The sequence below is a fragment of the Coloeus monedula genome, assembly GCF_965178545.1.
Source record: "Coloeus monedula genome assembly, chromosome: 8".
Classification (NCBI taxonomy): Eukaryota; Metazoa; Chordata; class Aves; order Passeriformes; family Corvidae; genus Coloeus; species Coloeus monedula.
Window position 1 is genome coordinate 24969957 of NC_138788.1, and position 279883 is coordinate 25249839.

The 279883-nt window shown below is 49.8% G+C and overlaps 8 protein-coding genes across 16 annotated transcripts in view; 6 read left to right on the top strand and 2 right to left on the bottom strand.

The window, feature by feature from the left end:
- Positions 1–10518: 10518 nt before the first annotated feature.
- PPRC1 (PPARG related coactivator 1) lies at positions 10519–23911 on the bottom strand. Its single transcript, XM_082285933.1, has 14 exons — positions 23756–23911; positions 19841–19984; positions 19543–19698; positions 19033–19149; positions 15913–18655; positions 15442–15495; positions 15016–15076; positions 14590–14675; positions 13625–14423; positions 12001–12174; positions 11770–11833; positions 11446–11567; positions 11161–11312; positions 10519–10854 (listed from the first exon to the last, which is right to left on the bottom strand). Exons 1-14 carry the CDS (start codon positions 23894–23896, stop codon positions 10751–10753), a joined length of 4917 nt encoding a protein of 1638 aa, XP_082142059.1. The 5' UTR covers positions 23897–23911; the 3' UTR covers positions 10519–10750.
- A 3505-nt stretch (positions 23912–27416) lies between these two features.
- Positions 27417–53391, top strand: LDB1 (LIM domain binding 1). Of its 2 annotated transcripts, none has more exons than XM_082286321.1 (11): positions 27417–27638; positions 47194–47296; positions 47885–47929; positions 48138–48213; positions 48431–48533; positions 48737–48909; positions 49148–49270; positions 49444–49527; positions 49831–49954; positions 50397–50545; positions 50908–53391. In XM_082286321.1, the coding sequence occupies exons 1-11, from the start codon at positions 27614–27616 to the stop codon at positions 51136–51138; spliced, it is 1236 nt and encodes a 411-aa protein (XP_082142447.1). In that variant the 5' UTR covers positions 27417–27613; the 3' UTR covers positions 51139–53391. The 2 variants fall into 2 exon arrangements, with proteins under 2 accessions (XP_082142447.1, XP_082142448.1); XM_082286322.1 differs by having other exon boundaries at positions 50397–50539.
- Positions 53392–56378: 2987 nt separating this feature from the next.
- Positions 56379–66184, top strand: LOC309575639 (prominin-1-A-like; the record flags this gene model as incomplete). Its single annotated transcript, XM_082286290.1, has 24 exons — positions 56379–56508; positions 57688–57743; positions 57967–58172; positions 58590–58710; positions 58857–58920; positions 59343–59432; positions 59694–59884; positions 59970–60044; positions 60345–60408; positions 60637–60796; positions 61056–61208; positions 61685–61808; positions 61966–62057; positions 62283–62367; positions 62476–62619; positions 62860–62931; positions 63123–63212; positions 63327–63380; positions 63696–63776; positions 64084–64152; positions 64249–64338; positions 64604–64716; positions 65645–65662; positions 66052–66184. The coding sequence occupies 24 exons, from the start codon at positions 56379–56381 to the stop codon at positions 66101–66103; spliced, it is 2394 nt and encodes a 797-aa protein (XP_082142416.1). The 3' UTR covers positions 66104–66184.
- Positions 66185–66214: 30 nt separating this feature from the next.
- On the bottom strand, positions 66215–72522 carry HPS6 (HPS6 biogenesis of lysosomal organelles complex 2 subunit 3). The gene is made up of 2 exons (XM_082286289.1): positions 72398–72522; positions 66215–72111 (listed from the first exon to the last, which is right to left on the bottom strand). The coding sequence occupies exon 2, from the start codon at positions 72108–72110 to the stop codon at positions 69657–69659; it is 2454 nt and encodes an 817-aa protein (XP_082142415.1). The 5' UTR covers position 72111; positions 72398–72522; the 3' UTR covers positions 66215–69656.
- On the top strand, positions 72411–196878 carry ARMH3 (armadillo like helical domain containing 3). Of its 3 annotated transcripts, none has more exons than XM_082286293.1 (26): positions 72411–72782; positions 79671–79782; positions 80248–80304; positions 80429–80575; positions 82393–82500; positions 83347–83439; positions 84307–84381; positions 85051–85137; positions 88423–88479; positions 89512–89555; positions 91087–91147; positions 92084–92130; positions 92794–92869; positions 95471–95564; positions 100365–100466; positions 104942–105000; positions 106326–106391; positions 107475–107544; positions 109011–109071; positions 111694–111782; positions 124474–124556; positions 125091–125217; positions 127892–127967; positions 162941–163019; positions 188484–188600; positions 194527–196878. In XM_082286293.1, exons 2-26 carry the CDS (start codon positions 79681–79683, stop codon positions 194617–194619), a joined length of 2070 nt encoding a protein of 689 aa, XP_082142419.1. In that variant the 5' UTR covers positions 72411–72782; positions 79671–79680; the 3' UTR covers positions 194620–196878. The 3 variants fall into 3 exon arrangements, with proteins under 3 accessions (XP_082142419.1, XP_082142418.1, XP_082142417.1); XM_082286292.1 differs by having other exon boundaries at positions 72542–72611; XM_082286291.1 differs by lacking the exon at positions 72411–72782 and adding an exon at positions 73186–73271.
- Positions 196879–205051: 8173 nt separating this feature from the next.
- KCNIP2 (potassium voltage-gated channel interacting protein 2) lies at positions 205052–247047 on the top strand (the record flags this gene model as incomplete). 6 transcript variants are annotated; one of them, XM_082286486.1, is made up of 9 exons in its annotated part: positions 205052–205124; positions 243268–243367; positions 244430–244601; positions 244997–245066; positions 245164–245234; positions 245766–245873; positions 246265–246369; positions 246607–246669; positions 247000–247047. In XM_082286486.1, 9 exons carry the CDS (start codon positions 205052–205054, stop codon positions 247045–247047), a joined length of 810 nt encoding a protein of 269 aa, XP_082142612.1. The 6 variants fall into 6 exon arrangements, with proteins under 6 accessions (XP_082142612.1, XP_082142614.1, XP_082142616.1 ...); XM_082286488.1 differs by having other exon boundaries at positions 244481–244601; XM_082286487.1 differs by lacking the exon at positions 205052–205124 and adding an exon at positions 232475–232577 and having other exon boundaries at positions 244481–244601.
- Positions 247048–251851: 4804 nt separating this feature from the next.
- On the top strand, positions 251852–274469 carry OGA (O-GlcNAcase). The gene is made up of 16 exons (XM_082286437.1): positions 251852–252374; positions 255975–256026; positions 256352–256449; positions 257667–257797; positions 258468–258639; positions 259515–259613; positions 259767–260051; positions 260584–260742; positions 262001–262611; positions 263004–263178; positions 266707–266792; positions 267647–267751; positions 269362–269447; positions 270380–270572; positions 271381–271540; positions 272227–274469. The coding sequence occupies exons 1-16, from the start codon at positions 252188–252190 to the stop codon at positions 272361–272363; spliced, it is 2736 nt and encodes a 911-aa protein (XP_082142563.1). The 5' UTR covers positions 251852–252187; the 3' UTR covers positions 272364–274469.
- A 1468-nt stretch (positions 274470–275937) lies between these two features.
- The window catches only part of NPM3 (nucleophosmin/nucleoplasmin 3), a 4152-nt gene continuing 206 nt past the window's right edge, over positions 275938–279883 (top strand). The window contains exons 1-6 of the mRNA XM_082285919.1: positions 275938–275989; positions 277648–277733; positions 278435–278554; positions 278790–278883; positions 279298–279421; positions 279538–279883. The exon at positions 279538–279883 is cut by the window's right edge and continues 206 nt beyond it. Coding sequence (XP_082142045.1) covers positions 275947–275989; positions 277648–277733; positions 278435–278554; positions 278790–278883; positions 279298–279389 — 435 coding nt within the window. The 5' untranslated portion in view covers positions 275938–275946 and the 3' untranslated portion in view covers positions 279390–279421; positions 279538–279883. The remainder of the gene's footprint in view (positions 275990–277647; positions 277734–278434; positions 278555–278789; positions 278884–279297; positions 279422–279537) is intronic.

Sequence of the window (279883 nt, forward strand, 5' to 3'; positions counted from 1 at the left end):
TTATCCCCATTAAAGGAACAGGAAAGCTGGACGGTTGAATAAATGGACTAAAAAAGATCACCTTTGTAATAAAAGGAAGGGTGATGCAGCAAGGTGAACACTAGGTCAGCTTCTAACTGTTTCTAGGGGACAAGGAAACATTCACCTGAAACCAGGGTAGAGCTGTGACAGCCAAGTTGTCTGCAATGTTTGACTTAAGAGTGCAGCATGACTTGAGACAGTTTTCATGCTCTGCATGCATTGCTCCAGTGCCACTGTCCCTGGCACACACGAAGCGTGAGACATCCATGTGAAGCAGCACCGTTGGTCATATATGTGCATGATGGATGAGCCATTTTGCTGCCAAAGGAACAGATAACTGCTGGGTGCTGCTTTTCCCTCACTTAAGGGAACAGGATCAGCTATTTTTTGTCTGTGCCACTACTGACTGTCAGGAATTTCATAGGAACTTTATCAACTTTGGTTTGATTCTATGAAATTTTTAAGAATGGTGGCAAATTGCAGTATAGTTCCAAAGCTCTTAGCAGAGTGATTAGCAGACTATGGCATTTTTGTGTGTGTCAGCTCATTAAGGAGCTTGGCCAAAACTATAAATGCTGTAGAAACAGGAAACAACAAAACATTAATTCAACTAAGCATGCAGGTAACTCAGAGGGAGGCTTGGTGCATCCTAAGAGACAAGCAAGTAGAACAAGCAGTTGCACCTTACAAGCTTTCCACACCAGCAACCTGAGAGGTGCAGTGTCCCCAAAATGAAGGGTGCAAAAAGTTTGAAAATTTTAAGTTGCTCGTCATAAAACCTCTATACATATACACTGCAAGAATGAAGGCAGCACTCAAAATGGCTTCAGATGTTCATGTCCTGCACTCACAGCCGCACTCAAAACTCTGCTCAATGTTAAACGTGTTTGTGGTCACCGTGAAGGCATGAGGGAGGTGCTGGAGGCTCAATGACAAGTGACTAATCAAGAACTTTAAAGCCTTTCAGATATGAAACTACTGACTTACTTGATGCAATGTGCTATGTTGTGCTTAAGCTGGCTCTCATAATCAAGAAGTGAAAAGTGGAAAATGCACTGCAGTTTCTGAATGGAGATTGAGGAAATATGATCACCATACCCATCACCCTGGGAAGAACAGTATGGGTATAAAAAAGCTGAATGTCTTCATACACAGTAGGTTGATCTTTACAAGCAATGACCATAAAGTGCTTCTTGCATTACAGAATAGGTGGGGGACTGCATGCAGATAGAAAATATCTCTGCCCTTCTCCTAGGTGATAAAAGTTTTCTTTCAAGTAACAAATGTATATTCAACAAACTGAAGAAACAGCTGGTGAAAGAAAACATTTTCATGGAGCAAAGCCCAGAGCTAGACATCAAACATGTGAATTTTATTTTAAAAAAGCAACAACAACAAAAGAAACAAAACAAAGAAAACCACCCAAGCCAATGTAAGGTCTTGTCTCATTTCAGGAGGAAAATGATTGCCAGAGTAGCAACTCAAGATGTGAAGCCGCAGAAAATTATTCAGGCTAGTAGCAGAGTATTTGTCCAGATTCCAGAAAGAAAGAGGAAAAGGTGGGGGAAAGGAGGGGGAAAAAAGCACACCTGGGATATTGTTTAAACTACTAGAGAGCAATTATGCATTGACATGTGCCTAAGTGATACTGAGCATACACTATTGACCACCTGATTAGGATAGTGGAATGAAAAGCAACTGGAGGACTTCAAGAGGTTGTCAGGGGAGAAAATTTAAAGATAATGGGAGACATTAATTACGCCCATACGGACTGGGTAGACACCATGTCAAAGAATGATGCAAAGACTGCATTTTTAGCCCTCATAAATGGATATTTCTTAGAATGACCACTCAGAGGAGCCAAGTAGAGAATGAACTCTTGATTTAGTCACAAGCAGTACATAGGAGGGAGTTTGAAATGTAATAATGAAGAGTCACCTTGTCTTTAGGAACACAATGTGCTCAAATCCAATATTATGGCAGGAGAGGAAAAAGCAACAGAAAAGTACACTGCAGTGCAATGTAATTTAAAAGGGAAATGGGGATATTCTCCTTCCAAAGGGAATAAGTGTAGAAGTCAGCAGAGTAATTAAAGAGGATTTTAAAGAAGCTGATGAAAGGACAAATGCTTGCAATGACATTGAGACCCTTCATTTAAAGCTTTAAATATGGCATCACTCGAAGTATCCTAACGACAACCTAAAATAATAAATATCCCAAGTCTGGCACAGTTAATCAGTAGAAAAAAGATGGCATTTAGAAGGGAAAAAAGAGAAAAGAAACTTCAAAAAGAATAAGCATGGCCAAAGAAGAAATACAGAAAATCCCAAATTCTGCCAAGTTAAATAAAAAAATAATGAAACCCCACAACCCAACACATTTAAGGCAGCCAAATTAATTTTCAAAGAACAGCTTTCTAAAAACATGAAGATTACTAATAAAGACATGTTTTACACAGTAGGGGGAAGCCTACAGGGACTCAGGGGCCCAACAGCGAGCTTTAAGGGAAGAACAGTGCAGAAAAATGACCTTGACTAGAGGCTACTATCACCAAACTCAGTTGTGCACATCCAAACATTTTTTAGCTGTGGTTTAAAAGCAATGGGTATATGTAAAATTTTTACTGAAGTTTGGGTCCAGCCTTGTAACTGCCTCACTCCAACATGTGTCTTCAAGCATGTTGAGGGAAATATTGCTGAAATAATAAGGTGGTGGCTGAGGGTCCCAGACCAGGTTTCAGTCCCTGTTAACTTACACACATTTCATTAATAGATAGCTCTGAAGTGAATAGTCAAATGGGAAGCACTGAGGTCTGAGGAATTAGCCACTAGTCAAAGCACCAGGAGAGAGAGAAAACAAAGACAAAACTGAGCCCAGCTTGTGGATCTGGGAGGGGTTACTGGTTCACCAACCTTGCTATCACATGGAGATGTTTAGAGATGTTGATAGAGATGAGGATTAAGAGAACAGCTGTCCATTGCAGTAAATGGTGTTGGCTGTTGTCCCCTCTTTCCCTGGTTGCTACTGGCACTCCAGAGATCCTGTCCTGCTCTGACCTATTCCTTTTATCTGGGCCATTAATAGCATTGCCTTCTCTGAAGTCTGCCTCCACCAGCATCCGGAGAAGTCTGATTTATTCATTTTCCTCCAGTGCCAGCTACAATTCATGAGCAGATACATCCTGCAGGTCTCTTCACTCATGTGAGACTGTAAGTAGAACTCATTCTTGTCCACTGGTGAAAATGGATCACAGTGAGGTCTAACTGTCCCTTAGCCAGCCTTCAAAGCCAAATTTAGCCTGAAGTAGTTCCTCATTCCTTATACCAGGTGTTCCCCCAAACATTATGATCATCTCTTATTCACTTAATGTGCATTTTTATAACAATTTAAGTGCTTTGCTTACATGCTAAGTGCAATCTCAGGTCTTGGAAGTTCTGATACACAGACATTGCCCAGTTTCCACATCTTCATTACACCACACCATCAATGTTCTTTGTGCACTTCACAAGTCCTTTGATGGTCGTGCTCCAGGCTATTTGAATGATTCTATCAAGCATGTATGCTCTGGATTGCATGGCTAGAGCTGGTAAAGTCCTGTTTCCTGAGCTTATGCAGCATTGCTCTAGTTAATAAGTGGGATTCAGGAATCATTTTACCCCCAGGTACTTGAAGGAGAGAGCTTTACTTAGGGACAAGCTCCAACTGTCTCTTGGTAACTGAGAAAGTGTATTTTCTGCTACTTCTCTACATATTTCCTGCCTCTAAAAATATGCTATTTGAAGATGCAGTTTCTAATACTCACCAGTTCACCTGGGAACAGAGCTTGTATGCTATATTGATACCATACACGATTTCACAACCTTGTAACTCACCCATCGACTAAGCTTTCCAGTAACACTCAATTTACCTTGTTTAGCATTTTCACATGGACTGGTGGGTTTCCCTTGGATTAAGCTGAGAGGTGTTAAATCCATTTGTCCTACCAGCATTATCTCCTAAGGTTCTGTCGTCACCTAACCAGAATCTTTTGAGGTTAAACTGGAAGCACCATGTCCTTTATCTCCCTCATCCTTTCCCAGTACAAGTTTTTTCTCCTCAGATTTTGTGACAGCCTGTGCTACTGATTTTGTAGGCTTCTCCCCAAGTTTTGCCATTTGCTGTGGCCACATCAGGCAAGCCAGACTGTGGGCATACTAGAAAGGTGCTGAGCCAGAGGATAGTGCATCCCAGCATGTGTTGGAACACTTGGCACAGGCAGAGTGTGCCACCTGGAACAAAGCCGCAGAGATAAGCAGGAGTGGAGGCTGGCTGGCAGCACCTGGTCGGTAGGAGGAGAGCAGGAAGTCGTGAAGCACTGCTAGCAAATCAGGTCATTGTAAGGACATAAAAGGGAATGACATGGATAAGATACGTCCTGAGGAGGTGTGTGAAAGGGTGGTAGAAAGGACCCTGCACAGTTATTCTCAGGGGCTGGCTACACACACACCAGATGTAGCCTTGAGAATAAACTGTGCTGTCTTCAAGGCTACAAGACGAATAAAGAGTAGGAATTGTGCAATTATAGGAGTCTTTAATTTCACAGTGAATGCCAGGCAGTAAACAGTGCCAGAATAGCAGTGCTCAGATATCCTCTGACAAGACAGAAAGCAGATTTCTGTATCGATTCAGTGTAACGTAAAACACAACATCATTTCAGACCTGGCTTCAGTGAATGGTGAGCCTGCTCCATCAGTCAGGGAACAGACCTGCCGGGAGGAGCAGACACCAAATGCAGAGCTGCAAGGAGAGAGGTGAGGGGAGAGGAGAAATGAACCAGCTGCAATCAAACCTCAAAAGTGAGTTTAACTCTGTTTCAGTAAAGGTGATGAGGGGAACACGGAGAGTGAGGAGATACCTAAGGAAACAGGAACAGCACAATAGAAATAATCCTTTAGATGAGGCTGCCAGTTTCTTAGACTAAGGCACTCAGTTCAGAGTTAAGGATGATGCACTACAAACCAGGAGAAACTGCTGCTAAAGGTGAAGATCAATCCCAAGGTTGGAGAGGAGATACAAGAGAAATTGTCCAGGCTGCATTAGACACAAGCATGACCAGGCTGCAGGACAGATATTAACCACATATTCTGAGAATAAATTCAGGCTAGTAAATCCATTGGTAATTTCAGAAGAGCCAAGTGCAAGCTCCCAAAATGCAGAGGCAGCAGAGGGTTGGGAGGTACTGCAATTGCTGAGAGTAGTAGTTCCTCATAGGGGAAGAAGGGGACCTTGACCTTGTCAAGGGATGAGGGAAGTAAGGTGAAATTTAATGGCAGAAAGGGCAGATTAAACACTTGGGGACTAGCAGCAAGGACATTTGCTATAAACTGATGAAATGAAGGCTACAAAGGAATAAAAAGACCTTACTGCACTGAAGGATGAATATGAAGCAGCAGCGTGATGCTTCTGTGAAAAAGGAATGGCACTATGCTAGGATGCATCAGACAAGTTATTTTTAGCAGAGACAGAAACATTATTGCCATTGCGCAAGGCATTGTGAGACTTCCTCCAGAATATACTTGCAGTTCTACATCCAGGAAGGATAAATTTCCACTGCACAGAGAAAAACTATTTGGATGCTGAGACAAACAAGCACAAGGTGACTAAGAATCTACTATAAGAGTTTGGTTTGTTCTGGCCAGACAGGTGCTGAAAAGGGACAGATGTATTTCTGAAGAACCACTGAAAGAAAATTGTAAATAAAAAATGCTAAGAAAATATGTAAAATGTACAATAATGGCAAATAATATTTAACAAATTTAGATGGTGAATTAGAGAGTTTATACCCCTGTCAGGATTGATGTTCTGGACCAGCCTTCCAAGAAAGGTAATGAGGCAGAAAAACCTGGATCAATTTAACACACAGTTTGATAGAATTCCCTCCATTAATTCGTAAGTGAAGGAGCCCTGGAAATGGGCAGCTCAGCCTGGAATACAGATCCTGGAGTCAGCAGTGCTAAGGTTCTTTGGAGGAGGTGTTGCTTTACCCCAGGCTTCCAGGTTTCTGCTGGTCATTGTGATGATGAAGAATAACCAATTTCCCTCTTAATTTGCTTCTAAAGGTACCGAGTTTTTCCTTCCTTTGGGAAACTAAAGGCAAGCTCTAGGTCTCATGCATTGGTGCTCCTAGCATTACAGTCCCAGAGGTCTGCTCACACATTAGGCTTAACGCTCTTGCCAGATTAGGGTCAGGAGGGAATTTTCCTGGATTGACAGAAAAATTGTGGTTGCAGTTTTTGTGTGATTTTGATTGAGGCCTTTTTGTTTTGTTTTTCTTCGCTTTGGGTTTTTACTTCCCCAAGTTCACATCTATTTTCTAGATCCTATGTAATTTTTTTTCATGAATTCTCTGCCATCGCCAAGCTGCAGACCAATGGTTCCTTAATCTCCCTGCCTGCTTCCTGTAGCATGTTACAGCTGCAGGTTTTTTCTAAGAGGAGTCTGAAAGCACTTGCAGCACCTGGTTTGTGGGGTGAGTGGAGCAGGTGTCCAGACTAGAGGCACCAACAGGATATTCACTGCATGCTTACTCCCAGCTGCAGACACTGGACTACAGGGTGATGCTGGAGGACTGCCCCGGTGCGAACACAAACACAGTAACTGCAGCAGCAGCTCTAAGAGGGAACAGGGGCATTAACCCCGGCTCTCAGCTGTACAAACACAGATTTAAAGGACACACAACCACTGGCTGGCCTCCAGGGCTTACTTGCAGGCAGGCAGGGATTTGGGATGAGGGGTGTGTAAGAGAGCAGAGTAGGTGTGGTGAGAGTGAGGGAGCCCCAAACCTGCAGATGCTGCATGCCAAAGTGGCATGAGCACCTCTCCCAGCTCTCTGGGGCTCCTCTGAGCCTGCCTGCAGCAATACCAGCACCAGACTGCCGTGGTCACTCTCAGCAGGCACCCTGGAGCTGGGTACCTCTGTGAGGCTCCTGGTGGAGAGAGCCCAAATTGGGGAGGCACAGATATGCCACAGCAGCAACCTCTGCTTTGGGTCAGGAGCTCTGAGCCCTTGGGTGTGTTGAGTAAGTCTGAATCTCAAGGACTGGTGGTCCCAGAGACTGGAATGGGTGTCAACAGCAAGGACCATAACCAGGTTCCTGCCTGGCACCTCTGCCCACTGGGGTCCCTGTCAGCTTTCAGGATGAGTATGCTGAACATCTTAAGTGTGAATATCCTAAGCGTGGGAAAGCACACCCACCTCACAGCAATGTGGGTGCTCCGCACCTGGCAGCACCCAGCTCGTAGTCCCAGAATAACCTTTCCTGAGGATAAGGGACTCTGCTGTTGCTGAGGAAATGTTGAGCTCTGCAAAGCAATGAGCACAAGGGCTGTGCAGCCTTCAGCCCCAGGCAGAGGTGTGCAAGGAGTGCTGCTGTCAGACTCCTCCTGCCCCACTGCCTTCTGCATATGGGGTCCAAACCAGTTTATGCACAGAGCACAAGCCCCTCATCTTGCAGGTTTTACCCACTATGAAAGACCAATCTGGATGCCCTTCTAGCTGCTTTCTAGCTTGGAGATCATGTTCAGAACATACTAATGCAAGAGAGAATGAAAAGGGAAAGGGAGAAGGAAGGTATGAAATCAGCATCAATCCATTAGATATTTGTTCCAGAAGAAGACTGTAGATAGCAGGGCCTGGTGCAGGAAGGGACAACTGTTGGAGATTGGAGTCTGTAGCAGGAACAGAAGGGGAAAGGCTGAGAGTGCCTTGAAGAGAAACAGAGTGAAAACCCCAGCTCTGCTTAGTCACCTCTTGGAAAACACCCTCTGTGTGTTTCCCAGCCATGGGCTGCTGGACCTAGGGGCAGAGCCACTCACACAGGCAGCACAGGATGCTGCTGCTTGAGGGAGGAAGGTCGGCTGTCCTATGGTGAAGCGAATTTGTTTCCAAGAGAACTGGGGTTCCTACAAAGCCTCAGTTTTGCTCCTCACCTCTGGCTTGCCTGACAGGGTGAGGCATGTGCTCCAAATGCTGCTCCTTGCCACTGTCCCCAGTTCTCTCCAGACAGCTCCCGCCAGCAGCCATGCTTCCAGAGAGCCAGCTCTGCACTGCTTTCCACACTCCTGCCTCCTCTTTGCAACAGTGCCTTTGCCTTTGGGTGGCAGGAAAACGCCTTTCTGCAACTCTCACACCCTTGACAACAAACCTTAAATCAATAACCAAGAACACAGGGACAGGTTATTGCTAACGGAAACCATTAAACTATAACACAGGGGGATAAAGCCAACCTCTAACACTCAGAAGATTTATAGGGCACAACAGCAGGGTGTTAATTCTTTTGGCAACACAAACGCTTTCACACCCCCTGCCTTTCCTCACCCGCAGGAGCAGTGGGAGGAGAGGGGACCATGTGCAGCCCAGCTGTAGGAACACAAGGACACAGCCTTGTTCACACAACAATCAGCAGCACACATATTTGAGGTGACGCCATGCTCACTGGGCTGGCCAAATGCACACACCTAAGGTGCATGGAATAGCATATGCCGTGAGGTTCCTGGGGTTGCTGACAGCAGACATCCCCCATGCCCAGCTCCACCTTGCCTGTAACACTCCCCACTCCTGCCTGCCTCTTCAGCTGCACCACAGTTTCAAGGAAAGGCTGTAAAGAAACTTTCAGATCACCTAAAGTGTTTGTAGAAACCACCCCAGCTCTAAGGCACGCAAACCCTTCCTCAGGCCTGAATCACCCAACAGCTTGAGAGTATTTTCGCAGCTGGTTTAACAGACATTCTCCTTGTAACACTTACTTGGATCCACATGACCTCAGTACTGCTGTGGCAGCTCTGAGACCAGGGAGATGCTGGTCAGCACCACCATCAGTCCAGCAGTTCTGGGCAGGAGAGGGGCTGCAGGTGTGCTGCAGCCACAGGGCTTTGCATGAACTCACAGAAAGGGACACACATCCTCCCCACAAGACCCCACTGGGCTCTGGCTGTCACCCCCTCCTTCGATGTCCCTGGAAGAACTGCATTACTGATTAATAGCCCCCTGCCTGCCTCCCCCTATCCTGCTCACACCCTTGCCTGCAGCTGCCTCCTTGGACTCTCCCTTGTGCAAATTCCAAGGCCAGGCAGGAGACAACAGGGTGGAAGCTCGCTCAGGGCCCACCTGCAGGCAGCCTCACTGCAGGCAGGAGCAGGAGCACCTCTCTCCATCTAGGGGAGCAGTGAGGGAAGAGATGGGCTCCAGCCACAGTGCCAGACCATAAGATTGCTGCGAAGCACCCAGGCACAGCCACAAAGGGCTCAGAGCCTTGAACATGATCCAAATGGCAACATCAGCATCAGCCTGGCTGAACCCCCCCCAGGTTTATTGCCCCTCTTCCCCTCCCTGCTCTCACACTATTGGAGTAGGTGCTGCCTTCATCAAGGAAGGGATCTGAAGGGACTTCGACCACCCCCCTCCCACCCCAAACACCATGAGGAACCGTGGGAGTGGCATGGGGGTCCATCCCCTGCCCATCGCTTCTCTCCACACCCTCCCAGCTCTGCACTGCCCAGTTAGGCAGCTGCAAGCTTCCCTAACTCAGGGTGTGTCAAGAGGGGGCTCAAATGGGCACCACTGCACCCTGTCCCAGTCCTGAAGCCAGGGTACTTGGTGCCAGCTTGGGGTTTCCAGTTAGCACTGCCACCTGCAAGAGACCAGCTCCACCTGCAAGGGACTCCCAAGCTTGTCCCAGCCGAGAAGCAGTCCAAGGCAGGGCTTTTCTCTGACTGCCAGCACAAGAGCAGGGTGCAGGAAAGATGCTTGGCAGCAGGCCCAAGCATACTCCCTTGGAGGCTGCCTGTGATCGCTCTTCTCCTCCATGAGCTGCAATGCACTGAGGGGGCCTAGAAAGGCATCATCCATCCCTCCCTGCCACTGTCCATCGTTTCCTGCCAAGCACCATCACACTGCACACAGCTGTAACCTCTCTACAGTCACACAAACACCTCTCCCTCAGGGGAAATCCAGAGATGAGATGTCACTCCTCTCCTTCTGGCAAGCCAGAGCAAAGCCAAGGAGCAGGCTCGAAAGAGACAGACAGACAGGGCAGTTGGCTCGGAGCAAGTGGAGCCCTGCCCGAGTTCTGGCCAAGGGCTACAGTCTGTTCCCAGCCCACTGACGGGAGCAGCGGTGGAGGATCTTGCACTGCCCCCCCGTGGCCATCGCGGGAGGTGCAGGTGACCCCCAAAACGGCTGGGAGCCTCGGGGTGCCAAGCCCTGCAGCCAGAAGAGCCCAAGAGACGGTCAGAGAGGTCCTCAGAGAGGCATTCACCCCGTGCCAGGCCATTGTGGGCTGCCACAGTGACAGTGATACACTTGGTGACCTCAATCCTGCCCCACTCTTGTGCCCAGTCCACAATCTGTGCAATATTTCATAGGGCCATATCACCGCAGAGTCCCTGGAGTCCTGAGAGGGGGACAGCCTGAACCCACACCTGGGAATAGCCCACACAAAGGAGGAGACAAGGCAGTGCTGCTGTTTGGGCATCCGCATTTATTATATGTCTGGGGCAAGCCCAGGGCTGCCACTTGCCTGGACCGCTCCAGATGAAGGCCAACAACCCGTCCTCCTTAAATATTGGTCATAAAACAAATTTCTTTTTTTCCTTTTTCTTTTTATTAAAAACCTCATCTCTCTCTCCATACTTTTTTTGCCTTTTGTATTTAAGTATAAAAGTGGGGGCGGGTGCTCCGCCTTGCCTGTCGCTACCTCCGCAGGCTGCGCTGTGCCTGCCGCAGCAGAGTGTCGAAGTCCAGGGAGTCAAACTTGCTCTTGACAGGAGCTGGGTCGAAATCCTCCCGGTTTGAATCTGGAAGAGATGGGGAGAGGCTGTGTTGAGCCCATGGAAACACCGGCACAGTTCTGGTCATTCCCACAGCAAACTTCTTATCTTGTTTCACATGCCAGCCTCTAGACCCAGAGTTGGGCTGGCCTCCAACACAGTGGTGGGGAGACAGGGAGCCCTCATTCAACCTCCCTTCAGGGCAGGACCGTTCCTGGATGTGGCTCTGCTGTCAACCCTGACTGACCCCAAGGATGGGGACTCCTACTCCTCTGGAAAGGAGAGAAGGACCCAGGGTGCCAATCCCCCAACTTTGGTGATTGTGCAACTCACCCAAGTCAGCATAGTTTCTCCTGCAGAACTGCCTGCGGCCACCAAAGCACAGGTCGAAGGGCTGCTCATCTGGGCGCCGCAGCTTGTGTCCACTCTCAATGGCAGCAAAGGCTTCCTCAGCATAGCGGTAGGTGACAAAGCCATAGTTATCCCTGATACCGGAGGAGATCAGCAGCAACAGTTACGTTTGACCCCCCTTGGTCTGCACCATCCCCTTGAGTAATGGGAAAAGGGCAAAGGAGTCATCCCTGGGAATGGACTGACCCATCTCCCCACTGCGCTTACCCCTCGGAGCGGAAATGCAGGGTACACTCCTCAATGTCCCCAAACACAGAGAAGCGGTGCCGCAGCTCCGACCGTGTCATTCTGCTGGGGATCTTGCCGATGAACACAACTCGCCGCTCCTCCTGCAGGCAGGGATGCCCTAGCCATGAGCAGGACCTCTCGGACATAGCACCCCCCTGCATGGCCACCCACCACACTGTGCCCCAGCCAGGGCCTCCCAGCAATGCTCCTGGCAAGGCTATGTCCCCATGGCTTTCTCAAGTGACAAAGGGGCTGTGGACCCCCAAATTTCCAGCCCTAGATTGCCAGCCCTCCATCACTCACTATTGCACGTTCCTTCTGGAGGATCCTCTGCCTTTGGTAGTGGTCCTGTGCATCATAACTGTATCTGTCAGGGCAGAAACCAGACACATGAGCTACGGAATCATGGGGGTGTCAGAAGATTGATTCCAAACACAAGGAATATCTTGAAGGAATGGGTCCATCCCTCCTCCACAGGAGGCTGGGAGATGGGTTGAGGAGAGCTCACACCCCCTGCAGGGTGGCCACACTCACCTTCTCCACCTGTTACTCCTCCTGTGGGGTGAGGGGGAGCGGGACTGGCTGCGAGACGTGGACCTGGACGAGTAGGAGGATGTTGATGATGAGGATGAGGACCTGTCCCGGGACCTGCCACATGACCCACAGCTGGAGCGAGAGGAGGAGCTGTGGGAACATCTTGAGCGGTACCTGGGGGAAGGAGAGATACAGCTGAGCCCTCCCTTTGTCCAGCATCATGAGGCTCCAAAGGAGAAAAAGACCTCCATCATCCCCATGGTATCCAGCATCCCACTCAGACAGGACTCATCCCCAGGATGGGAAAGCCTCTGCCCAAGATTGCCAGGGCAGTAACAACACTACAGAAATGTTGCTCCACTTGGCTCCCAATGCCACAGAGAAAAGAGAGCAGGCTCACAGGAGGCACAGCTTCTAAAGAGCAAGAAATAGTCATGGGGGAACTGTGAAGCACAGGGCTGTGCCTGGGAGGGCCCGGGAAGGGCCAGGACTTCTGTGCTGAGCCCCACACGACGCACAGGACAACAATGGAGCCATCACATCCATGTTGTGCTCAACAGCTGTGTGAATGGAGACTGCAAGAGCTTCTCCAGCAGGGCCAGGGAAAGCTTAAGGACAGCAGGACCGGAACACCTCCGGGATTAAGCTGTGCTGCCTCCAGCCAGGAGCCCAGTCCCTCTCCAGACATGCTGGCCATAGGTGGTCCCTGCCATGGGCAAACCCCAGCCTGGCAGGGCATGCTGCCTGGCTCTGCTACGTATTCTCCTGGAGGACTGAAAGTCAGGATGGCACAGTACATGGGGACATTTTCCAGCACAAGACCAGCTGATTTGCCAGACACGTTGCTTGACAATCCCAAAGCTGCACATCCATGGAACATGGCATTTATATACCTGCTCTTTCCAGCTCCAGCCTCTGCATTTACTGGCCATCTATGGAGGAGTCCTGGTTGGACAGACCCCTCATACCCAGGGACATCACCAGAACTGGCTGAACACCAGGAGAATGACAGAAAGAGAAACCCTTCACCAGCTCCAGTGCCTCCCAGCCCAGCTGGGACAGGTTGCACATCACTCAGATGCACAAGGACTCTGAAAGAAATGCATCCCACAGAGACCAAGGTGTCCCACTTTCCTACACAGCCACCTCCATAAGGAGAACAGGGAGCCCCCGAGGCTGCCAAGGCAGACAGGTTTTTCCCTGCTTGCCTCCACCAGCTCCCTCAAGAATTCCACTGTGGCTCCTCTCATTTGCGCACCAAGGGCTGCAGCAGCCCCACAGCACAAATATGAACACCTGCCATAATACCCGACAAAAAGCATCCAAAAGCAAAGATGCAGCCAAGGACTTGTAGCACGGACTGGGTGTTCCAGAAGGAGTATGGAAGCCTGGCTCAGTCGTGGCTTTGCAGGCACACCAGCCCAGATGTGGGCTTCAGCCAGACATGGCTGGGCAGGGTGTTGCTGCAGCTCCCCCAGCCTCTGAGAGTCAAGCATCTCTTCAGAAGGGCCACAAGGACAAAAAGAACAAATCCAGCCATCTAGTAGAACCATAAAGATGTGTCTGTGCACCTGACTACCCACTGGACAACTGCCCCAAGAGCAAGCAACAATCCACTGCTTACCTTCGCCACCGCTTGGGGGGTGGAGAGAGCGACCGTGACCGGGATCGGGAGGACGAGGATGAAGACGAAGACGAGGACTCGCTAGCTCCATCCGAACTGGAGCTGAAAGAACGGCTGGCGCGGCTCCGGCCAACCCTCCAGCTGTCAGTGGAGGGACTGGGTGAGTCCTGGGGTCTCCGGTAGCAGCGCAGGGACCTCTTGGCAGCAGCATGGCTGGGCTGGGCACTGGGAGTCCGCACCTCCTGATCCCGGCAGGGGGATGCAGCTGGAGACAGGAGCACTGAGGTGGGGGGACTGCTACACCCAGTGGTGGCCTTGTTGGGGATGGTAGTCCGATAATCCAGGGGAGCTAGGCAGGCCATCCCCAGGGGCTCCTGGCTGTGCCCCATGGTGGCGTTAGGGGCTGGTGGGATGGGCTCAGGTTGGTTCAGTGTCCGTTTGGTTAAGGAGGAGATGGGTTTGATAGTGATGTCTCGGTGGTATTTGACATTCCAGCGGGAGCCACCCTTGGCAGGGGGCTGCGTGCCAGGGATACTGCTGCTCTCAGGCTGTGGTGTACCCAGGATGCAGTAGTCATGGTCTCCCGAGCAGACGTGGCTGGGGGCTGTGCCAGCAGGGCCTGGTACCATGCTCTTCACCTGGATCTTGTTTGAGGGCAGAGGCTTGGCTTTCATCAGCTTGGTTGTCTTCTGGGTCCCTTCCTGGGGCATGGACCCAGGTGACTTGGTCTTGGCCAGCAGTGAAACAGCAGGCAAAGGCTTCCAGAGCTGGTGGGGAGGTGTCGCTGGGGGTGTGAGGCCTGAGAGAACACCAGAATGCTTACAAGAGCAGCCCTTTGCTGCAACCCACCCAGCTGGGGCTCCCTCATGTTCTGGCCCCCCTCACTCCCCAGGGTGCCCCCTAGACACACAACAGCCCTGCCAGGACCTGGCAGACTCCCCTGCCTCGCCCTAAGTATTCATTACCTGCCACATTGGCCAGCTCAGAGGCCTGCAGGCCATCCAGGGGCTTCCTGTCCTGCTGGGTTGGTGCATCTTGCTGGGTCTCGGGCCTGAGAATGGGAAAGGAGCCTTGTCAAACACAGCAGGCAAAGCCCAGCCCCACTCCCCACACCTGGGGCACCCACTCAATCTGCCCCACTGGCCAGTTCACGAGGACAGAAGATCCAAGAGAGCTGCAAGGATAAAACTTGCACAGCCCGATCATGCCCATCCCAGTTTTTCCCCCATCAATGCCAGCTCTGTCACAGTCCAGTGACAAACTCAGCCCCTCCTGGGCCAACGGACACAGCCGCAGCACATTTCAAACCCTGCCAGGACTGAAAGCTGCCCTGTGCCCTTGCTCTGCTGGGCTCCACGCTGGGCACCAGCTGCCAAGGTCTTGGTACTCACCCAGAGCTCCCCATCAGCTGCCTTTCCTCAGGGGGCTGTACAGGAGTTTCCTCCTTCTTGGCTGAGAAGAGAACAGGTAGGTGAGAGTGGCAACAAGTGGGGGCCACAGAGCACCCCAGGAACAGCTCGGAAGCGGTTTCACAGCACCTGAAACCCCGCTCCCTGAAGATAGGAGCTGCACATCCCTTTTCCTTCACAGATACTTCCACCACCCCCTTGGTTGCCCTGAAGACCCCCAGGCGTTTCCACAGGCCAAGGAGATGAAGGCAGAGACAGGACAAAACACCTGGGCAGGGTAACACGAGCCCACAGACAGCAGCATCTCAGCCCTCCCACTACCACCCTGCCACAGGGAGCATGGACAGCCCAGGAAGGCCAGCATGGCATGGAGGGAGCCCTGCAGAGGATGGCAGGCCAGATCCGCACCTTCAGACTTCTCAAACTGCTCCAGCAGGCTGGACAGGTCAGTGGCTTCAATCCCTGGGCCAGGGAGAAAGCACAGCAAGTCAGATCAGCTAGAATTCTCCCAGCACCACAGTGATGCACCCCCGCCCCATTCTCCCCCTGCATCAGCCTCCCTGGATGGTGGGGCAAGCACTGGGGAGGAGAAGCAGTGACAGAGCTTGCAGCAGCTCTGTGTCTCCCGCAGCAGGGACAGGAGCACCCAGCTCTGCAGTCCCAGAAGGGAGTAGTTTCAGGACAGCTAGCCCAGACCATCCATTGGAGGCAACATCCTAGCAGAGTACTGGGAAGAGACTGCAAGCCTGTGGGCATAGCTTTGCCACCCTCGTCCCCAGAAGTGCCAGGAAACTGGTCCTGCTACCCAGGTTGCCAGCAGCACCGCAGCCTTGCTGGCGGGTGACACTCAACCCGGCGTCCTGCAGCCCTCCCACTCACCGATCTCGCTGATGAAGGCTTGCACGATGTCCTTGCTGCTGTCGCTGCGCTGGGCTGGGCTGAGGAGCGGCTGGTGCCTCCATGGCTGCACAGTGGGTGCCTTGGTGGGAAGGCTGCTCTCTCGACCTGCTTTCGGTGGTGGTGCCACAGCCTGGGAGGTGGATTTTTGGCCAGGCGACTCCTGCCCAGCAGCTGCCTTGGGCTCCAGCAGGGCTTTCTCCACTGCCTCCTTGCCTGGCCCTGCAGCCTTCTCCATGACGTGGGTGTCAGGGGACTCCACAACAGGGGCAGGAGACACCTCTGCTGGACAGCAGATGGCAGCTGAGGGGGCCTTTGGGACCTGGTTGGGAGTTGCAGCCTGGGGCTCCTCCAGAGGCTGGGTGGGGACAGCCTGGGGGACTGGCACTGCAGGAGGGACTCTGCTGGGCTGGGCAGTGGCAGCTGAGGGGGCTGGCAGGGGCTGGGTTGGGGCTGGAGTCAGAGGGGCCTTGGGGAGAGAGCTCTCTCCTGCCAGCCGTGCCTGCCTCCTGGGGTCTGACACCCTGCCAGTCGCTGGCCTGGCCGGGCCACCTGCAGCCCCCGTCTCGCTGGCCGGGGTAGTGGGCAACTGGACAGGGAAGGCTGGTGGCTCTGGGCAGCTGAGCAGAGGGGTGGCAGGAGGCTGCCCATGCAGAAGGGCTGTGCCAGGGTGGCTGCCAGCTGGGAAGGCAGTCGTGACCTGCACTGCTGCTCCGGAGTCCCTGTACGCAAGGGAAGGCACCGGAGGTGGCACGGGGATTCCTGGCCAGTAGGATGGTGGTGCCCATCCAACTGGGGCATAGGGGCCACCTGGGCCAAACAGAGGCGGGGGTGGCACAGGTGGAGGGGGCCAGGCCATGGCTGGAGGTGGGAGGCCAGGCACCACGTGAAAAGTACTGGAGGAGCTGGCACTGGGTGGTGGGGGCAAACCATGGCAGCCCATGGGCTGCGGGGTAAAGCAGGGCCAGGAAGGCACTGGTGGGTAAAGGGCATAAGCACCAGCAGAGGCTGGCGGCATCCCGGTGGGGGCCACCCCAGCAGCTGGGGGCACGTTGGGTGCTACAAAAGGCATTGGCGTTGATGGGGGTGGTGGAGCCATAGTGGGTGCTGGGGCTGAAGTCAGAGCAGTGGGAGCTTTGCCAGCAGAAGGAGGGACAGCAGCAGGGCTGGTGGGTTTGTCTGGTCCCTTCTGAGCACCATCTGCCTCAGTGGCAGAGCGCATGGGTGACACCAGGCAGGGGATCTCTGCCAGCTCTGTCGGAGGCTCAGGGACACTGGGCCACTTGCTGGCCACTTCCTTCTTGCCTTCCTGGCTGCCACCCATGTTGGGTTGACGGTGCAGCATGCGGATGCGGTACTCCCGTAGGCTCAGGGCCTTGGGTTTGGCTTCCTTAGGCAGGCCCTCACTCGGCTCTGCTGCTGGCAGGCTCTGGGCAGGCTCCAGCCCCACACCTTGCTCTGGGGGCTGAGAGGCAGCCTCCGAGACCCCACTGCTCTGTTCAGCAGATGGCTGTGCATCTTCCTGGCTCTCAGTCTGGTCTGTCAGGCTGGGACATGCAGCTGCTGGCTGCCCCTCCATGCTTGGTGCGGTCTTCTCCAGGGGCACCAGAGTCTTGTTCTTCTCCAGGGCCACATTCCCCATTTCTGGTGCTGGCTCCTTCTGCAGCTCCTGCTTCACCCTCTTGGGCAGGAAGGCCCCTGCTGTGCTCCGAGGCCTGCCCCGGGGTCGCGGTGCCCGCTCAGCATGCAGCTCCATCTGCCCCTCCTTCCGGGCTCGTTCCAGCTGCTGTGCCAGGAAGTCTGAGACCTGAACAGAGGGACACGCTGCCCGCTGCCGGCTGATGGCTGGCTGGACAAGGGGCTGTCCAGAGCCAGTGGAACGGAGCCGGTGGGCTACACAATCCCTGCCAGGCCTGGCCTGCTTGCTTTGGTCCTCCTCTGCTTTCTTTTTCCGACTCTTCCTTGCTCTCTCACGGCCCCGTCCCTTCTCAGAGCATTCACGTTTTCCACCTGCTGGGGCCTCTGTGCTGTGCCAGGAGCTGCTGTTGGGATGCGAGGCTCCACGTGCTGCTGTCTCCGGTGGGGAGGTGCCCTCTGGGGTACTGCATGAAGGCTCCTTCCCAGGCAGTTTCTCCTCCTCCTCCTCTTCCACCCCATTTTCCTGGGTTGGAGCTCCTGGCAGGTCCCCTTGATCTTCTGGGATTGACTCCCTAGTACTCTCTTCTGCTGCCAGGAGCTGGGGCTCCAGGTCATGGGAGCTGGGAGTGAAGGGCTGCAGGACCACAGGGATCTCCACACTCTCTCCCTCGCCAGGCACAATTTCCAGCAAGACAGGACTGCTCAGAAGTTCCTTGGCTACAGGCTCAGTGTCAGGGTCCAGGCACACAGTGAAGGTGGGCAGGCAGTAGGGGTGCATGGACTTCACGAGCTCACTCAGGGACACATCACCTGTGTTGATGATGCAGGGGTCTTCATGCTCTTCCAGCACTGCCCCAGCCTTGCTCACACAGAAATCCACAGCCTCCATGCTGCTGTCTAGCTCCAGGCTCAAGGTTGCCTCCTCCTCTTCTTCCTCCCCATCACTGCGCTGAGGCAGGGGCTGCTCTCGGGCTCGGTGCCGGCCCACCTTCCGCTCCACCCTCGGGGTGCTGCAGACTTGCTTCTTTGGCAGCATTGGGTCCTCCAGGCCATGAGCAGCACGGTCCCAGGCCAGTTCTGTGTCAGTCTGGGAAGGGGGACCACAGCAAACATCAGTTCTTGGGCTTTTACCAGCGCCCCCCCCCAGGACAGCCAACTGTGGGTCTACTGCAACTCTACAGCAAAGCCCCATGGCAGACAAAAAGCTGGGACACATTTGACCTGCCCAGTAAGACACAACAGAGCTGGAAACCCGACACTCCTATGGGAGCATCCCCAGTCCCTGGCACCCACCACCTCAGGAAGACCCTGCTCCCACTGCTATTGGTGCCTTGCAAAAGCATCTCTTCTTGGAAAGGATGCCTGTGCCAGGAGGGAAGGCTGGGGCTGGGGGCTGCAGCAGGGACAGTTATCCCAGCACCACCCCAACACTGCTGCCTCAGCTTCCCCTGCTCAGCTGCTCACCTTCCCAACCACAGAGACACTGCTGCTGCTGCTGAGAGGCCTGAGAGTCTTAGGCTGTTCCAGGGTAGGGCTCTCGCACTCCAGCAAAGGGCGGGATAAGGTGAGAAACTTCTGAAACTGGAAAGATGGACAGAAAATGAGACAGTGGCAGGTCCATGCTGCTGGAGGGGACAGGCCATGCCCAGCCCCACAGTGCCCACGCGCTTCACCCCACAGAGCCCAAGAGGAAACAGCTCTGTTTCACCCACAACACACACAGCTCCCATTGGGGACATGCTTCTCCCCAAAGCCTCTGGCACATCTTTGGCTCTACATAAAGACCCAAGGCGAAGGCATGGCCCCCCCAGAGCCCTTCTCTCACATTGGAACCATCATGAGAGTACATCTCAGAGTACTGGGGACCAGGGTCCTACTATTTCAGGGCACCATCGTGCTAGGATCTAGCAGAGCCCTGCCTGAACATCTTTCCATGGGCTCTGGGGGTCAGGCTGGATCTGCCCCCCAACTCACCGAGGGATTCTCCCGCTCACGAGGCGAGGTCAGCAGCTCGGCATCCATGATGGTGTCAAAGGGGGACAGGGTCTCATCATCCGTGCTGTCCAGGATCTCTGTGATGGCAGTCAGCAGGGACAGCTCGTTCTGTGCATCCAGGCAGGCCCTGCTCTGCTGCAAGGGTAGGGACAGTCTCAGAGGGCAATGGGATACAACCACAAGACCTGGACATGGAGGACGCTGCCACCACTCCCACCCATGCCACCACCAGGGCCAGCCCGGCCGCCACATCCTGCATCTGTGTGTGAGCTCCCACCTCGCTCAGAGAAAGATCCTCAATGATGGAGATCACAGAGGAGTCGAGATAGTTCTGCATTGTCCCCAGGATCTCTTCAGCTTCTAAGATGGTTTCTGCATCCAACGATGTTAAATTCAGGTCATCCTCCTCGATGGAAAAGCACTGTCGAGGAGCATGGGGAGCCAGGTTAACACTTTGCACAGCCCCACTACCAGCACTGATCTCCTTGCAGTACACACTTGCTCCCAACAACCTGCACTACAAATAGTGGCTGGGCACCCCCAAGCACCCCAAACATGCAGGGGAAGCAGGTGGGACACAGCTGCAGATCAGAAGGTGGCACAGGGGACCTTCCCCCTTGCTTTCAGGGGAGTCCACTGCACAAAGACTTGTGCTGCTTTCATCCTGAGACCCTTCTGATTACCCAGGATGCCTCCACACCAAAAATTTCTGCCTGATTCACTCTGCATGACTGGGAAAGATGAATGGATAAAACCCCCAGGCTCTGCCCAACACCACACACTGGTCATGTAGGACAGGGAGGGGACAGGCAGGCTCCCACCACCTCATGGACTGTCACGTGCTCCTCCAATTCCAGCTGTTGGCGCTTCAGATAAGCCCAAAACCATTACGAAATTCATAACAAAAGTGCAGGAGTCAGCAACGGGGGTGCAGCCAGCTGCCACTGCCGGAGTTCTACCCCAATACCTCTGCTGCAGGCTACAAGGGGACATGGTCTGTGCTTGCAATCCAGGACCAAACCAGCTTTGTTACTCTTCCTCCTTCAAATTCCCAACCCCACATCCTTTCCAGTCCCCCAGCCACCTCCAGGGATGCTTGGGTAATTCTGAATAACTTCAAGAAAGTATTTGCACCGCACTCCAGGGTGCCACACAATTGTGCTGCAGTATGTCCAGATGCTGGGCAAAGCAGCTGAGCAGAGCTGCAGGACATACAGAGCAGAGCAGCAGCACAGGATGTGTTACCGGCACGAGACAGGATGTGAATTCCTGTTTGTAGATGGGCTTAGGCAGAGAGATAATGGAGACTGGGAAGATAAAGCCACCAAGGACAGAGCCCTGGGAGAGTACACCTCCCTCCCAAAGCTAGCTGGGAGCAGGCTGTGACCCATCTTCCTGCCCTTGGAGCAGCACCAGCACCATGAGAATACAGCTGAACCTTGGGGGATGCACATCTGATGCAGCTCATGTGTTTCACGTAGGTACCACAGCTTGCATGAGCCTATGCCCATGCAGAACAAAATGTACCTTGTCCCTATAGAGAACCTGCTAATAATTTGAAATCCTCTTCTAGCAAGCAGTAAACTGCACCAGAGAGACAGCAGGAATTTCATTAAATAGGTGTTTCTAAAATACGACAGCACCAAAGCCACATGCCCAAACCCCTGGTCCCTGGGGCTCTTCACAGACTTGCTCCGCTAAGACAGAGCAGGCACCTCTGGCCACAGCACAGCCAGGAGCCCTGTGCAACCTTAGAACACAGGCACCCCAAGACCAGGCTGGGAATCAAAGCTGGAACACCCACAGCAATGCCCTGAAGCTACTCATCCCAAATTGCCCTGGTCTGTGACATGGGAGCCCTAAAGACCAGGAGTCTGCAGTGCTTTGGGGCTCAGCAGGCAGCTTGGCAGCCCAGACCAGCCTCTCCCAGGGCCCTCTGCCTGGAAGTGGAGCCCACCAGTGACACCAGGACACCACTCCACCCCACCATGCAGATCAGGCTATGGAGCAGTTTTAGAGCAGTTTTACCACTCAGCATCTCCAGTCCCCTCCCTCGCCAGTGCTGGCTGTCGGTCAGAGCACGGCGCAGAGCCTGCTGGCAGCCCTCTAGGCGCAGCCTGGCTGTGATTCCCGGCCAATCCTCATGCAGATACTGGGAGAACATCCAGGCTCACACACCCAGCCCCGGCGTGCAACCCTGAGTCAGCGATGACCGGCAGGCAGAAGCACCCGGGCCACCGGAGCAGCCAGCAGGATGGAGCATCAGCAGCCCAAGGACGTGGGGATCATCTGACCCCTGCCTGGTGATGGCAAAGGGATACGGGGGACACCCCGGGGCTGCACAGCCCTGCCCATCTAGCCACAGGGCTGGCTCTCCCCAAGGAAAGCATGTAATAAGAGGTTTCCAGCTGTGATCAGCGCTGGACATTTGGAGGGAGGGAAGTAAAACCCTTCCACTCAAATGGCCTCTTCCTGCGGCTCCTGCCCGCAGCCCGGGAGGGAGGGAGGGCAATCTTGCATGCCTTCCTCGACTCCCTTGACTCAGCGCCTTGCAACAAGGAGTCCCACAGCTGTGAGTCACCGGCCTGGGCTGTGACTCCCTTTGATCCACCTGGGGACAGGCACCTCCTGCAGCCCTCATCGCTTGAGCATCGCTTGGCTTGTGCGTCGGGGCGGGGGTACAAACCAGCCCAGCCTGCTCCCGTGTCCCTGCCCGCTCTCCTCCCTGCCAGAGACCCCTGTCACTCCTCACCCGGAGGAGAGGGGGAAACCCCCGTGCCTTTCACAGCTCCCTGTGTTTGCTTCACAGCAGCGCAGCGGGGAAGAGGGTCACGGGAACGTTCAAGGACAGGCTTCAGCTCTGGCCACGCTGTACCCAAGCAACCAGCACTGCCGGGGAGAAGGGAGGATGCCCACAGCCCCAGAGTGGGCTTTGGCACGCGAGGTGCTGGGATTGCAGCTAACTGCTTGCAATGGACACAGTCTAAGCGTGGCCACTAGCTCTTGCGGCACCCACCCGGCGCAGGGTACACCACTGCGCTCGCTGCTCTGGTCCCCGGAAGGGACAACGGAGGCCCCCGCAGGCCGCTGGTGACACGTGTGCCCGGCGTGCTGCGGCTACGCCCCGAGCACAGGGCGGCCATGGTCTCCGGCTGACTGCCAAGGCCGCTCTTACAGCGCCGGAGCTGCCGGCAAGAGCGCGGGGTGATCCCGGGAAGCCGGGGAGCTCTGCCCGGTCAGCGCGGCACAGCCAGATGATGCTCCGTGGATTCCTCTGCTGCTTTCGGAAAACATCAGCCGGGAACACACCTCTCTTCCCCCATATGCAGCCTACTCTGCTCGCGTCGGGGAGGGGCGAGACGGGGTCGGCATCCTCCAGCCCGGGCTCGGGATGGCGGGGGGGGGTGTTCTCCCCTGCAGCCCCTCGGCCACACAGGAGGACCCTGTCGGAGGCAGAAGCCTAAGGCTTCCCACAAAAAATCCCGACAAACGCACAGCGCAGGTGCCCCCGAGTCCCCTCCTGGGGTGCTGCATCCCCACGCTCCCCGTCCAGACAGCAGCGCACTCGCACCCAGCCCAGCCCCGGCAGGGCCCACTGAGGCCGGTGACAGCGGCAGCGCCGCTCCCCACACCTGCCGCCGGCGCGGGAGCTTCTTGCTACGGGATAAGCTCCGGGTACAGCTCGGGGAACCTCCCCTGGCCCGGCGCGGGCCACATTCTGCACCCAAAGCTCCTGCCACCGAAACCGGCGGGTGTCGGTGTCCCAAACCGCGCCAGCCCAAGCTCCCCACGGCCGCAGGTGGCAGAGGGCGGCGCCGGGATGGAGGGACCGTGGGGAAATGACTCGGGCGGCATCCCTCTGCCCCTCACTACCCAAGGCCAGGGTGTCTCCCGCAGGGGAGACCAAGCCACCCGTCCCGCCGAGTCCCGTGGCCGTGGCGGCCCCCCCGCCCCAGAATCTCCGCGCCCACACCCCACTCAGGCGGGAGAGATCCGGGCACCCCATTCCCCCCACCCACAAGAAAGGGCGCCCCACTCCGGGTGCAGCGGGGTCGTCGCCGGCCCGTGCTGCGCCCCCCGCCCGCCGCCGGCGCGGCGGGCCCGCTCCCGGCACACGTGGTGCTGCCGCCGCGGGAGCCGCCCCGGCCTCCACGTGTCACGGCGCGGACCGCCGCGCCCCACCGCCCCTTACCTGCAGGGGGCTGCCGGCGCGGAAAGGCGCCTCGCGCAGGGCTCCGCCGCTCGCCAGGCCCCGCGGAGCGGCCGCGGCGGCAGCGCCACCGGCCCCAGCCCCGTTGGCGGCGGGCACCGCTCCGCCCCGCCGCGCCGCCATCTTGGCGCCTCCGCTCCCAGCGCGGCCACTGCCAGGCACGCCACGTGACCGCTGCCCGTCCCACACTACAGCTCCCGGCGGCCCCCGCACCGCCCCGCCCGCGCGCGGCACGCCGGGACCGCACCCTTTCGCCGCCGGCCGCGCGCCAAGAGGCGGGCACCGGCCTGAGGGGGCGCCCCGCCCCGGGAGCGCGGGCAGCCATCTTGAGGGCGGGCACACCCTCGGGCTTCGCCGCCATCGTTATAGCGGGCGGGGACGAGGAGGGTCGGTCCCGCCCCGCGGTGAGCGGGGCGGCGCAGGCGGGACTGGCGGGAAGCGCCCCCTGGGGGCGGGGCAGACGCGCGTTTTCCCGCGGCGCCGCGGGCCCGCCCCGCTGATCCACACGTGTGCGCGGCCGACCCGCGTGTTCCCGCGATTCCCGGAAAGCAGAGGCAGAGCTGCTGTGGGCGCAGCGGCTCGCGGTCCCCCGGCCGTGAGCCTTCCCGGTGCCTGTGCAGTACTGTAATGGTGCTCCATTCAGCTCAACCTCGGGTGGGGCTAGTGGAGGTGACACGCACACGTGGTGGGCACAGGCGGGATGAAAAAAACTATCGGGTGTGAAAGAAGGGATGGGCACTGTGAGCTGCCGTGCAGCCTCCTGGCTCAGCGATGGGGCAGGATACCCAAGTCACTGCTTGTGCCTAGGCTTGTGCTGCTCTCCAAAGCTGGCACACAGAAAATCACCTGGAGAATATGAGGGAGCCAAAATCGGCTCAGTGGACACAGCTGCTGTCCAGGCTGGCTCCTCAGGAAGGCAAGGGATGCTAGTGTATGCAGGCGCTTGGCCTGGCTCTGTTTGGTACCCTCTGTTCAGGAAGTCCAGGGTCCCTTCGAGTGCCGTCACTTCCTGTGGCTCTTCTTCTGGCTTCCAGATGGGACAGCAGGATCATCTCATGGGGTTCAGAGATGTGCTTACAGCAGCACAGGTGCAGTGTGGACATGTGGTTGGAGCTCTGCAGATTTGCCTGGGGGGAGCTAATTGTCTTGGCCTCTACATCAGTCCCTGGGGCACAGACCTGCCCAGGCCAGATTCCCTTGGGAATCCACAGGATAGAGCTGCTTTTCTCAGCCTTGTGTGCCTGGTCATTGAGCTGAGCTATGTTTGACACATGCAGCCTCATCCTGCTGTTCTCCTTCCTTCTATCCCTGGCACAAGGGATCAAATGTGATCGCTCGTCCCATATCACCTCCTGCCACCTCCTGTGGCTCCTCCCTAGCCACAAACTGGCTCTCTGTCCGGGGAGCTGCTCCCCTCCACCTCCTCGTCCAATGAACCCATAGCACCTCTCACCAAAATGCCGTCCAAGCAGCATGCAGGCTGCTGTGTCCTTCTCCAGGGCCATGGATCCATGGCTGAGTGCTGCAGAGCACATGTGTTGCCATGGGGGGATGTGAGCACACCGCTGGGTGTGGGGGATTTTGCTGGATTTAACAGGCTCCTCAGGCCAGTACCTGCCTCTGGCATTGCAGAGGAAGCAGGGGAGGCTGGGCAAGTGCTCCAGGCTCTCTGCAGCGCAGGTGTGGTTGCCCCTTGGACACTTTGCTTCCCCTGAGCTCAACACATCTAAAGCAAGGAACAAGTCACTTTTGAAATGCCCATGTCTCTCTCCACTGGCCTGAGGAGAAGCTGTCCATAACCTGGCACCCAGAGACCTGCTGACAAGGATGTGGAACAATGTTCCCCTTGGAGCCTTGCAGCTTTCCTCCTCCTGCTCCACACCCTCCTCTCCTGTCATGTCCTCTCCCTGAGGCATATCCAGGGCATGCAGTGACCTGCCTAATCCCTCTGTGCCTGTGTGGGGCAGGACCCTGTGGCACAACAAAGCTGATCTCTTACAAAGCAAGCCTAGCCTGGTGTGCATCCTGCAAAGTGGGACCATATTCCTTGCACATAGGGTCCCTGGGGTGTGACCATAGGGAATCCCACCTGCAAGTACCTCCCCTCCCCCAGTACAATCCTCAGCAGGGATGCTCTCTTGGCACAGGGCAACACCAGGCATTTCTGCTGGTTCACAAGGAAAAACAACATCCAGAAAGGAAAATGCGCATTCTACATCCCTGGCTCCCCTCCCTTCCCTCTCTGTGTTGTGACCACTCCCTGGCCAGGCACAGCCTGATGCTGCTCAGGGCCATCCGGTTTCAGCCTGTGCAGCACCCAGGGTGGGCAGCTTGCTCAGGGCTAATAGGCACAGCCTGCAAAGGAGAGCTCAAAAATTCGTGTGATGCTTAAAGGACACTCCACTCAGTGAAGAGTAATGTGAGTTCCACCCAGGCAGGAGCAAATGGGCTGGAGTTGGCCCTTCAGAGAGAAGAAAGAGCTTTGGCTCCCCAGGGCAGTTTGCTCAGCCCAGGACTGAGCTGCTCCCCACCGTGGAGCTGGGGCTGCATTTTGGCAGGGCAGTAGAGGGACAGTGCTTGCCTTTGCAGACTGGGCTCTGGCCCCACAACCGGTGTGCAGGATCCTGCAGAGCTGCATGGGGCTGGGGCAGGATCCCTGGTGAGGTCCTCTTGGGCAGGTGCCCCCAGGGAGACGCTGTCCCTATGGGACTCTGCTCCTTCTGCCCTGGCATCTCTCCGACCTCAGGCCTCACCCGGGATGCTGTCACATCCCTGCTGGCACAGCGTGCAGCACAGATCCGAGCAGCTTCCAGCCTCCTGTCTGGCAGCCTCTGCCATCCCCGCACAAGGCACAGCAAATGTTGGCTACGATGTCCCTGATTGTGCAAAGCGCTGCTGCGAACCCCCTTCCTTCCTGCCCCCCGGTCCTCTCTGGCCCTTTCCCTTCCACCCACAACCTCCACAGCGCCGTGTCCTCCCCGTGCCCCGGGGCTGGGAGACTGGCAAGGTCCCAAAAAGCACAAGCCTTGAGCAGGCTCTTCCATGCGGAACAGCCGTGGCGTCCTCTACTCGTCCCCACGGCCTTCCCAGGTGGAAACCCCAACGAGCCGCCCTGAGACACTCGGGGCTCAGCCACGGGCCGGGTCCCTGAGCACTCGTCCCTCCAGTCGGGTTTGTCTCAGGCCCTGGGAAGAGTAGCCCCGTCGGGGGGGGCGGGATGGAAGTCTCAGCACTGCGCCGCCCCCGGGAGCCCACGCAGTCCTGAGGACCCTCACCCACCCACGGGGGTCTGGGGAAAGCGCTACTCCTCCTCCGACGGCTGCGAACCCCAGGGGGCAGCGCCGAGAGCCTCCTCGGAGCGGAGGGGGTACCCCTTCCCCTTCGCTTCATTTTCTCCCTCACGGATCCTCCTCCCCCCCACCAGAATCCCCCCACCCCTCACGGTGACTGCGGGGGGGGGGCCGCGTGCGCGCGTGCGGCGGCGGCGACGAGCCGGGGGGAGGGGGGGGCGCGCACGCACGCAACACGCACGCGCTCGCGGCGGGGGGGAAACGGGACGCCCCGCGCACGCGCAGAGGCACCCCCACCCGCCCGCCGCCGGCGCAGCCGCCCCCGCTCCCGCTCCACCGCCGCGGCCCCCGCCCCGACCGCCCCCGCCGCTGCTGCTCCTGCTGCCGTTGCCGCCGCTGCTCCGCCGGTTCGCGGCGCGCCCGCCTGCCCGCCTCTGGCCGCGGCGCTACCCGCCGCCCGCCGCGCCGGAGCCCGCGGCGCGCCGCCCATGCGAGACCCCCGCGGCCCGGGCAGCGCGCAGCGACCCCCGGCCGGGCCAGGCATGTGAAGATGTCAGTGGGCTGTGCATGCCCTGGTGAGTGGCGCGGCGGCGGGGCGCGGGGCGGGGGCTGCCCCTGGGGCTGGGGTCCCCGCGGCATCGGGGCTGGGTGGGGAGCTGGGGGCCACTTACGGGGTGGGAGGCCCAGTGGTGTCAGGGTCTGACTGTGGGGCTGCGGTCCCATGGTGTTGGTGTTGGGGTCTGGCTGTGGGGCTGGGATCCCCACTGCATTGGTGCTGCTGTCCTGCTTTGGGGCTGGGATCTCCGGCTACGGGAGATCCATGGGGTCTCCATGGCATTGGTTTTGGAGTCTCCATGGCATTGGTGCTTGGTGTCTCCGTGGCATTAATGCTAGGGTCTCTATGGTGCTGGTGCTGGAGTCCAGCTGTGGGGCTGGGATCTCCATGGTATTGGTCCCTGGGTCTGCATGACATAGGTGCTGGGGTCTCCGTGGTATTGGTGCTGGGGTCTCCGTGGTATTGGTACTGGGGTCTCCGTGGTATTGGTGCTGGTGTTTGGTTATGGGGCTGGGTTCCTGGGGCAAGGCTGCTGGGAACCGACTACAACAGAGGGCTTTCAGTGTAGGTGCTGAGGTTTGGCCATGGTGCTGGTGCTGGGGACAAGCTATGGGAGTCAGCAAGGTGTGGGGACTGGAGTCCTAGTCACTATGGTGTGGCTGTTGGGTCCAGCCATGGGGATGGGGTCCCTATGGTATGGAGCTGTTGGAATCCAGATGAATGGCTGGAGTCCCTAGAGCATGGATGGGTCTGACTGTGGGATTGGAACCCCATGGTGTGGGTGCTGGGGTCTGGTTGTGAGGCAAGGACTCCATGGAATGGGTGCTGGACTTCTTATGGCATGGATGCTGAGATATGTTGTGCTAAGAGATCGGGGACCCAAGACCACATGGATGCTGGTACCAGCCTGGAACTGGGACCCCACAGGCAGGGTGCTGCAGGGGCATTGGGCAGGCATGCAGGTGGCACTGTGAAGAGTGACCCTGAAGCACCCCTGGGGCCAGGGCAGTAGGTCTGTGGGGTGCCATAGCTCTGCACGTGGGTGTGAGGCACAGTGTCCCTGGAGAGGCTTGGCAATGCTGTTGGTGGACATGGGTGCTGCATGGCCCCCCCACCATGGCCATTGTGGGGTGTCTGCTGGAAAGCTTCTTCCTGATTCTGGAGCCTGTGGGCTAGCAAGACCGCTGGACTACATCGGAGGTGTGATGAGTTGGTGAGGTCTCAGCACCTGGGAGGGTGCTGCCACAGGGATACTCATCTGGATTCCTGGGCTTGGGGGCAAGTTTGGGGCAAGTTTGGGGCAGCTGGCCTGGCTGTGTTGCCTGCTGCTGGGTGCAGAACGTTGCTGTGCCAGGAACAAGGCAGGGCAGGGGTCTCAGAGGGCTGCTGGAACCTTGTCCAGCACCAGGTCCCCGTGGCGCTGGGCAGCAGATGGGGGAGCCAAGTTTGGGGGGCCCTGGGGAGGGGGTTTTGCCATTCCCCTGGGCATCTGGCACGTGAGGTCCTTGTGGGGGGACAAGCGGAGATGCTCCTCAACCCAGCTCCTTTGGCAGCATCCCTGTGGTCCCAAGAGAGCCTCCTGCCAGGCCAGAACCCCCGTGCTGGGGGGCTGCTGGAGGCAGTGGGGCGCTGTGACAGCACACGGTCCCTGTGCCTCCCCCGGAGCCGCCTCTGCCGAGGGGTTTGCAGCTGGATAACCGGGGTGGGGAAGGGGTGCCCCTGCACGGCGGCCCCCCGCCCCTGCGCTGCCTGCGCCTCGCCGCCGTGTTTCTATGAAGGCAAGCGGCCCCTTCCCCCATCCTCCTCCTCCTCCTCCTCCATCTCCCACTGGAAGCTGCCAGAGCGCTGCTTCCTCAAGCAGAAAGTCACGTGAACCTCCCTGCGAGCCAGGCCGAGCAACCACAGCACCCGCCCCGCAGGCACCCCGCACCGGGGGCACGACACCCCTCCCGACACCCCCAGCCTTGGCGGGGGTCCCGCCTCGGCGGGGCGAAGGCCGAGTGACGGCCAATGGTGGGGCCCCGCCGTATTCCCCAGGAGCTGGCCCCATGCCACTGGGAATGTCATCGGCATGTTGGTGGGTGCAAAGAGGGGGGTCCTCCCTCGGTGCGGTGACGGGGAGCCGTGGGGTCACCCCTCACCTGGGAGTATCCCTGTGGATGGCTTCATGTATTGCGTCCTCTCTCCCCACGCTGCCCCTGCCCGCTGCCCCAGGGCAGGGAGGACACGCGGGTGCCGTGCAATGTGCGTGTCCCCCCCCGCCTCTTCCCCCGCTCCCCCGCCGGGGCTGGGTGGCACATCCAGAGCCTGCGCCCCCCTCCCCCTTCCCCTCCCCGGACTGTTTATCGGAATATAGAAAAAACAAGCTCTGCCGCTGGCCTCCCGCCAGCCAGAAACATTTAATGAGCCGCTCTGCCCAGGCTGCTCTTCAGGGCTGCATTAACTTGGAGGAGTTTCCTGCTTGGGAGCTGCTGCCGGGGGGGTTTTGGCTGCCCCCCTTCCAAGTTGTGCCCTCCCAGAGGGATGATGTACTCCTTGCCGTCCCTGGGGTTGCATCCTGCCCCACTGCAGCTCCTCTCGCACCCCTCCAGAGATGTTTCCTTGCTCCTTTCTTCCCCTCTGCAAGAGCTTTGGAGCAGAGAGGCTGCTCAGCTGGGAACCTGGCGCATTCTCATGCCCGAGGATGGTGGGGAGCTGCTGGGGCCAGTGGAGGGCTGAGGGGGGCTTTGCCCCCCACCTCAGATGTGGAGAGGTGAGCAGCAGGAGCATAATGGGCTCAGAGTGGAGGTGGCAGAGGCTGGGGCAGCAGCTGCCCGATGCTGGTGCCAGTGGTGCTGTGCCCAGGGCTGCTCCAAGCTGGGCCGGCAGACAGGTCTTGGCATCCAGACACCAGCGGGGCCCTGACCCCTGGGGGCACCTTTCACTCTCCCAGCATGCTCTGCACTTTCTTTCTTAATTATTTTTATTATTATCATTATTTTTCCCCCTGTGGTGATGGTGTCAGTGCAGAGGGGGAGGAGGGGAGCAAAGCGGAGTGGAGCTGTTCTTCCTCCCTGCAGGGCTGGCTCCAGCTTCATGGCAGGGAAGGAACTTTCCCAAGGTCAGCACCTTCACTGGGACACCTTGCAGAGAACCAGCCTGTGCACCCCTCTGGCAGGAGGGAGAGCTTCCCAAGCCACATGCTTCAGGTCCCGGGATGGACGTGCCCAGCCAGGGCACGGCCCATTGCCGTATCCCTCCCTTCTGCCGAGCTGGCGCCGTGCATCCCCCACCGTCACGAGGCCGAGCTGTGCCACATGCCTTCTGCGACAGATGCGCTGGGAGAAGGATGGCGGCGAGCAGGCTGAGTGCCGTGGCGGGGGGGCCAGGCAGCCCCGACCTGTGTGGGCTCTGGCTGCCAAACAGCCCTGGGGGTGCCCAGCACCTTGAGGTGCCCCTGGGCCTGTTGGGGAGGGGGGGAGCAGTAGGGGTCCCCAGGCCTCATCATGCACATCCATATGCTCTAATTCAGGCTTTGTTCATGTTACCAGTGATGTTTGGAGGAAACATTTTACTTGCCCTGTTCCCCTCAGCAGCAAAGTGCCCAGCCAGTAGAGACCATGTGTGCTGTGTTGCCTGCCCACTTCTGGCACACTCTGGCAAGGTCAGGATGGGTTTGTGGCTGTCTGGTGCTCAGCGAGGGTATTCCTCAGGGGTCCTGTTGTTGGTGTGAGGCACCATCACAGCGCTCCTTGGGGCCGGTGCAAGCTCACCCAGGATTTGCCTTGAGAATCCTGGATGGGTTAGTGCTGCACCAGTGCCAGCGGGTTCAGCGCTGTGTATTTGCGCTGGGCCCCAAGTTTATTCCAGGAATGTTGTTACCTGCTCAACACAAGCTGCTCCCTGGGGAGTGAAGGGATGCCCCTGCAGGATGGGACCTCTGGGGCAGGGAGGTGCCCTTGCCACCCGGGAGGGCTTGTGGCCAGGAATGCATTGGCCAGGTGGCTGTATGCCCCCAGGCAGGGCAGGAGCCGAAGCAGCTTGAGTGTCCCCTGCCCATCCCTTTTGTGTCAGATCACTCAATTTCATGCCACCCTCTCCTCCCCCACTCTGCTCTGGGACTCTGCCGCCATATCCATGTTGCTAGAACACACGAGACATGGGTCTGCATGGTGTGCCAGGAGCATGCTGGGACACTTGGGAGCATGGTGCCCATCTGCAACAGCTGTCGGTGTGTCCTGGGGCATGAGCTGCGCTGCTGGTGAGAGCCCCCAGCTCTGCAAGGTGACACTGAGCCCTGGGGCTGCCGTTGTGCACTGGGCCTGGGGAGCTGTGGGTGTGGGGACAGCTCCCGGGTGGTGGGGTGCTGGCAGGATGGGGCTGGGTGACCGTTATCAGCTGCCCGCAGGCTGCGGCTGTGGTTTCCTGCCGGTGCCGGTGGGAGGGTGCTGGGGAGCAGGCAGGGCTGCCAGGGGACTGCTGGGCCCCAACTGGAGTGGGGATAGTGGCAGCAGTGTGCCCCTCTCGCAGGATCTCTGCTGAGCAGGGTTGGGGTGGCTGCAGTAGGGGTGATGCTGGCAGGGTTTTGGGAAGTTCACTGGGCATGCTCCTGGGGGTGCGGGAGAGTGGGCTGTGCATCAGTGTTGGGTGTCCCGTTTGAGTAGGGCTGCTGGTGGGGCTCAGGGGCCCCCAAAGCTCTCAGACCGGCCTCCCACTGCAGCTCACCCCCTTTTCTCCCAGGCAGGTCGTGGATCAGGATGAACGTTAAACCCAGGGCGTAATCTCCCCTGTGGCAGGTGCTGGCCCCTGTCCAGCCCTGACCCGCCCTGCCCAGGGGCGACCGATAACACCCTGCCTGCACCCCTCTGCTGCCACTTCCTTGGGGGGGCCCTGTGGGATGTAGCTCCTGCCCCCCTTTTGCGAGGTCTCTCTCTGCCCCAGCTTTGTGGAACCCACAGTCAGGTAGCAGAGGTTACCCTGCACCAAGGTGACGGTTCCTATGCTCCAGGATGGCCCCGTGGTGAGAGGGTGGCAGACGGGGGGTGGGAGAGTCCATGTTTTCTGCAGGAGCAGCAGCCTCAGCCCCTCTACGACATACCAAGGGGCAGGTGTTGTGTATTGAGCCAGGTTTCTGCAGCACAGCCCAGGTGGCTGGATACAGTGCTTGCAGCCCAAGCCAGGCTGGGATGTTGGTGGTGTTGGGATCCTGGACCGTTCTGCCGCAGCCACTTGCGCCAACCTCTGCTCTGCTACATGCGTCCTCCTTCAATGAGGGTCTTGTGCACCCTGGGGGTCTCCCTTCCAGGGCAGAGGTTGCTCCTGCCTGCTGTGAGAAACTGCAGGGTGGTGGGTGCCAGCTTTTGCCCACTCCAGCTCCTGCCTCCCCACTGGGAGCCCATGGCAGCTCATGGCATCGCAGGCACGCAGCTCTGCTGGGCATGAGGCAGGTCCAGGCACCCCGACCGGCCTGCTCCAACTGGCCTGGGGTTAGCCCGGGGCAGCTGCAGGCAGGGGCAGGCAGGAGCACGGCAGCAGGAGCTCTCTCCCTGCCAAGGATGGCAGCGCAGAGCCGCTGGAGGAGCCTGATGTGGTGCAGCAGTGCATGGAGTTGGGAATGGGGGTGCTGCCTGGGCATGGGGAGTGCCAGGCTGCCAAAAGTCCTTGCGGAGGGGCATTTCCCTGCTGAGGCTGGGGAGATGTCGTTTTGCTCCTCCCATCTTGGTGCCCCTGCCAAATCCTTTGGGCAGCCACGGCATGTCGAGTCGCCCTGCCTGCTGCCAGCGCGTGCGCAGCAGGAGGCTTGGACAGTGGCAGGGCTGCCCCCCAGAACCCCAGGCTGCTCCCGAGTGGAGTAGATGGGGCTCCATGTCAATCCCTACAGGAACTGTACCTGGAACTGTGGGAGCTGCTGTCACCATCCCACCGTGGCTGTGTCCCTGCTTGGCCTAGCTGGTGGGGAGGAGGCAGCCGCTAACAGGAAGGACACGCATGTTAGCAACGAAAACACGGCAGTGAGAGGAAGCAGAAGCAATGCATTATTGATGGAGCTATTTGATGCTGCTATATTCGGAGAGCTGCTCCGGAGTGTTCGGCAGCACCGGGGGGGGGGTGGCAGGGGGTGGGCTCAGCTGCTGGAGAGTTACCTGCTTCAAGTCAACCACATATAGCCATGGCCCTGTAACATGTCCCTTGCCTTCTCCCAGGGGAGCTTCCAGCGTGGGAGGGCACAGTGACATGTGGGTACCAGGAGGGATGGCAGCCACAGTGGGTGGCAGCTCCTGACTATGTAAATCTCTTATGGATGCCAAGGGTCCTCTGTAGCTTGGGAGACAGAGTGGAGGGAATGGAGGGGGAACAGTGGGCCAGGGAGCAGGGTGCTCTCCTACTGGGGCTGAGTTCCTGGAGTTGCAGGGCTGGGTGTGGGTGTTGAGGATTCTGCTTTGGCTTCCCTTTGAAGCAGCAATGCCTGTCCCTTGGAGGGTAGATGGTTTTCTTGGAGGACAGAGGGCAGGCGCAGGATGCTGGGGCTGTGCAGCCATGCTGCGTGTCACCCCCTCCCTGCCGTGGGTTCTCAGGCCAGGAAAGGGGCTGTAAAACGAACCATTCTTGTAACATGAGAGAATCCACCTGGAGGCTCTGGAGGAGCCTTAAAACCCTGCAGCTCTGGCAGGCTGGCCCCAGGCTTCTGCAGAGGAATTGGGGCTCACTGCTGTGGGTGGCCATGCTGGGGCTAAGCTCTTGCAGGACGTGCATTGCGATATCTCAGAACAGCATAGGAACACTGTGGGGCATTTCTCTGGTGCTGGTGCCACAGGGAAACCCCTTTCTAGCAGGACATGCCAAAGCTTGCTTGCAAACTGCACCTTCCTCTAGGAGCCCGTGGGCAGCCTAGCGGTGATGAGATTGACCCCCCCTGCCAGAACAAGGTGTGATGTGAGGTGGACACCCCATATGAATCTCATGCACTCTAGGGTTCTGCCCCCCACTGTAACCTTTCTCCATCTCCTCTTGTTTTGGTGGAGATGGGCACCAATGCATGCACTTGGCTGCTGCTTGTCTGCTGCTCACATACTCAGATTGAGTTATCTGTCCCATGCAGGATGCTCAAGATGTGACCCTGTAACTTCCCACCCTGCCCTGACAGCTTTTCCCCAGCCCCTGGGCTTTATTTCTGCCTCTGAGTGTCTGGAAGTAGTTCTGGTTTTGAAGGGTTAATCCCAGGAGCCCCCAAGGATCTGCTGTCTGCCTGGCATGACTCACCATGTAGTTTCCAGCCTCCCCCAAGCCTCCTCTAGAGAGATGGAGCTGTGGCTTCTCCAGCCAAAAAAAGGGGCCCCTCCTGCCCCAGAACTCCCTTTTGATCTGGTCATGCATAGCTTTAGGAGGGAGAGAAGCCCCTCCTTGAGAAACAGGGAAACAAAGCATAGTTCTGTTTGAAAGGTGGTAGGATTCAGGGGGTTGACTGTTGTGTTCTGCAAAGGGGGGGCTCCAGGATGCACGCTGTGCTGCACTGCTGCAGGCTGGATCTGCATGCGTGCGATGGTGCCCAGGTCTGGCTGCTATTTGGACAAGTCCATGAGGTTTGGAAGTGCCAGGCCAGTCTGTCTCCTGGTGCAGGCTGTGCTGTTTGCAGAGCTAGCAGATTTTTATTATTATTTTTTATGTAAGCGCGTGTCCGTGTCCCTGCTCTACGCCTGCGCTTGCCGGGGCCCCGGCCGGCTGTCAGCGTGAGCATGCCCTGCCTCCTGCCCTGCTCGCCAGGGATCCCTCACGCACACTCTGTGGGCACACCAAGCCATGGCCACAGGGATCAGAGAGAACTGGGCATCCCCTGGCTACCATGATCCCCACTGGGCTCTTCCCATCCGTTCGTCTGGGATGTATCCCTGTGCTCACTCCTGCTCCCGAGCTGCTGCCAGTTCCCTGGGCTGAGACCTGCACCGGGTGTTGGATCAGGGCTGGACTTTGGGGAGACCAGGCAGGCATGGGGCCATTGCTAGGGCGAGAGCGGACGCTGCGATCTGGGGGATGCAATGCCCTACCACAAAAACAGGGTAGCCCTCTGCTCCCCTCACAGTGAGGGCGCGAGCACATCGTGAGGAAGGGGCCCCCCCACACCGTCGCTGCCACACACACTTCCCAGCTGCATCCCAGCCCTTCTGCTCTCCATCCAGCATCTATTTAATTATTAACTCGGCTATAACCATAAACAGCTGGGGCTGCTGCAGCCACGTGGACCAGTCCAGCGCTGTCGTCAGAGCTGAGCAAGGACACGTGAGCAGTCCCGGAGGGCTGCTGAGCCCCGGGATAAATTGCTCCAGGCATGCTTGCTGTGGATGCACTGGGCCAGGCCATGGGGCTTAGGGATCAATGGGGGCTGCTCTCTGATCCCCCTGGCCGTGGCACTGGTGCCACGAGTCTCTAGTACAGGGACAGAATGCCCTTTTTTTCACTGTTTTGCAGTAGCAGCATGGTGTTGGGTGGTTGTGCCTCGTGCATCTTTGAGCCTCGGAGAGGTAATGGGGTGCAGGTAGACTGTGTTTAATGGCCTGTCTTGGTGAGGAGGGCTGTGCCATCCCGTAGCTGTCACCAGCATTGCAGCCAGCACTTTTTTTGGCCTAATGACAGTGGGGGTCAGCATGCTGCAGCCCCATCTCACCCACTGCCACAAGATTTGGGCTGGCAGGAGGACAGGCAGTAAAGGGGCAGCATTCTGGGGCACTCACAGCATCCCTGTGCCCAGTTATCAAGGCACTGACAGCATGGGTACCTCCTGTTGCATGTGCTTTTCACAGAGTAGGGTGTCACAGAGGTTTTTAGGTTTACAGTGAGTTTTTCTTTCTGTCAGTCTGGAGTTTACGAAGACTTTTGCTATATTTAGCCAAGTGCCTATGGAAGGTGATACTGCAGGGTAGCCTTCAAGAGGAAGGGGAAATCACGATGGTGTGATGTGGACCAGGATGGGGTTGGAGCCTCACTCAGCTGATGAGTGTGGGGGACAGGAGTGAGGGGATGCTGCCTATCCCTCTTCAGTGCTGGTCCTAGACAGCAACATGGCTGGGGAGCAGGGTGCTGCCCCCAGTCCTCAGGTGCAGGGCTTTGGGGGTGCACAAGCACAGAGGGGAGGACACCCCCAAAACCTCATGGATGAGGTTTTGCACCCGCCATGTCTGCTCTGTTGGCCGCGTGGGGAGTGTGCTTGGCAGGACCCAACTGGTTGTACCTGCATTACCCCAAGGCCTGGGGAGGGGATGAGGTGCAGGCCTGGCCCTGCAAGCAGGGGGATGTGGGAGGGTGTGCGTGCCCCAGGCATGGGTGCACACCCAGCCAGGGCTGTGCCGGGAGGCATTTGGGAAGGTGTGCAAGTGCTGGGTGAACACCAGCCCATGTGTGTAGGACGAGATGTACCAGCACGTGTGTGCGTGTGCGTGTGTGCTGAGCCTCTGAGCCTGCTCTTACTGCCCGGAGCTAGGGGCTGTTGGGGCTTGGGGGGGTGTACCCAGGCTGGGCTCTGAAGTCCTGGCTCATGTCCCTGCTGCCCATGGGCTTGCCGGCAGGGCTGGCAGCAGAGGTCTGTCCCAATCTGACTTGCCAGGGCAGGAGCAGGAGCTGCAAGGGACAGATGTGAGACAGAAGGGGAATGGGAAAAATGGGATTTTTTTAATAACGGAAATTTTCATAATGGAAATTTTTGTAAAATCTCCTAACTGGAAGAGGTTGCAGTTTTATCAAGGAAAGGAAAGACCCTGGGCTCTCCTTTCCTGGGATGGCAGTTGCTGACTGGCACATTTTATTTTTCATCCCCCCTCCCAAACAAGCCGGTTATATTTTTTTCTCGTGTGAAACTGGGGGAAAGGGAAACAAGTTTCAGAAAGGAAAAAAAAAAAAAAAAATCCTGAAAAAACTTCAGACACCCCGAAACCCAGCTAGGGAAAAGGTCTATTTTTATTGAAACTTTCGCAGTAGGGAACGAATCCTCGCCCCGACTGGTGCCGAGCTCCTCAGCGGGACGCGGCTCCCGCATCCCCATCCCGGGGAGTGCCTGTACCGGCGCCGGGCGGGGGGGGGAACAGCTCTCCGGGGACCCCCTTTCGGGCGTCACCCCTGGCCCGTGGGGCCCCGGGCGGCGCGGGGCGGGGGAGCCGGTGCGGGGGGAGCGGGCCCCGCTGCCGCCGCCGCCGCAGCCATTGTGGTCCCGGCCGCGGCGCAGACAAAGGAAGCGCCCCCGCCCCGCCCCGCGCCCCGCCCGCCCCGCCCCGCGGCGGCCCCGCGCCGCCCGCCCGCCGCCGCCGCGCCGCCGCCGGACCCCCGCCCGCCGCCGCGCCGTGAGTCACCCCGCCCCCCCGCGCCCCCTTCCCCCCCGCGGAAGTTTCCCGGTCCCCCCCGCCCCGGTGGCGGCCCCGCTCGAACGGCGGAGGTGAGGGCCGGGGTCCCGCCTGCGCCGCCCCCGCGTCTGCGAAGTTGTGCGCGGCCGCACCGCGCCGCCGCTCCCCACCGGGGCCCCGTACGGCCCGGGGTCGCCGCGGCAGCCCCCTGCCCGCCCTCTGCTCCCCCCGTCCGGCTCTCCCTGTCCCCAGCTCCCCTCTCCTTCCTCGGCTCCCCTCTCCATCTTTACCCAGTTCTCCTGTCCCTCATCCCTCCCCAGCTGCTCTGTGCATCCTTGGCCCCTCAGCTCGTTCCCTCTCCACCAGCTCCCCTGTCTGTCCTCCCCCTCCCTGCCTGTGGTTCCCCCCTCTCCCCTGGCTCCCCTTTCTATCCACCAGGTATTGGCTTTTGGAGCGGCACCCTCAGCCTGGTGGGGTGCTGCCAGCAGCCCCCATGCCCTGCTGTGCCCTGCTCCATCCCAGCCCGCAGCTCCCTTTGTTCTTCTCCGGGTTCCTTCCCCTGCCGAAGCCCCTTGACAGCTGCCCCACACCCTCCCGGTCCCCCTGCGTGTGCTGTCACGGGGTCTGCAGGGTCAGTGCCTGGCTCTAGGGGCTGCTCACCCACTGCGCCTCACTGTTTGCTGCAACTTCATCCTTGCTCACAGCTCAAAGGGTCCCACCAGCCTCCCACGGGTGCCTCAAAGGGAATAAAAGGTCCAAGGGATGCAAACGCATGAGGGCCATGCACCTTCTCTCAGAAGCTGCCTTGCCAGGTGTCCAGGCTCAGGGGGCCATGGGCACAGGGGGCTCATCCTCTCTGGCAGACAAAGCACCAGCTTGACCTGGGCCAGCCAGAACTGGGGACAAGGCTGAGGGTGAGCGCAGCATCCTCGGGAGTGGGGAAGACTAAGCAGCTCCAGTTTAGGAGTCAGCATGCATGCCATGGCTGTGGAGAGGTGTCTTAGCTGGGAGGGTGTTTTCTTGGAGCCCCTTTTGTGGATCATGCTGTAGTAGGCTGCCCTGATCTCAGGTGGCTGGCCTCCGGCAGTCCCTGCCAGCCCGCCCACTCGGGATGGGTGATAAGCACCCCAGGGCAGCGCTACTGGGGCTCCCTTGGCTTGGGCAGCCCCCAGTCCCATCTCTGCAGCCCTGGCTGGCAGAACCCAGGCACCGTGGCAGGAGCCTGCTGAGCAACTGCCAGCCGTGGCCAAAGCCAGTGCCGCAGCAGGAGCCAAAACCAGAGGTGTCAGCCACTCCCAGGGTGAGGTGTGAGCAAAGGGTTCCAAGGCTGTGGGGTCTAACAGACACTCACTTTCTGGGGGCACACAGTCTGCACTTAACGCCACACTGCAAACCCTCACCTGCTTTCTTCTCATCAGGAGGGTCTGAGCCTGCTTGAGTCTGGGCCAGGCAGGTGTGAGAACAAACACCCCTTCCCAGGGTCTTCCCAGTTGTTCTCCACATGCTTTCAATACGGTAGCATCTTGTCTGAGCAGTTTTGCAGTGACTCTAGTGCTGATCAGGTATCAGCTCTTACTGCTTCTGTTGCAAGTACAGGTAAATATCAGTGTCCTTGTTCCTTCTTTAAAGCCTTAGGTTTTGGAGTGTTCTCATTGTGGGGGAATTGTGGTTTTCACTGAAGTATAACTGAATGTGGCCTTTCCACTCCTGATGCTGTAGAAATTCCAGGTTTGTGATCTGGGCACCCTTTAAAGGCTGAGAAGTGCTGAGCAGAATGACACATAAGTTGTGTTGCTTCAAAGAGGAAAACTTGTGATCCAAGGGGGACAGGCTGGTGCTGGAAGGTTTGGTGACAGAAGGGATTTGCTGTCATTTGGTGGGGTCTTTTCCCCTCACCAGGAGCAGGTCACGATCCATGTAAAATAGGAAAAGGGCAGTGAAAAGCCACAGAAGTTCACTTCAAGCCAAGGTGCCCCAGGCTGGGGACCTGGAGCCTCTTTGAGCTTCTTTTCAGAGAGCAGTGATAGCTGGCAGCCGCGACCCTGAGCTTGCCCAGTCCCTCAGGATGTGGGAGCAGAGGGTGATGTGGACTGTCCAGCCCCAGGGCTCCTTCCCTCTGCCATGGCTGGCAGGGTGGTAGCAGTGCTTGTCCCAGAGTGGACTCTCTCAGCGTTCCATCTTTCATGTACTTGCAGCTCTACACTGGTGTGAGCTTGACATCTGCATTAATACGGACCTGAAATCCTGTGTGGTGGCAGAGCAGGATAGCTCGTCTGGCCCTCTCCCTTGGAAACCTCCTGTCCTCTGAGTGATCTGGGGACAGAGTGCTCCTGCTGTTGTTTGCTCTGTATGTGTGTGTGTCTGTGGGTTGTGACGCTTGCTGTAACAAGGTTTGCTGTCCCATGGGTTGCTGTTGTTTTGGGTGGAGTTGTAACCAGGGGTGCTGGGGTAAGAGGGTTTCCCTGTGGCTGAGTTCCTCATGCCTTCAGGAGCACCAGGCAGGTGTGCTTGACCATACCCTGTCCTTTCGCTTCCTGGGGTTTTGGTCCCATCCTGCACTGGTTGTCCAAAGGCCTGACACCAGTGGCAGGACGTGCTGCCAGCAAAGCAGTGCGACTCCAGCAAACACTGCATTTGCTCTGTCCCCAGTGCTGCCGTTAGCCTGCCTGTCCCTTGTTCAGCCTCTGTCACCTCTTAACTGAGTACGGAGGAGAGAGGAGTTCTGCCTGAGGGCAGAGGCTTGCCCTGGCAGCTCGAAGAAGCAATGGAGATGCTTTGTAGATTGCACTGAGGAGGTTCCCGCCACGCTCCCACTGTCCCTCCTCTCCGTGGGCATCTGTGAGTGGTCCAGACCTTGGGGCAGGCGCTGCACCCCAGCGTCATGGTTTGCCCCCGGGCTCATGCTGCCCCAGCGAGGCCAGCTGGATCCCCGCGGCGGGAATTATCCAGCTTTTTCCCCGTTCCGGAGCGGGCGTCTGGCCGGCTGCCAGGGCTGCGGGGCTCCACCTAGGAGGCAACATGGAGCAAGGCGGCCGGCGGCGGCGGGGCCGCGGTCTCCGGAGACTACGCGTCCCAGCGTGCAGCTCTCGGCGCCGTTGGCAGCGGCAGGGAGCGAGGGGAGCGTTGCATCCCGGGATCGCAAGCCTCCATGCGCCACGTGGGGGCTGACAGCCTCCTGCGCTCCGAGGCAGCGGCACCGCCGTCCTGCCGGCCTGGGGGATCACTGTGGATCCCCCTCTGTGAGTGGAGGGACAGACCTCAGCCTCTTGCCGCTACTTTCCTGCGCTGTGGCTCTCGGCTCCAGCTCTCCCGGGCAGATCTTGTCCCTGTGGAGGGCTGCCCTGAGCAACAACCCCACAATACCATGCAGAGCTGTGTAGTTTTTCTCCACCATGTGCGTGGCAGGCATGCAGCCGTGAGCAGGGATGTTGGCTTCGTGTTCCGCAGGGCATCGGCATGGTTAGCTATGACTGAATTTTTCTGTGTTGCCGCAGAGCCTAGCAAACCTTTGATGATGAAAATCCTAGTTTGTCAGGAGGCTTTTATTCTAGGTATGCTGACAGGGGGGTTTTTTCCAGCCCCGTGGTTCCCACACCACATTGTTCATTTGTTTGCCGGTGCTGCACCGATGCATGCTGCAGGAGGGATGTGACCCTGGTCACTGCAGGGTGGCAGGGCCCCAGGGTGAACGGGTCTGGGAGAGAGGAAAAGTGTCTGAAAATGTGAAAGGTGCATTCCTGAGGCTGAAACCGGCAGCATTTGATTATGGATTGTCTTTGAGACAGTGAACTGAAAGGAGTAATTAGGGACAGTGTGATATTTCCCTGAGAGTTGCAGGAAATGACTGCCTCGTGGTAAGTTGATAGTAGTGGAGCTGAAACTGGGTTATCTGTGGGATTGCATCTGGGGCTTGCAGCCTTGGACGTGATTCAATTTTCTGGCTGTTTTGCAATTGGCAGGGTGTGCTTTTCTCCCTTTTTCCCTCCTGGAGAATTCCCTGTCTACGTGTCTGAATCATCTGAGGAACAAAATGGGAAAGGGGGGACTCCTGCCATCCCTAGGTGCTGCAGGGCAGTGCCGTCCCCTGGGGCCCCCAGCTGAATGTCCACCTCTGCAGGATGCCTTCCTGGGAGACCCTGGACTCTGGCAGAGTTGGGGCTGTGGGACTATGTTGAGCCTTGACCTGCAAATCCACGTGCTGGCCAGGCTTGCCTCACCAGGTGCTTTTCAGATAGTACTGCTTTGCAGCCTACATCAAGATTGTCACTTTGTAATAATTAGCTGCAGGTACTTGTCCCTTCTCTGTCTGTCCCCCTAAATTTGTGACCCGATCTGCAGAGAAGAGCACCCTTGGGTTCAGATGCTTTGTGTGCTGCCGTGGGGGACTTTTGCACTAATATTGCAGGATGTGACCTGGAGCTGGGACACCATGCACAGCCACGTGGTGTGGTGTGGGCAGGGAGGCAACTTGTGGTCCAGATAAGCTCTGTGGGTGGCTTGGATGTGCAGCTTGGGAAAAGTGAGAGGGTAATCCCTGCGCGCAGCAGGGCAGGCCACGATGCGGGTTTTGCCTCCAGACAGGTCAGGGCCAGGTGATGTCCTGGCTGGGGTCAGCCTCTGGATGCCACTGAGTCCATGGCACATGGTCTCCTCCAAAAGTGGTATCTCCTCTTCCCTGGAGAGCCCAGCCTCCTGGGAGCTTCAGCTTCATCAGTTCTGCATTTTTAAAGCAAACGGGGTTTGTGCAAGTTGATATTGTCACTGATAACTTCTCAGGCCATGTCTTAGTGTGTTCCACCTGGGTTCCTGTGGGTTTAGTAGCAGCATTGGGGTTTGCAACTGGCCTTGCTCCATCCCCTCTATTCCAAAGAAAAGGAGAAAGAAGAGGTGAAGGCAGGCTTGTGGGGGCGGACCATGGACTGCTCCTTGTGCCTCTGCCTGTCCCAGTCACTCTGAATACTTCTCCGTGTTTGCCTCCCAGCCCTGCCAACTTCCTGTACACCAGGCACCATCACCAGGCAAAACCACGTGAATTATTTGAGACGCTGCCCTGCACCCAGCCCCAGATAGCACCCTCCTGCCAGCTATGCCAGCGGGACTGGCCTGGGAAGATGTATTTCTTGCCGCTATCAGGGCTCCCACACCCCATCGAGGCAGCCCTGTGAAACAATGCCGCTATTTACACTTTAAAGCCTCGTTAGGCAGCCAGGAAGCAGGCACGGAGCATGCCGGGAAGCACCGGCTGCCTTTAGCGAAGGCTGGCCTCTCTTCTTCCCAGACTGCTGGGAGGAGCAGGATGCTCCCCGGCTGAGCTGTAACCGTGTGGCCCCTTTCAAGCCCCACTTCTTCATTTGTTTTTATCGTTTATGTTTTTAGCCTCTGCCTTGCTGCTGAGCTTTGCCGCTTGCAGAGAGAGCGCACTGGCTACCCAGACAGGGATGGCTCCTCTCTCACAGGTGGGCACCAATTCCTGATAGCAGCCACAGGTATAGGAGGAGCAAGATGTCGCTGCTGCTTTGCCTTTGTCCTCAGCAGTTCTTTGCTCTTTGATGGTGAACTGAAGCGATGGGAGTTCAGGCAGGGGGTTTTCTCCCTGCTTTCCATGTCCCTTGCCCAGGAGGCAGCTCCACGGCTGGTGCTGGTCTCTGCTCACGGTACCCTGCTATCTCCTGGCTGTGTTGGCTCTGCAAGGTGTCCACCGTGCTTTTGGTGCCTTGGGAAATCTGATGTTCCCCAGTTCTGTGAGCTTGGATAGGATGTGAATCGTTCCTGCTCCAGAAAACCCACTGGGCAGTGCACCAGAAGAGCTTTCCCCATAGGCCTGATAGCTCGCAAGCAGGGACAGCAGAGGAGAATGCATGTGGAGGGTTGGGCAGTGCTGGGCTGTACATAAATCATGGGCAGAGCACCTGCCTTCCCTTCCCTGGGCACCCGCCCATCTGGAGCTGTTTACCTGCCCACACTTTTGTGGCAGGTCTGCGGACCTGGCCTCGGCAGAGGATGCTGAGCCACGGCATCCCTTCATGGGGTTCCCTTCTCCCCCACCTCCATGCTGAGGAGGAGCCACGGAGCTGCCCACCTGGCCATGAGTACTGCGCTGTTTGCCCAGACCTGCCTGGGCTGGTAGCTCACCAGCTGCAGTGTCAGCCTGATTTTTTCCCTTGCTGGCCATTTTTGTGTTGCTGGGCCAGCACCCGTGAGTGGCCACAGGAAGCATCTTCCGTTGGCTCAGGTTCCACAGGGGCATTGCATGCTCAGCCGCCAAGCAGCATCCCTGTTCGCACCGAGCCTGCCCAGATCCTCTGTGCTCAAAGCAGGAGGCAGAGCAGGAGCATGCGGAAACACCAGCTAGGGCCAAGCACTGGGCTTGACTTGGGAAGGACCACATCCTGCAGGTGTGTGTCACTGCACCTGGCTGGATAGGGCTTTCAGGCAGCTGGGGCAGTGTGGAGGAAAGAGGTGGTGATGGAGGGATCTCCCAGACCAGGCGGCATGACACTTTTGTGAGTAAAAGCTGGCGTTCCTGCTGCTGTGAAGTAACTGTGTTATTTCATGTAACTTGTGTAGTGTGTCTACAGTGAATGTAGAATTTGGACAGCTTGTATCAAGTCCTAAGGCTGTTGTTAGTGTTATTTCAAACCACTGATTCCAGTGACATATTTTACACTGCATTAAAAATAACACTTGGTCAGGATGCCAGTCTTGCTGAGGTCACGTAACAGGCTCTTCTCCACTCCTCTAGATCCTGACATAGGTCACTCAGCAGAGCTCCAAGTCCATATTAACCTGCTGGGAAAGGCCCAGCGTAGAAATGGAGGCTTGGGTAGGAGTGATGGCCTGGCTCATCTGCTGTCCCATCTCCAGCAGCAGGGAGCTGGGGAGGAGCATGAGAAGCACAATGGATGGAGAGTGATGTGTCTCCCTGGTCTCACCCACCCCAGGAGACCTTCCTGCACCCTGAGAAGCAAGATGGGAACTGAGGACCGCAAGAAGCCTTGGGCATTTAACCTTCCCATGTCTCATCCGTGAATAAAAACAAAGAATTGAAGGATGAGACCTGCTGGGTCCGATTTTTTCTCCCCCTAAGGACATGATGGCCAGAAACAAGCAGTGCTCCAGCCACTGCTGTCTCTGCTTAATGAATTGGTTTGTTTTCAACAGAAGCTTGGGAGTTTTGGGAAGTTTCCTATGCATTGAACATGCTTCAATGTCATGTTGTATAACAATAGAATGGAGGAAATAGAAAGGCTGTGTTTCTAGTACAGTTTGGGCTGAATTATCACTTCTGTTAGGCACAAGTTGATGTGGATAGAGCAGAAAGCATAAATTCCTCTGCAGCAGCATCTGACCAGCACTGAACTCCCTATTAAAAATGTTTTTATCTGTAAAAACAATCTGTAGGAGCAAGGGGCTGACATTGTTAGCAGCCATATGAAAAATTGTGCCATGTCCCACTTATCCTCACTGCAGACGGGCAGGAGTGGGAACAGCAAGCCACAGCTGAGTGGCTGGGCTGGCTCTAGCCCCACAGGACTGGTAGATCCTGGTGGATGCTGGAGAGAGGCTGGGTTCAGCTGCTGTGGGGAAACATGGTAAAAAGGCCCCAAGAAAATCAAGGAGTAAAACACATATTTCCCCTGTTGAAAATTGGATTTAATGCTGGGGAGGTGACCCTCTCTTATTTTTGACCAGCCCTTGCTCAGCAGTGTGTACAATCCCTGTGACTGCTGGCTTGGGGTCCCGGATGGCTTGGCAGGGGTTAAAGTCATGCCCTGGTCATTCACCTCTGTTGGCTAACAAGCTCCTTATTGCAAGAAGCTGGACATCTTGGGTCCCTGTGCTGGTGGCACCGCTTTCCTTCACCCTGGTGCCTTTTGCTCCCCTCCTGTATCCATCGTGGTCGAGCTGCTGCTCCGATCCTGTCCCTGCACCCTTCCACGCAGCCTGGCCGTGGAGCGGAACCCAGCCGGTGTGTCTGGCGTCTCCGGGATGCTTCCCTCCGCTGCTGGGTTTGCTTTCTGCAGTAGCGGGTGGCAATCCTGGCAGTTTGTGGGCGTTGGGAAGTGCCCGTCCCAGGGCTGCGTGCGGGCGGGCAGCCGACGGGGATCCCGCCTTGGCCCCGGCTGCAGCGGCAGCCCGGCACGGCCGGCTCCGGGCCCCCGCCTGCGGCGGGACGGGGGGAGACGTGTCTGTGCGGCAGGGCCGGCTGAGCCGGTGGAGCCGGAGCTGCCTGGCAGCTCGCCCACCGCTGCGCCCCGTCCAGGTCAGCCCGTCTGCCCGCCTGCCTGCCGGGAGGGAGCCGCGTGCCTCGGCAGCATCCTGGCGCAGCGTGCCGGGTCCTGCCAGCCGCGGGGTGTGCCGGGGCTGCCGCGGGGCTCGGGAGGGGAGCTGGCAGTCGCCGCTCCCGGGAACCTGCCCTTGTGGTGGGAATGGGCTGGTGAGTGTGGCAGCCCCTGGCTGCCCCTAAGGAGCCTGGATGGGGCTGGCTATGCCTGGCATCCCTAATGCCTGCTGTTGGCAGGTCTGGGGGTCCCCAGGTTGCTTTCAGGATGTGGGTTGGTTTCACCCATCGTGTGCTCCGTTGCAGACCCCATCACACCCCATGTCCTCTATGGGCTCCTTGGTGCTGTGGTGGGCAGTGAGGCTTTGGGGTGGTTTGATCACAGCTGGGGGCTGGCATGTGGCATCTCTCTGTCCGCCTGGATCTGGGTGGCCACTGGCCTGCCTGAGCAGCAGATGGTGGCTGCCTGGGGACCCGCCGTCCATCCCTCCGGGCGATTATTCACCCGTCACCATGACGATAGAAAGGTCAGCAAAAAGATCCTGTGTGATTCCCGGGTCAGTGGGATTAGGAGCAGTGCAGGAGGGAGGGCTAGAGCCCAGCCAGCCCCTCCTCAGGCTCACCAGCTGGACTGTCCCCCTTGGGCACATCCCCAGAGCCCAGCCAGCTGAGAACTGACAAACTTTGGGCATCAGTGAGAAACCCTTGGGATGGGGTTGGGCTTCACTGGCTGCTGATCCTGAGAGCTCAGCTCTGACCCTGTGAGTTCCATCCTGCACAGGGGAGGCCTGGAGCTGTGTGTGGGATGAAGGGAGTAGGCTGACATCAGGGGGGAAGCAGAGGAGGGATGGGGCTGTGCTGATGGAGGCTTGACTGGTCTTGCACCCTTCCACCTCCTACTCCTCCTCCTCCGTCTCGCAGCAGCAGCAGCAGGGCATCTCTCCTTGCAGAGTGCCCCCAACTGACCCATGTCCCCTCTCTCTCTCCAGGCTGTTCCTCTAAGTCATTCAAGCTGTACTCGCCAAAGGAGCCCCCGAACGGCAACGCCTTCCCCCCCTTCCACCCAGGCACCATGCTGGATCGAGATGTGGGGTGAGCTGGGGCCCAGGGAGGGATCTGCAATGTTGAGGATGCTCTGCAGTTTGCACCCCAGGGTCTCTGTGTTACACTTCTCAGCAGCAGAGACTGCAGTGCATGGAGTTCAGTTAGCACAAGAGCAAAGAGGGAATTGGAGCAGGCACAGGTGATAGTGGGTTGAGAAAGAGTGATGTTTGGAATGAAGGAAGCCCCCAGGTCCTGAGCTCTGTCAGGCCAAGCCCTCTGCTAGGCCAACCCCCTGGGATCACAGGGAGCACTCCCAGGGCCGAAACAGCCCCTTCTTCAATGTCTGTGCTGCCTGGCACCAGTCACTGCTGCAGAGGAGCTGGGTATGTCCTCAAGGAGCAGTTGGCTAGGTCCCAGGAGTGAAGCAGCCAGTGATGTGGGATCAGAGCCCAGTTTTGGGCTACAGGTCGCCCCATGGGGCTGTCAGATATTGGCAGCCAGGATACAGTCTGCACTGTGGGGAGGGTCTCACCTCCAGTGAGCCCGACTGCCTGCTGTAGCCAGGGAAGGAGGAGCTATGGTGAGCAGGGAGATCCCTGCTAGCACTGACCTGCCTGCATCTCTTTCCACTGCTAGACCTACTCCTATGTACCCACCGACGTACCTGGAGCCTGGAATTGGGTAAGCATGGGGGGGGCTGGTGTGGACCCTGCCTGGGGGGAGCTTGTGCCTGTGGTGGGGGTGCCTCAGCTGGCTGGCTGGGGCTTGTGGCAGGGTTGCTCAGACTGCCAGTCCTGGAGGGGCTGTATGTGTTCCCCCTGTGGGCTCAGGACCCCTCCACACCTGTGGCTGCCTTCCCCTCTGATGGCTTTCTGTGCTCTCTGGGCAGGAGACACACGCCGTACGGGAACCAGACTGACTACAGGATATTTGAGCTCAACAAGCGGCTGCAGAACTGGACAGAGGTAGGGAGCTGGGAGAGCGAGGGCAGTATTTTGGCAGTGAGGGCTCCCACCGCCTTCTCCCACATGTGGCTGTGGGACAGGGCTTATCCACCCCCATCTCCAAGTGCTCAGCTTGGAGCGCAGCCCTCCATGGGTTGAGCATGTGGCTGCTGTGCCTAGCAGCCTGCGTTTGTCTGTCTCTCCTCCCCGTAACTTAGCATCTCTCTGCCATCCCCAGGAATGTGACAATCTGTGGTGGGATGCTTTCACCACAGAGTTCTTTGAGGATGACGCCATGTTAACAATCACTTTCTGCTTGGAGGATGGACCAAAGAGATACAGTGAGTACCACCTTGAGCTCTCGTTCCTAAGGGCATTGCCCTGCAGCAGGAGACAGTTGTGTGCTCAGGAGGATGTGGGTAGGGTGTCAGAGCGCAGCTGCTTTCAGCCAGAAGGTATGGGGGCACCCTCTTCATGTACATCCCAAGGAACATCTGGATGAGCCAGGTTTACTGACCTTATTTTCCTGCTTCTCCTGTTGCAGCGATTGGCCGGACTCTGATTCCCCGTTACTTCCGCAGCATCTTTGAAGGGGGGGCCACAGAGCTCTACTACGTGCTCAAGCACCCCAAGGAGTCCTTCCACAACAACTTTGTCTCGCTGGACTGTGACCAGTGCACCATGGTGACCCAGCATGGCAAGCCCATGTTCACCCAGGTACTACGTGCACCTGCAGCTTCTGCTGCCCCTCCTGCCTTGGTTTTTTTTGCCCTCTTGGTGGCTACAGTCCCACAGGGCTGTGCATTTGGGGCTCTTGGGTATGGCTTCTGCTGAGTCTCCCAGGAGGCAGAGGCAAGCCACTATGGGAGTATTCCAGTGTGCAGCAGTGGGTTCCCAGGGGATCTGGGCTGGGGGAAGCTGGGGCAGCCTGTGCCTGACCCTTTGCCCTGCCCAGGTGTGTGTGGAGGGGCGGCTCTACCTGGAGTTCATGTTCGATGACATGATGAGGATAAAGACGTGGCATTTCAGCATCCGCCAGCATCGAGAACTCATTCCCCGCAGCATCCTTGCCATGCATGTGAGTACAGCTCCAGGAGCTTGCCTGGGTGCGAATGACACAGGGCTGCTGAGCTCCTCAGGCTGCTGTGCAGCTTGGCAGAACCTCAGCCCAGTCCCACATCACAGGCTGGGGCATGGGAGGGCTGTTCCCAGCCTGGATGCAGCTGAGCTGTCTGTCCCTGTCACTCCTAGGCACAGGATCCCCAGATGCTGGACCAGTTATCCAAGAACATCACACGCTGTGGGCTCTCAAACTCCACACTCAACTACCTCCGAGTAAGTGTGCGAGAAGAGGGGGGGTGCAGCTCTGCCATGTCTTGTGCTCTCAGCTGCCTGATGCCTGGCTGCCCTGGGGTGTGGGTAGGCTGCAAGGCTGGCTTTGCAAAAGCAACCTTACAGAGGGGCTGTTAGGGAGCAGTGGGGGCAGTGGGTCTACCAAATCCCACACGCTCACAGTGTGGCTTGGGTCAGTGCAGCACAGATGCCTGCCTGTAGGGGGTTAGGGTTAGGGTTATTGGGTCTCTCTTTTGCTGGGGCTCAGAGCATTGCAATCTAACCCAGAGTCTTTGCTCCCTGCAGCTCTGTGTAATCCTAGAACCAATGCAGGAGCTTATGTCACGGCACAAGACCTACAGCCTCAGTCCCCGGGACTGCCTCAAGACTTGCCTCTTCCAGAAGTGGCAGCGGATGGTTGCTCCGCCTGGTGAGTCTCACAGTGGCTGCTGTGCTGCCTGGGGGTCTCTGGGACTGCCTGGTCAGGCCCTGCCCTCAGTGCAGGCTTGTCCCAGCCCCAGAGCCGTTCTTGGCCTCGTTTTGTGAGGCTGGGGGTGGTGAACCAGGCATTTAGCTTCCTTCTATGCTGGTCTGCCTTCCCAGAGGGCCAGAGCAGGACTGCAGGCAGCCAGTACTCCCTGCCCGGAGGCTGCCAGCTGCTTGTGGAAAGCAAAGCAGGGATGGAAATTGTCATGCTGCCTCTCCTGTCCCCTGATCTGGGAGGACAGCAGAGCTGTGGAAGTGAGGAGGGTGGTGATGCTGCCTGGAGGGGGAATGTGGTCCTTGAAGAAATGGGGTTTGCATAACAGGGGCTGGGGGGCACCAGCTTCCTCTTGTTGGGGCTGATCATGTATGTCTCTTTCGTCCACCAGCGGAGCCAGCACGGCAGCAGCCCAGCAAGCGCCGGAAAAGGAAGATGTCGGGGGGCAGCACCATGAGCTCTGGTGGGGGAAACACCAACAACAGCAACAGCAAGAAGAAGAGCCCAGCCAGCACCTTTGCCCTGTCCAGTCAGGTACCTGTAAGCATCCCGTTTCCATTCTCTCTTCCTCCTCTGGGGTGGAGGGGAGGGTTCTCTGCTCCTGCCCCTGGGAGCTGCTAGGGGGAGACCCCCAGGGACTGCCTATCTGAGCCCCCGCAGCTCTTCCCATGTGATGGGGAAAAGAAGGAGGGGGTGTCCCAGCTGCCTTCTGTAAACCTCTTTGCTCTCCTGCAAGGGAGTGAGGATGTGTTTGCCCCACTCAGTGCCCAAGCTTGGGTTCTGCAGTGGAGATGAGGAAGTGGCCCTACAGCTGGGGAAAGGGGCTGAGCTGATGAGAGGGGGGTCTAGCGGCCCAGGCTCCCCCCACCTCGATTATGTTTCGGGACCGTCTCCCCTTTCAGGATGTGATGGTGGTAGGCGAGCCCACACTGATGGGGGGGGAGTTTGGGGACGAGGACGAGAGGCTCATCACCCGGCTGGAGAACACGCAGTTTGACGCCGCCAACGGCATCGACGACGAGGACAGCTTCAACAACTCGCCGGCGCTGGGGGCCAACAGCCCCTGGAACAGCAAACCGCCCTCCAGCCAGGAGAGCAAGTCAGAGAACCCCACGTCGCAGGCGTCGCAGTAACAGCCCCCCCGCCGCCCCGTGGACTCAGTCCCAACCAATCTACCTGTACATTTGCAACAGAGAGTGACTGGGAAGCGGCGAGGTACCGGGGGCGGATCAGCGCCACACGGATGATGGGGTGCATGGCCCGGGGTGCACACCAGGCAGGCAGCCCCCAGCCATCACCCCCGCCGCCTCCCCGCACCCCCACGCCTGCCTCCCCGATGGACCCCAGGGCAGGGGTGGGTTTCCAGGGCCGTAGCTTCATTATTCCCCCTTCTCTCTTCTTTCCTGCTTCTTGCCCAGAGAGCTTCTCATCCCCGCCCCAACACGCCCAACCCCTCCCTGCCGAGTGGGGGGAATTAGAGGGGAGGTGTTGGCAGTGGCTGGTGTGACCAGATGCCGTGTGTTGAGGTCTGGCACAGCCCAGAGACCCTCCTGCCTGGGTCCTGTGTCTGGTGTTTGCTGAGCAGCCACCTGCATTGGGGTTGTACATCTCTAGTCCAAGCTGGGGCTGGTTGGGGGGGGGCAGTGATGAAAAGCCTTCCCTGTGCCTCGGGCTCTGCCACGAAGCTGCCTGCAACCAAGGTCAGATCCTGCAGCGCTGGGATGGTGTTGAGGATATGGCCCCGTCTCATTTTCCCACTCTCCTGCACCCTCCCCTTCCCCTCGCTCCCCAGAGCGAGAGCGCAGCACGGCCATGGGGGCACTCTGTATATAGGAAGTGCGTGGTGGGGGGCGGGGGGCACGGAGGACCTGCAGCTCTGCCGGAGCAGCCGGTGCCCTTGTTCCCTGCCTGCAGCCCCTGTGTTTCCCTCCACCCTGCGTGAGTCTGCCTGGGGCCCCTTTGCAACCCCTGGCTCCTGGTACCTCCTACTTTTGTCTTTTTTTAAGAAAAAAAAAATAATATTATTAAATTGTAAGTTTAAAAAAAAGAAAAAAAAATGGGAAAAGACTCCCTCAGCCCCCTTGCCCATTCCCCCCTCTTGTCCTGAGCCCTCTCACCCTGTCCTGACTTTTGTACAGGCTTCTTCTCTTGGAAGTCTCGTTTTATATCCAGTTCGGAGAGCTTCAAACCAAGGAGAGACTTTGCAGACTTCCTTTCTAATCCCTCCAGAGGTCGGGAGGGGCCAGCCCCCCGCCTCCCTTCTCAATGTAAATCTTGTGTGCTGTTGTCCCTGCTCCCCCCCTCGGGTTCGTGTACCTCGTGCTTGTACATTTCCGCGCTGTAGACAGTGTGTACGATACTGTTCTTTCAATGTGTTATCACTAGAGCAGGTGCCTCCATTGATGTTAGGGGAAACGATGAGAAAAATAATAATTTTTGGGGGGTTTTTTTGGTTTTAAAAAAAAAAAAAAAAAGAGAAAAAAATAATCCCTTCCAAGGAGAAGATGGGAGGTGCCGGGGGAGGGTGTTTGTGCTAACTAACCAGTTCACCCCAGCAGCCTTGGAGTGGGGTTTTGGGGAAAGACGGGAGTCCGGGCTGCCTGTGGGAACCCCCTGGCATGCCCCGTGGTGGGGTTGCAGCAAGTGCTGCTGTGGGGGGGACTGCCCTAGTGGGGGTGTACGTGTGTGTAAGAGTGCGTGTGCGAGAGGTTTGTGTGTCTGTCTGTGTGTGTAAGGGAGCCTGGAGCAGGCGGAGTAGCCCTGAAGTTCGGGGGAGTGAGGGGTGCACTCCATTCTCCCTGTCAGACGCCCCCAGTTCCCTGCCAGGGATCCCACAGTCCGTGTCCCGCTGCCCCGTGGGGCTTGGGGCTGGCACGTGTCACTGAGGGAGCCACTGCCTGTGCGCGGGGGCTCTGGCTGATGCAGGGGTCCTGCTAGCACCCCATGTCTTGCCCACTCGTGGCTGAGACTGCAGGAGGCTGCTGAGATGGGGTGAGGGACACCCTGTGTTTCCTCTCCTGCTGTCCCTGTGGTTGGGCAGGGAGACAGAGCCTTGAGTCTGCCCTGGTCTGATCTCAAGCTGAAGATCCCTGGAGAGATGCCTGTGTTGGCTGCTGGGCCCCTCCGTGTGCAGGCCGGAGGTGGAGGGCTCGGCCCCTCAGACCCCCAGGCATGGGGGTCCCCACGGCCCCTTTGCAGGTGGGGGTGGGATCCCAGGGTGGGAGCCTGGTGTTGCAGGGAGGGGGGCTCTGCATTGCAATTAAGGTACGATTCTCCACACCGTGCCGCAGGGCTGCTGTGGAGGGTGCAGAGCCCTCACTGCCACGGGCACACTGTAATGCCTTTTCGTTTCTTCTTTTTTTTTTTTTTTTTTTTTTTCTTCCTTCCTCCCCTCCATAGTTTGTGCCATTTATGAGTCATGTATGGTACCAATAAAATGACTTTTCGGTTTGAAGCTGTCCTGATCACTTATGTCTGAGCATGGGACCAGGCTGATGCAGGCAAGGCAGAGGGGGCTCTCCTCATGTCCCTGGTGCCCTGGCAGGGGGTACGGGCACAGGGCTCACTGTGCTCTCAGGATGATGCCGGCTCGCTTCTGTCTGCTGGTTCCCAGGCACGCCACAGCTGGCTCCCTGCCATGCCATGGAAAGCAGAAATCTCAGCAAGGGTAAGGTACAGGGCTGCTGGGAAACTGCCCAGTCCCCAAGCCAGAGCAAACAAGCAGCTCGAGGCCTACCCGGACACCAAGGTGATGGGCACCTTCCCTGGGGAGCAGTGGGGGCAGTGCCATCCTGCCGTGGGAACAGGGCAGGAGCAGCTGAGCAGCATGGAGGTGTCCTGGGGAGGGCAAAGGAGGGACAGGGGACCAACAGAGGGCCAGCCTCCATGGGGTCTCCTTCCAGAAGCTGGGGTGCCCTGTGCCAGCATTGTTAGGGATATGGGGGAAGCCAGGCTCGTAAAGCAGGGCTGATGGCAGCAGAGGGTGAGGGCAGGATGGAGCTGTATCTTCAGAGTCAGGGCAGGGGTTGGGTTGACATCTGCAGTGAGGGATGTCACCAGGCTGTCCTTTCCCCTGACAGGGCCGAGGTCGGGGGGGCTGCAGGATACAGGTGCTGTGGTGGGAGCTTGTGGCTGATGGGTGAGGGCAGGGTGGCTGCAGTGAGCCCGTGGTGTGGCACCCAGAGCTGGGGCATCAACACCCTTGCTCCTGACATGCCCCGAGCTCTGGCAGGCTCTGGTGGGATGCCGTGGGCTGGAGGGGAGCAATGCCTTGCAAGAGCAGATCCTGCCATCTGTGAAGGATCCTGCATGTGCCTGGCTGGATCCTGCCTGTGGACCTGAGAGCTGCTGGATGGCCCCAAGGCAACACCTCGGGGTTGAGGTCTGACCTGGAAAGCCCAAGGGTACCTGTGAAGTCCCCAAACCTCCTTCCCCACATCAGCTCCAGTGCTATGAGAAACTCACTTAGTTGTTGGTTTTTTTCCCCCCCTCCTTTTTTGGTGGGATGAATCTGTGTCCTCTGCTGCCCTGCGGCAGTGCCAGTGCTGTGCCAGAAGGTCCCACAGGACACTCTAGCAGCCGGCATGGGCCAGACCAGGAAGAAACCTAGAAGTAGAGCTGCCCTTCTCCCCGCACCACCTTCACCTAAGGTCGCGGAGTGCAGTGATGCCTGCTTGTGCCGAGGAAAGTTAAGCAGTACCTGGGAGATGGTGATGAGCAAGCCAGGGCTGCTGGAGGGGCCAGGGAGCCCACTATGCAAAGGTCATCCAGGTACAGCTCACCCGGAGTCCCTGCTGGTACCTGTCCAAAAGCCCATTGTGTCCCATGCAGGGACACAGGGCAGGGGCCAAGGACCATGCTGGGGGCTCCAGCTACCCCGGGGCGGGAGGTGGGGGCTGCAGGGCACAGCTGACGGCTGGCATAGGTGGGCAGCGGGGGCGGGTACCGGCTGTGGCAGGGTGGGGTAAGCGCTGGTGCTCTTAGGCAAGGAGGGAGCATCCCCTGGGCACGGGCAGAGGGCCTATGGGCGGCGGGACAGGGCAGGGGCCGGGGTCTCTGGGGCAGATGCAGGATGTCAGGGTGGGTTGGGGCCAGGAGCAGGAGTGCCCCCCGCGTGGAGGGGGAGTGCCAAGGTGCAGCGGGGAGAGGTGGGGCGGAGGGCTCCCCTTCGGCAGACGAGGGGGCCGGCGCGGTCGCACGCCCCGGACAGACCCCGGCTGGCCGGGGCGGAAGGGGCGGCCCTGTCCGGCCCTTCCCGCACCTCCCGGGGCCGCCCGCGCCGCGGGCTCGGTGCGGAGCCGTGCTGAGCTGTACCGAGCTGGGGAGCTCCGCCCGCCGCCGCTCGCCGGGACGCGACCCCCGGGGCACCTGCCCCGCGTCCACCGGGTGCGTCCGCGGCACAACCGGGAGCAACCCCTAGCCCCTCCCCGCTCCTGCCCCCGGTTGCGGCTCCCGGAGCTCCGGCGGCAGGGCGGGGGATGGAAACACACGGCGTGGGAAAGCTCTGCGGGGAGCGGGGATGGAGCCGAGCGGGCGCCCAACCTTTGAGGAAAATTGCTGTCTGGGGGCCCCTGAGGCAGCTCCCCGCTTGGGGGGACCGGGACGCGTGTGAAAGATGCCGGGTTTGCCGCAGTGCCCCATTTCGGAAGGTTTTTAGATGCAAAACCTGCTTCTGTGTCTAGAGCTGCTTTGTGTTGAAACTGTGAACGGCTCAACGCACCCCATCCCGACGGGATGCAGATGGTGTGGGGCGGAGCGGGCGGGACGGCTGCCCCCGGGATCACCCCAGGCAACCCAGCTCCTGGGTCGGGACAAGAGGAAACCAGCATGGGCACGGGAGCTTAGCGGAGGGCGAGGAGAGGAGCTCTTCCCGGTGCCTGGGTCGGGACAGATCGGTGGTGACCCTGACCCCGGTATGGAGAGGCGGCCCGAGGTGGCCGGGTGCCAAGCGCTATAAGAGGGCAGGGTGGGGCGATCCCGGCATCACCGCCTGCCCGGCAAACAGCTAGTCAGCAATCATCGCTGAAACTCAAACAAACCACAGACCTGGGCGCTGGCACGGTGCGGCCGGACCCTGCGGCAGCTGTGGGTGCAGAGAGGTGTCAGAGGACAGGGTGAGTGCTCTGAATCCGCTTCATCCCCCACAGCCCCCCATGTCTCTCGTGGGCACCTCCTGCCTGGCTTCCCACCCCACTGCTCGCAGGACTCCCCATCCCTTCCTCGGTGCTGTCCCGCAGCTCTTTCCTTCCGGGCAGGAGCCGGCAGGTGCCTGATTTTTTCTCTCTGGTCGGAGGCAGGGCAGTCTGGGTGTTACCGTGCCCCGACGACACCGGCAGCTCCTCTCTGTGCCCAGGAGTCCTCTGGAGCTGCTGCGATGGAGCTGGGGAACATCTCGAAGCCCACGTACGGCCCTGGCCCCGAGGCGCCGGGGAGCAGCACGCCGGGGCTGGTGACAATGGCACGCAGCTTCCTGCGGCTGGTGCAGCCCAACCCTCTGCCCGTAGGTGGGTGCATGGCGGCGGGGGGCTGGCAGTGGTGTGGGGGAGCTGCTTGGGGCTGCTGGGTCCCCGTTGAGCATGAGCCCTCCTGCAGTGGTGACTGTCCATCCAGCATCCATACACTGGGTACTGGGTAAGGAGTGATATGGCTGGGGCAATCAGGAGTGGGATCCCAAGGATTGTGAGCTGGGTCCTGCTCATGTACCGTAACAGCTGTGGGGGTATCTTGGCTGGGTCCCAGGACAGGTGTTAGTGGTAGTGCCACCTTGCAGACTCCTGCCCCATCCTCCCTCCAGGTATTTTAATCCTAGGCCCCCAAAAATGTGCAGAGCAAACCCCACTCCTCCTGAAAGGTTTTTGCCTGTCTTGCAGCCCTCTGTGCTTGCTGGCCACCAAGAGCAGTGTGTGCAGTGTGTGGCAGCACGGTGTGCACTCCCTGTGCACTGCCCTGTTTGCCAGCACTTGCCCTTGCTCCTGTCACTGTCACAGCTCTGTCCCAAAGCAGCTGCAGGTTTGCACAGGTGATACCAGGACCCTGCAGCTGCTCGGTATTCGTGGGGCGAGTGCTGCCCACCTGGAGGGAAATGCCACTCTGGCTGCTGGCACTTGTACTTCCTCCTTCGCTGGGCTCAGCCCTTGCTCGCCATCAATGTTCTGGCAAAGGTGTGGCTGGCACACACCTCGACGGCTTTGTGAATTTCTGTCACGTAGACTACAGGGTACAATCAATGACCCCATGTGTCATCATGGCTTGTGATGAGGGCTTAGGGCACAAGAGGGAGAGCCCTGGGAATGAAAGAGGCAACATGGCAGTGGATCTTTGCCCCAGCACTCATTCCACACTGGCAGTGCTCTTGGGCATCTGTGTGAGGCTGGGCTGCAGGAGGGCAGTGCCAGGGCAGTGTCCCTTATGCCCACTGGGGTGAGGAACCCCCTTGTTCTGTGGACCCCCTGAGAGCCTGGGGGCTGGCAGCACTTTTCCCAGGTGCAAAAATGCTGCAGGATGTGATGGCTGGGGAGGGCAGCTGGAAGGGAGAAAAATGCCAGACTCAGAGCTGGTCTGAGCTGCAGGTGATGCCTGGGGCTGGGAGCCCCTCTCTGGGGTGAGCAGGGTCTGGGGCCCTCCTGGAGAGCCTGCCAGGGCCCAGCACCTGCTCATGGCCATCTGTACTTCTTGTCCCCCAGGGCTGTTTAATTTTGGGCAGTCCCAGAGCAAGTTCAGCCAGGAGGAAATCCACGAGGTGAGCAGGCAGCTGGGGCAGGGAGCCGGCAGTCCCAGACCACCGTGGACTGGGGGATGCTGGTGGGTGCTGCTCTGAGGCTGAGCCCTGGATGCTGGGCAGCAGTAAGGGGAGATGTTCTGCTCCCTGGGGGACCCATTTTGTCTGTTTGGGTCTGGACAGGGCGCTCAGAGCTTGTACAGGGGCACCAGTGTTATGCTGCCTCTCATTCTTCCTATCCCAGCTGCTGCTCTACGAACTGGGTTTTCTGGTCTGCGCGGCCATTGGAGTCCTCTTCATCATCCTCGTGCCGCTGGTGGGATGCTGCTTCTGCTGCTGCCGCTGCTGCGGGAACTGCGGCGGCCGCATGTACCAGAAGCAGGGCCGGCGGATGGGCTGCCGGCGCCGGGCGCTCTGGGCTTCTGTCCTGCTGGTCTCCGCTTTCCTCCTGTGAGTGCGCTGGCCGGGAGGCTCCGGATGGAACCCAGGGGTGGCTGGAAATGCCGGCGCTTGGCGGCCGTGCCAGGAAACTGCCATTGTTCTCGAGTAGATCGCGGCACGGCGGGACAAAGGAGAGGAAGCGGCGGCGGTGGGAAGCTGGCCCCGGGGGGCTGCGCATTGGCACGGTGCAGACCTTTCCGACAGCTTCCCCACGGGCTAGTGGGCTCCCCCGTGCCTCAGTTTCCCGAGTCCCTCCACTTTGGTCCCTCAGTGCAGGGCACTGGCTGGGATGCACTGGAAGCAGGGTTCACTGGTGTGCTCCAGACCCTGCAGGCTGGGGTCTGTGTGGGTGGATTTGGAGGGTACTGGGGGGGAGCACTGGGACTGAGCTCCCCACATGCTGACCCTGCCACCCTTCCCTTGTAGGGCTGGTGGTGTCTGTGCCTTCATCAGCAACGCCCGCCTCTCCCAAGCTGTGAAGAGCACCTTCCCCAATGTGAACAACACTGTGGACAATGTCCACATCTACCTGGCCTCCATCCCCCAGGCACGTATGGTCCCCCTGCCACGTCTGGGGGGCAAGGGGCCAGGCGGGAGGAGCAGCCCAAATAGCCCCCTGGGGAAGGGCAACAGCGGGGCTGGCAGCAGAGAAAGGTCCCCACCCTCATTGACACCACATCTCTGTCCCTACAGCAAGTCAATTTTATCATCAAGAGGAGCGACATCCCGCTGGACTATGCCAACCGCAGCCTCCATGGTGAGTATGTGCCACGGGAGGGGCTGGAGCATCCCCATGGCCATGTGGCGAGCTGCTCCAGGGTTGGGGGTCCTTGGGCAGTGGGGGTGCTGTGTGCGTTTGCCTTTCTGTCCTGTGGGTGTTTGCTGACCCTGCAGGCCACTGGGCTGGTTCTTATGGGGACGTCTAAAGGGACTGGGTCCGGAGGCTCCTCCAAGCTCCAGCTCTGCTCCATTTGCTGCTTTTCCCCATTCAGGGGGAATCCTCCTCTCTGGGAAGGGTGATGCAGGTGGTGGGAGACTGGGGATATCCCCACTGCCCCCCACCCGGGGGAGTGGGTGAGGGACGGGTGCTGGTGGTGTCAGTGTTTTCACCAGCTTTCCTGCAAGCCCTACGGCCTTGCAGAGGTCCTGTCATTGACACCACCTCTCCCATCTCTGCAGACATTGGGCCCAACCTGGGCAGCATGATCACCTCGCGCATCAGGAGCAGCACAGACGGGGCTCTGGGATCCCTCCAGAGCCTCTTGCAAGGTACTGGCCCCATCCCTGGGAGGCTGGCAGGGGACTCAGGGGGATGCTGGAACTGAGAGCTAGGGTAGGTGCATGTTTGGGTAAGGCTCCCAGGGAGGTAGATCCCTCTGGCCTGCCAGCCACAGCTTGGGGCAAATGCTGTGACTTTGGGGGTGCCCCTATGTTGCATTTTTTCCACGGGTTCCCAAGGTTCAGCTGGGTGAGAACGAGTCCCTGCCACACTGGCAGGATGAGGCCCTGAGCTCCCTGCTATCTCTCCAGGGATGAAGACGCTGAAGGACACCTTTGGCAGCATTGCCATCAGTCGCTCAGACCTCGAGAAGCTGCAGAGCAACTACAGCCAGCAGCTGGCCAACCTGCGGGACAGGCTCAACCAGACCCTGCAGAGCTGTGGCCAACCCTGCAGCGAAGTGTCCCTGGACGGGCTCGCCTTCACTGCCAACTTCAGCACAGTGAGAGGGGCAGGGTGCAGGTGAGGGGCCCCAGCAGCCCCTGCCCCAGCCCCCACAGCTCCCTCACCCCAGGCTCTTCCCACAGATCCCTGGTGTGGAGCAGCAGCTGGAGGCACTGCGTGAGGTCTCTAACTCCAGCATAGAGACTGATTTAGAGGAGGTAAGGGGTGTCACCTTCACCTAGGCACAAAGCTGGGTGCTTCTGCAACTGCTGGGGCTGTGCTGACAGTGAGTGGGTCGGGAGGAGCTCTATCAGGAATTCAGTGTGTGACATGGAGGGAAGGGCCGGCTAGAGGTCTGCGTGCTGTCCCAACCATCCCTGCACACTGGTAGGGTGGACTGGGTGCTGTGGCAAGCCTGGCTGTCCTGTACTACTAGGATCTGGGGCAAGGGGATGTGCTGCTCAGCTCTGGATTGCAGGCAGGGAAGTGAGTTATATGCTGTGCTCCCCTGGATGCAGGTTAACGGAACGCTGAACACCATCTCTGACAAGGTGCAAGAGCAGTCCCAGGAAGTGGTCGCAAGTAAGCAGGGCTTTGTGTGCTGATTTCTCCCTCTCCTAGGGCTCCCTCCTCTGTTTTCAAGCCATTCTTTCCCGGAGGTCTTTCCTGCAGCCCTGTCTGTCCCCAGGTGCCATGATGCCGACATCATCCTTGGCCATGACTGCCCCTTTCCTATCCTTTCTGAGTCCCCGCTGCCCTGCAGGACCTGGGCAGCAGCTCGCAGTGCCAGTGTATTCCCTTTCCTTGCAGAGAGCCAGGACCAGCTGGGCCTCATCAGGCAGGAGATCAGAAGATTGCAGGAAGAGCTGCCACTCCTGGATGTGGAGGAGAAAGTTGGGGCCTTTCTGAACAATGCCACATCGATGCTGGAGGAGTACAGGGAGCCAATCATCGCCTGGGATGGGCTCAGGTGGGTGAGGGGCTGTGTCCCCAGCTCCGTTGTCTGGAGAGTTTTAAGGCTCCTGCTCCTCCAGTTGCTGGAGGTGGGGGCTTGCTGGGTGGTGGGCTTGTGGGTGCAGGGTAGTCAGAGCTGTGCCTTGCAGACACACATGCCCCTTCCTTGTCGTGGGGCCTGGGACCTTTTTTCCTCCCCATGGAGGCAGCTGGTGGGCTGGCTGCTGGGGTCCCAGGTCCTGCTGCCTGACTCCTGCCCTTTTGTCTTCCCCCAGGCTGATCGTGTGTGCCCTCCTGTGCTGCACGGTGCTGCTGGTGGTCCTCTGCAACGTTTTTGGGCTGCTGCTGGGGCCCCTGGGGCTGAAGGAAGGCGTGCTGCCCACACAGCGCAGCAGCCTCTCCAATGCTGGCGGGAACTTCTTCATGGCGTGAGGCTCAAGTGGCTGCCAAAGACATGGGTGGGATGGGTGGGATGGGCTGGCCTGGGAATGCTCAAGCTCCTAAATCATCACATTATTGCAGCCTAATGGCCTGCCCCATGGTGACTCCCCATGTAGGTGGTAAATTGAAGGTAAAACAAGGTGCTGGTGAGAGGCATTCGAGGGGGGCCCGTTTGCCCGTGACAGCAAGGGCTGGCAGTGTGTGCATGGTCCTGCAGCTCTGTAGGGGAGTGCTGGCTTGTAAAGCTGTGGGAAGCTATTCTGGAATTCAAGCTCCAGGGTAGAGCCTGGTCATGCTCTGGGGGCTGAAGGCAGAACAGAGACATGTTTGTGGGACGGGTGCTGTTCCTGCAATTGTAGGGGGTGAGGGGTGTGCAGCCCCTGGGCTCTGTGAGCTGGGGGCAATGCCAGCATCAGTGCTGGGCCACAGGGCTGTGGTGCTGATGGCATTTCTGTCCTGGCAGAGGGGTTGGCTTCAGTTTCATCTTCTCCTGGCTGCTCATGCTGCTGGTGACGATCATCTTTGTGCTGGGGGGGAACATTTACATGTTCTTTTGTGAGTCCTGGCGCAACCAGCAGTTCTTCCAGGTAAGCTTGCTGTGGGGAGACAACCCTGCCTGGAGCCACTGGTGCCTAAATGAGGGCTGCTGGTGGAGCAGAGGAAGCACTGGCCATTTGGGATGCTCTTCCAAGCTGTCCTGCCATGCACTATGTCTAGTTTCTCCATCTCTTTCCTTGCTCTTAGCTCCTGGACACCCCTGGCCTGATCCCTGACTTCAGTCTCTCAGAGCTGCTGGGCCTGGAGGGTAACACGGCAAACTTCTCAGAGATATACAGGTAGGTCCCAGGCCTGACACTGTGTCTTTGGGGGGAGTAGAGCTGCTCAATGCCCTCAGATGCTCTCCAGGAGCAGGGCAGCTTGCCCTACCTGCCCTGGCTGTGGGTAGGCACTGATCACAGGGAAGGAGCAAGATGTAACCTACCTGCACAGGTGAGGACATGCTCTTGGGAGGGGGTGGCCCTTACCTGCCCTGTTTTCAACCTTGTGCCCCCATCCTGCAGGCAGTGCCAGCAAGATGCTTCCCTGTGGCAAACTCTGCACTTGGACCAGAGTGTGCCCCTGGATGAGCTCTTGAATATCAGCCAGGTGAGCATGGGGGGTGCCAGGGTCTTGAGGGCAGGGATCCAAACCCAGGGCTGAGGGGACAGTGAGGGGCCAGCACATGTCCCATCACGGCCCCCTTTGCTCTGACAGTACACAGGAAACATCTCCACAGCTTTTGAGAAGATGAACATCACCCTCAGCCCCATCTCCCTGCTCAGCCAGAGCCAGAAAGACCTGCTGCTGAATGCCAGTCGGGCAGCACAGCCCCCCAACTTCACCCTCAGCCTGGATCAGGTGTGCTGGGTGCAGCCTGGTGTTGGGATTGGGGCGGGGTGGATGTGGGTTGAGGAGGTCCACTGCTCTGTCCTTTTTCCTGCTGTGGGAGTCCTCTGCCATCTGTGTTACCCTTTAGGGTTACAGGGCACATCCTCTGCCTGCAAGGCCCTGGCTCCACTCTGCCCCACAAAGAAGGGGTATGGCTCCCCTCATGAGCCGCATTCCTCATTCTGATAGCTCTATCTCTGCCTTTTTCAGCTGGATCGGAATATGACACAGGGAAGCCTCCTGGATCTGGCTGCAGAGTTGGAGCAGCTGGCAGAAAAAGTGGTGAGAGACCATGACACCGCAGGGCCGTGGCCACTCTGTCCCCAAAGCCACTAGTTGCAAGGTCTCCTCTGTGCCTGCCTGGGTGTTGAGGGGAGCCCCTTCACTCTCGCCCAGCTCTTTTCCCCAGCCTGGCCCATCAGCTGGCTGTGGTGGGGCACAGAGCTGGGCACTGCTGACTGCGGCTCTTCCAGGGCACAGATGTGAAGAAGGACCTGGAAGATGAAGCTAGCAAACTGAGGGAGCTGGACAAGGACATGCAGGCCAACTTCTCTGGACCACTGGTGAGTGATGCTGGGGGATGTCCTGGGGATGCTGGGTTGGGCTCAGAGCCTGCTGGCAGCGTCTTGTCTGAGCTGTGGGGTCTGCACCTCTGACCCCCCTTTCTCTGTCCGCAGCAAAGTCTGAAGGAGAACATCCACTTAGTGCAGACTGGGGCTGCCCAGCTAGAGGTAAGCTGCACAAAGGGAATGCCACCCGTCCGGGGCACCCTGCAAAGCACCCTCGAGGTCCTGCAGTCTGGGGGGCTGGTGGCTGCTGGGACTCTTCATGTGCTGCAGGGGCTGCTCATGGGGTAGAGGGAGGGAGGCCATGGACCCTGCCAGGTGCGGGCTCCCTCCACCTGAGGTACTTGGCACTACCAGCGTGTGACTGCTGGGAACATCCCAGCTCAGAGAGGCTGTGCCCCAGGGATTGCTGCTGTGCAGGGTCGGTGAAGTGCAGGGACCCCACTTAGATCACGCTGCTGAGAGCATCTTTCATCTCAGGGACAGACAACAGCTGCGCTAGACAAAGCCAGCAAAACTCAGGAGTTCCTGGAGAGGGAGACACCAAACATCATCAAGAACGTGAGCTTGCCTTACCCTGCTGCCAGGCCACACAGACCGGACTCCCTCACCAAGACTTCCCTCTGTGCAGGGAAGCCAAACCTTTCCTGGCTGCTCATCCTGCCTGCCTTCCCTGGGCATCTCCTGTATCCCTGGGTGCCCCCTTCCCTTATGGCATTCCTGGCAAGGGACTGGGGCGGGGTGAAGCATTGAGCCCTATTGCTGCTGGGCTGAGGTGGTCTGAGAGCCCTGATCCTGACATGGAGGGGACATGGGCCATGGAGGGGGCTGGTGGTGCAGCATCTCCACTCTGTGCTTACCCCTCCAGGAGACGTGGGCCTTCCTGGAGCAGCTGTTGGATTTCTTTGAGACCTATATTTCATGGGCTAAGAGCAGGGTAAGCTGAGCCTTCCTCAGTGAGGTGGAGAGAAGGGGAGGATGAGCTGCAGGGCTTTGTGGATGCTGATATATGCTGTCCCCACCACGTCCCCAGCTGACAGAAGATGTGGCACGTTGCAAGCCCATAGCTCAGTCCTTGGATAATGTGGAGGTCATTGGCTGTGACTACATCATGGACTCTGTGGTGAGTGGGGCAGCCATGTGTAGAGTGACACACGTGTGTGGGGTGGCAGTGAGGTCCTCTTGTCCTCGTGCACAGGATGAGGGATGCAGGGAAGGATGAGGGATGCACAGGAAGCAGTGCTCAGCTTCTCCCCAGCAAATTGCTATGGCTAAGAGCAAAGGCCAGGCTCTGAGAAGGAGTGGGTGGTCACTGGGGAGCCCTGGGAGCAAAAGAGATGCTCCCAGTTGCTATCTGGGCCTAATGGCTCTTCCTCCACCCTACACAGAATGCTTTCTGGTTCAGCCTGGGCTGGTGCACCTTGTTCCTGCTGCCCAGCATCATCCTGGCCGTCAGACTTGCCAAGTTCTACCGCCGCATGGATATTGCTGATGTGTACAGGTGAGGAGCAGCCCCACCCCCTGTGACCACACTAGGTGTAGGGTCCCCCTGCCATCTGTCCCTTCATGTCCTGTGGGGCTGATGCTAAAGTAACGTGGGCTGGGGAGGACCTGAGACGTGGCTTGGAGCCCTTAACTTTTGAGGATGGAGATGTTCTGAAGAGCTTTTCTCTGCCTACTTTGAACCTCCCCTTTGGGCAGACAAAGGTGCATCCCCTTTGGAGGAAGGAGCCTGGCAGGGCTGCAGCCCCAGCCCGGCTCAAGTCCACCACCTGACTCACTCTGTTTAGCACCATTTTTGTGCTGGAGCACTGGCATGGGAGCACAGCTGGATGCAGTGCAGAATGCAATGTGCTGTGTGGTTGGTGGCAGCTACGAGGGTGCAGTGCTTGCTCACATGCCTGTGGCTGCCGGTGTCCTGGGGCTGCCCCCCAACCCTCTGGAACCCTCTGCCCAGCAGCTCCACCACCAGCACAAGCACTGACCCCTGAGGGTACTGAGTAGTTTCCAGCTGGATTTCCAACTCCTGAGGGCTACATCGTGGCCCTGCATCGCAGCTGGTGTGCTGGGGCTTCCCCAGTGCCCCACCTGCCCACCCCTCTGAGCTGGCTGGAGACATGGGCTCAGCTGCCCAGGCACCTCAGGGAACTGAAGTTGTGGCATAGGGAGCTGGATGCTGCTGAGCTGTGAGCATGGGGCCCTGCTCTGCCTGCCTGGGAAGGAGCACTGATGCTCTGGGGGGGGCCTGTAAGAGCCTGTGCTCCCTGTTCAGATCAGGCAGCCAGAATGGAGAGGACCACAGCACCCTGAAGGCCACGTTTTCCTTTTGTGACCCATGGGAGACCTTGTCCCACCACGAGATGCTGGGCTGTCCCACAAGGCTTCTTCTTGCCCTACTAACACTGTTCCCTCTTTTTTCTCCCCTCCAGGAATGAAGACTTTGAGATGTAAGCTACTTACACTGCCAGGTCCCTGTGTGGGGTGGGGGGCAGCCCCTGTGGTACAAGGGGGTCAGGGAACAGAGGGAGAGGGATGAGGACCAGGGTGAGTGCCAGACCAAGGAGTGTGCTGGTACCAGGGGATGGTTGTGAAGGTGGGACTTTTGTAGAGCACACAGTTGTGGGGTCCCCTGTCATCTTCCCACACTCCTAAATTTGGAGGTGCTGCTGGTCCCAGTCTCCCGAGCTGGTGGGTTTGGGGAAGCTGTCTCCACACCCTATTTCCTGTGGGGCTGGGTGATAGGAGTGGGATGATATTTGACCATCCCAGTGCATCCTGAGCTGTCCCTTGCTCCCCTCTGTGGCTGGGGGTGACATAGGTGACCTTGGTTTTGCAGGCCACCCACATTCAACTCCTACAAAATCCCCAGACCTTCCACAAGGCATTAGCCCCCATCACGTGCAGATGGAGGAAGAAATGGACAGACCCCCCTCACTTGAAAAATATGACTATTTATTTTTGCAGGGAGCCTGCCTCTTTCCAAGGCTGTAATTTTTGGTATCAAACAATAAATGGTGTGTTTGTGTGCACTGTGGGATGTGACTGCGCTCCTCAGGTCTAGATGAGATGGAAGTACACAGGGGTAGGGGCATGGAGGGTTCCCCATTGCTGGCACAAGCTGAGGCTGTGCCTGGGACCAGAGGGCTCTTTCTGGCGTTCCCAAGTGTGCTCTGCCCACAGCCAGCCTATGGGTTGATACAGGACCACTGCTCAGCATCACCAACACTGGGTGATGTTCCCCTCAGTGGGCAGCCCTTTGCACCTCTGACTGGGTGAGTGCCAGGTCCCTCCCTGGGAAAAGCCACACAAAGAGCCTCCTGTCCATGAAGTGCCACCCCAAGCTGTCCCCAGCATGTGAGCACTTCCCTCTGGCAAGGCTGGTATGTATCATCTGTGGGTTTCCAGTGAGTTTATGGAGTGCCTGCAGCCCTCCTTCCCACTGCAAGATATGGTGGCACGGGTACTTTCTGTGCCCACCCCTGCACAGCCCATGCTCTACATGGAAAGAGCTGCATGTGCAGATGAACAAAGGGTGACTTGGTCTAGAGCCTTGGGGCAAGTTCAGGTATTGCTTTGTGCTGCTCCTTGGTACAAGTGCAGGGACCATCCCGAAAGCCGCGTCAGGCACAGGGGATATACGTGAGCAGCTTGACTCATTTCCTTTGTTGCAAAGTCCAAGTTTCTCTGGAGCAGAGTGAGAGGCCAGGCCAGCCCTCCACTACGTGCATCTGCTTTATTGCTTTTCCACTTGCATTCAGATCTAATTGTTAGTTTTTCCTCTGGGCATTATCTGAAGCTGCAGCAGCCTTGCCTCCTGCTGTCTCCCCCCAGCAGTCTGACTGCAGAGAGAGCCCTGCGCTTGCCTATCACTCAGCTGAATCTGTCCTTCAGATTGGTTTGGCCCCTGCTTCCCCCAGGGATGGCCACTTCCTGGTCCTTGGAGTGAGATATCCAGCACGCCCTTGGAAAACATTCTGCTCAGTTTTGTCTCTTGTTTTCCTCTGCCCTGAACCCTCAGCCTCCAGAATTCTGACAACTTCCTGCTTGTCTAGGGCCCACATGTGTGAGGCCCCAAGCCTCAGACTGTCCCTACTGCATCGTGTTCCCTGCTTCCTCTTCCCTTGCTGTGCCTCAGGGACACCAGCTCACACAGGACTGCTGCTGGCTTCAGTTTCCGCTTGCTAGCTTTGTGGGCATTGCTTCTTCCCTGCTCTCCCTTCTCTGCAGAGCCAGTGCTGGAAGGCAGGGAGCTTGACCCTTATTCACCATGTCACTGTGGCCACCTGCCCCCAAACCCAGCCCTGGCAATGAAGATGTCTCCCCGAAATGACTGCACAGCCTTTGCCAAGATGTGGGGCTTGCTCTCAGCAGCTCCCCATTCAGTGCTGCTCCAGGGCAGTGTTCCAATCCCTGAAGCCATGGCTCTAAGAGGTGCTTGGGTCCATCCATCCATCATGCTCCTCCTGAGCAGCCCTGGGAGGTGGGCGAGAGCAGCGTCAGGCAAGGCCAGCAGCTGCCTGGAGAGGAGGCGAGGAGAAAAGGACAGCTCATTACAAAATGCCCACAGCGGCTGCCACCAGCTCTCCTTTCAGGCCACGCTCCCTCCGCTCATGTGCACGGCAGCTGCCAGAATCGAGGCGGCTCCACTGTGTGAGAGGGAAACTCACAGCACCCCATGGCCACAGCACAAGGCCCCCCACAAGGAAGGGCTCATCAATAACAAGCCAGTCGCTAGGGAACCATTGCAGCAGTTCCTCTTTGCCAGGCCTTTTTCCACCACAGGGACTTTCCACAGCCAAGCCCTTGCCTGGGGGAGACCCTGCCACATCTTTACAGTGGTTTCACAAGCAAGAATCTCTCCAACGGCAGCTCTGACACTTTGTGACTGGCAGCAGGATTTCGCTGGGCCAGCCAGGTGCTCGCTGTTGCTAGCTTTCCTAAAAAATAGACGATTTACAGCTCTTGAGAAAAAATCCTCCCTTCCTCAACTCTCTGTTGGGCCCAGCCACAGCCATGCACAGCCTGGATGGCCCTTCCCTGTGGCACACACGCTCCAGCCTGCCTGTGCAGACTCCTGCCTCCATGGCTTCATAGTGGTAAGCAGCTGAGTACCACAGAGGGAATGAGGTGTCTGGGCATGCTTTCCGAGCCCAGCTGTACCAGTGGTGAGCCACGCTGAGCAGCACCAGAGAGATGAGCCTAGCCACTTTTCAACAGAAGCAAAACAAAACCACCCTCCTCCTGAGGGTGTGTACCCTCATAACATCCACCACCACCTCAGCACTGCTTTAGGAACCTTTATTTTTAAAAGGAGTCTGTCTTCCACACTTAAGACCACTCTCAAGAGGATTAATGCAGGTCAATCTCCCACAGCCCAAAAAGGCAACAGACAGTTCCTTTACACCACAGTCCAGAATGCAGGGGCAAAGCCACAGCCATGGTTTCCCTCCTGGTGGAGGGGCCAGGCACAGGGCACCCGAGAGAGGCTCAAACCTGGATCTTCCTGCACAGCTGCTCTCAAGTTACACTGATTTTGCAAACAGAGGCACAATATGAGCCAGACAACCCTGACAAAGCCCCTTTGTATGCAAAGGGCAAAGACAGAGGAGATGGGAACAGAGGGCCCGGGTGTCCTGCAGCATAATCCAAGCTTCCACAAAGGAAAGGGAAAGGCAGGGCCAGCCCCAAGCTCACACAGGCTGCTGCAAGCTTCTCAGCTCCGAAGAGAGTTTGGGTACTGTCTGGGACAAAGAGATAAGGGAATTAGGCTGCTCTTTTCAGCTAAGTAGCTGCAATCAGTCACAGCTACAGGATTGATCCCAGAGGAACTGTGGAGAGACAACGTGTGGAATGCTGCAGCTGCCAGCATGTGTGCTGGGACCCCCAGTGCCATGGAGCTGTGCCACACTGGCATTTAGCATCTGAGCCCAAAGCAGCAGGACTCAGTGACCCAGCTGCAAGAAACACGCCCTGTTTCTCACAGGCAGAGCTTGGAGGTACCACCCAACTCACTGAGCAGAGAATAGGGGGGAAAGACTGTGGGTATCCCTGCCTACCACTCCACCACCAGTACTAGAGGATCAGGAAAGTAGAAGTGGAGTTAAAAAGGAACCAAAGAAGCCAAAACCAAAGTGCTTTGGGCAGGGAGCAGTTCTGTAGTCCAGTAGTGCAGCCAGTGTTTTCATCTGCAAATGCACCCGGCATTTGCTCCTCCACTGGCACACACAATTGCACTTGCTAGGAACAGCCAGAAAGCCTGCCCTGGCTCAGAGGAGATCCCCAACCCCAGCCACCCAACAGCCTCTTTGAGATGCTGCTGCAGGGATGCTTTAGAAAGGAGCAGGCTTCCATACTGCCAGGACAGGTAGCATTTCCTAGGGTGGATGCAGCTTTCCCTTCCTTGTACACCCAGGGCTTGGGATCACATTGTTCTTCCCCCCTTCACACACCGTCATCCTGTAGCAGTGCTGAGGGTGAGGAAGTCCTTGCCATGGGTGGCTGAGGAACATCATCGTCCACTGCTTTTGAGGGGATTTTGTGCTCTCGGGGTGGGGTGGGAGGGGGGAAGGTGGTGCTCTGCAGGGCATCTGAGTATACGTCCTCCTGGACACTGGGACACTGCACAACCCTCTGCAGCAGTGGCTTAAGCAAGCCCACGGTCAGCTGGTTCCCCTCACTGGAGAAAGGCACTGGGTCCTCCTCCTGGGAGTGAGGGAGGTGCTGCAGGACCACGGTGAGGATGTCTGAGGCAGTGAGCTCAGTGGGGCACAGTGGCCACAGCCTGTCCAGGTAAGGGTCCAGCTCCCGGTGCTGGGCCAACTCAGCCAGGAGTGTGGTGAATATCTCTTTGTTAAGCAAGGGGCTGAGTTTGGAGAACTTCTCTGCCACCTCCACCACCCGCTGCCACTGCTTCAGACGGATGAGAAGGTGCAGAGCTTGCAGCACAGCCTTAGGCCTCTTGCTGCAGAGCAGCAGTTCCAGCTCCATCTCGTCATCTGCCTCACCATGTTTGTTCTTTCGGGCCAGCACTCCCAGTGCTCTCTTGTACAGCGGCACCCGGCCCTCTGGGCCCTCCTTGCTGCTGTATGACCAAGAGTTGCTAATGTATTGCTGGGTCAGCTCCACAAAGCTGGGCAACCACTTGGGTTTGAACCTCAGGAAGGAGGCGCAAATGAGCTCATAGAGTGGGACCATCCCATTCTGACCCACCTCCTCCAGTTGTGGCTGACACAGGACCTTCTTCCATACCTCTGGGGTGGCCCTGGCTACCAAGAGGCCGTCCCCATTCTGCTGCAGCTGCAGGCAGCTCCTTGTGGCCTTCCAGGCAGCCTTGGGGAAGGAGGCAAAGACAGAGTTCAGATAGGCCAAGTTGTCCTTGTCCATGTCAGACTGCAGAATGCGGCTGACCTCCTGCTCCACCAGCTCATTGCAGTAGCTTTCCACCTCACTCTCTGGGGCACACACCACACAAGTCTTGAGGAGCTCCAGGCTCATGTAGCTCTGCAGCTCCAGGCTCAGTGTGCTCAACAGCTTGGCATAGGTGTCTTGTAGGCCTCGGGCTGGCTTCTGCTTCTGGTGGAGGCTGTGCTGCAGGATGGCAGCGAGAACCACAGGAGCCTGGAATGCACCACCTTTCTTCAACTTCTCCACCGTCAACTTGGAGCTGCTGAGGCTCCTCCTCTGGTAATACCTGCAGGCCTCCTCAAACACCATCTCCACCAGGCATGGCTCAGGCCTGCTGCTGTCCTCAGGTTTGGAGAAGCTAAAGCTGTAGATGCCAGTTTGAGTGAGGAGCTGGATACTGTCCTCCTCTCCCTGGGACTCCAGGAAATGTACCTCTTTCATGCTCAGGACTTCCTTTTCTATAAGCCTTCCACTGTTCTGGTCTACAAGGTACACTACTCCAGCCAGCACACAGGCCAGGATGCTGCCGAAGGTCTTCAGCCGGACAGGACTCCCTTGGGCCAGGGGGCCCCCCTCCAGGTCAAAGATATGCCTCTGTGTCCCATCTGGCTCCACCACACTCACAGAACCCTTTGTGCTCACCAGCAGCAGACCCCCACTGTTGGACACAGTGGAGGTGTGAATGTCCAGAGGTGCGAAACCTGAGAGAAGGCCTACAGAACCCAGCAGGAGTTTCCTGAAGTCTGACTCGCTGCTGGAGTGCAGCACCTTGCTATGGATGAAGCCTGAAGAGGGGGCTGTGATGGTGAACTTTGCCTTCTCTGGATGCCAGATGAGGAGGAATTTGGAAGTGGTGGCAAAGCCGGCAGCAGCAGCAGGCACTAGGAAGATGTGTTGGGGGGAAGCCAGGACCTGGTACTCGGGGCTGTTGTGCAGGACTATCCTCACAGCGCCCAGCCGCACGCCTTGCTCCCCCACCTCCAGAGCACGGGCACAGACACAAAACCTGAAGGCACACTTGCTCATGTCCGAGTGAACACCCAGCGGTGGCCTCTCCTCACACCACACCAGGCTGGCTCCCTGGCTGCACACGGAGATGACTCGTGCCCGGGCACCCTGGCAGAGCTCCAGTGTCTGCAGCAGCTGCCAGCCCAAGGCCACCACAAAGTGCCAGACTTCAGTCCGGCCATGTTCCCACACCACGGCCAGTACCCAGGAGCCCAGTACCACAGGGCTCTGCAGGAAGAGCAGTCCCACAAGAGCTGGCTGGGGCGGCTGCCAGGTCCTCTCCAGGTCGGCTCCAGCGATGCTGTGGCGCTGGAAGGCCACCACCCGGGGCAGGGTGGGCGGCCGGCTCTTCTGCAGGAGCAGGAGGTGCTGCCCGTCGGGGCTGGACTGGACGTGGCTGGGCTCTTCTCCGCGGCACAACAACTCCCGCAGCCAGTGGCCTCGGCTGAAGTCACTCAAGTCGGAGACCTGCCGCAGCTTCATCCTGTCAGAGACAGCGTGCACCAGCGCGAGCCGGGGCACGGAGCCACAGCCGCCACCCAGTCCCCTCCCGGAGTCCCGCCGTACCCTACTCCCTGGCGCCCTGCTCCCTCGGCCCTCTAGGAGACCCCCACGGACCCCTCGGGCACCTTCCCGCCGCGTCGAGCCGGTTCCGCGGCAGCAACTCCCAGGGACCGGCCGCACCCCGAGCTCCCCGCACACCCAGCGCCGCCCGAGAGGACTCCGCGCTGCCCCGGGCACTCGCGGGTCCCCCTCCCGCCGGGACCCACCTGCCGCGGCGGCGACTGCCGACCGGGGCCGGGGCCGGTGGCAGCTCCGCTCGGCGCTGCGCAGTCACGGGGCCGCGGGTTTCCGGGCACAGCCGCTCCGCGCCGCCCCGGGCCGTCCCGCTCCTACTTCCGCCGCCGGCGCGGGGTGCGCCGTAGGGCCCCGTTCCGGGGACGACCCGCAGCTCCCCGCAGACGGCGGGGCCATTAGTTACCGGTGTGTATGTGTGTGTGTACGCGTCTCAGTCCCCGAAGGGCGAGCCGAGCTCCAGCCGGCCCGGGGAGGAGCCTCTCCCGCCCGCCCCGCCTGTGGGAGCCGCGGCCGCGCGGGGAACCGGCGGGCGCACGCGCGGCGCCTGCGCGGTGTGCGGGGAGCGGCTGCCCGCAGGTGAGTGCGGGAGCGGCGGGGGGGACACGGGACCCCGCCCGCGGGGTCGGGCGCGCCCCCGCCGTCCCTTCGGCACCGGGGGCTCCGCCGGACCGGGGGCTCCGCGGGGCCGGCGCGCTCCCCGCCGCGAGGGCCGTCGCCGGGCACCGGCACCCCGTGCCAGGGCCGCTCGCTGCCCACCCGGTTAGCTGCGAGAGCGGCCGTACGCAGCCCGTGCAGCGGGAGCTGCTACTCATCTCCCGCCGGTAACGCCGCGGTGCCCCGGTGCGTGCCCCGGGTGCCGGCCCCGAGGAGGCCTCGGGGCCTGCCGCAGCCCAGACCTTGGGCTGCTCGTGGGCCTCGCTGTCCCCCGGCTGCCGGGTGGTTTGGGTTCGAGACAACTCCTTCTAGGAAAAGAATGAGTGTTCGCTGATCGTTCCAATTACACGGTTTCCCTCACGCTTCTCCGAACACTTGTATGGGCAAAGCAAGGTGGAGCAGCAAACAGTGGTAAAGCAGTGGGAGCTTGCAATGTTTATTATGCTGAAGGCAGAGGCACTTGCTAAATGAACAAGCTGCGGCCTCGGTCAAACCCTGTTGCGTATGTCACTGTAAGAAAGTTTGCTCCTTAGCAGAGACTGTAATCTGAATATATGATGAGAGCCAATTAGGGTGAGCAGGTGGGTGGAATATGTAAAGCAATGAGATAATCTGAATCATTGCGATACGTGGTGATTGCAGTTCACCAGCTGTTTGAGCTCTAGCAGGAAATGTGACAAAAATGCAGAAGAGGAATTTCGAGGGGGGGGGGAAAGGACATCAGTTTGGCTTTCCCGTAATAAAAGGATGATCCACTGTGTCATGTGTGCAAAGAGATATTGTGGGCAGGGTATATACAGTGTAAAAATGTTAAACAGTTATTGGCTAACATGCACAAAAGGAACAGTGAGGCTTTAATGAGCTGCTGGGCTAAGCACTCATCTGCTCCCTTCCCCTGCTAACACACCAGGCAGCTATGCAGACATCCGTCAGGAGGGGAAGGGTCAGCCTGTGCTCCTCAGAGTTGCTGAGTTGCTATATTCTGGCTCCCTAATTTTTTTTTTTTTTCTAGAACTTACACATTTTCATGTTTGCATTTTAATTCCTGCATACTTGCACTGCTGATGGTCTGTATCTCAAAAATGTTACCCACTCTGCAGCTCCACTTTTCTTATCTTGGCATGACTTTACTGTGCAGCTTCTTAGAACATAGCAGCTACCTCAGAAGTCAGAGCCGAGGTCATGCAGCTGCACTGTATTCAGCATGGGCCTTGGATCCACACCAGCAGCTGAAACCATGGGAAAAGGGCAGGGGAAAGTTACAGGGAGAGTGTTTTTCTTCAGAAGGAAGGCATCTGAAAAGATCTGCAAGTGACATGAGCTTTTAGGTGGGAATGTAAAGGCAGTGCGGAATAGTTAATGAAAAACTGTGTGGGATGGGTTCTAAAGGGCTCGAAAAGTGAAAACGCAAAGTCATTTTCTGACATGAGAGAGCTGGTCATGATGGCCAGGAATACAGAAAGAAAGTGTGGTGAAATGAAAAAATTACCTTGTATGAAAACGGTGTGAACAGATGCTGGTGGAATCATGCAGCGTTTTTCTGGATGGACTTGACAGGAAGAAGCAGAGCTAGTTGGTGGTGTGAGGTGATGGATTGGGTGTTACTTTAACTGGACAGATAGAAATTAAATGCAGCTATGGATGGAGTGTTAAAATCGTCGCTCAAATGTTGCTCTTTTATATCATTACTAAAGCAGGTGCATTGGGAGGTAATGTGGCTGTATTTGCATTAGGAAGCTGCTTTTCCCATTTTTCAAGGGGGCAAAAATAGGTCAGCCAGTGGTGTAACTTTAGACTGTACTATGTAGAAGCACATACACTGCTCTGCTCTGAGTGGGATGGAAGGAATTTCTAGTAAAAACATATATACTGTGACCATGCTGGAGGTTGTTGCTTTGTACTGTAGAAAGAGAAGTAGGATCTCGATGGGTTTTTTGTCATCAGCACACCCTCAGAATATGTTTCTCATTACGTACTGCCTGAAGGCACCTGGACATTTTGCTGCATGGATCCGAGGCTTGTATGCTGTTACTGTTTCCCTTGTTAGTGGGTTGAGCACCTTACAGTTGTAGAGGAAAGAACAGTTTGAGCAGTTTTTATTCCAATGGACAATATACAAATGAAGTTGTAAAGACTGGATGGAATACAAAAGCAGTGTGGCTGCACTTGCACAAGCTGTAACTGCCAACCCAAGAGTTTGTGGAGAATAAGCTGCAATAGGGCCTTACAGCAGAAATTTGGCCATGATGGTTGCTAAAGCCTTGACAAAATCTAGCCTGCCCGATCTGTTCTCCCTCTCTTTGTTTTTAATAGTGGTCTGCTGGGCTGCTGGTGGGTGGTCCTGGGGGTTTTAGTAGAGGAGCTGGAACTAGGTCCAGGCGCTCCCTGTGCACTGGGATTCATGAACTCTTGTACTGGGTGCGGGTTGTCTGTTGCTTCCAGTGATGGATGAGCACTGGGACCTGTGTTGTAACTGCCTGTTGTTCAGCTCCAGTATTTACTCTGCAGATTCATCACATGGATTAAGTGCAAGTTTTTCCTGGTACTTCACTGAAGAATTTAATGAGTACTTAGCTTGTAACACATTGCTTTAGAAGCTGTATGCTAACTTTTAGACAGGGGTTTATCCCTGCCTCTTGCAGGATTGAGGCAGTTTTTGAACAATTTTTTTTTATCTTGAGTGATGTACCTGCAGAACACCTTGAAAGGCAAAGCATGATCACACTGAGTCCCAGGTGCATACACTCAGGGAGGGAGGAGGCAATTGCTGGCCTTGAAATGTTTGAACAGGTGAGTCCAATCTTAATAGCTCTGGCAAGTCAAGGGACTTGGGGTTCTAAAAGCAAAAATATCTCAGTTCTTATTCAGAGTCTTTATAAATATTGATTGAGGTTCAGAGCTTTGACATTAACAAATGAATAAAGATCACATCATTTGCACAGTCTTTTCCAGGTAGGGAATAAATGGTCTGCCAAGCAAGTCACTATGTGAAAGTACAGTTTTGTGTCATTTGTATTCTTTTTGTCTAGCCAAGAAGTGTTACAGTATATTTTGTGAGGGGTCCACAATGAAAAGAATACACTTATTAATGTATGGTTGCATGTGGGGGTTTTATATGTGCATCTATAATCTTGAAAACTTTCAGGTTTGTTAGCCAAGGTAATTGAATGCAAACTGCTGTGCTTGATGGGCTGCATGCAAGATTACACAAGTTACAAGTTTTGGAACCTGATGGTGTAGATGTGCATTAGTGTTATCCTCTCTATAGTATTTTTGCTGTTAAAAGACAGTCTGTGGAATACTGATAAGTCTGTACAGGAGCTGAGTGACAACGTGGAGCCTTGTGTAACAGTTTTCAATGTGCACAAGTCTGAGTAAATCTCAGACTCAAAATACCAGGTTCATTTTCCCTGTGGCTGCTCTAACAAAAATCTAACAGAACTGTGTTCATTGGAATGTCATATGTTTGGTTGGAATCTCTGTTATGAGTTCCGGAATGAAACAGAAAGGAGGTGGATGGTTGGATGTGCTCATCCCTTCCTGACTGGATCAGCTGATCTTGGGGTTGATGAGAGATAAAGCAAGAGTATGCCTGAACTTGTGTCTGCCATGGCTTTTAACTTCCTGCCTTTGAGCTGCCAAGACTCGTGCTCTGTCAAGTTTTCTTTTAGTTCCAGATGAAGCATCTTGAATCTTCTGCTGCACAGCAAAGTATTTGTTGTTCTAAAAATCCCCATGTGTGTGCTTCTCTTGGCCCTGAGGGGCAGTTCTCCTGTGCAGTCAGTGAATACAGCAGGATTCACTTAGCAGCATGTGTTAATGGGAATGACCTATTGACAGAATAAATTATCCATTTGAACCTAAGATGTGGAAAATGCACTGATGCTTTTTAAATGTGGTGTTTAAAGGAAAATTGTTAATTATATTCAGTGTCGTTGTTTTCATAAGCTGTCATGGCATTATGATAATTTGACACCTCTACAACTTACTGATAAATGTTTTGTGCATTTAGCTGTTGTTTTCTGCAGCTGCCTGGAAGGTCTCCATTAACAAAATGCAGTTTTCTGTTTGTCTTTATGACATCTAGAAAATGTAATTGCGTAAAGTGAAAAGAAAAGACCATTTGTATGGCCTGATCATCGTAGGTCATGAAACAAACACAGCCTAATAAAGCGTTGGCATGAAAGGCAAGGTTTACGTTTCTCTCCTTGCTCCTCCATGCGCTCATTTGTAGAATGGAAAATTATAAACAAGAACATTATTTAATCCTTGCCTCTAGCAGTTGTCTTTGTATGTGCTCTGTGCAGCTTTGGTTGAGAGAACGTGAATCCTAAGTCCCATTTTGACAGAGACTAGAATTTCCACATGATCGTGCGATCCTTCTGGTGCTCACCCTTTGTGTCTTGAGGTATTTCGATTTTTCTGTCTTTCTGGAAATGTAGGAAAAGGGTTAAAATGCAGGTCTGTAAGTCCAGGGACTAAGCAGAGCTTATTGATCCCCTCCTATTCACGTACACATTTGATGTGAGAATGCTGACCTAGAAGCACGGAGAGTTAGTTTATTAGTTTTGACATTGGGATTCGTTAGCTGTAATTCAATTAGAAGCACACTGATGGATGTGTTTGTATGGTGAGGCCGGCAGCTGTTTTAGGTTCAGAAACTCACAGTTCTAGTAGGAATTTTGTTTTGTGCAATCTTACCCAAGATTTGTATTCCAAGACTAAAAGTGACATCACTCTTGATTTGGCTTTTAATAGATTTCTCAGTGTTTCCAATTATGTTTCTAACTAGAATAATGTCTTATTTCCCACGACAGTTTAAAAATAATGCAAGGTCTGTAAAAGAGAAACTATCAAGATGATTGAATAATGTTTTCTGTTTTGTTTGTTAGTTGGAAACTTTCTTCCATCTTAGTTGGATACATAGACCTGCTAGGCTACAGGAATAATTTTGGTGTTTACAGAAGGTTATGGTGCAGTGGTTGCTACGTTTTCTTCTGTCAGTGTGTCTTGGGGCTTTTCCCATTCTCACCCCAGCCCATAACCAGCCAGCTGGTTCCCTTTCTAGTGGGTAGACAGAACACCTCTCTGCCTATGTAAATGTTAGCTTTTCAGGTGTGAGATCTGCTGCTGTCTGTCCTACCCTTTCCCATCCAAGCAAAGCTCCTTCCCTTTGCACCTGAGGTAGGGTCTTTTGCAGCAGCATTGTTTCTTCAGGCCTAAAAATGTTTTTCTGCCACATAGAACCAAGGTTTATGGCTAAAGGAGTGGATGTTTGAATAACTGACTCTGGAAGCCTGAGAGTCCTAGCTGAGAACATAGTTGTAAGTCAGCTAAAAATTCTCTGTAGGGGAAAGAATGTAAAAGAGATCTGGAACTGGTATTCAGTACTTGATGGATCTTGGTCTCTGAGGGAAAGACAGATCTAAACCTGTTGTGGAGGGGGTTCAGCCAGTCTGGGATTGAGGCTACATCCAAAGTTATCTCCATGGCTGCCAGCTCAGAAAGCTCTGGGGTCCTAGATTCAAACAGTGAACTTACCTCTCTGTGCATAATTTATCATGGCTGAGTGCAACTACCACAAGAGCCTGCCCATGTTTTTGTGGAGCATGACTTACGTCAAACCTCTGTGTGTGATATGCTGTTGCCACGTGTGTAATTACCTTTGGAGGTATGGGAGAAAGGCTAGGTGCTCAGGGGTATGAGAAGGGATGGCTCTCCCTTTCTGCTGAGTACTTCTGACATGCTGCAGTGATGGAGGAGGTTAGAACAGTGCTAAAGCTGTGATGCTTGCCAGGAAAATCTGTGATTGCAGATAAATGCGTATTTGCGAGGTCAGAGTAGTGCTGCATTTTGTAGCATCACACATGAGGCTGAGAATATGTGGCAAGTTGTGTGTTCTGAGTCAGCCCCTGGAGTGGGTTGTCTGTCACAGAAGGCTCAGGACCGCATTACTTTGTGTAATGGTTCATTTTGTAATAAGGATACTACTTTTTTTTTTAAGTAGTATAATCAGGAAGACACCAGTTAATGATAGTAAAACTTCTTTGCCTTTTTAGAAAACCCTTTGCTGTCAAGTGGATTATGAAATTCATCTGTTTTAAAAAAGAAACCTCTGTAAAACTTGTCCCCTGTCTTCCATCCTCCTCCCAAAACTGAACCACATGGGATGCTTTTGAGGCTGGGGTTCCTCTCTGGCTTGATTTGCAGAGCAGCTGGAACAGATAAGGATGCTAAGGTGGAGAGGAAGTTGTGAACAAGGGTGGCAGGAGTGCTTTATGGAGGCTTTCCTTGTGTTGGATGCCACCTCAGAGTACAAAAGCAGAATTTGAAGTGCTTTGGTAGGCAGCAAATTAAACAGGTAAGAGAAGACTTTCAAATAATTTCAGGAGCTTTTTGTCACCAGATGTCTTTGAGGCTTCACCAGCATCAGAAAAGACTGGGTACCTATTTGATATCAAGTATCACAATTCCTCCAATGAGATTAAAAATACATAACTTTTCTAGAGGTAAACTGCATTGGTCTGGATCATGAATCAGTTTCTAATAGAGAAGAATTAAGAAAACTAATTATTCTGTTTCTGTCTGTGTGTGGGCTTTTGCATGTCTTTGAAATGGGATGTAGGACTAGATGGGTCCTTTGATCTGATTTCTTATCTGATATAGTTACAAATGCCCCTACTTACAGCTTGTGAGAGACTGTTAGTATTTCAGTGCACTGAAAAAGTCTTTCATGGTTGAGGCAGGCCAGATATGCCTTGGAGAAAAGATCAAGTTTTCTGAGCCTTTTTTGTCTGTTCTTACCTTCAGGGTATACAGCATGGCCCAAACGGAGAAAAAAGGTGGGCTGCTCCGGAAATCTTCAGCCTCCAAGAAGCCATTGAAAGAGAAAGTGGTGTTGATGTATGATGAAATTTTCACGGTAAGAAGTTGAACATCTCTTCTTTCTAAAGTGTTGTGTTAAATTTTCTTGGTTTAGTTTATGCCGAGGGTTTTTTTCAGTGGATTTCTCTCCTCAAGGTAAGGCCTGCACAGTGAAGGCACATGCTCCAGGCTCTCCTACTGTCATGCAGAGCTCTGTATTCTGCTCTCTTCCAAAATGTCTCCTTGTCCTGTTGGTACCAGAACCGTACCATCTGTGGGAAGTCATGGCTTTCCCAGTGTTTCTCACAAAACAATTCAGAAAATAAACAGAGGCATCCCAATTGAGAGCTACTTCTGTTGGTCCTTCTTTTTTTTGGGAATCTGTGTAGCCAGAATTCTGCACTGTGAGACCGCTTGGTCATCCAGCGAGTGATGCTGACTCTGAGCTACCCATGATATAGACATTCTGTAAATTCTGCCTGAATAATTTATTTGCCCTCATGCCTGTTCCTTTTCCTTTCAGACAGAGGACCCCAGTAAAAGCAACCCTAGGTTTTGGGAGGAGCTATTTCTGATGAAGGTAACAGAACGTGAACATCCTGTTGCTGTTCTGCCTATGAAGTGGCACACTGTCAGTGCAAGGACTTCTGTTTCTAAGGTGTTGGTGATGTGTAATGTGCATGAACTGCTTCTTAACCTGACAGGTCAACCTGGAGTACCTAGAAGGCAAGCTGGAGGCTCTGGATGGGGAAGAATTAATGAAGATAAAAGATAACATCAACTGCTTGTTTCAGCACTGCATCCAGGCCCTGGGTGAGGAGCACCCAATCAGAGTGGTGAACGCATTACAGGTACCACACTGGGAGACAGGGAAGGCTCTCTTCTGCTTCTGATGAGGCATTATATTTGTTGCTGGTATCAAGCACCTTGTGCTTGTTTCTTTGCTACTGAGAAGAAGTAATGTCTAAGGAGCAGTTGCTACTTACTGTCTGTGGAGGTTCCAAACGTTCATAGTCTCCTTACTCTTGGCAGAGCAATAGAGGGTTTCAGAATTCAAGAGGATCTGATGGTGGAGGATGAAGTGGATGGCAGTGAGGAGACAAAGGGGCTTGTTCACATTGCAGGCTGTCAGTTTGGGGTCTCAGAAGGCTGTGACCTTTGTGTTTTAGGCTGTGTAGCTTTTGTGTTTTACTTTCTCCTCTTCTCCCTCATTTCAGCTGCCTTCTACAATTTCCACATGGGTCAAAATGAAATAAAGCTCTGGAGAAGTTAGTGTGAAATTTACGCAGGATATTGCCCCACCTGGACACTTCCTAACTGGAAGCTGTGAAGAATTATCACCCAGAATTAATAGCCATTTTTGTGCAGGTTGTTCCTTACCAAGGCTCTGCTGTTCCATATCTTGTATGGGAGACTCCCCTCCTCAGTCTCGATATCTGATGTTACTAGTTCACAAGCTGATTCTTACCGTTTGGTGAATGCATTTGCTTCTCTTAGCTTTAGGAGTACAGGATATGAGATTCAGGTTTGGAGAAGTCATCTGTAGGAGACATTGGAGCAGCAGTGAGCTGGGAAAAGTTGATACAAAACAGAATATTTACATCTTTGACGTACAATCTTGCATTGTTTTATTGTTATTTTTAGAATTAGTTTGAAAGGGTTCTATTAAAGTTTTAGTTATAGCTACATAGACAGCTTAGGCCAGCCCCAAGTTGCTAAACTTGTATCCAGACTCTTGGAAGAAGTTAGGGCAGGTCACAAGAATCCTGCCGTTTGCATGTAAATAGGAACCAGGTAACACATCCTGAGCTCAAACTGGGACAATGTTCCCTTAATCAGACTGTGTTTATGAGGAAAATGATCCCAAAGCCAAAACTTATTTAAGGAATCATTTTTTGAGAATGAGCATGGTGACCAAAGGTTTGTTTAGCCCAGTATCTGTTTCTGTCAGTAACCAAAAAAAGGATGTCTACCTTACCTTTTTGCTTCTGTATGGTTCTAGAGGTCTGCTAATTTCATCAGGTCTGTTTTGTCTCCAGCTTTATCTGAAACTAATTACTTCTCACTGGTGAACTTAAGCTGGAATCTAAAACTGCATTAGTTATATTCCTGCTCATTCCCCTCTTCACAGGCCTGAGAGGTGCCTGATGACAAAAGTCACCCCAGACATTTCCCTCTCTTAGGACAAATTAGTCATTTGCTGCCCATAAATTTTCCAGAGAGTCTGCTGGAAGCATAGTGTGCTGATACCTGTGTATTAGCAGTGATCTTCAAGAACTTGGTATGAAGCAGTAATTAAGCTGCCTAATAGACTTAGAGCCAATTTGTTTTGTTTTGTTTGATGGGGAGCTTGGTTCTTGTTGTTGACAAAGACACAGTTTATTGGTCTGACTTGGTATAGCAGTGTGGTCACCAAACAGAAATTTGTGCTCAAACAAGAAAAATAGGGACAAATACATTCTTCTACAATTTTTAATGAGTTGTCATCATCCAAGATCCTCTTTAGAAATGACAGGGCTGGAGGAAAGGTCAGACAAAATGTATGGCTTCCAGGCTGGTGGTATTAATTTCAGTATCTGCCAGTGCTAGGAGATGGTCATGCAGTGGGTTTTGCTGTTGAGTTGGAGGAGTTGCCTTACATCTCACCTTCTGTTTTTTCCCTTTGCAGACTTTGTGTGCATTAATTCGAGGTGTCCATCAGAAGAACAAATCCACTTCTGGGTTTGACATCATCAACATGCTTGTGGGTTTTGATAAGGCAGAGCTGTGTATGAAGGTGAGGCCCTGGCAATGTAGTGGGAGCAGTTTGCACAGCAGCTGTGTTGCAAGGGCAGTGAGTTGCAGACAGGAGTGTCTACCAGGCAGCAGCTTTGCGGGGAAATATTTGAGACGCTTACTAAAAATAACTCTCCTGTACCTGACAGTAGCACAGACATTTGGGGTCCCTGGGTTGGTTAGTAATGGAGCACTTTCTTTTCCTTTAGTTCCACACTGTGCAGTCACTGTGGTTTAGAGACCTTAAAGCTAGAAAAGACTGTCACAGGCGATTACTACATAGTATTGAACCTCATACCTTGTGCTTAATCTTTATCTGATGGTCATACCCTGTGTTCTCACATTCCATCAGCACATGTACTTTTTTAAACTTACTTGATGCTCTTCACTGTAAAAATGTTGAGTTTGGGAAATGACAAAGTAACCAGTGATAAAGCTGAATTGTTGTTGTATCTTTCATCTCTCTACAAGAGTAGCAATTTTTCTTCTCTGTAAAAATTGTAGTCCATTTGGGGAAAACATTAAGTACTAATTTGCCTATCAGATTTCTAATCATAGTTGATATCTGTATTGTTAACTGGAGGTGTGCTGCTTCATCTAGAGAAAACTCATGGGAAATGTTATGATGTTATGCCAGTAGTCATTAAACTGTAGTTAACACAAAACAGTGTTGAGAAGTGATAGTATGACTATGGCCTGTGTAGAAGTAGTAATGGCTCAATTACTGACTTTGGAATAACATGGCTTTTTACTGGTGCTCTTCTTGAATCTTCCAGAAAGCTTTTTATAAAAATATTTCAAGTAATTTAAAATACTGCTTTTGAATAATGTGACTATGGTTCTTTAGAATCTGATGGAGAGCTTGGACTCCCTCCTCTGTGCAGAAGGTTCTGAAAGCCTCAAAAGCCTGTGTCTGAAGCTACTTCTCTGCTTGGTGACAGTAAGTACTTAACAGTTATATAATAACTTAAGGGCTTATATGAGCCACATCTGAGGGATGGAACTGTTTCAAAACTTGAGCAGAATGCTGCAGTGTGAAGCTTAAGAAGGGGAAAGAAACTGTGAATGAGAACAAGGGCCAGTCCAGAATACGCCTGATGGTTCTAACCAAGATGCCAACGCAGACTAGCAGGCGCTTTTCATCCTGTGAGATAGGTGCAAACTGGGGCCAAAGGGGAGAGGCAGGGGGAACTGTCAGTTGGATTCACAGGTGTGGGTTTTTTAAAGAAAAAAGATATTTAAGAAGTCTCAGATAAATGGAAAGAAAGGGAGAAGGGTTGAGAAAAGACAAAAAGTGTGGAGTAGACCAGAGTGGTGAGGATGTGAAGAATGAGGAGGTTGTAATAAATGGCCACTCATCAGCTCTTGGAGATGGTCAACTGTGACCTATTTTGACTGTGATAAGAGATAATTGGGAGTGGGGGAGGTCTTCACTGCCCTCTTCATGATAAGATCTTGATGGAGCATGTGTGGCCTGTTTTTCATTCTCTGCCTGCTTTTTCACTCTCAGCCTGCAACAGCTGATGGCTGTTGTCATTCATGCAGCTGTGTAAAATACCAGCGTGTGGAGGAACAGGGAGCTCTTAGTCTGTGCGTGGTGCTTGGCAGAGAGAGGGCAGGCAGGACAGATTTCTTTCACTTCATGTCTAGCTCTACTGCTAGTCACACCTTGACTTGCTAAGTGTGAGATTCTGGGTAAATGTGTCCATCTGGGAGCAGAACTCTCCTGTTCCCAGTGTGTGCCAGAGGCAGCTACAGCATGGGTGGAGGCTTTGGGTGAGATTTTAAAACTTGTGTTTGTACTCAGGTGACAGATAACATTAGCCAGAACACCATCCTGGAGTATGTGATGATTAACAGCATATTTGAAGCTATTTTACAGGTAAGGGTTCTTCCTTCTACTGCGGGTGCTCTTCCATAGTGAGAACTTTCAGTAATGTGTTTGCTTTTCAGCTTTTTCAGTGCAGTGTAGTTCACTGGCACTGTTGTTGCTTTTATTCATAGCTCAGTCATATATATATATTTTGTAATGCTCTCTCCCCTTTAGTCTGCTGTTTTTAGTCACTACTGACTATTTAAAGTATTTTCACTTGAAACATTTATGTACAGTTAGAATCTGAACAGATTTCTGGGCTAATTTCACACAGAATTCCTGTATTGGAGAAACTTTTTTTCAAAAGGCAGTGAGGATATATCAAGTTTTTTTCTGCTCTTGGATAAATTATACTTTTTTCAGTGGAACTGAGCCTTGGAGAAACCCAGAACACTTGCACAGGTAATGCTGGTAATTCACTGAGATACTGTCCAATCCTGTTGAGAAACATACACGCCCTTTATGCCCTGAAAGCCTACGTGCATCTTTTCTATGATAAATAAGCTTCTCTGTGTGCAGAACTCCCCTGAGGCACTGACACTCCCTTCACCCTAAATATCGTCTTTCAGATAGGACATAATTTGCTCTTGCACATACATTTCATGATTCTGCTCTGTCTGAGTCACTGCAAGCTTCCTGAAGCAGGCTTGAACAGAACAGTGTGATTGTTTATTCCAGATCCTGTCCAGCCCTCTGAGTCGCAGGGAACATGGATATGATGCTGTTGTCCTTCTGGCCTTGCTGGTCAACTACAGAAAGTATGAGGTAGGTGTTCTAGGTAGCAGAAACATCACTTCTCTCTACTTTATTAATTTAGAGTGGCCTCTGGATTATGAAGGCAGCACACAGTGCAGTTTTTGGCAGTGCACACTGTAGCATCAGGATGTCAGCACAGAGCTGCAGAAGCTTTGCAAGGCAGCCCTGTTATGCTCCCTGTGTCTGTCTCTGATGTATGTGTATAATCAAATGTGTATGATGTTCCTACAGCTTGTTCCATGCCAGCATGAAAGAAACTACCTAGGGAATTTACATTTCCTTTGTGGAAATAGTCTGAGGAAGGTCCTTTTGGAAGAGTTACTGTTGTGCCAAACCACGTCTGCCTCTGTGTGTGTGTGTGTGAGTGTGAGTGTGTGGTTATACATAATCTCCAAAGTAAAATGAGCTGTCAGTCATCCTGGGCTTCAGACTGAATTTGTGATTCAGAACCCGACTAGCTGACTGAAAGAGTACAGATCCCCAGAAGAGATGGTGAAGCTGTGACCAAAGAATGAACTGAAACATCACAGCTAGTATTTCCAAGAGAAGTTTCTCTCTGTCTCTTTGATGGATTCCTCTTTGAGGAACTTTATTCATCATCGTCTTTATGTTTATGGTGTATTCCTATTTTTTTCCGTTACTCATCAGCTTGAAAAAGAAACATTTTGAATGTCAGAATAACCGAATGTTGGCTTTTCTTTGTATGAGGCATGATGCTTTAATGATCAGGATTTTTTTTCTTCATAAATAGGAATATCTTAATATACTTCAGTAGGCAGAAAAGAGGACAGTTCTGGAATACCCCCGCTTCAACAGAATTACTAGGAGGGAGCAGGTTTCAAAACCTACCTGGTTTTATAATAGGTCTTGTTTTGAATTATGAATAGGCCTAGAGAATATGCAAGGACAGGAGCTACACTTGGTGTCAAAGTAATGCCTGTTAATTTCTCATTCCTGTCAATGATGTCAGAATCATGAATTGCAGGTTCTGTTCAGCATTCTGTGCTGTGGTAGCATGGAACAGGAACATGGAGTTTGATTTTAATATATGGCTATGATGGAAAACTGTTGGGAATTATGTAAGTAGGGTTACTTAGGAGGGCAGACTGGGAAGACCAGAGGTCTCATTGCAACATTCAGACAAATGGTGGAGAGCTGTATAATCCCATCCCTGAGGCATGGATTGCTGTGGACTGTAGTTTATGTCCTTAGTAAGGTAGGATGCTGTGAGTGCACATTGTCCTTGGCTCTTTGCAGTGGCTTTCTGGGGAGTACTGAGTTGGGGTCGAGTGCTTTGGAGAACACTGTCTGAGGCATCTTGAAACTGGGCACTCAGAGGAAGGTGTGCTGATGTTTGAAAAGTGCAATCCATACAACCCAACTGAAGCAGATATGTAGCAAGGGGAACTTCAGCTTGAGCAGCTCCTCTGGCAAGGCTGAAAGCTACTCCCACCAAGGTTTGATGGGACAGCTGCCCAACACTGCCCTTTGTAGCAGCGCTACAAGCCAAGCCTGTAGTAATGCAGCTACAAACTTTGTCCTTGAGTAGCTGCTTTCATTTGCTGTTCTCTGGCCCTTAGAGTCAATATGGTGGTTGTCTGGTTGTCAGTGGATTGTAGCACACTTGCATGCCACAGGTGCTCTGGAGTTCTCTTTTTAGTTAACTGGCACAGCTGAAAGGTTCTCTTTCAGTCTGAACTCCATTGGTTGCTAAGTTGTGTTTCCAGCTGCTTAAGAAAATCTAATAAGGCTCAAAATTCATTAGCTGACTATGATTTTGTGTCTGGTTTTAGTGTAAATACCAGTGAGTTTTGCATCAGGATGTTCTTTCATAGTTTTGGGACATGAATTTTGTAATCTTCTCCCAAATTCTGTGGAGAGTATCTCTTCATGTTGTCATTACCAATGTTGCTGAGATACTGGCTTGCTTATTAATTTCTGTTCTCAGGATTTACATGTCTTTACTTGGAACATTTAAAGGGATGCCCCTGACTGAAATCCTAATAATTTTCAGAAGTTGTTCCAACTATATACTTATTCAAGCCTTCAGCTATATTTTATGCTTTTTTTTTAATACTAGTCCTGATTTCAGAGAAAATACTTTTGCATTGATACTATGAGAAAGAAAATGCTGTGAGAAAAAGTATTTATTTGATCACTTTCCCAGTGTTTTAAGGGATGGCTGATAGGATAGCAAGTTAAAACATAAAATCAGGTAGTGACTTTTAAATACTTACTCTTTGATAATGTTTAGGCAGAAGTTTATTTGCCTCATGTTCAACCTGCTAGAATTGCATGTTGTGTCTTTTCTTAGACAGAGCTGAAAGAAATTAGTTAAAATGTGGGGTTTTCCCTTTGTGTGCTTGTGTGGCAGCATATAATGTATCCCACAGCCCTCCGTGTCCAGTTTTGTGCACTTGCCTCTCCTTGATACAGATAACTACAGGTGCTGAAGAGATACAGCTTAGGAGAATCACAAGGTTCATGTGTTTGTTTTTTTTCTCCAGAGATCTTGCATAACTCAAATTATTTTTTAAAAAAATCTCTTTAACAAAAAAAGTAATTACTCAGGCTCCAATTCCCTGCAAAATTACCTGCCTGCAGATGAGACTTTTCTTCTGTGTCTTGATTCAAAATCAGCTTTTTTAGTTTTTCACTGACACATATAAATGAGGAAAAATGTGCATTGCTAATCCAAAATGCTTCCTACATTATTAGCATTTGTCTTTGTAGATGGAGCCTGCATGCTTTCTTCAGCCAAGTTCAAGGCATTTATATTCTCCAGAGACTTCCAGCTCTTAGTGGTCTAAACAAAGTGTTGATCTCTAACCCAGCAGCAGATGAGTCTGTAACGTTGTCCTGCCTTCCTGGGTGCTGCTTTAAGCAGTCTTTGCAAGGCGTTGCAGAAGGGAGATAGCAGAGCACTAATGCTCCATCCCAGCATCACTGCCTGTTCCCGCTGCAAAGCTGCGTGTGTGTCACAGATAACAGGCTTGCAGGACAGCTGCTCCACTTTCCAGACTGACAGATGAGCTGGTGGAGGGATAGAAACTCCCTCTCTTCCCAATAAAATCAGGGGACTGCCTGGCTGAGCCAGTAAGGAGGTGTCCCAGGCATAGCAGTCTTAGCACGTGTTGTGACTCCGCTTCTTTGTGTGTGTTCTGTTTTATGGGAAAGAACAGAGATTCTTCCCAGGTGATTGGGTAAACTGGGAAACATAATAGTGACTTTTTTTCCCTGAAGGCTGAACTTAAAACCATTTTTCTTTCTTTCTTCTTCCCCTGCCCTGAGCAGTCAGTGAATCCCTACATTGTGAAGCTCTCCATTGTGGATGATGAGGCCACGCTCAACGTGAGTACTTGGCTTGATTCCTCTGTGCTGCTGGGGATGCTCTCTCATGTAGGGTGTAGGGTAATGAATGCAAGCATGGTGTATGGTAGAAATCAGGTCTCAGAACAGTGCTGCTCTAAGGAACACCAGTACAGTGCTTGTTCAGCCCTAACTGTGCCCTTGCAGTAGGTTAGGCAGCTCACGATTTGGACAGTTTGATCACCAGTTAAATGGTGGGGGTGGTTAAAAAGCTACGTAGCAAGGAACATGCTAAAGTTGGTCTATTATGCATTCATGAACTGTCTGTACACTATTTTCTGTCATGTGCCAAAGAGGCACATGATGGTTTATGCCAAAGGGGATCTCATTTCCAGTGCTGTGTCACTTGATTTTACCAGTCCACTAGTCAATTCTTGTAACTCAGTGGAAGCTTGTATCTGAGAGTATCAAGAGTCCTGCAACATATTTTGGATTGTAGCCACAGTGAGTTTTTTACCCAGGCCTGGATAAAAACTGGCAGCAGACTGAGTTATGTGAGTTCGGGCCTTGGAAGCTGCTCTTTAGGCCTGAAGTAAAAAATAAGGTTCATGCTAAATAAAGAATGAGAACTGTTATTCTGACTTAATTAAATTGGCTCGATGTGTAGTAGTTTTGTGATGGTGGAGGCTGTTTGCGAGAACTCAAAGGTTATTAGTGTCTATGACTTGTTTTGAGTTTTTGGATGTCCTTCCTCTGACATCAACTTCCTTCTAAATTTCTTGATGCTTTACTTAGGCTTCTTGAGTGAGAGCTCTATCTGGAGGTCCAAAGAAAGTAAACGTTCTCTGTTGAACTTAGTAGTTAGATAAATAACTTTAATTTTTGTTGTCTGGGTTTTTGTATTATAATATTGTATCATAGCACTTCTTAATAGTTCAAACAGCTTCAAGGGAAATTCTGCGTAGCATGCTGCTAGGTTATCTGGGGGGGCACAGCATTGCTATGTGTGGTCAGTGTGTGATTTTCTCGCTTGAGATTTTAATGTGAAGTTTTTTTTAATGCTTTTTTTTTCAGGGAATGGGACTTGTAATTGCCCAGGCTTTATCAGAATATAACAGGTAAAACCTGATTGTGTCTTGTTTATCAATACACTATTGTTGCTAAACATTTTCACAAACTTTTTTTTTTTTTGGTGTTAAAGCACTTGTTTATCACCTAACAGCCTTGATGCACCTGGGGAGGCAGGGAATAATCTTATGCTTTGAGGTACTTTGGTTCAGTTGATGCTGTCCCTGCAAGTCTCAATGCATCTGTATCAGCTGGGCTGATGGGCTTCAGGAGAGATCTTGCTGTAGTGGAGGATATCCATTGTATGTTTTTACTGTCACGGATTTTACCTCTGTATGAACTTTGTGTAAAATCTTAGTCACAGGTGAAAAGATAATAATTTGCTGAGGACTTCTCTGTTAAAAAATTGATTTAGCTGAAACACTATCTAAAACAAACAAACAAATGTATCCAGGGCTGTCCTCATGTCAGATCAGAGACAATTAGGGGATGTAAACTATTCCAAATGGTGGAAAGCAGTAACTGCTGCTGAAGAAAGAGCCAGAAAGTCAGCAGGAGGGGTAGCATATTCTTAGCCTCCGCTTCATAAGCAGCAGCATAAAAGATGTAAGTTTTCTTAAGAGGAAAATGCTTTAGTAAAATTTGGAAACTTACAGCAATTTCACCTGAGAAGCTCAAGAATTTTTTTTGTGCAGTAGGATTCTCAAAGTATCCAGAAAAATGTTTTAATTCCTTTGAAAGTCTGCTGTGATAGTTACGCAGGTGACTTGCAAGATAGGCAAATCACGTAGATGCATATAACAGAGTGAATGATTAGAGTAAAGCAGAAAAAAACTTCACCCACCCAACTTCCTTCATTCTGACAAAAGCTGTCTCAGACCATGGCCTATTTTGCTTAGGTTATTCCTTTCCCCTTTCCCAAGAATTTAGAGTTGCTTTCTTTGCATGTTACATTGTGTGTGATCAGATTCCTGTGTGACAGACAAAATAAATGGTCATGTGAGTTTTGCTAATCCATTTGAGTGCCAGATGAAGCAGTGAAGCTTAACTCTGAGGTTTCCAACCTATTTGTTGACTTCAGTTGCTCTAGTTCTAGTCTCTTCACTTGCTCCAGGAAAGTGGGATCAGGCAAGACCAGTCCATGAACCATAATGGTCCATGTGGTGACCAACTCTGATTTCGTCTGTAGTGGATGATGATTGAAATGAAACTGTTCTGTGGTTACTGACTCTGTGTTCTCATGTGATTTATTACTCTTTGGCCAGTGCAGGACAAAATTTCTTAAGTTACTTGATCCCTTTCCTTCAGCGTTAGCCCAAACTGCTTGTGTCCTCTGTAACAGCACGAGCATTGTTGAAGTTTCACATCTTTCAGCAGCCCCACTTCAACTTTACACAATTTACAAATATTTTGATACCCTTTGTCTCTTCTTCTCTGAGCTCTTGAAAAGGGCTGTTGAATGTTGAAGTTTCCTCCATCTTATATTCTTATCAAATAAGAATAACTCATAGGGATTCAGGTGAAGTAACCCTAGTTCAATTTCTAACCCCGAAACTTCATCCTTATTTCTTTTTTGTTCAGGCAATACAAAGATAAGGAAGAGGAGCATCAGACTGGTTTCTTCTCAGCCCTAACTAACATGGTAAGCAAGGAAGTGGTGTTTTTCTGTTCCTAAAAAGGTGTATTCATGCAAGTTCAGCAGGCGAGTGTTCCTAAAAAGTGTGGGTTTGGAATGCGGGTTCTGGAGGTAGAGGTGGATTGAACGAATCAGAACTAAATACAGCTAAAATGGTTGTATTCTGAGGAGGGTGGTGTCTGGCTGGGAAAGCTCTTTCAAAGGACGAGATCTCTGTTTTTGTGTTGATAGCTGAAATTCTTTTCCTGCATCTTCCTCACCCTAGTTGACTTTATTTTAAAAATCACCTTATTTTAAACTTTTAATCATTTTTTAAACTTTCTTAATCCTTTTAAACGGCGATATATTTTCAAACACTAGTTGCTACTGTGGTGACATGGCCTAAAACATAGTGGCACATAGTCTGGTCTGTCACTAGTCTTTGCAGTTTTGTTTCTTTACTGTTTTGTTTCTGAAGCCTGGATGCACTTTAGCTATGGAGTAAAGCTTGGATTCTGCCGTGGGCGCACTCTGCATTTTTGGAGGGGTACCCTTCAAAAACAGTTGTGAATTTCTTCCTTGTAAAGAGAATCCACTGCTTTAGTCTGAGATTTAATTGTCTTCTGAGATCTAACTGGCAGAAAAATTTCCTGTAAGTAAGGATACTTCAGTGTTGACAGCTGGCTGTCAGGAGTGACTTGGGTAAAACTGTGGCCACCCTGGGGCAAGCAGACAGGGAACAGTCCCTGTGTCCTGGTACACTAATCCAGGCTGAGATTCAAGATCCAGTCTTTTTTTTTTTTTTTTTTTTTTTTTTTTTTTTCCCCTTTTTCGTGATTCGTAAAGTGAAGCATTGGTCAGTGACAGTATGGCAAAATAAAATGTATTTGTATCCGTGTGCTGTCTCTTGCTGTCTAAGAGCTTTCCCGAATTCCTGCTGTGCAATGCTCTCTCTTTCCATAGGTGGGCAGCATGTTCATAGCAGATGCTGATGAGAAGATCTCTGTCCAGTAAGTGCACAGATGTTATTGACACAATGAACTGGTCGGTGTGATCCGCTCCATCACGGAGCTGTTGAATGTCACAAAGCAAACTAGAGGAGCAGGTTCTCCTGTCACTAAAATGCTACCACACCCCTGCAAACTGTGGGTTTGCCCTTCCCTGAGAAGGATACAGCAGCAGGAGACACAGCTGAATAGCTTGTAGTGAAGTCTATTAAAAAAAACCCTCCAGTGGTTTTTGAGGCATTTATAACATATAATAGGTGTGTCAGAGGTAGCATGTGTAAGTGATGGTTTGTGCACTCTGGCCCCCACCAAAATATTTTCTAAATCCAGGGGTCAAGTGATAAATATGAGGGATTTTAGTGTCTTTAGGATCCTTTGCTCTTAAAAGAGAGGACTTCAAATGGAAAACACTGAGCAACTAGGGACACCTTCAGTGGGAAGGCAACAAAGACTGTAGTTGAGCTCTAAAAATAGCTGTTTTTATGGATTGCTACTACTTGTATTATTATTAGTACTAATAATAATTAGAAGAACAACTGGATTGCAGAGGCCGAGCTTTCCATAGTTGAAAAAAATTTTTCTTTTTTCAGATAGACCATGCTTGTGAAAACTTGGCTCCTGGTATTGTGATCACTAACTGTGACTTTGTCTGTATCCTTCCCACAGAACAAATGAAGCCATCCTTCTGGCCCTCTATGAAGCTGTTCACTTAAACCGGAATTTCATCACAGTTCTGGCACAAGTGAGTTTCAGTGGAATGTTTCCCCATTTCTTTGTAGTGGATGTCTTTGAAATCAGAGAGCCATTGGTGAAAAGATGTTTTCTTTTTTTTTTCCTGTTGTGTATTTGTCATAGGATCAGCATGAAAGATCAGAAGCTGGCCAGGGCCTGGGAAGAATTTTATGATATACTTCCTGCCTTGACAGTAAATAAGTAGAGTTTTGAGGTCACAGTTCATGTTGGAGTGATTCATTTTTGCCAGTGAATGGAAAGGACTACATGGCGTGCCTCCTGTGCCCTACTGATACTCCACTTAGGGGGAGGAAGGAGTGAGCAAACAGGTTGCTGTACCTCTCAGAGCAAATCACAGTTTTGTTAAGTTAGGGTTGAGAGAAAGAGGCTGATTCAGCTCCCAAATTGGATTAATTGTCCTGTATGGGTGTGCATGGACTGCATGTTATTGCCTGTTTTGGGTATTCTTCACTTAGGGACTAATTGACATGGGACAGTTGTTGTTTCAAATGCTATTTTGTGTTCAGACTTCTGTGGAGAGCCCAGCCCCTTTGGCATGGGAACTAGTTGTTGGAGCATAGCACTTGTCCTTGGGCTTTCTATGGTGGAGAAACAGCCTTCTGAGAGGCAGTGGGCTGCTCTGATCACAAATCTCTGGATGCTTTTCTAAATGCTGTGTGAGTTTGCAGAGGTGGTTGCTGCTGGGAGGCAAATAATGAGCCTGTCTGATCCAGTGATTGTGCTGAAAGGGTAGCCTGATGTGTTTAGGAAAACCTTCAGGTTCAGGCTTTTAATTTTGGTTTGTAGGTACTGCTTGTAATCTGTGAAAAGAACAACATCAGCAAAACGGTTAACACCTTTCCCCAGTTTATTCAGTTCCTCAGAGTGCAGCCATACATCACAGGCTAGACACTTGGCATGGCAGAGGAGACCTTTGTCGACTCCGGATAGTAGTGGTGATGGAAGAGGTCTGATAAGCAGATCTACAGCCTCTGAAGAAAGCTTCTGTTTCATGGATGGTTAATTTGCTGAGGTTCCCTGCTTGTCTTTTCCCAGGTTATTGATTTCTAGCACTTCTGAGAGATTTCTGCTCTTTCAGTTCTGTGTAATACCAACTCAGGCCATTCCGTGGTCAAGATATTGCTGAGGGAAGAGAGGCATTTGGGAGGGAGAAGAGCAGAGCAGAAAAAGATCAGCTAGAGTAAAAGCTCTTAAAAATAAAAGGATAGACTAGTTATTTGTGAAAGTGATAGTTGAAGCAGCCACTGATCAGTGGGTTGAATTGGAGAACTGATATTCTTGGGTGGATTGTCTGTAATCCTTCATTTAAGAGAGGGCAAGGTAGGTCATGTCATGTTGAAAAAGCATCGTAAAAGCTGATGAATGCTCTTGCCTAAGATGGTGTCCATTGCTTGGTGCTGCATGAATGGCTCCCTGCTGCTGTGTAGCCCATGGGAAGAGCAGGGCTTCAGTTGTGTGGATATCTGGAGCGTTAAGAGTGCCACCCACCAGCTGTGGGTGCTCACATTTGCTGCTGGGTGGCACTCTTGTCTCTCAGTTGCTGGTTTACTGTTCTGGAGGAAGGAGGTAAGCCCCCAAAACCTATGGAAGGAAACCTGGCTTATGTAAGACTTTCAGTGAAAAATTGTATTTTAAATTTAAGTTGGTAGCTATAGGGATGTAAATTGTCTTTGAGTTGTAGTATGTGTGTCTGTGCTTCCCATAAAATACATGCATTTATAGTTGCTCATAAAGTGAGGTATTCAGAGGCAGTGTGGAGGATATCCACTTGTGAAAAATCCTGTGGAACTAACATCAAAGCAGCAGTTCTGTATCTTTCTTTTATTTTGAAGTTGTGATGATATATTGAGGCAGATGATACATTTATGTAAAACTTGCCCTATGAAATGGACACTTTGCTTGGCAGCCACACTCAAAAATAGCATGGCAGATTGCCTACGCTCTCACCAGTGTGGATAGGTCTGGGAGCTTGCAAAGAGTGAAGTCAGAGCAGTAATTAGGCAGGCAACTATTAGCCAAGATGAAATGGAGAGATTAACTGGCTGATGGAAGCTGAGAGGATCGATAATGATAGTATTATTTATATTATGCACTGTTTTCCTGCAGTGCCTGGGCTTTACAGTGAGACAGGAAAGTAATAAATTGCCATCATCTTTGAATATTAACAGATTGGGGGCAGGAGTGAGGAGAATTTGCCCTTAGAAAGAGAAGTGAAAGGATCTTGGAGGAAGACTTCAAATGCACATCCTTGGGTTGTTTTTGGGGGGAATTAGAAGCTATTAACATTGTAGACTTTTGCAAACCTTCTGCCATTCTCCGTTAGGGAAAGGCATTTTTTCTGTCTGCTGGGGAGAGCCACCACTTTCTGATGTATTTTTGTGTTTTGTGGAATAGAGAAATTGATGTACAGTTTAATCATTAGACATCCAAGGCCAGGAACCATGGCCTGGCTCTTTGGAAGAGAGGCTGGCGTTTCTTGAGACTTCTTTAGTCGTGTCTATTGTGCAAGAACATGGAACAGTACAAGTAGTGGTCTGTGTTTCTAGTGCCTGGGGAAGCAGTTGACCTGTGAATTTGTGTTTTCTCTCAGAGCCATCCTGAAATGGGCCTGATGACAACACCAACGAGCCCAATTCCAACAACACCTGTCACTCCACTTGGAACCACTCCGCCTTCTTCAGATGGTAAGAAATGTAATTTCTTAATTTTCCTGAGGAAGAATAATTTAAAACTGTAAAATAACCAGCAAACTATTTTCTGAATTTTGCAAGTAATAAGATCTGTCTGGAGCAGATGCAACTTGGTGGTCTCTTCCTGGAGTGGCTTGCCTTACTGAACATGAGCAAGATTCTTTGACTCAAATATATTTTTATTTTGCCTTGTGTTTTGCTCAATTAAATTATGCTGATATTCCTTCTGAAAGCAGTACTGTCTCAATATCTGCATGAAGGTACACCCTGCCCATGAGTTATTCTATGTCAGCTTTTACTTATGAATATTTCTAGTGTCAGGTCCTTTGCTTGGGATTATTTGTCATTGGAACAGATTTACAGAGAATCGCTGTGGATTCCTGCTTGTAGTTAATGCACTTGTCCTCAGCTTTGAATTAATTGGGATTTGAATTCAGTCTGGGTGTGGAAGTATTCCTCCGTCTTATTCTTGCCTTTTCTTTGATAGGCTTTGTAAAGGACTGCTTACCCTGAGATATTTTCTTCTAAATGCAATGTTATGTGTCCACATAAATATGCTTTGAAATAATTTAAAATAAAACCCTTTCATTTTAAGGTATGGATAGATAGAGCCTAGTTTAAGAGAAGAAATGAAATGGCTGTTTTCACATACTTTAATGGCATCTGAGCTGAGGAGTGTTTAATGAAGGAACAGAGTCAATTTGAATAGAGCACAGTTTGAAAATATTTCTGGGGAAAAGCAGCCTGGGTTTACTCACTTATATCAGCTATTCAGGTCATTTGATACCCTAGTTAAGGATGATCCTCCTCATGGATGAATTCTGTCTTGTTGCCATGGATAACAAAAGCTTCAGATAAAAAGTCCCCTATGTCTCAAGTCTCTGTGTGCATATAGCATAAAATGTGGAGGGATGGGCATTTTGTGGGCTTCTGTTCAATGTGTTCATTTCAAATGTATCCGCCCCCACACCATATTATACAACTGACAGAGTTTGTGCTTACCTACACCTACAGCTTGCTTGCACTTTTTTTTTCTTTTCTTTTTTCATTTACCACAAGACAAAACAAAATCAAAACAAAACTTCCATCCTGCTTTCAGCAGAGGCAGAGAAGTTTGAGGCTTCTTGCGGCTTGTAAGGTTACTAAATTTAAGAAGAGGATCTGATCTTAATGTACAGCAATTACATTGGGAATCTTGCTTTATTTTTATCTGCTGTCACCTTGCTGATCCCTACTCTGTGATTTTTTTTTTTTTTTTGTGGTCCTTGGCTTGGTTTAGTTTGGTGGTGCTTGAGTACTGCTGTTTTAAAGATATGTCAGAATTTTCCTCATTTATTAAGGTCTTTCAATTCAGCTGTAAAATTTGCCCATGGCTGCCAGCTAGCAAGAGACTTTTTGGCTTTGGAATGAGAAGATTGCTTTCTTTTTCCTGCATTTTAAAAATGTGTAGTTGAACTGTTTTCAGGTTACAGTAACATGCAGAAATCCATCTGTGAGTTTCAGGTGCTTCTCTTTTATGCTGTCTGGGATAAAAAATGGGTTCGTATTCTGGTTTGAAATTTCTCTGGCTGTTAACCTATAGTGTGAATTAAGACCTTGTAAAGTTTCCAAATATGTGTTAAAAAAAGGGTCTGTATTATGAACCAGGATAAGCAGCGATGTGTTCTTCAGTGTGATTTCTTCTTTTTTTTTTTTTTTTTTCCAGAAATGAGGCTTTTGCTAGAAACTGTTTATCCATAATATGTAAATCAAGTGTGCCTGTCACCATAGTTATCTAAATGTCAGTTTGCTTACTGTTGTTAAATATTCATTCACTACGTTCATTGTAACAGCTCAAGAAGGATCCACTGGGGATATAAATACATTTTTCAGACTTTTAGCTGAGTCTCTGAGCTATTCATAATATTGGGAGTGAAAAAGCTTCCAGTCTTATTGCACAGACTTTGCCAACAGACCTGGCACATTAGCAACATCAGGCGCCCCAGGTCTTCAAGACTGAATGACCTAAGCCAGCTCACTCTTGGGGCCGTGCAACCTTTGTAAGCTAAAAGCCCCATTATGATTTTTTTATGTGATTCGAACAGTGAAGTTACATTGATCTGTTTGACCTGTTGTTTCCAAGGGCTACAGTTTTGTATTGAAGGTGATTGTATAATCTGAGTTCTATGGGAACCTCTGCTGTACTCTGGGCTTCTCGGTGCACGGTTTAAAGAATCCTGCATTTTACTGTTGGCTTGTCTCCTTCATCCCTCTGTGCCTGCCCTTGCCCTAGTTGAAGCCTTACTTGCCTCGTTACAGGGTTGAGCTACAAGCCTTGAATTGTGAAAGGCATTTTATATTAAAGCACACTTTCCTCTGAACCAAAATACGGTTGTGTACAGGATCAAATTACTTCCCCTCAGAGTCCCCAACCTAGTCATCCTACAATCAGATGTAATTCCTCACTTCTTACAAGGTCCAATCTCATGATACATTAGTTTTTCTTTCCTCAACAGTGAGAAAAGCCTTGAGCATTCCTGAGGATAGACAGAAAAGAGATGATATAATACTTAAGATGTGTATACTAGTGGTCTGCAGTTCTGTTTCCAGTGCAAAGGGAGCCTTGTCTTAGGCTCTGTTTATAGCATGAGAGGAGAGAGACTTTGGTCAATTGTAGTTGAAGCCATATATGACCTCCTGAATGTGAGAACTTGTGAGTTTGAGCCCCTAGGCAGCCAGAACAGTCATGTTATTGTCATGTCAGGACAGTTGCATAGAGATGGAAAAGATCTCCTTGACTCCTGAGCTTAGTGCCCTGTGTTTGCAGGCATATCATCACAGAATCCCTTGAGTTTATCAAGCTCTGACTAAATCTTTTAAATTTGTTTCCCAGTAATTTCTATTGGGGGGCAGTTTCAGCATCTCGTTCCTTGGTTAGAAATACTCAACTTCTCAACCTGCATTTCTTGTCAATTCATACCCATTTATCATGTTAACCCTCCCTTGAAACGAAGGTGGCTCTTTTTCACCTGTTGGTTTACTCACCTGTGTGTTTTGCTGTCTCACAAGAAAGGTACTCTCTTCTTCTGATCAACACATTAGCCTGTCTTTAAACTTGTTCAAGTTCATTCTCTTTGAACATGGCTTCTGCATAATTATACACAGTGTTTGAGACAAGGCCTCAAGACCTTTGAGACAAGACCTTCTGCAGGGCATTACAGTGTTTGTGTCTCTGCTGGAAGTGCATTTCTGGATGTGTGTTGTAGAACTGCACTCTTGAGCCCTTCATGTTGGTAGCTTGTCATCTCGTGATCTGATCATGGTATTTTGTTTGCAGCTGATGAGCTCTCATCTTGCCATGGAAATAAATCCCCGAATTCCTGACCCTATGGCTTGCATTGTTTAATTTTACCTTGTATTTATTATCTGTCCTTGTTTTTATCCCATTCTTTGTGTGTAGTCTGATACTCCTCTGTGTTTATATATCCCAACTTTCTGCCATTAGCAGGTTTGTTAGCAAGCAGCTGTTTCTTATGTCCAGGTCATACAGAAAAAAAGAGAACTGATGCTTACAGAATCCAAGCAGTAATTTTTTCTCAGACCAGTAATTTCTCCAATTGTATCTTGTTTGCCAGATCTTTGATGTACATTAAATTTCTTTATGGGTTCCCACCTATTTCCTTCACTTTTAATTTTTTTATACATAACTGTATTAAGTGCTTTACTGAAGTGTTCCTAGGCTAAACTCCATCAGCCTGGGGATTTTTTTGTCTGAGCTACTTTATCTTAAATGGTATCAGACTTACCTGGCAGGATCTGCAGGTAAATGCATGATGGATGTTTCCCACTGATCTTTCTCCTCCCTTTCAGTATTTCTTGTAAAGCTTTCCAAATGGAAAGGCAGAGAATGGCCCTTTAGGACAGCTCAGACTCAGTCATCAGTAAAAACGTGGCTCAGTCACATGATAGAGGCTTGACAGCTCATAAACTCAGTGCTTCAGATGGTGCATGGGGGGTGGGGGAATGAGCGAGGAGGTACGTTGTGTAATTAGCTGAGGAAATGAGATTGCTTCTTGTAAAGTCTAAGGCAGATGATGTCCACTGTTAAGGTGTCAGAAGTACAGCTGGTGTCCTAGAGAAATGCCAATGAAGTGCTGTGGGTATGGAAAGTACATTTCTGCTCCCCGCTGGGTTGTGATGTATCTAGCACAAGCTGTTTTTTGCTTCTTGATTTTTATAAAGCTTCTGTTTCTGCCTTCCTTTTCTATCACTTCGGTCACGCAATAATTGTTACATTATGTCTTGTTGCTTCTGCAAGAGAGACTGTTGTTGGAAGGGAAGAATGGAATTGACACGGACCTTTTGGAACTAAAATTTCAAAATTGCTGAAACAGAGAAGGTCCTTTGCTTGGCACGTCTCTTTTCAAATTGAGAATGGTGTGAATGTTATCTGTGTTGCTTGTAAGAATTAATTGGATGTCAGTGCAAATATCCAGAGCTCCCTAGGTTGGGAATGTTGATGAGTGCTAAAACAGTGGGCTCATCTCCCTGGGAGGAGGAGCAGGGGCAGGACAGAGAAGGGATATCACTTTGCAGGGTACCACAGCCTGTGCTTAGAGCAGGAGAAATGGTCTCTGAGGGAGTGGTACCAGTCCTCATAACAAAATTTTTCCTGGGTGGCCATGGAGGAGGAGGTCAGGTGCCCCTGCAAGTAGGCTCATCCTACCCTAGACCTCTGAGTCTCTGTCTTAGTTCTCTGTATAATTATTTCTTGTATTTGTATGGGATAAATGTGTCTTATCTGCTTTGTTCCAGTTATAAGCTCTGCAGAGCTGCCTTTGGATGCTGATGTGCAAACTAGCAACCTGCTGATAACCTTCTTGAAGTACAGCTCAATTGTGATGCAGGACACAAAAGGTAAGTGAATTCTGTGGATGCAGCAAACAGTGTTTCTGTCAGAAGGGAGGGCTCAAGAACATGCCTAATGACTCCAGAAATAGAAGAGGAGTCTCTTTAAAAGATTGAAGATTTCACCTTTTGAAAAAATTAAGTGATTTCTTATTGTGAGACAAGACTTATGAAAGTAGGAGAGACCTAATGCTGGCAGGAGAGATGTCAGGTATGGAAAGAATGTAATAATAAATGATAATACCTAATAACCAAGCCTGTCTATATGCCAAAGGTATGAGTAGATCTGATACACAACTGTCAGAGAGGGGAAGTCTGAGACCAGAGAACTGTATTTTTAAGAACATTTAGAAACTGACACAGCGGGCAAAGTTCAGCATTAGAAGGAAATAACTTCCTTTCTCCTTTGGTTCAACAGGCAGCTCTGTAATTATAAATAGGACAGCAGTAACTTAGACTGCACTGGCAGTAATTTGCTTGAGGAAGTATCTTTCCATGTTGTGCTTTTTGTTTCTCCTGTAGTTCTGTGGGGGTTAATTTCAGCTTGCTGGAGTTGAAATATTGCTTAATCTCCTGCTCAGGGTACCCAAGGGTGCTGTTTTGTCCATTGGTTATATGGGCAGAACCATAGTGTGAACATAACAAGTGATCTTTGCACCATATTTCAGCCTATTACCGACTTCCACTCTTAAGTTAGATATAACAACAGAAATATTAAGGTATCTGCAGAGCTATGATCCATCAATTACTGAACTTCATGAATGCTTAGCATTGATTGAGAGCAGGCTGTTTCCTTTTACCTACTAGCTTGCAATGAAATTGTGTTTGGCTGTCTTGCTCTTGTTCTGTAAGCAAGCTAGTTGAAGAAAAAGTAATAATTAGGACCAAAAGAAACTTCATGAAAATGTCTAGTGCACTCCTATCTGGTTTTGGCTGGGACAGAGTTAATTTTCTTCTTAGTATCTGGTAGAGTGCTTTGATTTTGGATTCAGTATGAGAATGATGTTGATAACACACTGATATTTTGGCTCTGGCTAAGTATTGCTAACCCTTTGTCAAGGGCTTTTCAGTGTCTGGTGCTCTGCCAGCGAGGAGGTGCACAAAAAGCAGGGAGGGAGCATGGCCAGGATAGGTGACCTGACCTGGCCAGAGGGATATTCCACACCACAGAATGTCATGCCCAGTATGTGAACTGGGGGAGTTACCCAGAAGGGGACCATTGCTCTTTGGGGATGGGATGGGCAGCAGGCAGTGAGCAATTGTATCATGAACTGTACTGTGCATCACTTGTTTCTCTTCAGTTCTGTTACCCTCTCTCACTCTGCTGATGATCATTATGATTATCATGATTATGATGATGAGGTTTCAGTTATTAAATTGTTCTTATCTCAACCCACATGATTTATTTCCAATTCTTCTCCCCACTGTGGAGAGAGGAGAAGCATTGCAAGTGAGTGAGCAGCTGCATGGTATTTAGTTACTGTCTGGGGTTAAGCCACAGCTCCTTGGAACCAATGCAGAATTGGGTTTACCTGTATCTTTTCTCAGAGGTATTGCTGACAGGTTGGATGAAGACACTGTGATAATGGAGCACCATTTTCAGATTATCCATTGCAGGTTTAACTATCCTTATTGTGAGAAAACTTTGTGTGCTTCCTAAATTCTTTGCTGTGGTTCAAATTAATTACTAGTTATCTTCTCCAGGATAGATATTGAGAATGGATTATTTCTTTTTTCTTTGTGTCATCCCTTACGTATTTGAAGTCTGCTTTCATGTTTCTTCTTCCTTTTGTCTTTTGAACTAAACAATGTCAGTCTTGGCTCAGTCATTTTAATAGATTGTGCACATGAAGAGGGCTTACCACCTCTCTAATAATTCTCATTTGCTTTTCTCAGGGTCTGTCTTGCTGATCCAAGTCTCTGATGGAACAATTTTATGTTTTTCAATTTAACTTCTGCACTTACTAGTCACTGTAGTGGGGGAAAAGCTAAAAGCAAGGGCCTTGGGAACTGCCACACTGGATTAGTTTCAGATAGAGTGAAATCTGATAGAGGGGATTCCTTACTAAAGAAGCCAGTGGGAGATGAGTTTATTGTGTTATAAGACAGGAGTTAATGTTTCTTTCTTTCTTTACTTTGGTTCTAGCTTGTGTAAGGTTTGAAATTTGTGCATCTGATAGACCTAATATCCTTCCCACCATAGAATTTTGTAGCAGTGAGCTCCACTGATTGATCATTTAAAAAAAGTGTGCCTTCCAAACTAGTACTTACTAATTCTAGTGGGTGTATTCCTGACCTTATATTTTGATTATAGATGGAGCACTGCCTAATTTTTTTCCTTACAAGATCAAGCATGGAACAGACTGCCCAGGGAAGTTCTTGAGTCACAGTCCCTGAAGGTATTTGAAAGACAAGTAGATGTGGCAATTAGGGACATGGTTTACTGGGAGATTGGCAGTGCTGGATTAACGATTGGACTCCATGATGTTAAAGGTCTTTTCTAACCTAAACGATTCTATGATTCTATGTGACGCCAGTATAGCGAAGAATGAATAATTCTCATTTACTCCATGTGTCTTGAGACAGGTGGGAGCACTTAGAGGGGAAACTGGTTTGTTCCACATCCAGGACTAGATAGTTGTTTTGGTCCTGTCCCAGAGAGCATAATTTAATAGACTGTGTTTGCTAGATCCTTCTCTTGTTAGTCTCTCTTGTGTCAGTCAGAGGCAGCTGCCTTGAGAGAAGCAAAACCTCTGTGTCATTTTCTCCCATCTGTGAAACAGGTTCATACTGATACACCTCCCTGTGGAAAGTGGTCTGCTTTGTTGTTTTAATGAAGGGTGCTGTGAAAGTATAAAGTGTGTGTGCAAGTAACTGCTTGCATAGCTGCCCCATAGCTCCTGAAAATGGTCTGATGTTCACAACACATTGGCAGAAGGCAGAGTTCGTGGTATCAAACAGGAGCCTTTCCAGCATGATCCCCAGAGAGAGAGAGAGGTGGTAGCAGCACCTACAGAAATAAACAGGGAGGCCTTACAGTATAAAAATAACAAGCCTCTTGTGTATCGGTGTAATTCTAGGCCATTTCTCCCACTTGCTGGAGTATAAAACTTGACACTTACACATTTTAGCTGAGGTAAGGAGATAGGAGAGACTTTTAACTCTCTAATTCCAAAATTCCTCTTCATCTTACTTAGTGCTGCGAGATGAAATCAGCACACTTCAGGGCATGTCTTGTTTGTAAATATCTGTCCCTGAGCAGCAAAGAAAAGAAAACAAGAGGTGTCAAACTAGACAGAATAGCTAGCTAAGCCCATTCTATCTGTTTTTATAATTATCATATACACGCCAGCCAGCAAAGTGTTCATAAAAGTCACCTGCAAAGAAGGAATTTGGCTGATGCTGTCTTCTGATGTATATGAAAGTGTGTCTGTTTCAAATATCCCTCTCCTTTGAGTTTGACTCTTAAGGCACATGTCTGGGATGGCATGTTTAGTAGTCCTGTGCTTTAGAGGAGCTGTTGGAAATCTTGGGAATGTGCACTGTTAAGCCTCCTCAGAATTTAGTTATGTTGTTCTTTGTTGGTTTGTTTTTGTGGGTTTGGGGGTGTGTGATCCAAGTGCGGTGTTTTGTAGAACAAAGGTTTTTAAATGTGCTTGATTGGACAGTGCCTTCTACAACCTGATCTTACCTGGCTCTGCTTTGAGCAAGGATTGAACCAGAGATTTGTTCCATCCTACATTACTCCATGACTATATGTATCTTGGGTTGTTTTTTTTTTATTCAAGGTTAAAATTGAGAGGAATTTTAAATAATCCAAATAAAAATTGCATTCTTCTGCCTTAGTCCCTCTGTTTTGCTCCAGCTATCTTTCAGGGCAAAAGCTATTTGAAGCTGTGAGATGATTGGGGAACATGATCAGGGTGGAACTCTTGGCTTAAAATGCTAAGTCTTTGCAGACTCCCTTCTTTCATGGTTTTGCACAGAGTGAAGTAGGTCGTGTCTCTTAGTATTGGGGTTAAAACTTGGAACTTGGAGCATAATGTCAGCAGTTGTTCTGCTACACAGTGCTGCATCTCTGTGAAAGCTTTGCTGCTTGTTTCATAACCTACAGCAAAGGTGATGTTTTGCTTTCCACCTTGTCTAAGAGAGGGAACAGTGTGTCTCTGCTGTGACAGACAGTATTTAGAATATCTGTGGAAGTAAAACTGAATGAGACAGAAGCCCAGTGGATAGTTACAGTGCTGTTGGAAGTTCAAATCTGAACCTTTGCTGTTGGTGCAGAGTGGTGACAAGTGGGTGGGATTTAGTGGCTAGGTTGGAAGACGAGTAGTTAATTAGAGTAAACTATTAGCTATCATGGAGGAAGTAGGACTGTGAAGAATCTTCAAGCTGGACTTTTCTTTTGCTGCGACGGCTGTCTTGCTCTTCAGCCTTGCTAGGCTTGCGTGGCTCACGGAGGACTTGTTTTTTCTCCTTTGCAGATGAGCACCGGCTGCACAGTGGCAAGCTGTGCCTCATTATCCTGACATGCATAGCAGAGGTAGGTTTCTCGTGTGAAGCTGCCCAGCAGATGGTGTGTTACAGGGCTCTACCCCCTGCCTCCTGTGGAGCAGGAGCTGAATATCCACAGGGGTACTGAGTGGTGAGGTCCTCAGTCACTTAATGTTTGCTAATATACTTGATGCAGTACTGTTAAAGTTGACTTGAAACTTGAAAATTGGATGATCTTATTTGAGTTAGCCAGCTCCTGGGGATGAAGAGAAAAAAGACTGAACCTAAGCCTTTTCTCTCTTAGCTGTTAAGTGACCTTGTGGTGTGGCTTTTAGATGAGTAATGTGCTAATGGCTTTCAGCTCTGTGCTGTTCATGGTAAACATGGGGTGTGCCATATCCCTTCTGCCAAAGAAGGTTACAAGTCTGAAAGTGAGTCACATATTTTTAGGTCCCTACAAGCAAGACAATTAGCAAATGTGGTAGTAGGATAAGAAAGCAGCATCACAGAGCTATGTCAGCAGTCCTGGCTGAATGTGGCCCTGTCTCATGGGGAGTATGTTTTAATGGCTGACTGATGTCCTGAATGGTGGTAGTGTGTGTGTGGCATTTACATTTTGCTTGCTTGCAAGACCTTTCATTCTTAAAGAATAAAAAGTAGCGAGGTTGATAGCCATGTAAGGATTCTGGAATGATGTTTCTTCAGGGTGCAGCCTGAAAACTAATCATCTACATTTCAAATTTTTCTAATTAAATGGCTTTGGTACTTGTTCTTCTAGTGGATGCATAGATAACACAAGATAAGAAATTCTGTTTCTGCATAACAAGGGCATTCTTTGGTTCTGGTATTAAAGAGAGAGTATATTTATTACCTATTCTGGCTGTGCATTATCTGGAGAAGCCTCTTTAATTTAGAGGTGGTCTTGGAATGAGATTTGCCTGAGGGGTGGAACAGCTCATAAACCTATCTGCTAGTACTGCAGTAGCTTCTGGCATCAAAATGCCAATTTAAACCTTTATCCACACAGTCGCAGAACTGGTGTGCTGGAGAACCTCCTCATGTATTATGCACCTGGAGCACTTGTTAAACTTGTGACACAATGGTGTGTGCAGTCCAGAGTTTAAATGAGCAAAGGGGGAGAAAGAACTACTGCTTGTTTTGTTAGCAATTTATTTTCCTAAAGTGGAAGTGGGATCAGGAGGGGTTTGCTTTTGTGTGACTGGAAACATGGATGGGAGAAGAGGAAATGGACAGACGGCTTTTTAACTTTATGGCTGTATCTTGGGAGTTTTACACTGAAACGTGTGATTTGAAAGGCAACTGTAGGGTGTTGGGCTTTTCATATCTCCTCTCTTTTCTTGCCCTTTTCAATAGGATCAATATGCTAATGCTTTTCTTCATGATGACAACATGAATTTTCGTGTAAACTTACACAGAATGGTGAGTCTTTTCTTCCAGATTGTTTTCTCTTTAGGATGCAAACACAGAGGATTTGAGTATGTATGAAAAGTGTATGTTGAAAATTGTGTCACAGATATCTAACCTAGGTTGCTAAGGCATGTGGAAATAGTGTCAGAAATGCAGTAGCTGGGGAATGATTTTGAAATTGCTCTCAGAATGTCTCCATTCTTCAAAGAACAAAGAGCTGTTTGCCCTGTCAGTGAATTCAGAGGCCTGTGTAGCTGGCAAGGAGCTGTGTATTATGAGGTCTCTGAGGAAATCAGTGGTAGAGAGAATGTTCTGCCTTAATCTTTAGCAAGCATTAGCCCTCATGTGATATATAATAGCCAGCTGGAGTTACACTGAGTGCTCTTATTGGCTTACCCTTCATTTGGGGTGGAGTAATTCACCTTCAGGGAGGAAAGGATTTTTTCCAGAGCTTTTTTGTGTGGAGGAAGTGTGCTTACCTAGCTCATGAATCTCTGTAGCTACAAGTAACTTGAATGGTTATCCTTACTTGATGGATTCTGTCTTTGTGGTGCTGGCAAGTTCCACCTCATCTGACAGCAAAGCAGCATTTGAAAGTGTTACTGTTCAAGAAAGAAAGAAACATCTTACTTGATGGAGACCACACTCCAAGAATACTAGTCATTACCACTTAGCAACAAATTTGCTGTCCAGTTAGCCTTTCTGGTCTGTTACAATGAACACCAAAGCCATTGACTACTGCACACACTGTTAAGAACGCCAGTCAGACTTCTGGGTCAGAAACAAATCAGTATGTTAAGCAAGGGGAAGGAATTGCTGTGTGATTTGTTTTTGTCTTGGGTTCCCTCCCCTCAGTAGAACAGTGCCCTCCAGCTACATAGCTAGAGAAACAAATCCCTAGTATTAGCCTGCTGGAATGCAGGCACAGTTTTGCTCCAGCCATGTCCTTTAGGGTTAATATGTGTAAGACAGCAGCTGGAGAAAAAGACAGAGGGAAGCCTCTGCTGATGGTACTATTTGCTTGAAAAATACAATAATACACAGACTGTCACTTCAGGCTTCTGCTGACTTCTTTTCATCTTTGTGTCTTTGAAGCCAATGAGACATCGGAAGAAAGCAGCAGACAAGAACCTGCCCTGTCGCCCGCTGGTGTGTGCGGTGCTCGGTGAGTGTTGTCAGAGCACGTGTGTGCTTGTGGCTCCTGAAGCATCTCTTGTTCAGCAATAGAAATATGGGATTTGAGGATTAAATGGAGCGGTGGATGGACTTAAAAGAAGGACATTTACATACTAAAGATGTTTACAGCAATCCATGCCTGTCTTTGTACATGGCTACCTCACAGACAAATCCAAGAGTGCAGCTCTGTAGCAAGAAATCCTATATACATTTACAGAAAGTTTTGCAGAAGCTGCTTGGCCCATTTGACCTGAGTTATTAAGAAGAGGGAGGGCAGTTGATTAATAAAGTCAGTGTTTAGGTGAGTGTGGTAACAGCGACAAGTACTTTGTAGATGATACGATGATGGCAAACCTGTGGAAGGGACACATATCTATGAGCGTGTTTGCTGGGCATTGAGCAAGCCTTTTCTGAGCAAAAAACCAACAGGAATGTTGGTTAGTAGCTAGGATTGGTTTTGCCTGGGGATATGGAGGCGTAGTTGAAAGCTTTTCATGCAGCACATGATTAAGTTGTGACTCTCATTACTGTGGAGGCCAAAAGCATATATGGGTTAAGAAATGGATGGAGCCTGGCTGTTCAGCCTGATGGTGTTGAAATCTTAGACTTCAACATTCCCAAAAGTGATTGTTGAAGCCAAGACACAACAGCTGCATGAGGAATCTTTCTAGAGCTATCAGATTTCATACACTCTTCATCTACACTGTTTTTAGTCACTTTGAGTCACTCTGCTGGGCTGTTACTGCCTTAGGAACTTACAGCTCACGATTGTTACCACTGGCTTGGTATAAGCATTTCATGCTGAAGTTGAGTTGAACACACCCCCACACACATTCAATTGTCATTTATTAGCTTCTCTCAATTGTATTTCTATACTCTTTGCCTCTTATCTTCACCCTGGAAGCCCTGAAATGTTAGACACATTCTCTTTTTTTTCCCCCCGAATTAGTTTTAAGCTGAAGCTTAGCCTATGTTGAGATCAAACTAGCTTTGCTTGCTTCAGAATTTGTTTTAGGAAAAATAGGTGTTATTTACAATGTCTCTTTAAGTAACATCTAGGTTGTGCATTGTTTCTGGCAAGAGTAATTTCCTAAAATGTGCTTCTTAATGGAATTTTCCATTAGTGACAGGGCTTGAAATATGAGAGCAATTCTAGACATCAGAATTCATGGTGTATGGTCTTTATTTGACTATAGTGGGGGAAACCATATGGGGAAGCAGTGCCTCAAAGCAAATTACAGTATGTACCCTCAGTTTCCAGTAGTTTCTTTTCTAATTCTAGCAAATTTCTAATGTTCTTTAGAACAAACAAATAAAAAAGTGAAATCCCTTTCATCTAAGCAGGACTATTGTCTGGTAGAGATAGGTAGGTGGGGCAGTTTGACTTCCTTGTAGTCTACTAGAAGTTAACAGTAGCCAGCTCAACACTTACTTTATCGTTTTCTTTTCTGTCAGATTTGATGGTGGAATTCATCGTAACACACATGATGAAAGAATTTCCTATGGACCTCTATGTGTAAGTGTCTGTGGGGTAACTCATTGTGATTTCATTTGAAGTCTGAATTCAGGTGGAATCCTGTTCAAACAGCAATCTTCTGGCTGAAATAACACTTTGTGGCTGGTGGGAAGCAGGATGAATTGCTTTTCATGAACTCTTCCAGTAACTTTTTCTACTTCAAAAATCCTCTGTGTGCCAGAAAATTGAAAGCAATTCAATTTCAGACTGTTTTCCTAATCTACTTGATCTAACACAAAGAGCTTTTCAGTCTAAAAGAAGTTTCATAACACAGAGTCATTGCAACAATCCCCACTTCCCAGAAGATGAATCTTGGTCTAGAAACGGAAAAGGCAGTTTTGAAAAAGCAAGGATGACTGACGTGAGGCCTGGAAGGCAGTGTGGGGAGGGAGGGAGGGAGGTTTAAGCCTGAAATAGCCTGCTAGGCAGCACGGGGTAAAACTTAGTAATGGGCAAAAGGAGAGAAGTGAACAGAGCTACTCATGAGCACTCCATGTGTCCCACAGGGGCCTCTCCAGTGCTTTGTACTGCTTTAGCCTGGAGGGCAGAAGGAGGATTTAGACAGTTTGTTGGCTTTGCTGTGACTGTTTGTACAGTGCTGAATTTCCCCAAGGCGTGAACAGCACTATATTCTGTAGGAAAGATAAAGACACATAGCATGTTTTCCCTTAAGGTAACTTTTCAGCATGTTCTGATTTTGCCCAAATAACCTTGCAATTACAGTGCCTTTTCAAGGGTTGTGCAGTTCAATTGAGTTTGTGAGAAATGGTTTTTTTAAATGACAATTGCAGAACTATTTGTAGATGGGTATAATGCTCCTGAATTTCACAAGAAAGGTGTGAAATGCTTGGACTCAAAAGCAACATCACATCTAGAAACCCCATAACACTAAAATTAATGATCAATAGCAGCCATCAGTGGACATTTGTATCCATTCATTTTGGCATGTTTGTGCAGTCCTTTCACTGTACTCCTGTCTGAAACCATCCCATAGCAGACGCAGTTATTGCAGACCAAGTGGATGTTCTGAATACACAAGTGGTGTCACACTTCTCTGCAGTACATTTAAAAGGTGACAATATGAAGCTGCTGCTCAAGGCTGGGCATATTAATATTTAAAAGAGAAATCCAGGTTGCTTAGACTAAGGGTACTTTTTATCCATTATGTGTATTATGAATCCTCAGCACGAAACTTTTAAAAATCAGAGACACCTGACCAGGATGGATAATTTCATGACTTGACTTACAGCCAAGCAGATACAGAAGTGAAAAGATGCTGGGCATGGTCCAGTACCAGTAACATCAGAAATAAGAGGTTTCTCCACAGAGAGACTGCTGTTCCTGATTTGAAGACAGCTGTCTATCCTAGCTGGTTTGCTTCCTTTTCTTGGTTGAATTTATGAGAATCCAATTTGAAATATAACACTTAATGTCATGCTCAGCAATTATAAATAGTTTTACCTTTATTCAAAGTTAGTTTTAGTTCCTACCTCATTGTGGTATTTTTGGGATTATCTACAGGTCTGAAAAGAATAATGTATACCTTCTGCATATTTTTTTGCCATAGCCTTATTTTTAAAGCCTTGTCTTGAACTTTTCGCCTCATTTTGAATAAATTCCATGCAAAGTTTTAGAATTTGGTTTCTCTGTGTTTATCTGATGTGCAGTGTCTTTCATGAGTGTCTTTTCAGAAGGATGTGGATTTTAATGAGATAATGTGGTTTTGAGAAATAGGGATTGGAGAAAAAGGTATTTTTCCTTTTTGTAATGTTCCTTCTATTTTTTCTACATGGCAATAGCTAAAAATAGCTTGGCCTAACAAATTCAAATTTGTATGTATTTTTTGGCTTGTCCTTAATGATAGTGTTAGAGAATTTACTCATTGTTTTATATTTTTAGTTTGGATGTTATGTGTGAAGAATGTTTGTGCACCTAGGAGTTTGAATGAACACTAGATGCTATAGAGACCTACAGGATTTGGAGACTTTACAAGTGCATTGCCTGTATGTTGGGGGATTCTAGAGCTTGTTATGTGTATTGCATGATCATTCCAAAGCTTATACTTAAATTATTTTAAGTATGAGGGGACTGGAAAATTTGATTAGAAATATATATAAATGTAATTAAACCACACACCTCAGTCAGACTAAAAATCCTGTAGTTTTTTTGACACCCTCATTTCCTTTAGCCTCATCACTGGGCACAGAGAAACTGAGGACCTCCATTGTGTCCCAATTTTACAATAATGTGCACTGTCTCACATATACGGAGCCTGCAAGTTAAGTAACTCATTTTATAGTTTGAGGCCCTTAGGTAAAAGTAGCAAAGAGTGAAAAGTATTTATTAAACAGAAAGTATTTATTAAACAGCAAACATGCATTTGTGGTCAGTCTAATCCTGTTGAGTTTAAACTGGCATACAGGCCCCTTTCTTTTATTTTGTCAGATTCCTTTTTTGTGAGCATTGGTTCCTCTTAGGAGGCCAAAGCCACAACTCCCATCCTCCTCTGATAGTCTTTGAGTTTGTTTATTTCCCTGCTGCTGATTTCAGAGATATTTCCAGGCTTGATGTAGAATTGCAGGAAGATGCAATGTCATTAATCCTTTGCCCTCTCTTTTCCAGACGGTGCATTCAGATTGTGCACAAGCTGCTGTGCTACCAGAAGAAATGCAGAGTGAGGCTTCATTACACTTGGAGGGAGCTCTGGTCAGGTACTTGGCCTCTGCAGAGACAGTCAAATAGGAAAAATAGCTTGTTCCATTGCTACAGGGTTAAAAAGCAAGCAGCAGTTCTGTTAAAGCATCATTATGTTGCTTCTTAGTTGCTACATGCAAGCTGCCTCCTTCGGAAAGCCAGTTCATTATCATAATGGTAGCTAATTTACTTTCTTGTCTGTCCATGCTCACCATGGTATCCAAATGTCTTTGTTTTTCTGTTCCATTACCTGAGTCCCTCTTTACCTGATTGGAGAAAATGGAGTCATGTTTTATGGAATAGTGTTTCTCTCTCACATATTTGAGTAGAAAGGAGATAGGAAAAGCAAGGTCCCTCTCCTTTACCTAAGAGCCTATTACTGTAGGAGATGCTCACACTTAGAATAGTTGTGCTGCTCCTGAAGAGAGCAGCCTTGAAATGTCAGTGTGAGGGAACAGAGGCTTTTAACTCTGACCTTTGAGTTGATGGTAGATAGTCTGGTTCATGCCACTTGCATCCAAAGATAGATAAATAAATAATGTGGGGTTTGACATAATCTAGTGGACAGCTTTGTAGGACTCTTATATGATGCAGTCATTGTGTGGGAGGTCTGAGGAAGGGAGTAGGAGAATGGATGATGAGACCTAACAGGAGTCTTTGGTGGATATGGTATGTGCTTCAGTTCTTATCTAGCAAGCAATCCAGTAGCTCAGCCAGGAAAGTACAGTTAATCCCCTTGCTGTTGTGGCTTAAACAAGTGCTTTATGAAAATTCAAGGCAACATGGCCTTACCTGTGTATTCCTGGAGCTGTGCTTGAGACCGAGCATCAGTGACTTGCCTGGTGTAATGCAACTCCTTTTAAAAATTTGAGAGAGGGTGGCTTTTGAAAGAGGCAGTTATGAGTGGTTTGTGAAGCTTTTCTCAATTGACACTGAGTACTTCCCTTCAGTAGCCTTGCCCAGCTGAGATGCAGGTACAGAGAAATGAACCAACAACCCGAGTAATTTTCAGTTACTAACTTTTCACCTTGTGTGACATGTGGCCCATTCAGACTTTCTAAATTATTCCTGCAGAAGGTGAAGCGGATGCCGCTAATTAAGGGATTAGCAGTTCCTTTTCAGTTGTTTTCCTCAGAACAGAGCCCCTAGAGGCATGGCTGCAGCGTAGTGCCAGTTCAAGAGATGAGTGTGTACATTGTGGATGTCTGTTGTGAATGGAAATTGCATCTGACAATGTGTGTGATATCTTCTCAGCAGTTAACAGTGAACCAGAGCCATTTCTATTTGGCCAGGCTAGCATGGGTCTTTTCTACACACTGGCAGAATGGAAGTTTGAAATGTAGCACCTTTTGCTTGAAAGTATTGTTCCACAGTTCAGGGAGCGCACTCTTAGGCATCTTTCAATCCTTAACTTTCCCTGTTTTAGGGGAGGGGAAAAAAACAGAAATCCTTGGACACACTAAGATTCAGCATCTTGGGATATTCTTGTTAGCAGTCTCTAATTAACTGGTGTTTATATAGAGCTTTGGAAACATCAAGTGCCTCAGAAGTGTTAAGTACCGCACATGCTTTGAAAGCAAAGCAGTAACATAAAAACACTTGGATTGGTCAGGTTTCTACGAAGGAACTGGAATGTCTGCACACCTGATGTAGCTGCAGAGCTCCATGCTTACTATAGATTTCTGTGTGTTTAAGGAGATCCTCTCGTGGGAGTAAACTACCATAGAAAGTTGCAAAAAAAATTTTTTTATAGGATGTTGAGGTAAACAGAGTTCTTTGGTAACTGCTGAGTGGTTTATTCAGGCTGGAAGGCCCTGGGTGAAGTGGTACACACATCTGCAGAAGGGCAGGTCCTGGCTGCTCCAGACATGCTTCTAGAATGCTATATATGTTGCAGAATAAATGCTAATTGCCAGCCCTGTCTTGAGATCTGTTTCATATTTAACTCTTACCCTGTCAAGGTTGCTCTTGATTACCCAGAATACTGCTGCCTTTGATGTGAAAGAATGTCTCTTTCTCTGGTTTTGCTCTGTGTGACAGACAATTCCAAACCGGAGCACAAGACTTCTGAATTAATTTCTGTCTCTCATATGACCATCAGGCTTTTATTTTGGATTGAATAATCAGTTATCACTGCTGGAGGAACAGCTAAAAGGGAGCAGCTATTCACTGTAACGTCTGAGATATCAGGTTGTCCCATCAGGTGTGCTCTACAGAAGGTCTTCAAGCCCACACTTGTCTTCTAGAATGACAAAGTGTATGATGACTGAAGCAATGCCCCTGTGGTGCAGCGTGGATAATAGCAATGGAGGCCCCCCAACAGAGCTGAGCAGAACAAAGAAGCTGGAGGGAATTTGTGTAAGGATATATTGAAAGAAAGGGAGAGAGTTCTACCTGGCACGTAAAAGGAGGAGAGTTTTTTCAGGCAGAAAATTGAGTGGGAGAAGAAGACAAAGAGAATACTGTGGGGTAGGTAGTCAGTATAGGGTGCGGAGGAACTGAGATAAAGGTTGTAGGTGGAAGCAGTAGCAGTGTATGGAGCCTTCTGTTCACTTGCCAATTCTAATGTTAGCTAATCTCTAATTAAGGAAAGCCACTTGTGTGTCATCTGATGGATTGATGCTCTTCCGTTGTGGATGCTTTGTCTTCAGCATGGAAGGCCAGCAGCACTTTGAGAAAGTTTCTGCATTTGCTATTTTTTATTTTAATTTGCAATGGTGGTAGAGAAAAGCAGTGGATCCAGGTGCTTTGGCATCTCTTGGGACACATATCAGGCTGTTTATGCAGTCTGTAAGACTTCATACTTTTTTAGATATGCCACTATTTGGCACATTGTTTCCATATGATCTTATTTCTGTTGAACTTCCTTTTGCAACATCTGAGCTTAAAGAAGAACAATATTGTTACAGAGTCTTTGGATGTGATCCAGCCTTAGCTTCTCTATTAGAATAATTTTTTCACATTAAGTAAAGGGACCAGGGCCATGGCACTCAAAGCAGTATAAATCTCTAGCTGTGCTGACCAGATGACCAAGAATGTTTAGGTGACAGAGAAAGATGCAAGGATTTGAGAGCTGAAAACAGGATTGACAGAAAGGAAAATCTGTGGGTGGCAAAAGTAGTGTGTAGAAGCTGGCTCTAGCTAAAAGTAGTGTGAAAATAAATAGCAGATCACTACTGGAGCTAAATTCTGGAACATCTTAAAAAGAGGGCTGGAGAGTGAAAAGAAGTTGTAATCTGATTAACCTATGAAAGTGACTGGCAAATGCAAATGCAGTTAGATTCAGATCCAGAGATGTCTGTTGATCTTGGTTCTTTTTTAATAGGCCTTTTCAGTTGTCTGTTCACTTCAGTTCCATCAGTGGTTAGTGTGCAGCTCTTCCCTTTGAGTGCTGCTGAAGAAAACCTTCAGGTTTTTCACCACTGACAGTGTACCACTGCTGGTGACTAGCCTGGAAATTTGGCCAAGGTCAGAAAGTCTGTGTGGATATGACTGTGTTGACCTGTTTGCTTGCAGACATTTTGGCCAACTGGAAATCTCCTGAACTGTTATGCCAGGTACCTTACACTTTTTAAACAGTGATGATTACACTTGAATGTCAAGTGTAAGGTACTTCATAGAGCCGATTAGGAAACTTTGGAACTGCCAGTTCCCTGTTCTCAGAAACAGCCCAATGTTCTTGGGCTAGTTTGTACAGCACTTGCATGATGGACAGTGCTATATAGGTGGTTGTTGTTGTCAAGCATGTATAAGCTATGCCAGAAGAGTTTTCATGAGTCATTTAAGCTTTTTATATAAAAAGACCTCATTCTTCAACTCCTCCCACCTCAAAATTAGCAATGCTTGAGCAATTCACTCTGAGCTTAGGGGGTGCAGGTAACTTCTTTGCAGTTGCTATGGTTTGCTTTAAGCAAAAGCTATGTTTAAAGAAACAGAAAAGCAATACTAATAAAGACTTTTAATAGCAAGAGTAGAGCCTAAAAAAATCTGAACTATAATAATAATGGTGAAATAGCTGTTTGTTGGGGCAGTTGAATGCAAAGTAGGATTAAAAGTGGGCATTGCCATTAGTAAGTGTTGAAGATCAGTTTCCAAATTGTTTTAACATAAGGCTATAGTTCCTTACCTTGTCGCTTAGTTAATTTGGTAGATGCAGAATGCACTGGTAAAATAAGCATGCTTCAAATATGTAGCACTATCAAGAAGTTAATTTTTCTCCTTTTTCATTTTAGAGTCATCAAAGCAGACTTTTACAATGCTACTATACAAAATACACTTTTTTTATTCCCCTTTTTGTCCACTCTTCAGATCTTTTTGTCAGGTTCTGTATTTAAAGCAAGGATAGTACTGCATTCAAAATCTTTTTGGGTGAATACTAAAAATGTGAAAGGTTCCTCTGTGGAAGATTTTAAAATAAAGAAGCAATTTTTTGTGGGGGAGAAGCTCCCCCCTGACTTTCAGTATATATAGCACTGCCCTTATGCAGTGCATATTTAAAATGGTACTGTTTAATCACTTTGGTTTATTATTTCTGTGACTGAAACATTGATTACTGAGAGTATGTTATCTATGTCATTTCTGGTTCTACAACTGTTGATCAGGTCTGCTTCAGCCTTCTGATTTATGTTGCTGAACAGGCTGGAAGTCAGGTGATGTTGTGTCTTCCCTTCATCTCTAATCCAGCTGTCACTGTCACATTCTGCTGCAGCTACATGGCACGGGAAGCTTATCATCTTGCAGCTCTTGTGGAGGCAGGATTCACACACTGGTGTACTAGACAGTCTAGTTCACTGGCAGAGTTCCTGATCACTAGATGCCATGAGAGTTTGGAAGACCGTAGAGCTGCTTGGCCAGTTAGCAAATGGCTTAGTTTCTCACACAAACTAAAGGCTGTAGCTGTTATGTGCCATGGAATACATACTGGGAGTTTGCAGCCATTTGGGGGTCCTGTTTTCTTCACTCACAGGAGTGTTGGTGCTTGTGATATGTGGTACTGTGTTGGCACAAACTGGGTACAGGAAGGCAACTGTTAATCCTGTTACCTATTTCAGGGAATTCAGGAAAGGATTGAAATTGAAACATGGTTTTATAAAATAATTTTTGTTTATAGTTGTGTTGTGGGTTGATACTCACTGATTTATTTAATTTCTACCCCTGGGAGCACTCTGTGTTACCCCAAAGAAAACCCCAGTCCCTTCTTACAAAGCTCACTTACAGGCAGAAAGATGGGAACGTCAGAAGGAAGACTGCAAGTGTCTACTTGTGGTATTCTGCTGTCATTCTCAACTGGTGGGACAATTTCATGCTCACCTTTCCATATGACCTCCTTCTATCAAGGCTAGAATATTTTCATAAGAACACTCCAGCCATTTGGTGAAATGTCCTGGTATTAAACTCTTAAAGAAGGTAGTGTAAGAAATGCAGAAACTCAGTGGCTTTTCTTGTAAAGGAGGATGTTCTAAATTCCCTGCATGGGTCATCTTTTGGAAGCATCTGCTTTTACTTAATTCTGGTTTACCTTTACTTTATGTTAACATATTTTAATACTGATGATAAAGAGTTTGACCCTGATAGCTGATGAACAGAAAAAGAATAATGTAAGATTTGGTGCTGTTATTGATCACCTGGTGAGATCAGGATGGGAATTTCTCAACAGAGCCTTGCTCAGATGAGCACAAAGGGAATTTAGTAATTTGCATGGATAAGTTTGCAACCTTTTGGTCATCTTCCCTCAGCCTGGCAGGTCTCATCCAGATACGTTGCTCTGTCCTGTTTCAAATAAAGCTAGCAAATACTAGAGAATTTGATTGTGAATCCCTAGCAGTTTGCAGATCACAGTGACCTCGTGGAGATGGTGTGATAGTTTCTCCTGGGAAACGGTCCCATTGATGATAGAAGTGTTACAGCTGTTCGAAGTTGTTTCTTTCTCTGCCCGGAGGGGTTGCAGCATTCAGAATGCAATAATTTATCCCTGGCCCCTTTTTGTGTTCAGGCAGTATCACTCCTAGGTTCCTTACCTTGCTGTCTTTCCATGTTCTCACACAATACTTCTTTTCTTTCTCCAGATTCTCCGCCTTTTCTGTTTTAAAACCCCAGGCAAAAAGTGGAACTGTAACTCCCAAGACTACTATTTAACAGTGTGAACTTACACTGTCAGACAAAACAGAATTCAGCTCAATACTACCCTTCCCTCTAAAGAGGGATGAAGCTTGTAGGTCTGTGCTTTTTTTTTTTTTATTCTTAAGAAAAAAGCATATTGTTCATCTGAGCTTTAGCTGAAGTTGGAAAATTTGTGTTCTTTCTTATCGCTTGCTGGATTGCCATCAAGCAGCATTGCTCTGGCATCAGCAATCAGCATTTCCATTAAGCTTGCAATTTCACCCTGTTGATTCCATTTAGGTGGGAACAGTGAGTTGTGAGGATGGGGGCTGTATAAAGAAAGTGAAGGGTTGGAGGTGAAATAGCCTGCTTGACTGATCCTGGGAGTGATGGGTTATGCCAGCGTGTGCTCCAGCCCTCTGGCAAGCTGTTGATTCTCATTAAGAAAAGAGCCTGCTTTCATGGATGTACCCCTGAGAGCGAGTCATGGGGAAAAGAGGGAACAGCTGTAGAGTGCTGGTGATGAGGAGCCTGCTAGTTGCCAGCTGCTTTTTGCCACAGAGCTGTGGTGGCTGGGAGGAGGAACTCAGCAGTGCCTGTGGCAGCAAGCCGGGAGGGTAGAGGAGCGTCCAGCCAGGTAATTGTTACAGCAGTGAGCAGGGTGCTCCCTCCTGATCAGAGCAGAGGGAAGGAGCTGGAGCATGTTGACTAGTGATGTTGACAGAGCTTTTACTGCTTCCTCTGCTCCCCTGAGAGGGGACTGCAGCATTGGTGCAACAGTCTTGTTTTCTAGTGCTGTGGGTGATGGACAGGAAGCTGCAAGTGCTGTCCCTGAATAATTGGTTCGCTTGTCCAAGGATGCTGGGATAGTTTGTGCCTCAGGGAGTTCTGGTGCATTAGTTTGTAATAGCAATGTAACTATTTCTTGGACACGCTTCTTATTCCTACAACTCTGTCTGGAAAATACCTCTGTTTGTTCTTTCTTGTCAAACCCAATCTGTAGATACTCATCTCCTCCTGAGTTTCTTTTGATCACTGTTCTTCTCAGTGCTGACTGTGGCCAGATCTGCACCATTTTAACACTTAGGTCATCTCAGAATGTCATATTTGAGCCTTTTGCTTCCCTAAATCTGAATTGCCTTTCAGGTATAGCATTTTTTAGAGGTGATTACTCTTCTGGGGTCTCTTCTCCTCATAGGTGCACAGTGGGCTATGTGGTTATCCTAGCTTAGCCCTTGTGACTTCCAGTCTGGAACAAGAGAGTGGACTGGTCCGTGGTTGTGGTATTGTCGTGCTGCGAGAATCTGGTTTTTTCACATTCTGTACTGTAGTTCCCCTCGTGTAAGGGAATCATGCTGAATTTTGGAATCTGGAAGAACATATAAGAAAGCATTGTTTGGCCTATTTTTTTTTAACAAGTGTTTGATGTAGACCATTTAGAGACAGAACACTAAGCATAGGTGGACCTTTGATCTGGCCAGGTACAGCCAGGGCTCCTCATTTTGCTCTATTTATACTTCCAGTGCTGTTGCAGATAGAATGGTCCTGTTTTCTCTTGTATGTTGGAAGAACTGAAACACAGAAAGACCAGTGATGCTTCCTGAAAAATCTAATCCACTTTATTCTCATTGTGGCCTTAGTTGCACTAAGCCTTAGCAGATCTGGCTTACCATGTGCTACAGTGAGTAGTGTGGCCCTTGCCTTGAGAATACATACACGTGAACAGGGTGGCTATAGAAGATCCAGGGTGGTTATTGTTCTGCTGAAGCACTTGTAGGCAGAGGACTTCTGTGCAGCATGGAAGTGTTGCCCAGATGTCATGATCAGCTGCCTTCTAGTGATATATGGGTGGGGATCCTTCTAAGGAGGCTTTGATTTGAGACATGGGGAGGAGGACACTGAATATACTGTTGACTCAATGGTAACTTCTAGAGGGAATGGGAAAATCACTGTTCTTCCCAGTGTGCCCTGAAAGTTGAAGGGTAGAAAATTGGAGGATTTTAGTAGAGCACTAGATCCTGTTAATGGCTGTTACACTGCAACTGAGGAGTCCTCACATCTCTTTCTCCCTCGCTGCTTTCTTGAGGGCCATTATATGCACCATTAGAAGATTTTTGACCTGTGAGCGCAGCAGATGCAGTGACCGAGGCCTCTGTACTGTGCTCAACCCGTTTGAGCTCTCATTGATGAGTGTCTCAGGGCTCTTCTCTTCTGCTGTGTTGTGCAATAACACATCAGAGCCTTCCGATGCTCCTGGCAGAGTCTGTGCTACATTCTGACTTGCCCAAGGGATGATACTACTACTTTTTTTCCCCCCCCTTTTCTCTTGGTCTATCTCCGTGGTTCTGTTGCATTACAAATGATCCAAACAGGGAACACTGAGATGCTAAAAAAACCCAAAACTATTGTTGTGAATCCCAATTCACCTGGGGCTGAATATACTTCTGTTTGAAACAAGGCTTACAGGGAAAGAGGGTAAATCTGCTATGGGAATAGGAATAGGGGAAGGAGGGAGTGAAGGGCATCTGTAACAGGAATTACCTCCTTCCTGGTAGAAGAAAAGGAGAGATGATGGCTGCCTGCAGTTTTCTCACAGAGGATTGGTTTGGGGGAGGGCAGCAAATAACTGAGCAGGAGTACTGCTGCTCCTTGGCAGACAGAGTGGCTATGGGAGGTGATAAGGGAAAGTGTCTTCAAAAGCAGCTGAGCAGAGAAAGAGCTAAGAGGTTCTTTCACTGCAGTCATTTCAGTTTAAAAAGTAGGGGAGGGTATCTGTGATGTCACTTTTCATCCTTTTGCTATAATAATTCTTTGGAGAGCAAATTGCTTAAGAACCAACCTGCTTTATACCACTTTTTACACAGAGCCAGTCACATGGCTCTGTGTCCACTCAGCATGCTTGTCTGCTTGGGTTTCAGGCTGTAAACATAGTTGTCCAAAGCTGTGTTCTCTTCTTGTTGATTTAAGAGGAACAGCCAGTGCACTCAGTTCAGGTCACTTACATGAAAATACTGGTGGCTGCTTGTTTAGTTAGAGCCTTTTCCCTTTATTGCTAAAGAAGTACTAGTGACCCTGTTGTATTGTGAAGTTATGGATATTTCAAGACTCACCACAGTGGGTGTTTGGGTCGGGCTAATGAATGCCAAGAATAGATACCTTTAGGGAGGAAATAAAAGGCTCTAGAGGGTATTGCAAAAATGGTGCTTTTTTCCAGTTAATGCTGAAATAGATCTCATGCCCAAACCATCCATTGCTGTTAAATCCTGGAGCATAATTTGGGATAAGGTGGCTGAGCCCAAGCAAGGATCACGTTGGTGTCTGCCTGTGCAGCTGGGAGACTGAACTGCTCCTCTGTTGGGAAAAAAAAAAAGGGATAATTTCCTGGCTAGTGTGCAAGGGCAGCCTGCAGGTGGGGTATGAGAGGCGAGCAGTTGATTGCAGCAGGGAAAAAGTGACACATCTGGTTTGGCTTCAGATTGCTCAGGAACAGTGGCATCAGTGCTCCCTTGGAGCTCGAGGGCAGAGGGGTGTTCAGCCAGTTGGACTTTCCTCTAAAGGTTTATTTTGTGCGTGTAATTGTTGCTGAAGGGCACTAGGCATATGAAGCCAGATCTAAAAGTTGTTAGTTCTGAAAACTTCAGGGCATAGCTGTCCTCATTTTCAGTACAGGGTCTGCCTTACAAACAAACTACAGAGACACGGCAAAGGGATTTAAAGGTTCCACAGTGTTCGTGTTCCTTAGAGACACTTGATAGAGGCTGCTGCAGAGTGTGCTGGCATGGAAAAAGATTGGTTGCTCTTTTAGCATCAATGTAGTGTATATCCCAGTTAGGAACACTGCAACTTTTTCTGGAATATGTGGTTTCCTAACACTTGATAAATTTATCAGTGCAGGGCACACAGTGGCTGTAAACCTCTGACGGATTAGTTCTTCTGACCAGGCTCTGAGCCTAGCACTCAGTTTCTTCTTCATGTGAAGCATGTTCCTCTCCTTCCTAGTTCTTAGGGAAGGAGCAGCACAGGTTGTTTTGAGTGGGCTGTGATGCAGTGCAGTTCAGGTATAAATACTGATTTCAAGCAGAGGTAATCTCTTGTCTTCTTTCTAACTGAAACAGGAAAATTAAACATAGATTCATCACAATGGCTGAAACAAATGTAGGGAGAGAACAGAGCTAGTTCTCCTTCAAGTGTTGTCACCAATACAGAGCAGTACAAGTGCTTCAGGGTGGTCTGTGAGAAGTATTGCAGTGGGCATTTGTAGGGTGCTTGTCCTCGTCATTTGGTGAGTGCTTGTGCTCTGGACAAATACGCTCGTTCTTTTCAAAATAGTTCTCATCACGGGCAGCTTTCGTGTTCACTGTTTTTGGATGTTCAGTGGTGGCTTCTTGTCACGCTGTGCCATGACCTGCTGGCAAAGGCCATTCAGGAGGGCTCTTGCGGTAGAGCAAGGGGCAAAGAGATGAACATGAGGCTTCTCACAACTTGTCATAAGAAATCCAGAGCTCTGCTACTTTGCTTCCACAAACCCAAGCTGCTGGTAGTTGAACAGCAGCACCTGTTCATGAGCTGTGGCCCTGTGGACTTTCATGGCTGGGAAGGAGGTAAAGCCTTGTAACTAAATGCTTGAAACTCTGAGATGGAGAGACGGCTGATGAGCTGCTGTGACAGAGATGCAGGGCAGCTGTCTGCAGTCCAAGGCACTGACTGCAGGAGAGTTTTTTGCTATGGAGGTTTGGTTACCTTGGCAACCTGTTTTTAGCTGGATCTTTGCTCCAGTGGAGAGCCCATCTGTACCTGCTACTTTGTTTTGAAACGTTTGTTTTGCAGAAAAGTAACTGACAGGGGTATTTCCAGAGCTGTGTTATTGTGGAATCCAAGTTCTGGTTTTGGTCCCAGGAGTTTCTGATGATGGGGTGATGATGGTGTGGAGAGTTATGTGGCTGGATTGAAAAGGTGTGAATGAATGTGCTTCATGAGGTGAGCTGCAGACATGGAAGGGAGAAATGCTATTACTGATGGTTAAATCCTGGAATAGCTCTGAAAGATACATCACTTGCACGTCTGGAGTTTGCAGAGAGCTTTGTTCGTTCCTGGTTTGCAGTTCAGCATCAGCCACCCACTGGAAGATTAAACTGAAGTAGCTTCTGCCTGTGATGAGTAAATACCCGCCTTGGGGCTATAGGCTTCCCTTTGGGTGTGCATATATAAACTTTTGATACTCATGGTGAACTTCTGGTATTGTAAAGTAGAGGTTGCAGGACTGCATTTAGAATCTGACAGTTTCCTTTAATTCAAGGTCTGACCAGTGTGTTCACATCATTTTGCTGTAGGTGTTTTGATTTTACCTCTGTAATCTTGAAGGGGATGAGTATCTAAATTCTGCCCATACCTCATTCCTGTTCCCTGTGCTTTATCTCTTCCTCTTTCATAGCCTGTACTTTGGGCTGAGGTGAATGGTTTTTTCTGCATTAGCTGTGGAGCTCTCCCAAACCACAGCTTATTTTCTCACAGGTTACTGGGTAGTGTGTGATGCTTGTGTAATGGTGGGGGGAAAAAAGGGATTAACAAGTTCTACTTGTGCCTGTAAAAAAATTGGAGTAATGCCTGGTATTGTTCTGTTGGATGAAGTTGCCAATTAGTAGATAATTAAGAACCTTTAAAAAAAGGTGTGTACAGTGTTCCAGCATTGACTTTTCATGACATCTTAATTCAGACGTTTTAAGTCTTGAAATCTGTTGACTTCAGAGCAGAGAGTACATTAAGAACCTCTTCCAGTCAGCCTTCAGCTTTTACTCTTGAACAGCTATAATGCAGAAGAAGCTAGTTTTCTGAAAATCTCAACAACTAGAAAAAAAAAAGATAAGGAACTTTACATTTTATTAAAGTGCATGGAATATAGTTGTTTATTGTAAAGTCTCTTTGATTAAAGCATTTTTAGCCAACCTTTTTGTTAATTACCACTGTTACTAACTGATACTGGGTGGTTACAGCAGGAGCTTTTGTTGTTTTATTATTTAAGACAAGTTTGAACCAGATCTGTAATCTTTATGGCACAGCCCCAGATAACTGGCACAATAAAGTACTACATCCTTCTTTTTAGCAGTGCAGTAGCATTGACACAGAGCTACAGAAAAGCTGTGCTGTGGGGGTTTTCTTACCTTTTTTATTTTTTATAACTGCATGTATCAACAAGAGTGACAGTTTGGGGCTGACTATGCATGTATCATGGTGGTGATATATGAAGCAGAAACAAGACAGTTGGATTCTCCAACCCCAAAGCTCACTCCAGGATCTAGCAGATAGAAAAATCTCCATGAGCTGACTGAGCTAACAAGAGATGTACCTTGAGCCTGAGTAGATTTGATTGGGAAGTCAGTGAAGGAGAATAAATGTGGGAAGGTAAAATAGCTGTCACTTACCTGTTCAGCCAAGTATTTTAGCAACAAAAAGCACCGCTAAACCCTACATATAAATTGATACATTTCTGAGGTGAATAGCTGGCATTTAGTTTAGCTTGCACTAGGTTATGTAAATGCATCTGTATTTAAGTGACTTGATGATGGCTTTGCTTTTTATACTATTTTAAAAATACTTACTATTTTCTCCTAGCTTTGATCAACTTGTTGAAGTTCCTCATGTCTAATGAAACTGTGTTGCTGGCCAAGCACAACATCTTCACCCTTGCTCTTATGGTGAGCATCTTTACCCTTGCACAAATCCTCTTATCTTTTAACAACTTAATTGTGAATGAATCTTAGGAAAGAATTGTAATCCTGAAAGGATTCCAGAAAGGATTGCTGGCTTGTTAAGGAGGTATGAGAACAGGGCCATGAAGCAGAGGAGTATCATTGTGGTTGGTTTCTCTAGGTGTTTGGAAAGGACAGTGCTTGGACTAACTATAGGGTCGGCTCACTGAAATAAGTCTATGTGAGGAAAGGCCTAGTTTAATTTTCCAGATTTGATAATATTTTTTTCTTGTTCTGTGGCCCTTTGTATGCAGAATAGAAATGTGTTTTTCTGGTCCCAGATAAAACAGTATTTAAGCTTCTTGTCTGTCTCTTTGGTACTATAAAGAAAATAATAAATAAAGCAATGAGGTAATGTCATGCTATCTGCTGCAACTGCAAGCTGTTTATTTGAAGGTTTTGGACATAGTTTGTACTGTTTCTGATGCAGAATAAATTTGGGATAAATATTCCTGTTGCAACTTCTTTTCACTTGTATAGGTTGTGAACCTGTTTAACATGTTCATCACTTACGGAGACACATTTCTGCCCACTCCCAGCAGCTATGATGAGCTCTATTATGAAATCATTCGGATGCACCAGAATTTTGACAACCTTTATTCTATGGGTAAGTACCTCCTGACTCGTCAGGATTGCTGCTGCCTGGAAGTGAGTGTGGTGGAAGAGGGATGTTTGTGTCAGGTGTTTCCTGTCTATCTGCTACTCGTGTGTCGTGCTGGGTGAACATGTTTTGTGTACTAGGGCATGTTGGTAAATTAAGAATTGAGAGAGGGATAAACTTGCTAAAAGGATAATTTTTTTTTTAAATGTCAAAAGAATACGAACAGACTCCTTGCCCCTCTCTCTGTCACTTCATGTTGGAAATAAAAATTTGTTTTTACAATGGAGTATGTGGTATTTCATGCATTTCTGTGTAGTTTTCCTCTATTACATTCAACAGTTTCAAGTCAAAAGGCAGGTACGTGCTGCAGAACCATCCAGCATAGAGAACTACTGAATGCAAAGAAGGATTTGGAGAAGAATTTGAGAAACTTATAGCAAGAAGCTTGCTGTGCTAGACAAATCACATCTACTTCACTCTTTGCCAAAGCAACCAAGAAAACAGCCCTCACAAACCTGCTTGCAGTGACAAGTGAATCACTGGACTGAAGAATGTGCCCACTGGCAAAACAGGGAGAAGCTGCCATCCTTCAGCAAGAGAGGGAAGGGAGCCAAGTGACACCCAGCAGGAAAGAGGAGCAAAGAAGAGCAAGGAATGCATGGAGACATAATCAGGCAGTGTTATACGCAGGAACCTGCAGCCCAGGGTAGTTGCAGCAGCACTGGTGTGCTGCATAACTTGAAGCTGCGAAAAAAAGAATATAGTTATGTTCTTTGTTTGCTTTATTACGAAAGGACCTCTCATTCATTTACCCTCTGTTCCCTTCTCAGCATGATCTCCCAATGAACAACAGGCATTAATATAAGCTTATAAGGAGAGTTAAAGGGCAGACAGTTGGCCACAGCCCTCTTCTGACATGAAGAGAGACATCCTCACCTAAATAAAAGTAGCCGACTACCCTCTGTAACTGCAAGCAGAAACAAGCTGCCCTTTTGTAAGAATTCCCTACAGTTTTCAGCCATTACATAAGGGTTCACTTGGCCATTTTTGTGCCCTCTGAGTGCATAAGATTTTTTGCTAACCCGTTTTCTACTCTCAAGAGTTGCAGCTAGTAAAATGAGGTGCTTCTACTAGCTAATAATTTTTTCAAACCCATCCCTTGTGGAAGCTGAAGATACGTGGAGTAGAAGAATAATGCACTTAGATACTTCCTCAGTTGGGTTGCAAAAGGCACACCACACCTGACCTGTTAAAACAATTCATTTCTCACATGAATGTTTGCCATCCTACGCAGAGTAAACCCCATTTAATTACTCTTGCAGATGCCTGAATTGAAACTCTCTCTGCATATATTACTTCAGATACTCATGTACAGTACCTACTATTTGACAAAACAATGTTACTCAGAGCTGACAACTTTTTTCTGCAGATGACATGTAATGGTAGAATAGAAGGTGAGAAGGTAGCACTGTCTCAAGCTGATGAAAGCCACCAGGTGTCCTGATAGTTTCCTTTGCTTGTCAGCCCATTTCTGAGACTACAGTGACCCTTCTGTCCCCTAGCCTTGGGGTGTTGGTTAGCGCAGATGAGAAAACTGCCCTGTCCTTTAGTTTTTCTGTTAATGTGGTTGAAACTTTGCATGTTGGGAGTGGAGGTGGAATCTAATTGATTTGGTTTTTTTTCTCTTGTTCTGAAACTGAACTTTATCCAGATTTGCAGGACTGAAAGCTTCTGTCCTGCAATTATAGGCATAAGTATGTGGCCAATGTGCTTAATCATTCACTTGCAACATCCATGTTTCTGGATGATCCTAAATTCAGATGGTGAGCTGTTCCTTCACTTCTAAATTGAGGGTGAACTTTTGTTGTGGAATCTAACCCCCAGAAAACCATGTATGTGCAAATTAATAGAAAATTCCCTTTGTTCAGGCAATATGGAAATTAATCAAAACATCTGCTACAGGATCTGTTACTGTTTTGATGCTTATCAAGAGATGTGCAGGTAACTGCCACCATAAAAACACTACATATTTTGACCTAAATAAATATTTTTGGTACTCTGGCAGAAAAGAATTGGGTTCCCTAGTTGTTCCTGTTGCAGAATGTTTCAGATCTGCTCTTAAGTCTGTCAGAGACCATCTGTGCAAGAGAACCCCACCTTTCTTCTTACAGGGAGTGTTTTTTCTTTAGGCTGGTGTGTAATTCCTGTCTGCAGCTCTAGATAAATGGGCATGTAAAGAATTTCATCATTGCTGGAGAGGGTTTAAACTGCAGTATGTAGTCCAGTTCAGATGGAACCTTGCATAAGCAGGAGCTGGAGGAGAACAGCTGTGTGTGGAATAAAAGCTATTCTAAGCTTGGGACGCTGCCCTGTTTCTGGGGAAAATGAGCTGTGTGTGATAATGAAAGCAGTTAGGAGGACCCTGCTTCTTCTATCCCCTCTGCCTCCAAGTTGTTACTCTCTTCTTCTCACCCCTTCCTTGTTCCTTATGTTTCTTAGATGGGCTTTGAAGGGAACTTCTGCCCTGGATCACGGATCATCTCAAAGATGACCGTTGCTTTGATGTGGTTCCTGGACTGCCATCTTGCCAAAGCAGAATTTTTTTTTTTTTTTTTTTCCTGTTTTGAATTATGAAATTGCCAGTTCTGTGCCAGCACTGTTAACTCTCTTCTCCTTTCAGTTCTAAGGCTGTCTACCAATGCTGGTCAATGGAAAGAGCCTGCAAGCAAGGTGACCCATGCATTAGTCAATATTAGGTAAGGAGTAGAAGTTAATTACTCTTTTAAAATTTCTCATTTCCTGTGTGACTACATTTTTATCATGACACTTTCACATTTGTTTGAATGAATTTTGTTTTCAATTTGTTCTAATTGTTGGGCTAAATTGTTGCTCTAAACAGGGCCCACAGGCATAAAGGAAGGATCACCAGAATTTGATTGTCCTCTAATAATTCTCTCCGCTCTTCTGTAGACTGAGTGCTTTGAAAGCATAGCACAAACTGTAATGAATTAATCCTCACATCGTTCTTGGGAGAAGTTACACAGTAGAGAATAATGCTGTGCTGGCAGAGCAATTGTGAACCTAATGGATTTCTGTTGCGTGATTCTATTGCAATTCCACAAAGCTATGAAGGGGACTGTAAGCCTGCTGTTATAAGCAGATTTGAGGCCTCTTAACATTGCAAGAGTTTTGTGTGTGTTTAAAACTGATTATTTAAGGACACTTCAGTGTTCTCTTAAACTTCTTCCTGTTCAAGGGCAGAAGGGGAAAAGTTATGCTTTACTTGTAAGACTAAAGAGTGTAAATCTAGGTATGTATTCTTTCACAGTGGCAATAACTTATTTTTCTGGCACCTGAAGCAGCTACTACTGCCCAAGCTGGGTACTCGGCAAGAGGATCATGGATATGATTGATTGGAAAACGGAGGAATGTTGAGAGGGAAAATTTACTTCTTAGCTCTGGCTTGTAAACAAACCATAAAAGATATAAGTATTTATACTGAAAAAAAAATCTGTCTACCACTTCCCTAGTCACCCCAGACACTTGGTGTCTGTGCAACACCAAGTAGCTCACTACCGTTGTATTTCTAGGCTAGTACTTGTTTTCCTCACTACAAAAGGCATTGTGTAGGACAAACTCTCTGAGGGCATCTTTCAAGTCAATATGCATCTTACGTGTCTGTAAACCACCTTAAAGATTCCCTTAATAAGTCTGTAAGCTTGATAACATCATGTGTGATTTTAGACTTGCTTTGCTACTATCCTTATTTTTGGTTTTTTTTAAAGAGATGTAAGTGAACACTTGTGGGTAGATAGTGCACTAGGAGTAAAGCAGCAGAACAGGTGGCTGTTGACTAATGTCAGTTAATGTGACACAAAGTGTCTGCTTTGGGAATGCTGTGTGTAACCAGGGAGGGAAGTCTAAGCTGGGAAGAGAGAAAAACCAGTTGATCACAGAGGGTTTGTGCTCACTGCTGGTTTGTGGAACCGAGACTTTGCATGGGCTTATTTCCTGTTGGCTTCACAACTGCTTCTGTGAAGATCAGCGTGCAATTGAGACAAGATGCAACCAAAAAACTGGCACCGTGATACCCCTTTGTATTGGTTCTGCACGGCCTGGTTTTCGGTAGCAGGGGGGGCACAGAGGTGGTTCCTGTGAGGAGCTCCTGGAAGCTTCCACCATGTCCAGCAGAGCCAGTCTCTGATGGCTCTGAAAGATGGACATGCTGCCGGCCAAAACTGGGCCAAGGAGAGAGGTTGGAAATGCCTCTGTGATGACATATTTAAGAAGAAAATCAAAACAAAGTCACACAGTTTTGCTTCTAGTCAGAGAAGACGAGGAGGTGAGAACATGTGTGTCCCTTCAAGGACAGCCTGTATCAGACATGTTCAGAACGTGGTGATGTCTGGAATCAGTGAAGCCTCTAGTCTGTTTCTCTTCTGAACTTCTGGTAGCTTTATCCTGCTCCACCCAACTGCTCATCTGTGTTGAAATTTCATGAATGACTGCTTTTCGTTCGGTGAAATTAGTAAAGTCTAAATTATGGATGATTGAAGGCCTTGAGAGGGATTAGAATTCTGAGAAGTTAGTCTGTTTGATTTATCCCATTTCCTCACTACCAAAAGAAAAGGAAGGAGGGAGAATTTTATCTTCTGGTTTGTTTTTTTCTGATGGTAAAAATACTGCATTTGAAGGGTTCTTTAGTTGACTAGATTTCAGAGCAGCCAGAGAAATCCAAGGGTGTAGTGTGCTTGTGTGAAGGTGTCTGACAGTGCGATGGTTCAAAGTGGTGACTGGGACTAGAACTAGACTTAGCTCCCCATTATCTGGGTATCTGTTTGTTTGTGCCACTTCTGTTTTCCCTTAGAGCGATCTTAGTGTACTGTGTCTTATTTGGCTGCTTTTGCCACAAAGGAAATGAATTTAGAGGAATCCACACTGGATTTTTTCCTCACCTTGCTTCATCATTCTGGAAAGTTTTTGAGTAGTGATTACCTGCTTTTTGCTGTAACTGTGCAGTGCTAAGTCATGCTTTGGTTTATATCTTGGTCTCGTTACACAAGCTATTTAAAAATAAATAAACATTGCAATTTCCTTATCCTAGGGCTTTTAGTGGGTTTTCTAAATGTAAAAGCATCTGCCTGTGCATGCATACAGTGGGCTTCAACAAGTGTCTTAAATCCTAGTGTACAGTTTTATGGGTATTTCTGCCGGGAGAGGAGTGGTGAGTCCTTTACAATGTTCAAAGGCTGCAATGCATTTGTGTTACAGGAGTAACTGTTGAGGAGACACCAGAACAGTCCTGCTTGTACCCCACAGTGCTGGACTGATGAGCTCAGCTGATTAATTGTTTAAATAGAGAGTCAGGATGAGTAATGCCTAGAGAATCTTAGACATGTTCTTCTTTAAACTCAGCCACAGAGAGAGATCCTGCTTTGTGTATCCTATTATGGTATGAACAGTACCTTTTAGTTAGACTAAAAGTTCTCCACTAGACAGTCTGAGTTTTGTTGTTGCTGATTATTTGATTTTTCTTGTCCTTATTCCAGTGAAAAAAGGAGTCATGAATATTCTTTTTGAGTATTGAGAGATAGGAAGCCTATTCCTGCCTTCTCTCCTTTCTACAGATAATTCGTAATTTCTGTCCAACTCAAAGAAAATGAAAAATTGAAGAAGAAAGAATAATAATATCCTTATCTGTCTGAAAATCTTACATACCAAACTGGAATGAGTGATTCTGATTGCTGTCCTATCTCATAATAGTCATTATGATTTCTGTCTGTGGATTTGTCTCTGTGGTTTTCATAAATAATTGAGATGTGGTAGACTGCAAGATACAGCTGCAGCACTGATGGGGTTGAAATAGGAAGGTGCAGCAGTTGGTGGTTTGAGAACTCACCTTCTCACCTCTGAGGAAATAAACACATTTTGAGACAAGTTTTTTTTTTTTAAACTAATGAGCCTCTTCAAGATAACATTGTGCAGGTTTGCATTTAATGAGAATTTTATTAACGCAGGGTTCAAAGGGGCATTTTCTGATTGCCTATTCAGTGAGAAAGGTGGCAGCTGAATCCCTGTATTCTTTTAATAGACTTTCTTCTGATCAGGATTCTTCCAAGGTGAATAAATAGATTAACTCGATGATTAATAGACTGAATTTCTCCCTTGTCTGAAATTCAGCCCCATCATAATTTTTAAAGTAATTCTATTTTTCTCACTGAAACACTTTTAATATGCAGAGAGTAAGTTAGTAGCATGGAACTAGGTGATAGGATTATTTTTTGAAGGTGTTTTCTGTGCTGTTGTAGCATACGCTGCAATCCTTACTTGGGTGCTTTTGTTCACTCTTCCATCTTGCAGTTACTTTTGTTCCACTTGAGCCACCCTGTGTGATCCTCTTTCCTTGAATGGAAGGTGCTGCTTTTGCCAAGGCTGCTTTTGGGGTTGTAAAGGAGAGATGGGATTTGGGAGGAGCACTCAAGAGCATTGCATGGATGCGTGTAAAATGGTTGTGCTTGGTGCCAGTCTATGCAGGAGCACTCTGAAGGAACATTTGCAATTTTACTTAGGCCAAATTGGGCTGTGCTTGTTTGCTGTAGGACACTTGGCCCTGACACTAGAGCTCCTGATAAATTACCAGCACTCACAGCACTGCACTTATTGAAAACATTGACAGACGACAAGGCTTAATTCAGATATTTCTTAGAAAGTGGGTGGCTGCAAGCAGTCCACATCATACCTTCAGCATGGTTCCACCACAGTGAAAGGAATTCAGCATCTGTTTAAGGGGAGAGAAGACCAAAATGCTGGTGACCTAGTTATGTCGCAATGGCTTTTTTGCAGGATGTGTGAAAGTGGACCTGCTGACAGAGAAATGCATCTGTTTTTGTGGCGTAGGTGGTGACCTATGGATTACAGTCAGCTGAGACTGTGTACAAAATATGTTTACATCTGTACACACACACTTTCTTCGTTCTCTCTCTGTACAGACATAGTGGACATACAAACACATTTCTTGCCAATATGAGTGAGATTGAAAATGGGAGAGCAAGCTTAAAGCTTGTTTATGAAAAGAAATGATCAAGAAAATCGATGGGCATATATATTAAAAGATGGATGTCTGTGTGCACATTGTAGGTATATGCACTTACATAATGTGAATATCCATATAGGGATGTCTGTGCATATATAAATACATACATAATACATATACAGACATACCCACATATATACACTTAAATTATATATATTTGTTTACATGTAGAACACACACAAATACGTTTCCTTTGACAATGGGTTTATTAAAGCCATAATCTCCCAGCTGAAAATACCAAGCACCTGCTTGTTTGCAGCTTCTCCCAGATGAGCCACAAGGGTTGGCTAAGGATGCTCAGGTGTTGCTCCTTCCAGCAGTACTGTTGCACTGGATGAGTCCCCTGGGACTGTGGGACAATGTGGAACTGCTCAGGGCCAGCCAGTGCAGAGCAGCAGAGGGTGCTCAGGCATGCAGATTACAACCCACAATGATCTGGAGTTCATTCCCTGCAATTCTTAAAACCACCTGTGAGAACTACACTGATGGAATAACAACTCCATTGAATTGTTCACTGAGGTGTGTTTAATGGTAATGACCTCTGACATGCTGTCACTGCTAATCAGCCTTACTGAGTTCAGATCACAGGATAGTACAAGACAGTCAACAATTACTTTTTTTAATAAGAAAAAAACCAACAAAGCTCAAAGAGAAACCCAGAGTTGTATATTATAGGTACTTTTAAATCATAACACAAGCTTAGTAAGATTATGGATCAATTCTTACTAAAATGATATAAGGAAACTTCTGAGGTTTATGCATCCAAGCTATTTGAAGAATTAGTTCATTGCAGTTTTCAGGTGGTAGCCTGAAAAAATTCTGATGCTGAAAAATGAATAGCAGATTTTAGATGAGGATTCTGGCTTTGTTCTGGTTCTTTTTTAGTGATCTGTGGTCACTCCTCACTGAAGGAGCAAAACTAGCATACCCTTCTTGTCATTTCATGTGTTTCTTGTTGCATGGTTTTCTGATTGCACAGGGACTCTGGCACAGCAGAACAGTTCCTGGAATGCCACAGTGGTTATAAGAGAGTTATAGTGGTTACTCAGAGTTCACCTGCTACCACTGCTTGTTTTTCACTCAACCTTGCAGTATTGTGGTAGGGAAGGTTCCTTTGCTAGGTGGAACAGATCTTGATGTGAACAGATCCTGGCATTAGCTGGCACCTGAACAGAGGAAGCAAGTGGTGGAAAGGGAAAGACCTTATGACCAGCAACATATTAACAGAAGAATCAAAAGGGAAGGAAAGAAGCATTCCTGTCTTGGGTTGCAATGTTTCATCTTTTCTCAGCAGTCTTTACACATGTTTCAATTATTTTTATTAATGTTTAAGGCTTTCATCTAGTCTTGTAACTTCAGCGCTTCGTTTCTTGTACATTATCTGATTTCTTCTCGAGGCAGCAGTGTTAGTTTTCAGTTTTTGCTTTTATTTACTAGCTGATTCATCTTGGTGTATTTGTTTTACAGAGCCATAGCCAATTTTGTTCTGCTATAATTTTCTTTCATTCTTTCTCATTCATGCAATGTCTTAATTAAATGTTGTCTCTGCCACTGGCCCTAATCCAGAGAGCAAACCTGTTGGTTGAGTGGCATTGTATGGACCAGTTCCACAAACACAGCAGCATGGTTCAGCAAGTCAGGTACAATCCCAGGTCACCTTCCTTCTTCCTGCTATTTACTTCCATTTCAGTTACGGCTGCCTGGGAAGGGACTCTGACAATGTCAAGCCTGTTTTCTCTTTAATCTACTTTTATTTTGGAAGGATTGATTTCTTTTTTTTATTTTTTTCGTGATGACTTACAGTTTCTGGAGCTGACGCTGATTTTAGGCGAAGATGTTTGTATGGCAGAGAATGCCTCTGTCTGAGATACCATAGCCATGGCTTGCTTTCTTCAGTGCACTTGGATGTCATTCTGCAGAGATCACTTTTGCTCTAAAATTTCATCCTCAAAGTAAACAAGGCTTTTTGGATTGGGGTGGGGAGGATCTTGAGGTGATGTATTCCTAGGATGGCAGCCTCACTTAACTGGCTTTCTTAGCTTTTTTTCAAAGTCTGCAATTGTATCGGCTGCTTTCATCCTCTTTCCTCATGTCTCAAAGGCAACAGGTTGGCCTTCAAGAGGGGACTGGGAGCAGGATCCACTTCTGTACTTCAGCTGCTCTGTAAGGTTTGCTGTGGAGGTGAGACCTCTGTACAAGGGAGGATTGTTTGCTGGGCGGAAAGGACACTCCTCTGCAGAACAGCCACTGCTTGGCGGCCTCTTCCAGAGTTCAGCAGGTCTCTTAATTCACGTGATTCTCATAAGGTGAACATCTCAAAGCAGTTTGCCCACTTGTGAGCTTTTGTCCTCGTGGACATTTTATTGGAAGCATTTCTTCCTTGAAATCTTAAAGTTTTGGAAAGGTAGGCAGGATCTGTAGGCTACTTAGCAGTTTGCTGAGAAGTGTTGCCTCCATTACTGACGTATTAGAACCCAGATTTCATTTGCTCTTTGTCAAATGCAACTGCTCTGTGAATAGGGAATTCCTGTCTTCAGATCTCTGCTGGACTCATGGGTGCAGATTGTAGGCTTACAAGGTGGAATTATAAAAATTGCTAGCAGATTAACTTTTTTTGAAAGCTGTGTATATAGCCTCAGGAGTGTAATGTTGGCAAATAATTTCGGCTTTCGTGCTGATGAATTTGGGGTGCGAAGCTTTGGGAAAACAGTAGAGAGAAGTCAGAGACTCCTCAATGCAATTGTGGTCTCCTATTTGATTTATGTAATTGACTGCACTGCCTGGTCTGAAGAAGTGTGGCACCAGGCAAGAAATTGTTTTTTGTTTTGCTTGCCAAATACCTTTCTCTGTAGAAACATAAAAGTAGTGGAGAATATGTGTTAGCATGGGGAGTACTTCTGGTTTATTTCAGAAGTGGATATAATATTTATTGGTCAGAAGTTGTTTTTCTGTCTCATTTGCAGATATTTTGGTCTTGAATCCCAGTGCTGGACACAGGCAAGTTATGTCTGAGCTCAGTAATGCATTAAAGCATGTACTACACACCTAGGATGCAGACTTGTAAACATCTTGGGTTTTTTTTGTTGAAGCTCAAAATCCAGAAAGCTCTGCTGTTTCTCGCTCTGAATTGTTGTGTTGTTTCCTCCTGTTTATGGGAACAATCTTAATTATTTCTCTGGCACTGTGGCTGGCATGAGTTCAGTTCCTAATTGATAGATTTCAACCTTACAGTCAATGTCTTTGTTGGTAGCTCTGTTGCAGCCAGGAAGCAACCAGATTCTCTTGGCCCCAAGAACTGGCTCTACTGGAACATGATTGAAACACAGTTTGAAACAGCTGCTTATAGCTTGTCGAAACTTCGTCCATGCTGGTTTTATTCTTTGGGTAAATAAAAGGGACTCTGATCTCTGCTGGTCTCAAATCTAGCTTTCAAGATTTGCTTTAGTGGAGAAAGAACATTAAGCAACTTTCTTCATAACCCAAACAATGTAAAAATTATTGTGAGCTTAAATAACATATTTTTCCCTTGGAAAGTGATGTTGTATAATGCTGTTTTGCTCTTTCTGTTTAAAAGAAATCTGTTGCTCACAGCAGCAGCCAGAATTATTATTCCCTCTGAAAGTCTGGGCTGTGGGATGTGTACTTAAAAAAAAACCTTTCAAAAGCCAGTAACGTGTATTTCTTATTATCTTACACTAGTGGGGGGCCTAAAATTTGGGTTTGCTCTAGGAATGTAAATGCCCTGTTCTCTTAATTTTTCCTTTAGGACTAAACTGACAAAGTACCCACTCATTAAGTACATCTGCTCATTAAGGTAATGAAGTACCTACCTTATCTTGAACTGAAAGCAAGGATAATACATTGTTAGCATGACTGTGGAACTACAGTCTTTTTTATTCTGGTGCCCTCCAGATTGCACCAGTATCTGGAACTCAGTTCCCAGGGAACTGTGAGAGGAAGACATCTTGTTTGTAAGACTTTGTTCATTAAAAGAAATACTCATTCTAGCTTTTGAAGTGTTGGGGTTTTTAGGAGCTCTAGCCATGAAGGCAGAGAAGGTTGTATCACCCTACCATTACAGGGGCTAACTTTGCAACTCCCAGTAAGTACAAGTTGGCTAAGGTAAAAGTAAAATGCAGCTTGGAGGGGACGGGAAAAACAGCTTGAGTGAGTGTGATTCCCCCTCCCTCTTCCAAAATGTGAAATCTATGTGCTCTAATAGCTGTGAGTCCAGATTGAAACACTAAGATACGTCAGAGTTTCTGGTGGCCTGAAATAAATTGACTGCTTGGGAATTCCAGAATGTTTTTCTTACTACTCTGTGTAGTCTTGATTTTTTTTTTTCCTAACCTTTGCAGCTACAAGAAAATTCAGAAAATGATGGGATAAGGCTTGAGCAGTAGCAATTTCTCCCTTGGCTCTGAGGTCAGACCTCTCTTGCCCATTTCAAGGGATGCTGACTGAAGGTTCAGCAGTCAGAAATGCCAGTGTGCTTGGCTGCTTCTCAGCAATCAAAGCCAAGCAGGTTAAGGTAACAGCGATCTCATGAAGGATTCATCTGTGTTGGGTACCAGATTCTGATATCTCATCCTGGTAAGGGTTTAGTTAAGGGATGTTCCTCTGGCAAAACTGCTCCAAGTGTGCTTCCTCACCCTGTGCTGTGCTCACTCGGAGCAGGTGTAAATTGACAGGGTTCCTGCCTTCTCTTCTGTGGGAGCAGCCTGCATCGTGCAGCTGCAGGTAAAGGAGGAGACTGGGGACCTGACCCAGGGTAAAACTCTCTAGGCAGGACAAAAAAGAACAGAACAATGTGTTTTAACGTGTTCTGTTCTCAAGGCTTCGTTGCATACACATATGTGACCGATTGTGTCAGCCTGTAGAGGGTGGGGGAACAAACAACTCAGTGTTTGGGACAAGAAGACAGTCTCTCTTAGCAGCAATGACCTGTTAAACTAGTTGTAAGCTGGAACGCTACCAAGTGTTTTTACAGTTATGTCCAGAGTCATCAGAGGTCACTGGTGTGACTCTTTGCAGGGGTCTAAACTCATGTTCTCTTGCCTGTGCTGGTACAGTGCAGGGTGGTTTTTGCAAACTGTTCTTGCTGTTAACATCAGCATGATCGTTGCCTAAAGCTTTGCTTTAAGTACTGGGCTTGAGACAAGAGTACTATGAGCCCAAAAAATGAGAACTTTGGTATTACTTGGCTGGGAGTCTGAAGTAGGAGATCACTGCCACATTGAAGGCACCTCACTGCCATGGAGTCCTGTTTGATAGGATATAAAAGCATGGTCTCAAATGTGTCTTATTTTCAGGGTGACCAGAAATGGAATGACCTTAAAAGTTCCCTGGCAATCCTTTTGCCTGACTTTGCTAGAAAACTTTGAAAGCCTAAAGCTTTTTCACGTTGCTGCTTTAGTGATTAATTAGGTCATCACTTTGTGTGTTAATTACAGTGACATTTTTCTTCTCGTTAGCTGGATTATGGAAAGTTTTCGAGTCTGTGTGGGATGGGAAGTAATGCAACCTTTGTGGCCAAGGGAAGGATGATTTCAAACTTTAGAACATTGAATTTCGATGATGGCTTTGGGTACTGTAAAAAAAAATGCTGCAATCCACTATACAAAATGTGGCTCGTAAGTGCTTTGAGGGCAGGATAAATGCATTTTATTCTAAACAAACATGTTATGTTGCACACATTTTGGGTGAGGAATTTTAAACTGGAGCCTTCTTCTGGAAGGTTGTATATTGTGTTAATTAATGTAAAGCTCTTGCTGTTGACAAAGGGGTGTGAATATGATATAGTTCATATAATGTCCTTCATGGTGTGTCTGAAAAGACTTTACAGAGAGGTTGTTAAGCAAGGCAGTGTACATGAACAGTGGCATATTGCTTTTACTTACAGTTTTTTCTAATTATTTAATGTCCTCCTCATAATTTTGCAACACTGTTGGCTTTGAAGTCTGAGCTTGACATTAAATTTTTATGAATATATGAGGTGAGCTTGTCTGAGGCAGACATTCCCTTGTAAACTTAGAAAGCAATAGGTGTGCCATACATTGTTCTTAATTCCTTAGTTTGAAAGCTGTGGTTGCTTTGAGGTTAAGCCCACGTGTGATATGTTGAGCCTTGCTGAAGGACTAGAGTGTGCCATTCTCACTGGGTTGCACCTATTTTTCTTCCTTGTTTGGTGACTTTTACTCTTAGCATGAGCTAATGTCAGAAATAAAGAGTCACAGAACAAAATTGTTCAGGATCTGAGATTTGACTGGGAAATAAAATAAGTCAGATTGCTGTAAGGGAGGCTCTCCTCAATATGTGTGATCCAATAGTGGACCAGATAGCTCATTGCAATCTCCATCCTTGGGAGTTATTCATATCTTGCCTGAGTATAGCTGTGAGTTAACTGGCCCAGTGCTGAGTACAGAGTTGGACCATGGAACCTCCCAAGGTCCTTTTTAACCTGACCCATTTGATTTTAGAGAGCAGTCTCTACACTGCATGGTCAAATGGTAAAAGAAGCAAGAAAGCTTGTTTTCATGGAGTGTGTTGTGCTTGTGTGTTAACTCTGGGCCTGTCTGCTGGATGTGCAGAGTAGAGCACTTACTTAAATCAGTAGGCGCTTGGCATCTATTTTCTTTCCCTGAAAGACCAGTAAAGGGTAAAAACTAGAGAGCTTGCTGTATGTGTTGCTGCAGATGCCCAGTATTGTCTGCTGTCTGTGATCTTACCATCGAATTGGATACTGCCGATGAGATCCAAATATGCAGCTCAGTCATTTGTGAGGAGAAACTGTTCTCAGTGTGATTAATGCTGTGGTTGATGACGGGCACAGAAAGCACTGCTTTGAATAATGCCCATAATGGCATATTCCCCTGTGTATGTGTTTAAAGGAAGAGTCTATGGTTATATGAGATTGAGGGCATTTAAGAGGCAGCTAATGACAAGTGAAAATTATAGCTAGGGTAGATTGATTGTTAAATGAATTGTGCCTGCCCTTGCTGTCATTTTAATGTGGTATTGGTCTAAGTATGATGTTATGTAGCAGGAAGGCATCAGGAAACAATACCATGAACTTAAGTTCAGGTCAGAGGAGTTTAAAGGCTTAGCCATTGGGAGTTTTTCTCTAGTTTAGACATCTTTTTGGAGTGTGGGGTTTTCTTCTTCCCCTCTGGATACTCAAGGGACTACAAAAATCTTTGGTTTGATTAATTTTGGTTTAATAAAGTTTTTTTTCCCCCATGCTTTTTTTGACTGTGGAGTAAAGTAGTATTTTCTCATGAGTTTAATATAAGCTTTGCATTAACTGTTTCTGGAATGAGATGATACTAACTGAACTTGGTCTGGAGCATAGCTCAGGGATTTTTTTTCTTATTTTTAAAAATTGTACTCTATCTCCAGGACTACATATTTAACTTTGATTTGTCATGGGGCTGCTTTATATTCATGTCTTCAGTCTGAGTGGAGCATAAGGGAAATTAAGCTGGAAGAGGACTGAAAGCAGCCAGGCCTAGGTCTCATCCTGTCATTGCTGTGAAGAAATCTGTCCTTTGAATTGATTTGGAGTGACAGTGGGGCAGGAAGGCACTGGCAGAAGCTGTATGTCTCTTGCAAGCTTTTGTTTACACATGGCCAATAGCCTCATTTGAGTGAATTTTATGTGCTTTCTAGATGAAATGTTATCACATACGCTTCGGTAAAATTTAGTGGTCCTATCAAGACTTAACTGTACTAAGGGATTCTTAGGGCCCTTTTCTCTGTCTGCTCATGCTTTTTTATTTTTAAAGTATTTGCTGTATTTGGAGGGGAATCAGTTCAGGCCAAGGGCACTTAGAGGATGTGAGATTTGATTGCTTTCAGCCTGCTAATCTTCATGATCCAAACTGATCTTCTGCACTCAGGCAGAAGAAAAATAATGCCATCTACACAGGAAGATAGACTTTCTGTTAAGTATTTTCCTTTCCTAGGAAGAGAGGAGGCCTTCAAATTCATCTTATAGAAAGATAAACTTGTATGGGGACAGGTGCAGACAAGCATCAGGAATCATGATTTCCTTCTGAAGGACACTTGGCTCATGCTTTGCCCAATCCAGCGAAGAGAAAACTAGTGGATACTGCTAATGTAGTGGAAAACAAAGGTGATGTAGAACAGCTCCTGAAGCTGAAGTGTAGTTTGTAATGGGAACAAATGGATAGGGACGGAGTATCATTAATAAATAAAAGTTGGAAGTGGAAGGTTTTCTAAAACTAAAAGCACTGAGAGTCTGGGACACTCCTGTAATCAGTTAGAATGATGCAATCTAAACAGGGAAGGATTATTTTGAAGCTGAGAGTCTGAGAGAATGGGGAGAGCCAGAATCACAGACTTGCACCAGGAGGAGCCCAGGTGAAAGATGCCTGCTGAGGTTCTCAATGAGCAATGAAGATGGGGATATTTTGTTGGTTTGGATTTATTTTTTTTTAATTCCCCCTCCCCCATCAGTAGTGTTATCTGCTCCAGGGCATTACAGAGATGGATCAGATCATGTTGGTCCATGGCTTAAGATGTGATTCATATAGTGTGGTAAATACCATTGTAGGGTTTTCTATGGTATAAGGCTTGTAAAAACTTGTAGTTGCTATATTATATGTAGGTTATTTGCTTCCTGCATCAGTGACTGAGAACCTGTTAGTGTTAATAGGGTAGCCACTATAAAAAGACTGATGCCACTCCCTCCTGTCAGTCAGGGATCACTTTTCCACTGAAGGAAGACAGTAAATGTCTTTGGTAAAATTCAGGGGCTGGCTAACAAATTGCAGTTTAGAATACATTACAGATGATGAATGTGATCTCCTTAAAGGGAAATCTGTTCGTTTGACTTAGTGCTCTTACGATTAATTGCTTGCCAGCTTAAATTGCTCCATAAAATGCACGCTACTTTATTCGATCTCTTCATGATGAGATTAGCTAGGCCCTGCTGGTTCTCTGTATGTTAATTACATTGGTACTTTCTTTTTCAATTTAATTATTAAATTGTTTAGCACAGTGTGCTTTCTCCTAGCCTCAAGAAAGTTGTCTATATTTTTCTTTTGACCACTATTTTGTAATCATACTGCCCTTTTTCCAGAAATATTCTGGGTTCCTTTATAGAAGTATCACACACTGTGGAGGATACATCCTGAGTTTTTTCTGTGTTTTCTTTGGTGTGTTGCTGAAACACAGAAATGGTGCTAATCTTGCACAGGTTCATTATGTGACAGTCTAGGATGAGGAATGTCTGAACTGAAGCTGTGGAGGCAAATTTCCAGAGTTGCTACACAAACAGGAATTTATCCAGATAAAGTAAGCTTTCTGCTTCTGTTGAGAAGTGTAAAGCTCACTGAGTGGCCAGGATGTTTGCTTTTTATCTCACCTGGAAAATCAGTATTATAGCAGTTCAGTATTCTCTGTGTTGTTGATGAAGGACCAGGTATGCTTTCCTTGTTCTTGGAGGACTTCTCTGTACGCAGTGACCATACCCGGGACACATTTTTTCCTGAAAACCTGGAAAATGGAAACACAAGAAGGTGAACAGCACTAGGATTGTGGTGACAGCCTACAATTACTGAAGGAGGCCAGCAGAAAAAAAATTAAGGAAAATTTAAGAAAAAATGAATTTAAGTTCTCATTACCAGACTTGCCCCAGCCTTCATGCTCCCTTCTTCAGTCAGGGACCTGACTACATGTGCAACTACTCCCCACATGCACACACAAAATAACCCCCTGTTCTTTTGCAGTGCTGTGACTGGGACTTGCACATAACCTAATGTTCCCATAGCAGCATTACAGAGGCTCTGTTGAAAAACTGTTGGTTTTATTTTTAATTTTTTTTTGTTTATTCTACTATACCACTCTAGATAAAATATGTAATATGCATCAACTAAACTGTTAGTTGTGTTGTTTAAAATCATTCACATCTCTGTGTCTGAAATGGAGCTTCTCTCTTGCCCAGCTATAATAACTTTTTTTTAAAAATTGCTTCTCAATTTAACCCTTCTCACTCAGAAAATTGTGTATTATCTTCTATTAGAATTGATTCCCAAAGGCAAGGCAAATTTTTGTGTTTATTAACCTAGCCTTTCATTTCCCATGTATCCAGAGCTTAGAAAATTCAAAAGGGTGTAGGAGGACTAGGAAGGTTTCAGAAAGGGGCATCAAGAATGACTGAAGGCATGGAACCAGATGTGTTATGAAGAACATTTATATACATGACAAGTCTTCAGGCTGGAAGAGAATATATAAAAGAGTTAGTAAAAATTACCAAATGTCAGAGAGAAGGTGAAGGGGAGCTGTAAGAAGAGGGTGCATCAGAAGATCAGATAAACTCAAAATAAAGAGATATTGCTTCGTGCAATACTTAGTTAAGCTGTGGAATGTCTAAAAGGTTATGTGAATTTAAAGCAATGATTCTACAAATTAATGGAACAGAATTTAATCATGGGTTACTGGATCATACAGATGTCACCTCTGCTTCACATATCATCTTGAAGTGTATGTGGCTGGAAGTAAGGGTTCTTTCTGGGACAGTACCTTTTTGGTTTTTCTGCTCTTACACTGTTGCCTGAGCTCCAAATTCTAGACAGTTTTGAAGTAGGGACACAGAGACCTTTGCTACCTCAGTATGGCAATTTTAAATGTCTGCATAAATTTTACCTGTCAGCATTTTCTCAGGAATAAGTTACTTGCTCCAAAGCTTTTAGCCAAGGGTAGATCAACATGTCAGCATCCCTGTCCCACTGCTTCCAGGATGGAGGTGTTGCAGGTTACTAACAGTCACACATCTGGTCATATACATGGTTTGTTAAATCTGTCACTGCTTTCAAGATAAGAAGGCTGAATTCCCATGTTAGGTGTCCATAAGGGTTCATTGTTAGGTGAAGGAGTCTCTTACCTACTCTTTGACTCCCACTCTCATTGTGTGCAGACAGGAGGCCTACAGGCCTTTTTTGTGGCTTTCTGCTGTTACTTGTGTGTGCACCCGAAATACTGTCTGTGGTAATTTAGAAGAGGGATGTCTAAGGAGGAATATGAACTGGTCTCCTGTTTCTCAGCCTTTTGCTCTTTTCTGGGAGTGGCAGAGAAGTGTGTGATTTTCTGGAGCATTGGTGAAGAGTAGAATGATTAATCATGGAAGGTTTTTCTTCCCTTGTGATTTTCCTTTAGGGTTTCAGTCATCTTCACTTCTCATTTTTTCTCCAGAAAGAGCTCATGGACAGCTGTTAGGATCATGTACTCATAAATCTCATGGAAGTAAAACCTGTGCCAGCTGAGCAAGACATGATTTTAGTTAAGACTAACAGGATTTTTTGTATTTTTTTTCTTCCATGCTAACCCCAACCCAAATATAAAAGTCTTCTAATTTCAGTAGCCTCTTGTTTGTCAGCTAAAAAAGGCTGAGTTGATGGAGCCTTTTGATACTTCTTTGATTAAAAAAATGTAAAGGTCCTGTAGTTTTTTTATTTGGTTAAGGGGACAAATCCTTTTACTGCATCTGTAGAGAAAGGAGTTGAACGGGAATATGAGCAGGGTTTTTTCTGTTGCAGGTTACTGTTCTAAAGGAAATTCATGTTGGCTAATTTATCATTCGTTCCTCTTTCCTTCTGGCTGCTGTAGATCCCAATGCACTGCTCTATAAATAGATGTATAAAAGGTTCTTTTGCTGACATCTCTGAAGACAACTTTCGATTTCGCTAAATCCAAAGGAAAAAAAAACCTATCGTGAATTCTCAGTGCACAGGTTAGATGAGTTAGGAGAAGAAGGGGATCAGGGTAATCTAACCTCTGCTGTAAGTGCCTCAAATAATGATCTGTTCTTTGTAATGAGTGTTAATCTATGAAAACCAGCCAAGGTGAATTAAAGGAGTATCTGAAAACAGGCACAAGTAGAGCCACATATCTTAATGTTGGCTCAGGTGTGGACTACCTGCATATGGAGGTGGGGAGGATCTTTCTCTTACTGAGGGACTAAGACTGTGGCTCCAGCTGGTTCTCCTGCCCAGTGCTGGTCACACAGGCCAGTTCTACATCCCTACCTGTGCTCCCTACAACAAGCACCAACACAGCGGAGGCTAAGAAGAGTCTCCTTTGGAGCACAGTGCTGACCTGACTGAGTGCCAGGCTGAATTTGCCTCCCAGCTGTTTCTTCCCCAGTCCATGGTAGTTCTGACAGGGAAAGCCATCTGTGTTACAGCCTTTTTATCTTAGCTTGTGGAGGCAAATGAAACACAGCTATCCTGATGTTTGCGGACTAATGTTGTGAAGCAGTTCAAGCTGCCTACTGCGTACAAACCTAGTCCTGACTGTTTAGGCTCTGAACAATGCAGGTACAGTTCTGGGAAGGCTGGGTGCTGAAGATGTCTCTAATTCCTGACTTTCTAAACAAACCTTTCCTTCTCTGTAACCAGTTACTCAGCTGAGTTTGCTTGGTTTGGAATGATGCTGCTGTGGAACCCTACTAAGGCCCCATCTGCTAAGAGCTTGTATTGATTTGTGTCTCAGTTTATAAAAGCCTTCAATTCACCTGTGTAAATGCCATAAATAATGCATATGTACTAGATGAAATGTGCTGTGGGAACATCCCAGAAATCATTTTGGTCTGGTTTGAACAGAGCTAATCTAATCATGGTTAGGAGTTTCTCAGTAGCTGCGAAGCAGAAAGTGTATTGTCTTCTTCTAGCTTAATGTATTAGTCAGTACACAGGGGCAGGAAGATAGGTATTTGAAAGTGGTAATCAACTTTAATGGAAACAAGAGTTTCTAATGTTAAAATATTACAAAACTTCAGATGAAACTATTTGTAGATTATATATGTACACACATAGTGGAAGTGTAGTCAAGTCCAGTCCTGTGCCTGTGATTTATCTGCATAATCCTCACATTTGTATGCCTCTTTGTCACCAGGGCTGCAGTGCTTCAGAGGCTATATGTATATTTACTAAATAAATCATTTTGCCCACTCATAGCAAACAGCCACTTTGTGCCAGCAACATTGCAGAATGCATTTTAGTATATAGGAGACATTGATGAATAATTTGTCCTTTGAAAATTCCATGGGCTTTAGGGCACCAAAATGTATTTCAGGTTGGACTAGGTCCAGATGTGTATGAGAACTCCTTGGCAGTCTTGTAGAAAGCATATGGGAGTTTTAGAGGTGACCTCTTTTTAGAAATTTAATTGGATTTTTGTTCTATTCCATTATGTGTAAAGAAAGCAAAAAGGTAAAGGGATGTGGTATTTGTTAGATTGTTCAGTTCGGAATATCCATCATATCAAGGCAGATTTTTCTTCACAGTGGTCTGTGGTCATGGCATCTTGAGTTCTCTGCATTAGAGAGATCAGCTGATGGAAAGTGGTTCCTGTAGAAGAAAGAGAATGTATTTGTATGCTCATAAATTTAGTCTAATCAATGTTTCCCTGGCAGTTACCACAATAACAAGATGAAGAATGTGTCTGTGTGCTATTAGCATTGTTAATTCAGAGGAAACATGGATGCAGCCCATTGTCAGAGCTGAGACTTGTCTTCCTGTCACTTTTCTGCACTTGATAGCCCCAGAACTGCTGATGTGATCAAATAGGACATTGCAGACAACAGTGATACGACAAGTCCAGAACTCACTAATTCTGCTTCGAATTGTTTACCGTCAAGAGCTTTGTATTGGCTAAAGCAGACAAACCATACAAACAGTTGTCCATTGGCAAAGAGATTTTAGGAATTTGGGGTCATATGTCAGCATTCATTACTGAAAGGACCTCCAGGAACTTAGAGAGCCTAGAGGAACTTAAAGAGCTCTTGCATGTCAGCGCAGGGCAAGATTTCAGAGCTCCTTGAGATTGATGCTGGTGAGACTTGGCTTGATGTTGATTCTCCAGGTATTATTTGCTGACAATTATAGCTCATCTGCTCAACTAGAGAACTCATGACAGTAGAGAGAAGAAGTATTTTAAGAGCCTTTGTGTGTCAGTTTTATAGCAGAGATTACTGGGGGTCTATGGACATGTGGAACTCATCGTGTTTCCTTTGGAGGTCCAGTGGGCATCAGTGACAATGCTGGAGATTCTAAGAGTGAGTGATGTGACAAAGTGCTTGTCGTGGAGCATCCCTAGAAGACAAGAATGTTGAGGGTGCCCTTCTTAGGTGATGAACATAAAAACAGTCGTACATGGTAAGTTTTTCAGTGATCAGAAGGGACATAAGAATTTTTGATGAATGTTGCAAGTTACTGGAAGACTGACTGAAGGTTAAATCATGAAGTAAATGAAGCGTGTGATCTGAATTGCTTTTTAACCTGTCAGGCAGTGCAGTTCTTGAAAAGCAAGTACCAGTTTGCAAAAAGGGGCTGTATCTTGAAAAGCAGTGTTTCAAGAAGCATTGACTGACAGCTTTACTCTAGGTCTCTTGTGAAATGTTCAGCTAAAAAGGTTTATTTAACCCTGGAAATATTAACAAGAGACAGAAAGTGATTTTATGATGGTATATATTTTGCAATTTTTTCCAGTGTCTGTTTCAAAAAAGGGTATTGAAAATTGGAGAAAGGACAGAGAAGCCTCAGTTATGAGAGACTAGTGAGAATGCTTTGAAGATTTCAGTATCATAATCTCTTTAAAACAAAACCTGTGGTATGCTCTTTAGAGTGTTCAAGCATCTTTGACGAGATAAAGTACCAAAACAGAAAATGAATGTAAGGCTAGCCATGGAAACCAAATTGCAGCTGCAAATCACATGCCCATTTCTTAATAGGTGATTAACCACTGTTGTAAATGACTGAAAGGATAGGTTTTCTTCTCCTGTTCCTATCCCAATAGAATACCTTGATAAGAGGTGCTCTAGCTATCTACTGACATGAGAGTAATGCTGTAAGGGTAATATTGAAAAATGTGATATACAGAAGTTCAGATAAGCTGATCTACTAACTTGCAGTGCCATGAATCAGGTAAATTGGATCAAAGATACCGTTTTGCCTTTAAACCTAACAAATTCACTCTGGATTCTTGTGCTTTCGGCTTTTATCTTTGCAATGAGAGATTTCTCCTCCAGTACATCAGTCACAGGCATACTGAAATTTATCCATGGAGCAATTAAACAGAAGGGCAGCCCTGAGAATTATTTTGAGACATTTTTGCTCTTAAGACCACAAGACAGAGGTAAGATTCAAGGAGATGTCAGTAGGCCACAAGCTTTTCATTTTTCTGCAGTTTGCAGTCACCATGATGGCTGTGCTGAGAGAGTAGGGGCCAGGATGGAGGACTTGTGCTGCAAGGAAGTGTGGAGAAATTATTCACTAGCTTAACCTTCAAGCAAAAATATTACACCTGTAATTTAAATTTTCAGCAGTACATGTTTCAGTTTTTTTAGGGGAGTGGGGATTTTTCCCATTGTGTTTCAGAATGGAAAGAGTTTTTGTACTCAGTTGTAATAGCAAAAGAAAGCTAGAGTGCTTCAGAGAGGCCTTAAAAAATAAGATTTCACTGAATGAGTTTTGCTCCGTTTTCCATGTTTAGTCTTGGAAATAATGGACAGGAGTAGTAATCATGCTAGGAATTGTCCTCAAACCCAAAGAAAGGTAAAAGTGTGCTGATTATTTCAGCAAAGTCTCTCTTTTTTAAAAAGTGCATATACATATAGAGTAAGCTTAAGTGCTGGTGTTCTTGAACACTGTGATCTTGGGGATGCCAAGACACCCCTTGGCACAAGAGGACTGTTTATCAACTTTGGGGGGTCTTTAGCCTGGCACCTGGAAGAGGCCCCCTGTATCCGTGTATCCAGACACTCTGTGATTGGAACATGACAGTTCCAATTCTGGCAGTCCTATAGCAATGCTTTGTGTGCAAAGGTATGGCAGGAACTGAATCTTAATGATGCCCACCACCAGGAGAAAGGAAACTGTGCTGAACTGTGCCGTGGTGAATCGTGGTGAATCCCAGCTCCTGCCAGAGCTGGAAGAGAACTCGACCTTTAGCAGCTGTCTGACTGCAGTTTCCCTGGAATGGTTAAAAGTGATGGTGTGATTTATGGTATGTTAAAAACCATTAAAGGAAACAGGAAAAGCAGTCAATACTTCATGCAGATCTATTGCTGGGTCATGAAGAGCTGCTCCGAGGGAGGGTGTAAAAAAGCCCTGGATGACCTGTTTTGGAGCTTTTAGTAGCTGCCCCAGCATGTAACTGCAGAGAATCTGCAAGGGCTGCAGGTCTGTCCTTGCTCTTTTCATGCCACCTCCTGATTCTGCCTGCTGAATAATGGCAGAGGGGTTTTGGGGCACCAAATCAAACACTCAGGTTTGCCATTGGTATTCAGGAGGTTAAGCACTCTGTTTACTCCTGCTCTCCTGTGCCATTTGCATTGAGGCAAGAGGTTCTTTGTTTCTCTGCCAGCACTCCCTGTTTATCACTATGCAGAATGAAACCTTAGAAAAACCTTAGAAGTTGCCTGAATATTAATTTTCCAGGCTTTCTGAGAACTGTGGAAAGTAAAGGTTGGGGAAAATATATTGGCTTCTATTAAGGCAGAATGATGACCATGCTGAGCAGTGAACAGGCATTCCAGCCTGTAATACACCCCAAACTTGGGCCTGCTACCAGCACCTCTGGCCTCCTGCCAGGACCCTGGCAGCAACTTGTACAGAGCAGTTGTACATCTCCTCTGAATGCAGGGATGTTGTGTCTGAAGGCTTAGAGATCCATAGATCTTGAGATGAGCGTCCTGCTCTGTGGCAAGAGGAGTCCTGCTAGAAAGGCAGGCAAACCCTTAGTCCTTGGTAGGTCTGTTTTGTGTATATGTGCAGTGTGCAAGGAAATATTCCATGCTGGAGCCAGTGGGTTTATTTTAGAGATTGCTTGGAAAGAACTTGGATGTAATCATTTTCCGGTGTACATTTGAAATCAAAACACTTCTCAATATTTGGCAATTCATATTTTGAGATAGCACTTCCTTTTTAAAAATAGCTGCATGCTTTCAACATGCAGGTTTGTCGCTTTTATCCCAAACCTTGTATTTCAAAATTGAACTGAAATCTTGAATTTTGTCCAAAGTTTTGAATCAACTCAAGAACAAATATGTGGAGGGGAAAAAAAACCTTCTGAATTTTGTTCACCTTTCTTGTTGAATTATTGTGTGGCTTTTCTGTGAATCCAAATACAGTTCTGCCCTTCAGATAGTATTCATGGTTTTGTTCTATTTGTTTGGGTTTATATTTTTTTTTGCTTTCCACATTTAATTTCTTTTCTAGAAAGAGGTTTATGCAGTTTTAGCTTTCTCGAATAATGAGCATGCTGCCAAGCCTTGGCTCTTGCAAACTGCTAAGTGCTGTTGCTCATTAGCATCAAATGCCACAGCCCATATCACTTTGCTCAGTTGCTCAGCAAGCACATGCTGGCTGTTGTACTGGGTTTGTGTGGCATGGGTTTGGTAGTGGTGGGCTACAGGGGTGGCTTCTGTGAGAATCTGCCAGAAGCTTCCCCTGTGTCCCATGGAGCCAGTGCCAGCTGGCTCCAAGGTGGATCCGCTACTGGCCAAGGCTAAGCCCATCAATGACAGTGGTAGTTCTTCTGAGATAATTAAGAAGGGAAAAAGTTGCTGCACAGCACCAGCAGCATCTGGAGAGAGGAACAACTCAGACACCCAGGTCAGTGAAGAAGGAGAGGGAGGAGGTGTTCCAGGTGCCAGAGCTGAGTTTCCTCTGCAGCCTGTGGTGAAGACCATGGTGAGGCAGCTGTGCTCCTGCAGTTTATGGAGGTCCGTGGTGGTACAGAGATCCACGTGCAGTTTGTGGAGGATCCCATACTGGAGCAGGTGGAAGCCCAAGGGAGGCTATGACCCCATGGGAAGCCCTCTCTGGAGCAGACTACTGGAAGGACCTGTGGCACCATGGAGAGAGGAGCTCATGCTGGAGCAGGCTTGTTGGCAGGAACTGTGATCCTGCAGAAGGGACCCATGCTGGAGCTGTCTGTTCCTGAAGGACTGCAGCCTGTGAAGGGACCCACATCGGTGCGGTGTGTGAAGAACTGCAGCCTGTGGGAAGGACTCATGTTGGAGAAGTTCCCAGAGAACTGTCTCCCATTGGATGGACCCACACTGGATCAGGGGAAGAGTGTGAGGAGTCTCATTACCTTCTCTGATTTGGTTGGCAATTAATTAAACTAACTTCCCCAAGCTGAGTCTGTTTTGCCAATGTTGGTAACTGGTAAGTAATCTCTCCCTGTCCTTATATCAACCCCATATCTTTTCATTATATATTCTCTCTCCTGTTCAGCTGAGAAGGGGAAAGACAGAGTGGCTTTAGTGGGCATCTGACATCCAGCCAGGGCTAACCCACTCTGGCTGTTAATGCAGCAGTTAATCACTTTGGTACTGAATGGGTTCTGTAATGATCTGACCTGTTATTTAAAATAATAATCAAAGTTCTCTAGTGACTTGCATGATTTAATTCCTTTAGGAGTCTTGCAACAGATGAGAAAATTTTGCCATGCAAGCTAAGTTACATTACCTGGAGAGCTGCTGGCAAAGAATGGTTTTAAAATACAGTCAGGAAAAGGATGTCTTAAACAAGAGCAGTGTGGGTGAAGGGAAAACAGGGTTTGGTAGGTGAACAGTGAGCAGTCTGATTGCTTTCTGTTGCTCTAACACGTTTTTTGCTGCAAGCTTGACTAGAGTTTTTGGAGCAAGATTTTTACAGGATTTTACCTGGCAGTAAATGCTGTATCAGTCAGGCTAGAGCAGTGTTGGATCTGGGTTACGTTGTCAGAAATTTCTAAGTGTGTGCCTGTCAATAGTAAGTAATTATGCATATGCTCAGGAGGAATGCTAGCCAAGGGAAAGAAGGCATGCAAATTTTTTTCCTCTCTGAATGTGGTGGAATCTGCAGTATCACAAAAGCATGCAGTAATCATTGACGGTTTAAAACTTTGTAATAGTGACCTGTATATGTGCTGAATGCCTTTATTTAAAGATGTGTGTGTTCCTCCATGTTTTCTAAAATGCTTAAATTGGGCAGCTTTCCCTTCATGGTGTATGACAGCACTCCTATCAAACGTTTCTAGTGCTGGGCTGATTTTGCTAATGCTGGTTCACAAGCAACATCAGGAAAAAGATTCTGGCCCTTTGCCTGCAGACAGAAGAGTGGTTAGGTGGGACAGGAGTAGGAATCAGCCTGCTGCAGTGGGTGGACCACCAGAGAAGTGTTGCCTTCAGTCTTTGAATGGAAGAGCTAAAAGGAACTGAAGAAAAATCAGATAGCTGACAAGTAGTCAACACTGCATTTTTGACAATGTGAAATGACAAGTCAGGATTTCAACAGCCTTTTTTAATGCTTAGATTTTGTTGTTCACTAGAGCAGTTCTGAATCAAATAGAACTTAGAGAAATGAATGCAACCAAGTGTGGTGACTTCCTTTTTGGTATTAATTAGTTCTCAAATAACTGCAACACATGTGGCTTTTTTCATCAAGTTTGCTTTTTTTTTTTCCTTGCATTTTCACTTGATTATGGATAACTTTTGTGTGTCGCTAGTTGTGGTTGCTGAATTGGGAAGTTGTGTGGTCTTCCCCAACTGCCCCAAGTGTCTACAAACCTTTTCAGCAACAACTGAATACATGGATGCTTTGTGTTTCAAAAAGAAAAAGAAAGGAGGGGATAGAACACAGACTGTGTTGCACAACTCAAGAGGTTAGCCCAAGGTCTGAAATGTTGAATTAGAGCTGTTGGTGTAAGAATTGTGCAGCTTAAGCTTCACAAAGAAACTGGTTTGAGCTATCCAAAGCTACTGCCCTGGTTAGAACTAATGTACCTCTGTGGTGTGTAGTTGTGTATTAGCAATTAAAAGGAAGAAGCAGAGGCAAACCTTTAACTCTCCTTCCATAGAGAAAAGGGCTCCTTCCTTACATCTTGCAGATCCTCTGCCACCTGTGTTATGTCACATGTAACTGATTAAAAATCATGTGGCCTTTTTTTGCATTAAGGTTTTGTAAGAGCATTGAAAAACGCTTAAATTCCAAAGCACGAAAGACATATCAGTAGCAGAACACTGTAGGAGTTGGGCTTTTTGTTTGACTTGATGGATGGGAAAACATGAGCATTTAACTTTGAAATGTTTGGTGTGCTGCTGTTTCTAAGACTGGAGAACCGTACTTGACTTTTGAAATAGAAAATGCACTTCACTGGCCTTGCTTTCGCTAGCACCCATACAAAGAACAGAGCAGAGAAAAGCATATGTCTAAATTACAAACCCAAAGCTTTGAGGGAGGGGTGAACATGTGGAGGTATGTCAGGGAGGATGGTGGGTGATTTGAAAAGAAATAAATGCCTCTTCTGTGAGATGGGTAAGTCTGTTCTCAGAGATCTGCACTTCTGTGGCGTGTTCAGCTGAATGGGTTTTGTCAACATCTGCCTGAAATTTGTTGCAGGATAAGGATGTGTAAAATGAAAGCAAAACCTGGAAAACCTAGCACCATTGAAGTGATTGTGGAAACCCTTGGTGAGGCACATGATAGAAAAAATAGTTGCCCCTTGTCCTCTGGGCTGTGATGAGTTGACCCCCAATCCTCCTTTTGTCCAGTGAACTGGGAGTGTGTGGGCACGGGCAAGTTTATCTCTGGCATTTTACTCTGCAGTCAGAATGGATTTACTGCATGCTTGTTGTCAGTAGCTCAGTCGATAACTTGATCAATAAATCACTTGCTTCTGATCATCACCTCTTAGTGAGAGTAGAGATCGCAGTAGTGTAGGTATTTGTGAGATGTGTGGATATTGGGATGGAGGGAGCTTGGCTTTCAGGGAGATGGGTCAGGTTAAGGCAATTAAATGGGGAAGATGATTTCGTACTCATACATGAGTATGAAATACAGGAAAGGAGGTAAGATGAAGATCTCCACTGGTTCTTAAACCAGGCATCCTGTCTCAGAAAAAACAGAATCTTAATCAACCGCAGGTCCTCCAGCCTTTCAGACATGAAATAAATACCAGAAAAAGAATACCATTCATTCAGCTGTAATGCTGTTTGGCTCTAGCTTTCCTTAGCATTGAAAACCAACTTCACCTTGTCCCAGGTGATGTGTGGTGACATCTTTAGTGAGGATGTCTTATTCACTTGGGCTGTGTCTGGGGATGTCAACAGAATCTCTGCTTCAGTCTTGGTCCTGGATTTTTGAAGGACCTGAATTCCACTAGGCATTTTTCAACAAATGTGGTTCTCATTTGCACCTGTCTGACAAGAAAACATTGTGAGGTTTGCAGCATCTTGTATTTTCAGAGGTCTGGACTGTAAATAATGGGTTTTGGTTGGCATGGTAGTTGGTAGCATCTCAAAGGCTGATATTGTGAACTCTGATTTACTTGGCTGTGCAGGTACAGCCATAGCTGACACTTGGTGTAATTAAGTTAATTAAATACCATTGTGGGACTCGTTTTAATTTCCTTTGCAAAGTAGTTTTGACTGTAGCTGATTCTTGCTTAGACAATGTTCCTTCTCCTCCTCTCTCTGTAATTTAATATCCAGCTACTTCACGACTTGATTGCATTGTTCTAACCCTTTACTCGCTCAATACAGACAAATGCTGATGCTTCAGCGCCTTCCTTTCCCTCTGGGACTTCTGTTGCAGGCACAGGTTTTACTCTGAGTCAGTAAAATGAGGTTGTGCTCCATGACCTAAAGAGATAGGATTGTCTTGCTGCCACAGCCTGCAAACAGGGTGTTCAGGACCTCATGCAATATCTGCTGGCTCACACCTGACAAAAAGAGATAAGAAGAGTAATTTCCAGTGCACTCTAGATAATACAGGGTTGATGGCAAGTTTTCACTTAGTTAATTAAACTAGCAGCCTACTCAGAGCCTTTCTCAGAGAGCTTTAAAAGGTCCCAGTGGGATGGTTTATAAAGTTTCTTAGGTTTCACTCCTAGCTTGATGTGTTTGGAACTGGTGTGTGCATCCATACAGTGTTCTGTGCTACATGTGGCCTCCAGTAATCCAGGCTTTCCTCAAAGTTAAACATCCTGTGATTAAATACTAACGAAGATACTAAAAGTAATTTTAAAAACTTCAGGTTTTGATTCTGTTTGAGGTTTTGCGATGTGTCTTGTGTCTCAGGAGGCTTAGATGGCATCCCATAACCCGAATTGTGAAGCAATGGGTAGATGCTGACCCACTTACAGCACTTGCAGAGAATAAATATTTGCCATAATGCTTTACTTCAGGTCCTAATCAGAGAAGGTGGCCATGCAAACATGTATGGTAAACCACTGTCAAATGTGCTTTTTTTCACTTTTTTTTCTCTTCTTTGCCTTTTTTTTTCCCCCCCTCACCTTCTGGATTAATTGTTTCTTCATACCTTACTGTTTGTTTTAGAGAGCAGGTTGCCTTGTACATGGGAGTTAAAAGCTGGTATAGCTGAAGGGCTGTGTTTGGTGTTAAGGTAGTGTTCTGTAACCCATTTCACTGCTCTACACGACCTGGCTGCAGGAGACTATCACTCTGTTTGCATCACAGAATGCTTGGATACTGGAAGAACCACAGCCTCTTTGGCCTGTGGACTGTACTTGTTTGGTACACCTGAAGAACTTTGGACAAAGGAATGTATATGAGGTGAGAGAACTGGGAAATAGGTGCTGCAGGAAAGGTTGTTAAAGCTCTGAAAAACTTAGTTCCATATTAATATTGCTTGTTATGACTCTGTGCAGATATTAAGCCAGGACCACAGCCTGAGGGCAGTAGGTGTTTTTTAAAAGTATATGTTAAGGAAGTTTCAAAGAAGGACTTCTCATTTTAAAAGTCGGCTGAATCTTCAAAATTGGTAACACAGATGTGGAAGAAGGATAGACATCATGCCTAAAATCCCATAAGCTGACATACATCATGGTTGGCTCTCACACCTTGGACATGCTAGACTGAGCTGCAGGTTTCAGTGCTGGCAACCTGAGCCTGGAGGGCAGGCTTGCTGTCTGTGATGTTTCTCTATTCCATCACACAGCTCCAGCTCTGTTTGTAGTTAGAGGTGAGTAGGTATAGCTGGCTGCTGCTCTCTGGAATTGAGGTGTTTTGAAGGGTTGGTTTTTTAATGTTTTTACTTTGGTTAAAGTAAACTCTTGCCACACTCTCACCACTAGTAGCTGGCTGTTTTAGAGCAATGAAATGTGCCATAAAATATGTCATTTAATCTCTCATAAATGTTTGAGATGAGAAATGTATTTGCTGTCAAGTGATAGTTTTGTTGTAGAAGAGTCAGTTGCAGATCAGGAGATGAGCAGGAACACAGATCAGGCTGGTGCCCCGTGCTTCAATATTTTCACTCTCAGTGCCTAGGTAATATTTTCTACTTTGTCATTCATACCACTTAAACTATCAGTGTCACTGGTTATGGATACTTAAGAATTCTGATGCTTATTGAGAAAAGGGAACAGAAATGCTTCTAGATTAGTTTCCAGTGATGCACTGGCTGCATGAAAATAGGTGTGTGGATAAATTCCCTAAGTTGTAGTCTCAAGTGAGGTTGTGCAGCTGTTCCAAAAGATGAGTTAACTGCTCACCCATGAGGACTTCCTTAGTTAAAAAGACAAATAGAAGTTAAATGAGGTATTTGATTTGCTTGACTTAAATTTATAGACATGAACCATAAAAAGAGAAAATCAGCATATGCTGCAAGCTGTGGTGGTACCAGGTTGGTATCCAGCAGACAGTGAAGTTTCAAGATGCACTGCATAGCTGCCTGGTGGTTCAGAAAGCACACCCTCTGCTTCTGCCCTTGCAGAATGCAGCTTGATAAAACCATGCCGAGAAAAGTGAGAAGCTCAGTTGCTGTGTGTGCACTCTTTTGTCCCCTCCTTATTAAATAAATAGACCATGTATCTCCCTCTGCCATGGAGTCTGTCATCACGATCAATAGGTTTCAGGATGGCAGAATTGAACAGGTGTAGCAGTTGCTTCTCCTGTGAAATTGCTGCAGTGCTGACTCGGATATTTTCAGTGAGCTGTAAAGCAAGTGCTTTTGACTAAAATATCCTTTTGTCTTGGATTCTTCCCTGCAGTTTATTATTGTGTCTGGAAGATGCCTCCCACTGTGAGTTGTGGACTTTCAGCTTAATGTCAGTACTCATTAAATTGTAGGAGCAAAAGAAATTTAACAGACTGGAGTTAAACTACAGTAGAAGGAAGGATTTGATACAGAGTTCCAGGGAGTTTGCTTGCTTTTAATTGGTGAAGACAGCTTAGGTATGGTAGGTATGTGTACTTTATAGCAATGCTTCATGGATGTGTGTTAAAATAATCTAAACCCTCTCACCTCCTGCCAGGTGGGGTTGTACATACGGAGCAACTCAATCTAATTGTTGCAGGCATGGAACAGATGGGGTTTTATTGTCTGGAGTGCTGGGAGTGCCTATGAGAGCAATGTCAGCAGGATCCTTGCCCCAAACAGCACTTGCTGAGACACAGCTTGCTGCAGGAAGATTGGCTTGGAAGCTTTACACAAGTCTTCAGCAACCATGGTTGTGATGGCTTGTATGGGAGAAAATGATATGGGAGAAAATGTGTAATTTACTTGCTGCCTTGTGCTTGAGCAGTTTCCAACATACCACATAGTAGAACACTGAGCTCTTACCACCTTGTTGTTTTAAGACACTTTGTGGAAATAATTGCTCTTATTTCCACTTCATAAAGGAGAAACTGAGGTGTATGAGAGGGAGAAGGAACTGCTGTTGCAAATCACAGAGAAACTGGTTACTTATTGATTCCTGTTCCTGAACAGTAACTACTTCATCTCAGGCCTTCTTTTTGTCGTAAAGCAGCTTTGTGGAGTGTGATGAAGGACAACTATGCCCTTTCCTGCTTGCCTATTCTGAGCCTTCATCATGGATGAAGCTTAGTGCATGCTGGAGTATTTGTCCATCTCAGATAGTGCCAGTTTTTATTGCAGAGGGCAAGTGAACTGGCTGCCTTTGCTGTGCATTCAGTTTTACTCAATGAAGACTGAGATGCATTCCCTGCTGCCCAGTGCACTGCGCTGGCACAAGCAGATGAGAAGATGAATGTCTGCAGTGAGTACAAAGTTGCCCTCAATTTCCTGTGAAGGGGTAAATACCAGCCAAGAGCTGCTGCTTTTCTACTCCACTCTAACAGAATGTAGGAAGAAGTGAACTTGTGGTGTTGCTTTTATGGTACAAGAAATGTTTGGGAATCCACAAGAATACTTCATGTCAGGCACTGCATGCTGGACCTGTGAAGTACAAAGGTCAGGTTCATGCAGGGAATGATGGCTCAGCATTTCCATCTCTATAATAAGCTTTGCAGCCTTTCTGTTCTTCCCTTAGCCTACTTTCAGCACCTCCACAGTGCTTCATTTTGCTGCTTAAGACAAGAGGACAGTGTTGTCTTATGGGACTCTGGAAATGTAGCTGCTGTCAGGCAAGAGTGGGTATTAGACAGCTCATCTGCAATAACTTGATGGGGAGAGTCTGGAGGTCAGAGAAAACGTGCTGAAGAAATGCTGCCTGCCTGAGCACAGTGATTTTGCTTTCCCTGCACATTGGACCCAGACCAGCTCATTGTGAGGTTAAGGAAGGCGAGGTACCTTCCTTGCCATGGTGGATCACCTGGGCTGGAAGATCCTGTGAACTGTGGGACCAGTACCTTCATGCTGGTGCATTCAGTTCTCATGTCTAACGCTAAAGCTAGTGGCAAATGAAATTGAGGAGTTAATTAAACCTTTTCTTTCCATACATGCCATATTGGTTTTCATAGGAGCCCTTTTCTGTCAGCAGACTTCGTGTTTTCAGAAGTTATTTTACGCTGGGCCCCTCTGCAGGGCAGCACTGGTTGTTTCTGTTTATCGAGGAGTAACTCTAGGCAGTTTTTAAAGACAATAAACCCAAATTTTTAAGTGTTACTGCCTGGAGAGCTACTGCAGCCACTGCAGAAGCAAGTCCTGTTGCAGTGAAAACAGTAAGGGGAGGGGAATGCAACTTACTTGTGGGGATTCCTTCTCTCACCATAGCTCTAGGTGAGAGCCACAGTGGGATATCCCTATTTGGGGAATAAAAAACCCAGTAGGGCCCACATGGAGATTCTTCTGCTTCTTACCTTCCAGCATATGTGTTTTTGAGGGAGAAAGGGCAAGTAACAGTAATTTCAAGACTGGCCAATTTCTGCAGCTTCAAGAATAGCCAAAGTAGAAACTTTCCACCAGCTAGAGCTTTGCAGTTTGCAGAGGACAGACTGCTCTGGGATCAGTTGCTGTTTCTCTGATCCTTGCTGTTCTGCAGTTTTTCACTTCTGTTTTTCTTGATCCTATCTGCCCTTCAGTCTCCTTTTTCCTATCTCTCTGCTTCTTCCTTTGGTATTCTTTCTGTGTTTTTTCCATCCATGGTTTATGTCAAACTGAAGTCTTTCATGATGCTCAGTGAGTAGCAGCACTGTTACAGATTCTGTTGCCAATGCACTTTTCTGCGCTTTTCCTGTTCTCTTGCATTTGAGATCCTTACCCCCTGGGACAGAAGCTTTCCACCACTCTGGCTTGGTACAATACCTGTTACAGTGGGACCTGCTTTTACTGTCTAATAATACGATTAATGCAGCTAGTATAAATAAATAATCCATTTGCACTTCAAGGTTTCTAAATCAGGGTGATTTCTCCTGTAATTGTTCTCCTCTTCATGAAGAGTTAAATGAATGCAGTAAATATGCAATAAATGCAAACATACATAAATGCAAGTGTCCTAGGTCGTTCATCCTGAGAAATATGCACATTCATATGTGTCTCTACATGCTTCTAGCATCATGGTGTGTAGGTAGCTTGAAGAGCTGCATGAAGAAGTGATGTGAGTTGTGCTTTTTGGAGACCATTGGTATGGCTCATGTATTTATTGGGAAATCAAGATCTCTCCCCAGGAGACTGAGGAATAAAGAATGTGGAGATGGCTTGTGATCTGCCTTAGAGCACTAAGCATTAACCTCAAGACAAGACACTGGGAGCCAGGTTTTTAATTGCTGAGCCTTCTACTTAGTCAGCATCCTTCCTTTGTCCTGTGACAGTCTCCTCTTGTCAGTTCACTGCTGAACTGTGGATCTGTCAGAGGAGGCAGTGTTGCTGAAGTGACATCTCTTAGTCCCTGGAGAATTGTCCCACGAGTGCTATGAAATTTGTATGACAAATGGCAGCCAGCCCCACTGAGGGACTTGGCAGTGTGGAAACATGTAAGTGCACGTACTATGGAAGGCTGTTGGGAACTGCAGCATTTTGTCTTTCAGTTGATACTTCACCATTTCCTTGCTTTACAAATGTGTTGAAGATGTCCATGCTTCATGAATACCAAACACAAGGGTTTTCTTTTTTATCCCCCATGATCAGTATGAGGATCTCAGTAGAACACATCATCAGAAATCTTTTGTTAGTGCTTTAACTGCTTCCTTCCCCCTCCCCAAAGCTACTGGCTAGTATGGCAGTAATTGAGGCAATCACAGTGTAAAAAGAAATCATTGCCAAGGATCAGCTGTTACGTGAACTAATGGTGGCAGAACCACTGGTCTCTTGTCCATTACAGGGAGACTGTGTTTCAAAGCTCTGGTCTCCCGTTGTCTCCAGGATCAAAAGCCTGTGAAGAGGCATCTCTGCAAAGTGAATTCCAGCTGTTAATCAGTGAATATCCCAGGAGGTCAGTTGCTAAAAACATGCCCCAGGGACAAGATATATTTTGAGAGATGGAAGAACAGCAGAGGTGTATGAGAGTAGCTGATGCAGAAAGTGCTGTCTGGGATGGATAGCAATGGAATTTCTCATAGCAGATGAGTGAGAAGGAGCTGCACCATGTGCAAAGCCTGGCCCTGGTGGGCATGTTGGGCAGTAAGAACTTGGCTACACAGAGCCAGGATTGAATCCAAGCTCTTCATGCTTCTTTACCCCAGGCTGCCTGCGAGTTCAGGGAAACAGCTCTGCAGATGGTCAGGTTGGAGAGGAATTCTTCATAGTTAAAACAAATTAAACAGCTGGACTTCATCTAGTCACCGAGGAGTTGTCCATTCACCTGTGAGGAAATGAGGAAGGAGACTTGAATTCTTTCCCTTCCTTGATGTCTTCTGATTCTTACTGCAGTGGCAGCTGGTTGCTGGTTTTGCTTTCACTGGGTGAATCCCAGCTGTGATTGCAGGTGCCGCTCCACTAGCTCAGATCCAAGCAGAGACTTGTGAGCAGGCGGCCCATGTTGAAGTGCTTCACAGCAGTGGGTACAAATGAATGCTAAATCTGTTCCCTGGTAAATGTTGGAACCATGTGAGTGCACTGAACCCGTCTGAGCTGCCAAACCTTCTGTCAAGCCAGAAGTTAAGTTGTTGTAAGTCTGTGTTCCATTTTCTTTCAATAACTTGTAGTGTGTCCTGTAGGAGTATAAATATGACTCCAACCAGGCATGAAACATGCAGCTTGAAAGCCAGAGTGTTGGGGAGGCTGGGTAATGGACAGTGTGATTGTGACTCACAGGAGCTGCTTCTCTGGTCACACTGAAGTGGGAAGAGCCTGGGCATGTCTCTACCTGCCTGTTTGTCTTTCTCCAGAGGGAAGGGGGTTACGGGAAGCCTGGTAGAGGCAGTGCTGAATTTGTTTTCTGGATGTAACTGTCAAGGCTGGTGAGAAGGCAGAAGTCCCCCTGTGCCAAGTGTGTACAGATGCTGTAGGAGCAGCTGCAGGAGAGATTGGCCCTGTGTGCTGACTGGCACCTGATGTGCTGGTGAGGTGTGGCTGGCAGTGTTGCAGTGAGTGTAGCACAGCCAGGAGGGTGAGGAAGATGATTCTGTCACTCTGCTCTGCTCTCATGAGACCCCACCTGAGGTGCAGTGTCCATCTCTGGTGTCCTCAGCACAGGAAAGACGTGGACATGTTGGAGGCAGTGCAGGGGAGGCCATGAAAGTGTTAAGAGAGACAAACCCTTTTGTGAAGACATGCTGAGAGAGCTGGAGAAGAGAAGGCTGTGGGTAGACCTTATCGTGGCATTTCAGTACGTAAAGGGGACTTAAAAGAAGGCTGAGGAAAAACTTTTTAACAGAACTTGTTGCAACAGGACAAGAAATAATGCTTTTAACTAGGAAAGTTGATATAGGTTATATATGAGAAATAAGTTTTAAACAATGGGGGTGGTGAGGCACTGGAACAGGTTGCTCAGAGAGGTGGTGGATGACCCATCCCTCGAGACATTCAAGGTCAGGTTAGATGGGGCTCTGAGCAACTTGATCTTGTTGAAGATGTGTCTGCTCATTGCAGGGGAGTGGTACTAGGTGAGCTCTAAAGGTCTCCCTACAACTGAAACAATTCTGTGAACCTATGAATTGCAGATTCTGTTTGGGTTGGGGTTTTTTTGGGTTGTTTTTTTTTTTTTTTTTCCCTCTCCTACTCTCCACACCTTCCACACTGTTTATCTGTGTATTTAAAGAAGTAAGGATGCTTCTAGGCAGGTTTTTGTCTACTGGCTCTGGTTGGCACCACTGAATATCATGTATTCCTAGACTGAGGCACAAGCTCTTAGCTGTGATGAGGTCTGGAGAAAGCAGCTGAAAGTTCTTCTGCAGAGGGAGGTGTGGGGAGGAGGGAACCTATTAGAGTGAATTTTTGTGCTAATGAATATGAGAGTGGAAGCCCTGACTGCTGCACTGTAATCTGGCTGAGCAAGTGTTCTCCAGGCACAGTTAGAACTCATCTGTGCCTAGCACTGACATGGCCTGTTCCCATGATGAATACTTACCTCAGCAGTGGGTCTCTTGAGTAATATCCCAACTAGAGCAGTTGGAAACTCTATCCCAGGGAGTCTTTTGCTGTCCTGCCATTTATCTTCTCAGCAGCACCTGACAAGCAGAGGGGAAGGCTGAGGAAATATTCCAGCTGCAGTTCGGTGGGTTTTTTTCCCCAATTGCTATTTTACTTTCAGTTTTAGATTTCTCACATCTGCTTCTAGGTCTACCTAGAAGGGAAAGGTAGTGGTGCAGATTGGTTTAGGTAGTGAGAGAAATGAGGCAAAGAAGCAGGAGTGACCAGTATTCACTGCTGTGTTTGAGACACTGACATAAGTTATCTGTAATGATCTAAACTGGGGATGAGGACTGAAGTTATTATGGTAAGAATTCAAAATGTAGTGGTTGTAGTGATGGATGACTACAAGTAAGAGCTAGCTACAACATTTTAAATGGAGTGAAAATCTGAAGCAATAAACCATCAGCTTCATCATACCAGGCAACAAAGTTCCACAGAATAAAATGTCAGGTGACACTGATTTTGGAAGGGATGAGGAACTGCAGTTCCTGAGCAGCATGGGGCAGTGATGGCCAGGTTTGCTGCCTCTCTGCTGGAACACAGAGCAGTTTGCAGCCTGTTCCCAGCAATTCCCCCTGCCAGAGCAGCAAGCACAGTCCAGTATCTGCTGGGGCAAATGCAGCCATGTGTAGGACAGTACCTGTGCTTGCAGTTTCCAGCAAGCTCATGTCAGAATCTGCATTGGCCTCAGCAGGGAGCATGCCTTCGGCAAAGCAAACAGTACCGTGTGGTGAGGGAGGACTTTCTTGCAGGACTGCCTCCATGTGTACCTGCTCAGACTGGCATGGAATTTCTACTGCATCTGTAAGTTGTTCCTGAGACCTCTGAAAATTTCCCTCCTTTGTTTCAGAGCCATCATCAATCACTTCAACCCGAAGATAGAGTCTTATGCTGCAGTGAATCACATATCACAGCTCTCTGAGGATCAGGTAAGCCACGCATGCCATGGCCTTTTGTTATGTTGGCCTCTGGAATATGGGTGTTCAGGAGTACCTTGTGCTCACTGGGACTAATGATGTGGCAACAGTAAGAGAGATGCAAGTGGGACTCTTGTGTTCCTTGTTCAGATGCGTGTGAGAGAAAGAAAAGCAAGAATTGCTGTAGCCAATTTTACTGTCACATACAGAGATTTTGGTCCTGCAAATGTAGAAAGACAGGTACGATTAAGGAAAATAATGCAGCATTGTCAGCAAGTGTGTTTGGAGACTGAGGGTGCTGGCATTCAGAGTGGGACAAGAAGTTTCTGGCAGCAAACTTAGTTATTAGAGAAGTCTTGAGCACAGTTTGATTTTTGTCTTTTGGTAATATTGGGGACCCAGAACTCTGGCAACAGCTGGTAGAAATTTTCTAGGGTGTAATTGAATTCAGTTGGGTTAGATTTTAAAAAGCAGAGGTTTTTAATAAAGAGGGTGATTGGGTTAGGTTTCCCTTCCTTAATTTGGCCTGGTTTGCTTGCTTCATGTTCTGCTTGTACTGCATAAATTTGTAAAAGTGGCTTTTTGAAAATAGGCTACTGTGAGTGGTCTCAGGAATGGAAGAGATGGCCTATTTCCCAAAATAAAATATTGGAATTATACATTAATCACTCTTGGAGAGATAAATGACTCTGCAGGAGCATGTGGTGGACAAAATGCAGAGCTGCCATGCGAGCTTGGGGAATCATCCTAGACACAGCTGCATCAACAGCTCTGGACCTTCTGGAGAAGAAATTGTTTATGCAGTCTGGGACGGACCTTGGGTCTGTCCTAGGTAACCTAAATTACCTTGGGTTACCCCTTCCACTGGATGGGATTCCATACTTGTGCTTGCTATAAGGTCCTGACTGTATCCTGCTCTGCAATTCATTTCTTTTTCTGTCCAGGATATTTTTACTATTTCTTGATTATACCCTTTCGTGTTTCCCACTAACCTTTTCATTTATTAACGTACTTGATCTGTAATATGTAACACCCCAAAGACTTGGGATGAATGCTGTACTGATGCAGTGGGGGGGAAAAAGGTGGCCCCTACTGCTTTTTATTCTCTTCTTGGTATAGTTGGATAGAGGAACACTGGTTTTAATTTACTCGATTTTCCTTATTGTTCTGCCTCTGAGAGTCACTGTATCCGCAGCTATGCTTTGTGATGGTTCATGTTATCAATCCTCATTCATTGATGATACACTGATTACATCAACCCAGGCCTCCGAAAAAGAAAAGCTTTGATAGCCCAATTTAAAACTGGAGGCTTGGATAGAGGGGAATTTTGCATAGTCTTTGAGTTAGTCTCAGAAAGGAAATGAGCTTTTCACTGTCAGCTCTGTGTAGTATTCATCCCCCAGCAGTTCAGGGAGGTCAGGTTAAATCCTTTCTTCCTTGTGTGTTATTCTTTAAATAAAATCCCTAGCAGCAGGCAGATAATGAAATCAGTGCTGATGCATGAAGCATTTTGAGGAAGATGATTAGGAAGTTGAAAGACAGACAGATTTCTCTTTTTTCTTTTCTCCCTTCATGCTTTCTCTCAACATAGGGAGAACATCAAACAAAATAAAGCAATAATAGCCCCAGATGAACTGCAGAGAAATAAGGGAGATGTCACTGTGGTGAGGGAGTGTGTGGTCTCAGGGTGTTTAATCAGCACTCTGTAATTTGCTGCACAAGGAGCAGAGGGATGGAGACTTCTTGCCTCCACTTTCAGTTACGCCAGTGAGCTCAGGTCTGTGTGTTGGACTGTGGTTTCCCCTCTGTCAGTAGCTGTAAGTACATGAGAGGTACTGGTAGTTGGCCCAGATCAAGCCCAGGGTCTGGCTTTTGTGAGCTAACAGAATTTGCTGCTTTCATTGTGTGAGCTGTTCAGCATGTGAGTGGGAAGGGGAGGGATCAAGCTTGCCTTTTGGCTGCTGCAGTCTCTTCCCTTTTTTGTTTTTCCTTCCAGCTGTATCTTTCGTTTTAACTTGTGTGTTCACTTAATTACCTATTTCTTCTCTCCTTAAATATTTTCTACACATCATCCACCACCCTTTATAGCCCTGTCTTTTGAAGTGTAGCACACTGAAATATTTAATGCTGACATTTGTGTGTCCACACACAGATACTACATTTGGGACCGGTCATTTTCTCCTTTGAGTTATTCCAGTAGTTTCAGGAGAGTGGTATTTCTTTACTGTAAACATTTGTTTTTACAGTTTCAAGGATTCAACTTTTCTTTTAATGAAAATTTCTTTCTCAGACACCAGTCTTTGACCAGATTCTCATATGCCTCCTTACACTCCTCTGTGGTATCTGAGAATCTGCTGTTAATCACACAGGCATAGCTTTGACATAGCTTTGTCTGAAGGGGAATTTCCAGCTGCTCTGATTTGTTTCAAATTTACTGGAAGCTAAGTTGTGACACCCTGTTTGTGTGTTAGATTTTTTTTTATTTATTTCTTCTTATATTTTAATATCCTTAAAAGTAGCTAAGTAATCAGCTGAAAGAGATTTTGCTCTATCTTCTTCTTTTCCTAATCCTATTGGAGCTTTTATTACCTTGTTAATCACTAATGTCCATTTATTACTATTCTAAGTCTGTCATTTCAGCGCTTTCTCCTTTTTTATTTACAAGCATTAATTTTAACAATATTACATGCTGGGGGAATTTGAAAATGATGGGCATGGGATTGTTTTAAGCATAGACTGTTAATGCCACTGTATGTTCTCAGCTCTGGAGATTTCCAGGAACCGTAGTCTGAACATACAGGTTTCTGGTCTAGGCAGGTGTACTTGTAAGACTTCATGGTACTGCTTTGCTGACTGTTGTGGGGTTTATCCACTGTTAAGGGGTTTATCCAATGTTCTGATCAGAAATACTGGGAAGAGACCTTTTCCATCCCATATTCTCTCCAGCAAAGAGTGGGAGATTCCCAGGGGCAAGCAAACGATGAGCCATTTCAGTCTATAAACACCATGGGATCCTCAGTGCCTTTCTGCAAAGCATTTCCTTGCCAAGGCAAGCTCAGAATCCGTCCTAGTCGTTAGCTGTTTTGACCTTGCTGTAGTTCCTCACTATGAAGCGGGGAATGTCTTAGCTAGTTGGTGGCATCTTTCCTCACTTGCTAATTTGTTAAACCTGACTTCAGTGTTAATTTGTTGTTTTGTGGTATTCTCTCTCTCAACACATTTGGCTCCTCCCTGCACATCCTTCAAGAGATTGAAAGATGCTGCACAGTCAGAAAGAGGGGATTGGCCGTTAACTGCCAATGTAATTTTAGCTCTTCCATGCAAGTGATTATTCCCATGTCTTCAAAGAGGTTTTGGTACATTCTTGAGTCAAAGGGCAAAATGGCCTTTTATGAAATGAATTCATAAGCTTATCTGTGCTTTCCAGATGATTGGACTGCCTTGTACTTAATATGTTGGAGGCAGTAGACTTTCTCGGTGCCATATCTGATCTGAGAAGCTCCCAAAATATTTTCTAGCATAAGCAGTTGCAGGGAACAGGGTCAAGGCAGTGAGGAAACGGCAACACGAGAGTTGCTCTGGAAGAGCAAATGCAGACAAACAGAAAGGATGAAAACACAGCATGAACGGTCTAGGTGGGGTCTCACTTCTGCCTTTTCTGGATGTGAAAGAGCAGCTGTTTGTAGGGAGGCAGCTCTCTGCCTGATAGCAATGTAGTACAGCTTTAAAGAGAGGGTAAAGTGAGAGGAATTTAGTAGTTTTGGTTGAATCTTCTCTGAGCAGGAATGTGTTGTGGTGCCTTGCATGCCAATCAAGTCCTGTGCCAGTTAGAAAATTGCTCACTAAGGTCTAGTTTTCTCTTTGGCACTTTTTCTCTCCACGATTTCCTCTCTAAGGGTCTTAAAATTGAGATGGCAGACATGCAGGACTGATAATGCTTGTTAGTCAGGAACATGTCTGTGGTTTTTTTAATAGAAGCCCCCATCTCAGCCACAGTGGGGACATTATGCCACCTCCAAAATGGAGGTAAAGTTCAGTGTGAGAGACTGCTGGGAGCACCTGTTTGATGTCTGATAGTTGCAGATGGAAAGTGCTGGGAGCCAGAACAGATTGTGATGGAAAAACAGGACAACTCTATTGCTTCTGAAATTGTGACAAATGAGTGTAATACTTGGGTTGTTTCATACTGTAGTACCTTTGTAACTGAGGTAGAATCATAGCATTGTTTTAGGTTGGAAAAGACCTTTAAGATCATCTCGTCCAACCACTAACCCAGCACTGCCAGTAGCTGCAATCCAGTTTGGTCAGGCCATCTCACAAAGCCATTTCCCTTTCACTGAGGTCATAGCTCAGCTGTTGAGTGCTCCTCCTTGCCAACCCAATCCACATGGGCTTCTGTTACCTGGTAAGGCTCTGAGGGACTAACCTGCAGTGCTGCTCAAGGAGGTTCCACAATTGACTTCCACAGAAAGACACAAAAGGGTGTAGCTGGTTTTAGGTGCCCTAAAGTGTTTTAATTCCAAACCATTGATGTCAGGGTTTATTCAGCTTGTTCTGGTTTCCATAACTAGTAGCAAAACCACTGGCAGATACCAAATGCTTTGTCTTTTTTTAGCACTGCTGGCAGTGTGTTAAAAGCCTCTTGGCAATGTCTGCATTTGATATTTTTTAAATGCCGAGTACTGTCAGTGCTAGGTACTACCACAGTAAATCCCCCTAATCTCTTACATTAATATAACGAGTCGTGAGGGCTTGAGAAATACTTTATAATGGTGCTTCACTTCTGAAATGCAGTGAGCTTTGGGGTAGAAAGTCTCAAGCCTGCCAGCGTTGTGTTGCACACAGTAGTGGGAACATGAAACCCCAGCTAAGGAGGGATCACCAAGACAAGGCCTTAATTTAAAGTCATCATGTCTTTGCAAATGAGGCAGGGATGTTGGCTTTCATGGTCTCATTACAGACACCTACTCATGACTAATGGCTTGAAACAGATTTTATCGTTTAAATAGAAAGAGCAAAGCTGCACTGGGTGAAATTGGAAAGGATCTATATAAAAAGTCTTCTGGAATTGGCAAATTGCTGGTTAGCTTAGCTGATGGGAGTTTTCTCTGGTTTAGCTATCTTCCTTTTTTTTTCCTTTTTGTTTTTTTGGTTTATCAGAGAAATATCCCTGCCATTTACTAACATCTCGGACTGTTTTATGCAGTGTGCCAGACTGAATGAGTCTGAACAGGCTCCAAGGTCTGATCAGCTTTGCAGCAAGGAGATTTGAAGCTGGAGGTGAGCTTTGGAGCTGTGACTTTGTGCTCTGTAGTGCCTTTTATTAACATGCAGAATGCAGTAAACTGTGCGTCAGTGGAGGAGGGGGGACAACTGTGGTAGGCCATTAGAGAGACAAAAGAAGGACTTTGATTTTTAAAACAGCAGCTACTGGAGAGATGCATCCCCATTCCAATAAGTAATGGGAGAAAGCCTTCCATTCCCTTCCTTCAGGCTCAACACAAAGGTGCCCCAGCATCCTGCCTCTTACTGTTGGTGGCACTTTTAGCTGCTCTGTGCCTCAGAGGCAGCATGACCCCCAAACACCTTGTCTGCCCCTGGAGCAGAGCAGTCTTTACACCCTTTGTGCACTGCAGATGCTGAAGCATGTCTTGCTTTCCACCACTTCTGTGAGCTGCCCTCTTGGCACATAAGGGACTGCCTTGAAGTACAAACTAGTAACAAAGTAAGTTCATTAAACTTCAAAGCAAGGCTTGCCTTCAGTTCTTATGGCTGTTTTCACATCCTTGCCTGGCTTTGCCACTACCACTGATCAGGACCAAAGACTGCAGTAGTACAGGTGACCATTAAATGCTGGGGACTTAGCTTGGAAGAGCTGTCTTGGGGAGCTGCTACTCACTTCTGGCTGCCACTGAGTAAAGTCTCCTGGAGCTAGATAAGTGTCTGTGCTGAGGCTACAGAAGCTACACTCAGTGATGTGGGTTACGAGCCCAACCTGATTCACAGCTGGGAGTGTACTGAGCAAGAACCATAGGTTTAACTTTGTAATAAGCTCCCAGTCCACATTGTGGAGACAGGCTGATGTTGCTCTAGTTCCAGTGCTTGTCCTCTTCACCAGTGAGTTTGCTTCACAAAACACTTTACAGAAGCCTGGCAGATTTGCTTTGTATGTGCTACTTTTGCACGTATTTGCTTTTTATTGCTTTTAAACCTAGAAAAGGGGCTGTGGATAGCTAGAGGAAGGGGCTGCCGGGTGGGGTCTGAACTCCTTCCTGCTGTTGCTGTGCTGCTTTGAGCAAACCTTGAGCCCTGTGTCCTCCTGAGTGAGGAAAGCCGGTGCGGAGCCCTTGGGGAGCCAGGCAGCGTTTGAAGTGCTGTGTGGTCTGCCAGGGAAGGCTGCTGTGGAAGCACAGAGCAATGTTAAGGATTCCCATCATTGTTAAGTGCCTGTATAGGGCAGGGAAAGCTCCACAGAGGATTGCAGCAGAATGATCAAAACAGTCTGCATTTATAAAGATTAAATTACAACTCTGCACATCTGTGATTAAAGCAGAAGCTGTCAGCGTCTGGCTTGTGTGAATGCACAGTTCAATTTGCATTTTGTAAAACTTCAGGTTGAGAAGGCTTTTGAATCCCTTGTGAAACAGGAACAATAGGTGTTGGTTGTTGCCATAATGCATATAGATACCGTGCAAACTTCTTCGGTCATCCTCTGTAAAGCTGGATTTATAGCACTATGATTTGTTGCTCTAGTCCCGAGCTCCACCCCAAGCTTCCTTACACTCAGTTGTCCCTCTGCTCGGGAGTCCTAAAAGCAGACAGGCTGCAGCCTGCTATGCCAGCTACAGACAGCAGTGCGGCTGTGAGCAACCACTCCTGGAGTTACATTTTCCTCTCACAAAAGGGGACAGACTGCAGTGACTGCCAGCCCTGCTCATTCTGGGGCTTCTTTAGGTTAAAACTCTCGCCTTTAGGGACTGCTACTCTTCCTTCTCTCTGGTAGTATCCTGCTGTTACAGATGATGTTTTTCTGCCATCCTTTTCTGGATCCTCTAGCTGAAGCTGCAGCTGTTTCCCAAAAGTGACAAATTGGGTCATCGCTCTGATTTCAAAGTGGGAAACAAATGGAGCTTTGTGGTCTCCATCCCTCTCAGAGCAGGAGAGTAAATGCTGCTGAGCCAAAAGGTGCCATATCTGAACAGAGCTCCACATCTGAACAGAGCTTCCACTCAGCTGGAAGATCAGTTTTTTTTGCTCTCTGACACTTGACATTTGGATGTTAAGACAATACGTAGAAATTTATTGTTCACTGTAAGGACCTTTTAATAGCGGAGAGGATGGCATCCCTGATGTGTATCACTCTTCCTGGCTTCATGGGAGGTCTGAGGCAGGCAGTGGGATTGCTCAGGGAACCAAGATGTGCCACTCAAAAGACAGCAAGCTGGGGGAATGGATGTCCAGAGGGATGGAACTGGGAAAGGCAGTTCATCAGCCAAGTGCCAGAGGCTATAAATCAATTCTACTGCCTTAGAGGGCCCTTGGATTCCCCCATGGCTCAGTTAAGGCACAAATAAGCTTCTGGGGAGCTAAGTATTGCTGGCAGCACATGCTGTTTGAGCAGCAGCATCTGCCTCATAGCCGGCAGGGGTGTAGGCCTGCAGAAGGATTAATTCATAGCCCTGTATTTGCTTTCACCTGAGCACCTGTTCGGAGGAGTTCCTCTTTCACTTCTTCTGATCTGTGGATTTACGTTCTCCACTAATAACTGCTTCACAGCAAGAATTTCTAAGAGAAAAAGTGTATTCTGGCCTTCCAGACAAGAAACTGCTAAATTGTTCTGGAGCATTGTCTGACAGTAGATAGGATTTCTGGAATAAGCTGATACGACCCAGCAAGCATCACTTGTATCAATGTTAACTGGTGTGTCGCAGTTGTATCAATGTTAGTTTAAACTAGCAAGCTTTTCTCTTCCATGAAAACAGGTCATAGCTACAATGACCTCTGGCAGTAAGATGGATAAGTATGGAAAATATGCTGTTATAATCTCAACAATTGGAGAAGGCGGTAATTTGCAGACTGTCACCTAATAACATTGTTTCCAGTGGCTCCTGCCATGTGCTTTAGCCTCTGAGTTGGAAACTTTGCCACTAATTGTCACTCTGTGTAGAACCCCGCTAATGAAATGTTGTGCTGAAGGCTTATTTGTGCACAAACCCTATCGTGGTTTCCCAAGTGTATTTCCCTCAGCAGCTGCAATTCAGCAGACTGCATTTGTTTTTGAGTTGGATGTAAAAACACACAGAGGATGCTGTTGAAATCATACTCTAGGGCTTCCTGACTACTCAGAAAATGCTGGGTTTGGGTCCTCTGTGAAAGCTGCAGAAGTTCTTCTGAGTGCTTCTCCCACTTGTGATGGCATGAATGAGCTTCTGTCTCTGAGACAGTGACAGCTACTTGCAGGGACAGACAAGGCATCATTATAGCAATGAGATTTAGTGTCAGGGAGCTGACATGACATGGCTAGCTAACTCTTCTAGGGGTGCTTTGGCTTTAGGAAGGTCTGCAATACCTTTTTCAGAGCCAACTGAGCTGCCCTGGAGCCCCCTGAGCATGTTTAACACAATGGAAAGCTGGAAATAATAGTACTGTGGGAATACTATGAGAATCTGGGCACTGCTCACAACTCCCCTCTGGTTATATTTCTTCAGCGTATTGTGAACCAAACTATTGCTCTTCCTGCAAGTAAGGCACCAGTCTTTTCACTTAGGTAATGCATTGTACTTTCCAGCCTTCTCCTAGTTCAGTGACAATGAATGTTCCAAACCCAGGACAAGTCCATCCTTATGTGAGTCTGGAGGTCGCACAGAGTCCTGAGATGTCCCTCATTCTGCCAGCAGTTCTCTTTCCAAGTGTTTAAAGGAAGAGTGTGCTTAGCTGGCTGATTAAGGACTGCGTCTCCCTTTCCAGTTCTCTTCTGCACTAGAAATATACCCCTCCCCAAATCTAGGTACCAGCCTCTGCTCAGCTATGTCATGTTGGTGGTTTGCTGGAGTCAGGCATCTGTCCAGCTTGCAAGAAACATTAGCTGTCCCTGTCACCCCAAGGTTTATCTGTCATTTTATATAACAACTTAGAACATGGATCTAGATGGAGCTTCATGTGACTATCTGCAGGTGGTTTTGTCCCTTTCATTTCTTAAAAAAGGTAGTTGTGAACTGCAGCGTAGAGTTCTTCGGCTGTGTTTTGTTTGCAGTAAGTGGTCTCTTTGTTGAACATCTTGAAACACTAGAACAGGGACAATCTTCCTTCTGATGAAAACAGAAATGTGGATTTGTTAGGGAACTGAGGTAGGCATGCTGGAACTTAGACTTTCTGATTGTCTGGTTTAAATTTTTTGCATCTAGGCTGCTTTGCTGGGAGTTTTCTACCCTGTCGTTAATGTTCCCGAAAACTAGTGACTTGATGGAAGCATCTCGCTACAGAGTCTTAGTTCTCACCTCAGCTGGAAAGATGTGCCTTTCTATTTTAAGGGATGAACCTATTTAATTACAGTACCACCTACAAGTCACTTTATAGGCATAGAAAGGAAACTTAGGTCTGTTGCTGGGCTAAACTCCCCTTCTCAGAAGAATAAAAAGAAAGCTGCTGTAATACTTCATCTCAGCCTCTTTGCAGATACCTGAGTGTGACACACTTTTTGCAGGGGAGAATATTAACGTGATCTGAACTTAATTTCTCTGGCTGATGACAGTTTTCCATATCATGCAGATTTTGCTGAGCTTTCCACCCTTAGTAGTGCCCAGAGGGATAATATTCCTGGACTGCTTGAGTCCTAAAGTGCTTCTGTTGCTATTTAGTGTGTTGATGCATCAGAACTAGGACTAAGCGGTACTGGGGCTGGGCAGTTAATGTCATACCAAATGTTTTAGCATAAAGAAATTGGTCACTGACCACTCCTGTCCTAATTGCTCAGGAAGTTAGTTGTTAATGTGTGGTCTTGTCCGCTGTATTATTAGCTTAAGGTATAGCCTGGTTCCTCATCATCATCCAGAAACCCTTCAGTTGAGTGAGGCGTGACTTGAAGATGGAGGTAACTGTTTTGTTTTGAGATGGGGATTGAAGCTGCCGTGTTTTTCATATGAGATCATAACTCAGTGTGACTTCAGCTCAGGTATGTCAGGAAGACCTTTTTCTGTGATGAGTTTGGAAAAGGTCAGGTTAAGATGCTTGAAGAAAAATGGCCAGTTGGCTTGATTCTGATCTTTGTTTTAGAATGATGTAAAAATCTGCCAAGTCAAATCCGGGGAATAAGTGGTTTTTATTTTTATGGTATTCATCTGTAGAGACCTGGGGGATGGAGGGTGGAAATCACCTGCCTACAGTCTCCCCAAGCCCCTTACTTTCCAATGCTTAACAGCATTGTCATTGAAGAGGTCAATCCAGACTCTGGGCTGTTAACCCTCTCCAGTCACCTTACAGCCTTGCACCTGTGTGCTTACAGACTGCTGCACGTTCTTCTGCCCTGCTGCTTGTAACTGAGTCAAGAACAGATGCTGGAGAAATAGCTACAAAATGTTTTAAGACGCGTGCCCTCTGTCACTCGCTCTTGGAAAAGGCGATTGGATCGTTCTGATGCTCAGTGTCCCTCCCTGGCAGAGGCTCTAATAAGCCTGCTAGGATAAGGGTGAGGAGCATTTCAGATCTCAGGCTTCTTGTGTTCTCTATGGCTCCTACTGTACATTCCCTTCTCTCTGGGTACTGAGCTGTTGTTCTGGCACAGTATTTGACTGGAGATTTTTCCCTGCCCTTGTTTTTTCTGTGGGTGGCTGAGTGTCATTGCTGACAGTGCACGCATTTGAGAGGATTCCTTTACATGTGCTTCTCTGGCATTTTATGATTCTGTCTCTTTCAGCATGTGATAACAGAATATAAAGTAGGTCACTTAATTTCTTTTTGCTTTTCTTGATTCTGCAGTTCTTGTGATGTTTGAATTCTTTCTGATACCAGTTTTGGAGACTTGTGACGAAGAGAGTTCAGTAGGTTCCTAAAGCCTTGGTAGTCATCTTAGGATCGGGCCTTAACAGGACACTAGGGACATCTCTTTTTGTAGCCTTTGTGTGCCTTGGCTAGCCTGTTAATTAGTGCCCTTTACATGTTTTAGAGAGTTGAGAAGGAAAAATGATGGCACTTCTCCTAATGCACAGCCATCACTTGCTGCTATGTTGCATCCTGTGGCTGCTGCCAGCACTGCCCTGCTGTCCTCTCTGAGTTGATTGTAGATGGCAGTTGTTGTCTAGAAGAAGTAAACAAAGTGAACAGCTCTACTTACTGCAATTTGTGAAAATGCACCAAACAAAAGCTCTAGGCACAGTCACAAGTCGGGCCTTAAAAAGGCATATGGAAGAAATTTAGTCTTTCTTGAGTCAGGCCAGTTCAGGCTACAAGAAACCCCAGACCTTTAAAGTACCTGAATTTTTCAACCTGCAGACTTGCTTCTGTGTTTTACTTATTCAGTTCAAGAAGTGTTGGGGTTAAATTGTAGCACAACTTCACTGAAACTCCCTTTAGCAAATGATTCTTAGAACTGTAAGATCAGAGTCGCTACAGAGTAATTTAAAATGTGGCCCCCTTCAGCTTCTGCCGCGGGCTTTCTCAGCAGGGTAGGTGTGGTACCAATTTATTCTGTTAGCCCAAGGTGAGGATGGATCCCTCTAGTTTATCCTGCCTTAAAGGTGTGTTATGTGGTCAAATGCAGGCAAACATTTTGTAGAGCTTCTCTGAAATATGAAACCGAGTTGAAGACACAGAGACCTGGTCCAAAGCTTCCACCCAAGCTGCCTTCTAGTGGTGTTGAATTCCTGAGGGGACTGCTCAGCTGAAATGCCTGGTTAGTCAGGAAAAGCCAAGCAGAACTTGAACTTATGTATTAGTATAAGGTGCAGTTTTTTAAGAAACTTTCTAAGCAAGCATGAAGTCCTCTGTACGTATAGTCAAAAATTCAGATGTGAGAATAACACCAAGAGGGCAATGCAGCAGCATTTTGGGAAGAGCAGGGTTTGATTCCCATTTAAACAAAAATAGTTGTGCAAATAAAACTACCAGCTGATGCAGTACAAATTAAAGGTTTTAAAATCTGGAGAAAAAGCTGCTGAGTTGTTAATCCCTGAACTGAAGCCCTCAAGTCCTTTTAGTGAGTGACTTCAGCTTGTCATCTAATCCCTTTGACTCATAGAAAACAGACCCAGTGTTGCTCTCTGTGGTGTAGGAAGAGGAAATTAAACCAGTGAACTAAATAAACAAATTGATTAATTGGCAACAATAAAGAATTGTGTATGCACTGTATCTAATTGCTTTCTTTATATTGTCTTCCTCAAACTTCTGGGAAGACACGGGTTTATGGGTTGCACATGCAAAAATATGCTAAAAAACCCCACCTCACCAAGGCTTTGAACCTTTAGCTTCAAAGATCATTTGCGGATCATCTTATGTTGCTTTGGACAGTCTCTAACAGGGACATTGCTCAGCCAAGCTGAATTTATGCAGTGGAAATTCAAGCTGAAATGGAATATACCTCAAGATCACAGAGTAAATCAAATCTCATTTCCTTGCTTGCAGGCAATGTGGGCTGTGTGGACTTTCTTCCTCCTCTTCCTCCTTCTCAGTAATTTTAATTCTACCAGATCAGAGCTACCTTTTTCTCATAAGAAGTACTGAACAAGGCTTCCCTGAGCCTTATTCAAAAACCCATCAGAGATAATAGTTTCGAAAATGTTTGATGTCCAAGAGGCACTTGGGAACATTAAATCCTCACACAGGGATTTTTAGGCTGTAGAACACTGGTGTCCTCCGAGCATTGCAGAAATTACAGTGGAAATATTTCCATCACAGATCCTGCAGGTACTGATCCATGGAATATGGCAAAAGAGAAGTATCTAGAGAAAGGAGAAGCATTGGTGATCAGCTCCATATCCCCAGGACAGTGGCATCGTCTTTGCTTAAGTTTTCAGTATATCCCATCTGTATAGCCAGCAGGTTCTGTTTAGAGCTGTGACAGGAAAAGGTACATGTTTTTGATTCAGAGGGACAAGTAGTTCTCTAGCTTGCTGCTCACCTTGCTGATCAGCTCAACTTGAGGAGTCAACAGCTGAAGGTGCTTTGGAAAGGAAGCATAGGTTGTGTTCTCCTCATCCTTTGGAGAGAACAGGTGCCAGCACATGTCACCTTTTCCTTGATTGTCAGCGGTGGGTATACAGCCAACACTGTGATCTTCTCTGGCCAGTCAGCAATAAACCTCACCTTTGTTTCACGTCCTTCCTGCCCATCCAGCATCTGAATGTCTGTGGAGATAAAAGCTCGCTGTTATAGAGGGAAAATGCCTCTTTTCAGTGTATCTCAGCCACTCATTCTGAAGAGATTTGTCTCCTGTAGTGTTTGGGGTTGTTGTTGGGAGCATATGAATCGTGAGAGTGCTGGGCTGAAGAGCTGGTAGGTCTGATATTTTAAGGACTTAAGTGGAAGAAATGTTTATGGGATAAACAGTGTATTCCAGGGCATACAAGGCCTTTTTGTTCTCCGGGTATGTTTTGATTGCAAGATGCCATTTAACCATGCCAGGAATTCTTCTTCAGAGGCATAGCTATTATCTTGGGCTCTGATAGTTTCTGTCACGTATAAGGAGAAAGGACTCAAAACAAATGAGTGTCAGCAACCTTTGGTGCCTCTGTGTTTATTCTAGAGATTGCACATGAATGTTTTTCTCTGAGAAGGACAGTAATAAGCAGCAGACAATTTGATTTCTCAAAAACATCAGAGTTGTTTTCTGTGTGTGGTCCATGCCCAAGTCTGCTCCCACTCAGCTTCACCTTGTTGATTGTCTGCTGCCCAACTTTCCAGCACATCTCCATTTCAGTCAAAAAGTGTCTCAGCCTACAATGTTCAGCATCTCATCAGGCCTGCTCTTGCTAGTGATTATCTTGGATAGTAGCTTTTACATTTCCATCTGTCCCAGTAGCCATTTAAATGTTCCTTTTAAATTAACTTAGCAGTCAAGTTTAAGCAGTTCTGGTTTTGCAGGCAGAGAACGTTTTCTGTGTTGGCCATGGATGCTTCCAAGCATTAATGGTGTCGTTCTGTTTCAGTTCTGGGCATTGCCCAGATGGAGTTTCAAAAGAATGACACATTCCAGCAGCACAAAAGGGAATAATTCAACAAATTAAAATGTTAACAAGCTTCACTCCTTCAGCATATCAGGAATTATCTGGTTTCCTTATTTCTGCCCTTATCACAGACTTTGTCCATTCCTTTTCCTCCAGCTGTGCAATGCAGATTAGTCTAAGATCCCAAAGTGTGTCTGGGGTTTGTGAGGAGTCACTTAGTTGGGACAGATTTGGTTTGATCCCATTGTCTTGGTAGGAATTTCATAACTGCTGTAATTCTTGTAAACCTGACATGCACAGCTGCATTCCCAGTATCTTAGCCGTCTCTACTCCTTTACCTTCTCAGTCCCTCCTGATGTCAGTACGGCCTGGCCCCCAACACCCTTGGTGCTTGTGTTTAGGACGAAGAGACTTCTGACTTGCACAGTAGAACATCTTATTTCTGCAGTGAATGCCTTTGAAGGAAGAACTTCAGACTCTGGATTGCAGGCTAGGTGATCTGCCCTTAGATTGACTTAAACCACTTTTGGAACTGCAGCCTTAGAACCAGACATTTTGCAGCTGAAGTTTTCTTTTCACTACAGGATTTTTCTGTCTGTAAGGATCATCCAGACAGCTTATAGCTGTCAGTTCCAACTCCAGGTTTGCAGAAGCCTTAAGAGCTAGAACTTTTATATGGGTTGAGTCACACAAACTTCCAAGCACTGCCCACCTTTCCTGATTAGCTTGCTTCCATAACATACTGCTACTACAGTCTTTCCAGCTATTTGTAGCTACAGCTATTTGTAGCTGACCAGTTGACTATAGATCTTCTATTTCTTTTGGGCTCTATCTTTAGAAGGCATTTTTGCAGACTGAATTTTAAAGTCTCTCAGAACCGTTAAACTGTAGAAAAGTATGCCAGATATTGTCATGCAGGAAAGGACTCCTGGAGTCAGTGATAAGCCTGGAAATGTTGGCTCAAGACTCAACAGTAGTCATAAAGACAAATTATTAGAGAGAACACCAAAATAAAGGAGGAGAACTGTGTTGTCACTGTGTAAGTCTTTAATAACCCATGTTTCAAATCTGGTGTATTGATTCCAGTGACCTTAGTTCATAAAATATACTGCAGAACTGCAAAATAGTGCAAAGAATCAAGCAGCTGTTTGCTCAATGGGTCTCTTGGCTATCCAGACTTCTTGCTTGTATTCGAAAGTTTTTATTTTCCCTGAGAACAGATTTCAGTTCATTTTCCACATGTAGTCTGTTAGGCAGGTGAGCTTAGTGTTTCCTCTTTCTTGGCTTCATTGCATCTCCTCAGGCCGCTGAATGACTGCCTTTTATCACTTCCACTAATTGCTGAAATGTAAGTAGCAGCTAGGGAACTGATCTTTCTAACATCTGCCCCTCCAAATGTATACCTTCCTTCCCCAGTCCTAGCTCGTTTTCTCTAGCATGTCCTATATTGATTTTGACTTGAAATACAAGCATCCACTTGGTTTATGGCCAGTTTTTTAGCATATTGGTATTTAGTTTTGCTGCTTCCTTTAATTAAATTTATTCATGCTGTGCAAACCAAGTTTAAAAATATTTCTGATCATTAAAAAAAAAAAAGTCATGAGCTAGATTAGCATCCACTTTTTCTCAGCAAGCATCAGACCCAGGGCTGTACATTCATAAAGGCCATTTGCTTGCTAGTTGCTATAAAAGATCAAAAAAGAAAATCAAAATGCATGGCAAGCTCCCTGGCTTTTTGGACTGTCTGTGTTCTCCTTTCACATGTCTTGATCTTCAAGTCAGAGTCCTGGTGAGTTTTGATTTGGTTTTGTTTCTAAGTTACTTTGCAATCATTATATCCCATAGAAGTCCATGGTGGCTGTGTGAGGGGCACAAGCTCTCTTGGATCCTCTACTGATTACTGTGAACCTGACATAGTTCCAGAAGCCCCATGTGACTGTAGGTGTTTGATTAGACGATAACCAGAATAAGCCTCCCCATTGTTTCTTCCGTGGGCACAATTAGGTTTTGGTTTCCTCGAACTGGAGCAGTGCACTTGCTTCTGTCTGGATTTGATTGAGCAGAAAGGGCTTTGTTGCGTATCTTGCCTTAATCTATTCTCTAAACAGCCTTATTCCTGAGCTAACTGTCTTCTGGGCAAATTTGAATTTCTTTACTGGGAATGAGTTTCCTCTGGTGTACATCAGGTATCCTGTTGTCATTTCATCAAGGCAATCTCAACTGAAAGTTGTGTATTTGAGTTCCAGCATTTGCCAGGATGCTTTCTGGCTACTGGTCCTAGAAAGATTTTCTTTCAAACCTTTTCTTAAAATCTGCAGCAACCATTTTTAAGGTTCTTATATCTGTTTTTGATTTCTGTAATAACTTTGTTTGTCTTGGCTTCTCAGTTTAGCTGGAGCAGCAGTTCACAACTTAAAACTCTTTTATCTTGTCTTGAGGAGCAAGGTTACTGGCCTTGCTTTGGTCAGTTAAATGGTGCTGAAGAGCTGCTGCTGACTATTTTTTTCCTCTGTGTTCAGGAGGACAAGGTCTTCTGTAAATACAGAATTGCACCAAAGGTTGCACACAAATCACAGCATTCATTTGCTGAATGCTGGTTAGCCACTTAGGCTGAACGGGCAACATGAATGATAACAGTGAGCATAAGGATGCTCTTGTCCTCTTGTGTGATGTTTTGATGACAGCAGTTGATTTACTGCTCTGTGAGAATGCAGCTGGTAGATAAAAAGCTTCTCCTGGAATAGCCCATCACATTTCAGCACTTAAGTTAATTGTAAGCACAAAGGAGAAATAAAAAAATTAACGGTCCAGTCCATAGCTATCTGCAGTGCATTTCAAGCCTTGGCAGAATTGCAAGTGCTCTTACGTACCTAGCAGTGAGAAATGTTTTCATAAATGCCACCAGCTGGAGATAAGGGTTCACAACTCCAAAATGGGCTGTAGCTCCAAAATAGCAAATCTATCTATCTATCTATCTCATGGTTTTATGCTCCTGCCATCATCCTGGCCTTTCTTATGCTGCCTGCCTTTCTCAACAAAATTTCTAAAACCAGGCAATCTTAGTGGGCCTCATTCGCTTTCTGGCGCTATTTCCCCTTCCAGATCTAAATGTCTGCTCTGGAGACTGCTTATTTTATTAACTGATAATTTTAAAGATATTTTGTTTCAGGATCTTTGACTTCTTTTTTTCCCTGTCTAGGTTTTGAAAGTGCCAGCATTGTGCAGTATATGGATGCTTTTTCCCTTGGCGGAAGCCCACTGAACCTGTTTTCCTCCCTTGAATAGCACAGACCTTGCCTCCTTTATTTTCCCTGGAGAGCCTGTCTCTGGAGTCTGGCAAAGGGCACCCAGGGTCCCACAGAGAATGCCAGTTTTTGTGCCAAGTGGAGTATGCAGATCAGTATAAACCCACTGACCATCTTTGAAACTGGGAAAGGAGGATTGGTCTTGAGAAAAAGCAGTGTGAGGCTACGTGCATTTTTGCTCCATGTGCTCCAAACCTCAATGGGTTGAGTAAAGCACATTTAGCACGTGTGGGAGTTGTGTGTGTGTGTGTGTATAGACGTGACTTCTTGAAATTACTCTGCAGCAAAAGCATTCCTGGCATAGGCTTTCTGGTAAGGTGGGCAGGCTCTCAGCTGCCTGACAGCTGGAGCTGAGAAGGTATTGTAGCACAGCACTACCTAGTCCTGGTGATGGCTGCAGGAATGTCCACGGTTATCACCACACTAATCTGTTCTGCTTGTCTGTACCTCTTACAAATTAAGTGCCCTGCAAGCTGTGCACATAGAGACCATGTGTCTCCCTTGTTACTTGCCTTTGTCCTTGTTTGCAGCCTTACTGCTTCTTAAAGTAGCTGTCGATTCTTGGGAATGCCTGTCCCATGGGAGCTTGGAATGGGCACTGTTTTGTATGTTTACAGTTGCTTCTTGGTGAAGCTGGATAACAGTTTTGGCTTTGAGACATTTCTGAAAGCTGAGTGGTTTCCAGATTGGTTGGATCAGTGTGTTTTTTTACCACCATTAAATAAGAGTTGAACACCTAAGGCTTCTAATGGATTGTGGGTTTAAAACATTTCTGAAGCAGGTAAGTCTTGTTCCCAAAATAGGATGCCATTTCTGCTAGCAGAGTTCAGAGAACAACAGTAATTTTCTGAGTGAGCTTATAAATTATTTATCTTTAGAAGAGGCACCTGTGGGCAGAGGAGAAAGACTGTAACCAAACCCTCACACTCCATGGATAGAAACTGTTGCCTTTGTAGGATTGTTCCTTTAAAGATCACAGATCCCTGTGAGATCATTGAACAAACATCTGAGCTACTATGTATTATCTGAGCCTGGCAGGCTGGCTGTATGCTGAGGTGAGAAAAGGGGGTGTGAAGTGTCCCTCCTTGATGTTGCTAAGTAAAATAATAATAATGATAATCTTTTATGTACGATCAAAATCTTTTGCCTTAGGTAGAGAAGTGGTGAGGCCTGGATTTCGATACCACTCAAGTGCAGATGTATAAAAGCAGACCTCAGGAAGGATTTAGGACATTGAAAGTTAGACTTATGTTTAGTTGGGTACAGAGCAGTTCACTGAACACAGCAGGACTGTGAGAAGTGACTGGCAGGGACAAAGGACAAACTAGTGGGCAGAGACAGTTCACTTCCAAACTCCTGGAAGTGGTGTCCTGGCTAATGCTCAATGAGCTGAGCAGAAGGAGATTGGCAAACACAAACTAAAAAGTGTCAGAGTAGACCTGGTGGGAGCTGTGTGCAGGGATCCCTGCACCAACCTTAGCAGTGGAGAGCAGGGTGAGGCATCTCCTGTCCCTATTTCCTGGCTCACTCATCTTTGCTATGTGCTGCTCAACTTTGTCTGTGTGTCCAGCTCCAGACACTGAACAAGACTCCCATGAGTTCCATCAGCTTTGGATTCTCCACAGCAGGACTGGACCAGGTACTTATGTCCCATTGATACCCTGGAGCTCGTGGGCAGCTGCATCCACCTCTGCAGGCTGTTCTTCCCTCCAGTGACCTCTTAGAGTCTTACTGCCCAGCAGTGTTGGTGCATCCTGTGTCAGTGGCATCCTGTTTCATACCTCAGAGGAGAAATGCATGCTTGTTTGCTTCCACGTAGTCTTTTGGTCTGGCTGAACTTTTTACTATTAGAAAAATATCCTTCTTCCAGGAGTTTTTCCTGTACTCAGGGCAGAAAAGTTGATGCCTTCTACTCTGGGAATGACAGATGGTGGGGGCTGTCTTACAGCCTCATGCTCTCAGCCCATGAGAGGGCCATGGGTCCTTCACTGCATGTAGTACAAGCTGCAGCTGCTGTATGCAGGAGATTTGAGGCACCGGAGCAGGATTGGCAACATGCTCTGTGTCTTACACATATGTGGCATGATTACACTTGAATCTGCAGCCCACATCTTTGTCTTTCCCGTCAGACCCACTCCACATCCTCTGGATCCATAGATATGTGCTGCACACGCAGCATGTCTTGGGAATCTGAGTTGTGAAACTATCATAGCAACATCCTCCTCCTCTTTGTCTTAGCATTCATGAACATGGAATTAATAGTCATGGCTTGATCAGTGTGGGGGTGAGGAATGCTGCTAAAGCATCAGCACTGCATTTAGCTCCAGGATAGCTGCAAAGGTAAGGTAGTGTTGGGTCAGACAAAAGCTCTGTGCTGCTGCTAGTCCTGGATGGGTGCTTTCCTGGAAGCCAGTGTGAACGGCAGCTGCTTCCAGCATGTGTGTGTAGCATTGGCAGCCTTAGTGGAGCCTCTCTCTGAACTTGGCTCCTGCAGACACTGAAAGAGGAAAGGGAGAAAGAGATCGAATGCAGCTGGGATTTGGACAGAGTCTGTTGGGAAATGTGGCAGCTGTGTGTGTATGTTTTTATTTAACTTCTAATTATTTAGTTATGTTCTTTGTCTGTGGTGCTTCTGGGGATTAATTTCAACAAAGACTCCAGCCTGCATCAGCAACTTTAAAGTTGCTCTGTGAGAAGTGTGATGGCACTTGGAAAAAAAAATCATTTTCCATATTAATTAGAAGTTACTACTGTAAAATTGATACCAATTATCCAGCACTTTATTATGGAGAGGCAATAGCCTCTTTGTAGTCCAGGTGTCAGCAGCCTTTTCATTACAATGAGAAATGTTGCTATCTGGTTGAATTCATGTGGAGAAACACTCGGGCTATGAGCTGTTGTGGAGATTAGGGAGGGAGAAAAAGGGGAAGATTTGCACTAAACCTGGAATAAACAAGCCTGTTTGAGGACTGCAGTGTGAAATGCACATTTCTACTGGAATAGGAAAACCCTAGTGTCTCTTCCTACAGCCTCCACCCTCTGAGCTGAGGGGATAGACTGCTGTGTTTGCTTGTGGTGTTTTGGGCTTTGCCCAGGTTTGGGAGGTGGGACTGCCAGAATTCCCTCTGTGTGTGGTACACAGGCAGTGACAAGCACTCTACCACTTCTGCAGGGAGGACAGAAGGCGTGTTTGGCTGCTTTCAGTCCCTGTGCCATGTCGTGCAGTAGCAGTGATGAGAGGTTGGCATTACATGCCCCATAGACTGGCTGCTCCATCCCCTGGCATGGGACAGATGGGAAAGAGCCCCTGGCTTTTCTGTCCTGTGAGGGCTTGCTAGTCCTGACCTGGAAAGCCTCCCACATCCCAGCCACGTGAGCAGCAGGGAGTTGGTGGGGGCAAAAAAATGCATGTTAACCTGGGCATTGTTGGGGTGGTTTTTTGCCTTTTGCTTGATGTGAGATCATTCAATCAGTGGTGTTCCAACTGCTCCTATCGTGGTAGGTAATGACTGTCTTAGGGGCATGGAGAGGCTTTAGTGAGGTACTGGTGATGCTGACTGATTGCATTCTTGTGCTTTCCTGTGCTGATTAAAAAGATGGTGTAGAGACATTGATTTGTTCTTGCTTCTGTTTTTCCTTTTGTTTTTCTGTCATTATCTTTGCATGCTTCCTGGAATCTACCCACCATCAGCTCCTTTGCTGGGTGCTGTGAATTGCTGGTGCTCTCTAATTTTATGTTCCAGTAAGGCAGAGACTGCAGTTGCAGATGATGAAAGATTCTGCAGGTTAAAAAGTTACTAAGCAATGAAGCAAATGATGTCTGCCAGATAGATGGGTCCTAGTACTGCATGTTGCCCATTAGGTTTTATTGCTGGTGCAGCTCCCCCTGTGGCTTTGCTGCTAGCAGTAGCTGTGTCCTGGGCACAATGGGGATAGGAGACTGCTGCGTGTAATCGCTGTGTTTCCCCAGGACAGGCTCTTTCAGGAGGTCCAGTCTTTCTTGGGAGAGTGCAATATGTTGGCTCCTGTTGAGGATTAGTCAGAGGGAACAGCTCTGGTGCAGTAAGGAGGAAGTTGGTTTGGAGTGACTAGTGCAGCAAAACGATGGTCTGTTTTGAATGCTGAAGATTTCAGGGCAGGGGCAATTGCTTCTGGGGGAAATGGTTTCAGAGATCATGTTCACAAGAGGCCACTGACCCAACCAGCCCAGGCTGTCCATCCAGTTTACAAGGTAGTGGTGAGCTGGTGGATGGAGCAAAGTAAGTAGCCACAAACTGTGAAATAATCTTGTTCCTCTGGGTGCAGTGACCTGGCATGGCTTGGGTAGGATGCTGCAGAGAGCTGAGCCCTTCACATCAGTCTCTCCATCAGAATCCAGCCCTCCTGCCGTGTTCCTAAGGGGATGCCTCTACGCACAAGTTGCTGATGTTACCAGGGAAGGAGAATTTTATGGGGCATGGGCAGTTGTAGCTGCAGGAGGAAGCTGAAATCTGAATGCTGCAGAAAGCACTTTCTGTTCAGAGCAGCTCCTGAAAAGTTGGTTTGGGGACACGCATGCAGGGACCTGAATCCCTAGCATTTCTCTGGAATTTCTGGAAAGCAGTCAGTGAGTGAGTGGTGGGGCAGGGGTTAATTTGATGGCAAATTATCTTTAAATTACAGTTGTGCAGCTCCACTGAGTTCCGGTTTGTTGCAGTGGAAAAAATGAGCGAATGTAGCCTCTGGAGCTGATACAGGTAACTGCAGGAAGGGAATTCAGCAGCCTTCACTCTTCTTGTATTGACCGTGTCTGAGTTGCTTGCTTCCATCATACTGCTTTTTTAAGACTCTGATCCCCCTAAGGTAACCTACAAAAAGAGTTTTAGATTGTGACTCCATTAGGGGTTTTTTTTTTCCACTGCAAAGATCCAGTAAACCATTAAAAAAAAAGCTGAATAACTATTTAAAATCTCTTTAGAGGACCAGCTAAAAGTCCCTTCCTTAAAGTCCTGTCCCATACTTGACCATCTTGGAATTCATGTTTTCTAGACTAGAGACTTCCAAGAAGAATGGGTTGAACAAGACTTTGAAGGAAAAATGCTTTAATCTCAAAATTAAATTGCTCTAGTTCCTTTGGATGTGACAGAAAGGTGCAGATAAAGGTCTTGCATGTTTAAGGAAAAAGGCTGTTCTTTCTGCAGTAGTTTTCCTGAGCAAAAGTCAAAGCAACATGTAAGAAGGGCAAAGGATGCTGTCACACAGTCTTCTATTACACAGAGGATGTGAGGTTTTTGTCATCTGGGTAGGAAGCTGATGTCTTTTAAACCTTCCTGTTAGACATTCTTAATGCCTTCTGCTGCTCTTTGACCTGTCCTCTGTCTAGCAGCTGCATCTTAAAGAGCAGATGAAATTGTCTCAAGGATGGCAGGTCCTAATCTCAGTAACAGTTTCTATCCATTACAAGGTATGAAGTTGAAATGATCTGTGAGTGGGTTTATCTCAGATCCCACGTAGCATTTTTTTTCTCAGCAGCAGCAAGAAAGGGAAATTATCAGGCAGTGGGGAGAAGCTGTTTATTTTTAACTTACCCGTTTTTTTTAAGTTCTGTTTCGTAGTTAAAGGAGATAAGGAGTGGAAGCCAATGGAATACATAGCTAAAGGGATAAGCTGATCTCAAGTTCGCTGCAGAGATTACGATAAGTAACAGAGTAGAGACTTTGGGGCCTCTTTTTCCTTCCCTGTCCTCATCCTAAAGTATCAAACCGAGTTCTTAGCTGCCTTTCAAAGGTGATGCAAGAGGGCAGACTTAAAGGGTTATGGTTACAGAGCTCACTACTGCCCTCAGAGTTTACTTCTCTTCACCATGGTTTGAGGATACCTCTCTTGAGTATCTGAAGAGATCTCTGCTCAGAGCTAGCAAGGAGGAATCCTGATTCTTCCTAAAGAAACGTGCATCCATTAACTGATCACACGTGTGTGGCACTGTGCATGCCTGGGTGTGTGGGAATACAAGGAGACTGAAGGGAAGGTTCCTGGGGAGTGAGGTAGCCCTGAATAAAATGCCTTTGCTCTTGAGTTACTGCTGGAGAAGCCTGTTCAACTCCTCACCTTTCAAACCAGGTTCTTGCCCCGCAGCTTATTAATCTTGGTCAATTTGGCTGCTTCTGATTGACAGGAGCAAGCTGCCAGATTCTTTGTTGCTGAGAGGAAGGTGCATTATGCTATTACGCTCCATCCTTAGTGGATAGTTATTCCTGTGCCCAGGTGGCTTTCTTTCATCGTTGCTTTTGGCTCTGCAATACTTCTTGCAGCTTCTGCACACAGGAACAAGAAGGGCAGGCTGAATTTGGAGATGGCTGTCATTGCAGGGATTTCTTTCTGCCAGTGGAGCTGACAAGCAAAACAGCATTAGGAAATGAGTCCTGGAGAGGAGGCTGCAAGCCTTTGCAATACTGGCAGGCTGTTCTTAAATAACATTGCAGAATCAGAATCAGTGCACTTGGAAAAGGCCTCTGAGATCTTCAAGTCCAAATGCTTATTCCTGTCCCTAGCTTGCCTCTGGAATGCTGGAGGACAGTTGAACTGCAGAGATTTCTGTGTGACCATCTCACCTGGGAACCACTTTTGGAACCCCTTTTTTGCTGCCAGTCCTCGTTTGGGTGATTTCCCTGTGGCTTCTGCCACCTCAGGCCCTAGCATGTGTCTCTGTGTGCCACTGCCACATGCAGAGTTTGGGGGAAACAAGCTTTTGAAGGAACCATAAGCAAGTTTAGATTTCTTAGAATAAAGGACGTAAGGACAAGATTCAGTCCTGTAAACAGCAGGAGCTGCCAGCTGCCTAAAGGGGCAGTTGAGAGTAGTGCTTACATTGTTGGGAGTACAAGAGGAGAAGTGTAAGGGCTGCTTGTTGTTCTGGTCACTGTTGTCTTAAATCCTCTACAATGCTCTTCTTAGGATCTTTTTTGAGTTGTGATGCCTTGGAGCAGGGTCCTTTTCCTTTGCACCTTATACCATGTATCTTCCTGACTGAAGCTTATCATAAGCAGGGGCTATTGTAGTGCAAACCTCAGATGATGATATTCTGTTTAGCTCTCAGAGCAAATGGAAACAGCCTAAGAAAGAAGTTCATGTGTATAAGAGAATTGTTTCAGGCATACGTTTGCCCAGGAGTGTTGAGCTCTATGGTTCCTTGTAGAAACATTATTGTCACTAACCATCTCAAATGCTTTGAGGAATATGTTAGTCCATGCAATGCTTTAAAGCTAAAAATCATTGTGGGAGTCCCTCTTGGTGTTCCCTAGTTAGGAAAATGAATAGTTCAGTAGCACAGAGATGTGTAACTATGAATTTGCAAGTATAGCCCAACACTGGGAGCAGAGTAGTAATAAAAGCTGGAACTGCTGTGGTTGCAGTGAAGGCCGACAGTAAAGTATCTCCTGGGCAGAAAGACCTGAATTCATGTCTTCATCTCTTTCTAAAAGCAGCGTCCGTACCAAGGCTGATCTTCTCTTAGTGCCTGTCAGAAGCTTGTTCCCATCAGAAGAGACATACGGTGCTCTGTATGGAGGCTGACCTGAGCAGCTGTAGAAGCTGGTGGTTTAGCAGGCTGTGAACAGTGATTCACAAGCCAGGAGGGAAGTGTGGTGGCAAAACTAACCTTGGAAGGACTGGGTTTGGGCAAACCTGTGTTTGTATAGTGTTTCTGTGTTGTATCTGGGTGTACATGTGGTAATTAGCTGCTTGATTTATTAATGTGTCTAATTCTGATGACAGAAAGCTGCTGCTGTCATGGGTATAGGTTCCATCTACCATTCTCAGGAATGGAGAAATTCTGTAAATTTCAGGACTGTTCTTGGCATTAGGAAGGCTTTAGTGCCCACCTCCATGTTGTTAGTCATGAGCCAAATATTGGCTGTTAAAGCCATCTCTGTTGTGAAAACAGGTGCCAGAGCTGTGATCTGTCTCAGTCTTGCTCCTCCTATGCTGAGGCGTCCGTGGATACTGATTCCTGTGCTGTGCTTGGCTGTTTCTGGCAGGTTTTGGAAGTGGTACGGTCCAACTACGACACGCTGACCCTGAAGCTGCAGGATGGACTGGACCAGTACGAGCGCTACTCAGAGCAGCATAAGGAGGCTGCCTTCTTCAAAGAGCTGGTAAGCTGCCTTGACTGCACAACCAACAGCCCGCTTCCAGAGCCTTTGCTTATGGCCTGGGCAGTTGTGTTTGGGGTATAGCTGAGCAGTCCTGTTACTCCACTGGACTGCCTCCAAAGACAGGGCACAAGCAGGATCTGGACAAACACTGTATGTCTTAACTGAGAGCTTCCTGGAGCTCCCTGCGTGGCTGAAGAGGAACCTCCAGGCTGCTTAGGCCAGCACTGGTCAGACAGTCTCTGTCCCTTTTGCCACAGGGATTTGCTGTGCTTTGCAGTGGTAAATTTGTATGGGGAAAAGCTGACTGAGCTGCCTGCTCCCACCTGGAGTTTAATCACAGAGCAACTTTGCTTTTTTGCTGTTGTTAAGGGGACCATGAAGTTTGGGACTGAGCAGAGCATGTGATGCCGGTGAAACACGTTCCTGCTCATTGCTTTCCTCCATCACTCACAAAATAGGGTTCCCAAGCAAAGAAAGTGAAGGCATTCCCTAGAAATGTTTCCATCTGCAAGAGGAGAAGACTGATGGTAGGAAGCCCCATAAAAATTATAGAGCGGAGGCAAAAATGAGTCTAAATACTTCAGGTTAGTAGTTATAATTCTTGAGCAAGCCAGCTTGCTTACCCTGCTCCAGAGAGCCCTGATGGAACTTTTCTTGTCCAACAGCCACATGAGCATGGAGGCAGTGTTTTGGTAGTGGCTGATGTCTGAGGGAAGCTTCACTCTTGAATCATTACAGCTTCAGCAAAGGGAGGGATCTCTGACTTTGGCAGCCTTCTCCACCAGTCTGAGAACTGATTCTTTCTCCCAGCTCTGTCCCTGCTGATTGATGAGTAATTGATGCCTGCCCACTCTGTCACGAGTCTCCATGAGTTTGGGCATGTTGTGCATCCCTCTGTCGGCTCTGCTCCAGAACAGGCATCTGAATTGGTTTTGTTTCCTTTTATAGAATGCTTTTAACTGTCTTGGGGTCATTCCAGCCCTGATATTGGGTAGTATATGGGCAAAACCACTTGCAATTGCTTCTGTGCAATTTTTCAGTGTTCTTTTGTGCTTGTTTTTGTCTCTCTGGCCTGCTGTTTGATCCAGCTTTCCTGGAATACATGCAAAGAAATTTGGCCATAGCCTTCCTGTGACACAGGCTTCTTCTATTACTGTACCCTGGAAAAAAACCACATTCCTGTTTCTGTTGTCATCTCTTCTGTCCCAAGGGCTCGCACCCTCAGCCAGCATCTCTTTCCCCAGCCTCTTGGCCACATGACTGCTCTGCTTCCTTCATGTTCCACTTTCCACTTGGCTTGGCAGAAGCTCAGGCTGATCATGCCAATTGATTAAAATGACATTCGCAGTCCTATGATCATCACAGCCACAACAGACTTCAGCCAAAATTATTTTCTTCCTAGACCAATTTCCTATTTTTTCAAAATCCCAATTTTGTATCATTTAACAATCTGTTTATCGTAACCAGCCTGTCAACTCCCATCTGAAAATTGCCCATCCAGGTACCTCTGGGACCCTCCCCTCTAGAGCATATAAAAGCCTGAATAATTACTGTATAAATGTGCTGATTTGACCCAGTTGTGAATCTGTTTAATCCACATCTCTAGATGCCCTGAGAATTGGGACCCTATTAAATGTTCTTTACTCACAGCTACAGAAAATCCCCTGCATTCCATTAAGCTGTTCCCTCAACACAGCAGGAAATGAACCTGATACGTTATGATTTGTCTTCAGCAAATCCAGTTGGCCTCCCAGCCTCCTTGCTCTGTTTTTCTCTAGGTGCACAGTAACTGATGGCTTTATTAATTGTTCAAACAACTCATCAAAAAGGCCCTAATCTGCCCTGTCCTCCCCATAGCCTCTTCAAACCAGGTACTTGCTTGCTTTTTGTGAAGCTTCTGAGTCTTTGCTTCAGGTTCTGATGCTTGTCTGATGTTGGATAATAGCCCCCTGCCCAATGCTTTGTGTTTAACCTCTGAGGTTTACAGGATTTCATGGAGGGGGCAGAGGGAAGTTACTGCAGTTCTCTTTGTGGGCTGTACCAAAGGAGGAGGGCTGGTGGTGAACTACAGGTTTCCAAATTCACAACAGTCCCATCAGGTCTTCCTGGACAAGGATCTCTTTGCAAGTAATTCTTTCCAGATTCCACCAGGTTTTTTATCACTATCTGTGAATGCATCAAAGCAAACCCTTCTTGGGTGGGGAACGACACAGAGGAGACATTTTCCTTTTCAGCTGCCTTTTTATCTCTCTTTGCTCCCATTAAGTAGGTGAGCAGAAGCTTCCCCAAGCCATTCTGTGGGCTCCTTTATGCTTAGAAATCTTGTTCTCACTCCTTTGACCTGCTTTGCTAATGCACTGCTTCACTTCTCTTGCTTTGCCTCAGTACTGCTCTTTCTTGCTAATCCCGAAGAAAAATCTGCTTTCTTCTCCCATTCCCTTTACAGAGAGGTTTTTAAAGGCTGCGATACTGCAGCCACATTGTGGTGGAAGGTGATGTGCCGATTGTTTTATCAACGGGGTTTTTTGGCATGTTGTGCTGCCTTTGAGGGGCTAAAGGAAGGAAGTTAGGAAGTTTTCTAACACTTTTTATTTCTTTTTCTTTGAAGCCTCAGGGATGTCATTTAAGGTCTGGGCTGCTTTGACAGAATGAACGGTTTGGATGTGAGCTTTTGGACCGTCACATTGCAGCTGGAAGAGTGTGTGGAAAGAGATTTCAGTATTTTTCCAAAACATTCACTGTCTTTGCAGTTAGACAGGTTTCATCAGTCTCAACATAGTCTGATTAGGGATTGATTTCTATGGGGGAAATTATATTAATTTGACTTTTAATTAAATGCAGTAGTCAGTGTAAACCTTCTTCCCACTGTACAAATAAATTAAGGGCTGCTTGTTGATTAGAAATAGGTTTAATTGATGAGACTTGCTGTGAAATAGGAGTGTCAGTACAACCTTGCACACTACCAGCTCTAATGACACAAAAGTAGAACTGAATCGTGTTTTCCCCCCATGGTTAATGCCATTGTTTCATCCATTCTTTCACTCATTCATCCTTCTCCAGATGATGTCAGCATTTCATGCATTTCCTATTTCTTCAAAGTTTGTGGACTAATAGTAAGAAAACAATTTAAAAGCTCTTCTGGCCCTAATGCTCCTGGTTACTCCATGCAGAAGCAAGAGAGGATGTGCTCTGATTGTACTTCCTTGCAGAATGAATGTTAAAGCTCTGACCCTAATTTCTGCAGTTTTGGGGCCCTTGTGTAAGCCAGTCTGGAGGGATCTGGTAAATTCCAGGCTGGCAGCCAGGCCTTGGCTGCCCACTGCACCATGAGCTAGGAGGAGTCCTGGGGTGTATTGTTATGGAGAAGCTTAGGTAGACTACAGGAAGCTTCTGAAGTTTATCCTTGTTACAGACTGACACCTCCCTGTGTAACTGTCTGGTCTTCCAGCTCCAGAAGGGACATGAGCTCTGGCTCCCTGTGCTGAGCCCTCGTGCTGGAGATAACTTGATTTAACTCTAATTTGAGCTACTCTTACCTTTTAAGCAGGTTGGCTCAGGCTGCCTGATTTCTCACAGCAGAAGAAATGCTGGGCAGAAATTTGTGTAAACGTCACTCTTGTGTGTTACCATGCCCACTCTTCTCCTCAAGTTGTGTTGAGGCAGATCCATCTAGACTGCTCTTGACCAAAGTCTGTGTCTAAAGCTACTCTTGAAACCTGAAGCTGTCTTTAAATGAAACTAGCTCCACAGGAGCTCCAGGTGAGCTACTTCACTGCTTCACAGCCCATAGGTTTTTAAAAGTACTTCCTCTTTTCCTATGTAAATCTTCTTTGTCTTAAATTAGGCTGAATATTTCTTGCCCCATCCCTGGGGAGTCAGATAAATATTACTCACTGTTCTCTTTCTGACCTCATTTTACATAATGGAGTGTGTTTGTTCTGTTCCTCCTTCTCTTTGCAAACTAATCAGGCTAATTAATTTCTTGTGCTCTACCCTATAGCTACAATTTTTGCTAAGCCCTGTGTTCTCATTGTGCCACTCCAGCCTCCCTTTCTGGGCTTGCAGAGACTCCTTGGGAGACCTTGATTTGTGTACAAGCTGGGAATCTTCTACTGTTGGTGCCTGGCCTCTGGCAGCAGTTCCTGGGGCCAGGAGCTCATTCCTGCTTGTTCTTTCTGTTGTTGGGACCCACAGAAATGCTTCTAGTCAGAATAAGGATACTGGCTTACACTACTTGTAGCATCTGTCCCTTTTCTTCAGGCAGTCACTTTCCCCAGAGCAGAGGACTCCCCACAGCTTGTTACCCTTGTTCTTTCCTTCTTGTAAGAACTGACTGGATCACTGGCATGGGAGCACTTGGTAGGACTGGGACCAGATCCTGTCAGTGGGACTCCTGTCTCCTGGCAGCACTGCCAACCAGTGTTCTGGAGACCACTTGCAGTGGTGTTTAACACAGGGTACAACCTGTGGTTATCTTGCAAGACATGGTCCCAAACTATTTGAGGATGGAGTAAGTAAAAAGACACCTAAAGAAGAGAGTTGAGGGGGTGCTCCAAGGGAACAAAGATGCTTGGAGTCTCTGCCAGCCATCCTGATGAAGGAGAGTTTGTGGTTTCTGCAGATGACGTAAAACTTAAGTGCTTTGTCTTTAAGGGTAGACATCTTTTCTGGCATGCTCAGGTTGTTAGGGTCTATGCAGTGGGGCTCACTGGGGCTCATTTCGCAACTTTCCCTGTTAACCTTCCAAGTTTTGGTTTCCTTCCCTTTCTTACACAATTCTGCCTTTCGGGTAGCTTTCTGCCCTTTCCCTCTTTTTCTCTCACCAGGGCAGCAAGTAGGACCCTCGGCAGTGTATGTGTGTGTGTGTATGTGTGTGTATATATATATATATATATATATATATATATACATATATGTGTGTGTGCTCTTCCAGCCCCCAGTGCTGGATTCCTCATTATGCATCTATATAATTCTTCCCCCAGTGCTTTTATAAAGCACAAAACACTAACCAGGTCAGCAACAACCTTATTATCACAGGCTCCAAGTCTCTGGGAACTGTAATCCTGTTGTTTGGATGAGCTTGTGTCAGTTTTGCTTTCTGTCACTGCTGCACAGTCGCTGACACAGATGATGTTTGACTTTGTTTTCTCGTTGCCAAGTGTAGCTGAGAGTGAGCCCAGTCTGGAGCCTCTGTGTTTGGCCAATGAGTCTGCAGGCATGAGGGGGGAAGGGAACCTGCTGTCAACAGGGTTGCCCAGCTCTTCTTCATGCTTTGTGGGTGACCAGTAAGTCTGGGTGTCACTGAGGGATAAAGGTGTCTCTTCTTCAGAGACAGTGAGTGAGCCAGCTGCATGTGTACGGCACTCAGAGTACACACAGCTGGCTCTGGACCCGGGGGTTTCTTGCCAGCCTGGGTGATAATTTGTGTTCACAGCACAGTGGCATGGCTTCTGTCCTTTCCTTCAGTCTGTATCTTTGGCTCTGTGGGTTCTGGAGCAGGACAGAGGCCATGGCACTGCATTAATCCGGGAAATGCTGGCTGGCACTCCAGTGGGCACTGATAGAATATGATCTTCAAGCTGCAACCTGGGAGTGCTCATTTCCCCCATCCCTTTGCCCCAGGACAGGAAACACATCATAGCTCATGCATTCACATAGAGCATCTTCTCCCATTCCTGTCTCATTGGGAATTGACTCTGCTTGCTGGGATGTCACTGTAGACATTCCTGTTTTTCCAAGAAACGGCTGAAACCTCAGCATTTCCTTGCTAGAGTCTCAGTGAGAGCTTGCTGCAGCAATTTCTGTGGAGCTGTAAATGCAAAACAGCTTCATGCTGAGCATGGAGGTCAGCAATGTCAAAACTACCAGGCTCATGAGGAGCCAGGAGGAGTCCCATGGCTAAAACATCTCGTTTTGTTTCTGTCAGGTTCGGTCCATCAGCATCAATGTGAGGAAGAACCTTGCTTTCAACACGCTGAGCCAGGAGCTGCTGCTGAAGGAATTCTCTACGATCTCCTGAAGCGGGGCCGCTGCCGCTGCGCCGGCTGAGCAGAGACGGGCCCGTGTGGGCAGGGACACTCCAGCTCTGCGGCCGGTCGCCCCTTGCCTCCTGCCTGCAGAAGGGACTGTGTTTCTTTTAGGGGAACGCCTTGCTGCTGTGTGTTTGATCCCGAAGGAATGTGTTTTCAACAGAACTTGGGCTGAGGAGAGGTGATTGGCATGTTGAGGAGGAAGCAATTTTTTATGGTGCCACAGGAGTGGGCAGCCGCTCCTGTGACATAGCAATGGGAGATTCCCTCCACAGCCTCAGGGAAGATGCACTGGAAACCTTTGTAGCAGAGCTGGGGAGAGCTCACAACTGAAATAATAAAACCAGCCCAGCTGCGTGAAACTGTTCTGGGTAGAGATTGCTCACCTGCTCTATGGGGAAAGCTCTCTGATCCCAAGTGAGGGCTGTTCTTTTCCATCAGCCTGTGTCAACGTGTCCTCCTGTAATGTAAGTCAAATCCACTCCCATCCCATTGGGAATGGCTTTGGATTATAAAACAGTTTCCCCAAGGAGCAGGCCTTGCTTACTGCTGTCTCCTGATGTCAGAAGGTATCACTTCAACCAAGCCATCAGATTACTGGAGAAGGGGAAACTTTGCCTCCAAGGCTGTTGGCTTACAGGGTCCAGGGTGAGCCAGTATACAAGAATATGGGTCATCAAACAGAGCACTTTGTTACTGGAGACCAGCTCTGCTTGGGGTCACTGTTCCTTGCCCCACCTCATCCGCTGTTTCTAAAGTAGAGGGACATTTTTAGATATTTGGTTTTCATGGGGCAGAGGAGAGGCTGACTCCTCCCCACTCACCTTATTGCCCATCAGAGACTGCTTTACGACAATCCTCCTCTTCCGCACAGGAACATCTGCCTTGCACGTGTTTGCAGGTGCCTGGTGACCTTCATGCATGAAGTCGTCTCCAGTTTTTCCCTTGTGTGTAGCACACAGTTAAAATGCATCTGGAGAAGTAATGACTTCACTTTCTTGCCCCTCCTGTCTTCACCAAGCGACTTACAGCCCCGGTCTGCTGAGAGCTTCCTAAGGAAGAGCTCTGGGATGATGCTGTGGGGCACAGGCAGACCTTTCTGCTCCAGAGCAGGTGCTTCAGAGGTGCCCAGATCTGGCAGAGCCTGTTCAGAGTGCTGTGTCAGGCTCACAGCTCAGGAATACACAGCATAAACACCCGTTCCACACCTGTTCCCTGCTCATGCATTTTGAGCTCCCAGCAGTGATGTTATGATGTTAGGATCTGGCCTAACTTGGTGGACTGAAATAGAGAAGTTACTTAATCCCAGATCCACAGGGTTTTTTCCCCCCGTAGAAAACAGGTGTTTTTTTTAAAAAGTGCCTAGTCCTGCCCTTAGCCTTGTAGGTTAGTGTGAGTAATGTGAATATCATGCTCATTTACTACCATTTTTAGGCAAGGCTTTTTCATGCTAATGTGCGTTAATTGTGTTAATGTTTCATCTTACTTGCTATGAGCACGGGAAACAGAAAGCTGTGTCCTTGGCCACCCACTGGGCACAACACCTGATGAAGTCCCTGTGTTTTCCTTGGGAGCACCGGCCTCTCTCAGCAGAAGATACTATTCCTCAGCAGGGAATTGTCTGGCTTTTAACAGCTAAGCCAGACACTTACTTGCTTTCTGCCATGCAAGTATATGGAAATATGTATGTGTCAGAGGGACAGTGCTTAGGAGAGCAAGCAGGCTCCATAAAATCACTGCTTGAGAACAGGCTGGGGCATGTAGAAGAGGCAGCTTCTCCAGTGGAAAATGAGGAACAGCTGTTTGCAGCACGAGGTGCTTGTCTGGGGGGGATACAGAGGGATTTCACCTCTGAGGGGGGAGTTCCTTCTCAAGGGGACTTGAGGTGCAGTCCCCAGCATTGTGACTGTTGGAACATTTGAGTCATCCAGCTGTCTCCAATGCCTCCTGTTCTCTGAGCCCATTTAGGCTGAGCCTGGACACATACATGAGAGAGTTTGGAATGAGTCTGCTTCTGACTTGGCAACCTCTGGAATTTTCAGCTTCTCGCTCTGGGCTCAGCTATCAAAAGTCTTGTCTCCCTGAGGATGCTCCCTTGCTGGGATGATCATAGAAGCCCAGGCTGTGTGTGAGATCAGCTCCGGAGCCCAGCCCTCATCCAAGTCTGAGCTGGGAAAGACTGTGATACATGTCCTCTTGTCACACTGTCACTGAACCAAGCACTGTAAATGGATGTACATACAAATCTAGAGCTCAATAAATAGCAGAGCCCTGCCTGTCCAGAGTGTGCAGTGTTTGTCATTCACAAGGGGGAGAGTGGGGTGGTTATGGGACTGGCCCTGTCACCATTTGATGGCACACTGGCTGCAGCAGGGCTGTCGCCTGCCCTTGGGCTCTTCCTGCCTGTGCAGAGGGAGGTGTGGTGCTGCAGTGATGCTTTGTCCTTGGTCCAGTCTGCAGGTACCATCCAGTAGTCAGCATCCATCTTCCTCTTATGTGTCCCTGTGGCTGGCAGTAAGGAAACCATGAGCAAGGCTGAGAGCCCATGAGCAAGGGACCTGCCTGTGCATGGTGTGATTCTCTCCGCTGCTGGTGTCAGCAAACTCCTGCTCACAGATTCTGCTGCACGTTTGCCTGCTTTGTTAAACACCCTACTACTATTTGTGTTTTGAGGCCAGCGTGAACTGAGCAAAAAGTAATTTAAAGCTTAATGTTCAGCTTCAGGATGTGTGTGATGGCCTCAAACTTTCCCGCATCTGATCTGAGCAGGTGAGTGTATTTTGTTATATCTAATTCATAACTCTGTCTGTTACTGGAAGAGCTGTTTCTGAGGCTTAGAGAATGTGGGGAGAAATCATATTGCTGCCTTTAAATTATGCAGCAGCTGCAGGGAGACAAATATTTTACAAAATAATGACCGAATTCTGGAAGACAGTTGAATTTGAGCTAAACTTTGGAGGGAGTTACTAAAAACTGTTTTGTAAGTGCCTCTGTGATTTTTGATCTCTTTTTCCTTAGCTCTTACAGGTCCAACTTTTCATGCAGACTTGAGAGAGAGAGAGGCAGCTCCTCAGGAGCTGAGTCCTCCCTGCACGGGCTGGCAGCTTCCCATGATGTTTTGTCTGTTCTTTGGGGCTGCCAGGAGCACGTAGAACCAACCCCGTGATCATGTACAGCAGCCAGAAGGAGAGTGCACCTTTGCCCACCTGCTGCACTTGCTTTGCAAACCTCTTTGTCCTCTTCCTTGTCATGGCTCTTGCCTGCTCTGGTCCCGTATCCATGGCACAGGGACTGAGCTGCCTTCCATGTGAGCTGCCTTCCATGTGAGCATGTCCTGGTGTCTGTTGTGGGGTGCTTTTCTCTTCCTGCTTGAAGAATTGGACACTCCCTGCTCCGGGGTCCTGTAGACTGTTGCACGGTGGATATCAGGAGGAGAAGTCCCAGAAAGGGATGTCTCCTAGAGGCACTTGCACAAGGGATCAACTTCAGTGTGCTCCACCTGCTTCCCCACACTTCCCTCTCAGGGTGGAGCTGCTCTCTTTCCAGTCCAGGGCAGGCAGAGGAGTGGCTGTCCCCCTGCCAAGTCACAACTGCCAATGTGTGTATTGGGACAGTGTGTGGCCAGCAGTCAGTTGTAAGATTTACAGCTGGCTCTTGGCACTCAAAAGCAGCTCTTGGTGTCAGCCCTGATGCCTTATGGCTATTTATTCTCATCTCCTGTCAAGCTCTGTTTCCCTGTTTGATACTTGTTGGGATGAGCAGGGTCATGCTGGACAGAAGTATGATGGGTTTTTTTGGCAGATGAACCATTGCAGTAACCTGGAAGGAAAGAGGTAAAGCCCAGCTTTGGGAAGTGTAGAAATCCAAAGGGGCCAGGATAAGATGTGCTTTTCCCCTGGTGGCAGCTTACTAATGCCTTTGCTGATGCTTTCCAGGGGGAGGGTAGACAGAAAAATAAGGGATGAGTGGAAGTCTGGACCAGGAGTCTAGAGAAGGGCTGTTGCCAGGCTGCTGAGAGTCCTTTGTGCTGGTCAGAGCCCTGGGTCTGCCCACTACAGCACAGTGTGGTTGTGCCCAGGGGGACACTGATCGAGCAGAGGGGTGATCCCAAATACATATGATAGGCAGCACACTCGAGGGAGCATTGCTGAATGCTGTTGTCTTCGTAAAGCTGCTTTGGGCCACCCTGGCAGGTGCTCAGGAATGCAAACCTCAGATCTGACCCAGCGTGGCTGTCACCCCTCAGGGTTGTGACTGACTGCAAAGAGAGATGCTCAGGATGGGGTTTCCCCAGCCTCTGCCCTACAGCTGCCCACACATCACTCAGGACCAGCAGCTTGTGCCCAGAGGAGCCCTTGCTCTCCTGGACAGAATGCTGCTCCTCTGGATCCCCCAACATCTCAGCACATTCCAGAGGGCCAGAAGAAGCACAGGGTCCTATGCTGCCCTCTCCCAGCTCGGCAGCTGCTGGAGCACGGGCTGGGCCATGCTCTGCAGCGTCTGCTCTCTGTGCTGTCCCTCCAGGGCTAATTGAATCATGTGGCTGGAAATTGAATCCAATTGAATAGATTAAATGAGCCGGGCTTGCCACTCACTGCAGCACAGCTCAGAGCTTTGCCAAGCTGCTGCCAGAGGCTGGGAGCTCCCAGGAGTTCCGTGGGGGCAGGAAGGGGCTGGGGAGGCTGCTGGGAGATGGACACCCACTGCTCTGGGCAGCTCCTCCAGTTCTGCTGTGACAGATGAACCCTCAGCCATTTCTCAGTGATGTGCAGCCTGGATGTGTCCCAGGGCCCACGGGTCACTCTGCTACAGGCATACAGAGGTTGGGCTGGCTCGTTTCCCTTCTGAAGCAATTAATGACTAATTAGCTGGAGCTGCCCTGCTCCAGGGTTCAGCCAGGGCCCTCCCAGCAGTGTATGGGGCCAGGATGCTCTAATGACCTGCGGCTGCTCAGAAGTTCCAATCCCATTGTTCCCCCAGCCTACAAGTGGAGCAAGTGGTGCTCCAGCAGCACCCACCTACAGCACCCCAGCCCCACCCCCTGCTTTTGGCCCCTCTGCTGTGACCATTGCCCGGCCAGTGGGATGGGATAGGATGGAATGGGATGGGCAGCTGAGAGCAGAGTGCTGAGACCACAGTCACAGCACAGACATCCCCTCCTATGGAGGTGAGCTCAGGCACAGGGCCCTGCCCTGGCAGAACAGGAGGACACGTGTCCGCAGTGTGGACTTGCTCGTGACAGAGATGCACATCTGTTCTTACAGGAGACTTGAGCTGCTGAAAGGGTCCCTGGTGTGGCATCCAGCATGGCATAAATGAAGGTTGGAAATAGTATCTAGTTCCTCTTTAAATAAAAGCTGAGCCCACAGGCACTGAGCACACAAACATGAGATGCTTTGTAATGCTGGGTGGGCTCGTGAGACTCAGGGTATGTCCTGAGCCCAGGACTGCTCCAGTCTCCACTCCCCAGACCAAGTCTTTTCTTCACACAGATTTTGTATCTGTTATGCAGAAGTGGCAAAGAAACATTCTGGGTGGACACAGCCCCACTGCAGCCCACCCAGCAGTGAGGCCATGCTGGGGAATCCCTCCTTGCTGGAGGCATAAGCAGAGGCAGGTGACTGGCTTTCGAGGATACAGAGTGTGATGCAAAGTCCTTTCTCCCTCCTGCACACTCAGATTTCTCACACCTGCTGGTTTGCTTTTGACTGAGGAGGTTCCCTTCCTCCTGCAGCATTCCTGCTTGCAAGGCTCTCCCAGCAGCTTGCAGCATCATCTGTTCCTCCTCCAGCTTTGCAAGATTTCTCAGCAGCTGAAATTCCCCCTGGGTCTGAATCTCACAGTGGCTCCCACCTGCCCATGTGGCTCTGCAGGGTGGGTTAGTGGAGATGGGAGCAGCCCTCCCCTGTGTGTGTCCTGGCTGATGTCCTCCTGGGGCATCACCTTCCAAGGACCTGCTGGTCTCCTGTAGCTGTTCCAAGATCCCAGAGACCCATCTGTCTGCAGAGACCAAGGGGCTCGTCTTGGTCTCGTGTCACCCAGATCCATTTCCTCTGCAGCTGTAGTAAATATTGTGGTTTATTCCTGAGTGAGGCCATTTGCCCTGCCTAGAGCCCTCCCCAGACACTTCCATGGCCATGACCATCCCTGCTCTGGACTTGGGGGCCTGTCTGGGTCCTGGGAGGGGAATAGCCCCTGGTGCAGAGCTGCTCATCTCCATCTGCTTGCATATTTGCAAAGGGTGAAGCTGGTTTAAGGAGCTCCTGTTTCTGCCCTCTGCTTCTGGAACCAGTCCCTGGTTACTACACCCCTTGTCCCAGCCCGGGAGCTGCCTGGGAGCCCTCTCTGCTGTGGAAGCAGAGCTGTCCCTTGTTGCCGAGGGTAAATCTGAGCCCAGAGACACCAGGAGACCGCAGCCAAAATAGGATTAATGGCATCTTCTGGGAGCACATCCCCGAGGACTGCTGTTGATGACCATGGCTTTAAAATACAGTTAACAGTGGATAAAGCACCGTGATTTCAAGCACTTGACGATTACATCTCTGTTTGAAATTTCCTAAAGATAGGATCAGACTCCTGAGTCCGGCTCTCTGCTTTTTCGACAGAACTAATAAGAATGGAGATATGCAATTAGAGAGTGTACAGGCTGGTAGGGCAGATCAATGCCTTGTAGTTACCTAATGAGGTGTTAAATTTTGTCTTTCCCTCTCCGTGTCCCCCAATCACACCCACCCCCAGCTGTTTGCAGAAAGCAGAGGGCCGGGGGGAGAGCTCCCTGCTCTCTGGGTGCAGACCCCAGTGCTCTTGCCTCCTCTGCAGGGTCTTCTGTGGTTTGGGACTGTCTGGGGTTTTGTGTTGAGCCTGGGGTTTTCAGCAGGAGAGTGTAGGGCCTCGGGCCCCCAGAGCTGGGGCGTCCCAGCAGGGAGCAGGAGGCAGAGATGAGCTGAAGGATCAGCCCAATACTGCAGGGTGGAGGAGGAGCAGGGATGTGGGTGGGCTCAGCTCTGTCCACCGTGGGTCTGGACGAGGTTGGTGGCAGCCTAGCACAGTTCTGCCTCCAGCCAGGCTCTTCACAGGGTGAATTTCCAAACTTGTTGCCTTCCCCAGTTATGACAAGGCTGCTGCAGTGGCCACACGCTGGGGACAAACAAGGCTCCTGGACAGCATGGCCCTGCTCGTACTTTCCAGCCTTTCTCACGCTAAGAGCCATTCCTGGCTGCAGCTTTGCTGCCTGGGGAGCAGCAACAGTCCTGTGCAGATGTCCCTTATCAAAGCATTGCTGTCTCTGACAGGGTGACAGATAGGCCACTTAGGGGACACGCCTTGTGCTCGGGCCAATGTGAATGAGTGATTCCTGTCATGACGAGGGTGTCTGAGTGATCGCAGGGACACTCTGCCTCCCAGAGGCACAGGGTCTCGGGTGCACCTCGTGGGGCAGCACCATTTGGGCCCCCAGCCTGCCTCCCTCTTTGCATTTCCTACTCATCACACCCCTCTGCTGGCTGTGCCAAGCCCTTGGGCTGGTTTACGTGGCCCTGATTCTCTCATGGCTCTCTGCTGCTGTCGCAGAGATGAGTTTGGGGACCTGGGTGTATCCACATGACCCCTACCCACCCTGCTAGGCTTGATCCATCCACCTGCCTGCCCTCCACACTTCCCTGGTCCTGGGCTTTGGAGTGAGTATGGGCTTCATGGTTAGCTGTGTCTGTGGAGCCTGTGCCATGTGTTGGCCATCTAGAGTATGGCCCTTCCTCCCAGTTACCCCTTGTAACCGGGCTCTGGATTCTCAGGAGCTGACAGAGCTCTTTCTATCCTCTGGAAATAGTTAATCCAGTGACATTTTCCACAGTGCAGACCACCAGCCCTGCCTGTGGCTGACTCCTGCCCATCCTGAACCTGCTGATTGCTTTTGTGGTGGATGTGGCCAGCAGCAGCCAGGCTGCACAAGGCACACTTTGATTAAAGCCTCAGACACTGCTTAGGTGATTTTCCTCAGCCTGGCCCAGTCTTTTTGCATCTGCCACACGTCCCAGTGAGACTGAGATGTGTTGCAAGGGATGCTCAGCATTCTGGGGTGACTTTGCTGCTGTGCCTGTCCTTGGCCAGATGTTCACCGAGGCATCTCTGCACCCAGTGCACCCACAGCAGGGCACCTGTCTGGGCCTGGACAAGAGGGTAGAGACCAGACCCATTCCTGCTTCTCCCACCCTGGCATCCTGCAGACCCCCAGCTCCCAGTGCCCAGAGGAACATTTAGGGGAGGACATTGTTTTTTTCCCAAGCAGAGAAAGGCTCAAAGGCTGTGAATCCTGGCACAATGCCCAGCCCTCGTGTCTGCTAAGGAAATAAGCTGTAACCAGTGATCAAGTGAGTTGTGTCCCCCTTTTTCTACACTGTGGGGAGGGTGGGGTATGTCAGCCTGGGCCTGGGGCTGCCCCATCCCACCCTGTGATACCCATCAAACCGCCCAGCTTCCCCCCTCTCCCTAGCCTGGCAAAGCATCTCTTGCTTGCCTGCCGGAACAGGAGCACTTAGCTAGGATAAAAATAGCCATGTTTGCCTCCCAATGGACCAGGGATGGCAGAAGGTGAAAACTTCCCTGTTGCAGCTCTTCTGGGCTTGCCACATCCATAGCAGTATGGACCCCGAGGAAGGTGAAGTCAGTGGGTGAGCGTGGGCACGGATCACGCAGCCCTCCCGACCTACTTCCCTGGGACACTGCTGGTCCCCGAGGGCGGCCAAGAAAATGTGGCCAAGCACGTGGTGGAGAGGTTGGAGGAGGGAGGTGGAGGAGGCCAGGGAGCAGCCGGATGGACAAGCCCAGAAGTGCAGGGGATCTGTGGGCTGGCCAGGCTCCAGCTTTGCTTCTCAGGTGAAACAGAGAGGGCACTGCCAGAGCTGTCCTGGGAGTTTCTCTCCAGCCAGTCAGTGCATGCAGGCTCCGTGCATTGGCCGGGCCATAGGGAGGGCTGAGGGAATGTGTTTAGTTCTCTGAGCATTTCTCCACTGCGTTTTCCTTGCTAAATGGCTCTTATTTTTAGATCCAGGCAGTTGCTAAGCATCACTGCCTCGCTAAGGCGGCTTCTTTCATGGCTTGACACCAAAGCACGCTGACAACACGCTGCCTCGTGAGCATGGCCCTCCCTCCTCGCTGATCTGGATTCCCTTCTGCCCCGCGGCTTCTTTGGGCCGGGCTGGGCACAGGGATCAGGAGGGATGCTTTGCCTCCTCCCGCAGCCGCTGCTCTCCTCTGTCTCTCTCTGCATGGGTGAGAGAAGGAAGGGAGGAGCTCTGGGAAGCGATGGGAGGTGGACAGCCCCTGAGATGTGCCCAGGACCCCTGCCATGGTGCAAACAGTCAGTACTCAGGCAGTGGCATGACAAAAGCCCCTGGCTTTGTCCATGGAGGGGACTCTCCAGCACAGTCTGCATCTCCCGGGGATGGCATCGTGCACAGATGGCAACAAATCACCAGGGGCAGCAGCGGGACATCAAGTTCCCAGTGCCAGATGTACCGGTGGGCTGTGAGCTCCTCTCTTGGCAGCACTGTGCCTCTGGAAGCCTCCCCAAGTGTGCTGCTGCTTCACCCTTTCCCTGGGGCTGCAGGGGATGGGGGTAAAATCCTGCTGGAGACTCTAACCCTGCGTGGAAAGCCATGCTCGGGATGGGGACGGCAGTGGGACCCGCTTCTGCGCTCGGCTGCAGGCAGGGGGACCTGGCCGCCCGCCCCACACCTCTCCTACATCTCTTGACCCCTGCCCATGCCCTCCGTCTCGGACCGATTTCTCATCCAGCGTCTCCCCCGAGGCGGAGATGCAACAGCCCCGCGGGACTGGGCAGGGCTGGGTTTCCGTCCCTGGGGGTCCCACGGCGCAGCCCGGCATGGGCACCGACACGCAGGGCTCGGGGGATCCTCGCTCCCCCGCAGTGGGCTGTGGGGGTCTGCGCCCCTCCTGCCCCACGCCTTCTCCATCTCTGTCCCCTTCTCCGTCCCTGCGCGGTGCCTGACCCCCGGGGCTCTCCCGAACCGCCGGAGACCGCACCTCGGTGCAGTCCGAAGCAGCTCTCTCCCTGCCTCTTCCCGGGAGCGTCCCCGCTCTCCGCCCCCCACCCGTGCCTCAGTTTCCCCGCGGTGGTGGGGCCGGGCTGGCGGCTCCCGGGAGGAGGCGGGGAAGCACGGGAGGGAGGGGGCGGCCGTGCCCAGCCCCGGCGGCGGCGGCGGGGACCGGGGCGGCTGCGCGCTCCTGCTGCCGTGCCGAGCCGTGCCGAGCCGAGCTCCCGGCACCGCCGGCCCCTTGCCGCTGCCGCGCTGAGCGGCGCGGGCGGCGGGGCGGGGGGAGGCGGCGGCCGCGGGCCGCCCCTGCCCGCCGGCGCAGCCCGTGCGCCCCGTCGCCGTTCCCCCCGCCGCTTGGCGGGGCGGGAAGATGCGGAGCAAGGGCAGGAAGGAGAGCCTGTCCGACTCCCGCGACCTGGACGGCTCCTACGACCAGCTGACGGGTGAGTGCCGCCTCCGGGGAAGGTGCAGCAGCCACTCGGACCACGGCGCGGGGCGGTCCCGGGCACCCGCTTCCAGCCCCGCTGAGCCCCGCTCCCTGCCCGCTCCGCTTCGCCGCACGCCTTGCTCGGGGAGAGGGGGAACGGCCGCGACCCCGGCGCTAGAGCAGGGGGACAGTCCCGACCCCCGGGAGGGAGGATGCTCCGGGGGCGATAGGGAGGCAGAGGTTGTCCCTGGGCAAGGAAAAGGCCCCGGACGGGGGGTGGGATGCTTGGATCGCTTTTGGCCATCCCCCAAGCTCACACTCCCTCACTGTTACTCCCAAGCCCCTCGGGACACCAGGGTCTGGTGCTGGGCTCTCTCTGCCATCCCTCGGCCCCCCCCCCCCCCCCCCCCCCCGCACCCTGGGGTGGCACAGCAGCATCCCGGTAGCAGGTTCTGTAGGAAAGACAGGCTCGCTCCACTCAGAAAACCCCAGCAGCACCACGGTGCCTGGTGTCTTCACGGGTCACTCGGTGTCCCCTAGAGCCTCCCTTGAGACGTCCTGCTCGTGGATGGGGGAGCTGTGGGACAGAGAGGATTAAGAGGACTCATTTGTGATCCTGTTATATTCCCCTCCATCCTCTGCCCCATCAGGGAATTGCCGACCATCCCATATCCTGCAACATCTGTCCACCCGTCACACCTCATCCTCCACTGTCCGATAAGGAAGCAGCTGGGATGGAGCTGGCAACAGCCCTCCTTCCCCACGTGTTCTCCACAGATCAGGCCAAATCCTGTGCCCTTTCAGGGCCTCTGTCGCAGCAGCTGTGAAATGGGGCAGCAGTTCCCACCTGCGTTCTGGGACCCACAATGGAGCTGAACCTTTCCTTAGCCAGTGGGGTTTGGTGTCCTTGTGCCGCAGGCACTGTTGTGTGTGCACAGGCGGCTTCCCCGAGTCCCGGTGATGCTTTTTCTGCTAAAGTCTGGGGTGGATTTCAGGATTTGCTCTAGAATTTCAAATAGTTGGTGGTAGCAGGGCAGGACCCCTGTTCTGCTTTCCTGAGCAGCCCCACACATGGGAAATGCTGCTTACTGTTGGCCCAAACGTGCTGCAGGGAAGATATTTTTGAGCTGTGTAGGAAATTGGAACCCACACACAACTTTTGGTTTCTCCGGTAACTTTAAAATGTCCATATGGATTTAAATCAAATCAAAGTTAAAAATAAATTCTAGTCTCTCCAAGACTGAGACCTTTTATGCCTGGGCTTACCTCTGAGCCAGCTGTGCAGCAGGAACCTGGATGGAGTGGAGCTGTGCCACCATGCAAGTCCCTGCCCGCAGGGATGGGGCTTTGGGGAACTCTTTGGGGAATAAGGCTGGAAATATCTGCCCCATTTCCCAGAGTGGGAAACAGGCCCTGTAGGGCATGTCACTCATTTGCTATCACTGTCAAGTCAGTGACCTGTCAGGGAAGAGCCTGCAGTAGCACCACAGAGGAGAGGGAGCTGGCCCCAGTGGCACTGATTTCCCCTGCACTGGCTGAATGCACTGAAGCTGACACCCCTGTGGAGGGAAAGTTGTTCTTCTCCCAGAAAGTGTGGAAGCGATGCAGGCAGGAGAGGGGATGCAGCCTTAGCTCTAGGGAGCATTTACTGTCTTGACCCCATGGCTTCTAACCTGATCTTGGCTCTCCTGATATCCTGGAGATGTGGTAAGGAGCTGGGACCTCCACAGTGCTGTAGCAAAGCCCTGGGGTGAAGCCGGCAGTGCCAATGTAGGCTGTCTCTTGCTGCAGATGGGAGGGTTGCTGCTGGCACCTGCTGTTTGGTAGCTCAGCTCTGCTTGGGGTCAAGCACGAGCAGTTTGGGGTGTTCCTGCAGCTTCGGAGACCCCCATCCATCAGGGTGTGCCAGAGTTTAGAGGACATCTGCCATGCAAGAGTTGTTAACTGAGAGATGATTTGGTGTCAGGCAGGGTGACAGCCCCACGGGAGCTCCAGGAATTGCTGGTGTGTACAGGGACAGCAGTCAGTCCTGCTGCATCCCCATCACTGCCCGAAAAACCAGGGGTGAGCAATGTGATTCTCACCTATGCATGCCCAGAGAAGGATCAGCAGTACCCACTTCCAGAAGAAGGAGAGGGGCTGACAGGAAGCAGGGCCGCCAGCTGTGCTCAGGGTAGAAACTCTCCTCAATGTCCACTCATTCTTCATTTTAAAAAGCTGTTGAAAATGAGGGTGCAGTGACAGCCCCCACTCCCTGCGGCGTCTCCAGCGATGCCCATCTGCCCCGGCTATGTGGGCACGTGGATGTGTGTGTGAGAGGCCCGAGTGAATGAGAACTGCCTGCGTGTGAGCAGGGGGGAGAGCAGCAGCGCTCCCTGTGTCGGGGGAACGCGGGCTGGCTGCTCTGGGGAGAGCCGGGACGGCCCCTGCCTGTGCTGGCCCCGGTGCGGCGGCGCGGGGCAGAGGCAGAAAGCAGCTATGCCTGCCTGGCTGCTGAGCCTGTGGCTGGGCACCCACCTGGGGGTTAAGGAGAGAAATGTTTAGGTTACACCACCAGGAAATTAAACTGGTCCATTTCTGGGATATTTAGATGACGCTAGCGAGAAATAAAAGCCATCCATAAATCACATTATTCCTCCAGCCTCTAATGGCATGAGCGATTAGTGTGCAAGCAGAGCCCAGAGCCACTGTCTCAGGACTGCTCTGGCCATGGCTCTCCATGCAGAAGAAAAGCGAATCCAGTGCCACTTTGTCCCGAGAAGCGCAGGTACTGCATCCCTGACCCTGAATGCTGGCAGTGTGAGAGGTGAGTGAACTCGGAGGAGGGTTTCCCTCCTGCCTGATGCTCCACAGGGATGTGTGGGGCATCAGGGCTGCCCTAGCTCCAGATGGGGAGCAGGGGTGGGTGGCCTGGGACTTGTCTTACCCCATTGGACAAGCCCCTCCAAGCCATGCTGTATCCTGTGAGTGGGACAGCATGTGCCAGCATGGGGTCAATATCTAGCCTGTTTGGGGTGAGGCAAACCCCCTAACTGCCTTTTGGAAAGATGATGGATTCATCTCCAGGGCTGTTCAGTCCCCAAAAAGGGGTTAGGAGGCTCACTTTTCACCCTTGCTTTTTCACATTTGCTTTTTTCCTCCAGTTGTCATGATCTGGGGACTCAAGCAACCGCTTTGCTCCACCCCAAAGGCAGCCGCAGCATTTGCAGGGTTGAGCAATTGCTATAGAGATCATCTGCAGAGCTTTGGGATCCTCCTGTCTCCAGAGACACAGCTGATGGATGGGGACTCCCCAAATCCTAGCAATTTTAGAAGCCCACCCTGTGAGATGAAAGCCATAGGCAGCAGCATAGCGGCAGCGCAGCATCTGGCTGAGCTCTACTCCCTGCCTGGAGGGTGTTTCAGAGGTGTTTCTCCCCATGGCAGTAAGAAAGGAGAGGTGGAGCCAAGCTATCCCCCACAGACACATTAGAAGGAGAACAGGCCAGTCGGGTCGATGGGAGGACAGTGGGAGCAGGGTTCTGGTTCCTGCCATGGGATAAAGCTGAGGAGCTGCGTCCCAGCAGTGCCGTAGGAGGGTCCCAGGTGATGGGCAGATCTAGAGCTGTGCCAGGGGCTTGTTCTTCTGCCGGCAAACCTGGCAGCTTCATCGTGTCTGCTCACAGCCCATGATCAGCCAGGTGGGGGGAATATCTCCACCAGCCTGCCATAGCGTAGGACTTCCATCTGCACGGGGGATAATTTATTTCCCAGAGTGTGGAGGAGGTGTCAGTACTAGCCTGTCCCAAATAATAGCATGTGTAGGGGGAAGCGCTGGGGCCTGCTGGAGTGACAGGGTCATTGGGTGGGAGCAAGGGTATGAGCAGGCAGGGGCTGGCCAGGAGCCTGGCTGCAAGTGTGCACGGCAGGTTGTGTGCTGTGCCCGTGTGCTGGGTGGGTCCCAGGGAGGGGGCTGGGGTGGAGACGGTGCCCAAGACCAGCTCGCCCACGTCCAGAATAAAGGTCCTTCTCTTGTCCAGTTGCTTCCTCGGGAACAGCCCTGGGTGCACAGCCCTGCCCTCCTGAGTCTGGCAGGGCCAGCTGCCTGCATCCCTCTGGTCTCTGCCAGGCATGGGCTGTCCCCTCCTCCTAGGAGCAGCCCCCAGGAGGTGTGACACCCACCAGTGTCCTTCCCCTGGGTGTCTGACCTGTGGAAACGGTGTGTTGCCCACCCCCCTGCTCCCCCGCTAACCTGCCTCCCCTCCTGCTGCTGCCCCACGTGACCTCCCTCTGCTTGCCCCTTCTGTTCCTGCAGTCTGGCAGTGAGGCTGGGTTGGAAGCCATGCTGACCCTCGAGCCAGGTCCCCAAGCTCCCAGGAGGTTCTCTGTCAGGGTGGGGTACTGTAGGGAAGGGTGTCCCCGTTGTGTGCCAGGGTTAGGGGCTCCCATGGGTCATGTCTGTGCCAAAGCGCCTTGCCCTCAGTGGCTGCTGCACCTTCTCGGGGTGATGGGACTGTTGCCTGACTCTGCCTCATCTCTGTCTGCTGTCTCCCTCCTTCTGGCATCTGTACCCTCTTCCTCTTCCCTTTTTGCTGTCCTGGCTTGTCTGCAGTCCTCTGATGCTGATGACTCCTCTCTCATGGGGTGTTGTGGCATTGCTGAGATCCTGAGGGTCGCTGATGGAAGGGATGCTGCTCCTAGCCACGCATGGGGCAAGCAGCATGTGAGTGATGCTGCTGGGTACCTCTGCTCATGGGCAGGTTGGATTTCACAGGTGGAAAGGCTGGAGCTGAGGTTTTGGCAGCCGCTGCTGCATCCCTGCAAGCAAAGGCAGGTTGGAGTCCATGGGGAATTGGTGGCACAGGATTAATTGACAGGAAGTTCTCGGATTTGGTTGGGGCGGTTAAACGGCTGATCGCTACAGATGCTGATGCATAATTCATGGACTGTCGAAATTTCGGCCAAGTTCCTGCTGCACCGGGCTGGCCAAGCACAGGCTCTTTCACCATTTCTGTGTCTGGGCATAGAGTTTTTCCTCACTGTTGGCTGCGTTACAGCTGGAGAAGGTGTTTCGACTTGGTGGTGCTGTTCTCATACTGTGTGTTGTGCTGGAACCAGTTGCCCTCAGAGCTTTGGGAGCCAGGACATGAGGAGGTTTGGTCCCTGGAGCAAACTCTGGTTTCTTCCAGGCTGTATTGGGTCCGTATGTCCCAGCTGGAGCTGAGCCTCATGCCTTAACAGCCTGGACATCAGTGGGTTGTGCCAGCCCTGAAGGACAGGAGAGACCCCATCCATGAAGCTGCCCCTGCCTCCCTTGCTGGCTCTCCTCATTAGTGATGTTTTCATTAGGGGAAGTGGTTTGGTTTTGTTTAAGCCAAATTGCTGTGCTTGGGAGATGATAAATCCATCTGCTGGCAGATCGCTCTCCTGCCGCCGGGATGGATCCCAGCCCTGCTCTCTAATCGTGCCGCAGATAAATGAGCCTTTAGTGAAATGAATCTCCCTGCCATCCCTCGCCGGGGGGGGGCTGAGCTGGGTGGGATGATGCCATGGTGAGGGGCTCTGGCTTGAGGTGGGGAATCACAACCCTTCACTAACACTGTAGAACTCTGAGGGTGGTTATTGCTGAGCAGGTGAACTGCTGGGGCTGTTGGAAGCGGCTTCCCTAGGAGCAAAGGGGCAGAGGAGCCCCTATCTATGGGGCAGGGTCTGTGGATGGGTGTAGGGGTCGTGTTCAACCCATTGTCCATGCCAGAGTGCTCTGCTGGCAGCTGGGGCTGGGCGCATGCCATGCCATGGGGGTGAGTGGCCCCGCTCCCAGCAATACCCCCCCCGAGGGCTTTGCAGATGTTCTGTGGCAGCCGGGCTGTGCTGGGTGGGAGGCTCTCACTGGGGTCCTCCTGTCCCCGAGCTGCCGTGGCTCTGGCTGCTTCTGGCTTTTAAGTAAATTTGTCTTCCGCTTCAAATGAAAATGGGTGGTGCAGCCCCTGGGGAGCAGTGAGAGTAATTAGCTTGTTTGGAGATGGAGCCGTGCGGGAGGGGAGCTGGGGGCAGGATACTGCTGCCTTCAACGGGAGTTGACAGGGATGGGGGGTGTGGAGGGCTGCCACCTTCACTGCCTCTGAACCCGGGCTTCCTTGAATGTTTCTTCTCTGGTCCACACAGGGCAAGTCACCGATGGACACTCCTGGGCAGGGAAGGCACTCACTGGCATTGACATGCACTTATGTGTCCACGCCTTGCTCACCTCTCCAGCCCCAAAGGCTCAGCTCCATCAGGTTCCAGATGACTCCAGCCCCATTTTGGCAGGAAGCACTCTGCTTTTGAACCTGTTGGGTAGGAGATGCCTCCTGTTCAGGGAGCTGGAACCCCTCCCAACCCCAGGCTGGTGTTGGCATTGCTGCTGGGGACTCTGGGCAAGAGGGTCAATGTCCCATCCATGCTGCTCCTGCTCACTCCACCTGGGGACGTGGGGGCCCTTGAGACCCTGAGGTCTGCAGGACATACAAGCAGGAGCCCGGCTCTGAGCCTGTGTGATTACCCAATTCCTGTGCCAGCTTCATCTGCAGTGAGTGTTTTAGGGGTTGTGCCTGTGCAAGTGGGGGCACTGCACACCCCTGCATGCAAACAAACCCGATCCACTCTCTACTTAGAGAGCCCAGGGCCGTAACTGGGACAGACAGATGGCTTTTTTCTGGATGGGAGCCAGGTGTGGGGTCTGCTCACAGACAGGTCCATCAGGGACCATGCTGCAGCAGCAGCAGTGCCCGTAGGAAGGCAAGGAACACTCAGAGCCCCAAGGGATGGTGCCAGGCTGGCAGTGGAGATGGACAGCTTCACCTGCGGTCCTTCTCCAGGGAGCAGGTCAGGGACAATAATGGAGTAACTATATCAGCAGGTGGGATGGTGGCACAAATCTGCTGCTGCAGCCACAGCTCTGCCCTGCAGAGACTTGAGAACGGGATAGGATTGGACACCCTGATCTGTCCTGCTGTCCCTGTGAGACACTTCCCATGACAGTGACATTGCTGCTGGGGAGAGGCTCGACAATCTGAAGCAGAGGAAGGTTTCTTGGCAAGATGCTACCATGAGAGACTGGCATGACCCTGTCACTAAGCCTTTGTGGGGTAGAAAGTGGGACCCTGCTCCTGGCTTCATGCACTGCCCCCAGCAGCAGAGCTGGGATGCACCAACTCCCTTATCTGTCCTCTTCCCATTACCAACCACACATCTGGACACCAAAAATGTGCTTTTTAGGGATGGAATATTATTGGTGATGGTCTGGCCAGGATCTGAGTCACAGGGAAGAGGGGTTTCCTTGACCCACCTGGGGAAGGTGTAGCCCTGTGGGATGCAGGGAGGCACCAGAAAACTCACACACCCATCAGGAGCCAGGTCAGGAACCAGGGAAGAGCCGTCTGTCTGCTTTCACTGGTTACTGCAGCCCGTGCAGCTGTGGTGGGGTGAAATGAGAACTGGCCTGCTCACTAACGAGATTGGACAGGCGAGCCATTGCTCCTGGCCCCTTTGGTTAATTGCTTCTTCCTAGATTGAATTTTTAAAAATTGCATTGCTTACAGAAAGCCCCTGAATGGGTTTAAAGGCAATAATCCACCCGGCCCTCTGTCACTGCAAGGACCCCCCTGGGGCTACTTGGCAGTGGGTTGTTGAAGTCCCTGGTGTGTCTCCACGTGTCTCTGGTGTCCCCAGGAGGTGGCTGGCAGCACCGGCCCTTGACAGCTCCTGATTTATTCCAGGAGGGAATACGCATTAATTTTTAATGGTGTGATTTAGTGAAGTCTCCAGGGGTGAGGGAGAAGGGGCTGGGTCGGATGCCAGGCTCTGTACTGCAGCCCATGTGACAGGTCCCTTTTGCCCCCACCACTGCTGCCTCAAGGACTGTGGCGGGCAGCTTCCCATCCTGCTGGACTCCTAGGGGCATGCTGGATTTGGGTGGTTCAGCACCCCCAGCCCTGGCTGCACTTGCTCGAGGTCTCGTCTGACCCTGGAGCAGGGAGGGAGAGCTGCTGGTGCCAAGTTCTGGGGTCACAGCACAGGTGGAAAAGGGATGTGGGGCTTGGGCAGCACAGTGACAGATGACATAATACGCTGTGGTTATGACTGATCCCAGCACCTCTTGGGAGCATCTCAACCCTCTCCTGAGTGGTGGGATCTGCCCTTAAGCACCTCTTTCTTTCCCCCTCACTCCGCTTCTAGAAGTTGATCTTCTGAGCCCATCCCCAGCCCTCTGCTGCTCATGCTGACCCAAACAAATTTCCCCTGGAGCCCGCCCTCCCTGCTTGCTTCCCCTCCGTCATGCAAAGTGAGTCACTCCCAGGCACCAGGAATCATTCATGTCATTTCCCCCTTTGCCGCAAAGTCATTAATGCGAGTGGAATAATTTGTTGCATAACGGAGAGGATCAGCGGGAGCGCTGCTCTGGCAAGCAATTACTGGCCCTGGCCACCACTGCCCTGGGAGAAGGCAGCTTGATGGGATCCTGCTGGTTCCACGGCTGCCCCATGCTGGCAGCAATGGGGTCGGATCCCTAAGGCATTTTTCCAAAACCCATCAAGTCCTGACTAAAACCCAGCCTGGGGGGATGGACCCGTTTGTCATGGCCTTGGTGTCTGCTCACCCTCACACAGATCCTCCGAAAGGGGCGTGTTCCAACTCCCCCACAGTGACACAGGCAAGAAGTGTCCCCTGCACTGATCAGGGTGTGTATTGTGGCACCCTTCATTCTGGCCACATCCCTGCCTCCTACCCAGTCCAGCTCCTCTGAGCTCCTCAAGCTGGGTCACAAGTGCTTCCCACCAGCAGCCAAATCCCTCCTGGCTTCTTGCTCCAGAACTGGGGACCCCAAAGCATTCTGGCAGAGGCGCAGGCAGCTCTGGAACTGCTCCCAGTGAGTTCCCAGCTGGCTGGTTTTGGTGTAAACCCAAACACAGCTGGCGGTCTCTCCTGGGGACCTTGCAGCCTCCCAAGTAGAGGGTTGGCTGGAGGGGGCACTTGCCACCCCACCAGCTAAGGGGTGTCAGTGCTGAGAGCCTGTGCTTGAGTGATGCTCGCTGTGATTGTGGTAGACCCAGTGTCTCCCCTGCATGTCGAGTGGGAGAAGGGCAAGGAAGAGTGCTTTAGGTGATAAGAGGCATTGTGGAGGCTGCTCCCCCTTCCCAGGGTTAATTTCCTTCTATCCGATGCTTGGCCAGGCATTAATTTAAAGATGCTGTAATGGGAGAGGGAGAGCGTAAGAGGATTGGGCTGAGGGCAGGAGGATTTAATGAAGGGAAGGGATGTGGCTGGGGCTGGGGGCTGCACAGGGTCTGATGGTGCAGGATGGGCAGGAAGTGCCGTGCACTGCTCAAGACCGAGCCACCGTGACGTGTCCCAAGTGCCACTGTGGTGGTACCCGTGGTACCCTCCAACCCCTGGGAGTGAACATGGGAGTGAAGCTTTCTCCCTCCTCAGGGAGAGCTGCTGGCGGCTGGGTGGGGACAGGGCTGTGAGCTGCTTGTTTGCAGCGTGGCCGTGCCCCACGTTCCACCCCTGTTTGTTTGCGTGAGACACCAGGCACAAGTTTCAAACCCAAGCCTGGAGCAACCCAGCAGAAGGGCAACGTGCCTGGCTAGGGAGAGTAGGGGGGAAGGAGCAGGCAGAACCCCTTTGGGGTGCCATGTCCCAGCTGGGACTTTGTCCCCTTGCCTCAGCTGGGCAGCAAGCCCCTCGGTGCAGGGGGCTGCCATGAAGCAGAAGGGGGAAAAAGGAGATGGTGTCTAATATTTCAAAATGACCCACTGAAAACCTGCTGTTCCTTGGGGCTGCTTGTCCCCCAGCATCCCCGGAAGGGGCTGGGATCGGTGCCACCCCAGCCCAGTGTAAACTGGAGGGAGAGGCTCTTTTGGGACCACACCCATGGAGGTAAAGGAGCCTTTCCCCCTCCTCCATCCCTCACAGACTCAAGAGCCCCACCTCTGCCCTGGACCACAGTGCCGGGACAGGGACGCGGGTCCCAAGGGATTGTGGTGTCCCTCCAGCCCCGCACCGTCCTGTGCCTCCCTCAGCACTGTTTGTTTTCTCAGCCTGCCCTGCTGTAATTACAACCCGCTGTCGCTCTCTGGATAATACATCTTCTCTTTTATCACTGCTTAATTAAATAACTGTGGGGAAGTGAGGGGCTGGTAACCCCTCGTTTGCTGGGATGAACAACCCAGTGGCGCTGAGGAGGTCTCGCGGGGCTGGCAGAGGAGCTGGATGGGAATGGCTGTGCCCCGGGCTGGGCAATGTGGCTGAACGTGGGGTACCTGCATGCCCTTGGGAGGGATGAGGTGCTGATTTGTTGTTCATGGGCACAGGACTCTGGCACAGATGTTTTCAGGCCAACCCTGAGGAAGTGCCCTGGATGTAACCACTGACACCCTGTGTGTAATTCTCCCCTCAGCTTGGAGCCTTGCCCGCTGCCAGGCTGGGAAGAGTGTGCTGCTGGGCCAGCCACCTCTGCCCACAATTAGTTGGTGCTAATGAGTGCCCCTGGCAGGTGCTGCCAGGTCAGTGATCTCTGGCTGAGCATCTGCCAGGCTATCCCCCTGTGGGACCAGACACATGGGTCCTACTCCCTGCTTGGCAGAGCGTCCTTGGTTGTGCTGTTGCTCTTCAACACGGACATGGCTCCCTCTGCTCTCTCTCCATCCCTTCCCTCATCCCTCTGCTGTTTCTCTGCCTTTGCACCTTCCCCTGGAGGCTGGTCCCGGTTTGGGCATTGCCAGTGGTCCACCTCCAGGTGCTGCCCCTGTGTCTTTCTGCTCTGGGTGCTCTCCCCATCACAGCCACCCCACAAGTTGCTGTAGCAGTGGAAATGGAGTCTGCTATGACATCCTCAGGAGCAGGATATGGCCCTGTTTGAAAACACGTGGGCTGGTGTGGTAGGAGTACTCCCCTGGGCACTGCTCATCCTGCTGTGATGGGGCAGGGATGAGATAGATGTATAACATGTCTGACTGGGGTAGACTGGGAAATGTCCCCCACTGTGAACAGCGCTGGGTGTCGGGACCCTGGCTTGGAAATGATCTGTCTGGAGATGGAGCAGTTTTAGAGGCACTCTGGGATTTTGTGGCAGGATGTTGTGGGAAGAGGAGTTCCGTGACGACATCGGGGGTTGTGTACAGATGTGGGAGCGTGGGATGACCTGCTGGCTCAGGGTAGCTCTCCTGGTGTGCTGCCCAACCTCAGCCTGTCCTCCTGCCTGCCCTGGATTTGCAGCTCCAGACTTGACTGGCACAGATTAAAGCCTGGGGCCATCTCTCATCTTGGCTAACCTGGGTCCCTCCTGCCCCCAGCCCAGAACACGGGGGAGGTTTGGAGGTAATCCTTGCAGACGAGATGCTGCTGGCTAATTATAGCAGAACCTCTCACTTTGTGGGAACCACGGCAAATTGTCCCTCGAGCCCTGGCAGCAGTGGTACAAATCTTCCGCTAATTAGGCTTGAAAGTCCTCCCGTGAGCTCAGACACAGGATAGATATTTGATTATTAACATATTTATTTCTGCGTCTCTCAGCAGGTCTTGCACTGGGAGGCTGTACTCTCCCTCCATAATTGCCAGGCACATTTATTCCTATCAAGAGTGCCTGGGGGCTCCAGGGAGGGGGGGCTGTTCAGCTCCGTGTGCTCATTTTTGGGATTGTCTCATTAAGGTGTGTAGAAGACAACTTGTTGATGCTGAGAAGGTCTTAGGCAGGAGCAAGGCCCCCAGGCTCTGCCCTGTGCCTTCCACCACCCCTCTTCCACATGGGATGCTCCTGACCCCCTGGCCAAGTGGGAACCCAGGGATATCTCCCGAGCACAGTGGGTCCAGGCACTGGGTAGGCAGAGGAGGGATGAGGATGACCCAGTGGTGCAGAGCGGGTGCTGGGCGCCACAGCCCAACACAAAGCTGCCGGCCATGGCACCTCCAGGGAGAGCATCCCTCCCTCCAGTGGAGGCAGACAAACTGCAATGGAAACACTGCCTCTGAAACAACTGAAAATAGCTTTCCTGTCCCCAAAATGTCAGTTTAAAAGGCAGTCTGTGGGGGCTCCCCTGGGCTGCCAGTGGGTTGAGCGGGTGCCCTGGAGATGCTGAGTGGGCAGCCCTGCTGGCCCATGGGGCAGAGAGTGCAGCAGGGTGGAGGGCTGAGCCATCACCCAGGGTACAAGTGGAGAGAGGGTCAGTGCTGCATGGGGGGCCATTAGCCCAGCCATGGGGATGTGCAGTGTCTTGGCTTGAGGCTGGAGAAAGGTGCAGGTGAGCTGTGGACAGTTGGAAAGGCAGCACTGACCACTGAAAGGCAGTGTCTGCCCTTCCCTGAGCGCCCCAGGTCCACCCAGCCACCCATCCAGGGGCTTCAGGCCAGTGCTGGGGTGTGATTGGCATGGGGGCTCCATGGGCTTGGTGAGGAGCCATGGGTCAGGACCTCAGTCCCATCTCCAGCACCACTTTGCTCTCCCTCCCTGCCTTGTTGCCGTGTTTCCCTGAGCTGAGGGCACGCGCCTCGTTGCAGTGCTGGAGTTATTAATAGCAGCAAACACTCTCGGTGCCTTCAAGCTAAGTCCATTTTGGGGGAGATTCCTGCCATTTGAAGTATGTTTCCCCTCCGGGCGTCTTATCTCCCTCTCCCAGCTGTGCAGCCAGCGTGTGCCGGAGCCCCTGGATAAGCGCTGGTGCTAATAGCCCGTGTCACTCGGCGCGGCAGCATCCGCCTGGGTGACAGAGGGTGTCCCGCTCCCTGGCCCACAGGCAGCCCCGGGCTGCCTGAACACGTGGGAGCCGAGGTCGTGTCCCAGCCTGTTCCCACTGTGCTTCCTCCTGTCACCCTGCAGAATCAGATCTGTTGGTGGCCAAGAGAGTGCTGATTGCAAGGAAATGAGCCTAGTGCCACCTCCCACTCGCTGGAGCCCAACCTATGTGTGATTGTGCGGAGCTCATTTCATTTGTCACTGTCCCTGTGGCTTGGTGTTGGGGTGGTGAGGGTGGCAAGGCTGGAGAGATGCTGAGGACCATGTCCTCTCCTGGAGCAGACTTGGGGGCAGGGCTGGCATCGCTTGTGACCAGGCTGAGATTTTTCCCAGCCTCTCAATTCAGGAGACCCTGGTGAGGCTTGGAGTGGGCACTGGAACAGGGCTGGGGATGGAAATCCTTGCTGATTTTCATGGGGTGCCATGGGCATGGAGCAAGGTCAGCATCTGAGGAGCAGAAAGATTTGGTTTGGGATAAGGAGATGCCGTGTCTGCTGTGCCCCAGTGCGAGCTGTGCACCCCCATACAGCAAGGTGCCCACTTGTAAAGACCATGCTCTTTGGAGGTGCTGGGGGCTGTGCTGCCTCACTGCCTGATATATGCTGATAAATGCCCCCAACATTGCTGTGCTTTTCAGACACAACAAGCTCTGAAATGCCCCCAGATGGTCCAGGCAGGTTATGGTTCTACTGGCTTACAGCTGCAGTCTCGATGTGTCAGCCCTATAACCAGGGCTGGTTTCAGCTCCTGGCTGCTTTCCCTTCCCCGTGCGTCTGTTTCCCTGCAGCTGTTGGTGCAGTTCTTAGCCTTCCCATTGCAGGACATGGAGACATTCGGGGTGCACCCCAGGAGCCAGGGTGGGGGTTGATGAAGCCGTTCCCCCAACTTTGTCCCCTCCTACCCGCCGCTTCTATCCTGTTCATGGGGTCAATGAATTATTCATGCCCTGGCAGGCGCGGGTGTGTCTGTGGCCGCCTGTGTGATGCCACGGGGGCTGACATGCTGCCGAGCACAGAGAGCTTTTCTGTGTAAATACCTAAAATATTTAGCAGAACTGACGAAAAAAATTCAGTTTGGGAGCAGTCAGTGTCTCAGGGCAACCTGGATGTCTGGGGGCCATCACGGGGGTTCTGGGGGTGATGGACACACCAGGGTGGTCCCTGGGGGGCTCTGACCTTCATCTTGGCCTGACATGCACCACCCAAATTGGTGGTGGAGTTTGTGTCCATTTGTCTGTCCAACCACCCATTTGTTGGGTCTTTCTGCTTGTGTCTGCCATCAGATGGTGGGGGTGCCTCATCCTTTCCCTGCATTGCAGAGGTGCTTTGGCATGTGCTTGTCCCTGGCGTGGTGCCACAGGCTGCTGCCCCATCACCTGCTGCCTGCCAGCTGCTGGCAGGTGGGTGCTGCAGGACCAGCGCACGGCGCTGGGCTGGGTTCTTTCCCTGGCAGCGCCTTCCTGAGCAGACAGATCGCGTCACATGCATTTTTTAGCAAGATCCACCAGCTGAGAACGAGCTGAGCTGTCGTCGCGTGTTTGTGATCAAAGCCAGACATGCCCTGGCAGCCCCGGGGAGAGTGGCCCTGCTTGCCATTCCTCTCCATCACACGGCCAATTTACTGGGCACAGCAGCCTGGGGATCCAGCAGTGTCACAGGTTGCAGGTGTGTTGCCCCTGCATTCCTGAATATACCAGGATGACCAGTGCCCTCCTGCCTGCTGGGGTTCAATGATTCCTGACCCGAACAGCTAAGGATGGGTGCAGTTATGATGCAGAGCTGTTGATGGCATTATGCTTAATGCACAGTCCTACATCCCAAAAATTGCACCTTCTGCTGGGAGTCAGAGTGAGCTGGGTTTGCTGGCAGCAAAGATTGGGGTAGGAAAGGATTTGTGCTTGTCCTGGGATGTGTTTTAGGCCAGGTTCACAAGGGAGCAAGCAGATGTAAGGGATGCAGGGAGCTGTGGCCAGCTCTGGATGGGAAAGCACATGGAGCCAGCTGGCTGTGACATGGCAGGGCTGCCCTGTGAGGCAGCCTGGGCTGCTGGCAGCTTTTCCTTGGCCTTCGCCAGCTCGTCCTTTCATGGACGTGCCTTGGCAAGGTGGGAGCTGTGTGCTGGCCCATGATCTGTACATCCCAGGGCCAAGCCGCAGGGTGTGTGGCCAAAGACAGGAGGGCCTCACGGTTAGAGCACACAGCTCCTCCCAGGCCGTGTGCCCTGCTCCGAACCTTCCTCCTCCTCCTTGCTGGATTTGCTCCTGCCCCCCTCGCCTGCCCGGTGGTGGGGCGGTGGGTGCCTGCGGTGGGTGCCTGCGGTGGGTGCCTGCGGTGGGTGCCTGCGGTGGGTGCCTGTGGTGGCTGCCTGCGGTGTGCCCGCAGCACGGCTGTTTTGTGTTTCCCTCTGCAAGCACAGCAGAGCCCTCGGGCTGCACTTCGCTGTGACAGCACATCCCATGTCAGACCCGCTGCAAATCCTGACTACTAATAGCTATGCAAATTACCTCATTAGCTGCCTTATTTATTTTCTCTGGCATCACGTTTTCAGCACTTCCCCCAGACCCGGAGGCTGCGGTTTCCCCGGGCTGGGAGGAGGCAGGAGCAGAGCAACAGCACGCGGGGCTGGCTGGGCTGAGCCTTCCTCTGGTGGGGGCTGCGGTGCTGGGATCCCACGGAGCCACCCGCCCCGATGTGGCGTGTCTGGAACCAGAAGCTCATGGCTCCTGAAGTGATCCCTGCCGCCGGCTTCTCCCTCATCGTGTCCTGCCTCTGGGGTGAGTCCTGCTGAGCTCTCCCTCGAGCCAGGACCTGCTCTTTCCCTGCCAAGCAACTGTGGGTCTGGCATTGCTGGGATATGTATGCCCTCCATCCCAAAAAAAGGGTGAGTTTGAATTATTTAGATAGAGAATAGAGCATTTGCTCAGTCGCTGTGGGCTTGAGTGGTGGGTTGAGGCTTGGCACAGGGTCGCAGGATGTCCTGCATCCTTCCCACTCTGATTGTCCTTCCTTGGTAATGGAAATTTTCCTCCTTCCCTTCCTGATTGCCCTTCCCCATTACTGGAAATGTGCCTCCCACCCTGACAGCCCTTCCTCCCTGAGAGAAATGTTGGCATCTGCTTTCTGCCAGCCACGGGATGACTCCAGAGAGCCCAGAGATGCCTTGGCCAAGGTGGCCCTTGGCTGGGACCCTGCTCTGGTTCTCTCACTGGGGGGAGGGGGGGGGAGGGGGGTGGGTAGCCCAGGCTGAAATACTTTGAAGCCCAGGCACCATCCAGGGCTGGCACAGGCAGGAACAGCCTCCGACCACCAACCCAGCATGGTGCCCCTTGGTGATGTGCACGTCACAGGGCATCCTTACCCGTGCTGGACGTGCCTGCAAGGACTGCTCGTTCCTGGCTGCATTTTCTAGGGGTGTTTATGTGCCCATGACACCTGTGACAGCGAGTCAGACTTTGCATGGACACCAGGGGACCCACATACTGGTGTGATGACTAGTATAAAGACCTTGATTCAGCCACTCCATGGGCTTGTCACCACCATGCTGAGCTGCCTGCAAGCATTGTGTCTTCTCCCCCCACACTCTTCTGTTTATCTTTTATTTCCCCCCTTCTCTTGGCGGCTGTGCTAATGAATATTTCATGGCCAGGAAGCAGCGTGAATTCCCCCGGCAGCTCCCTGCATTCCCTCGGCAGGTACCGGCCCGGTAATCGGTGGTTTAGGAAGGATGTACCTGCCAGGAAGCCATCTCGGGAGGAGAGGACCTGGGTAGGGAAGGAAGCAATGGCTCTGGTGTGGGCAGCTGTGTCGTGTCCCCCTTTCTCGGCGGTGCTGTCACTGTCTCTTCAGCCTCCAAGGGACTGCCAGCGGACCGTGGCGGCCGCATGGCCTTTACGGTTCCCGTGCATCCTCTCACAGGCGTGCAGGGCCACGCTCCAACACAACAGCACGTGTCCCCTCCTGTCCCCCGTGTGCCATCAGCTGCCACAGCCGTCTGAACGAGCCGTGTCCCCGGCTCACCTCCCGTGGCTCCACCGCTCTGCTGCGCTGTACCGGGGCTCCTCTCAGCGTCAGGCAGCAGCACCGCGGCCGCACGGAGCGTGGGGCACGGAGCGTGGGCAGTCCGTGTCCCCACCCAGGGCATCACAGGTGCGTCTCATGGCCTGTACTGCCTGTCCCGGCTCCTGTGCCTCCAAGCTGGAGGTGTCCCGGCACAGTCCGCAGGCAGGCATGGGACTGGGGCAGGGGAGTGCGGGACAATGTTGGTCTTCAGTCTCTCTGAATTTGCCCTTTATCCCCTACAGCGGGGAGCTGGGCTGGTCCCCAGCACAGGCTCGGCATTAAGAGGTGTGGGCAGTATCTCCCTTTGCCAGGGTCTAGTGGGGGGAGCATGAGCTGGAGACAGAGCCTGGAGCTATAGTCTTCCTCCTTCCCATTGCTGCAGCTCCAGCAATGGCATGTCCCCTTTGGGGGCCCAGCAGGTGCTCTGGGGGCACAGGCTACTCTAAGTAACTTTTTGGGAGATGATGTCCTTTGCCCCACAGTGAGGCACTGTGGGGATTGGAGTTCACCTGAGGCTGCAGCTGGGGCAGGGGCTGGGGAACCACTGGCCTCCTTAAGCAGGGAGCAGGTCTGGGAGAACCACAGGCTGGGCTGTCGGGCAGGAGGCTGGTAGGATGTACCCTGCAGTGGCACCCGTGGTGGATGTGACCCAGGTGGGGTCTTTAGCAAGAAAAGTTGTGTAAGGGTGGGCTCAACAGCTGCCTTGTGGCTTGCTTTTGATTTGTGCTGAATTCCTGCTCGGCTTCCCAGAGAGGAGCAGGGTCGGTGATCAGGATGGCCAACATCTGCTGCTCCGGAAAGGGACAGGAAATCCCCTGTCCCGCATGACCGTCACGACCAGGGTGCACAGGATGGCACTTGCATGTCTCACCCGCCCGGGACATGCTGGGATGGAGCAACTTTCCCTGTCAGATGGAAACTGGCTTTCAAGGAGCTGGATATTGGGGTTTGGGATGGATCTGCAAACTTTGTTTGCTGTCACGTACTGTGGGCTCTGGCACCCTCCTGTGGCTGTTCTGTCACCTGTCCTGTATCCCGCGGGCCTTTGGGATGCGGCAGCTGCCTTGGTCTGAGCTGTGCTGGCTGGTCCCCGTGGACATGCTGCGGAGCTGCCCCTCTCCCCCAGCATTGGGGACGGTGTGCATTTGCAGGATCTGGCCTTGCATCACACAGCTCACGGGACCTGATCACTGCAAGAAACTGTCCCAATGTGTGTTGTTGGGTTGAGCCAGGAGCAGAGCTCCTGGATACTTTGGGGTATCTGAGGGTCCTAAACCCCAGACCTGTCACTGGAAAGTGGCAGGAGTGGACTGGTAACTGCCGGCTACCCAAATTTCTGAACTTTCAGGTGGGGGGCAAGTGGTTCACAGGGGTAGATTCAGTCAAGGTGTTGCATTCACAGATTATCTCTACATCTGTGTCTCTGACTGCTGAGCTGCTCACTCTGCCTCAGCTGGCCTGGATTGTCCCCTTCCCCTTGTGACATCGATGTCCCTTGCAGCCTTTCCCTGGCCTGGGGCTTTGTCGATGCGAGTCCCTGCTGTGCTGCGTGTTGTGCCTTTTTTAGGATCTCTCCAAACCTGGCTCAGCAATGCAGTGACCAGTGCAGCATCCCTTGCTGCTGGTGCCCCCCATACTGGGACACTGTCATACCGTGGTGTGGAGACACTCTGTTGGGCAGCTGCTCCCCTTTTGCAGGGTCATAGCCTGTGTAAGACGGGGGGGCTTGGTTTGGAGGGAATGACCCTTCTTTTGGGGAGCAAGGGGTGAGGTTCCCTATGCCAACCACAGTTCAGGGTTGGTGGGAGGTGGTGGTGCTCTTGCCCCTTCCCTTAGGGCTCCTTCTTGAGGTATTAGTAGGGACTGGACAGTCTGGCTGTTCCTGGCTGTATCATGGCTCCACCCTCTTTTCCATCCCCCAGGGAGTAGAAGCTGTAATTTCCATCAGGTCCCTTTTTGTACACTTCCTTTCCTATTAATAAGAGATGAAATTTATGAGATTATAGAGCCTGGATGGATTCAGAACTGATAGAATCCTGCTGCTGTGGGGTGTGAATGCACTGTAGAGAAGGAATACACCTGGGAAAATGGGACTTGGGGAAGGGATGTTGTCTTGAGTGTGCACAGACCATCTCAGGCTGGCTCTGGGAGCAGGGAAATCCCACTGCCACCACACTCCAGTCTGCTGGCTCTGGCATACTGTGTAAGTTAGCAGACCGCTGACAGGCTGAGTTTTGGACTGAGGAGCTCTTAGCCTGGGTGGTCTTGGAGTCTGACTCCTCTTCCTCTTATCCTTGCACCCATCCTTGTCTCCTCCCCGGTGTGGAGCCAGCAGAAGTGGATGCCTGGAGATGCAAGACACTTGCAGGGCAGAAGGACTGATGCCCAGGGATGCAGGATGCTTACAACACTTGATAGTGGGAGTGGATGGCTGATGTCCAGGGATGCAGGATGCTCTCGGTGCCGGCTTCCCTCCGGAAGGAGCATCCTTGCCTGCTCTTGGAGAGAGGCGGCCCTGGGATGCAGCGGTGCCTCATTGGTCAGCGGGACCTGTGGAGTCTGCGGGTTGCCATACCAACCTGCCTCCGGTTCCCGGCCAGCCGGGGCGTGAATTGCCGGGTCGAGCTGATGCCAAGGGGCGGATCAGGAGTCAGGGGCAATCCGAGGCTCTGCCAGCCAGGGAGGCGTCCATCCGCCTCTGCCGGAGAACTGGCTGGCATCACCGGGCTCCCCGGCACCCCGCATCACCCCGACGTTGCTCCCCGCCGCTCCCCGCAACTTTGCGGCACGGAGGGGGCCGGCGGGCGGGCACGGCCCGGGGGGGCGAACCCAGACACCCCGCTCCCTCTCAGCGGTCAGCTTTCGTGAGCCTGAGCCCCGGGAGAGGCATCGCCGCCGAGCCTTCTGTCCCACTGCCCACCTGCACTGGAGCATCCCCGCGCAAAACTTCCCGCTGCCCGCCGCCGGGGAGCGGGGCCGGCGGCTGCCGCGCTGCCGGGCGCTGCCGCTGCCCGCTCCGCCGGGCTGGACCGGGCGCCGATGCCCGCAGGCTCGCTCCGGCCAGAAAGGTTCAGTCCTCCACCGGGCATCGCCCGCTGCTCGGAGGAGCTGGGGGGCTGTTTGGCAGCCGGGAGGGAGTGCGGCTGGGTCCCTCCCCAGCGCTGGGAGCTGGAGCCATGAGCCACTGCCAGCAGCGCTGCAAGAGGCAGCTGGGCCGGGTGATCCGCTTCTTCTACCAGTTTGTCACCGGGACTCTCTCCCAAGGTAGGTGCCGCCCTGGGGGACACGGGATCTCTGTTATGTGAGAGGGGGTGTCTGTCGGGTGATCTCTGTGGGGTCATTTGGGGAGGGGAGAAATGCTGTTTAGGTGCTGAGTGCTTCAGCCTCTGGCAGAGGGGTTGTACTGAGCTCCGTGTGGAGCAGAGCTGAAGACGGTTCCAGGAGGCAACAAAAGCCCCTGAAGGCCCCCTGTGGCCCTGGGGTGAGGGGAACGTTTTGTTTGGGGAGGGGACTGATGCAGAGTCGAGCATGAAAGAACTGCAGCTGGTCTGACTGTTCCCTGACATGTCAAGGAATCTGACTCCTCTGGGGCTGGAGCTGTGCCCTCCATCTAGCTGGGCAAAGAAGCCCTGGGTGTGCCCCATGAGCCAGGGCACGGACACGCCCTGGTGCCTACATCTACCATGCTTTTGTCCTGGGATGCTTGGTCCTGGGGACAGAGCTGCATGCTGTGTGCTCGTGGCAGGACCCCTCACCCCTGTGCCTGGTCCCTGCACTGCCCTGCCAGCTGCCCAGAACCCCCTCCTCTGGGTGTGAACCCAGAACCACCTCCTAAACCCAGTGGGCATATCTTGTGGAGGTCATCATGCACCTGTGTATGCTGGGACTCTGGGTGCCCTACTCCTGCCCCTGTCCCTGTGTCCCTGTGCCGGGACAAAGTTGTCATCCCCATGGCCTTGCCCTGCAGAGGACCACTGGGCTGACCCTCTGGGCCCCGACAGTGCTGGGAAGGGATTCACTGTACCGTGAGTGCAGGGAAAGCCTTGTTAGGCCAATGTGGCAGCATCACGCCTCGGAGCAGGGCTGGGACTTGCACTGCTTTTGCCAGGACCCAGCCTGCCTGGGAAACCCCTCCCAGGTTCTGTCCCTTCCTTGCATGGGGAAACCCCTGGGTCTCCACAGCCTGTGCCTATCCTTGGGGCCAGAGAAATGCAGGGATAGCATGGAGATGCACTTGGCACAGCCCTGGAGGCTGCGATGTGGGAGCAATATTTGACCTGTGAGCCATGCCCAGCTGGCATGCTACCTTCCTGCCCACAGGGACATGAGCCCTGGGATGGAGGCTCCTGGTCAAAGCAGGGGACAGCTCCCCAAGCCCAGCAGCATGCCCGACTCTAGAGCCTGGGTGTGCCGCAAGCAGTGCCAGGTCCATCCCCGCTAGTTGGCTCCATTGGGTACCAGCCAACTTGCCCAGAGTGGAGGGGGCAGAGGATGAGTCAGCTGAGTCCAGCCCAGGGCATGAGGGGCAGAGCTGCAGGTGATGGAGCAAAGAGGGAATGGGACCTCAGGATGCTCCCGAACCCCACCACCTGCAAGGATGTCGTGCAGGTCCTTCTCCCAGTGTCCTGGGCTTTCCAGCTGGGTGCTATGGCATTGTTGCTGTAGCAGGTGTCCCCTGGGACTGGGTCTCTGGAGTGGCCATGTGTGGTGCTGAGCAGGACCAAGGGCTTTCCCTACAGCCCTGCTGGGTGTGCAGGGGATTGGGATGGGCACAGAGGGCATGGCTGGCTGTGGGGCTCTGACTACCCTCACCCTCTTCTTGGTGTTCTCCCAAGCCCTGGGACAAGCCAAAGTGGGGTGAAACCCAAAGCTGGGCAGCTGAGTTGGGTGTGGGATGTGGGGCTTGCACAGCCTTCTCCCCTCTGCAGCATCCCCTCTTCCCCAGCTGCTGCTCCAGTCCTTGGGTCACCAAGATACTGACCCCACTCCGGCTGTTATCCTACCCCATCATTCCCTTTTGGGGGGCAGTGACCCTCTGCCCTTCCTGCACAGGTGAAGGAGGTCCCATGGAGCTCACTGTAGAAGGCTCCGGGTGCCTGACCGGGTGGGCCCGGGGTAAGGGGTCCCCTGGCTGGGTGCCCTGGGGAGCTGGCCAAGGACAGGTCGCCAGAGGGGGAAAGAGAAATGACTCAATCAATTAACCAGATTAAAACTGTGACTTCACCTCCCAAAAATAGCATTTCACCAATATTTTAATGTGCTTATTAATAATCTGCTCACGCTCTGATTAGCAGCAAGGTAATAAGGGATTGGCTTTAACCTAAATTTAACTCTCCCTAATGGATGATGGCCCCGAGAACCAAAAAAAAGGAGAAATTCCTATCCATCAGGCTGGCCCCCCAGCAGGTCAGGAGCACCCAAGGGATCTGGGCAGCAGCTGCCCAGCTGTGCCGAGGGACCATCACCTCATTGTGGCCCAGCAGGTCCTATGGCACATTTTGTGGAGGTAGTGCCCTAACACCCTGCAGCACTGGGTGAAGAGCACTTTAGGGGTAGCTCTCATGGAGGGCAGGGGTGGCTCTCATGGAGGGCAAAGCCTGGCCACAGTCAAGATGCATGGTCCCCTCCTGAAGAGACAGGTCCCTTGACGATGGATGATTGCCCTGCTCCGTCCCCATCTGCTCCATCCTGCAGCTGGGGGCAGTTCCCCGTCCCCAGCTGCTGGTGGTGCTGGGAGGATGGAGACAGGGACCTGCTACCTGATGGCTCTGGGTGTTGCCCCATGTGTGCCCGAGGCATGCTGTGTGCATGGAGCTGCTTTTTGGGCAAGAAACCCCACTCCATGGCTTATTTATACACCACCCAGCAGGTGGCTGGCGGGAGGTTTAAATTTAGCCGTGTGGCAGGGCTGTGCTGCTGGCAACACCTGAGAGCCAGGGCAGGGGTGGCTGGGTGGGTATAACTTCATGGCTGTTATTGTTACAGCCCAAAGTAGGACAGGTGGCATGGACTCAGTGCCAGCCTGGGCTGCCTGTCCTGGCATAGCTGGTCCTGGGGCAATGTTAAGGGCCTGCTGCTCTCTCCAGTGCTGAGCCATGGGCACTTTGCCATCCTGTCCTGTGTCACCTGTGGATCCTCAGAGCAGCTGATCTTGGGGGAGAGAGAAGGGAGGGAGGGAGAGATGGATCTGGATGCTTGGATTCTGCTCCCTGAAAGGGGCACAGCTGGGGCAGCGCTGTACTCCTCACCCACACCCGGCTGGCCACATTCCCTGGCTGTGGGTGCAGGGTAGGGATGGGACATCTTGTATGCGAAGAGGGTTTGGGATGACACACTTGGGTCCAGCGTGTTCCTCAGCCATATATCCCATGGGGCAGCAGATAGGGCCAAGTGCTGTGAAGTGACCAGAAGTGTCTCAGGCATAGGTGCAGCTAATCCCACGTGGTTTGGGATCTGTGAGTGAGTGCGCCCAAACCCACCGTGGCACTGTCTAAATGCACCCAGCATCACAGAGCAGGAACCAGGCTGACTCCAGGCTGGGAAAAACAGATGCTGAACGCAGACATCCCTGGGGAGGTGCTGTTGTGGGACACAGAGAATGAGATACCAGTGCCTCTCTGCCAGACCCAGCTCTCCAGGATGGCAGAACTGCAAAGACACCTTCCTTCAAGGCCCCGTGTCTGGAGCAAGGACGGACACAGGCATCAGCAGAGATCCTGGCAGCATCATTCCCTAGGGAGCCCCGTTTCCAGGACTCCCAGCTTCACCTGTGGTGTGGCAGCAAGGGGCTGAGCCCTGAGGATCCCAAGGTCATCAGGGAACTCAGAGCAGCCCTTGGGCTGTGGTGATGCCTTGCTGGCCCCATGGCACTGAGACACAGCCACACGTGTAACGAGCCCCGTCTCTTCTCTGCCCCCTGCTTCCTTCTCCTGGCTGATGGTGCCACTCTCCCCCCGGGCCAGGAGGGTTATTTTTAACTGTTTGCCATGTGCTGTCTGAGCACAATTAAGGTAATTGGTTTGGGAGCCTGGCTCTCACACAACGCTCCCAATTACCTGCCTGCCTGCCCGTGCGGCCCCCCGCCTCCCTGCCCGCGGTGGCCGGCTCCTCTGGCAGGGGGACTGCCGGGACAGGGCTGCCCCAGATAGCACGGCGGGGCTGGGTTGGGGGCGCGAGCGGACACAGGGGATGGAGCCATGGAGAGGACATCCCTGCACAACGACAGCCTGCTCTATGCCTCCCTGATTGCCATCCTCCTCCTCATCTCCTATTGGTTCACCACTCGCTGCTTCAAAATCATCAGTGGCATTGAAGGTACGGGGCTGGGGACATGGGGGGACAGGGTGGCCCGCCCCGTCTGCTTCCACAAAACAAGTGGTGAGGCGAGCCACTTTGGTGTGGGAGAGGTGGATTGGGGACTCCCTCTCTGCCTCTCTGAGAGACCTCCATCTCCTCCTCAGCCACTTCATTTGTTCCTCCTGGCCCTGGTCCTGCTCTGCTGTGTGTGACAGCAGCCGGTGGCAGCCCCGGTGCTGAGCTGTGGCTCAGGGCTCTATCCAGGGCTGCTCCGGGGTCCACCATGCTGCCTGTCTCTAGGTACTTCTGCCCCTTGCTGTGAGATGGGGATGCAGATGGACTCTCTGGAGCCTCCCGCTCTTGTAGGGTGCCCAGGGCTCATGCTTGGGCCTCAATCTGCATTTTGAGGCTCTGGGTCCCTTTGGGCGTGACCCACATCTTTGGTCCTCAGCCGGTGTGCTGGGGAGCTCTGGGATGTGGTGGGGGTCCCAGTTTCCCCGGTGAAGGGTCTCTCCAAGCCCCGCTGCAGTGGGATGTGAGTGCCGGAGGTTTTCAGGGTGAGACTCCAAGGCAAGGAGCAGGGCAGGAGGGGTGAAACTGGCATCATGAGTCCGGGGACGTGCAGAGCCTCTCCTGCCCGGGGTGTGCATTACTCCATCCATCCGCGAGACTTCTCTCTGCACAGCTCAGCCAGGGCCTTGAGGCTCTTCGCACAGCATGGCCAAACGCTGACTGGCTGCAGGGGCAGGGAGCACCCCTGGGAGCAATGCCCCTCACTGGGACAGGGGGCAAAGCCCTGCCCCACGCTTCTGGTGGGGTATGTATGCTTTTGAGCATCCCCTGCAGGCAGCTGCGGGTCTGGCTCCATTGGTGAAGTCCCACGTGTGGTCCCATGTGTCTCCTCCATCCTGGGGGCAGCTCCAGATGGAGTAACATCCCCGGGGACCTTGGTGAGGTGAAGGGGTGGTCCTTTGTCACACCTACCTCATCTGGGGCTGCCCTTGGTCGGAGGGAATATGCTCTGGGAATATGCTCTGGGGAGTTTGGTGGTGCTGGGAGCTGGGCACAGTGTGTCACAGTGGGACACGGGACCAGTGCCAGGTGCCTGTGCTGGTCCTGGTGGGATTCTGTCTCATGCTGGCAGCAAACAGTGGAGGGTTTTATTAATGGCTCCAGCATGGAAATATGTAATCCTGACACGGTGGCCAGCGGGAGAATTATCACTGCTCTGCTGGGGAGGACGGCTGGCACAGGAGAGGCACAGGGGCAGGTGGGGAAGCTCCATGACTGACCTGCCACTGTGCCCTTCAGCCCCAGCATCCCACGATGCTGCCAGAGACACATGAGGGGCTGATGATGGCCCGTTCACATGGGCTCAGCAGGTTCCCTTTGCAGAGAAGCTGCCCTAAACTCTCTGGATCAGGCTGGAAGGGCTCATCTTCCTCTATGTTTGGCCAAAATTAGGCTGCAAAAATAGACTCATGGCCTGCAGGACAGGCATCGGCACTGGAAGCAGCTGGAGGCTTGAGGAGAGGATGGGTTGTAACTGGGGCTCAGCAGGAAAAGTGGCTTTAAAAATGCAGTTGACATCAGTGGGAAACCTCCTGCAGGAGTGCAACAGGTCTGTGCCGCCCCAGCCCAGAGGGATTGACTCGAGGGCAAAACTGGGAGGCAGACACATGAAATCCAGTCTCAGTGCCTGAAAACTCACCGCTTTCCAAGGAAAGGAAATGCCAGGTCTGAAGACTTTCAGCCTGAGGAATGTTTCCTGAGGGAAGACTTTCAGCTCTTTCCCCAGGAGGCCTCTGATGCATCTCTGTCATCTTCTGCTGGTGTTCGAACAACCTTGGGAGTGTGCCCCAGGTGGGCAGGAGATGCTGAGCCCGGTGGCATGGAGCCACTAGATAGCCAGGCTATGCCACGACCTGGGACTGACACACCAGCCCTCTCCATCCCCTGCCAGGGGACCAACCTGCAGCCTACTGGGCCGGTAATGGCGTTTCCTGGGAGACTGGTGTGGGGCAGACCTGCTGGGACCTCTTGCTGGGGGTCTGCTCAATAGCCTGGACATGGCCACCCCGCTGTAGCTGTGTCAGCTGGCCTTGCCCCCGGGGGAAACTGGGAAGGGTGGGGGGCAGCAGTGGCATGGGGGCAGCCCTGCTCCTGCTGGAGTTAAGACTGATCTTGCATCGTGTACCATGTGGGAATTATCCACCTGGAGATGGGCAGTGCCGGTGGCATCCCTGGGGGAAGACCACAAGGGGTGCTGACCCCTGGTGATAGGCAGTGACCACAGGCACCTGGATCCCCGGTGGTCCCTGTGGCTTGTGATCAAACAGCCAGGCAAGGGCTGGAGTGCTGTTAAAAAAGAGCAGGAGAACTCAGTTTAGCCCCATTGGCTGTATGTGGATGTGTGCTCGAGCCACATGGATGCCAGGGTCACCCTCTGTTTCCAGCTGCTCTGTGACCTTGGCTGGGCTCCTAGCCCCTGCATCTCCTCCTCTCCTGCTCATTGCTGCACCACTTGGGGGTCTGGCAGTGTCTTGGGCATCCTGCATCACAGCCTCTGCTCCCAGCCTGTTCTCCCAGACCTGCTCCCCATCTTCCCTTGGTGTTCCTAGCAAAACAGGCGGAGCCATCTGCCTGCTTGGAAATGGGGCAGTTGGAGTTGTTGCCCCAGACACTCTCCAGGAGGGAGATGTTGAGGTGTTCAGCCACGTTGGTCCCCGTGGGGCAGACACATGTCTGGGGCACAGAGGACAAACCTGAGTCATCCCCATCCTGGATGTTTTGCCAGTGCCCAGCGTCCTGCCCCTCCCCGTGTCCCCCCCTGGGAACCGAGTGCCTTTTAATATCTGTGGCCCGTTTCCTTAGCAACTGCATTAAGCAAATCGATGGAGGTGGTGTCATTGGAATGGGAGGGCATGCCTTCTTTTCCCCCCCGACCCCCCCATCCTCACCACCCCCCACGCCTCCCTCCACTTGGCCTCTCTCCACTCTTACTCGCAGGCACGGCCCTGCTCTGCCTGGGCTCTCGGCCGTGGCTCCCTGAGCCTCCCGCCACAGCCCCGCGCTGACCCCTCACTCGCCCATGGCTGATGGCGGGTGCCCCTGAGTAGGGGGTGGCAGCTGAACCCCCACTAGGGACACAGGCGGGTGTCCCTGGGATGCGGGGTCTGGCGGCTGATGTGCTGGGGTGAGGGGGCTCAAGGGCTGTGGTGGGGAGGGGTGGGGAGTGAGGGGCCATGAGACACCCCCACCATGAACCTGGAAGGCCTTGAGATGATTGCAGTGCTGGTGGTCCTGGTCCTCTTCGTCAAGGTGCTGGAGCAATTTGGCCTCTTCGAGCCTGTGTCCTTGGAAGGTAACGGGTGTGGGCGGTGCTGTCACCTCCGGGGACACGAGGGGCAGGTGGTGGGTGTCCAGAGCTGCCCCCGAGGATGCTCCAAGGCTGCTGCATCCATGAGAGAGTCCTGGGACATGGGGTCCGTCGGCTGCTTGTAGGGGCACAGGAGCAGAGCATCCTGCCTGTCCCATTGGCTGGGGATGTGGGGAGGGGACAGGGCAGGCAGGGTGTCTGCTGTGTGGTGGTGACTTTGATGTGTGCTGGGGTGCTGTGGGCTGGGACTGTGCGTGAGCATATATGTGGGCACTAGGGTGTTTCGCAGCCCCCCCACAGGAGCAAGGTGTTCCCAGAGCCTGTGGTCACCTCACCCTGCACATGAGATGTTGGACTCAGCACCAGGCTTCAGAGCAGCCAGGCTCAGGCAGGATGGGTGCATGCTGGGCTCCCTGTTCCTGGCTCTCCCCACCCTTGGGCAGGGTGGGAGGACACAGAGGGAGCTGTCCAGCTATGGATGGGCTGTGCGAGGCGCTGAGTGGTGTGCATGGGACGCACTTGGCAGAGTCTGGATCCACTCGGGGCACTCTGCTTTGTGCGTGGTGGGAGGGAGGTCAGGACTGCTTGCCTGGGTGCTCCCTGGGCTCCCAGGGTGATGGTTGTGTGAAGGGTCCCACCCAGCCCCTGCCCATGCCTGCACACCCCTCTCTGAAGGATGCCGCAGCCTGCCCGGCCCCTGGCGTCAGGGCATGTACAGGGTGAGGAGGAGGCAGAGAACTTCCTGGTCTACTGGTGCCCTGGGATATTCCGCTCTGTTTCTCCAGCACTGGCTCCCACATGGGCTGGATGTCGTGGTGAATGCTCCCCTCCACAAGCAGTGGAGCAGGCAGCACCCTGAGACTGCACCTACCGGTTGGCTGTGCCTGGGGATAGGGAGGGAAGGAGGGGGGCAGATCAGGGGGATCTCTCCCTCTGACCCTGTGAACCTGATCGAAGGACAGGAAAGATGGGTGGAAGTTTTCATTACTGCTTAACTGCTTGCTAAGTCCCTGTGCTCCAGCAGCAGATGCACTCCTAGGTGGATCATACCAGGAGGGAAACTGAGGCAGGAGCTGACCTAACTGACAGACACCCTGCCTTGTGAGTGCCGGGGGAGGGCATGCTGACTGTGCCCAGGGTGGATTCCCCCTCCCCAGTTCTGCTGGTGATTTGGAGGTGCCTCCCCCAGATGCTGCTTTACCCCTTCCCAGTGCTTTTGCTTCCCCATGAAGCTGCCCGAAGCTTTGTGCCAAAACCGGTGGCATCGATTGCAGCTGTTTTGCACCTCCCAGGTGCAGTGGAAAGAGTGGAGACAGAAAGCCCCCAGCCCCTGCAACAACCCTGCTGAGGGGCTCAGGACAAGGTAGGGGCTGCTCCTTGCCTTGTGTGGCTCCTCTGTTTCCTGGGGCACACTCCTTGTCCACCTGCAATTGACTTTTCCCTAGCATGGGCCAGAGCAGGACATCAGAGATGGGGCATCTTGTGTCCACCTTTGTCCCGGTCATCTGTCACCCCTCCAGAAGGAACAGGGGCATGCCTGTCCCCCTCCACCCACACTCTCTTGCTGAGGAGCTGCAGTTCCCTCTGGCTTGGCTGGAGATGTGCCCCAGCTGTGGGGGTGGGAATAGGATCCAGGTGCCCTGGATTGCCAGCAATTACTCCCAGTGCCTAAAGTGGCCCAGAGGAGAGGGAAACATGTCCCTCACTTGAGGGGCAGAAACTGGCTGAGGTTAAGCTGAGCCCTGGGCACTGTATGAGGAGTCCTGTGTGTGAATGGAAGTGGTTTGGGATGGGGGTGAGATGCTGTTGCATAGGTTACTTCCCCTCTTGACTCGAGAGGCAGCAGGTAGGATTTTGCTCTCCAGGGAAGGTCCCAGACAGTGTCTGGGGCTGGAAAATAGTGTGCCCCTCCAGGGGTTGTTTACAAGCCGTGGCTCGGTCAACAGTGACAGCCCAGAGACCGCAAAGAGCCTGAAACCAAACGCTAATGGCTCGGGTCTGCTAATGGACACCAGGCTCTGCCACCTGCTCCGGAGCCATCGATGCTGCCGGCCGTGCTTCCCCTGTCCCGGCTGCTGGCCCATGCTCTCCCTGCCCCATCCCTGCTGGTCCCCTGCCGTGGCTGTTTGTCTGCACAGGCTGTGCTGGTTGTATCCCGTGGATAGATTGTGCTGGGAGGTGTTGTGCCACCACAGTGATGGACTGGGAATGGAGCAGCTCCAGAGGGGACTAAGCCAATCTCTCTAAGCCTGGGGAATGGTTCAGTGGGAGCATCTTGCAACAAGATCCTGGGGCAATGCCAGGCTTGCTGCATTCCCAAACTCAGCTGGATGAGGCCCCAAGCACCCCATCCTTCATTTGGAGCTGGCACTTTGCTGAGAAAGGGTTTGGACAGAAGTGCTGACTGTCTGCGACCCCTTGTCCTGTCTGCTTGGCACTGTACCCCCTTGGATCCTGCCACAGGCTTGGTGGCACAGGCACAGCCATCGTCTGGCAGCAGCAATGGAGCATCTCCCATGAGTGCACTGTGCTCCAGGATCTTCAGGGTGATCAGTGCTGGAACTGACATTGTTTACCAGCTGGATAATCAATGATGGACTGTGTCACCCCACCTCCGCCCTGTGCCATTGTGCCTGTCCCCAGCCCTGAACATCCCTTGGCAGACCCATGTAGGAGGCTCTCAGACCCCTGCCGAGAGCCTGCTTTGGCCAAGTGCTCAGGATGGGGCAGGTGAAGAGAAACACTATCAATTTTGCCTCTTGAAGTGCAGCATCAATAATTCAGCACAGAGCAATCGGTCCTGGCTGGGAGGAGGGATGGCAGGAGGGAAAAGGCGGGAGAGCCACCCGTGTAGCCCAGCCACAGATTAATATTAAATGAAGTTGCAGATTGCTGTCGGCAGGATAATTGGTGCCTGCCCGGGGCTGTTCCTGCCTTAGCTGTTCAGGGTACGTGCTGGAGGGCAGGCAGGATTGGGGGTGTCTTGGAGAGCCCCCAACATGGGGTGTGCTGGCCTCTGCCTTCCTTGGAGGCTGCTGCTGCAGAGCTCAGGATACGGGGAGAGAAGCAGGGCTGGGAGGGTGCCAAACCCTTCCAGAATCTGGGGAGAAACAGGAGGGAGCAGCATCATGCCTGGGTGCCACTGGCACCCCAGACGGTGCCAGGAGGGTGGAGGCAATGAGCAGTATGGACACCTCCTCATGGCTGGCTCAGGGTGAGGGTCCCTCTGGAGAGGGGAGAAAGCAAGCATCCCCAAGGTGCTGGTGAGAGCAAAGTCCCGTGCCAAGCCCTGATTCCTCCTGCTTTCCAGGAACCTCTTTGGCAGGAGTGCTGCATCTTGGCTGCAGGAGGGACTGGCCCTTCGGGGTGTGATGCTTTGGTGCCTGGGCTCAGGGCATCATCCAGCCTGGTGGGTTTGACAGACCCCAGAGGTCAAGGTGAGCTTGCTGCAGGGGGGTACATCTTGGAGCATCGAAATCTAGCCCAGAACAGCTGCAGACACTCCAGGCTGAAGTTTGGGGTTCCCTGGGCTGGGCTGCACCAGAGATTTCCCCATATGCAGTGGATTTAACCCTTGCCTTTCCAAGGCCTAGCAGGTTTGCCAGGCTCTAGGGCTGGGCAGGATGTGTTGGCTCTCCCGGCAGCCCTGAACTCCCCAAGGTCCACAGCACCTGTAGTGCACCCTGTGCCTCTGCTGCTGCATGGTGACACGTCCTGCTCAGCCCAGCCAGAGCTAATTAGCTTGTTGAATCTCTTCTCCCTCTGGCCTTGTGTTAATCACTTTTCACACTGCTTCCTTCCTGATTCCCTCTGGCCTGATTTGCTCTTACTGTTGCTGATGTGCCTGGAGAGGGGAGCAAGGGGACCCAGCTGAACATGGAGCAGGGCCCCCACTGTGTCCCAGGATGGGCTCTGAGCCAGCAGATGGAGGGGCAGGAGACCACTCAGCCACAGGGAAGTGAGAAAATCACAGGCTGGAGAAAAAGCAAGAGATCTAGAGAGCAAAGGAACCCATTGGGACAGCCCTTCTTTATAGCCCTGCTCTGTTGGGGGAGGGTGAAACCTTCAAGTGCAGTGGGAGAAGTTGGCACTCTCTAGTGCAGGGTTGTGTTAGGCTGCAGGGTGCTGTGGGAGCTCAATGGGGTCTCCTTCACCTCTCCCCTGTGAGGGGCAGGACTAGACCCCAGGACTGGGCACAGGTGGGAATACAAGTGCCCTGGACTGGGCTCTAGGTAGTATGGAGTCCATGGTCCCCGGAGCGCAGGTAGTAGGACATCTGATGTGCCATCCATCCTTGGCTGCAGCATCCCTTCCCAGGGATACAGGAGAATGTCTCATTCCCCCATGGGTGCCTGCCCTGGAGCTTGTTGTACTGCTGGGGCAGGAGGTGGCCTCGTCAGAAGCAGCTTTTAGGTGAGAGGTGGCATAGACAGCTGCCAGAAAGAGACTTTCTAATAACCACTGTTGCCAGGCTGGAATCTGTCCTGCTGCCCTCAAAGCAGGACTTTGGGTGGACTGTGGGGAGCACCACCCTGGCTGTCCCTGATGTGCTGCCCTCCCTCCAGGCAGCACCCTGTGGGGCACGTTTGCACCCTGTGGAGCACATTTCTCTCCAGCAGCAAGCAAGGTACCCAGGGCTGGCAGCCCCCAGCCGTGGCTGTGACTGACTTGCTGGTGCAGAGATGCAGAGGAAGAGGGAAGAGATGAGGGTTGCAGATGTCTGTGGAGGTGATCAGCAGACAAGGCTGAGCTCCAAGCAGGGAACTCCTGCCATGCAAGGTAGGGACACTGTTGGGGGGAAGGTTTGGTGGTTTGTGATGTGGCAGAGGGGATTTCCTGGGCAGAGCTGGTCCCTGGGCTGGTGGCAGCAGTATCCCTGTAGTGTGTGATGAGCTCGAGGGTCCCTGCAGACTGCTCAGCTCCAGTGCCACCACAAGCTGCTGTTGGGGTGGAAGTCATTGCAGCTGATCCTCCTCCACCTCCACGCACCCACTGGTGCCAGTTCTGCACCCCTTTGTGGGTGCCTGTGCCAGGCTGTGTAGTGCAGGCATGCCCTGGGGGAAACCTGACCCCTAAGTCCCTTGGGAAGTTCCGTGGACTCTCCTTCTCTGCAGCCTGGGTGTCCCGAGGGACCACAGTGGGTGCCAGGTCAGGAAGAGGGAGGGCCAAGGCAGGTCTCTCCTCCCCTGCCCTCCCCTCTCCTGCGTTGCTGGGTCTGTTGCTGCCAGAGCAGCTGCCGGCTGGGGCTGCGTGTCTGGGGGATGGCGGCTGAGGCACCCTGGGACCTGCAGGGGCTGCAAACGGTGGGCATCATCCTGCTGCTCTGCTCCAGCCTCAAGATACTCCATGCCCTGGGCATCATCGACCTGACCAGGGGAGGTGGGATGGGGACAGGGATGGGGATGGGGTTGCAACGAGATGGGGATGTTGTGGTGGAGGTTCTCTTTCTCTCCCAAGAGCTGCAGGGTGCTTAGGGGAGTTTTTGAAGGATTAGTGTGGTTTAGGGCTTTTTTGGGGGGGAGGAGGGCATTGGAGTGTCTGGCAGCATTAGGATGTAGGGAACTGGAGAAGTAGGGATGTCTGGGGGTGTTTCAGAGTGTTAGGATATTGGGTGGGAATATTTGTGGACATTGGAATGTGTGGTGTTGGGTGCAGGATGCTAGAAATGTAGGGTGTCTGCGAGCATTAGGGTGGGGGATATCTGGGTCTTGAGGCACTGGGATGCAGTGATGTGTGGGGTGCTGGGGGATGGAAACTGTCTGGGCTATTGGAGTCTCAGGGCTGGGCTTTGTCAGATGATGGGGAAAAGGACTGCAGGTAACTGCGGCTGAGGAGGTGTGAGCTGGGAGAAAAGAGCCATGGATGTGGGGTGCAGCACCATGCAGGGCAAAGCTTTCCCACTGCTACAGGAACTGGTGGCTATGGGGGAAGTGTGGCAAAAGAGGCTAGAGCCCCTTTGCCCTCCCTGTGGGGCTGTGCCAGGGCTGGGGAAGGAAGAGGATGCTGTGGGTGTTGCGCTTCCTGGTTTGGCAAGTGGGTACTGAGGATAGGGCTGGATGTGGCCAAAGAGGAGGACCCAAAATATGTCAGAGCAATGGATACAGGACCTGTTGGTTCTGCCTGGTGAGGGTGGGAGTGCAGGGAGCTGCATGGTGCTGATGCCTTGTTTCCTTTGGCTGCCTTCCTCGACTGTGCCACGGACAGTCCCAGCTCAGAAAAGGGCTGCCAACAGACTTTGCATGAATGTGTTTTGGGGTTGGTTTGCTGCCATCTTCTCTGCCTCCTTGCTGACACTGGGGATGCTGTGAGATGAAGGTACTGCAGATCACATCCCCTCGGGTAGCCAGATCTCGGAATGGGAGGCTGTGTGGATAGGAGTGATTAGAGGAGCAATTAGTAGTAGAGCAGAGGGAGGGGAGGACATGAAGGTGCTGTGCCCAGGAGGTGCTTTCAACCCTCTTCTGATGGAGGATGTCCCTGAGCTGCCTGGGATCTGGCTGGGCTGTGGCTGAAGCACATCCACTCCTTGTCCCTGTGCCTTACTGTGGAGGGTATGGATGGCTGGGTAATGGGTATGCAGAGTACCAGCTCTCTTGTGGAACACACTGCTTGCAGCCAAGAGGAGCTGCTGCTCTGCTGAGGCATTTTTTTGGGTAGCTCCTCTGGCACCTTGGATGTGCTGGTTCCTGCTGCCAGAGGAGGTGCCAATGGGGGCAGGATATATCCCTGTGTGTGGGTTTTGCAGCAGGGTGATGCATCTGGCTGTCCCATCCTGTCCCTTGGGATGTGTATCCTGTTCCATTCCCTGCTTGCAACGTTTTGTATGTGGTGTGGACTGAACAAATTATTATTCTGTAACATCTCCTTTGGGCACAGCCAGGCTATCTGGGAGCACTGTCACAGGCTGGGGGTGGGAGTGGGGACAGCACTGCTGTGAGCCCCACTTGGCTCTGTGGCCCATTCTGGCCCATGGTACCCCCTTCCTCTGGGGTTTGCTCAGTACAAGGGTTGTGCAGCTGTTCCTCCCTCTGGTACTGGGGAATATCCTGGTCCTGAGCCTCTGCTGTCCCATGAACTGCAGCTCGCTTGGCAGCTTTGCTGCTTCCAGCTCTGTCCCACCCCCAGGACAAGGACTCTCTGGCCCCAGGAGATGGCAGCTCTGATTTCATTCCTCTGATGGATGACTGTCTGGCACCTTTGCTACACTTGGCTCTGCATTGCTGACTGATGAGGGTCATTTGCAGAGCTGCTGCTAGTGGGACACATCCTGGCCTCCCCAGGGCGGCTGGGGGGACTCACTCTTCCTCCTGCTGACCCTCCTTGCAGACCCCAGAGAGCTGTGGTTGATGGCACTGCCTGAGGCTGGGTACTTCCCTGAGTGGCTGAGCCCTGCACAGGGATGACTGTCAGCCACAGGTTTTAGGGGCAGGTGGGTTCAGATCAGCATTGGGATACCAGCTCCTCCTGACCTGCCAACTGACCCAATGCTGCCCCATGGGGCCAAGCAGGGGCTGTGGGTGCTCTGCTCCCCTCCTGGAATGGTGCTGTGCCCAGGAGCTGGGCTGGGGACACTGGGGGGGTCTTATCATGGGAAGCACATTTTCCACCCATCATGATCAAGCATTTATTGACAGGTTACTGACAGTGATGGGGGAGTTTTGGCACTGCCTGTTGGTTTGCTGTTGTAGAGTCTTTTCTAGCAGAAGGGTGCCATGGAAGGGGTGGGTTGGTCTCCCCATCCAGCTGTCACTGTGGGGTCACTGGTGGCTGTGGCTCTATGGGAGGACAGGGACATTGTTATGCATCAGACTGAACTCTGTGTCCTGCTTTTCCTCTGGGGAGACCATGGCGTAGCCCAGGCTTGGCTCCTCTGTGGGAAGGGGGTGTCAGTCCAGCACTGGGTAACCCTCAGCATGGTGACGTTGGCTGGACCCAGCCTCCAAGGACACATCAGCTGCTGGTGGCTCGATACAAAGTGGTCCGTGGCCATCCTGATGGCAATCATTGCTGGGGGCAGGGATCTACCCACTGTAGGTCCCCTTGGAGCCAGCCTTAGGGATTCATTTCAACAGCATGTGGAAGTGGGGATGTGAAATCTCTTCCCCTTCTGGTGCTGCTCATGGATGGAGTCTCAGTTTGTGTGTGTTCATGTGTGTTTCGAGGTCACTGAGCTGCGGAGTGATGCATGGGAAGCAACAAGCCACTTAACCCTGCAGACCTCCCGCCGCAGATAAAACACTGCCAGCCCTTTTTGTTCTGTGCCAGCCACTGGATGGCCCTTGCAGAAGGGTGGAGAGCAGAGCAGCATCTGGAAAAGGAGCTGTTGCTGGCAGGAACAAGGCTTCGTGCTGCAATGTCCCTTGTGTCCAGAGTGGCAGCACACGGCTGGGCTCTGCTCCTCATCTTCGGGCAGAGCTGTTCCCCAGCAAGGGGGAGCTCCCAGACTTGCTTGTGGTTTGGATGCTGGGGACAGAAAGAGGCTGGTGTGTCCGACCCAGCAGAGCCCTTGTGTTCACTAAAGCCAGGACAGCAAAACCCCAGTCCTGGTCACCCCTCTCCTGTTGTTAAGCTGCATGTGCTGAATGTGCTCCCTCCCCTGCCCTGGGGACCCTGGAATCGGGCCCCCTTCGGTTTCCTCCTTGAGAAAACGCCCATGTTCCTTATTTTTTTTCTTTTTCCTTCTTTATAACAAACTAAAGTGTAACTTGCACCCGACCTGACCTACTGCACGTGCCTATACCTGCTGCCCCTGTGAGTCCAACCACAGTTTACTCTCTGTTGCATCTCTCTCGCTGTGTGGTTTCCCTCCTGCCCTGCTCCCTCCCGGGCCCATCACCCTGGCATTGGGTGTTGCTCTGCCCACCCTGTCCCTTCCCTCTCAGCAAAGGGGATACTTCTGCCTGCCAGGTCTTTTCCGGCAGCTCAGCTCTGCTGGAGGCACCTGGCCCCAGAGCATCCTTGGAAGGCTGAAAGGTGCAATTTCCCTTTCCCTCTGCAAATTAAGGCCCTGTAAGCATAGCTGGGACAAAATCATGGTTTATGTACAACTGATGCCCACTTCTAGGAAGGAAAAATCCTCTTTCCTCACCTGCCTGCAAACCCTGGAGCAGACAGGAGCCAAGTTGTGCTGCTCTGCCAGTGCCAAGATCCTGGTCCTCAGCCTTGCCCCTGTCACCCCCCGACAAATGCCAGGGGGGCTGCGTTTGTTCATCCCTATACATTTGCACATCACTGTCGCCCTGCTATGGATGCCATACCTCTGGGGAGAATTTACCCTCTTTGAGTGGCTTTGTGTGATGTCCTGCTGGAACCATGACCTCCTGGAGCTATTCTCTGTCCCTCAGAATGATGGAGCTGCCTTGGTGTGAGCTCAGAGGCTCCCAGATTCTGCCTGTGGGCACTTTGGGGCCAGCCTGCCTAGCAGTGGCTGCTGGATGTGCACCCATATCCCTGTCCTGGAGCTGGGTACCACAGAACACCATTTTCCTGGCACCTGGGGCTCAGCTTAGCCCCACAAGGCTGAGAAAGGGTTTCTGTGGCAGCTGTCTGCTAGAACCCTAGAGAAACAACCCCAAACCCGGGACTCAGGATACATAGACATTGTGACCTGCTGCTTGCAGAGGTACAGGATGCTTGGAGCAAACACAGTGACAAACCAGAGCCCCAAAGGGACTTTGCACCTTTCGTCCCATTTGTCCCCATGCTGGTGCCTGCCTCGCCTTGGAGGCTCGAGCCCAGCATAGCCTTCATCCGCTCCTCTTCCTCCTTTCCCTACCTGCAGCATTAGTCCTGCGCTGAGTTTGCTGGCTTGAGGTACTGTGGGAAGGGAGGGAGGGGGTCTGCAGCCATGGGGCAACACCAGCTGGGAGAGATGGGGCTGAGTGAAACCACTGGGGCCCAAATGGGGGAACAGGGGGTGGCAGTGGGGTCAGTACAGGACCTACTATTAATGCAGGGCGACTTGGATGCAATGGCCATGGGCCAGGCTGCTGTGGGTAGTCCCTCGCACAGCCCTGCAGCCTGGCCAAGGCAAAGCCCCAAGCCCCGTTCCCCGTCTGGCTGTCTCAAAGCAGGTCCCTGGGCTCGGGTCCCAGCGCTGCACTGGGGAGGGGGTGCATGCTGCAGTCTGGGCTGCATGGGGGTTCCAGTGCATGCTTTGCCTTCAGCCCTTGAGTGCCAGCAGGATCAAACCCAGCCCGAGCTTGGGGAAGATGCAATGCCCTGGCTCAGCCACAGGCTGTTCTTGGGCTTCATCCTGCCCTGCCTCCCTGCAGAGTCCCTCGGGGCAGATCCCCGGGGAGCAGGTATTTGTCCTCAAGGCTAAAGGACAGAGTCAGGCCCTGCCATTTCCTGACTCTCTGGGCTCCTGGGAGTCTCCAGTGCACCCCGGCATGACGGGGGTGTACAGAGGCGCTGGGTGTGGGTAGCCTAGCAGGGTTGCCCCCATCCTCCCCAAGGATGGATACTCCAGTGCCGGGTTTGTCCTGGGATTGAGCAGGAAGGCCGACCAGAGCCTGGGCTGGGTTTTGCCTTCCTGCTCCTCCAGCCTCACGCTGCATGTGCTGTGTCCGCTCAGATCACCCTGCGCCGGGTGCCCATCCCTGCTGCCCGTCGGGACCGGGGGCTGATGCTCTGTTAACTCTTCTTCTGCTTGGTGACTCCTTCTTTCTTCCAGGCAACCCGCCAGTCCAAACTAAAAAAGCGCTGAAGCAGCGATTCCTCAAACTGCTGCCCTGCTGCCGGCCCAAATCCATCCCCTCGCTCAGTGAAAGCAAGTGCTTCTTCTTGCCTTTGTGTGTGTTTGTCCCCGGCGGTGCTGCTGCCTGCTCTCCGCCCTGACCCTGCCTGCGGGAAGGGGACGCCTCCACCTCTCCCCTGCCCTGGCTGTCAGGATCAGCCCTGCCCTGGAGGGGTCCGATCCCATGGGCTCTGCACCTACCTCTGTCTTTACCGGCTCACAGGCTGGTTTTCTCCCTCTTCATCTCCCTGGAGCAGCTCCCACGGGATGCACAGCGGCAGGAACCTCTTGGGAGCTGGCTCAGGGCAGCGGGGCCCTCCCGGCACTAGTTTAAGGGGTGGGGGTTTGTTTCTCTAAGTTCAGGGTCGGTTTGGAGATGGAGGTGTGATGGGGGGATGAAAGAGTCTGAGCAGGGAGTGAGTGCAGAGTCCCCTAACCCCCTGTACTGGGTGTGCTTGGCCCCTTGGTGAGTCCAAGCCCCTGGTCAGGATCTCTCCCCGCTCCACAGTGCAAGCCAATTCCCCCGGGAAGAGGTGAGTATGGAGGGGCAGGGTCTGAACCATCCCATGGAGAGGGGCTATGTGCCACTCTTGGCTGAGTGGGGTCTAAGGGTGCTGGTTGCTGCAGGCAGGGGTTGTGCAGCTTGGCAGATGGTGGAGAGAAGCCATCGATGAAGGTGGGAGCACAGTGGGCAGGATGGAATCTGGAAAGGCCGGGGGGAGCATTTGGGACTGGGAGTTCTGAGGGGCAACTCTCCTGCTGGATGTGAGCCCTGGTGCTGCAGGACATCAAGGGTCTGAACTCCACAGGGCAGATGCCTTTGCTGGTGGGAGGAGAAGGGCAGGCAGAGAGGGTTTCAGCACTGGGGGGTTTCCACACCTGTTTTCTGCCCAGCCTGGGCTGTACTGGAGGGGGGGTAGTTGCCCAGTGTCAGTCCCTGGTCTGCAGCCAAGGTGTCTATGAGTGTCCCCTGCTGGCATAGACCCAGCTCTGGCTGAGCAGAGCACCCCAAAAATGTGTCAACCTGGGCAGGTGTGAGAGGAAGGGGTGTGCTGTGCAAGGTGCCTCTCCTGCCCCCTGGCATGACAAGATAGGGCAGGACAGTGCTGGCCTCAGCCACCCTCTCTTCCCCTGGGTTCCTTGCAGACAGTGTTGAGGACGAGTTTGAACTCTCCACCGTCTGCCACCGCCCCGAGGGGCTGGAGCAGCTCCAGGAACAGACCAAGTTCACCCGCAAAGAGCTGCAGGTCCTGTACCGAGGCTTCAAGAATGTGAGTACCCCTTGACCAGCTCTGATAGTCCCCACCTCTGCTGCCATGTCCACCTTGGGGTGGTGCTTTTTTTGTGAAGGTTTTTGGGACCTTGGGGTTGAAGTTTATATAAGGCTACAACCTGACCTTACCTGCAGGGAGCTCAGTGAGGAGACCTGATCTTGTTTTCCATTTCCTGGGGTGCAGAGAGCCCCTTTCCTGGGTGCCTGGGACTCAGAGCCCCTCCAGCGAGGGGTGCAGCCCAAAAGATCAGAGAGATACTCCAAGCAGCCTTTCTAGCCACCCCACCAGGTGCACAGGGCTGAAGAGGCAAGGCAAGGGAGCCACAGGGTTTTAAGGGGGTGCTCAGCCCTTTTTTGCAATGTGGAAGTGACGCTGTGTCCTTGCCCTGGCAGGAGTGCCCGAGTGGCATTGTCAACGAAGAAAACTTCAAACAGATCTATTCACAGTTCTTCCCTCAAGGAGGTGAGTGCCTATCCCAATCCCTGTCCCCATACACATGGGTGCCTCTGCTGGGCAGAGGGTCACACAGCACCCCCTCACGCTGTCTGCCTCCCTGCAGACTCCAGCACCTATGCCACCTTCCTCTTCAACGCCTTTGACACCGACCACGATGGCTCCGTCAGCTTCGAGGTGAGCTGTGGCCAAGGAGGGGGTGATGGGTTGCAGCGGGACAAGGAGAGCACGTCCCTTCAGGGACCAAGGGCTGGGGTCAGCAGTGTTGCTGTTGCAGATGGATGAAGAGCTTTGCAGGTCTAGTGGAGTTTATTAAATTCCCAGAGGCAATGGAAAACCAATGAAAAGCAACAAAAAAGGGCTTTCTGTATTTTCTGGGTAGGGTTGTGTAGGTACCCAGACCAGCAAACACAGCCATGGCTGGGTCTTGTTCAGGCTTTGGCTGAACAGCAGGTCATGATGCACATTGTCCTCTTGCTTGCTGTGACCCAAGGGAGTAGTGTGGGAAATGTATGGGGTTAAGCAATTTTTTTCTCCCCAGACACTTTTTGATACCCAACATTTCACCTTTTCAGCCCAGCCCCAGGGCACATTGGCTTTGGGGCTGAGTTCCTCTCTGCAGGAGAATCAAGCAGGGCTGTACCCTCTGTGTCTCTGAGGCCCTTTGTGGCTGTAACTCCCATTTGCCTGCCTTGTCCATCCTTGCAGGACTTTGTGTCTGGGCTGTCCACCATCCTGCGGGGCACCATTGATGATCGCCTGAACTGGGCTTTCAACCTCTATGACCTGAACAAAGATGGCTGCATCACCAAAGAGGTGGGATGGAGGGGTCCAGACTGGTCCCCGGGGCCAGTGCCGGTCTGCACCTGGCAGGGACAAGGGCAGAACTTGGGGGTATTGGCTGAGCTCTGGAGGAGAGCTCAGGGGGTCAATATTTACTTGAGCTCAGCTTTGCAAGTGTCCCTCCTGGCCCCCTAGCACTGGTGGGACTCTGGGATGGAGGGTGGATGAGTGGTGTGCAGCTTTGGGGCTCCACTGTGCATGCATGTGCACACATGGCCCCACAGTGTGCACAGAGCCAGCAGAAACACACCTGAGCACCCCACAGGTCCTTCAGGAGCATCAAGAAAAAGGTGCGGGTTGGGGACCAGGTGGAGGCAGAGCTGAACTGCAGTTGACACTGCAACCCTGCTCCCCTTCCCATCAGGAAATGCTGGACATCATGAAGTCCATCTACGACATGATGGGCAAATACACCTACCCGGCCATGCGGGAGGAAGCACCCCGGGAGCATGTGGAGAACTTCTTCCAGGTGAGCTGAGTACATCCTGGGGAAGCAGAGCTCCAACACAGAGCTGCAGTGAGTGCGGTAGAAGACACCCCACTCTGGGGATGAAGCAGGGCTGTGCTGGTCCTGCTGGTGCTTGGGCATGCCTGGGGCAAGGGATGCACTGTGTCCAGTCCCTGTGGGATCTGGTCAGGGGGTACCAGGTTCTCCCTGGGGCTGGGGCTGTCCCTGCTATGCCCCCTGTGCTGTGCTTGTCTGCAGAAAATGGACCGGAATAAGGACGGCGTGGTGACAATCGAGGAGTTCCTGGAGTCCTGCCAGAAGGTAAAGTCACCAGCAGCTCTTGTCTAAGCTAGGTCACCACGCTCTTCCCTGGGGACCTTTGTCCCTCCTGCTTCCTTCCTGCAGAGAGGAGGTGAAGCCAGGGCTCCCAGGGGCAAGGCTGGAGCTCTGCTTTGGGAACTGTACCCATGCCAGCATCCCCGTACAGATGAGGAGAGCTGTGGATCCTAGCAGGGCTTGGGAACTGCCTGTAATCCCTGGGGCTCTTGTCCCACGTGCCAGAGCTGCCATGAGGGTACAGCCAGGTTTGGGGGAGCTGCCCTGGTTGCTATTCTGTGCCCAACTTGCCTGCTTCCCACCTGCTCCTGACAGGATGAGAACATCATGCGATCCATGCAGCTCTTTGACAGCGTGATTTAGCTCCCAGACCTGCCTCCAGACGAGCTCTCCTGACACTGGGCCCAGAACCTTCTTCTCTCTCTCGACTTTTCCTTTGAGACTCCCCTCCTCTGGCTGCACAGACACCCCCATGGAAAGGGGCCTTCCTTCCCTGAGATGCAGTCGGTGCCGAAATCTTCCCTTTCCCCTGGCCCAGCTCTGCTTTCCTCGGGGGATCCCAAGCAGGTGCTCCCAGATGTTGGAGCACGGGCATGGCTGGCACAGGATGAGCATTTCACCTGGATGGACCTCCCTGCATCTAATCCTGGTGGAAAAGATGCAGCCTTGGGCTGCAATAGAGGTTTTCCCCGTGCACACCACCCTGTGCAGCCACAGCTCCCCTACCCTGATCCTCCCCAGCCTCAGGAGCTCCCAGTCCTGGCTCCAGCCTGAACCCTCCAGCGACACTATCTAGAAACCAATAAAGTCTTGGAATGGGCACCAGTGCCTCGGCTTCCTCCCCTGCCCTGGCTGTGCCCTGCTGTGGGGAGCGTGTCCGGCATGTCCACTGTGAGCCACCGGCCACCCTCCTTGTCCTGACACTGGGCTGGTGGGTGGGCAGAGGGGCCGTGCCTGGAAAAGGCAGCCACGTGAGCCCTTGGGGTTCATTGCTGCATGAGCTATGGGGCAGCATGCCTGATCCCAGGGATCCCAGTTAGAGTTAGGAGGCTTGCCCTGACAGGGGGAGAGGGGAGGCTAAAGGGAGCCCAAGGTGACTTCTTGTAGCACTTGTCCCCCAGGATGGAGGATGTAAGCCTGGGAGAGCTGCAACCTCAGCCCCTGTCCCTCAGGTTTGGGGTGCTGGCACAGAGGGACCCCAGGGATCCACTTGGAGGCTCTGGTGGAGAGACACCCTTTCCAACACTTCCTGAGGACATGACAGCCAGGGTGTGGGGACACGTAGAAGAGGGAGATGGACTGGTGCCTGGTGGCCATTCTGCCCCCATAGGGCTCACAGTCGTGTTCCTGGCATCATTTGCTGCTGACCTTGCCCTGCTCCTGTGCCCTGGCCCATCCCAGCCCACCTGCTGCCCAGGGGACTGGGGAATGAGCAACGAGGCAGAGAGGTGTTCCCACAGGCACTGTGCTGGTGACATGGCTGAGCTAGCATCTCCTAGAGGAGAAAGTCGAGGCTGGGGTTAGACAGGAGTCGCTGCCATGCTGCTGGCAGGCTGGAGGGTCACCTTGGGGCAGGGGGCTCATCTCCTTTCCCCAGCATGGCCATATGTGAGCCTGCTTGGGGACCTTGGGGGTGGGGACCCTGGGTGTCTTTGTCACCACCAGCTCCTTGGAGCCAGGTGTGTGCAGGCAGGCCTGTCCTGCCCACATACCACTCCAAGTCACAGCTGGGAGAGTGATGCCCAGGGGCTAATGATCCCATGCCAACACCAAAGGCCCCTCACAGGCACTGGGAATGTACCCAGCCCTGGCAGCCCCCAACTGTGGCTCCACTCTTCTGTATCCTTGGCCAGAGGTGGTTTGGGCTGGCCTGAGCTGCAATGTCTGGGATCAGCACCCATGCTGGGCCAGACCCAGGCAGAGCCCCTGGCGTTGGAGACATTAGAATTTAACCCCTTGGGCTCTGAGCCAAAGCTACAGGGCTGCTTCCCAGGGGGACCGTCCCTGTCCCAGCCCTTGCAGATATGATGTGTTTTTTAGGCTCATGCGACACACTATTCATCTCGCAGACATGATGTGTTTTTTAGGTTCATTCAACACACTGTTCATCTCACAGACCTGTTCCTGGGTTTGCTGTGGGGCCGAGCTCCCACTTGCATTCTCCTAAGGGTGGGAGGGCCTTACTCGTCCATCTCTTCGGCCCTGCTCTCCCTCCTCCCAGGCTCCTTGGGGTACCCACTGTCCCCTGCCACGTGGAGCACATGCCGCCTCCCCCCTCACGCTGTAGGTCGCATGGTGTGACCCCCTGACCTGGGGCATGGTGACCCACAACCTGCTTGGCATCTCCAGTCTGTATATTTTGTATTATAACAATTATATGAGTTAAAAAATAAAACAAAACAAAAAAAATCAACAAAAAACCAATAAAATCTAACCACAATGCTATGCACACCACCGTTATGTCTTTGCATCTGTCAGCTGCCTGGGATGGGAGGGCAGGGAAAACGAGGGGTCTCTGCAGAGGGTTGGTATCCTTTCTGGGGTACTGTGGTTGCATGGGGGACAGGGTGCACACTGAGCTTGGCTGGTGGTGTTCCTCTAAATAGAGACTTTCCCCTGCTAAGAGGCTGTAAGTGTTAAGAAGCTCTTACATCAAGCGTGTCACATTTCAGGAGTCAGGCTGCCAGGTGTGTTTTCAGCTTGTCACAGATGCTGCTGGGTGAACCCAAGATTAGGACCAGGTGACCTTTGTTAGGATGTAGCATTTAAGGCTGAGCTAACAGGAACATGGTAACCTGCCACCTTGAGGAGTTAGGTAGGGACTGGGAAGGACTTTTTTCTTAGCGACATGAACTGATGGGCAATCACTAGTTGTTGGAAAAGGCCAGCATTGAGAACTGGGGAAAAACTAAGTAAAACAGTCGTGTAAGTAAAGAAAGCAGTGGAACAAGAGAGTAATGCACCTGATGTGGGACAGCAAAATGGTCCAGTATTACACAGTCTGTGGTTCAGGAACTGAAAGCTCAGTGCAAAGATCTGCCTGGAGACCAAATATCTTAAAAGGATGGGCTCTGGCCATGGGGGGAGTTACCATTGTGGGACTGGGTAAGCAGCAAGTCTGATCTTTCCAAAGCCTCTGACTCTCCAGGGACATTTTCAGGCTGCTGGCCATCGCCCAGGGCTGTGTATGGCAGTATGAATGGGCCTGAGCACGTTTTTCCCTCTAACCCACTTTTCCCGGTATATCCTATCCCCTGAGCTCTGTTTGGCTGGTTGCTATTTCGGGCAATGACATCCAAGGGCTTGATGTGCCCTCTTGTGGCACAGGGATGCTGTGAGCCACTGATAGGATCCCTTGGGTCCTTGTCCCCAGGGCGAAGGGCAGGAAAGAGGCTGAGGTGACAATGGGAACAACAGCGCTGTGGGGCTCAGCCTTCAAATGCTGCCGTAGCCTTTTCACACCAAATGGGAAAAGGTTTGTGCAGGGATTGTAGCTGTTGCGCTGGGGGGGGGGGGTAGGGAAGCATCTCTGGGAGTAAAAATAATGTTTAGCTCTCCCCCAAACAGGCACTCGGAAGGGACTTGGGGCAGGGAGGCCTGGATCAGCCCCTTTAGGTGTGCCATCAGCTTGCTATGAGAAGCTGCTGGGTGAGCCAGGGCTTTGGATGACCCTTGTTAGTAGGAGGTGGCATTGAAGGGTGGTAACAGCCAAGTCATTTGGTCTATGGCAAGAACAGAGATAAGAGCTGAAGGATCCTTGGAAAAGGGCAGCCGTGTGTTGCTTCCAGCCAAGTTTTTCCCAGCTTTCAGAGGAAAAATTATTAGTAGCTATGTGGTAAAACAGCTGAGCAACTGCATGAGGCAGCTGATGCAGCCTGGGGCAGTGATTCACTCCAGCATCCTGAATACTGCCTAGAAACACAAGCATTTTGTAAAACGATGAGATTCCAACACTGGGAGAACTAATACTGCAGGATTATTTTGGTATGATCAGAGATATCAGCACCCCTTCAGGGTCCTTTGTGACCCTGTAGTCACTGCCCAGCTCTGTAGGTGTATGAAAGCCCTGGGTGTTTTCCACCCAGATTCTGTGCATTTCTCCTCTCTAACCCTCCTGTAAAGTCTGGTCGTGTATCAATACAATTTAGCTGCTTACTATTTAGGGTATCTGTACAATTTCTATTTTTGCTCTTTGAAAGCTTTGGCCTGAAGATGGTGGTAACTAGAGATGCTCCTTGGCCACGGGCTGTGCTGCAGCTTCCTGAGCACAGGTATTGACGGTGCTGGAAACACAGCCGTCTTCAGTTTCTTGTCATGCCCGAACTGTCATCAGCGGGAATGTGGCTGAAACGGGATGTGTGTCTGCCCTCACGTCTGCAAGCAATCTCCAGACCTTCCTCACGAGCTGGGGTTTTCGGGAGCTCTTTGCGAACTTGTTTCTTGTTGGCTGGTACCTGCTGCAGCCTCCCCAGTGCTGGGAAGGCTGGCAGGATCACCTTGCCGCCTCTCTCCATAGCCACAAGAGAGGTCATCTTCTCAGCCCTGGGGTCCCTGCCTCGTGCTCCCCTGCGGCTGCAGCTTCTCCCTGGGGAGATGCTGTGTGACCTTCTGTGATCCACTGATATCATCTCAGCTTTGGATCCCACCCTGCAGCATCCTCGTGGCCTCTTCCAGGCATGGAAACACCTCCAAGCCTTACCGTGCCAGGAGGGTCGGAGCTTCCCCCCCCCCCCCCCAGCAGCGGCTCGGCCTCCCCTCCGCGCCGCAGCCCCGGCGGGCCCTGCTTAGCTTGCGGGGCACCGCGAGAAGTAGGTCACGTCTCACGGGAGCCCGCGCGCCCTTCGCTCCCGCGCAGGCGCGCTCCCGCCTGGGCTCTGCGCCGCAAGGCGCGTGCGCAGACGCGAGGTAAACACTTAATTCCCCACCCTCCTTCCCCCCTCGGCGCCGCTTCCCTACACAAACCCCACGGCGCATGCGCGCTATCCCACTGCCGCTTCCCCCTCGGTCCCCGCGGCCCCCCGCGCGTGCGCTGCGGGCGCGCGCTGCCTCCCCGCGCAAGCGCCCTGAGGCCGCCGCGGCCTCGCCCCTCCCGCTGCCAGCCCCGCCGAGCACGCGCAGTGCGCGCCCTCCCCCGCCCCGCGCCTGCGCAGAGCGCGCGCGTCGCCCGCCCGCCTCATTCCCTGAGGAGCCTCCCGCGCCCTAGCCCGTTGTTCCCGCTCCACCGGCGCGGTCCCGGCCGCCCGCGTCTTTCGCTCTCTTCCCGCCGAGGCCGACGCTCCCCCGGCTCCCGCGGCGGTCCCTCGGAGCGGGGCGGCTGCGGGCGGAGCGGCGCGGACCGGTTGGGGCCGGTTCCCCGCGCAGGCGCAGCGCCCCGTAAACAGGAAGCGGCGGCGGCGGCGGCCCCGGAGCGGCGGAGACAAAGGGGCTGCGGAGCGGGGACGGCAGGGACGTGGCTCGGCTCGGCCCGGCCCGGCGAGCGGCGGCGCTGGCGGCGGGCGGCAGGATGGTGCAGAAGGAGGGGCAGGCGGCGCTGGAGGAGCCCCAGGGCAGTCCCAACCCGGCCGGGGTGCCTGGCGCCCCTTTAGAGCCGCCCGGCGCCACCGCAGGGCCGGTCCCGGGGGGTGAGGAGACCGACACCGAGACGGAGACGGCGCTGGGCTCCCGTCGCTTCCTCTGCGGAGTCGTCGAAGGTGAGAGTTCTCGGAGGGGGTCTCCCCTGGGAGAGAGGGGGTGCGGGAAAACGAGGGGTTCGGTATCCGCGGGAGGCCGGGGGTGGGCTGGTCCCAGCTGGCTTTGCTTCCCCGTTTCCTCTCCTCCCCCGCCCGGAGGAGCCCGCTCGGCGGGGAGGTGGCGTGCGGTTCTTGGCCGGGACTCCGCCAGGGTGGGGAGGAGCTGCGGCTCCCGGGCGGGGCTTCTGCCCCCGGGGCTTGCGCTGGAGCGGGGAGCGCCCTTTGATGGCAGCTGTGCGGCGGGGCGAGGGCAGGCCTGGCACCCCAGCGCGCCGATGATTCCTCGGAGGCTGAGGCAGTGCTGGGGCTCGCTTGCTCGTACGTGTCTAAAGGGGAAGTAGGAGAGAGCAGAGCTACCGCGCGATTATCCCGGCTGTACGTGGTCTTCCTGCGCACTGGAGACTCACATTCGGTCCTGAGTAGGGACTAGGTAATTCCGTAAATATCTGCTCTGTAATTAATATTAAAAGTACCTTGTTCTCTAAAGTGTTGTAGCTTATTATTTTAATTGTAGAACAGTCCTCTGTTTTTTAGCATAGTTGCTGCATTTAAAGATTTAGATTGTTGCCGAAGCTGCAGAATAAAGGGACTTTTTGCAATTCTCAGGCATTTCTGACAGATCAGTTAAGGTAGGTGGTTGAAAGCCAGCAGGAAAAGTGATTTATTCGCAGCGTAGCAGTTGGTTTTAAATTGTTCATTTCCTGTGATCTCTTATTATTTCTTTACCTATAATGATTTTCTAGTAGGAAAACAAAATGATTAACAGATAGAATGGAGAGGGGAACAGGTAGTTTATCAAAGTCAGTATCTGCCATTACTTGCAGACTGTTTTCTGTTCATATCTTAAATTAAAAGAGTATTTGGCTTTGTAAATATCACTGTGAAAGGTGAATTAGGCCTACTTGATGCCTTTCTTTTTAGCACTTGGTAGGGTTTAAATACAGTCAATGTGGAGGAAAATGCCTTTTTTTTTTTTTGCTAATAGACTTAATTCTGTGACGGTAGATGCCAGATTGAAGGCTTTGGAGACAGGCAACAGTGGAGAGAAGCACAGATTGTAACAGCATGTTTTCTCATGTTCCTGCTGATACACCTGGAACATCACTTGTTTGTCCAGGTTTCTACATGAACCACTGAGAATAACGTAATAATTTTTCTTGTCGTGTTAGTTACATTGTTGGTTGCCTCAGCATATATTTTGTTGCAGGTGTTCTTGAGTGTATTGTGCACAAAACAAAGCAATAAAATGGCCTCTGCCCCATGAAGCCGTCAGACACTGGTTAGGAGTTACCAATCTAACAGTAATATGTGTATGGGGGGGAAAAAGGAATAGGGGAGTGTTTAAAAAAAAGGCAAACAAAAAACCACCACCAACAGAAAAACAAACTTGTGGTGAATGAGGTAAACGGTAGTGAGTGAAAACATCTGTCTCATTAATGACTCAAGGGAATTACAGAGTTAAGAGAAAAACAGGAATTAACTTCATAAGTGTAGATAAATACTTAAACATAGTGTAGTGGTTAATACAGACCAAGGTATAGTGAGATTAAAGCACTGAGATGGAGAATTTGGATCTTTGGTAGAAAAGGCAGAGGGCAATTGGCCAAACACTGGGTATGCACTCTAAGAATGTGAAGAGCCTATGTCACTTACCAAATTCACTGTTTTGCAGAGTAATAAGGTCTAAGAGATTGCTGAATGCAAAGCTTGGGTGCACTGCCTCTAGGACGTCCTAGCTTTTAGTGATGGAGAGCATGGTAATGGGATGAGGTATTTTGGCATGATCTGTTGACTTTGTATTAATCTGACACAGAGTCCTGAGGGAGTAATACAAAACCAGGTCAATTTTTTCATTTGGACAGAAAGATCCAAGAATTGTCATCAGCTGGTGATGTAGTAACCTAAGAAATGTGTTGACAGATGAGAAAGTATCTCTTCAGATTAACCAGTTCTGTTCAGCCATATATAATTAATTTTTGGTAACTGATTTTCTTTCTTTTTATGATAGGCTGTGCTCTGCTTCAGGCTTGTAGGTCTGAAACAGTAGTATTGTAAGTAAAGCAAAAGTCTTGTGAACAAGTTATGAGGCATAGGGGATATTCATTAGGTCTCACAGGATTTCACTTCTCTTGTGGGTTCTTGAGCTTCCTCAGGGCAGCATCAGTCAGAGTCAGGAAACCTAAGTGAAAATAAGAAATTGCTTCTGGGTGAAGTAAACTGGGAGGTTTTCAGGCCTCTCAACTCTCTCTTCTTGTTCCGTGTTGCCCCTGGGCAGTTGTGAGGAGAAGTAGTTGCTCAGTTTTGCCACATTGTGGTGCCAGGCAGTTTGAGATCACTGTTTGAGAGAATAATTCTTAAAACTTGAGCCTCTTGCTTTAAGCCTCTTAAAAGAGCATTGTACACTTAACATGTAACTGAAATACAATGTATAAAAAATGGCTTCAGTTTGGAGTTTAGAAAGGTGGAAGGGTGGTTTTAACCTCAATGGGACTGAATACGTACAGATTTATGAGGGTGAATAGCTTTGGGAATGAAGATACTGTTTAGCTTTTGAACTGATGTTCTACGGGGACGTGTGAGCTTTGTGTATTAGTAGTATTCATCACTGAGTGGCCATGCTGTTTGAAAAGAAGAGCTTATTAAATTTCATGTTATTTTAGTCTCTGGTCTTTGCACGGACTGCACGCTGAAGCTTTGTTTTGAAGTGCCCACTTGTGGTTGAACTGTTTGCACATAGGTCTAAGTGAGTTGGCTTGACTAAGAGTGCATTGAGAGTGCTTTTTAAAAGTATTATGTTTCTAGAATGGAAAGATTAGATTTAAAGCCAGAAGCAGTTGCAATTTCCATGGAATTGTATGACTTTCAATACAGTCTACTTTAAAATCACTTGTGTAGATGCTTTTATATATGATTATTCACAGACATAGTACTAGCTTGTAAAATGTGGAAATGGTAAAGTAGGATATCAGTTTGCAACTTAATTTTGACAAAAAGCCTATTAAACAGAATAAAAGAAATAAAACCCTAAGCATTTTGTTGGGTCACTTGCACATGTTTTTAATTACATGTCATCTCCTCCAATATGTATTTATATATTCAGTGTATATAAATTCTAGCCTGTACCACCAGTTAAGCATTTTTGAGCTGGTAAATATTTTCAGATGTCTTCAGTGTTCACCTTAAAATCAAATCTATTTTGTAGGTGTCTGGAGTGGTAGTTTAATTAGGTTATAACTGCTCAGTCTGCTGCTATAATAATGCTGACTTGACTTGTCAAGGGCATATGCTCAGCAACACAGTTTGTATTCTGAAAATTAATTGCTTCAGTGGCCAAAATTATAAGACCTTGGATCATAAGAAATAAAACAAGTTATAATTGCATTTTAAATTTAGATCAGTTTAGGCTGTTACTATTTTATGCTAACTATTTTTTTTTGTTTTCTGCTTTGGGAAGCTTTTTGACAAATGTAGCAAAAGAGGAAGAAAATGGTGGGTTGTTAATACAAAGTTTCATGGAGCAGGCATAATCTAACTGGATAATTCTAATGTTGTTGCCCATAGGATTTTATGGAAGACCTTGGGTGATGGAGCAGAGGAAAGAACTTTTTAGAAGGCAAGTCATGTTTCCTCTTACTGCAGCACATTCCATCGGAATGTAATCATAATCTTCCACTTAAGCCTGGAAAGAATTATTGTTCTAACCTAGAGCAACTTTCTGCCTAATATCTGTATTCTTGGGGATTTGTATTCACCTTTTCATCTTGCCTAAACTGAATTTGTCCAATATAATTTGTGCTTCAAATTTTGTGATTTAATGGTATAACACAATGTTCAGTGAACAAAAAAATAAATTAGATTAAGTAGAAGATTAAGATGAAGTAAAACATAGGACTCCTGCATTTGTAGGCTATTTAAAGGCTTTTTTCCTGTGTTTGTAGGCTTCAAAAGTGGGGACTGAATACATACCTGTATGCTCCAAAGGATGACTACAAGCACAGGATGTTTTGGCGAGAAATGTACTCTGTGGAGGAAGCAGGTAATTGCTTTTATTTCTCCTCTGTGTTTTCTATAAGTAGCTTTTTGAATAAATTGGGTATTGCTATGTATGCTTGCGTGTGTTTAGTCACAGTAGCCTTTCCCAAAGGTGACTGGAGATGTCTTCTTAATACCCTGCAGGTGTGTTTATTGGAGCTTTGGAACAAATGTGGATTTACTTCTTTTAACTATAACTGCAGATGATTTCTGAAACTGCTTTTAAGACTTTGTCTTACAAGATTTACTTTTTGTCAAGGGAAGGGTTGCTTGGACTTAATTCCTCTGGCTCTTGAACATCTGGGCCATATTTTGAAGTAGAAATTATTTGCTTCAGAAAAGGGAAAAAAGATTGATGAGCAAATAGCATGTCCTTTTATGTGATTCATTAAGTCCTTGTCTCAATGAAAAGAGTACCTGTTACAAAAACAGCTCTTGACCAGTTAGTCAGAACATAAAAGATCTGTTCATGCTGGTGTGAGTTGGTTCATCCACCTCTGGGATTTATGGGATTTATGACGGTTTATTAGACTGAGGGGATTATAGTTTTCCTTGGGTGAGGGGAAAAATTATACTCCCTTAAAATTAAATAACCCTTCTTGGAGTCATCTTTGAATCACTGCAGAAAAAGAATCTAAAGGATACTGCAAGGTAATAGCCAATAACAGCAAAGATTGTTAAATATAATGAAAATAATTGTCTTTATTCATTCTATGAAAGAGTCAATTGCAAGTTTGTTTTTTAAAGCAACTACTTCTGCACAGTGATGTTAAACCCCACTTTTCATGTGCCCAAGCTTTAATCCTATGAGTAGTATGTGAACCACTGTCAGATGATATTACTGCAATAAATTGTCTGTTAGTATGTATGGAAAAAATGAGTAATAATTCTAGAATTGTTGATTTACATACTGTGGAAATAGTCTATATCCATATTTGTCTTGCAGCACTGAGATTAAGAGAATTTTAAAATTATTTGTAGAATTTTTAACATGGAAAATGAGAATACAAGGACAGTTGTTGTATTCCTGTTGGCATAATTGCTGAAGACTCTTCCAAATAATTTGGTGTTCTTTGCTGTGTTAGTTTCAAGAAATTTCAGCAAATGTTTTGTCTAATTACGATAGAAGAGGCATCTGCACTTTATAATATACTCTAAATGACACCTGAGAATTTTTTTTAACTGTTGGGTCCTTCTGAACTATTTTAATTTGATTTCCAGAGCAGCTAATGACTCTAATATCAGCTGCACGAGAACACGAAATAGAATTCATCTATGCAATCTCCCCTGGACTTGACATCACTTTCTCCAATCCTAAAGAGGTATCCACACTGAAACGTAAGCTGGACCAGGTAAGGATGACACAAACTTAGTACAGTTGCAGTGCTGCTTAATTTGGAAGCTCCAATACCCTGCTCACTCTTGCAGCTTTTCACCAGCTTCTTGAACCTTTTCAGCACTGCTGTTAGGTTGGGTGTCTCTGAATGGTTCTGATGGATGTGTTCAGGTTGTGTTGCAGAAGTAGCCAACAATAACTTAGATTTTTTAAAAAAATCCTCATCTTGTACTGGATGCTGAAGGCTATTTTTGTCTTCAGAGTATTTCGGAATCTTGAAGCCAAGATGCACTGCTAAAGCAAGAACTCTTGCCCACAATAAATGCCTGTGCAGGCAGACCTGACATGCACATCATCTTTGTTCTCCTAACTGACTCCTCTCCTTTGTCCAAGAGCTGTTACAGAATTAGCTTTTTTCCCAGCTGTCCATCCTGTTAGATCAGCTTTGGATGGTTAAAACTGGAACAGATTGCAGGTCTTTAAAGGTCTAATCTTTGAGAGAAGCAGAGCTATGGGTCAGAGATAGGCATTCATTGTGAATAGAAACCAAAGTCTGTTTTGCCTCCACTATATCCCCCATTCCTATAGGTGTTCCCTTTAAGGTAGATTAGATTTTAAAATTCTACAGTTTGATTAAAAGAAACAATTTAACAAATGAAACATTTTGCTCTTGTCTCTTGTATTAGGTTTCTCAGTTTGGCTGCAGATCTTTTGCACTGCTGTTTGATGATATTGATCACAACATGTGTGCAGCAGACAAAGAAGTTTTCAGTTCTTTTGCTCATGCTCAAGTCTCAATCACAAATGAAATTTATCAGTATCTAGGAGAACCAGACACATTCCTTTTCTGTCCTACAGGTAAAATGAGCAGAATCGTTTGGTTCAGCCTTAAATGAGGGGGAGTGTTTTCTTACTGTTTGAAAAGCTGGTTTAATATTTAATAACTGCCTTAAGGAATATTCTGGGGTTGATTGAAGAAATTGACTTATAAAGAAAAGTTTGATTATTCAAATGTATGCAAAGATTTTTCCAAATCTATACATTTCTGAAAGGCTCAATGCCAAGCAAAGAAGGCAACTTGATAGAACAGTTCAGGAAGTTTGAACTGAGAATTAGGCTAAAGGAAGATTTATTTTTTTTTAACTTGAACTGAAATCTTTGCTTCCTGAATTAGCAGGTTGTTAGTTTCTAAGATTTTTTTTTTTTTTAAGTAGAAGTAGTCTCTGCTTACTGCTGTCCCTGGTTCCTTTTTAAAATAAAATTGCTGACTTCACTAGTCACTGACTTGCTTTATTTGTAAAAAAAATATTTCTAGTTTATCCTCTTACACTGTAGTAGTTTGGTTCTGTTGCAGACCTTAACTTTAGAGATGTATGTTCCAATGTTAATATTTTTAGGTATTTCCACTTTGTAATGAGTCTTGGGGTTTTCTCGTTCTCTTCGATACTGTTTGCTGTAACAGGGCCCTCTATTTATGGACTTGATGAATTTTTTCCATTTTGACACTTGAGCAATTTAAAATAATTCTCTACTTTTTGTTTCTGATATTCATGCTAAGTGTCATTCATAATGTCCTTTTTATTTATACTTCAGACTTTTGGGCCTTGATTAATTTTATAAATGTTCCTCATTTCAAAGGGTGGTATTCTCTCAATGTGTTTGTGGGACAGTTGGGTATGTTGTCACACATGTGCATCCTTCTGTTAACAGTGACATTCTCTTTTCTTGTGCAGAGTACTGTGGAACTTTCTGTTATCCAAACGTTGCCCAGTCACCGTATTTACGGACTGTAGGAGAAAAGCTGCTCCCTGGTATTGAAGTGTTATGGACAGGTAAAAAACTGTTTGGTTTGATGGCTTATTTCTTTAATTTGTTGGTGTTAAGTATTTTCTCATAAGTTTTTATTAAAATAAACTGTGCAACTACTTGGGGATTGAATCTTCAAGTATATGCAAAGCCATCTGATTATCCTGTTTCCTGCTTAGGTCCGAAAGTTGTATCCAAAGACATTCCGGTAGAATCCATTGAAGAAGTTTCTAAGATCATCAGGAGAGCGCCAGTTATCTGGGATAACATTCATGCTAATGATTATGATCAAAAGAGGCTTTTTCTTGGGCCTTACAAGGGTCGGTCAACTGAGCTCATCCCTCGACTAAAGGGTGTTCTGACCAATCCAAACTGTGAATTTGAAGCCAATTATGTTGCCATTCACACGCTTGCGACCTGGTACAAGTCTAACATGAATGGAGTGAGAAAAGATGTGGTGATGAGTAAGTATGCACAGCTGTTTGCTGGATCTATGCTTAACCATATAAATCATACCAATTCTTGGTGTTTTTAATGATTTTAACTCTTCCTCACCAATTTTTTCTTCTTATGATCACGTAGCCTTTTCTGTCCCATAAGTAAAAGGCAGTTGCCTGAAAGATAATGATCTTGCTTTACTGGCTTCCTGGGGTGTACCTGGAGCACGTGGTATCAAAGAGTTGCTTAGTCTTGAGAGATTTCTGTGGTTATGTAATTAACACTTTTGGGAAACAAATTTAATGCCCAAATTTGACATGTGTCCATGGATATGATTTCATTGGAATAGAAGCAGTTCAGATCAGAAGACACCCTGAATGCCAGGGTGTCTGGTTTCTGTGTTGATATGGATGGTGACCATAATTTTCTTTCTTTTCTAGTAATTTGTCCTTTTTTAAGTAAGCCTGTGAGTGACTGAATGCCTTGTCTGACATTACTTTTATTTTTGCTATTTTAAATCAAACTTGCGTGATAGCTTCTAAAAATTTGTCTCTGTAGCTGATACTGAAGACAGCACGGTTTCGATCCAGATTAAATTGGAAAATGAGGGGAGTGATGAAGATATTGAAACGGATGTTCTCTACAGCCCACAAATGGCCCTGAAGCTGGCCTTAACAGAATGGTTGCAGGAATTTGGAGTACCTCAGCAATACAGCAGTGAGTATGATTTGGTATCATTCTGGGGTTGGTAGAAAAATGGGGTTAGATGTTCAGTATTTGTGTTTAGATTAAGGATATTTTACAGATCCTGGCAATTCATACACTTCAGCTGGAAATATTTTCTACCTTAGTAATTGGGGAACCTTAAAAAAGTAAGAATGCTTGATGTTCTGCAGTGTGCTTGTAATGCTCTGACTGACCAACAGAAGAAATCTTGATGTATTATCCTTTGGCACTTCTGATACAAGACAGGAAAGGGTCTGGATCTTGCTAATCCCAGTTGTTACTACACTTCAGAGGAATCTGAGAAGGAAAGAGTTGTTTTTATTTTTCCGAGTTGATGTTAGATTGTCGTAAACACTAGTTCTGGTCCTGAAGACTCCGTGTTCTTCCAGTTGTTTTAAGATAGTTTTACTTTCTTGAGTTTCTGTCTACGTAAACCAGCTGAGTTCCTTCCAGCATTGTACACCTTTTCTCTACTAGTGGGAGCTTGGGATCTGAGGTAAAATCTGTTTTTCTCTAATGTGGGTTTCAGATGATCGGAGCATCTTTCTGTGGTAACTGGTGATGGAATAGAAGAACTGGTTCTCCTGACTGCTCTGGTGCATTTATGCTTTTCAACTGCTGTAGAGTTTTGTATCTTTCTAAATCTCAACTGCAGCAGAAATGCTGGGTGAAGAGCAGTAATTAAGGTGTCAGTCTGCCTCCATTTTCACAGTATAGTTGAAGTTGGAAGGGAGCTCTTGAGTCTAACAACCTTGCTCAGGGAGGGTGAATTAGAGCAGGTTGTCCAAGACTGTATCCAGTAAGGTTTTGAATGTCTCAATTTCCCCCAGGTTAAAGACATTTTTGAAATTGAAATATTTAAGCATCAGTCCTTTTCTTATGAAGTGTCCTTTATACTCAAATACAACTTTACCAAGTCAGTTGATGCAGAGGGAAAAATAGTGGCTTTGAGAGCTTTTTATTCTGATGACATAGTTAAAAATGCTGCTGGCAGCACACAAATGTTAACTAATTTTCCTAACTTTTTCTTCATCCTATCTTTGCTTACCAGTTATGTGAAAAGGAAACTTGAAAAACTCAAAGTCAGTAGTTAGAATTAGATTGACAGAAGTGAACAGGCAAAATACCAAAAGGAAGCTGTGCTGATGGGATGCTGTGGTAACAAAATCATCCATTGTTTGCAGGAGTTGCTGATTTGAATGTTAGTTGGCAGATATTGAAAACTAAACTTGTTTCTTCTTATTCTCAGGTAGGCAGGTGGCCCACAGTGGTGCTAAAACCCCTGTAGGGGATGTAGGGCCACTGGTGGCACCATCCTCTTTAAATGCAGCGACAGTGGTTACCACGGTGTACCAGGAACCCATCATGAGCCAGGGTGCGGCGCTGAGCAGTGACTCACCAGCCTTGGCCAAGGAGGAGGAGAAGAAGCAATCTGATGAGGAACCAATGGACATGGTGGTGGAAAAACAAGATGATGCAGACAAGAATGCAAACCAGATACTGACAGATATTGCTGAAGCCAAGATGGCAGAGGAGCTGAAGCCAATGGATACGGATAAGGAGAGTATAGTTGAGTCAAAGTCTCCAGAGATGTCTATGCAGGAAGACTCTGGCAGTGACATTGCACCTATGCAGACTGATGAACAAATTAACAAAGAACATTTTGTGCCTGGGCCTAATGAAAAGCCTCTTTACACAGTAGAACCAGTGACTTTAGAGGACTTACAGCTTCTTGCTGACTTGTTTTACCTTCCTTATGAACACGGGCCCAAAGGTGCACAGATGCTGAGGGAATTCCAGTGGCTCAGAGCAAATAGCAGTGTTGTCAGCGTTAATTGCAAAGGAAAGGATGCTGAAAAAGTGAGTATAAATATTGTTTCTCTTCTTTTAAGTCAAAATCCCAAGCAATTTTATCTGTTGTCTGTAATAAAGACTGGTGTTCTACTTTGTAGGTCCTGAAGGCTAGTGTATAATGAACCACAGGTCACAGTAATTTTCATTACTCCAGTGAAATCTACTGTTTTAAGCCCTGTAGTGCCACGTAGCTATGAAGGCAGTCCAGTGTCTGCATTTGACCAGTGTTCACTGTACTGGCCTCACTTCTAACAGCCATAGAGAATATTTGTGAGTCATGTGTGGTGTGGTAGTCCATCTTGGTAAAATGAAGTAATGAATTGTAGGGTCTTCCTCCATATTTAGAGTGCCTCTCCTCCCTAGGAGCCTGTGTTTGATCTTGTGGATCTTTTTCATAGATAGAAGAATGGCGTAACCGAGCGGCCAAGTTTGAAGAGATGTGCAGCTTGGTGATGGGCATGTTCACTCGCCTCTCCAATTGTGCCAACAGGACAATCCTTTATGACATGTACTCCTACGTCTGGGATATCAAGAGTATTATGTCAATGGTGAAATCTTTTGTGCAGTGGTTAGGTAGGTGCATTGGGAGCCATTATAATCCCAGATAGCATATTTTTTTATGTGTATTTTTAATTAGCCCACGGGGAAAACTGAAGTATTGGGCAAATGCGGTTTCCTGGACAGGGGGTCTGGTTTGACCCTATTTTAAAGGTTTTCCTGTCTTGCTATTTGAAGCAATGCTTGCAGTGAGTTTGCTTTGCTATTAAAAGTGAAGTCTGCTGGATGCTTAAGATTGGAGACCTTGATTTTCTTCTTGGGCTAATGAAACTTGAATCTCATCTGACACGTAAGTGTTGACTTTAACTTACTCTTGACTGAATGCACACTGGACTATGCCATGTAACTCCTTGGATGCCCCGCTGTATGATTGGAAATGACACTACGAAATGTGATCACATCAGCCATCTGCTGTTTGCTCTGTCTTGATAACATTATTGCTGTCTTCAACAGACCTTTCAATGGGCCTGGCCATGAGGAAGGTGATCCTCCCAGCCCATGCGCATGCGAGCTTTAGCATAAGGCTATTCTGGTGCAAAATAATTTCCTTTAAACGCTTTCCAAATTGCTGATTTTTTAAATTTTTTATTTAAATTTTATTTTTTGGTAATGGGTGGAAATTGTGGAGCTCTCTGGACAGATTTAGTCTGAGACTTAAAATGATCTTGAAACAGCTTTTTTTTTTTTTTTTTTTTTTTTTTTTTTTAAATGTGTGGCACTTTCATCTTTGTTTTGTTTTGTTGGTTTTTTTTCCTGAAAGATTTTTGGGAGATCCTAAGTTGGCAGATAGCACCAGCATGGCCTGGGTAATTCTAGTGACCTCATTTCACTTTCAGGTTTCAATCCAACTGTAAGGAATATGCTGTGGAGTTGCTTGACATACACAGCAGACAGCAAAGCTGATGGTCTCAAGTCACACTTTCTGTAGCTGTCACAAACCTCACAGTGGCTAGCCATTACACAAACTTGGTCTAATCCTAGTATTTGGATTGCCTTTAAATTATATTCCTAAACACTGCCAGATTTAAGCAGGGACAGAGAAGACCGTTAAATCATCAAGTTGGTCTGTGTCCAACAAATTCCTGTGTTTTGTGCTTATTAAATATCTGATGCCTAAACATATAGTTAATAAAGAAGAGAGCTTTTAAGACTGCCTTTTGCAAAGTACATAGAAGAAAACTACTGGGGGAGGAAAACTCAGCAGCATTGCAGTATTTTAACATTTCTCTAACAACCTCATGCTGTTTCAAAAGCCTTAGTTGGTTCATTTTTAAGTGTAACACAACTCCTCCAACTTTACTATGCTTGCTAGAATAGTCTGTTTAGCTAGACAGAATGCTCTCTTCTTGATAGCTTAATCTGCTTAAAACTCTAGGCCAAAGCCCTATAAAGGGAACTGATTCTTGTAATCTCTGTAAACATTGAGGGCCCAATGCAGACTGCATTTCAGAATTATCAGACTACGTACTAAATTCAGCTGAAATTGTTTTCGATTATCAGTGTCCCTGTAAAGTTGGGTTCAAGTCTCTAAATGCATCAAATATTTGGAATAGTTCACAGTAGAAGCCAACCCAGTACACACGAGCTCTGTTAACTTTGGCACTGTTCTGTTCCAGTACTCACACTGGTATTAGATAGTTGAAAAGTTCAGGGTTTTTCACATGTACAGTTTAATACTCTTATGCTAACAGTGCTTCTGTGAGAGGGACCATTTTTGTCTTCAACTTGTGTTTTATCACTAGTGTAAATACTAGAGTAAAGGTCTTTGATAAAATACCTAATTATGTAAAGTCAAGTACATTACAAATCCAAACAAGTTAGTTTTCACAGTGGTGTGCTCAATGGTCCACTGGATGTTCACTTTCTTCACCTCTCCTCCCAAGTCCAGCTAGCATTCAGTCCCTTAAATTAGTGTGGCTGTACAGTACTATGGATTACTAATGACTTCTATTGTCTTCTTCCCCATTGTGTACAGATGGGAGAATCCTCAGCACAAGTTTCTACTGCTATTGGATGGACAGCGCCAGATGTTCACAGCGCGTCGTCATTAATTAATTAAAATGGAAAGGTTTTGTCTGTGAGGCAGCTCAGATAGATTAGATGTACAGCAGGCATGAACTGAAGTCACATTTGCGCAGCGACTAAGGCATTAACTATGTTTTTCATTTATACAGCTCTTCATTCACACAGCTCTTTACTGTAATAATTGGAAGTGCTAGTTAAGTTGTAGTCTCAAAGGACAGACAGATACTGTCTTCCAAGTTATTGACTAAATCTCTTTGTGAAGGATATCTTCTTATGTGAGAACTCTAAAATGTGGGAGTAAATCAAATTTGAATTCTGGTGTTCGGATTGTTTCTGAAATTTACCATACTGAGGGTAGTTTGTATTTAACCTATATTCCTAAACTCTCAGAAATGTCAAACTTGGCACACTTTGGGACTCTCTGACTAGCACAACATACTTGTCTGTACTGATCTGAGACTGTTACTTGAACAGGAGGTAGATTGCTGTCCACAAAAGGAAAAGAGTATTTGCGCTGCTCCTCTTGTCCGAAAACTAGGCGGGTAATTGAGGTCTCCACTCCAGATACCACTTGGCTTTTTTCTCTCTCCAGAGCTGTCATATGTGTTACTTGGTAAAGGCTGCAGTGCCTTACTGGCAGAACTGTGTTAAAAGTCAAACAGACAATGGAAGTTACTTTTTTAAAGTAAGTGCAAACTAAAGCTGAGAACTGCAATGGGCCTGCTGCTTCTGCCTGAGCAGCAGGGTCCCTGGTGCATCCAGTATACTTGTGGAAGAAAAAATCAAGATACAAAAAGCAAAGCTAGTAGTGGCCACCAAGGTGTATTACTTAAATTGTGAGTTAATTCCAGTTAACACTACTTAGCTTTTTAATGTGCTAGCAGTGTTGTGAAGACGTGGCCTGGATTATGTAAATCTGTGTAGTCTCTTGTAAGAATGCTGTTTCATACAGACGTCCTGGCTGCCTGATCTGTTCCAGACTGTTTGCATATATCGCCAGTCCTAGTTTTCTGACAAGATTAGAAACAATCAGTACTAAAATGTGACTTCAGAAAGGTCCATTTTTTTTTCAGGGGCTGTGATAATGGCATTTGTTTGATCTAAAATTTATGGTAGTAGCTATTAAGCCACGTAGCTTCCAAGATGTCATATTTTCATAGATTAAATGAGTGTTTCTGACACAAATATGAGAAAAAAAAAATGTACAAAGTATGTGGGAAGTTTACATAGTTGTGCATGGCACCATTCTTGTGCCTTCTGGTCTAGAATGAAGTGTGTAGCTGAATTGCCTCCCCTGTCTGTTACAGGTAATCAAAAATTTGAAATACCACAATTAGTGTGCAAGCACAAAATCTTTATAAATTATACATTATTACAGCCCCTCCCCCTCCCCAAGCCCTGGATTCTAGCTCAGTTAGAGAGCTTTTTCCACAAGTGTATGTTAGCTTTTTGGACATGTAAGACACCCAGGAAATCCCCCTTCTCGTAACATTCTCCGCTTGGATCTGATCTCAACAGGGTGTCGTAGTCAATCTTCAGCACAGTTCTTAAGTGGAGACCAAGAACCCTGGGCCTTTAGAGGTGGTCTAGCAGGAGAGTTCCAGGTATCAATATGACTTCACAACTGAATGACGTTTTCTTTGTTTTATGAGAAACCTTTTGTTGCACATCAGAGGTCTGGAAGGATTGGTCTGCCGAAGGCTTTCTGGTCCAAAGCCCATTAGCCTTACAGCTTGGTTTAAAATAATTTTCCTCCCCTTTCTACAGTAATTTCTCAAGGAGATGCTGCCTGTCCCACGCGCATGCGAAGCGCAGCGGCTTTAGTTGTACATTTCACATTGTTTCTTTGCAGGTCGCACAGCATTTTTACCTGCGCCCGCAATTGCACAATGCGCGCATGCTTGTCTGCCGATGGGAATTCCATGAGCAAAAGGAATCGTCATCCAAATTTTGGTTCCTCTCGAAATAATGCTGTAATGTGCTTTATTGCGAGGAATTCAATTGGCAAATATTCCTAAATCGCTGTTTGTACCATGTGCAGATTTGTTCATGGATTTTTCAGGCGCTATACTTTTCCCCCCTCACAGGTGCTCTGCGCGCAGCAAATTGAATCAGCGCATTGCTTTTGGGATAAAGCGTCTCCTCTGGCCAGTTAACCCTCTTCAGACCAAACCTTTCCTCCTGACATTCTGTGTTCTTAGTGTAGATATGATTGGTAAAAAGTATTTTAAAGCAGTTAAGATTAACAGACTCTTAATGTGCTGTTTCAATTGCATATTTTAGAACACCAATTGGATATTTTCTATTCAAATAAGGTCTTTGCATTTATAAAGCATACCAACCCCACCTTCTTCGGGGGTAGCAAGTAGCAAATGTTAATTTGGGAGTCTGCAGTGCACACCCAAGAGTGATGGGTTTTGTTGTTCATATAGTTATATTAAGTATTTTGTTTTCACAGCGTTTGCTGCCTATTGATGGGGCAAATGACCTCTTTTTTCAACCACCTCCATTAACACCCACTTCCAAAGTGTACACCATACGACCCTACTTCCCTAAAGATGAGGTAACTGCTTTTGACACTTGTCACTTTTATTGTTAGTGATGCACTTCCTGTTGTGGCAACGGTGGTTACTGCCGAATCCCTTCTTCCCTAAACGAAGCAGGTGTCCTGATAGCTTGCACAAGGCACAAATGCCAGCTCACAGGGAAACTGAGGTTTAGTGATTTGCCTCTGGTTCAGCAACATGCTGTGCAACAGTACGTGTACGCCCACAGCTTGATTCCCAGCCTCCCACCCCCTCACGCTTTTAAATCTGTGTGTGCCTTCTCTATTTATGAAAGGCAAGTTAAATTTGTTCACAGCTGTTAGAAGAATTCTTGCAGCCGGGAGACATGCAGTGGGTTAACCTTAGAGGGTGGATGTGTATGCCTCTTTCACTCAGTAGTTATTGTGGTACCTGCTGGTATCTGCAGAGTTGTATAGGCAGAACATTGATACTGCATCTCAAATTAGAGCTGAAAAATATCATCATGGTTCAGCCATTCATATCATTTTAGTTACACTTGGAAGCTTCTTGGTCTGATTTTGAAAGAATTGTTGTCAAATCTGCTTTGGAGTGTTTTATACTTTAAAACCAGGAAGATTTCATTAGTCATTATTGATTAGTGCTTTTTATCTTTCTGTTTTCTGAACAGATCTGTACTGTAGTTTCTTTCCTATTAGCTTGGCATGGAGAATACTTGAAACTGAAGTATCAGCCAATAGTTAGTTAACTCTTTATGGATACAGTTTAAACAATCTAGGGATTAATGCAGCTTGAAATTTGGTGTTGGTAGGTACACTGAGATGAAACAGGAGTTTCTAGGTTGAGTTTGCAGTAGTTCAGATGAGTCCTAACTTCAAAGCCAGTCAGACACATAGGACTGGCACATGAAGACCTCCCTTTCCTGCCACTTTTAGGCCAGCTCTGTCCTGTGCTGTTCTCAGGAGCAGCCAAGCAGCCTTTTCCAAACCTTCCTGCAGGACTCGACCTAAGCTGACTTGTTCTTTTGTGGAAAATGGAATTGATATTTCTATACCACCTTAGCAACTGGAGATGCAGCTAAGCATGCAGTCATAAACAGTGTTTGTTCTGAGGAGTTCTCCTTTTAATGAAAGGAGGACAGAGTAGTGTCAAATGCAAAGCATTTTTGTTAAAAAAAGAAATAAAGTTTCTTATTTAAGATGTGACTGATAAAAGTTTGCTCTTTTAAAGAGATTCAGGTGAAAGCCTTTTAACATACAGGATCGGTTTGTCCCTGGCAGAGGTTGAGTTGCTGTACTTGAACATCAGAGGTTTTGTGAAGGGACTTTGTAGCAATGGTGTTGGTCTTCACTGAGTGTTTAGTACCTAACTCTCAGAATTAATCTTGTGCTGTTCCAAGAGCAGGAGGTTGACCGCCAAGCCTTTCCTTTCCTTCCCAGCCATTCAACTTAACTGCAATGTTTTTGAAGGCAACTTTGAGTTACTTTCAGGGAGGAGGTGGAGGGAAGCCCGTTCTTTTCCATAGATGGATACTTTAGACCTCAGGTGGCTTAGTGCCTGTCAGTACTAGGTTACAGTGTAGCTGCTAATGACACATTCTATTTTGAATGTGACTGATAAGTTTAAATCATCTATTTTCTCTTCTTAGGCATCTGTATATAAGATCTGCAGAGAAATGTATGCTGATGGAGCTGATCAACCCTTCCATAGTTTACCAGATTTAATTGGAGACAAGTATGTATTAGGAACAACTGTCCTGCAGAGGTGGTTCTGAAGGATGAAGTCCTGACATTGTATTTAATTTGAATTTTTAGAAGTGTGTGGGAAGAACACAAAGAACATTTGAAATAGATAGATAAAATAATTTACCCTCAGGAAATTGGGGTTTTGGTTTCTTAAAGAGACTGTTGACAGTTGTGTCTCACTTCATGTGCTGGTCACCTGTTATATGCTGTTAGAAAATAAATTTAGCTGAAATCTCTGTATTATGAAACCTGTGCGTCATAGTATCTTATTTCAGATTTTGTGAAAGTATATCATGAGAGTATCCATCGTCTGTGGTTACCCTCTCATACTCTTTCTGACCTACTGTAGTTCTTAAGATAAAATTGAGGGGGTTTTTGAGGCACAGTCTCCCAGCCAAGTGCTGCAAGTTTTTTCTGAAGTACATGTACAAACTTTTTAAAAGGATAAACAATGATAGATGAAGTTTAAAAAAAAAAAAGGGGGGGGGGGGCATTGAGCTGTAAAATGAGCTACTTTGAGTGGGGGGTTTTTGTCTCAGGTGTTTAATTTAGATAGGATTTTATAGGGAGTCTACTCTGAGTGACAGGAAGGCAGATAAGAAAGGGTGTGTAACTAGTATCAAATAATACCCAAAGGAAATGATGAACAAACAAGGAAATAATGGCAGCAGAGCAACTAAGGGCAAAAACTGAAGAGCAGTGTGTATGGAATTAAACTGTGGAATCCTGAGGTACACATGTTGCTTATAGCTGAGTTTTGATAGCTGATCAGTCAATTAGAGCTTTGTCTGAACTAATTCCATGACTGGAGGACTCACTTCTTTGGTTGACCTGGGAGTCTCCTCCATGGTAACCTGAAGGGCATACTTGGTCAAACTGACCTTCTTTTGACTGAATTTGCACTTTTTTTGTTTTTTGCAGGTTAGTTGGAGGTCTGCTCACCCTCAGCCTGGATTACTGCTTTGTCTTAGAAGATGAGGATGGCATATGTGGCTATGCTTTGGGAACGGTTGATGTGACTCCCTTCATTAAGAAATGCAAAATGTCTTGGATCCCTTTCATGCAAGAAAAATATACTAAACCAAATAGTGACAAGGAGCTGTCTGAGGCAGAGGTTGGTATAACCTGTGAGATCAGAACTATGTATGCTGAAATCTTTCCAAAGAGGGTCTTTGTTTTTCTCTTGCATTTTGAGCTCACATGAAATTCAGTTTTTGCTCCTTTCTGATGACTTTGAGTAGGTCAAAAGCATCTGATGTATCAGAAGGAGGCAGTAAAATTATTCATTGCCAGTCAGATACAGCTATGTGCTGTAATACACCCATGAGGTGTACTTTAGTAGTAATCAATGCAGTAAATGTAAAGCACCTTCATCTAGAGAGAATTACATTTTGGAAATAAAGTATTGCTCTGTTCTACTACAAAATGCAGTATTAGTTTCCTCATGCTGCAGGTAGAGCACTGGAAGTCACATCAGTTTAAGTACGGAAAACAAATTCAAGAGCACTTGGTTTTGGTGTGAAAACCGATGAGCTGTTTGTGGAGTGTGACAGCTGTAAATGGTGCAGAGCAACCTAAAACTGTCCATTAAAAAGGCAAAGAAATAAAAAAAGAGTATGTGCACAAACTATTGGTTATGTGTGGGCTTTTGTTTTCTTTTCCTTGAAGTATGGGTCACTGAGAAGGAGCTTTGCATGCCTCCTTTGATGGCCTGAGAAGCTTTTCTGGCTAATCTTTTTGTCTAGAGTCCAGACAGCAATTCAGCAGGTGAGGAACCTAAGTGGCCATCAGAGAGATGTGTAGCTGAAAAGCCTGCTAGTTTGGAGGTACACTCCATGAGCAAAGCAGTCTCCCTTGAAAAAGATGAATGAAAATGAAAAGCTGGATAATTATTAAATACCTCTTTCCCATATTCTTTTCAGAAAATAATGCTAAGCTTCCATGAAGAACAAGAAGTATTGCCAGAATCGTTCCTTGCTAACTTCCCATCTTTGATAAAGATTGATATCCACAAAAAAGTGACAGATCCAAGTGTGGCCAAAAGTATGATGGCCTGCCTGCTTTCTTCTCTAAAGGCTAATGGTAAGTGTCTTGCACTTAGAATTCCTTGTTTCCTTACTACATGTCATTTCTAGGGTGCAAGGCGAACTTGGGAAGATTTGGGTAAATAATTACAAAAGCTTTTGAATAGCTAACTTCTGCTGCTGCCTTGAAACAGGTTGCTTTTCACTTTAGCCATAATCCTGCAAATTAGAAGATAGGCAGAACTGAGGGAGCAATTTGGCACTGAGAGCAGACATCTTTACATCTTGAACACTGCACAAAAGTCTGTATTTTCCCTGCTGGCATTGGTAATGATGCCTTTTTTTATGTTTGGCTGCGCGCACTGATGGGTAATTACCAAACTTCAGCATGGGAAGCGCTTGGCTGCCTGCCCTGACTGCGCATCCCACACTCAGAGTTCCTTTGTGCCACTCAGTGCCCTCTTGTAATGCTGTTTTTGGAGCCAGCATCAGATATTTGTGTGTGCAGTGAAAGGTTTGCAGAGGGTTTGTTCAGACTGATGAGACACCTGCAGCGTGCAGTCCCGTTAGGGGACGGTCAGCTATGCTGCCATAAATCTGGACTCTTGGGCACTATGCTCCACGTGGAATTGGATCACTGATTTACCTGTTAAAATAGGTGGAAACTCTAGTAATATTTTATGTCTGTGCTTTTTACAGTAACTCTTCTCCTACAGTATTTTGTTTCTTTTCTTCCTTCTTCAGGCTCCCGTGGGGCTTTTTGTGAAGTGAGACCAGATGATAAAAGAATCTTGGAATTTTACAGCAAGCTGGGTTGTTTTGAAATTGCTAAAATGGAAGGATTTCCAAAGGATGTTGTTATCCTTGGAAGAAGCCTGTGAAGTGCTTGACAGTGAACTGTTCCAGTACTGTAGACCCTTAACAGCTGGGCAGGTAGTGGTGGGGATCTTCATATGGTCTAACTGCACAAAGCCAGCAATAAGCCAGCTTGGTATAAGGGGCTATGCGAAAATCACCCATCACACATTCAGACTGTAATTTGTTGGAAGGGGATAAAGCTGCTGAAAACATTGTTACAACAAAGAGAAACCTTGTCCTCTCCTGGTCCTGTGTGAAGTGCCAAGGAATCTTGCATGGGCTATAGCTTCTCAGAGGAATTCCTCTCAGTCGGTGCTGTGGTTGATGACAGTTCTCTGTGTTCAAGTGTCAACAGAAAATTGGCCTCTGGCAGAATGCCTATAAAGTTGCAGGTTTTTTTTTCTCTGTCATAGGGCAGGATGTGCAACTGGAAGTTGCAGAAATAGGAGGGATTGCTTGTGTCAATCAGCATTTTTAAGGATAAGTAGTTACAATTCTATTTTTTACTACCTTTACGCTTGTTGATAAAGCAATGACCCATTGTCACGTCTAATGACCATTGGTTCAAGCTTTGTGTTTTGTTAGGGACGAATGTGCAGTGGTCTGTGGCAGAAGTCACTTAATGGCAAACTTGTAAATCTCAGTGTATATAAACTTAGCTGTATGCTGACTAACTTTTTGTTTACTAGTTTTTGTAACTTTTTCTTTTGAAAAGTGAAATGGTATAGGTCCAAGATGGCACTTTTGAATAATCTAAAACCACAATTGAGAACAAGTCTGTCCTCAGCACTGACCTTTCTTATTGTGCCTCATATCCAGGGCTAGGAACTGACCATCTTGGGAAAGGGGAGCAGATCCCAACTGACCCTTCCTTCAGATAGCAGTTTGTCACTGCTTGAGGGTATCATTCTCCTGGGACTGAAACAGCAATTCACAGGATGCTTTGCTGAACCCATTAATTTTGGTAATGTTCGCATGGGATTATGGATGAAAGATGGTGAGAGGGAGAGAGAGCTGGCCCACAGCTGGGATTTGTCCTTGGAAGAGTCACCATGTTTCAAAGCCTGTTCGTACTAGTTTGATTAAATCAGGGTCTTCAAGTCCTGCACATTTGTATCAAATAACTTTTCTATAAGAAATGCCACAATAAGCACATTTTTACACATTATTTAAATGGTTATCTAGTTTTAAATGTTCCAAGAGTTTACTGTTTTTACCCAGGATGGACATGCTTGGTGATGGGATGGAACTGGCATCGTATGGGACCTGGTAGTCAGTCATTTATGAAAATGGTATTTCACAGTAGTCCCAGTGTCCCAGACAGGTGATTGGACAATGGTAATGCACTTCGCAGTACTTCCACCTGCTGCCATCACCTGTCTATATCTTATGTTTAAGTTTTCCTGGTGTTTTTTCAGTGGTGCACAAAGGAAGCTTGGTTACTCTTACAAGCCTCCAGCTGCATAGAAGTTAATTTGCAACCTGTAATGAATGGCATTAAGACTGCAGTAATGCTCTCTGCAACCTGTGAGGAGATGCTGTGTTTGGCCTTCTAGTGCAGTCATGTGCAAGATGGTTGTTTGTTTTTTTTTTCTTTTGCAGAATGTGAATGATTTTTAATGTGGTAGGGAAGTATTTAAGTTGAAACAAGTTCATTTCATTTTTAGAGAGAGGTATGGGGTTGTGCTGTGGGATTTCATAAAGTCCAAGCTGAATGCCACTAGTTTTTATACAGCTTTGAGTGCATGTTGAGTAGCTGATACCTTGATTTACCAGGTGGGAGAGTTTTGTTTCTTCATGGATACCAGACTCGACTTATTTTATCTGGATGCATAACATTACAGCATAGGATGCTTGTGGCCTTATTTCTTGGCTTTTAAGGAGTTGCCACATTTTCTCTTCCTATGAATTTGTTACTATTATAGAAGTTAATTGTCTAAGCCTATGGAATGTCAGGCCAATACCATCATTCTAGGATTGTAAAGTGATATGTTGACATATCTTTCATGGTTATGAATTTTCATTAAGGTTGGAATGCCACTTTCATTAATCTGTTTTAGATCAACAGTATCTGTAGCAGAAAAAGACCTGTAAAACTGTATTTGAAGACCATGCGAGAAATAGAATAAAAATTGAGAATTGAATGTAATTAAATGTGTATTTTGTGTATGAGCTGGTCCAGAACCGGAAGTGATTCGGCAACATGCGTTACACCACACTGTAAGTGTTGGATGCCCTCGACATCAGCTGTCAGAGACTTTTGTCTGGTTTTGGTGTTGGCAGTTGTACATCCACAAAATTTAACTTAGGAAGATAAATACTGAGATACCTAAAGCAAGTAGCTTCCTGCTTAAAATGACAGCTAAGCAAAGGGGTGGGCCAGGGGTATGAAAAGCAGCTTTTTCCTAAGGTCACTTCACAAGAGTTTGTCCACGTGCTGTACAATTGCACAGGTGTGGTTCAGAAGCTGTGCAGAGTAGAGAACAGGATTACACACAAACTAAGCAAGGAAGTTAGCATTTTCTTCTGGCCCAGTAAATGTTCTCTGTTAAAACAAGTAATGTGTTGCACATAGGTGACTGTGTTTTCTTGAAGCCTATTTCACGAGGTTATGACAGACTTGCCTCTCTACAACACATCTTGGCCTGGGAAACGATACTGGACTCTGATGTTGCACCAGACTCTTTTCCTTTAAGGGAGCATAATGCAGCACTGGATGCTCCTGTCTCCATTGCTCCAGGGTGGTGGCTGCAGACAGGTCAGGTAGGGTCAGGTGGCTGCGTGGAACAGCTGCTGAGAAGCACATGGGTGTGCTTGTGTAACCATTGCTGCACGAGCACTGGCCGCTTTCTGGGACTGGTTCAGCCTTTCAAACCTCTTCAGTCAGGTTTTTCTTGAACCTGTCCCAGCTTGAGCAAAGCAAGTGGCTGGCTAGCAAGAGTCTCTGCGGTGGGAGCAGAGCCAGGTTCGTCTCCAGAATCCAGCGTGAGCTCGTTGTTAGCGGGATTTGTTTTAATTTGTCTGCTCCTCTGCAGCACCAAGGAGACTGCTTCCCTTTCTGCTTTGAAAGGCCGGTCCAGGCTCTCTCCTCCCTGCCTTAGATTTTGAAGTAGGATATTGCCTGCTGTGCTCAAACGCTCCTGTGCCGCAGTCCCCTGTGTCAGGTCACGCTGCTCTTGCCCGTGCTTAAAGGGATAGAGATGAACAGGTCCCTCCCGTTGTGGCCCTCCCTCTGTCCTTGTCACCCTCCTGTCCCCCCCCCTCCTTATGCCCTCAGCCTCCTGGCTCTGTAGGTGCCCTGTATCTCCTCCCCAGTGCTGGGACGGCTGCTGCCGTGGGCCGGGATGGTGCCCAGGAGAAGGGCGATAGGTGAGCAGCAGCCCGTAGTAAGGGCCGTTTTTCCGGTGTGGCGTTTCCACAGCCGGCGCTGGGGTCACTAAATGCTGAAGGCCCAGGATGGGCAGGAAATGCCCGAGTTAAAGGCTGCGGGGCGCTACCGCAGGACCCTTTGGTTCGGTCCCCGGGGGCGGGCGCGGGGCGGGGCGGGGCGGCTCGGCACGGCACGGCCCGCCCCGCTCCCAGACCCGCTTCCAGCGCCGCTGCCTCATGGAGCCGCACGGGCCCGCCTGCCCCGGCAGCGTCCTCTTCGGTGAGCGGCCCCGGGCCAGGGGAGCGGGGGCAGGGGCAAGGGGAGGGAGAGACACGTGGGGGGGCATAGATGAATTGGGGAGGTGACTCATGGGGCGGGGAGTGGGGGGACGAGAGAGAGAGACGTAGGAGGGTAAGAGAGAACTGGGGGGCAGGAGAGATACGTTGGGGCAATAAATAGGGGGCAGGAGAGAGATGGGGCAGAAAGAGACTTTGGTGAGTAATGGGGACGGCGTGGAGGCTGGAAAGACACGTGTGGGTGGGGGGGGGGAAACACGTGTGAGGGCAATAGGGCCGGGGGGTCGGTCAGAGAGAGAGCTGGGGGCAGCAGACACATCGTGGGGGGAAGGAGGCAAGAGAGACACGTGGGTCTGAAGAGACACGTGGAGGGCTTTAACGTGCCGGGGCGAGGACGGTGCGGAGAGACACGTGTGTGACCGGGCTTGGGAGGGAACGGGCCCATGCTGGGGGTCCCGGGGCGGTTTGGGGGGAGCCGCGTGGGGTCTTGGTGTTCTGGTGGCTTTAGAGGGCTGGGAATACCGGGGCGGTGGGTTGGCAGCCCCAGCTCTCGCCGGCCTCTCCCGCTCCTCTGGTTCATCCCCCGCGCTCTCACGTCAGCGTTTCGTGGGCGCCTGTCGCGGGGCGGCGGAGCCGCGTCCCTCCTCTCTCTGGGAGGGGTTTCGGCCGGGCCGTGGAAGCCCCGCCACACGCGGCCCTGCGCTGCTCACCGAGGCTGTGCGGGCAGCGCCCAGCCCGGGCCGGGCCCCGCGGCTCAGCGCACGCTGCGCTGGGGGAAGAGCGGAGCTGCAGCTCCCCGGGCCTTTCATGCACCTGGGGTTTGGTCCTCCCCTCGGTGAGTTGAATACATAAGCGTGGGCAGAAAGAGGTCCTGCCCTGGGCTGCGCTCGTGAAGGCCGATTCCTCTCCCTTGCAAATGCCGGCACTGGTATGCAGGGCTTAGCTCTGTGTTTTTCCAATCAGCCTCACATTGGTGAATCATCCTGCAATAACTAAATGCACCCAGGGCAGTTTCGTCCCTCTGTTTGGTTGGCTGAATCCTGATCCTAAGAGCTAAGGACATAGTTATGCATCTCCCTTGTTTTTGTAACTGTCTGAAGAAGTACGTAATAAAGTATGTCTCAAAACTCCTCTTGAGGGACTCCAGCTCCCTGTAGCTTGGCCTGGCATCCTCCCCTTGGGTTGTGCCTTATCACTCAGGTCTTGCATACTCTGTCTGTTTCTGCTTCCAGACTCCCATCCAAGAAAAAGTTGTACTGGTGGTGGCATGAGCAGAGTCCCTGTTTTGTCTGCTCCCGCCTGTTTCCCACAGTGGTGTGCCCTGACTGTTCTGCTCGCTGGAGGGGAAGAGCCTTGCCCTGCCAGTGCTTGGGAACCTTGGGTGCCTGTGGTCATTGCTTTGTGGCAGCCCGCTTGGGGGACACCAGGTTTTGTCCCTGCATGGCGCAGAGGCAGATGCATAGTTTCCTGGGACCCTGGAGCCCAGGGTGCCCTGGCCTGATGCTGCTCCTCACATGAGAAAATAAAGAGGTTTAGGGATGCCATGTGCATGCTTGGCCAGGGCTCCCCCTCAGAACACTTTGCCTGTGGTGCATGGTGTTGTGTAATGCCTGCTACAGGTTTTTGATCTGCTCCTTCTAGGCTGTGAGCTGACTGCCAGTACCAAATCCTACACATTTCAGGTGGATGAAGAAGATGACTCTGACCACATTTTGGCGCTGTCTGTGGTAAGAGAAATGTTAATTAACTGTGCTTGTTCTCTCCTGTAGTCACCCATATCCTTAAGCCCCCTTTCCAGGCTCATCCTCCTTTCTTGGCTGGACTGGATCAGGGAACTCCCTGGGTGACTGAGGCCTCAGGACTGGCTGCTCTCAGGGCAGGTCATAGAGTGGTCACGTTTATCCATCATACAGAGGTGCTTGTGCAAAGACTGTGGTGCAGAGGACTGCTGAATAGGGGGATGCTCCAGGCAGGTGGTGAAGAAAAATATTTTTGCCTTGAATTTGACCTTGTTGGAGCCTCACACCAGATTCACACCAGCTGGGTCTCTGGCTTGTTGCTCCCCAAGCCCACATAGGTGCAGGGCTTCATTCCTGGCTCTCACTTGGATTGTTTTCTATCCTGGGAGCACAGAACCTGCTAGCGTGGATCAGATCAGCAAAAATGCAGCCCAGGTGCCTCCCTTGAGGCAACTGCAAAAACAGCTGTCACAGCTGGGAAAGGCACAGAGCCCCCTCTGAGGCAATCGGGGGACAATTGCTACGGGGTGCTTCAGTGCTCTCCCTGTTTTGTGGAGCAGCATCCTCACACCTTGCATGACATCTGGGCTGGTAGCATTGTTGTGGGTTACTTGTCCCGTGGAGAGCTCCAGCTGTCCCTGACATGTCCCTTAGGAGAGCAGTTGCTCACAATCTCCACTCCTACCCAGGTCTGCCTCACAGATGGTGCCAAGGATGAGTGTAATGTGGTGGAAGTCGTTGGGCGAAACCATGAGAACAAAGAGATCGCTGTGCCTGTGGCAAATCTGAAGCTGTCATGCCAGCCCTTGGTAAGAGGCTGATTTAAAGACTCGGGGGTGGATGGCTGCAGGGAACAGGGCAGCTCTGGATGTTTGTGTATCCTGATCTAGGATCCACAGCTCACAGGCAAATGCCCTGAATACCCTTGGCCTGGCTGAAGGTGCCCTCAGGTGGACAAGTTTAACTGGGCCAGGTGCTGGGAACTACAGGATATTCTGCTTTTTGCTTCTGCCCCTAACTCAGCTCCATCTCTGCTCTTTGCAGCTGAGTCTGGACAACTTCAAGCTGCAGCCTCCAGTGACCTTTCGCCTGGCAGCGGGCTCTGGCCCAGTGCACGTCGCCGGCTGGCACAGGATCAGTAAGGACTGAAGGGTGGGAAAAAGCTTGCGAGGAGTGAGGGCTATGAAGGGGCTCCAGTGTCAACAACTGCCAGGGAGCTGCTGGGAGATGCCCTGGGTGCTACTTGGCATGCATGCTCTGTCCCTCCTTTGTCCCAAGGGGCCATCTCAGTGCAGGGATTCCTTCCCTGCCCTAAAGCCTTGTATGGGAAAAGGGGTCTGGATGTCTCAAACTGTCCCCTTCTTCCATGTCTGGCTGTCACCATTCCCTCCTGGGACCTCCCTCCAACTGGGATGCTGCTTATTTCCCACTGTTAGCTGCTGCGAAAGCTGCTTCAGTGCTCCTTGGGCTGTTCTGCTCTTGGGGTGTCTTGGGGGCCAGTTGTATTTGCACACACATTAATTGTTGAATAACAGTTACTTGTGTGTCCCAGTGCACAGGGAAGATGCTTCCTTGGAGGAGGATGATGACTTGTCTGAGGAGGATGAGGAGGAGCTTCCTCCTATTATGCCAGCCAAGAAGTAGGAGGAGGAAGCAGTAACTTGTCTCCAGGCAAGGTGAGGGGCTGGGCAGCCTTGGAGGAAGGATCTGGGTGGCTGTGGTACCGGTGTGGCAAGTGTGGGTGGAATGTGCTGCTGGAGTCTGCTGATCTCAATCTGATTCTTTCCCCTAGGTGTTCACTGGGACTTCTCTCCCTGGATGGTTTTTACCTTGGACACCTCTTGCCAGGACCTCAACATTTGCTGCTTTGTTTTTCTTTTTATGCTGTTGTAACTTTTTGGGGAGCAGGGGCTGCTCCCAGCACCAGGGTGTCTCCTTTCACACATCCTTGGGAGGGTTATCCCAAAACTGGATGGATGCTGCTGGTATATCCCCTCTCCCCCATCCCTTTTCTGGGAGTTGGGGGTGCAGGAGGTGATCCTTGCCCTGTGCCTTTTTGCTGCCCTGGACCTCTGCTCTCTGTACCCCCTTTCCCTGGCTGTGAAATACCCAGTCCTGGCCCCTTCCCCAGCAGATGG

What these genes read in the sequence shown, in the direction of transcription:
- PPRC1 (XM_082285933.1), bottom strand. Translation starts at nt 23,896, where the DNA reads ATGGCGGCGCGGCGGGGCGGAGCGGTGCCCGCCGCCAACGGGGCTGGG. An exon ending in GTGAGCGGGAGAATCCCTCG is followed by an intron (nt 19,150 to 19,542) that starts GTGAGTTGGGGG and finishes CCATCTTTCCAG; the next exon opens with TTTCAGAAGTTTCTCACCTT. An exon ending in AGCCTTCATCAGCGAGATCG is followed by an intron (nt 15,496 to 15,912) that starts GTGAGTGGGAGG and finishes TCCCTGGCCCAG; the next exon opens with GGATTGAAGCCACTGACCTG.
- OGA (XM_082286437.1), top strand. Translation starts at nt 252,188, where the DNA reads ATGGTGCAGAAGGAGGGGCAGGCGGCGCTGGAGGAGCCCCAGGGCAGT. An exon ending in TATTGAAGTGTTATGGACAG is followed by an intron (nt 259,614 to 259,766) that starts GTAAAAAACTGT and finishes TTTCCTGCTTAG; the next exon opens with GTCCGAAAGTTGTATCCAAA. An exon ending in AGTACCTCAGCAATACAGCA is followed by an intron (nt 260,743 to 262,000) that starts GTGAGTATGATT and finishes TCTTATTCTCAG; the next exon opens with GTAGGCAGGTGGCCCACAGT.
- ARMH3 (XM_082286291.1), top strand. Translation starts at nt 73,240, where the DNA reads ATGGGCAAAGCAAGGTGGAGCAGCAAACAGTG. An exon ending in GATGAGAAGATCTCTGTCCA is followed by an intron (nt 92,131 to 92,793) that starts GTAAGTGCACAG and finishes TCCTTCCCACAG; the next exon opens with AACAAATGAAGCCATCCTTC. An exon ending in TCATCACAGTTCTGGCACAA is followed by an intron (nt 92,870 to 95,470) that starts GTGAGTTTCAGT and finishes GTTTTCTCTCAG; the next exon opens with AGCCATCCTGAAATGGGCCT.
- LDB1 (XM_082286321.1), top strand. Translation starts at nt 27,614, where the DNA reads ATGTCAGTGGGCTGTGCATGCCCTG. An exon ending in TACCTGGAGCCTGGAATTGG is followed by an intron (nt 47,930 to 48,137) that starts GTAAGCATGGGG and finishes CTCTCTGGGCAG; the next exon opens with GAGACACACGCCGTACGGGA. An exon ending in GGCTGCAGAACTGGACAGAG is followed by an intron (nt 48,214 to 48,430) that starts GTAGGGAGCTGG and finishes TGCCATCCCCAG; the next exon opens with GAATGTGACAATCTGTGGTG.
- HPS6 (XM_082286289.1), bottom strand. Translation starts at nt 72,110, where the DNA reads ATGAAGCTGCGGCAGGTCTCCGACTTGAGTGACTTCAGCCGAGGCCAC.